A 222,794-nucleotide genomic window follows, 5' to 3' on the forward strand; every position below is an offset into this window, starting at 1 on the left:
AAACTAAGTAGGGAAAGTCGGTTCTAATTGACGAAGAACAGTTTTTAGTGGGACAAACTACATAATACTTAAGAAAACTGAGGAGGGACTCATTGTTTATCATAAATATTTACTAATAGTATGAGAAATAAATTTAATGTGTTAATATGAAAAGCAATGGTCTTGTAGTATCAGGAAAGAAAAAAGATTGGGATTAACAGCATTAAATGAACAGAAGTGAGCTAGAAGTAAACCAAGAATGGTTGGGTGGTTGTACATTCTTATAGTACGGGCACACAGAAAGCTGAGTCGGGTGCCTCAGAGGACTGAGACCAGTCTAAGCTAGTGAGATCCTGTCCTCTTTCTATTCAGGTACTTCAATGCTATCTGTCATATGGGAGAATAAAAGTTAGAAATGTACCTTTGTAGTGTGTGTGTGTGGGGGGGGGGAGGTGGTGCTTTTTTTCTCTTACAGAGTAATTAACTGAAGGAAAAGAAAGTCATTCTGCAGCTCACTAACATTCAACAGCAAACATGGAAGTAGGTTCCCATGAATCCTGTCTCTTATAAATTGGATTCTGGAGCAAGCGGGCTCTTAGGGCAGAGTTTGGCATCAGGATGTTAACTAAAGCAGGCATTTGAGATCAACACCCAAGAAAGGCAAAATGAAGTAAGAGTGAGTGGAAGAGAAAGTAGTCCTAGAGACAGCCACACTGTAATAGCTACGGACACTATCCAAAGTGGGGCAAAAATACCAGCCCTTTGTCCGCATGGGCCATGCTGGAAAGGGCATAGTCATGGTGGTTCTCTGTAGCTGATGCTGACAATAAAGGGTCTATAAGCTGCAATCGTCTGTTGTCCTCATCCTGAAGCCTAGTGCAGCAATCTGTTTCTGATGAATGATCTGAAAACATAAGCCAGTGTCTTCCACACTACCCTCTCTTCAAACTCCCTTTTTCGACCTTCAGATGATGGAGCCACTTCCCTTTATGGTAATGATTTATTTTCCAAGCTACGGTAGGGAATGCATTTGAGTACAAGGGGTAGGCAATATTCTCCCATAAACATTGCATGGCGGTATTCTGCTATATATACAAAGTTTAACTTCATATGCCACCTCATTAACAGGTAATATTAGCACTAAATTTTGTGGATCATAAAAATATTCATATCTCTACTCCAAGTATATGAGGAAAAAATGAGCCACTCTAGCTCACTTCATCCCTTACACCTGAAGGAGTCTGCAGAAATGCAAGCACAAAGTATATTCTTTGTTGCTTTATAACTAAATATTAGAAGCTTAATTTCTATCAGCTTTAGAAAATTATATTATAGTTTGTGTGTCAAAATCTCAAATGAGTCACAGTTGGTTAAAATAAGTAACATATTTTCATCTTTCTCTGTCTCTTTTGCGCTCTCTCTCTCTCTCTCTCTCTCTCTCCCCCCCTCTTGTTCTCCTTCCCCACCACCACCACCTCCTCCTCCTCCTCCTCCTCCCTCTATTGTCATAGTTCCTTTGATTTTTGACTCTTCTGCTTCTTCTGAGTCCCTCTTTAACACTTAATCTATGATAATCATTTCATTCAAACTCGCAATAGCACATGCAAATCTTTGTCATGTTAAGGGGACGTATTCTCAAGGTTTGGTGATTAGTGCATGGATATTCTGAGAGTTGGCACATTATTCTCTTTACATCCTAGAGAAAACCTGATTTTAGCGAGACTTAGTTTTGGATCATAGAGGACTCCTTTTAGGGAAATGTGCCAAGAAGTCCTTACAAGTGTTTACTTAACTGTGAGTATGACAGATTAAAAGGACTGTGAGTAGTGTAAATGTTACTTTCATTCACCAGACATAATTGTTGTCTCAGAGGCTTACTGCTGAATAAATTTACACTTTCTAGCTCTTTCTGAACTCTGCCTGGCTGCTTCAATTCAGCTCTTCTGGCTGAAACTCCTCTCCAAGTTGACCGATTCAAATTGGTTCCTTTCAGCTTCTCACTGAATTGCTCTGCTTGGCCTCAAACTAACTTTGGCAATTGGTTCTAATTTTCTGGTTTCTTCTTATTCTCTGACTCATTCTGTCTTCACTTGCAGAATGGAAGTCCAGAGGTAGTTAATGAATTATAGAAAAACAGGTACCAAAATGCATTACTTGAAATTTTGCTTCTGCCATTAAGTAACTATTAAAATTATATCTTAAATAAATTGTACTAGGATTTCTATTGCTGTGATAAAATACCATGACCAAAAGAAACCTAGGAGAAAAAGATGTACTTCAGCTTACACTTCTTGGAAACAGTTCATTACTGAAGGAACTTCTTTACTGAAGGCTGTCAGGGCAAAATTTCAAAACAGGAACCTATAAACAGGAACTGAGAAGGAAGTGTTGTGTGACAAAACTTTTCCTGGAGAGTCACAACACGTGTCTACTCACCCCAGGTAGGGGACTCAGAACAGATCAAGGAATGGGTATTACTCACGTCTTGGTAAAACAATGGGTTTTATTGGGGTTAGTTGTAGCAATAAGGGCGAGGGGTCACTTATGGGGCAGAAATGGCTCAGAGACAGTTGTATCACCAAAGCCCACACCAGCATGGGCAAAAGTTCACAAACTCTTCCAGGCATCCTGGCTTGTTTCTGCTTCTTCCAGGTACCATATTGGGTCTCACTGCTATTTCGAGTTGTTTCCTTCTTATTTAAAGAGTTTCCTTGCAGGATATAGTATTTTACTGTAGGAGGAAACCATTACACAAGAGGCAGTGAGGAAATGCTGCCTCCTGTCTTGCTCCTTATGGCTTGCTCAGCCTGCTTTCTTACAGCATCCAACACCACCAGCCCAGGGATGGTACCATCCACAGTGAGCCAATACTTCCCACATGAACTATCAATCAGGAAAGTATACCTTAGCTTTGGTCACGGGTCATTCTGTTGGGGGCATTTTCTCAGTTGAGATTCCCTCTTCCAAAATGACTCTAGTTTGTGTTAAATTGACATAAAACCTGGCCAGCACAACTGACCCCTTGTCAACTTGACACCCAAATGCATCAGTTATACCATTACCTTTCCTTTTTTAAAACTCCTCATAGCATAACCAACTCATCTCCAAGCGCTCAACTCTTTCTCCAACTCGAATGTCCATGAAGCATGATCCTCCCCAAAGTGGAGTTAGATCCGTCACAGCAATACTCCAGGGCCTGGAGCCAGTATCTGTCTTAGAGATTCTATTGCTGTGATTAAACACCAGGACCAAATGAAACGTGGGGAGGAAAATGTTTCTTTCAGCTAACACTTTTACCCTGAAAGCAAGTCACAGCAGGAATATAAGGTGGAGATAGAGAGACAGGAACTATGCAGAAGCCATGGAGAAGATGCATTGCAGACATTGTTTTGGGGACATTCTCTCAGTTGAGGTTCCCTCCTCTAACATAATTCTAGCTTGTTACACTTGATATAACACTATCTAGTATGCTAGCCTACCCAATAGTAAAATGATAAAAAAGGAACACATTGCTCTATTTCATCTCTTTCAAAAAGAAAAATAATATAGGACAATATATTGCTATTTTGTCAGAGGAGAATTATAATAAACCAATAACACAGGGTTTATATAACAAATATGAGTTTTGAAAAAATAAGTGGTATTTGAACAACATCTCTCTGGGGTTAGAGAGTTGACATGGCGATAACATTTATTGGACTCTCTCTGTTACTGCAGAAATTGACACTGTTGAAAATGGAAATCGATCTACAGTTTGTAGTGAGACTTTAAATTATGGTGTTATTGTGAATATACATTTTACTATGTTAGGAAAATCTTCAGAAAAATAGAATCCTAAAATCAAGAAATATTAACCACCAAGTAAAATATATCATCATAACCATTTGAGTATAAATTTTTATCGATGTAAATAAACACAAATGCACTTATGTACTACGTGGACATATCATTCATTGCAGGCTAGGTTTAAGGCAGATGTTGAGATGGAGATTGGTAGGTGAGACATGTATTATGAAGTGTTCTTGGGATCCCAGTCTGTGGAAGAGAGAAGGAAACAGGAGTGACTTGAGCGAATTGTCAAATTTAGGTATTAAGGCTGAGTATAGCTTTTGGCACTATGGGTGGTCAGATTTGGGCAATTTTTAAATGGAGTAGCTAAAGTGTTTAACCTTTGTCCCCATTATTCATTGAATGAAGTGCTTCCCGCGGAGGAAACAGTTCTTTATACTAAAGTAGATGGCAGTACCAGTGCTGTCACCGGAAGCTTACCTGCCAGTAGCACTTCTAGAAGCTGGGGCTTCACTGGGAATGTCAAAACTCCATTTAAAAACCATTTTGTGTGTATTGGTGTGAAGGCATGGGATCCCGCTGGAACTGGAGTTAGACAGTGGTAAACTGCCCCGTGGTTGCTGGGGATTGAACCTGAGTCTTCTGAAGGAGCAGCCAATGCTTTTAACCACTCAGTCATCTCTTCAGCTCTCCCCTGCTTAAAATAAAACTCCGTTTAAAAAATTACAGAGCATATTATAGGTTTAAATATCATTATAGTAAATGATGTAACATAGCTTTCCCTCATTAAGAATTATTGAGGTTTTTGTCCCTGGGATTCCTTTAGACAGGAATAATTCTGAGTTAAAAATTTTGAGATGTGAACTGAGAACAGGACCCCCCGTTGAAGGAATCAGAGAAAGAACTGGAAGAGCTTGAAGGGGCTCGAGACCCCATATGTACAACAATGCCAAGCAACCAGAGCTTCCAGGGACTAAGCCACTACCTAAAGACTATACATGGACTGACCCTGGACTCTGACCTCATAGGTAGCAATGAATATCCTAGTAAGAGCACCAGTGGAAGGGGAAGCCCTGGGTCCTGCTAAGACTGAACGTGATTGTTGGGGGGAGGGCGGAAATGGGGGGAGGATGGGGAGGGGAACACCCATAAAGAAGGGGAGGGGGAGGGGTTAGGGGGATGTTGGCCCGTAAACCGGGAAAGGGAATAACACTCAAAATGTAAATAAGAAATACTGAAGTTAAAAAATAAAATAAAATTAAAAAAATTTTTTTGAGATGGGTGGGTGGCTCCATCTCTCAATTGGGGGCCACGCCTATCTACTGGAGGTGGTCTTTGCAGGTTCCATCTACTTCTGTAGGTATTTTGGCAAATGTCATCCCTGTTAGGCAGAGACTGAAGGAAAGGCCATCTAGAGATCGCCCGTCCTTGGGATCTATCCCATCAGCAGACACTAAACCCTGACATTATTGTTGATGCCAAGAAGTGCTTGCAGACAGGAGCCTAGTATGGCTGTCCTCTGAGAGGCTCCACCAGCATCTGACTAAGACGTGCAGACGCAGCCAACCATCAGACTGAGCTCGGGGACCCCAATGAAGAGTTAAGGGAAGGACTAAAGGAGCTCAGGGAATTGCAACAATAGGAAGACCAACAATATCATCTAACTAGACCCTCCAGAGCTCCCAGCGATTAAACCACCAACCAAAGAGTACACATGGAGGGACCCATGGCTCTAGCCCCAGATGGCCTTATCTGGCATCAATGGGAGGGGAGGCCCTTGGTTCTGTGAAAGCTTGTTGCCTCAGTGTAGGGGGATGTTAGAGGGGTGAGGTAGGAGTCAGTGGGTGGGGGAAGCACCCCTTAGAGTCAAAGGGAAGGGGTATGGGGAGTTTGCAGAGGGAAGACCATAAAGGGGGACAACATTTGAAATGTAAATAAATAAAATAAGCAACTAATAAAAACTTACTGAATTTAATCTATGTGAATAAATTAAGAATATTCCCTGAAATGTAGTGGCAACTGTGAGTATAAAATATCAATATAGTTTCCTGCATCCAGAAAGGCTATAATCTTTATGATTATCGCCATTTTAACAATAATCTCTTCTATAGATTTAGATTTCCTGGTAGGTGGAAAGTTTTCAATAAAACATTTCATATATGATTAATTTCAAAAGTAAAATAAACTCTTAAAACTGCATATGTATCTGCCAATATCCTTTGAATTTTTCATTGTATTTTTAATAAATTTACCTAGTGTAAACATATTAGCAGTTAAAATTTCCTTTTGTCTTCACCTAAAGAATCTGGAAATTATATGCACAGTCTTTAAAAAGTACTTCAAAAAGCATTTCTAAAATATCAACCTACAAAACTTAAGAAATGGGAAGTTATTTAAACTAATCTAGAAAGATAAATGCAGTTTTAAGTCTTTTTATTCTAATTTGTAGCGACTTTTGTATGCTTGCCAAATACTTTGGCAGAAGTAGGAGCGAATTGTTTTGTTTCAAAATAATTATAGAAGTTGGAGAATGTGTACAGTTTTCATCTCCTCCAGCTAATTTATATGTAATATTTGTTTTCTGATGAATTGACTTCAAGGTTCATATTTCAGGGCTTCTCTGTCAGTAGGAAACTTGGCAAGAGCTCTGTCGATAAAGCATTCACTGGTGTTGGAGCCTGAAGCAGCGACTGGATCAACTCCCATCTAGTGCTTAGCTTTGCTATAAAAGGTTTCTTTTGAAAGAAAAAATAGAGGTGGGGGGGAGGAAAATTTTGGATGAGACAGTTTAGTGAATGAACTTTCCCTCCACCCAAACTTCTCTATTCCCCTAGCTATTGAATCAATAGAACATTTGTGTGTTACCATGGGACAAAATCATTATTTTTTAATGAATATTTTTATGGAGAGAAATGTAGATTAAGTGCAGGAGAGAACCCAGAGATGGTACACACTTGGACTTGTCAGTCTGTTTCCAGGGAAAGAATGTGTCTTGTTGGATAAATAGTAACCTGCAGAAAAATATTACGTGATTTTTATATAACTTTAAAAATTATTACATTATTGTGTGCGGTTGTGTGTGTGTGTGTGTGTGTGTGTGTGCACGAGTGTGCAGTGTGTGTCAAGGCATATATGTGTGAAGGCCAGAGACTTGTAAGACTCATTGTTTCTTTCCTTCTACCGTGTGGTTGCCAGGGACTGAGGGAAGGTCTTTAGGCTTGGGTGCACACGCCTTCACCTGCTGAACCATCTTGATGACTCTCATTTGACTTTTAAAGATGTATAGTACTCTAAAATCGCAGTCAGATCTCATGTCTTATATTTTTGAATTTCCAAAAGGATGTAGTTTAAACCTTAGCTGACTTATTAGCAACAGCTGATGATGTCAAAAGTCTGTGACTTTTATTGAGTTTTAAAAGGGTAGGAAGTGGGCTGGGGATTTAGCTCAGGGGTAGAGTGCTTACCTAGGAAGCACAAGGCCCTGGGTTCGGTCCCCAGCTCTGAAAAAAAAAAAAAAAAAAAACCAAAACAAAAAAGGTTAGCAAGTTCAGTAGCCTAACAGCTTTTATAGACCAGTGAGCTGTGTAGATGCAGTAATAGACAATAAGGTCAACGATGAACCACAGGACACAGAGGACTTCTCCCACATGAAGGTCTATGGCTACCCAACATAGAACATTGAGTAATTTACTCAAATAAGCTGTAGACAGGAGATTCTAGAATAACAAACGATACCATTTTCACACCATTTCGAACGTCCTTAAATCAACAGTGTTCAAAGTTGACCAGCAGCATAAACATATGGTACTTGTGAAAAAAATTCACACCCCAGGATCTTATATCAGAACAGCTAAATCAAAGCACTTGTCTAAGGCTCATTAACTCATATTTTAGCAGCTCCCTGTGTGATTCCAAGACGTACTGAAGACCCTTGCTTTTGAAAAGACTCATGTACTTTCGCTAAAATTGCACTGATTCCCACCTTTTATCCGCATGTCAAATAATGTGTAGCTTAGGCACTGGCTCAGTCAGCACCAGTTGCTTTCATGTACAAGGATGCCACCCTCAAGCTCCTCATCTGTATTTAAGAATTTGCTTGTAACATTGATGAGTGCAATTACTTTGATATTTTTTTGCTTCGTTATTCAAAGAACACAAAACTGAAAAGTACCAAAATGCTGATAGTACTTATTAAATTTTAATTCATGCAAATTTTATGCAAAACAATACCCACTGGTTTGCATCTAATCATGATTACCAAGGTCGCAAATATTTAGTGTTACCTAGACACCTAACATCACTTGACCCTACTGATCCTGTGTTTATTTATTAAATGATGACGCTGGGCATTGGCCGGCAGGCTTTGTGTGTGCTCCTTGCCTTCTCCATCCCCGAGCTGGTTTTTTGTTCTATTGTGGAAGGAAAGGCAAACTCTGGAAAACAAATGTAGGGATATGCCATCAACGATGGTGACTTGAAATACAAGACTTCCAGTATGTATGCTTTTGTCTGTCTGGGAACCAAAGGCTTCCTGTCATAAGTGTGAAGTTGTCATTCATTTGGAAAGGGAAGAAGTAAGGCTCCTGTTGACTTGTGAGTTTCAGGGCATGTGAATGGATTTGGCTTTATTTCACCAATTAATGGTAGTTACATGTCATGACTTGGGCCTCCAGCCAAAAACAGCCTCCTTTGTTTCTCTTCTTGGCTATGAAAAGCAAGTCCTTTTAAATCTCAGTCCCCCTGGTAGGTCTTTGAGCCAGGACAGCCAGGACAGCCGGAAACGCTGTAAGAGCCTGTCCAGCTCCTAATGTATGGATTATGTCTTTCCACTGGGTGGTGCCACTTAAGTCATTTAAGCACCCATGATTGTGACAGAAAAATAGCTCTTTGAAATTTTTGTAATTTCTTTGTCATCCACTGAATACAAGACATTTAGGACATGCTGTCAGGACATGAGGTAGAGCAGGACATAGCACAAAATCGTCCGATTTGGTTATGTCTGAATGTAGCAAACACTTGGCAGCTGTAGATAACTGACAGAAGAATCCAAAGCAGGAGTTGTGTTTGCTGTGTCCTGATATTTGACCACATTTAGTGATGAAAACCCATCCCCTGAAGCTGGGAGCTGGGAAGATTAGTTGTACAAATTAGCTCACTATGAACTCAATGCAGAAAGCTACTCTTTATTACCACAAATGTGGGATTTTTTTAAAATCATGAATCCAAACTGTAATCTATGTACCTCCACACGTGAAATGTAAGAAATCCCCCAGACATTTCCTGTTAATCATGATATTGCTTTGGGACTCTTACCTTTTAAAGGAGGTGTGTCAAGGTTCTTGAGACTTTTGTCTTACCTAATTAGACAGTCCAGAAAGTGAGTTTAGTACAGAGAGATACATTTGTGTGTGTGTGCCCACACAAGCGCACACATTGTTGTTGTTGTTATTGGTGATGGTGGTGGCAGTGATGGTTGTTGTTGTGTGTATGTGTGGTGAAGTTGTGCTGGGCACTGAAGAATGTTTCTATTTGATGTTCTTACCCCATTTATAATTTCAACTAGCATCCTTCTTCAGATGAATAGTGTAAGCCCTTAGGCTTTAAGTAGTGACTTCATCTTGACCATTTCAATTGGTATTTCCTTTCTATCACTTTTTACCAGTAAAGGAAAAGGTTAATTTGGGGTTTTGTTTTAGTTTTTCATTTCATGTAGAACCAAGACTTATAATTTTCTGGGCCATAAGCCCTGAGCCTTCACAACCTTCCCCTTTTACAACGTATTCATACATTTAGTTTTAAGTTCCTTCCTGTCAACCTCTGAATTCTTTTCAATCACATCTCTGGAAATCTGGGATTCATTTTTACATTGAACAGTCTTGTTGTGGGAGAAGTTATGTCTTCATAGATAGACTGTACTTGTGAATCATATCTAAATACTTTGCTATACTATGACTTTAGTACATTATAAATGTCTGTGGGGTATCAAAGGTTTTCTAGTTTCTTTATTAATATCTTATTAAGTTTGTTGACATGGTATGTGCACTAGAAATCCCAAATCACAATATTTTCACTTCCATGTCATGGGTTCCAAGGAAGATTTTACATTATTCATAACGTTTAAATACTGCAACTCAACCTTGAAATGAAATCCAAACAAAATGTGGAGAAGCAAATGGTGTCCACATTTGCTCGCTAAGCACAGGAAACTTTGAGTTTTGTATATAAAAATTTATTTTTTTACGCACAACATGACATTTTAATCTATTTTTCATTTAAATGGTAATATTTAATTTAAAATTCGTGCATGTTGATAAGTTAACAACTGGTTTTAATTATAGGTTATATATATACTTAGTGTTCTTCATTGATTTTCGATGTCTGTGTAGGAAATACAATTGTCACAGATGTTTTAAATATAAAATATTTAAGTAGGCAAGTAACAGTTTAACACGGAATTGAATCTTTCAGGATATAAACTTCATGAACTAATTTGAAAGTAACTTCTGGTATCTTACATGAAAGAAAATGTTTTTTAAAGTGTGTCTAGTCAAAATGCATAAAAACATGACTTGAAAATATTTTAAAGTGATAAATCATTAACTTTCCAGAGTTTTCCTGCTTTTCTCGATTTATCCGAAGCACTTTGAGTTATATGAGAGTTTTGCAAACTTAACAATTTCAACCAAAGCTTGAGGTCTTCATGTTTTAATATGATTGCTGTATAAAAACTAAAGCAAAAGGAAAGAGGTTTTGAGCTTCCAGTCATACGCAACGTCATTGTAACAAACACTGGGGAAAAAATTTCCAAGAGCTCATAAAGGAAATGTTTATTTTGGCTTACAGTTTTAGAGATCTCTGCCCAAGGCCGGCTTTTTCCATTGTTGTGAACCAAGAGTAGACAGCCCATCTTCGTAGCAAGAGAAGATTACTCATCTCAGTTGTGTCTGTGGAGGAGGAGAGGGAGAGAAGGAGAAGAAGGGAGGAGAGGAGAAGCAGCTGAGGAAAGGAGAAAGAAAACACAGTGTGGCAGGTTAAATAAGCCCTTCAAAGGCCCGTGGCCCTCTATGACCTACTTTCTCAGACTAGATCCTACCTCCTATTAGCCCATTCAGATAAATTCATCAGTGATTAATCCACGGATAAACTGCTCATGATCCAGGCCCCACCTCCACATACTGCCATAGTGAGGGTCAAGCCTTTAATTCTGTGTTTTCAGGGGACATTTCAGATCCAATCCACCATCATAACAGTTCATTCTGTTTATAGACCTTGTGGATTGATATTTAAGAAAGGGCTTAAATAAAGAGGGCAAATATTACTTGCTCCACAATGTCTGGTTCCTCTGCTGGACTAAAAGGGTGACTATGTCCTTGAAAAGTGTGGGGGCTGGGACGCCTATTTGAAAGATGAAGTCTACTTGAAATTGGACATCTGGGCTGAGGCTGTTGACTTGAGTGTTTACACGTGGCTTCTTTATATGGTGCGAATTCCTCCAAGTATGTTAAGTGGATTCTCAAAGGGCTTGTCACAAGGGAGGTCTCTGTGAGAATAATAGAAGCGAGTCAAAGAATGGGTGATTCTTTCTAAGTAGTTTTGCAAGTCACTACACATCAGCAGCACGTCTGTACAGTAGAAATTGAAGCCATTAAGATTAACTCTGAGTCAAAGATGTGGAACACAGGAAGGGGCACAAAATGATCAAACTTTATTATTATTATTATTATTATTATTATTATTATATGTATATATATGTTTGTATGTGTAAGTTCACATGTGTGTGGAGGTAACCATGAATGTAAAATGACAGGCTGGCCATTGGTTTTGTTTTTCCAGGTACTGTTGACCCCTCGAAGAGTCTCTAGCAGCCTGGAATTTACCAGGTAGGTGAGGCTGGCTTGCCAGAAAGCACCAGAGATCTGCTTGTTTCTGTCTTCTCAGGGCTGCAATGACAAGTATGTGCCACCATGCCTAGCTTTGAAATGAGTGGTGGGCATTGAACTCATGTCTGTATGCTTGTACAGTAGACACTTTATCAGCTGAGCTATCTCCCTAATTGTACATGTGTGCCAATATTTTAAAACTATCCCCCCCAAAGCTAACACATTACTTTCCAACACATTACTGTTTTCTCTATATTGTTCAAATTTTATTTTACTTCTCTCTCTCTCTCTCCCTCTCTCCCTCTCTCTCTCTCTCTCTCTCTCTCTCTCTCTCTCTCTCTCTCTCTCTGAATTTAGATCTTACTTGAGACCAGCACACTCTCTTAACCACTGGGTTGTCTCTTTAGCCCCAGATCTATATCTATCTATCTATCTATCTATCTATCTATCTATCTATCTATCTATCTATCTATCTTTTCTTCTTTCTCTTTTGGATAAAATGAGAAATGTCTGATATAGCCTACGTCAACACTCCCAGATTCTAGAATTTACATTTTTGTGCACGGAATAACCATAGGCCTCTTTCTCTGTGAGTAGAGCATGGAGCAAGGGATTCTTGGGTGCCACAGAGCAAGGGATTGTGGGTTCTCATTGGAGGGAGCATTTCAAATCCAGCCTAGAGCTTAGCCACACCTGTAGCTTTCTGTTACTATACATCAAAATCAGAACTCTGTCTCAGGCTGCCCTGAAGCTAGCCCCACCTAGGCTGGCACTGAACTTGTGATCCTCTTACCTCAGCCACCAGAGTGAGAAAAGCAGGATGAATACTTTTCAGGTGTGGTGTTTTTACTTCACAGTAGTTTTACTTTCCAAATAAATTTTCAGGCAGAACTCATTAGACATGCTGTGTCTGTCAGTTATTGTTAACAATTCAATGTGTGTGTGTGTGTGTGTGTGTGTGTGTGTGTGTGTGTGTGTGTGTGTGTGTGTGTGTGTGTGTGCGTGTGTGTGTGTGTCTACAAACACTTATATTCTATCCAGGACACACTTTGTTGCCGATTTCAAATGAAAGGTCAGAAGGGTACAAGCTCTGCCATTAAATTTAATTTTATTCTCATTTATAAGACAACCACAAAGATGGCTAATAAAACACCTTTCCCCAAATCCCAACCACTCCAAATCCCACTCGTATAATTTCAGATTTAAATCTTAAACATCACTTTAGACTCATCTAGTTAAAGTAGTAAAGATAAATATGAATTGTTTCTTTGTCTTTCAAATCTCTTGGAGTAAAACATTATCATTTCACAGAGGAAGGCTTAGCAGGAGCATCCAGGACCACGCCAGGCTGACACTGATCCAGAGTCTCTGAAATCAGGTTAGAGTTCACGAGTGAGGAGTGAGCACTGACTGCCTTTTTACGCTGAAGCGTTTTCTTCTTTTGGTTTTTGACACCAGTTCATTGAAAGACAATCGTAGATAAGTGATACATTTCCTAATGTGCATAGTTTGGTTTCCCACCCAATTATTACAGTGATGATTGGAATCTCCCACAGGTGCCTTTGTCTCCTCCATTAAGAAGTAACCCACCTGTGCCAGCATCGCCAAGGAACTACCTCTCAGGAAGGGCTCATGTTTAAAGAGATAGGAGGAATAATTATGCCCGTAAGGAGACAGTGTGCCTTTCCGTCCTCAAATGTTTGCCTTTACTGTAGTCTCTAAAAGCCAACGTGAGGGTTTTTTTAGGGGGGTGTCTACTTACATTTCTGAGTCCTGAGAAACATTCAGCTTTCTTGTTTTTCTTCTGTTTCTTAAGAGCACTGGCCAGAGCCTAATTACGCTTTTTCTAGAACTCCTGAGCTTCCTTACCCAGAAGCACCTCCCCCACTCTTTGCCACCAGCTGCTCATCAGCCATAAGTGGCTCATCTCCACGTCTAACACACACAGTGCTCGCCTTCCCCCTCTTCAGCTCTGGTCTGTAAATCTAGAATAACACACTGCTCTCTAAACCTCCTCCCCGGGGTCTTTTGAGTTTCATTCGTCAGCTCTGGAAGAAGAGAACCTGAAAGTCACTGGTTGCAGGTGGCTTCAGTAGCCGTCAAGTTTCCAGGACCCGAGTTCACAGAGACACACTTTGTCGTTCTCAGATACCTCAATATTCCTTATTAGCATTTCAGGGGTAACTAGAAGACTATTTCTCTGAGTTGTTCACATTCCTGGATTGTTGGTGCGATCCATCCAGTTCTCGTCCAGTTGTTTCACCGACTCTGAACAAGGGTTTGATTTATCTTATATGTCTGTGCTTGACAGAAACGTTTTGCTTGTATCAAGACGGCAAAAATTAAATAATTTTATTTCCAGTGCTGAGCAAATTAATAGTAGCACCCTAAATAAAATCAGATCTTTTCCTCTGGTGCAATAGAAGCTTAACAGACTTCCTTTGATCCATTGAAAACGACTTTCATTATAACGGGCTATACCATGATTCTACTGAAAACCCAGGACCATGTAACAAATACAAATGTCTTACTAAAGGGCTTCTTGCTCATGGAACAGACTAAAGAACTTTTCTATGCAAATGACAGCAGCAGGAATAGGCCTCTTGGAACGTGACTAGGTAGGATTGACTTAAAATAGATTTTTTTTTTTAAATCCTGGTTCAGGCTTAGCAGATGGGTTCTGGTTAATTCCAGGTCTGTGCTTACATGGGTTCAGTCTTGTCATCCTGACAGCCGATATTTCAGTAAGAACTTTGTATCTTCTGACTTTGTTACAAAATAAAAAAGTAGTAACAGAGAGAAAAACAAAGTTAATATAAACTGAATATTTGCAGTATAGCCTGGTGAAAAAAAAAAACAAAAAAACCCAAACCACTGAGTATCCCAAGTGCTGACTTCTCCCTGCCATGTGTGGCGGACCGCTCATCCTTTATCATGCTGTTTATGTATACATAATTGAAAATAGTTCCCTGATTCAGCTTCAGAGAAGTCACAGGACAATCGGGAGCCAAACTGGCTGGTGGAACAAAGGACTGTCAGCGTGATGGGCTGGGTTTATCCTTCACCATCAGCACCCAAGATCAGAGAGAGTTAGGACCCCCTCGCTGCCTGTCTCAGAACACATTTCATTTTGTCAGCTGGCATTCTGCTCGCTGACTCTGAACGGGAGATAGCGGAGATGCTGCATCTGGAAGAGATCAAGCAAAGAAGAAGCTCGCCAGGGTCATCTTGCAGATGTAATCATGTGCTAAACTGAGAACTCCATTCTCAGAGCACTTGCCTCACACACTGCAGGAAGAGGCTGGACAGAAGCTGGAAAGCGCCGCGGTGTGAGGATCCGTTCACCCTCTTTGTTTTATTCAGCTATTAAATAAGTCTCTTTGCTAACATGGACGAGTTTGGCTAATTCTAAACGGGACGGAAATGGTATCAACTAAGACTGGACCAGGTGAATTGGGATGTATCTTCTCAATGACACAGGTTGTCAGCAGCCAGGAACAGAGAGGCACAGTTCCACACTGCCACCCTCAGAAGCCCAGGGAAGCTCCCTAATCTTTTAAGGACCTCAACTCAGTGGAAAAGGATCTTCGACTTAGACGCAGGAAAGACAGTGACGGGGAGGCATCGTAAAGCGGAGTTTGAGTTTATTAAAAATAGAAAGGTATTAAGGGAAAAAATTAAAGCACATCAGAGAGAACGGGTATGGGCTTTTCAGAGAATAGGAACAGATTATTAAAATAGGTATGATATGGGTATTCATAAAGTGTATTCTTGGAGCTAGCCTGTTTTGTCTAGGCTAGCCAGCTCGCTCTAAGGATCTTTCTCTGCCTCCCGAGTGCTGGGATTATAGACAACTGCCTTGCCTATCTGGCTTTAAAGTAAGCTTTAGGCATGTGAACTCTTTCTCACCCTTGTACTGTGAATGCTGCACGTAAAGCGCCATCTCACCAGCCTTATTTTTAATACAGGTTTGATGTGCCTTAGCGTGATCCCTACAAAGCAGTGCGGCTCTCTCTCTCTCTTTTTTTTTTTTTTTAAAGATTTATTTATTTATTATATGTAAGTATACTGTAACTGTCTTCAGACACACCAGAAGAGGGCATCAGATCCTATTACAGATGGTTGTGAGCCACCATGTGGTTGCTGGGATTTGAACTCAGTACCTCTGGAAGAGCAATCAGTGCTCTTAACCACTGAGCCATCTCTCCAGCCCGCAGTGCGGCTCTCAAATGATATCTCAGAAGGTTGCTAAGAAACATTTAATCCACCCATTTCTCTTTCTGTTTGGTAGATGAAATTATGGTGTGGCCCTGGAAGGGCCTTGGATGGGATTGTAATTTGATAAGGTAAAAGTCAGAGCCACCAAGGTCATATGATCTCTGGATAAGTCTTTTTACCATACCAGATAGTTATGGTAGGTAAATCAGGTAGTAAGATTCTTGTTAAACTGCAGACTCAGAGCTCAGAAAGCAGAAGGGCTTTACTCAAATGTTAACTATGCTGGGATTATGATTATTCTTGTCAGCTGGCAAGAGGCTTTATCCAGACGTCCAGGTCAGGGATTGATTTCGTCCTTCCCATGCCCCTATCACTTCCCATCTTTCCATTCTGGTTCAAGGCAAAATGAAACAGCCTGGAGATGGGGAGAGGTCTGGAGATAGAGTTTTGTGGTTAAAGCACACTTGCTGTCTCTCAGAGGAGCAGAGATCAGTTTCCTGCACTCACATAGCCAATTCCAAGGAATTATGCTCCTTCCTCTGGGCTCTGTGGGCACTAGGTACATCCATATATAGTGCACTCACATCCGTACAGCAAAACACTCGAATATACACATGAACACACACACACACACACACACACACACACACACACACACACACACACACACACACTCTTTGTTTTTTCTTTTTTGAGACAGGGTTTCTCTGTGTAGTCTTTGCTCTCCTGGAACTCACTCTGTGGCCCTGAACTCACAGAGACCAACTTGTCTCTGACTCCCTAACATTGAGATTAAAGATGTGAGTCATTGCTGCCCAGCTTAGATAAACCTTTTGAAAAATAAAGGCATGGGGCAGAATGACAGAAGAATTAATGACAGAAGAAGGAGGCAAGTAAGTTAAGCATATGAATGATAGTTTAGAATTATTGGCTTTGAGATTATCTTAAACATTAATTTATTCATAAAGTGTTGTAGCCTGTGCTGCCAAGAATTTCATAGATGGTATAGCTTAAATAGATAAATACATTTTTCCTACTTTGTGTGACAGACATGTTCTAATAATCTGTCAGTCATGATGAGGGAGATGGTAGTAATCCCTCTGCTCTATTACAAGGGCAGTCTACATAAACTGCAAACAACAACACTTTGGTGCCAATAACTGTGTCTATAGACAATTGAATCACTGGGTGGATCTATCAATTAAATCATGACTAGGTCTATAGACAATTGAATCATTGGGTGGATCTATCACTTACGTCATGACTGGGTCTATAGACAGCTGAGTCACTGGATGGATGGGTCACTTCGATCATGGCAAATCTATATAACGGCTGAATCATTGGCTAGCTCTATCACATTGGTCAAGACTGAGTCTGTAGACAGCTGTGTCACTAGGGAGATGGGTTGCTTTGGTTCTGACTAGGCCTGTAGACAGTGGAGTCATTAGATATGTTGATCACTTGGTCACTTTTGGTTGGTGTTTTTGTAACTCTCATTCTCCACATCCAAAATGGCTGTATTACAGAAGCCTATGTGAGGTGACCGTTACAAAGATTACACGAATTAGAACATGAAAAAAACCTATGCTAATGTGTAGTATACTGAAACCATTGGATAATGAGTCAAGTATAGATTACTGTCATTGTTACTTTTCTCATCTACTTCCTTAGAAATTTAAAGTAAATAAAATAGTTGCATTTCAAATAATAGAACTTATATGATTAGATTTAAAAATTCCATCCTTAGTATTCTTTGTAACATTCTGTCATCAGCTTGGAACTATTTAAAACATGATTTCTGATCAGAAGAGGGAAACAAATTACAGTTTTCTAAAGGTATAGCAATCCAAACAGGGCAAAACCTTTATTTTTGTTATTTTTTATTTTTGTTATTGTGCTAACTATATCTTTTTAGGCTTGCATACAGAAAGTAAGATCGTTCAGTGTTCAACCCTACATGGGACGTACACATCATACTCCGACCCCCAGGCCTCAGGCAAGAGAGAGCATTAAGACAAAAAGAGCCCCAGGCAGAGGATAACATCAAGGAAATAGTGTTTTCCAGGTTCAACAGGGCAATTGCAAAGACAAACTCATAGCAAGTGTTAACAGCATTCGCAAGACCAGCACAAACTCCAGTCAGACCAAACCCTGGTGTAGAGCGGGACATGTGGCTATGAAATCCTACCGGGAACCGAGTAGTTATTGGCATGTGATAGGTGCTTACAGAGGGAGAGTCAGTCGTGCACACACCGGGGCAGCTCCCTTTCCCGAGAGCAGCTGGGCAACACCAACTGGACTTGGTGGGGAAAGAAAAATGTGAAAAGGTATCTTAAACTTGGACAGAAGGGATGGAGACGGTGGTTGGGATGACTTAGGGGACAGGGAGTGAATGTGTTCAAAATCTCTTGGATGAAAATCTCAAAGAATTAATAAAATATTCTTTATCCAATCTGGATGATGAATCCCTTCAAAATGTGTCCATATTATCTCTCAGAAGTTAATTGTTGTATACATGATCATTTGTGCAAACGTGCGCACCTGTGTGTTGTTGAGTCTTACTAGCTGTGGAAACAGTAGGGCCAGCTAGCATCCTGTCCACAGACACCTACCTGGGTCTCCAGGAGAGTGCAGTCACCCTGCACAAGACTATTGATGATTGTGTATTATTAGCTTCAAGCTACGGACTCCACACGGAAAAGTCTGCCATCTAAGTGTGCTTATGAAGTAGGCAGATGAAGCAGGGGTTGTCTGGTTCCAAGGCTACCGTATAAATCTAAAAGTTTATATTTATAATATATAAATTTACATATAAATTAAAACTATTTCATATAAAGCATATAAATGTGTTTATATTATTTATAAATATTTTATAAATAAATTAAAATTTATTTAATTTATAAATAATTCTTATTTCTGACGACTTGTTTTTGTTTGGATGAAAGGGAAGCCTTTAGGGATTTAGTTATTGCCCAATTGCTTTTTAAGAATTAGTTCTTGATACCCAGGGAATATGAAAGTAAAGAGGCTTGTTGGTGAGGCCGAAGCAGACAGTTGAGTTCTGTCCCTGACTCCCGTGTGGTGGTGGAAGGAGATAGCCACTAAAAATCAGTAAACGTAAAACAGCAGAAAAAGAATTCAGCATTTCAACATTTATCTCGCATCATCGGCTTTTCTGACAACTTGGTTTGCTGTTCACCTCTCATATGCCCCCCCCCAATTTAGGGTTTATGCTTTTTAATACTGCAAAGCGCCTGAGCAAATTTTAAATAGAGTTTTGCCCCGAGACATAAACTCCAAACGGATTCATAGTGCCAACCCTACAGGCTGGTGGCTGGGAAGGAAAGAATGTCTGTAGAGAGCCCTGTGCTTCTTCCTTTCTGAGGCCTGGGTCCTGCCCCCGGAGTCTGACTCAGGCGAGGTGGTCGGTGGGTGAGCACCTGCGGACAATCAGCCCTCAGAGCTCCATGTTCTATGGAGAGAAAGAGAAAAAGTGCCACCCTGCCTCAATTAACTGTTCCTACCCGGGATCTGGGTCTCGGCGCGGGACTCAGGTGCCCGCTGCACCCCTGCTTGGGCGTTGCCCAGGAACCGCGCCGCCGCAGTGCAGCTCGGACCCCGGGCACCCGCGGGACGCGCTCCCGGCTTCCACCCCGCTCCCGGCTCCGCTCGGGCCGCGGGATCCAGCACCGCCCGCGGCACCTAGGCTGCTGCCATGGGGAATCTACCATCTGCTGCGAAGCACTGCCTCAACTACCAGCAGCTTCTCCGCGAGCATCTCTGGAGCGGAGACTCAGTGGCAGGGGCGCTGGACCCGGCGCAGGTACCACCTCGCGGCCTAGGGCGCCTCCACCCCCCCATCAACCTCACCCTCATCCCCCTGTGTCTCTGTCACCTCTGTATGGCAGGGTCCTGCCCGAGGCCCATTCTATTGTCACCCTGTGGGTCTGTAGCTGAAAAGCCTTTCATCCTCTCGGCTGTGAACAGCAGGCTCATCCTTGCAGGCCTAGTAGTTTCCCTACCCCAGGCCTTTTGCAGGTCGCCTATAGGAGTGATCTTGTCTGTGTTCTTGGAAGGGCGGTGCCTTTGTTCTCATGTTCTTCCTTGTAATGTGTAACAGACTACAAACATGTCACCTTGTGTGGTAGAAAGAGGATGAAGCTAGGGCACACTAGGAAGGCATACGACGATTAAAATCACATGATATGTTAGAGCATTGACTACAGTGTTTTTTGTGTTAACAAAATTAAGCAAACTTGAATAAAACCATTACCGAATAAAATTATTCCAGCATTTTCCTGAGAGCTGCGAAAAGCCAACTCAGTGTTTATTATTTATGATTCCATGTACTATCAACAGATGTGCTAGCTAGGTGAGCATAAGTAAATAAATTTCCTTTTTGCATAAAAGGTTAAACTTCAAACATAAAACGACAGACAGTAATGATTGTTACTTAAATGTTGAGAACTGTTATGAGTCAAGGGCTTTGTGAGGCCTTAGGTATTAGCCTTTTTAATTCTAGGTGCCTGTTCCCTTTGTGAACAGTGTAGTTCTCGTTATTTTTGTATTTTAGTGGGCTAGGCTAGCTTTACTATATGGTATTACACCAGCCATTTTAACAGTAGCTATTCATATTATGGCATGGTCTCAGTTCAGTGTTCCAACATGTGAAATTGAAGCCTTCGATCCACAAGTAGGACTTAGCATTCGTGGGTGGTTTTATAAATAGTTTGCGCCCCATTAATTAGAGCATGACTGGAGCTATTTGCAAGAGTCCTAGGATGAGCTCACTGTCTATCAACAGATGGATGGATCCAGTACAGAAGATACAGCATAATTACCCAATGGCTTATTATTCAGAGAGATGAACAAAATCATGTCATTCGTAGGTAGATGCCTGGAAATAACCCAGAGCCCAATCAACTAATACTGCCCATTTTCTGTCGCCCAAGGACGGGACATATATGACGGGAGTAGAAAGGGAAGGGTTAGGAGACTTGAAAAGCATGAGGGGGAAGGAGCTGATGAGTGGGTAATGAGGCTGCGAATACGATCACAGTATACAGTATGCACATGTGCAAGGGCCACAACGAATCTGCTATTTCTACCAGTAATACCAATAAGAAGGCACAGAAGGATTGACCAGGATCCCCTGCTCAAACCTGATCGTGACAACAGTGACAAGGCTTTATCTCCGTCCATGTCCCCACGGCTGATTTCCACGTAGTCCGGTTTGAACTTCCTGGAATGTTGTCAACATTCTTTAGTGGTCAGTTTGTCTTACACGACCAAGAATCCCTAACATTTACTTTCCCTGGGTTGAACTCACATGACTTTATTGCTTGGGTGGTCCGTAGAGTGGTGTGTATGCCCCAGTGCTCTGATTTGTATGTTTTGTGTGCTTGGTGGATGATGAAGAGGAGGAGGAGGATGGAGGGTGGTGTCTGCTTCACCGGTTAAGAGGAAGAAACGTGGAAAATGAAAACTTTCTAAGATTATAGCTGAGGCAGAATAAGGACACGGCTTTCAGACTCTTCCGTGCTTTTCTGGAAGTCTTAAAACAATGATTATAATTATATAATGTAATATATATTATATTACACACATTATAATATGTAATACATAGTTGTTAAGTGAGTTCAAATCGAATGAGAACGACTACATGCTATCCATTGAGTCTTGTCTTAGTACCAGCATCCACTGGGTGTTGTTACTGTTTGGAAATCATCTTTTTAATACGTAGCTTGCTGGCAGGTTTGATGGTCAAGAAAACAGGCGAATGAAATTTGAATGTTGTACCGGAACTTTACCACTTACTTGTTGTAGGATGTGGTAGATAAGATGACATATAGGGCCAGGTGACGTGTTAGGACCTGATGTGGTTGCAGTTGGGATTCATAGAAACTTCTTTAAGGGAGAGAAGGTCACGCTAAATAATAAAAGGCTAGAACACAAGGTTCTGTCTCTCTCCATTTCCCCACACCCAATATATCACAGCACCCTGCACATCTTACTAAGTGACTTTATACATAGACTAGCCCACCTCCTTTGTGAAATTTCGTTCTGTGTATTAAATAGAAACTATCCTGATGAGTTAGAAGTCATCTCTTAAATCAATTAATCAGACTAGTAAAGTTTAGTTCTAACCTACCTCTGATTTTAAACTCTCCATATGATGTTTCTGCTTGAATTTACTGAAAGGGTAATCTAAACTTTATACATTTTGTTGGTGACCAGGTAGCCTTAGCACACTTACTAAGGAACGCGAGGGGACTGGAGATGAATTTTTAGAAAACGAAACAACCCCACTGCTTTATATTTATTTTGTATGTTCCTTGTTAACTTGTTCCCACTCCTTCCTTCATTCTTTTGGTTTGTATTTTTAATTTCCCCACTGAATTAACATGTCAGTTATATTGTGTTTGCATTATGTTCCTACTTGTTAACTATGTCAACATCTAACCTTGACTTGCTAAAATATAAATATGATTGGTGTTATAACTTATTAAAACTGAAGCTGTAACACTTAATTCCACCGCTGTCTTTTGTCTTTTGGTACTTGTGGTTGTATGCATTTATTCTCCACATGAGATAGTTATAAAATATATTTATTCATTCACTGTCAATGAATATTTATGCATATATTTTCCCTTCCCCTTGTCCCCCACTGATTTATCCATTTCTAGTCTTGTACAGAGACTATGTTTCTTCAACCAAGACTATCCACTTCAGTCTCCTCTTCTTTAAAAAATCTACTGGTCTGAAGGCTAGTAGGATGGCTTAGTGGGCAAAGGCAGCTGCAGTCAAGCCCAGTGACCTTAGTGCAGTCATGGGACCCACCTGGTATAAGTAGAGAACCGATTTCCTCTGACCTGCACGCATGCACACACGCACGCATGCACAGTCCACAGACACTAAATAAATGAATACAACGTCACATTTCTTTCTGTATTTTTATTCTTTCCTTCCATGTTCAGCGTGTTCATTTCCTTCTTACATTTCTCGGTACCGGTTCCGTCTTCAGCTCTGTCTACCCTTGGGTCCGTCGAATTTGTTGAATTCTATGATTTTAGGTTTCACAGTTTTTATGTGTGCCTATATGTGTGTGCGTACTTGATGTGAATGTGTGTGTTTAAAGTATTTGAGTGTGTGTATGCCCATGTGTGTATCCAGGTCCACGTCCGTGTGTATGCAAGTGTTTGGAGCCTAGAGGTGAACATCAAATGTTGTTCTTGGTCTTTCGCTACTTGATACATTGAGACAGGGTCTCTTACTTAAACAACTAAAGTTTACCAATTTTGCTAGTTTTCCAGAATTTCAAATTATACAGCCAATGTATCACTCATTGATCAACCTTTAAGATACATTTTCATTTTGAAATTTCCACTCCTGATATATTCTAGTTCTGTCAATGTGTGTCTGCCTGTCTCTCATCACACTACTAGTTGCTTCTTTTTGCTACATGTATACGATGATATCTCTTTTTACACCTATGCGATATGCTAGCAAATGCTTCTTTTGTATCCTGTGTTTGTGTTATTTTGCTCTAAGTATCTCTTTAAGATCCAGGACTTTGATTACTCACTACTTTAAGGTAAATTTAACTTTGACAGTGTTTGAATTGACCCTCAGACTGTTTTCAGCCATATGCATCATCTTCACCACTCCAAAATTCTTTAACGATGTTCATGTGTCTCCAGGGATATTCAAATAAATACTATTGTTGGAAAAAAAGATGTATCTCAAATAAAGAATTTGCTTACTTTAAAAGGTGCTTCATTCTCTTTTTAATGATGAGAGTTTGACCTATCATCTTCCAGGGAAAAATGATTATTATGTTTTTAATTAAAAATTTTTGAATATTTCATATGTGAGTACTATATTGTTTCTAGCCCTCCTTCTCCTGAAAAGGCCTGTGTCTGTCTCAATTTCTCTAAAACTTATGACATCCTCTTCTTTAATTATTGTTGCATATCTATCTATCTATCTATCTATCTATCTATCTATCTATCTATAAGTAAATAAAACCAACTGAGTACATTAATGTTTTTCATATAACATATCAGATGTCTTATTCCTGGGGAAGTTCATATTCGCGCTCTCTCTCTCTCTCTCTCTCTCTCTCTCTCTCTCTCTCCCTCCCCCCCCCCTCCTATTAATTACCTGTGGCTCTCCATCTAGGTTTCGGGCTTTGATATCTCTCTTCCATATGGCATGGCACATCTACTGGTATTGCCATAGCAATGGCTTTATTTAGGGGACTAGATTTCTGAAATAACATGGACAGAGAATGCCTGTCATATTGAGAAGGTACTGTATGGTAGCAGACATCCTGATCCTCTGGCTCTTAAAACCCTTCTGCCCCCTCTTGTGATGTTCCTTGAGCCACAGGTGTAAGGGTTGTGTTGATAGAAGCTGGGCACCCATGGTCGGTATTCTCTGTATTTTGATCAGTTGTGGATTTCTGAAATTGCCTCTGCCTGGGCAAAAAGAAGCTTCTTTGATGAGATCTAGAATCAGGATAGTGGAATACAGGTAATAGGAAAAGGGGATGGGAAAAAGAGACCACACTGCACACTTTAAATACAGAACTTGCAGAAACTGAGCTGGATCTGCTCTCAGAGCTTCACCCCTGAGGGTTAGCTCTCACAGTTTCTGCGGGTGCTATGTATGCAAGAAGCCAAGGGAGAAAAGCAATCAATAGTCCTATTCAACTGTTGAGAAACCTGCAAACCACAATGAATGACAGTTCAGCCAGCTATCCCCAAGAGTGCAATAGTGACACACCTTAGGGATAGCCAACCACTGTCTAATTGGGCTCAAAGCCTGATCAATGGGGGGAGGGGATTCATCTCTCCTATAAATCTGCCCAGCCCACCAGTTGCTAGTGAAGTCACGGATCATAGAGAAGAGCCTACTAATGCCACTTTCCTAAAGCAGCACAATTCCTAAATGTGTTCTAAATACTTACCCGGAAACCCACAGGAAGAAGGTTCTCCATTCTTACACTGTGACTTTTCAAATAACTTTAGGTCAAATCTGGTCATACTGATTTCTGAATGAGCACGTACGTGTGGAAACAGTAGTAGACACCTTGGCCTGTGTTTTAGCTTCAATCCTATTAGGAAATGTGCTTCTTGGTGTTTTATTAAAAAAAAAAAAGTGTAATAATTCTGTGTCCTCCTCATCCTCTTTAATCAAACCATATTGTTTTGCATGGGCTTCCTGTCCCAAGCACTTTTTATAGCAGCCACTGTTGGCTGCCGAGTACGTTCCAGGTGCTTCCTGATTGCTTGTTTAATCGGCACAGTAGTCGGCTTTGTAGCGTTCACGTGCATGGCAGACAGTGAGTAAACACGTTAGTTGCTCATAGCCAGCAGCTAGAGAATAGCGGAGTTAGGCTGGGAACTCAGGAAGTTCTACTTCCAGAACATTGAGTTTGCAGGCACGTTTCCACGATAGCTATGAGAGGATTCACTTGAAGAGTTTATCGAGCCTTCTGGAAGCTCTGACTCAGCAGCACTTGCGGTTGGCTCCCAGCTGTCTTTGTTTTCCCTTCGCCCCTTCGTCTTGGTAACCTCTGTGCTGGCTGCTGCCGCCACCCTGCTACCAACTGTACTCCTATCACAGTTCCTTTCCTGTGTCCTTCCTGAGCTCTTGGCTCCTGCTCACTCGAGCGCAGGCTGGGGAGAGACTACTGTGAATTTTGACTTCCCTTCTGCCCTCCCTGAGGTTGAGAGTAGAATTCAGTCTGGAAGAGAATTGCGTTGGATAAAAAAGGAAAAACAACTGGGTTTCCAATAAATTTCCTGTTCCCTTCAATCTTCAATACTTTCTGTCCTTGGATTTCTGTTGGCTCCTGGATTCCTTGCTCTCTCTGATTCCAGCTGGCTTTCACATCCTTCCTTCCCCCTACACTGTGATTTTTTTTTCTCATCAGCTTCAAGCTCCTCCAAGTCTTCTGGCTTTATGGTTATTCACTCTGTGCTGTAACTTTCTCTGACCCTTCCTTCTGTTTCTCCCCATTACACACTTAGCTTTGAGTTTTATTTCTTCTTCTTTTTTTTCTAGTCAACCAGGAGACCAGACTTCACGGACCCAGAAACGTCATGGGTCACTTGCAGGTGACCTGTAGTGTTTGAGAGGCAAAATCAGACCACATATTTGGATCATTTTAACTGGACTTTGGATTTGAACATTTTTGGGCAGCCTGGTTAAAGTCCTAAGAACAAAAGCAGCTTTTAGGATTCTGGCTTCCTTCTAGTAGCCTGGCAATTGTTTTTCTGTGTAGAGGGGCAGATAGTCCTGTCCAGCTGCCTAGCTGAGAAAATGTTATCCCTGGAAATATTCTATTTGATTGCTCTCACCTTAAACATGTAAGTATAAAAGAATGCCTTTATACACATTTGTCTTCTAACTGTCCTTGGCATCAGATTGCCTCCTGCGCTCAGTGTGATTTGTTTTGGGGATCCTTGGTGGACAGTCACGTGGAAATAGCATGATGAACTTGTTCAAGATGTTTCTATTTTTCCATGTTTCTGTTTTTCATAATCATTTAGCTGGCAAGAAACTGTCGTTAAGGCATCAGAAGCACGCCATCTTTCCATCTGAGCGCTCTTCCTTTTCCCAAATAATCAGAATTCAGCCCAAAAGTAATACTCAAGAGTTTTTAATTTCTCCTGTTAGATTGAACCATTTTTATAACCCATTTTGACACTGTTTTCTTACAGAAATACTAATTAGTGAATCCCGTCCTCAAAACATTTATTATAAAATGAAGCTATTTAAAAACAATTCTAAATAAAAACTTTAAAAATTACCCGGACCTATGAAGGCTTGAGTTTTAATTTATTCACAAATTCATAATTAATATTAACGTCAAGAAGTTAGACACACTCAATAGAGAAATAAATTTAAAAGGCTTATGTGTAGCTCGGTGCTAGAGCCCTTGTCTAGTATATGGAAGCTCTGACTTTAATGCTCCGTGTTAAGAAAGAACTTTAAAGGCTGTTCTGTCATCTCTGCATAGTCATAGAGGTTAGCTGTGGGTTCTTTTTTACATTTTATTTTTAAATTTCAAGTCTCTTTTATGCAATATATTTTGATCACATCCTTCCCCCTTCCCAAACTTCTCCAAGATCTTCCCATTTCCCTAATCCATCCAATTCCATATTTTTCTCTCCCTCCCTGCTCCTCCCTCCACATACAGAGAGAGAGAAGACCAAACCAAACCAAACCAATCAACAAATAAACAAAACAATAACAACGAAGAAGGAGGAGGAGAAGAAGAAGGGGAGGAGGAGGAGGAGGAGGAGGAGGAGGAGGAGAAGGGGAGGAGGAGAAGGAGGAGGAGGGGGAAGAGGAGAATGAAACAAATAAAGAAGGAAGGAAGGAAGGAAGACAGGAAGACAGATAAAGACTTTGTTTTATATTGTCAACCACTCATGGGCATGGGGCCTACCCTGGAGTGTGCTGATTTACCCAGTGACACTTTGTAGAAAACTGATTTTTCTTGTTCTCAGTAGGCATCAATTTCAAGCAGCTTCTTGGGTAGAACATTATGTCCATTTCCCTCCTTAGTTCTCAGACTCTGTCTGGCCTGAACCTGTGCAGGTCTTGTGTTTGCTGTCCCAGTCTCTATGTGTTCATAAATACTTCGGTCCTGCTGTGTCTAGAAATGCAGTTTCCTTGGAGCTATCCATCACCTCTGGCTCACAAAGCTTTCTGCCTCCTCTTCCACTTGGATCCCTGAGCCTTGAGGGCACAAGTTTGATGAAGACATCCCATTTAGAACTGAGTATGCCAAAGTCTCTCATTCCCTGCACACTGTAAAGTTGTGGGTCTCTGTGTTAATTTCTATCCACTGTAATAAGAAGCTTCTCTAATGAAGGTTGAGCGATGCCCTGATCTATGCATATAGCAATATGTCATTAGGAGCCATTTAATTTTTATATTCCTTTAGCAGAATAATAGTAAGTTTTCCCCTAAGCCCCTAACATCTCTAGTCTCAGGTTCCTGGCCACTCTCGCAGTCTCGGGAGTGTGTTTTATCCCTTGCAGTGGGCGTTACAACCAAGCAGAAAGCGGTTGGTTTCTTCCACATCAACTGTGCCACGGTTACACAAATTTATCTTGACGGCAAGTCATAGGTGTCTTTCAGTCCAAAAACCCACAGAGGTAATGCACCTAGCAAGAGACCAGGAGGTGGGGATCTGCCAATGACAGGAAAATAGGATATCATGTTTTAAAGAGATAAAGGGGGGACCAGAATAAAGTAAAGGAGGGGATGTGCCGAGAGACAATAAACACTCAGCTGTGAGTTCTAATCGTGATTTTCATAGAAAGAACTGCCGCTTACTTTCCTGGTCTAGAAATTCCTCCTCCAGCAATTGCAGGAAGAAAGAATGAGGTCTGGCTCTCTGATACAGCACGGTGAGGACCACTGAGGGAAAGAGGAACAGAGATTGATGGGAAATAAAACTGAGGGAAAGAGGAACAGAGATTGATGGGAAATAAAACATCTAGAGCTTTTGTCTTGTCCCAGGACTACATTTTTAAAGATTTATTTTTATTTTAAGTTTCTGTGTATGCGTGGTCAACCTTCATGCATGTATGTATGTATGTATATCAGGCACATGATTGGTGTGCCTTGAAGCCAGAAGAAGGGGTGAAATTCCTTCAGTACAGGTAGCTAAAGACTCTTGTGAGCTACCATGTGTATGCTGGGAACTGAATATGGGTCTTCTGTAAGAGCAGCCAGGGCTCTTAGTGGATTTTTTTCAGCTCCCCAAGGTTAAATTTTCATTCTGTATGGCTCTGTTTGTTTAAAATCTAGTTCTCTATTCTGCTTTTTATTTAAGTCATCGTTTCCCATTTTCCTTGCAGTTGAAGATTTTTATCAGTTATTTTGTTTTAATTATTTGTACATGTGTCTATGTGGTGGTGGGTGCACGTGAGTGTAGGTACCAGGTGAGTTAGAGGCAAGGGTCTCTGAGTCCCTGGAACTGGAGTTACAAGTGGCTGGTTGTGAGCTGCCTTTTGTGGATGCTGGGAAACAAACTCAGATCTTTTGTAGAGAAACAAATGTTTTAAATTGTTGAGCCATCTCTCCAGCCCCTGCAGTTACATTAAAAAAAATCATAGATCCATAAACTTATTTTAATTAGGTACGTGAGAATAGCAGTTCGTATGAAAATGGTAGATTTGAGGGTCAAATAAAATTTGAATAGATAAGAATGCATTTCTGGTCAAAGTAAAATGTGTAGAGTTAATAGACTGAAATATGGAAAGTTATTTCTTTTTAGAATACATTTTAATTAAACTATAATTACTCCATTTTCCTATTCCCTTTCCCCAGCTGACCCTTCTCATGTTCCCCCATTACTCCTTCTCAATTGATGATGAACTCTTTATTTTTATTAATACTGTCACGAGTGTGTGTGTCTGTGCGTGTGTATACATGTGTGTGTGTATGTGTGTGTATGTATGTATGTGTGTGTGCATGTGTGTGTGCATGTGTATGTGTGTGTGTGTGTGTAGATATAAAAATACATAAGTACAACGTGTTGACTTCATTGTTTATGCATTGACAATTTCAGGTCTGACTGCTTTGCACTGAATAACAATTAGGGGTTCATTCTTGGGAGGGGCTAGTTCCCTCTCAGCAGTCATTGGTTGCCTGTTTTGCATATAATTATTTGTCTAGCCTTGTGTGATTCCCCCACTCCCTTCTTCTTTAGCATGTTCAGTCTCGGCAGTCACTTCTAGGAGACAGAGCCTTACAGAGTAGACTTCTTGGCCTTCTGGATCTCATAATCTTTCCGTTCCCCCTTGTGATACATTTCCTGAAGGAGCAGGAGTTAGAGTGCTTTTTCTGTAGTGGTTTCCATTTGGTGTGGAGAAGCTTCTTGTGTGTGTGTGTGTGTCGGGATGGGGTGAGAACTGCCCTTTGTGTAGGTACAAGGATATGTTTTAGAATGAAGTTAGGGATTATGCTGCTCTAGTAGGATGATAGATAGCAGTAGGTTCTGTTCTAAGAGCCATGTCCTCACTAGCCTTGCCTAGTTGCCTAGGTTTCCAGCACCAGGCATGATTTTCTTCTGTTCAGGAGGCTGCAAGTCCACTTAGAGATGTTGTTCCCAGCAATATTCAAGTACCATTATTGTACTCTTAGGGATAGGGTATCTTTCTATGCTGGCCATTGCTCTGAGTCATAGATATTACAACTGTTTAGGACTCCCAAAAGAAAACAATTGAGAACAATAATTTTAAATCTTGCTTTATTGTGTGATTTTAGTTTGAAATGAGATTAGACACTTTTTGGTTTTTGTATATTTATACTGCTGTACTTCATGTGTACTGTAACACACTTTAACTCCCTTCTTGCCAGCCCCAGTTTGTAGGAAACATGTTAACTGGTCCCATCCATGTATTCTTCATCGACACAGACATCCTTACCATGTGTGGTTAAATAGATAAAAATATCTCTATATTAAATATATGTTTTGTGTGTCTGAGCTACTTAATGGTTCAGCATTGTCTTATTTTTCTTTCTGTTATTTAGTGGACCTAACTTTTAAGCCTTCATTAAGTGTTTATAGAAACAAGTAGTTTGTGTTTGGTGGGGACAGTAGACGTCTATGGTTTAAATGACAATGGCTTTTTATATTTACTTTCCTTTTGGGGAAATATATTTAGTTTTATTAAATATATTGCTATTATTATAGAATATTATTAAGTACATTTTAAGCTAGAATTTGTGAGTTTTCTTGTTATTTTTCATCTACTCCTTATTTTTAAGTCTTAGTACAACAGGAGTCCAAAGTCTGTTTCCCTTTCTCCTTTTGTGGCCACTGTTGAAAAATCAGAGGAATTGGGGTCTCGTTTTCATTCCTTCTTCATAGTGGTGTTTTTACTGAGTTAATTGATACTGTGTATAATGTTTTATCTCCCCCTTCCTCTCCCTTGTCCCAGAAGAGAAAGCGTGAAGAACCGGAAGTGCTATCCTAAGAGTTGACCCTCTTTCTGTTGTTGAGGCTAAGCTCTGGTCTGCCGACCAGGAGCCAGCGTTGGGGCTCCGTATCCCATTGATGGTGCATAGAACACCTCATGGTTGTGATTTTCTAAGTCGTGTTTCTTTGGATTTGTGAAGTAGGGAAGGACAGATGGCAGGAAACTTCAAGTGCATTATAAAGTTCTTGAATGCATGCTTTACTCTTAGAAGTCAGTGTTCATAAAGTCTCTTTGTTGAACTTTATTAACAAGCAATGGGGTCTAGGAAGCTTGGCAAACGAGACCGCTGGAAACCCCAGAGAATTTGTCTGTCAGACGTCTTTCCTTCTGGGGTTTCCTTCCAAATGTTTTTTGGACTTTAAAGGAAGTAGAGTGGCTCTCTGCCACTGCGTTTCTCCATCTGTAACCCACTGGGTGTACAGAGTCTGGCATTCGCTTTTAAAATTCTTCACTCAATATGTATTCATTTCACTGTGAAACGGGAGGTGGTCATAGGTTAACGTCGGAGTCAAAATAGGAATCTTATTTCCATTAGACACGATTTCTACTCTTCGAGAGTTTTTATTTAGGGGGCCAAGATTTCTCTGACTTTTAAAGTGATGTGGAATGGCTCTAACCTTACATTGTCCAGAAAGTGGTGGACTCGCTCAGACGTTACGGTACAAGGTAATCTGGCGCTCCGTTTGCCTCAGCTTTAGGGCTGTGCTTAAATGGCATTTCCAAGGTCTGTGGAGAAACAGATGGACTTCTTCAGGACTTCACTCACGATGTCTGCTATCACTTAGCCCTCGTTCCCTTATGGCATGATTTTAATATTTAATTTAATTCTGCTGAATGTATGCTCTAGCAAATATGGAAGGAAAGCTTCGGCTAAAGAAGATGGAACATAAAGTTTGCATAAATGCTCATCTGTGAAGAGCCAATCTGCTTGCTCTTTGAGATATTTATACAGCTGTTGACCTTTTAATGGGAAAGATATAGTGACAATTTATTAAATTGAACGTCAATTGTCTTAATCAAAATATATTGTATATGGGAGTAGTATATCTTAGCATGCTTGCTGTGGATTTGCAGCTGATTTATTACATTGGAACAAATCAAAGAGTGTATGTGATAAAATGGTAGATATGTTAAATATTAGAAATTAGTAACATGAGTTTCTTTAATTATATAATAATAACTGTTCTATCAGATAATTGAAATAATTCCAATAACTTTTCTAGATAGCATATATGACTTCTACAAAGACATATTGTTATTCTCAGTTCCATGATAAAGCCATAGAATCTCTGGGAGTTAATAAATCTTTTCTCAGGCCATTAACCTGGAAGCACTGGATTTAACCTCATGTCGAGCTGCACAGCGTCTTTTCCTTCTGTCTTATCCTGGCAGTGAGAATTGACAAGCAGGACTAGCACTAAGAGGACAGTGGCCTTCTCAGTGATCCGCTGAGAAGTTTCTGGGCTTCTGCTCTTACAGAATAGGAATAAAAGTGTTTAGTTATCATTGGAAGGTTTTCTTTAAAAAACAACAACAATCAGATGTGTTACTTGTTAAACAACCTCCACTGACTACAAATGGTTAGGATGACAACTTTATTGGTCTTCCATTATTAATTCCCTTTGGGACCCAATATTTCCAATGTGAGATTGAAGAGACATGGATAAATCAAATACTCTTATTCTCAAAATGCCTTATTCTGTGTCATTAAGAGCAAATAGATTTATAGGACGATTCTATAAATCCTTCTTTAGTTCTTCAGTAGATAGCTAAGATTCAGGGTGAATCCAGTTGACTCAGTCATTATAAAGCTAGAATATATATGAGATGCTATTATACTTATTCCTAATACTAAGCACAGAATTGTTATATAGAGAACTTAAAGTTCCTGGAGAGGTTCTATTGGAAAAATCAATGGTTTCTTTAACCATTGAGTCTTCATTCTACCAGAGTTTTTCAACCCGCTGGTCGTGATCCCTTTGGGGGCATCAAATGACCCTTTCACAGTGGTTGCGTATCTGATATCCTGTATGTCAGATGTTTCAGTTATGATTCGTAACAGTAGCAAAATTACAGTTATAAAATAGCAAAGAAAATAACTTTTATACAGGGGTGGGGTGGGGGTGGTCACCACAGTTATATTACAAGGTTGCAGCATTAGGGAGGTTGAGAACCACTGTTCTAAGAGGTCACCTGAAGCACAGTGTTTAGAGTAAGATCACAAATTTCTGCTACCTGCAGGGTGTGGAAGTAGGTATTATTGTGATATTTTAAAGTTTATACTTACTTTTCATTCATTTGTCATTATATACACAAAAGCAACACAGTGAAACTAATTTAATGATAGATGATATAACACATAGTATATGGGGATGAAAAGGTGGTAAGGCACAGTTGTGCTAAAATGCAGCAATCTGCCCCTAATGTCATGGCTTCAGTGTGTCTCCAGTTGCAACCAAGGAGAAGCAGGAACCCTGTGGCAGGTGCACCCTGACATATCCTTGGATCAATGGATCTCAGAATGAACTTTCATGAGGTTTATGTTCTCTGAACATTGCTGGAAGTGATGGGTGTTGGGTGGTCAGGACTTCCCATGCTGCAGAGATCCCTCCCTCTCCTTCTTTCCCCAAAGGAGACTTTGAAGTTCATCCAGGGCTCTGAACAAACTGAACCTTGTGATAGCTGTACCACTGGGATTTCTTTGTCTAAACCAGTATTGTCTGAATCCTGCAGTACAGCCCTTTCTTGTTATGGTGACACCCAATCATACCTTGTTTTTCGTTGCTGCTTTATAACTGTGAACTTGCTACAGTTTCGAGCCATAATGTAAATAGCTAATATGCAGGATATATGACCCCTGTGAAAGGTTCACTTGAAGGGGTCCCATGGGTCTAAAAGCAAGCTCAGAAGCTCAGCAACTCCTCGACCTGCTGGGAATAGAGAATAAACACATAATCCTAATAATTTCCTTCACGGGGGCTCCTATTTGATGGTCTTCATAAAGCCACAGTTAAAGCTTTCTGTCAGGATCTTCAGTCGCTCAAAGCAGAGCAGTTAGCTGTCCTGCCTGGAAACTCCCCATGAAGCTGCGGACATGTTCTCTTAGAGAGAACGTGTTATGAGCACTGAGAGCAGTTATTACACTCAGTGTTACTTAAAAAATAAACCGAGTCATGCTAAAAGCAATTGTATTTTATTAAACATCAGTGTAAGATCAATGCTATCTGTCATACATAAAATGTGCAGTTTCTGTGTCTTGTTCAAGTTATAGAAATTGAACATCAGAAAACCAGAGATGTCTGACATGTGTGCTGTAGTTTTACAGCTGTGGCTGGGGATGTTCTTATTGGGTCTATGAAATGTATCTTTTCTATTTTGCATTTGTGCCTTAACAGCACATATAAAAACTATTGTAGATAATTAATTTACAAATTATTAGTCATCAATAAGACGTCCTGACTACTGGTCAAGAGTCTGCATCCTTTAGTTGGTTAATTTTTTTCATGGTTAGACATTTATTCCTTATTATTTATTTGTGTAAATATGAACATATGTATTAGCATACTGTGTATAGATGTATACTCACTGATGTTTGTGGATTTGTATGAGGCTAGACCTTCTAATGTTTAGGTCTTAGGACAATTGACAGCATCCACGCATGTGATTGATACAATGAGAATTGAGATAGACCGCTCAAGAGCAGGTGCACAGGCGATGGCATTTGGAGGCACCGGTTACCATAGGTTCTCTGCAGGGTCTCCTGTTTCATTTACCTTGTAATTAACTACTCAGTCTGTATCCCTGATCCTCAAAACACAATTTCTGTAAATTGTCAAATGACCATTTCAAGTTACTTGATTTGTTCCTAAGTGACATTAGGCAGTAGGTTCCTTTCTTACTATAATTAGATCCAACTTTTGTAAGTTGGGTACTGGTACCCTAATTCCTTCCTTCCAAAGAATTGGAGAAAGACTCCCCAAAGACGGCAGGATATGTGGTGGTGGAGGCTAATCATGAGAACTTTCCTGGAGAGTCAGCCTCCCTCCATCACTGCAAAGTATTTAGCATTAGTAACAGCGTCTCTTTGTGTGTGTTTCAGTTATCTGTAATATATATTTATTAGATTATATATAATGCACATATAAATATATGAATAAAATATATACATATATTTTAATATAAGTACCACTAGCATGCCATTATGCACTTGAAGGAAGTGTAGAAAAATGTTAAAATAACTTGAATTTTCTAAAATTGCCAAAGATGTTGTTCTTAGAGGACACATTTGGAATATTCCAAGTGAAGAAAGAATTCATTCACACTGGAAAACAAAATGGAAGTCTATAGTGGGAGAGTTGGAAAAGTGTTACTTAAAGTATGATATAGAGTCTAATATTATTGCAAATGCTGGACCTTAATTTTTAATTTTTGCTACATTACATTGACAGTGCAATTTAATTGATGTTTCAGTTCATAGCAATGGATATTGTTTAAGCACATTCATACATTGTTTTTAACAAAGTTGGCTTGAGCTTCAATTCTGTTTTTCAATTTGTTACTCTGATCAGTGTTGGCATCACCTCTGTGAGCTAATTAGAAATTGAAATTCACCAACACAGCCTGTCCTAATGAATCATCCTCTCTGGAACTGACCCGGGGAAGCTGGGTTAACAAACTCTGCAGGAGATTTAGATGCATGTTAAATGTTAAGAACTCCAATCTGAAAAACCCATGACTAAAAACCATTATGATCTACACAGGAAACAGCTGGGCACTTAGAGGTAAACGTTTGATTCAGCCTTATTTTCCTATTCCCTAAAAAGTGTCTTCATTTACTGAGATTGTAGGATAAATAGGTCCAAAGTCGTAATTAATTTTTGCAATAGGTTGCTTATACTTGTTATTTCTATCAATGTGTTCTAGGAATAAAAAACTTTGGTAAACTTCACAAAGTATGTACTTAAAATAATCAGTTCAGTGGAATATTTTAGTTTACTCCTTCAATTAAATCAACTGTATATATAAAGAATAAACTTGAACTTTAGAGGAAACTGATAGTGTGTAAGACTTTGGTTTTTCAAAATATAGTTCACTTAGCTGGGAGACATAAAAACTAATTAGTAATTGCAAGTACATGTTTGTTAATTATCCCTTGGAGAGGAAGTTGAAATTTGCCACTACGGTTTATTCACTCGAAACTGAACAGAAGGTTGATTTATAGCCGTAGGATGGCCGATAAAGTCTCATCCAAGCTTAGAAGAATTGTGCAAAATCTTTTTTGCTGTTTTGATGCTTCAGTCTGCAGATGTTCGATGTTTTGTGAGGAAATAATGGTGTTAGCTCTGAGGTTTCTTGGAAAGAAAGTGCTTAAAAGCTTCGGAGCGCTGGGATCAGAGTCTGCACAGCCAAATGAGAGCGGCTGGAATTCTAGGTGAGGTCTACCGGGAGCCATTCCACGGCAGCATCTGGAAGGAAACAATAAGCGACTGCGGGTTCAGTTTTCAGGCAAATGATTAAGAGGTGATTAAATGGAGGTGTTAGGATGTGAGGGGTGGGAAGGAAGCACTGATGGTGTGCATAGAATACGGAATGGGGGGCGGTGTTGTGGAAAAGGCTTGGAGCGAACTGTAGATCACAGTGGAGTCTGTAAGATGGGAGTTGGATGCTTTTCAGAACAGCTTGTAGGTATCACTTGAAACAGAACGTAGACTCATAGAACACACGTCCATGCATTGGGAATCGGTATTTTGGAAAAGCAAAGAGCAGCGATGGTGTCTAGTTATTCAGGGCCGCTGGAGACCGTATTTAGGGCGGGACCGACATCCTGTGAAGCTTCATTGTCTTCTCCAATCATATCAGTCCCTCTTTAAAACCCTAACAAAGCTTTAGGCTTTGAAAAAGGAGACCCAAAACTTTGATCAAGTGAGCGGTTTTGGTTTGGCAGTAGCTTGGTACTGACTCGCTCATGATACAGCAGGCAGTGCTGCTTTGAATGACTTCAAGCAAACATTTCCATTGCGAGCAGTCCCTCGGGCCTCCCTGTCCAGTCTCATTCATAAGAAGACAAACGAGCTAATCATTGAGTAGAGGGATACATTTCTCTTTAAACTACAAGAAGAGTTAATAACCATTTTTCCCCCTGAAAGGTTACATATACCTTTAAAAGAAAAATCAAGTTTGCCCTTGGATATGGTTTTGTCCTTGATGCCAGGCATTGTAGCATCTTAGAAAAATGAGAAATTTTAAACAGGTATTTGGCAGCATAGAATTGGTGTCTTTCGCTGCAGGCATGGCTCCTAGCAATCACTTCTAATGTCCTTTAATCATTAGGATTTTGAAAATATAATGTTTAGCCACTGCGCTTCTGATCCTCACATTTCATTAGCCACAATATCGAACTTGTGTGACAACCAAGCCTGCATCTAAGTCGCCAAAGATCGTTTATTGCTCAAATCAAATGTGGGAGTTGTGGTCATTGGGGGACCCAGCCTCTTCCTTGTGCCCCTGTTTCTAAGTCCTTCCTAATTTGCCGAGTGATAGGGAAAGAGACCATGGAAAAGACACACCTGCATCCCACCATAGCATTCAAGAACTCACATGATTGTGCGTCATTCCTTGTCATTCGATTAGTAGATCCCGGTGTTTGAAAGGTGGGAGACTCTGGGCCAGCCAGCTTCACAAGGCTTCTGTAATGTGATCATTATAAAAGATATCCAGGTGGCATCTCTTTTTTAGTTAATTAGTTAATTAATTAATTAATTTCTAAAAAAATACATCCTGACTGCAGTTTCCCTGTCCTCCACTCTTTCTGGTTCCTACCCCATCCCCTACTCCCCCAGATCCACTGCTCCTCCATTTCCCCAGGGATATCAACCCATCACAGCATAACAAGATGCAGCAAGACTAGGTCCAACCCTTCACATAAAGGCTTGACTAGGCAACCTGCTAGGGGGAAAAGGGTCTTGAGCAGGCAAAAGAGTCAGACACCCTAACTCCTGCTGTTAGGAGTCCCACAAAATCCTAAGCTAAACAACCACAACATATACGCAGAGGACCGACTGCAGACCCATGCAGGCTCTGTGATTGCTCCTTCAGTCTCCATGAGTCCCTATGAGCCCTGCTTAGATGGTTCTGTGGGTTGAACCACTTGGTGTTCTTGACCCCTTTGGTGCCTACAATACTTCCTCCCCCTCTTCCTGGGTTCAACCTACACTCTGTCCTGCCTACAAGATGGGCTGTGGAAATGATGGCCCAAAGCTTGTGGAGGTGGTCAACCAATAACTGGTCTAACTTAAGACTCATTCCACAAGAGGAAGAACATGCTAGAGGTCCAGGGACCAGAAGCTGACTGCCCTGGAGACCTCGGGTAGAACCAAACATGACTGGCCAAAAATGATTCCTAACGGTATTCTGCTGGACTCAAAGGTTGGGGCCTACCCCAGTCATCATCAGAGAGCTTCCTCTGGTGGACAGTGGGAACGGGTGCAGAGACCCACAGCTTTTTGTTCTTGATAGTAAGGAAATGTAAAAGGAATTTTTCACAGGGAGGGACAGAGTGACTGGGAGAGTTAAGTAGAGGGCTGTAAATGAATGTTTGTTGCATAAGTTTTTGAAGAACAAAACTTTGGCGCTTTAAAAAGAATCTAACTTAACTCTATTTAAACATGTTCCCATACCTTTAGTGTTCTCTCTGCCTCAGGATGACTGTTTCATTAATGGGTCTGAACAGTCAAAACTTCAAGAGTTCTAAGCTGTTAAAATGTGATTAAGGTTAATTACATTGGTTGTAAAGCATCTAGAACGTCTTACAGTCCCCATATTTGTTCTGAGCTATCCTGTGGTAAATATCATTTCCATAACCAAGATCGTGCATGACTCTTTCTGATTGTAAGAAGCTTTAATGGGATTTAGAAAGAGCAACAGCTTTGATGCCTTTGATAGTGGTAGATTGTAGGAAGATGGAAAGAAAACAAAATTTAAGACAAAAGGATCAAATCTGGGGGAAGGCAGAGCTGGGAACAAGGCTCTTGTTTCGTGTTCTCCCCCAGTTTACCCTGTAACATTCCTCTGGAAACTTAGACATATGGGAACACAGAGGTTGCCAGGGTCTCGGTCTCTGGGGCATTCATGCGCTGGGATGAAGGACTGTGGACTGGGAGGTGTCTGTTCTTGCTCATCATCACATGGATGGATTGTATGTAGATACCTTGTGACTCTGTGAGATCTCTGTGCTTTCAGAGGGCTAGAATTGCCCTATGATACGATGCCTTCTTTAGCCTTTATTAAATTTAATGTAATTGATAGTCAGAAAATAATAAAGACACTTTAAGGGTAAAAGGGGATAAGCTGCCTTGGATAACCAGGTGTGGATGGGGAGTTATATTCCAACAGCGGGATACTCAGCAACCTCTCTCAGACACTGCCCTTTCAACCCGCAGCTTAAATTTAAGCCCATGTTAAATAAATTCTGATAGAAAAGGGAACTTTGGTTGGTAACCCGACACACCCCTAAGCAGTAGAATCACTTGCCATTTCTCTATGAGCAAAATTAGATACCCTGGCCGCCTCCAGCTAGCCCTGCCCGCTCCTAAACCCGCTGCTTTAGTCATCGTTCATACCCCACAGATGTTCTCTTTAAGGAGTCTGTACCATGTCTGGCTTTCCTAGGTTCCTCCCAAATCCTCAGTGAGGTGGGAATCCTTCAGACTGACCACAAACTGCAAAACATTTGCCTCTGTGTCCTCTTGTTAACTTGCTTAGGACAGAACGTTGTGGAACCAATTAGGCACAGTCTTTACAATGGGCACCAGCTGTGCTCGCACAGTCAACATAACTGATCGGGTAGCCCCCTACTTCCCAGTATGTGGAGAGAGCATTTGCACTGGGCCGGATTTAGATTTACATGGGACGAATGAAAAAAAATACACATGCTATGATTTAAGAGCGATTTAAAATGCAGTGGCCCCTGGACCACCCCTCATCAGCCTGTTTACATTCCCAACATTAGAGACACCTCTGGGGTTCAGGATATGGCGAGTCTGAAATAAAATAGGCCACCTGGAAAGCAATGTATAATAAAGCCAGTAGCAGCCTCCTCAGCAGTACACAACACAAATTTTAATTAGAATGAGGGCCAGGAAGGGGGGCTGGGTGAAAGCCGAGCCAGGTGAGGAGTCAGTCAGTGAGACTCAGAGTGCATAGCAGTCACTGAAAATTAAAGGGGGGTTGCTGACAGGTTCTGCCAGGAGACACAGACAGGTTGCCAGGCAACCTGAAGCATGGTTGTTTTCCTGGGTTGGCCAGGGTTTGGATGTTAGAGGTGGTGAGACAAAGGAGCTTAGGTTCTGATACTCATCTGTGGGAAATGGGTTAAACAGTGATATAATTTAAAGGTAGATTGGGGGCCACTTTTATAAGGATGTTTAGAATAAATTAGTGTCTGTAAGTGAGTTTTCAGTCTTCAGACCTTGTAAATAAAATGGAGAGAGCAAAATCTTGGCATCATTAGGGTGACTGAATCTAACTTTATAAAGTGTGAGGTAGCTTCCTGTAGGAAAATATTTAGTACTGTTCTGGGGAAGGTAGGAAAAGAGTTTAATGGAGATGTAAGTTTTAAATAAATTTAACAACTTACTTTTCCTTACATTTGGGACCATTTCCCCCTCATAAATATTCTTACTTTGTATGCATTTTACACAGTTAAACTTCTAGAGGAAATCGGTATCTAAGACACACATCTGCTGGGGAGAGCCCAGGAATCCGGAGACTTGCTTTTAGGATTAAAACCTATATTATTAGGGTTGAGTCTTGCCCCTGAAGCACTCTTATCTGTGCTACCAAGTTATCCTATGACTTCCTGATTTGTAGCCTTACTGTTTCGACCCAGCTCCCCTACTATTCGTCTTTAATAGCTAGAGATAGTGCAACCAACAGTACCTCAGGCCACCTCTTTCTACCTTCAAAGTTGCTCCTCTCCACCACCTCCCAGTTTGCATTTGCCCAGGAATAAGAATTTTCTCCTGGGACCTCTTAAAACCTGCAGTCCTGACATTTTAAGTTATCCTTTCTACCGCTCCCCTATTTAATCCTTGCCTTCTGCCTCTTCTTGGAACAGTTAGTACCTGGGCTCATTTCCCCAGTCATCTCCAAAACACTGCGCTGACTGTTCTCCAATAGCGTGGAGCTTGGCATCCTTCCTTATCACCTACCTCATTTTGTTCTAACTCAAAGCCCACCTTCTTATGTGGGAACTGTAATGTGGCTGCTGTCCGCCCAGCTTCTCCCCACTTGCTTGAGTTCTTTATTGCCATACATTACAGTTATTGCAATTTCAGTGTCATCTAGAAGTTATGCAAAGAAAGAGCCTTGCTATGTGCCAAGGTGTTCCAATGAAATAAACGAGAGAGTCCAGTTTATGAATGCCCACAGACGCCACAGCCAATTCTGCCGTCTTCGACAACCAGCTCTGAAGACCTGCCCATCCTGCAGTACCTATCCTGGGAATCTGTGACTGTGGCCTAACATATTTGTAGATGACAGCATCATATTGCAATATCCAAAGGCTGAATATTCTTCTTTACCTTCTCTGATTTCAAGTGATCCTGCAGAGTGATAAGATTGTAGAACTTTAGTGTTAAAAATTTTGTTATGTCATCACCATCTATAATGTCTGCTCCACCCTGCTTAGCAGGACCCTCACACCTGAAACAAGAACATTCATTTAGATATAGGACTTCCTCTCCTTTGGAAAATACATTTCAGCCTGGTCTTGTTTTGAGGCTTCAATACCACACATAGCTCTCATCCAAAGTGTTGTTTAAGGCTCTTCTTGGACCTGTCATGCGTAACAGTTGTCTTTTCCAGTTTGTAATTGAGTTTTATTTTAAAATCTAACTCATATCCTATGCTATATAAGCATTAAATAGTTGCACATCTGTGAATTCTGGGTGGGACACATACATTTATTTTGTAATGTTTATTGAGGATCTTCTTCATGCCAGGCTCTATTCTAAGAGGTCGATACGCACTGAAACAAATGTGCGTTATCATATATGAGCTCCATTCTAGGGAAAGAAACGAACAATCAACAAGGTATGCATATGTAACACACTCATTGTGGATGAGTGCTGGAGGCAGCTGTTTTCTCCATGTTGAGACATTTCCTCCTGGAGGCAGGAAGGAGGCTCTTAAGACAGGAAGTAAGCAGGATGATAGTTTATATTTTATATCAGCTGTCACTGTGATGAGATGTAGAATAGCTTTGGAGACAGAAACCTTTGTACATGCCTATAGTGGATTTCCCAGATGAGGTTAATAGGGATGGAACATCCACTGGCAGACTGGATTGAAAGGAGAAGGTAAGAGAAGCACTGGGTTTCATCCCTCTGTTTCCCAATTGTGGATGCTGCCTAGACCTTCCACAATGGCTGTTCAGCCAAATCGGACCCTTCGTTCTTTCAGTTGCTGTTGTTACAAGGCACAGGAAGCTCTTACAAATTTCACAATTGACAAGGACTCTTCCTGTCAATTATAGAAATGGTAACAATGTCCAGGAGAGGAGACTCTACCAGGCAGGATGCCTGCGAGTTATCAGGAAGACTCCAGGCATGCAGCTTTTGGAAGCCATTGCCTTCATTGGGGTGGACTTTCAGTGATGAAGTTGCCTGGTGTAAGTCCGTGTCCCTGGTACTCTTTGTTCCATTGTAAATTACCTAAATAAACCCAGTGGTTCGTCAATTTGATCTTTGCTTGAACCATTTCCTTTGTGTAGTTTGGTACTGTATGTAAGGTAAACAGACACCTGTTTGTTTCCTTAGGAAAGTTAGACAACACTGATTAAGGATGGCAGGGAGTAGAAAGGGGTTTCTTTGTTATATGTTATTCCTTTTCATATTATTTTGTAACAAGATTTTAGGATTCAGGAAGTAAACCACAGAGATGTAGCAGAGAAACAGTGAAGTGCGAATGTTCAAGTATTCACTAACAGCAGAGAACTCAGTGTCACGGAAGTGTCACCTGTCAATGTCAGGTGAAGAGCAACTGGGAGAGGATGTCAGGTGCTCAAAGGACACAAGGTCATGAGACACATTCATAGCCATGGCAAAGACTAGATTTCTCACCAAGGGAAGTTATAGGAGGTGTTGAAGAGAGCAGTTATGTGATTTGAAACATTAGCAAGGTGGCTCCATACCTCAGAGTAAGAATGGAAGGGAAGGGAAGAGGCTGCTACAGTTTTCTTGTAAGAATACAGAAAAGAAATTGTTTCCAAGAAAACAAAACCGTGACTTAAAAAGAATCCATATGTGGCTTTTCAGTGAAAGAAACAATGAGTCAGTGAGGAGTCCCCATGTATATCCTGACAGCTTAATAAATGTGTACCGGACTTTAAAAAAAAAACATTAATACCAATACTCCTCAAATTATTCTACATAATAAAAGCAAGGAATGTTACCCAATTTATTTATGAGGATATAGTGACCCTGATACTCAAACAATGACAAAAAAAGAATTATAAACCTATGTCCCTGCTGAACAAAGAAGCAAAAATACTCAATAAAATATTCAAAAACTGAATTCAAGAACACATAAAAAAATCATCTAACACTATCAAGTACACTTCATCCCAAGGATGAAGGAATGGTTCAATATTCAAAAGTAAGAAAATGCAATCTACCACGTATACAAACTAAAAGAAGAAAACCCCACATGATCATCTCATTAGATGCCAAAAAGACCTTTGACAAAATCCAACATTCCTTCATGAAAAAGTTCTGAAGAGATGCGGATACAAGGAGAACACCTAAACTTAAGAAAGCAATTTACAGCAAGTCCATAAAAAAGAAAGAAAGAAAGAGAGAAAGGAAGGAAGGAAGAAAGAAAGGAAGGAAGGAAGGAAGGAAGGAAGGAAGGAAGTTGTTTACTAAGACAGGGTAAACTTTAGGGGAAAGTCTCTGACTAAAAGCCTTAGGCCTGAGCAAAGGAGCTACCTGTTGAGTGTTGTGCTTAAAGGGCCACGTGTATGGGTGTCACTTTCTCAAAGTCACTCCAGCCTTCTACCACTGTTTGAATGTACAGTGTATTCCATGGCTCCTAAAATATGAGAACTGTATGGGATGTGATTTCTGAAGATTCCAATAGACTTTGAGAGCGACAAACTTTTCTGTGTCACTACCCACAGTGACTTTAGAATAAGTGTCTCTCCCCATAACGATGACATAGTAAGCAACCATGCATAAAGGTTTGATCAAGTCCCTTGTGCCCAAGCTGTGAGTCATTTGAATACCTGTTCATCTAAATCGTTCTTATCACAGAGGCTCGGCATTTAAAAAGTCAGAGCTTGTATGGGAGAGCTAGACAAGTGGGCAGAGCCCTTGCTGCGTGAGTATGAGGACCTGAGCTTGAAGCAGTGGGAGCAACATAAAACACTGACTTGATGATGCATTTCTGCAAGAAACAGAAGAATCCCTGGAAGCTCTTGGGCCAGCTTGCCTGGAGTACGTGGTAGCAAACAGAAGAAAGAACCTGTCTCACAGAAGGCTGGAGATGATGGCAGACACCCAGGGTTGTCTTCTGACCTCCACAGCATGTTGTGCCTTCTGTGCACACATGCACATGCACAAGCACACACACACACACACACACACACACACACACACACACACACACACACACACTGACAAGACTAAACAACAAACCTCTTATATCTGTACTTAAAACTATGCTTTCAAGTTGAAAGAGAGATCTGTGGAGGGAAACAGAAACTAACCCTGGCATTATTTCGTGTTTATAGAGCTCTTAGAGGTACTCTTGCCTCTGAGCGTTCTGCCAGTCACAATCGTTAATGTGTTTAATTTGCCCTTTAAATTAGCATTTTTCCATAAACCATTTCCAGCGAGTCAGTAACTGGCTCTGTGTTCATAAGTGGCATTATTCAGCCAGGCTTTGAACCCCAGTTCTCATTTTCCCTCCTGCTGAAGTGAGTACCCCTCTGTTGCTGCTCAGAGGCTCAGCCTGAGGTTGGCATTGCCTGGTGGAACAGGATGGGTGGAGCCGATGGGGTCAGCACCGAAGGCTAATTAAAATGTTGGCAAGATGCAGATGGGATAATATCTCCAAAGGTTTTGAGCTATTTACTGAAAGATCTTGAATAATTTCCATAACTTATTTTGACTGTGGTTAAGAACTCTATTTAAGGTAATCTACCTTTAGTATCAATGATTCATCTTGTTAAAAACATTTAAACCAGTGAGTATGTTTTCCAACGAACAACAAAACCATTTATGCTAACTTTTCTGTAAAAATATTAAAAACTTAAAATGGCCCATCTTCAAGTTATTTTTATTAAAAGCAAGTGACAACATACATCATGTGTTAACTCTTCACTAAGCACCAGGCTACATCAGTCACAACCATAACATCAATAAATCTTTCCCACAAAGTTTGGGCCAATTGCCAATATCATTCCTTTGATTTTATTTTTTTCCTGTGGTACAGGCTAGGAATTGAACACAGGGTCCTGTTCATGGTGAGCTTAGGGCTTTAAAACTGAGTTAACATTCCCTAAAACAACAACAACAACAACAACAACAACAACAACAACTTCTTCCTCCTCCCCTCTTCTTCCTCCTCCCCCTCTTCTTCCTCCTCCCCCTCTTCTTCTTCTTTCTCCTCCTTCTTCCCCTCCTCCTCCTCCTCCTCATTCTACCCCTCTTCTTTCCCCTCTCTCCTCCTCATCCCTCTCTTCCTCCCCTCCTCCTCCCTCCTTTTCCTCCTCTTTTTTCTTCTTTAGTTTTGAAACAGGATTCTGTTAATTTGCCCAATTGGCTTCAAAACTTGAAATATTCCTGCCTCATTCTCCTGAATATTATTATTATTCTATTTTGAGCAGAAGATAGGAGAGAATAATAATTAAATGGGTTGTTGTTGGCATTTGTAGATCATCTCATGGTGTGTAAGGGTGTTCGTCATGACTATAGTGTGTAACCAACTTTAACAACATTTTCAAGAAGCTCCTAGGGCTTTCTTCAATAGTATTATTGATGCTATAATATCTAATGCTTAAACATTTAAACATTTAAAACATAGTTCTTCTGCATCCAAATAAGTTTTCTTTGGCCAAGCTGTGGCATAAGGTTTTGTCCTCACTACGAGTCTAATCAGTATTAAGAGAAATGATTTGGGGAGTGATAATGGCTCCAGCATTATTCTTTATGCTCTGGTTTATTGTTCAAGATTTTAGGCATGGGGGGCCTTTCATATGACTCTTAGGGTGTTCTTTCTCTACTTCTGTGAAGAATGTCACGGGGATTTTGATAGAGATAGCATTAAATGGCTTTCGATTGAATGGTCACTTTTATAATATCAACTCTACATGTTTCTAAGCATGGGATGTCTATCCATGTTTCTCAGTATTTCTAGTCAGAGATTTAAGTTATTACCGGACACTGTAACTTTTTGAGGCTATTGTGAATTAATTGTTTCTGTAATCTTTTTCCCAGAGTATTTATCATTTGTTGGTCTCACTGGAAAACGGTAGCATTTGTGTCAACACTTTTGTCTCACACATAGCACTCTGTAACAAACTCTCAAGTGCTTATGAATCACAAAGTATAAAATACCACTCTCTGCTTGTTATTTTCTGAGTAATTTATGTGTGTCTGTGGTCCTGAGAAGGAACACCCATCTTAACTTGTCTCAGCCATCAGAAATAAATGTTACACATAAATGCTTTGATGAGTTTCATTAACATCTGAAACACTTTTCACAAGTTTAAACAGATCCTATAGGTGGCTGAATAGTTTATACTTAAGAAAGAGTATTATGAAACATAAGGTCGATACATATCTTTGATTTGATTCTCCAAATGATCATTGTCATACAAAAAACAGTATAACCGCAGGATGATGAACAACATTTCTGTCCAAAGAATAAAAACATAAACTATGAATTGAATAATTCAATAACTTGTGTGTCTGAAATTATGAAAGTAATTTTAATACTTTCCAAAATAAAGCTGGGAGTGACATCAGCAAGGTAGCAGTGAGTGGTGTCAAAAAGATTTTATTGGCAATGATACTAAGGAAACAAAAAGGTTTATTTTTAAAATATTACCAGTAAAATTTTCTTTCTGGGTTTTAAAATATTGCCAGTAAAAATTTCTTTCTGGGTTTTAACTAACATTTCATTTCTATCTTATTGCATAATACCTCAGTGATAGAGATGAAAGGTCTAGAGATCACATTGTCTAGTTTCTTATAATTTATTACTAAGTTTCAATTGAGTACAAAATACATTTTCCTTGAAACTAAATAATAATTGCCATTTAAAGAAGCAGAATGCCAGGGTGTTGAGGTGGGAGTGGGAGTATCTTCATAGAAGCAGGGGGAGGTGGGTATTTGAGAGGGGGGAAGGGGATAACATTTGAAATGTAAATACATAAAATATCCAATAAAAAGCAAAGAAGAAGTATAAATATGTAAACTATCCAATAAAAAAGAACTTTGTATATTTAAACTCAGGACATAAATGCATTGACATTCTTCCTTTTTTAATTTTTCAAACATATTTTAATGATTTGTGAGATGTTTTATTAAATGGCTACATTGAAATCACAGTTTTAAGCTTCATATGTTTTTTCTTTACATCTAATTTCATTCATTTCTGTTTCTTCTGTTATTTTTTAAGGTCCTTTTTTTGGAAATGTTCATATAGTTTTACATGTTTATATGTGTCTATATATCTCTCATAACTTGAGCGATCCATGGTACATTTATATTTTTGTATCGAAGCAACCATGAAATGATGAATAGAAATAAATTCATGTGTTTATTGTTCAAGTCACATTTGAAAATATTATCTCGTGTGTGTGTGTGTGTGTGTGTGTGTGTGTGTGTGTGTGTGTGTGTGTAAACCCATACCACAGCTTGCATATGGAGGTCAGCGGATAACTTTGTGAAGTTGGCACTTTTTCTGTCTTTATGTGGGATTTCAGAAAATGAACTCAGCTCATCAGACTTTGCAATGAGCTCTTTTACCTGCAGAGCCATATGCTGGCCCTTGAGTTTTGTCTCTTTTCAATTAGTAAATACTTTTAGATGATTTTAACGTATGCCTTCTGTGGTCTGTAATCTGCTGTGTATGAGAAGTGACCATTATTTAATGCTCTTATGTTTTTCTGTAACCATACAGATAGAGAAGAGTTCACACTTTTAGACCCTTTTAAAGCTTCTGTTTAAATTCTAGCTAAAGGCTGTGGGGAAACACTTTACTGAACGTACCCATTTTTTCACTGATTGTCTACAGATCGATAGAAATAAGTGAATACCCTTCTTAATGCTCTGAATGAAAGTATCAAGTAATATTGCCCATGGACATTTAAGTGCAGCAAGCATATCATTTCTTTGGTTATAGATACATATTAATTAGATTGCCAAAGATTGGCTTAAAACTAACCTGGGTATATAGATATTCTGAATGAAGGCTTTTCCAATGTCAGCTTTATAAAGTCAGCCCTTCCTTCTATGGAGGAGCCCAAGAAAAGAACGGTCTTTGGTTCATTCTGAAGGATGAAAGTTCCTATAAAAATCTACAGTATTGTCAATGATAATGTTTTAAATACTTCTGATTTTGCTGGGTTAAAATAGAAATTAGTAGTCAACAATAAAAAGATAGAATTTAGAGTGTCTAACATTGCTATAAAATGCACCATGCACATAATTCAGATGAGATGAAAAAAATAGAGATTTCTCTTTGAATGTTGATCTCTAATGCCCTTTTAAAAGTCTAATTTAATTTCAAAAGAAACATCTATGTTTTCCAGGTCCACACACACCATCTGTGTAGTGATGGCATTTGATTTGGCTAGTATCATTTTTCACTTTAAGAATGCATGTTATGAAATTGGATATTTCACTGTGTGTAAAGAATTTACATACACAAGTGTTATTCAAACTGGAGTCCATGGGGGTGGGATTCAAAGAAAGATATGTAGAAAGGTGAGAGTTAGTATGGAATAACCAGGCAGTGTGTGAATATGATCAAATACATTGTCTGAAATTCTTGAAGAATTAATGAAATATTATTTTTTTTCTTTTTTCTTTTTTTTCGGAGCTGGGGACCGAACCCAGGGCCTTGCACTTGCTAGGCAAGCGCTCTACCACTGAGCTAAATCCCCAACCCTGAAATATTATTTTTAAGAAGGAATGAAATGAGCGAAATCTACAAATCCACCTAGAAATTTCTAAAATGGGTGGTATTCAGTAGAGAAAAATGAAGACTTAGATGGGAGATAATAAAGAATTGTATCTATTACCATGAAGGGAATTGACTATCTAAAGCCACTAATTATTACTGATAGAAAATACATATGCTATTCACACAGTCACACATACACTAAAGATTGTAGAGAAATCCCACCCAGTATATAACTCCCACTTAATTTTGTGTGTACGTTAACATACGAGTCAATCAGATCACTTATGTTCTATGTGAAAGAATGGTTCCTTTTAGTTTTCAACCAAAACTGAATAATTGATATGTTTAATCACATCTTCAAGAAAACTAGGATACGAGCCAGGGATATTAGCAAATTAAACTAATGTCATCCTTTATTTTCCCATTTTCTTTCTTTTTTTTTTTTCTCTTCTCATTCTGCTTAGTTAATAGTGTAGCTTCATAAGTGAAAAGTGGATAGGAAGTTTCCTTGGAAAACTAAAGCAACATGAAAATTTAACATACCATTTCCTCTACCGTTTCTTTATGAATGTGAATCATTCAAACTCTGCTGCCAAATGTGGGCCTGGACAATCTCTTGAAATGCTCAATAACATGGCTTTTAAAGCAATAAAAGTGAACTTTAGATGGTAGGCTCTTTTAAGGGCAATGCTGCTCACTTCTGCAAAGTAATTTTTTTTTCATTATTTAACTTTTGATTGATTCTTTGTGAAGTTTGAATCATGTATCCCAGTCCCACTCATCTCCCCATTTCTTAGTACACACCCTCTGCCCTTGCAACCTTTCCACCCCAAAAGAAAAAAATACCTCACTGTGGATGTCGTAATGTGTTGTGAGTCTCCTTGCTCTCAGTGGATCATCGGCCAATTCAGTCCATGAAGGCACTGGGAGCAGAGATTTCGAATAGAGGACTGGGAAGTCCTGTATGTGTGTGGTGAATGGCCACCCATGACTGCTTAACACTAGGCAGATCAACTTAGGTTGACTGAAGGCTTATAAAGTTTTGGGAGACTGAGAGTAGGGACATCCAGGATGTACAAAGGTCATCGGCTGGGGGCTTAGCGTACCTGGAATGCCTCATTAGCATGGGGGAGCATTTCAGGAATCTCAGGTGCCGACTGAACAGGTTTTGTCAGGAGAAAGGAAATCAAGTCCTATAAACTAACTGAGGCTATGTGAGTTTGCTCAGGTAGAGGCGAGTAAGAGTATGGGGAGTTAAAATTCACTGGACAAGAAGTTCTGTCCCCAAAAAAGGGAGTCCCCCATATTGCACTGAGCCCAGAGGCTATCCAGTCATGGCGGACTTCCACCTTAATTAGCAGAGTTTTCCCACACAGTGTGTCACAGTGTGTCCCACAGTGCACCCTTTGGTCCACACTTCCTGCTCAGGCGTACATTTGCAGTTCTCCAGTGTCTCATTTGTCTTTCAGCTTTAATATGTACTCCTTGAATATGTGTGATACAAAACCCTTTCTTGGCCAACTTCTAGAGAACGTTATAAATATTCAGATAAACCTCATAGAATAATTGACCTAAGTGTATTATGTGACATTAGAATTCAAGGATTTAAACTAACATCGTTTGTTGTCTCACCTCAAGAGGTTACTGGTCCTTAGATGACCCATCATGTGCTATGTTTTACCCTCTTTTGGACTGCTTCTGTGGGACTTGTCCATTTATAACTGCTTATCTTGTAACACTTTATGACACAAGGACTGTGTACAATGGGGTTATATTGATAGCCTCAGGGGATTGCTTCTGTAATAGGCTTAATTAAGGTCAGCTCAAAAAGGCTAAATAGTTATGTTAAATTAAAGAAGGACATAAAAGCCCATCAAATAAGAAGACACTCCAACTTGACTGAAATGGTTATTGTTTTTGGTTTTCTTTATATACTGGCGAAGAGTGACAACCAAATCACACTGATGCAGAGGGAAATACCCAGCTCTTCAATTGTACACGGCACCTAATTTTCACCTTCAAAACACTGTGTTCCTTTTTTGGGTAAACAGCCTCCTTTAATAAAGCAGTGCTCTTTGTCCATGCATGCGGGAAGATAATTCATGATGAAAACAGAGTGGAAACGATGATAATGAGATCACATTTACAATCGCCTGGTTTTGATTTTGTTCTGGTCTCATTTCTCTTATTTGACGACAAGAGTTAATAATGAAGAAAGGGAGTGTCTCCCCTTTCTCCATCTGCTCATGCCATACCCCTTACTTCTTGGTGAATTATAACCACTCCGTCATTAGGCATGATTGCAATATTGTTATCCAGAACCAAGCCCAAAGCTAAGGATCCTGGGCTCTCCTCTCAGCTCCCACCCTCTCAAGTTAATTCCATGCCTCACAACTGGAGAAGAAGATGCAGAAATGAAAAAGATTTGTTATTCTTTTGCCAGTAAATTTTAGTTTCACAGATATTGTCAAAGATGGTCAGTTAGAATTGAATTAGCAATTATTTGGATTCTTTCAGGAAGTGAGCACAGGATGTTAGTCAAGCCTATCACAACTTTAGATGCCAAATAAGCCAGTGAGTTTCATTCCTTGTTACACACACACACACACACACACACACACACACACACACACACACACACAAACAAACACACATGCAGAAACATGGTGAGAATTCCTTCAAAAACCCTTATGTTATGTGAATATGCTTTTGTTTTAATCCCAGATGTGGGGTGAGAGGCTGCTTCACAGCAGGTGATTATGATTTGCCTCATGCCCCTAGCAGTGGCGTGATCTTTGACAGCTGCAGATAGTTTAATTCCGGGGGCTCTGAGGAGGGTATAAGTGAGAGAGCCCTGAGAGAGCCTGAGCAGCTGCTGCCGCCACTGGTTCTTATTGCTGTGGTGTTTGCTACTGCTGGATTGTTGGTTTGCTGGAGTGCTGGATATTCTGACGATGATGATTGGACTTGCCCCAAGGAACCCAATGCCCCTAATCAGTAGGAAGCAGTCTAAAATGGTCTCCCTCCCCCTTTCCCTCTAACCTTTTTTTCCTACCTAGTGTTGGGAGTTTGGAAGGAATTAGGGTGATTAAGGGTAAAAGGGAAGGTAGAGATATAAGAACCCAATAAAATAGCTAAACTATCTCTCTCTCTCTCTCTCTCTCTCTCTCTCTCTCTCTCTCTCTCTCTCTCACACACACACACACACACACACACGCACACACTTCAATAGGCATTGGAAAGATATTTCCAATGGCGCTTAGTGGCCGTAGTTATCTTGGGGTAACCAAAGCTATCTAATTGAATCTAAAGCTTGCCAAATGGGGGGAACTTATTCATGCTATTGTAAATTTAGCCAAGAACCACTGCTAAAGAGGTTATAGACCCTAGACCCTAGAGGAGAAACTACCATTCCTAAGTCCCTATAACTTACATTCTTAGTTCTTATGCTCATAGCAACAGCTCATAGCAACAGGTCTCACTCCTGAAAAAGGATGCGTGTCTTTTTCAGAATGCAGAGACTGTTACAGAGATCTATGTCTGGTCAAAAGGCAGAGAATAAGTGACCATGCTGTCCAGCTCTCAAATGGAACAACTCTAGCACAACCCCTGCACCTAAAATTTAGATGACATTGAAGAAGGAGGAGCACAAAAATTGCTAAAGGCTGAAGAGTAGAAGGCTACAAGGATATACTGCGTTCTGAACATGGCAAGGATGTTACATACATGAAATTGCAGCAAAATGGTCACCTGCACAGACCTGCGATACCTCCACCTGTTAACATGCCAACATATGTACATATGTACATATGGGCCACAGGAGTCGAATTCAGTAGGTCATGTGTATGTATGCACATTTCCTAGATATGTATGTATAACAACAATAATCATATCAAAAGTGGTTATGAAGTCCAGACGGAGCAGGTAGAGTAGAAGGATTTGGATGGGAGAGGAATAGGTGGGAATAATCTAATCTCAATGTACTCATATATGAAATTCCAAAATAATTTTAAAAGTTGCCATCTCTCGCATGAATATTTGTGTCATGACAGGGACAGAATCAGCGTATAAGTTGGTTGAGTGTATTTGACAAAAACCAAATAGTTGGAAGCCCGGGTCCTGAATGTCTAAGTTTATTTTTATTTGAAGACATGATGATGAATCATTCACATTCAGCCGGTTTTGATGCTGACATATGTAGCTTACATCTCATTTAAACTTTATATGAAATTTAGAAAGCTTATTTTTTTCTTATTTAGATTTAACCTTTTAATAAGTATATTTACATCTTCTAGAATACTTATTAATTCATATACTTATTAATTGCTAATTACATAATATCTTATTAATACATCTAATGCTTCCTCTGAATTAGAACCATAGGACCAGAGACTCCAGAATCTGAGCAGTTCGCTGTCTCAGCTATGGAGGGAAAGTAGGACAGTGTAGGCAGTTAGGAGCTTTGAGTCCTGTTTGGAGAGTAATAGTAAGTAGCATTTGTTGGGAGCTCTTCTGTGTGAGAAAGAAAAGAAGCAAATAGCACTCTTTCTTTCCTCTATAGACTCAGGTGTTTATGCACGAGCCAAAGTACCAAATCCACATTCAAATTTAGGGGATAGCGGTGGCTTCTTGCTTAACTCTGTGGTTATTACAAAAACCATTTTTACAGTAATACATATTAACTGTATAAAGTAATGAGTTCGTTATGATATTTCTATACATGTATATAATATGTTTGAATCAGATTCTCTCATCTTCATTAGCCTTTCTTACTCCACCTTCCTCTCCCATATCTTATAATACCATCACCTTACTCCCCTTCCCACTGAATTTACACAACCAAGAAAACATGGTATTTTTGTAAAGCTGTCTGATTTGGCTAGCGTCTGTTTTTTTGGAAAAAAAAATGGCATATTTTTTATGGACGAATAAAATACACTGAACACATTTTCTGTTTCCGTGCATCTGTCATTGGGCACCTAGACCGATTTTCTGACTTGGCTGTTCTAAATAGTGCCTATCTCAGTATTCTTGGCTACGTAGGTATTTATATTGTAAGTTGTCACTGATTCATTGGGTGTGTATCCAGGAGTGGTTTAGCCAGATCATATGGTATTTATATGGTTAGCCTTTTAGTAAACCACCATACTGTTTCCATAGTGTCTGGATTTACTTAAATTCCACCAAATAGTACATAAATGTTTCTTATTTTCCCACAGCTATGCCCAAACTTATTTTTTTTCTTGATAGGCATTCTGACTTGGGTAAAATGGACTTGAGGTACGGTTTTAATTTGAATTTTCCTTGTGGTTCAGGTTAAGATTGTCAAACAAGTTTTTTTTCTTATATTATTGAACATCTGTGCTTCTTACTTTGAAAAGTGCTACATTCTTTTGCCCACATATTGGCTAATTTATTTTCTCTTTTTGTATTTAAGTTTTTTAGAATGTCATTTTCTCCAGACATTCTGGCTTACTTTGAGTTCTTTATTTTGGATGCTAATGTCTGTAACATGAATAGCTTGCAATGATTTTTAGTGATCTATAACAATGGAATTGAATTATTCAAAAGAAAATTGACCTTTGGGATTTCAATAATAATACTTATCACAAAGTTACAATAAATGAATTGTTTCAATGATGCAAATAGTATAAATGGCATATCAGGTCTATATTCTATTGATTTTTTTCTTTTTACTATTTTAACTTTGTGGAGTTAGAATTTATTTAACAGAATGTAATTAGTTAATAAAAATAAGCTATTGTGTTTGTTACTCTTCTATTGTTGTGATAAAACACCATAGTCAAGGAAACTCAAAGACAGAAGAGTTTCATTGGGCTTACAGTTCCAGAGAAGAATGAGTCCATTGTGGTGGGGAACCTACAATCAAGACAGGAACGGAGGCAGGAGCAGGAAGCTGAGAGCTGACATCTTCAATTATGAGCAATAAACGGAGAGAACAACTGGACACAAATACACAAAACCCGTCCTTAGTGGCATCCTTCCTCCAGCAAGGTTACACCTCCCAACTTCCTTAAACAGCACCACCAACTGATCAAGTGTCCAAATCCTAAGCCAATGGGAAACATTTTCATTTAAGCCATGACTTTCCACTCCCTGACTACCATGGGTTCATGGCCATATCATGGTTCAAATACACTTAGTCCAAAGTTTCTTCAGAGACTCAAGGCAATGTCTTAAGTATAATCCCCCATTAAATTAAAAGCATATTACATAGTTCAAATATTTGATGATACAGAATGGAAAAATTGGAATATAGTCAGGAAATGCAAGACCAAAACCTAGCAAATCTTGTAGCTTCACGTCTGGGGTCAAGGGTTGGGATGGTTCTGCCCCTCTGGCTTTGCTGTCTGCAGCATACATCTCTCTTGGGATAGTTGCACTCGCTGTTTGCAGTCCTCTTTGGTAGATAGGCCATGGCTCTGTAAGTCTTCAACATTTTGGGGTCTTCACTGCAACCCAGGCTTTAACTCCATGGCCTCACACAATGGCTTTTCCAGCATATGGCTCTCTAAAGACATTCACAAAGGGACTCCCTGGCCATGTGCTCCCTGACTTTAGTGGTTATTCGAAACCACAGAGGAAGAATCCATGACTTTGGATTTTCACAGAGGAAGAATCCTGTATGTCTCTAAAGTCAAAACTATATGGACAATATTGCCATGTTAGATTGCCAGCGTGGGATGGACCATATCCCCTTGAATCATGTTAGCAGCAGGACTAATTCAGTTGCTTTCAAAAATGCCTCAGGTATTCTTACATCGTCTGAAAGCTTAGTTGCATGAAGTCTTTCTCTGAAGGTACCCTTCTCTTTATGCCAGTGCAGAGCCAGAAACCTCTCATGCCTCGGCTGTAACATTAAGATTCCTGGTGTATTCTTTCTGCCCCGTGTGTTCTCTCTTCATTGTATATCTGCGTAAACATTATTAGTAACAGTCATGGCAGGGATTCAATGTCTTACTATCTTGAAATTTCCTATGACAAAAGGTTAACCTATGCCTTTTAATTGAGCCTCAGCTAAATTCCTAGGCCATGGGCAAAGGATACCCAGACTCTGCCAAAATAGCACCCAAATGGCCTACAGCCCAGTTGCTGTTAAAATAAGACTTTGCCTCCTCTCAAACCTCTTGTAAGAGGCCTCTATATTCTGCTTTGCCCTCAACACTGTCTTCCAGGCTCCCACTAGAAGCCTACATTTAATTGCTACATTCAACGTATAACCACTTTTCTAGGCCTAAGTCCCAAAGTCTTCCACATTCCTTCACCACCACCACCGCTGCTGCGGACCACTGCTGCCACCGCCACCGCCACTGCCGCCACCGCCACTGCCGCCACCGCCACCGCCACTGCCGCCACCACCACTACCACCACCACCACCACTGCCATCACCATCACCACCACCATCACCACCACCACCACCCATAGCAATAACCAACTCTCTAGTACCAACTACTGAATCAGATACCCTTCCATAGCTGCAATAAGACACAATAACCAAGCCATATTATAGATATTTAGATGGAAAATAGTCCATTATGATGCACAAGAGCAAGCAGCAGGAGTTAGGGCAGGCCCTGAGTCAAGGAGAACAATGTAAGGCGAGACCTTGAATTCCCAGCCTTTAGTAATATGCTTCTTCCAAAATGGCTGCTTCTCTCAAAACTCCCAAAATCGCACTGCAACTGGGAACCAAGTGTTTCAATATTCAAGCCCACGAGAGACGTTCTCATTCAAACCACTACAGTGTGGCAATCCGAGTGATATTCTTTTTCTTGTACTCATACTTGAATTCCAGGAAGCATCCCAGTTATCTGGATTCCCTGAATATGTGAAAATAGTAGAAGTTGGACCTAGGGATGGATTGCAGAATGAAAAGGTAGGTTTATATTACCTTTACATAGTGAATTCCTTGACATTTTAATGGCACATAAGTTTTATATTTTAAGCAATATTTGTGGTAATTACTGTTTGACATTTTAAATCTCATTGTATTTGCTTTCAGTTGGGAAGTAATATTTTATATTTCAGTAGTTTTTTACAATTCATTTATATATGTTTTATGATTTTTTAGGTTATAGTTCCTACAGATATAAAAATTGAATTCATCAATCAACTTTCCCAAACTGGCTTGTCTGTAATAGAAGTAACCAGCTTTGTGTCTTCCAGATGGGTACCACAGGTATGCAAATCTATAATTATATAATAATTAACATGTTTAAGCTTAGCGAACACTGTGAGATTATATATATGTATATATGTATATGTAATTTTAAGCTATTTAAAAAGAGTAACCGGTAATCATATGCTAATATGTAAATGTAGAATCCAGAATAACAAATACAGGTTAAAACTCTTTGGGGCCTGCCTTGAATTCACCATTTATGGCTGACATTTTTACTAACCTGAGAATCTCCAAGTGTGATAGAGTTTCGCATTAGCAGATGAGTAACATAGAGGTAATTCTTCATATTTGCTGACATGTAATGTGTGTGACACACAAAAGAGGAGGTTAAGTCATTTACTATCATCTCATTATAAATGAAAAGGTATTACAGCATTGCCCACAGTTTCAGACATTGAATAAAACTCATCAATCCTGACTTGTATAGAGTCTTTGAGGCCTAGTTAGTAATTAGTGACCAGTTTAGCCTCATCTCTCTAACCCAGTGTCATAGCACCTCACCCCTGCGTCTCCTCCCTGTCCTTCATTTCATTGGTTACTTCCGAGCCCATCTCCATGTTCACATTATCCTCTGCTATCTTTAGTCAGCTGATTCATATTAATTATTCTTTTTCTTCTGCTTTTATCTCTGCTGAAGTTGGATTCCCTGGGCATTCTGCTTTTGTTGCTCCTCCCTGCCCAAGTTGTATCCCTTCACTATGTCTCTCATACCAGCCGTTGCTCCATTAAGGAAGAAAAGGCTTATTTTTCTGATAAACTTCAACTGGACTTGACACTGACATCTTCAATGTCATCGGATTCAAATCCAGGCTCACTACCACCACATACCGCTTCATTCTGAGAGCTTGACTGCTCCCCTCAGAATCCTGTGCTTGATTCTCCAAGGGATCGCTTTTTACACCTCATCAGTTCCTGTCTCGGTTAGTTATGGCTGCAGTGATGGAAGGCCAAGCTGGAGGTCTATCTGCTGGTTCTAGAGTCTGGAAGACAGATCAGGATGCTGACGGACCTGTGGTCTGGAAGCTTTGACTTCTCGTTTCATATCTCTGTCTTTACGCTGTATCTTCACATGACAGACAGACAGAAGAGTAAGGAAGAAAACCGTCTCCTGTCTCCTCTTACAAGCTCGTTAGCCCATTGCTGGGGCTCTGTCATGATGGTGTAGGTACTGATCAGAGTGCACCATTCTAACCTTTAGTTCTAATACAAGAACATTTATAGGGAGGTGGCTTAAATATGCAGTCTGTCGAGGGGGGAAAGCTCATAAAATGTCTGGTATGATGGCTAGTAGGTAAGGGGACATGGCACCAAGCCTGACAACCTGAGTTCAATCACCAGAACCCACATAGTGAAGGAGAGAATTAAGCCCTGCATGTGAGAGCATACCCAGGCCTATGCACACGTGCACACCTAGGCACATGCACACCCCCACACCCACGCACACCCCACACAAAACAAACACATACACATATAAATGTGTAAGAGGTTAATCTCCTTTATATTCTATACTTGTTTTCCCTTTTCAATCCCACAGATGTATTACCAACCCATAATCCAGAGATATTACAGTTTCTTACAGGGACTATGTAAGCATTGCTCCCCCTTCCTTACATATCTTACTTAGAGTGACTAAAACAGGCTTCCTGGAATATCAACTCAGAGAAACACATTCTAACTCTTTCAAAAAATTCCCTCCTCACTAAAAAAGCCTGGAAAAATCCGCACTCAAGCCTTTGTATATATGACTCTAGTTTTCCTAGTCACCTCGGGCTCCATTAATACAATTAATTCACTTTGCTCAAACTCCCACTAACCTGAAACGATTCCTGTTCCTATTTTCCTGGCATTGAGACACAGGTAGTATCATACAAGGCACTTTATACATACATTTGCTTAGTTATCTCTCAATGTCGGTATTTTCCTGCAGTTCTAACAGTATGATGTGAAGTGGCAAACATCTGAGTTCTTTGAATTGGGATGCATTTTATGTAACAGAAAATACCATGCAGTTTGTAATCACAAACTCTTTCCTAAGTTACTCTAATTTCTTATCACATAATATTATTCTTCAAGTCACTGTGGCTACCTGTAATCCTAAACTTTTTATATATTTCTATTTTCTCTGATCATCTGCTATTTGCACTGTAAGTGTCATGAAGACAATGTCTCTTTGGTTCATCATCCTCGGTGCTTGGGCCATAGCAGGCACGTATGTGAATCAGTCAGCTTGAAAGAATGGCAATGTATTATTTTTAACTATCTTGAATAGGTAAACACCCCTGCCTTTTATCCATACATCTGTTATCATATAATTAAGTATGCAGATATCTTCCTCAAGAAAACATATTACTTGATCTAAATATGTTTTCCTGATTATTTTGTGAAGCAACAATATTTCATTAGCTGTCACTGACTTTAAGGGACTGCAAGAAATTTTCGTCATTTTTAAGAATTGAAGAAGTTGGGGCTGGAGAGATGGCTCAGTGGTTAAGAGCACTGACTGCTCTTCCAGAGGTCCTGAGTTCAATTCCCAGCAACCACATGGTGTCTCATAACCATCTGAAATGGGATGCAGTGCCCTCTTCTGGTGTATCTGAAGACAGTGACAGTGTATTCATATGCATTAAATCAATCAATCAATCAATCAATCAATCAATCTTTAAAGAAGAATTGAAGAAGCTGCTCTGCCTGCAGCTCATTTCGTGCTCTTTTACACATTTGATCTGGGAAGAGATAGGACGCACTGGCGTAGTTACATAATTAGGAGAGTGTAGTGGTTATTGTGATTCTGGGGGTTTGCTATGTCTCCTATCACCTTTAAATATCTATTGGGGTGTCTGCCCTAGTTTAGACCATTTAGTTCTCAAATAAAAGACACAGAGACCATCAGATTTCTAATAAACTTCAAAGCACCACAGCTTGGCAGATATCAACCCTCTAAGCTACTTTGTCTGCTTCCCCTGACAACATCTCCAACCATACTTGCATTTGCTACGTTTGCACTGTTCCTGCTTCGTCATGCCAGCCCTCATTGCCCACACACTTATGATCCATGCTATCCATGGCAACTCCCTTCTTCCTCCTTTCTTCTTTCCTCATGGTCTTTACCTGATACCCTAAGTCAGGAATTACAGCTTAACCTACTTCTCTTCTGCCCAGCCCAGGCTGGAGGCATCTGTGGTGGTTTGAATATGCTTGGCTAGAGGGAGTAGTACTGTTATGGGATGTGGCCTTGTTGGAGGAAGTGTATCACTGTTGGAGTGGGCTTTGGGAGTCTCTTCCTGTGCTCAGGCTCTATCCATTGGGAACGAGCACTTCTTCCTAGCTGCCTGAAGATGCCGGTCTCTCCTGGTTGGCTTTGTTGAATCAAGATGAAGAACTCTCAGTTTCTTCTCCAGCACCTTTTCTGCTTGGAGGCTGCCACTTTTCCAGCTATGATGATAATGGACTAACTAACCCTCAGGCTGCCACTCTTCCAGCTATGATGATAATGGACTAACCCTTTGAAAGTATAAGCCAGCCCCAATTAATGTTTGTGTTTATAAGTGTTGCCTTGGTTACAGTATCTTTTCATAGCAATGGAAACTTTAACTGATACAGTATCTTTATTAACCAATTGGGGATAACTTGGCAAGGTTTACACAACAAAAGCTGGTGTGCCTGAGAATTTGCTCTTCCTAGGGCAACCAGATCTTGGGATACAATATTTAACATCTGAATACATAGCAGCACCTGGCCAACACCAATAGGAGAGTGCATAGGTCTTGCTAAAATTAATAATAAATTGTAACCAAAATTTCATTTCAGATATTAAATCTTGATATTATCAAGATTCTGTAATTTCCCAGTGATTTAAAAAGTTGCATATAAAATATTCTTCTCCTAATAAGATGATGCCCATGACTTCATGCTACTATGATTAAATGATAGTAAAAATTGATTTATAGACTATCCTTCAGACCCACCAATGATGCTCACAGAGACAGCTGAGAGAATGAGAATAGAGCAATCTCTAAAAGGCCACATTTGTAGCTAATGACAAGAAAATATGACAAAAGAAAGTGAAAGGAACTCTCCCTATGAGTAGGAACTGGATCGTGCCTCCCAGCCTAGCTTAAATAAACACATGTGATGGGAATATAAAATGACAGGATTTATTCTGCATGTGGTCCCTAGTTGAATCTGGGAATTAGCCTACTGAAAATTAATGAGCCCATTTTATACTCTATGTAATATTAAATAAGTTGACTGAATTGGTTCGCATAGTTCCCGAGGACATCTGTGATGAGGACCGATGGTTCTAGAATCGTGCCCTTATCCACAGTGTGCCGTTCCTTTGAGTAAGTGATTTAACCTCTCTGAACCTTAGAAACCCTACCACACATGCCTGCAGTACAGGATGCTGTGGGTAGCCACAAAGGGTCAGTCACATCAATGGCCCCTGTGTGTGCATGCATGATCACGCGGCTTACCTCCTGACTAGTGTTCAATAATGTTTTCCATCATGACTTTTATTACTATGGGTTCATTTTAAGCTTCATCTGGTTACATGGATCTAAAGAAGAAAGAGATTTAAATAAATCACACAGCCACAAAAGAGCAGTGTGCCTGAAACAAAGATAAATATTACAAACTTCATCTTTCAAAGTCACAGTAGCCTTGTTTTACCTTATACTACACATGGAGTGTTTCTTCTAAGGCAGACTTACGGGTAATTATTCTTTGGTCTTCTTTGCATGGCTGCTTTAGATTTCATTGCATGTACATTGGAAAACTTTCTCTTTTAAAATCTTCCATTCTCATTCTAGAAGAATATCATGTAGTACATACCTTGAAAATACTGAGATTAGCTTTCCATTATTTGGTATAGACAACTGCCTGTGTGTTGTCTAAAGGCAATGCCTTCAATGCCTGTGTCCTAGATAATGTCTGAGGTCCTCTTGCTTTCTGTAAGCCCCGAGCTTCCCTGGAGCTGATCTGCATCAGATGCAGGTCATGGGAATGTCCTCCAGTTAGTGTTTAGATTGCTGTTTCTTCGCTTATTTCTTTTTTTAGCATTTTAAAGCTTTTTTACAGTTTCCCTCCCACTGTTTTGTTTGGCAGGAGCTGTCTAACTCAAATAGCTTAAAGAAAAGGTCCGCAGTAGCAGGGTGCCATATAAAACAGGATCCTACACCTATAATTTAAATGATCACAGATGATAAAATACCTGCCATTAAGAAATACGTGTTCTTTATAACTTATCTGGAAAAAGATTTCCTTAGAGTGACATGTAATATAAGAATATTTGAAATTAGTCCAGGTACCCCCTCGCTTACATGGAACACACAATAGCATGAGAAAGAAAACACATTAAAAACAGATTTCCTGCACATTTGGAATGTGCCTGTTAATAGTAAGCTATTTAAATTATTGTAACTATCATGGTTTCTAAAGTGAGCTAAATTCTTTGTGTTAGATATTTACTCTTTTGATTTGTGTTTTTATTCATATAAATGATTAAAATGAATGCTATTTTGCTTGAAAATAAAAATAAATTAAGCTTGTAACATTATATATATATATATATATATATATATATATATAAAATGCAATGGCTCAGTTATACATATTATTTGTCCCTGATGAAGCTTTTACCTATTGGAACACATGGATAAGAAGTCTTCCCAAAGGGATAGAAGTGAGTTTTCTTTACAAGAGTAGAAAAAATGTACATAAAAGATTGTAGCATTCTCTTTTTACAAGTCACTCTAACACTTAAAAGTAGGGTCAAGGTACACGTCAACCAGGAGCCCCCTGTAGCCTGTCCCACATGCTCATTCCACTGCAGAGGACAAATCGTTCTTTATTGAAATGGAAGTACATTTACTAGATTGACAAACCAGGTTTAAGTTTGCATTTATGAAATGTAAAAGACCACATCTTTTGCATCTGGTCTGCTTTAGTCATTATGTTCTTTATAAGGAGTGTAGATGGTAAGAGGGTAGGTAGATAATAATTTTGTGGAGGGAAGGAGGGAGGGAGGGGGAGACAGAGAAAGAGAGAGAGAGAGAGAGAGAGAGAGAGAGAGAGAGAGAGAGAGAGAGAGAGAGAGAGAGAGAGCTGGCTTATGAGACATGGTTGTATGTCAAGGCAACAGAAAGTATCAGGATGAGTCCAATGAAAGGACGTCCACTCTGCTTATGGTCTACCTCACATAGCCCATGTCATTTCACAAAAGGGATCCTGGACAAATTAACTAAGGCCATATTTTCTATTTTCTGGTATTACTCTGTTTACCTTATCACCCAGGTGTCCTTGGTATTAACTAGAAACCTCGGGTGTTACCCAAAAGCATGGAGTTACAGACTATAGGGAAGAAACTTTTAACCCAAAGTCTTCCCCAAGGGCAATTGCATGAATTGCACATTTATGTGCTTAGCTTGGGTTGCTAGATGCCGACGTGGAAGCCAAAGCCTCATTGTGACCTGTGACTCACTGTCCTCCTCACAGTCAATACCTGTAGGTCCATCTCATACTTTTGTAACCGAGATAGATCTATTTAATGAATTCAAACAGCTTTCGGAACCAAACATTTACATCACCAAGAGTAACCGTATTGAGATAGTCTTATCGTTTTCCTCTTCTAAACTGGCATTCCTGCTATAAAACATTAATCATCCTTTCTAGAAAAAGGTTGATATGGAGAAATCAAATGGCATATTTTCCTTAGAAGCAGGGTTCTAAATGATGATATCGTTTTTTGCCTATGAATTTACACAAGCATATTGCTTTTTGTACATGTCAAATACATCCATGTTGTCAGTATTTGTCCTCTGGTTAGGAGTGAATGATAATTGATATAAATGATATTACATGGTTCTTGAAATTAAATGGGAGAAATTGTGCTATGTGAATTCCACTGAACTTAACACCTGCTTCCCAGTATTACAGGTGTAATATTAGCCCTTCATGAAAACAATAGATGCGTTTTGTTCTCTCATTCTAGCATTTAATGCATAAACTGTAGACCCTGTAGATTGTTTTAATAAGTTGAATGTGTTTTCTTTCACTGAATGTGTATTCTGCATCATATATTTTTGTGCAAATATTTCTGCATGCATGTACTCACACATGTGTAAATTATCACGTATCCATGATGACTGAATTAACTAGGTTTCCATTGTTTGCATAAGAAATACTCTATAAGTTTAGTGACTTAAAATAACGTTTGGTTTTGCTTATGTCTTTGAAGCATAAACAATTCAGTTAAGACTCAATTAGGCACTCCAGAGACTTATCAGGGACTAGTAGTTAGATGAAGTGGATGATGGTTAGAGCAGAACTCAAGGGTACAAGTAGTTTAGGCAGTAGAGACTGGCTGGGCACTACTTACTTCTAAGCGTTCTCTGAACTGTCTGTGAGGTCCTCTACTGTGTGGTTCTTTTAGATATCTAAGATGATGCTTAGTGGTTCACAAGTGATACACTTTTTATAGCCAGTCCTTGTAATCTATATAGCATTGATTTGTCAAGCCTATTAGAAAGTTATAAAGCCCACCAAATTTCAAAGAAGAAAGACACCACTTTTTTTGAAGTGTGGCTTTGTGATAAAGGACCATGACTTTTCAAGTGTCACAGTTTGATTTTTAAAAACCGATCTAAAAATAATTTAAGTATCTGCTTTATTGTAGTAGTAATTAAAAATAAATGCAGCCAATAGGAACAAAGTGGGCAATCTAAAACCCCTAAATTTAAAAGAACCCTTACTTTAGCCCTGGCATGGTAAGTACTAGCTCTTCATTCTCACCTCACAGTAGCACATTTCCCTCATAAATTTGTTTTGCCTAGAAAACAGCTCAGGTGGCTATGTGAAGGAAAGCATGTTGCTTCAATTGCTCGCAACATGAGAAGGAAAGTTTCTGCCTCCACAGTCCAGCTATTGCTCATTCTGACCTGCTTAGGTTAAGGCAGACACTAGGGAGAAACCGTTGAGGGCACATTGTAGGCTTGGCCTTCATCACAACATCTATTGTGCAGATCTCCACCACCTCCCTACTGTGTCTGAACTCACAGTCCAAGCTAGCAAGGAGAGGACAAAGGCTGGAAATCACTCACTCGAGAATCACTCCAACATCTCTGTCAAGTGTCCGGTGTAGAACAGGGCACACCCAGCATGGCCCAGCTTAACACACTGTTACCACAGAAGCTCTTATTTTTGAGTAGATAAAGCCTCTTTTCACAACTAGATACAATGCACCCCCAAAATGAAAAGTATTAATTATTTAGTGCCATTTCAGTAGCACAAAATCTGTTTTTCACAAGTTATTATATTAAAAATTTTCCTAAATATGCAGCCTTTTCCTTCTGAATGAAAAGATCATATTATATTATGGTAGCTACTGGGCTATTTAGCATGAATTTCATTTCTATCTTGCACCACTGTTATTTCTGTATCAATGGGCATTAGTACATTTTTATCAAGAGTGATGTTGTAAATTACTATATTCCTGTCAGAAGTGGCAAGGGCTGTGCAATCCTGTGTGTGTGGTGTGTGTGTGTGTGTGTGTGTGTGTGTGTGTGTGTGTGTGTGTGTGTGTTTTGAAACCACTGATTAACTTCACCTTTCATACAGGGCAAACAACTGCTTGCAACCTATTCACAAATCTTTAAAACTCCCTTGTTTGTCTCAGAAAGATATGAAAATATGGATAAAAATTAGAGTTGTCATAGTTGGTACTATTTTTCCTGGCCTTGAGCTTTATTACAATTAATCTTCAATAAAAATTGGAAAAGGGTTGGTAACATTTTATCATATCACACGGCGTTTAATAGTAATTTCTTGTCTAAAATATACATTCACTACTGTGCCAAAGGAAAAGCAGAGCTGGCTGCATCCTAGTGATGTCACTGTTTAACCAGAAGGTATAATCCATTTTACCTTAGCTTCTTCCATTTACTCTAAAATTTATTCCACTGAAAAATTTATGTCCTATTCTTTTCAATAACATAATTAATTTTATTGATTACCTCTCCATTAATAAGTTAGATTTGCTTTGTCTTTAAAGGTATAAAAGCAGTCAGGATGAAATGTTATAACCGAAACATTGCATCCCATCCTATACTCAGTTTTATTGAGTTGGTTATTTTTATCAATATTTTATGTTTAGCCATGAAGAATAGAAATAAACTTTCAAAAACATTTTAGTCAATTAAACAATTAAAAGACCCTTCTGTATATAATTGAAAACATTTTTAAACTCCTTGACAATTTCAAACGTGTTTAAAGAACCTTGGTAATTTCATCTCCTGGTTCACTCTCCCAGCACTTGCCTCACAATGGAACACTTAAGCTTCTCAATACATCCCTTCCTACTTCTGCGCAACTGAAGTTATCTGAACTTTGGCCTTCTCCAGTTATCGTTTATATGTTGACATTTTAGAGATCTGTATATATTATGTAAAAGACAAAAACAAGAAGGGTTATATTTTGTCTCAGAAACATTTGATTTTTGACTTTAAAAGTTTTCCTTTTGGATTGCTCTATTTTGATGATTGGCCTCCAATCGATAGTCTACAGAGGAGCCATCCAGGTTCAGTAAACTGTGGGAGGCACAAAATGTGGCCAAGACAGCTGGCTGAAAGGAGCTTGGGCGCTTCTGGTTTACATAGTGGATTCATAATAATTAAGATGATTGTGATGAAAATTTCTTAGAGTAGCAGAGTGTTCCATGAGAGCTATGGATTTAAGGGTTTTTATTGTTAATACAGAGGATTATTTTGGAAAATGATATTAATCTAATAACTGTCCTAGACGAATTAAAATTTGACATTGAAAAAAAACTATAGGTTTTAGTAAAATATTCTTCGAAATACAAATATGTTGAAGTAAATCGATGCTAATCATACTCCAGCATTAATACTACTTATCTTAGGTTGATTCAACTTATATTTTATCTACTTATGGTACATAGAAAGGTGTGGCCCAGTAGTCTATACACACACACACACACACACACACACACACACACACACACACACACACACGCGCGCGCCCCTTCTCTATGTTCTCCAGGCTCCCTGTACTTTGGGAATACCATGATGTCTGTTGTTTAACTTGTACTTTCTGATGAAGAAGTAGAAAAATCTGGGACCTAATTTTTACTCATTTCTGGTATGATTTGCTAAAGCGTTTTCAGTTCTCTCTGTGTTGGAAGCTTTCCACTTATTCATTCTCCCACTCAATGCTTTTATTTTTTTCTGTATTAAAAACTGTATAGAGCTCTTTGTTAGACTCAAAGCTGCATAACAGTGTAGGCACAACTCTGTAATTATAATGTTAAGGTGGATGGAGGTGGGATACAGTTGCTTGGAAAATTAATAGCAACATACGAAGAGCTTTAAAAAAAATCAGGTGACTACAAATGAGTTACAATCTGGCAGAGCCACACAATTAGCATCTGCTGAGTGGGTTGTCATTGGGTAAGCTGCCTTCCTCCTTTACTAAAACAAAAATCTCCAATGTCCTCATTATATCCAAGCTTCCAAGCAGCAGCAATGCTGTCTACGGTAGTGGGACCTTGCTTTTGTCCTAGCCCTTTCTCCTGAGTTATTAACCTAGTAACCCAGACGTACACTCTCCGCTCCAGCTCTCCACAGGGCTGTAGCTTTAAAGCATTAAGAATACAAAACCCCATTAACAAAACATACTGAAAGTAATTTGCTCCACTATTTTAAAAATTGCTCATGCTTCCATGCAAGGGAAATTACAGCAGTGACAGCATTATTGTCATATGCAGACGCATAATACATGAGAGACAACAACACAATTACACAGGCACAGAAGGAAAATTATACTGGGAGCTTTGAGACTTTTTGCCCTTACTCTTCTAGAATGATGTTTGGAACATGATATTTTTAATATTGGAAGAGCAGGCAGGTAGTTACAAAGGCACTGACCCTCATAAAGAATAACTAGTGTGTAATTGCTATGTTTATCTTCGTGAACTGGGAAATGTTCCTGGATAAAGCAAACTTTTCATTTCTTCACTCCAAGATGTCAGTGTTACAGTTTTAAGCCAACAAATCCATTCCTGTAGGTGATGTTTATCTTGTAATGAAATTTGTAGACATCATGAATTGTGATTAGCATCTCTTGTTTTCACAAGGACAGAGTAGGGGAAGTTGTGTGTGGAAGATTTTGAGACACCGGCATTCCATCCGAGAGAGGGTGCTACAACGGTCCATCTCATACAGAGGTAACGTTGAAGAAAGAAGGACAGGAAATTATACACCAGACCGAATGAGTTTTAAGGCTTCTGGACTTAAGGCTTTAAGTTTTGTGAATATGGTGTCAGACAGTTTTAGCTTTGGCAGCCAAGCAGGGTATTGGGTAGGGAAAAAAAAAGGATGTTCAATTTTCCAGAGATTTCCTGTGTTTATTATTGTAAGGCCGTGATTTATTAAGAGTGTCTTACTTCTTCAAGCAGACCAAGATTTCCTCTGTGCTACCGAGGCTAAGATAGATGAGGTTTGTGCTAGGCGTCTATGAATGGGACATGGTTACAGGACCCAGGCTACAGTGCTATTCAGAGCTGCCTACAGCCCTCTCACCCAGGATTGTCAGGAAGCGCTCGAGTCTCATTTTTTCCCCATTACCGAGTTTCCAAATGTTACCTTTAAGAGGAATTACTGCTCATATTGAGTTTTGAGTTATAGGATCTGAAAGCACATCATTTATGTTTCTGCACTAATCGATGGCAGGTGTTGAAGAAATTGCATGTTCTCTTATCTGTCTGTCTTTCTCACTGTACCCCTGCATGCAGAAAATAGCACTGGCAGGCCTGGCCAGAGGAGACTCTGAACAATAAAGTCCAGCGTTATTTACTTTTAGTTCAATAAGATTTGAATATTGTTCTGGATTGATAGTGACCAAAAGCAAATGTTTCAAGACGCCAGTAGGTAGGGAGAAAGGACAGTTACGTGTTCATAGGTATAAGTCTGTTTCCTGGGAAAATTTAAGCTAGTGTGTTAGGAGAAAATAGGAAGTAGGTATGTCTGGAGCTACTATAGAGATACTAAGAATAAGCAACACCCACTGGTAAGGAGCCTCCTTCCTGAGTGTGTGAAACTGGAGGACCTGCTTCCACAAAAATAATTATGGTACAAGAGTCTATTTGGGTAGGGAAATGAATGTTAAATTTTAATGATAAAAACATAACTCATTAAGTTACAGAAATGTAAGCCTTAACACTATGACAAGCATCTGTAAATTAGGTATGATAACACTTTTAAAACTGAGACGAATGTCAGAGATCGCTTCATAAACATTTTTCTTCAGTATTTGACTTACGTCAATTACTTTTTTGCCCAACATTACTTTTTTTAGCGTCACTATATTTTCTTAGTTCCATAAGTTGCTATGGAGGTTTTCGGAGGAGAAGAATAATCAAATCTAGCTCTAAGGTAGTGTGTGCTACAATACTGAACTGCCTGGTTAGATAAGGGCACTGGTATCTTCCATAATGACTTGAATGTTTTGGGGATTATCAATTACTCCTTGGTTGGATATGAGGCTCACTGTATGGGAAAAATACATGTCCAGTACCATGGACCCTGCACCCCACAGTATTAGTCTGCCTGGCAAGATGTGATAACTGGTACAATAGGGACATGAATGTTTTGGAGATAAATTATGTTTACAATTTAAAAAATAGGTTTGTATATGGTTTATTATAACTTCACAGTCACTTGTTCTCTGTACTTGAGTCGTGGTTTTCTGTAATGGTCTCTATCTGGCATAAGGGGACATGCCTATGATAAGGGGCGACACGGACTCTTATCGGTGGGCATAAGGACACATATCTACAATGTGGTTAGGAATTACGCTGACTGAGTAAAGTGGTATTTGGAGGTAATCCTCCAAGATCCATGGCCTCACTAGCCCCAGACATATGGCTTGGTTTCCAATACCACACATGAGTTAGCCCTTGTCGAGCTGGCCGGGAAGTCACGTCAGAGGGCTGCTCATTACTCCCCAAGTATGGGTACCACCACTGTACCCCTAGGGATATCTTCCATGCTCATTGTTGTTTTAGCTCATAAGCACCAGCACTGCGTAGCTATTGTTTGCTTTCCTCCCTTGAAATCCTCTGAGGAACCTTCAGGGACCATGAAAGCTAATCTTCAGGAAGGATGCTTTCAGGTGTGATCCCAAAGATTTCAGTGTCATCAGCAATAGGGACTTACCTTCAACCTCAGAGAGGCAACCAATGGCAACAGCAGTTTCCTATGATGTTTTGAGAGTTTCTTGGACAACTTTGACCTAAAACTCCGAAGGGAAATTCTCATGGCTTATTTGAGGCTTTTGCTTTTGGCTCCTGGGAAGAGTATTTGCAGATCCCATAGGAAAATATTTATCTAAACCATGTATGTATAAATGGACTTATGTTTTTAAATATTATATATATGTATTAATGTGTGTATATAATATCTGCACTATATTATATATACTATATTAAACCATAAATGTATATGTAATTTTACATATATAGCTAATAATATGTCACAATGTCTTTTTTAGGCATCTTTACTATTAATGTGTTTTTTAAGGCTATGAAATAGTAGGGATTAAGTTTTTGAGTAAAATACATCTTTTATGTTAGTCTTAGTAATTTTTCTTCGTGAGTTCTTGGCCAACTGTTGTGTCTTTCTAGCAGAGACCATTCATGCCTCACTGGACTCTCTAACGCGCCTGAGAATTGCCTCCCATCTCTATGGGAAGACTTTCACACCTCCCTGGGATTCAGTTGCAATTCTGAATTTATTTCAATCTTTTCTCTATTTGAATACCCTCTCTCTGTATTTATGTTTTGCATTCAAGATAAATTAAGAGTTTTGACTAATATAAACCCAATTCAAAAATATTTCACAGAGTATGGTCCCCGCTTCCTCTTACATTTTTAGTATGATGTCAAATGACCTCTTTCGCTGAAACCCCACATAAGTCCTCTCTGTGGACCATATCCATTTTCCCACTTCTTTTATTCCTATGTAATGAGTTATTTGAGATGTGGGTGGTAGAAATCAATATATGTTGTCTACCGTAAGTCTGTGGATTGGAATTTGACCAGGGCATGACGGGAACGTTGTCTTTATTCCATAGTTTCTAGGATCACAGCCATATGACTGAACTCTTTTTTGGCTGGAGCCATCTGTAGGCTGCTTTATTCATAGATATAAGGAGTGAACCTAGTTGTTCTCTAGGCCCTCTATTCATCTTTGTGCATATTCTGCATGAGGGGCTGCCTCTTTTTGTGGCCATTGCATAGGTGATTTGGGATTTCCCCTTCCATATTGGCTGATTTCTTCAAAATGTCTTTCCCTAAAGGGAAAATGTTCTTTTTTTATAACCTAGTTTCAGAAGCCACATAAAAAATCTTGCCACTATAAAGTATTGTTCAGAACATTCACAGCATGCCCACCTTCAAGGGAATGAATATAATCTACATCTTCATCAATGGGGGAGAGAACTTGGAAAAGTATAAGAGATCAGAAATATCACCATGGATGATCTTATAGAAACTATAATGCATCACATTCAAGCCCCTAGTAAATAGTCTGTATTCTGCTTAAACTTTTTGGACTCTCATACTAGCATCTGTTCATTCTGAGCTGTTGCATGTAAAATTACATACAACACTGAACCCTTATATTGGTATTTGAATAAGAATGGCCCCATAGGATTATATATTTGAACACTTAGGGAGTGGTACTATTTGAAAGGTTTGGGAGGTGTGGCTTTGTTGGAAGAAGTGTGTCACTAGGGGTGGGCTTTGAGGTTTCTGTGTGTGCATAAACAAAAGATTTATATTTTTATTGGTATGCGTTTATTAATTAAAAACAATGTGTGATCATGATAAAATATAAGATGAGTACAGAGGATTAATAGTTTGTTTCCTCCGCTGTCTGCCGTTTGAAGGAAGTAGTCTGGGGTTGGCGTCTGTTTATACAGCTTTCTCCACTGGTCTGGCGTCCTTTCCGTTCCTTATGTACTATCTTTATACTCACTTTTGTGCCATAGTATGAATACAGTTTAGTTGCATATTCTTCATTTAGTTCTTAGTGTGGGTAGTCTATCATGCACATTACAGATGTGTACTTCAAAACCTGACAGTACATGTAGCCCGCTACCCAGGTCACAGGGAAAACAATAAGGAGGGTTATCACAGAAGCACCCACACTTTTAAATATGTACTCCTCATGACAACACATGTGATTTTTCTATGTGACCTTAGTATTAAATTATTGTATCAAGATATTATTTTTTGACTTTGTAAATTTGCAGTTTTAATCCAAATTTAATTTTTAGTAGACTCATAAAATATACTTTGATAGTGTGATTTAATTTGGTTCCAAGCACTGTTCATTTAGTTCTTCGTATGTAAGAACAGAGAGCAATCATATAGTACTACACAAAACATTTCAACCACTACTAACTGGAACATGTATGTTAACCCAATGACATTGGTTATTGGTACCAGATACTTGTTAAATGATTTTAATGGTGTCATACAATTTATATGTTCTTAAACACTGTAAAATTTTGTGCACTGAACAGTTAGGCACAAAGTTTTGTGTGACAATAAAAAGAACAACTGTGTTTTGCCTTTCAAATTTTCCATACTATCATGAGTGCCTGATGCTTGGATTACCATGACTGCAAGAAAATGGCAGGATGTCGTCTCTGTCTCTGTCCCGCAGAAAGGAGCGACACCACAGTGTTCTTCTCAAAGCAGTTTATTCAGGAACTTTTCTTTCTGCATGCAAGCAGCAATCTTTCTTTTCTTTTCTTCTTCTTCTTTCCCAGCCCCCGATCACACTCCCTTATATCCTCCCTCAACTCCGCCTCCTCAGTCCAGACTGCGTAATCTCAGTTCATAGGTCCACATCACATGGCCTGATCTTGCGTCATGGTGCGCCTGTGCAGCTCTCACAATGGACATGGCTAGTTTCAGGTGTGTGAGGAAGTCAGGTGCTAGTCATGAGACTTAGCTGCAGTCCCGGAAGCCATCTTGGGACTGCCGCCACACCCGCTCCCCACAGCAGGAATCCTGTTTCTCTGCACTTACCTACCTAGTCAGATCCTTCTCTGTGAATTAGTAAGGTCATGCCTTATTCTAATCCATTTATGACAGTAAGAACTACCTTTCCTTATCTACATGTGAATACTCCTCATGTCAGACATTAATTTACAGCATATGTTTTATGTGTCATGTTAACTTGCACAGACGGCCAATCATGTATTTGACGTCTCACTCATTTCTGTACTTACATATAACTATTATATGTTTAAGATGGCTGACCATGCTGAAGTGATGGGAGGCATTCATCAGTATCCAGGAGTTCGCTATCCTGTCCTTGTACCTAATCTTCAGGGTTTGCAGCATGCTGTAAGTGTGGAATTTTCTCTATAAATGCCTTTATTGTTTTGGAGACCTTTAAAAGTTAAAATGCTGTGCTATATAATCTACCAGTCTTCATATGTAATCACTCTGTTTATAAACTAACATGAACTTGTAGAGATCAAGATCCCCCATGGCACCATTAGGACCTAACAGACTCCTCATATAGGTCTGTCAGTGTAACTAGTTAAGTATTGAACAGAAAAGTAATGCTCTATTTGGGATGGAAATTTTAAAGTATATTTTGTGCTCCCCTATTACAGGGTATATCTTAAATATTTACCGATAAGTGTTATAATCATCAATATTCCTGAAATAAATGTTTTGTCAACATTTTAGGGCCAGCTTTTGTTTCTGTGCACTCTTCTCTTAGACTGAAACTAATCATTGCTACTGTATCTTCTTGTAATGACTTTTCTCTTTACCCTCTCCTTTTTTCTTCCTTGTGATTCTATGTGGTTTTGAGATTCATGTGATTTAGATAAGAGTTTTAATGACTATACACACACACATACACACACACACAGACACACACACACACACACATGAAGAATCACATTACTTTAATGTAAAAATGTAAAATATTGTATTACCTTTACATGTGTTTGTTGTAAAGGCATTAGAGTATATATTCCTTATGTCAGTAAGTATTTTAGGCTCTGTATTTGGTACTATGCTGCATTGAGGTTGTAAGTATCTATTCAATTCGTTACCTGTTTGTGTATGTGCCGTTAGAGACATTTATCTTTCATTTGACTTGATGTAATTTTCTGGCTTTATAAAATAAAATAATATTGTTGCAATCAAGTCTTCCCAAAGAAGTGAAAGTCCCCATCTTGGAGAAAATACTTTGGATATGTCCCAACAATAGTTTAACAATAGAATAAACGTTGGCTTGGGTGGGAGTGCTGTGTTGGCGATCAAAGCATGGCTCACTAACTGAATGGCTGCCTGAGACTGGATGGCAAACAAGTTTCTTTGTGCTGCGTTCATGAAAGAAGTCCAATAATAGTTGCAGGGGTTTTTAGATTGAATAAAAAAAAGAGGCAAAGTTCTAATATTAATGGCAAAGTTTAAGTATTTAACAAAATAGAAAATTTATTTCAGAGGATTCATAATCATATTTCAACAGAGGAACAAAAAAGTATCTTCTAAATGTTGGAAGAAAGATAAATTATGTTTTCCTTCTTAAGGGTATTAACAGGCAATCAGGGAGGAGAACACGTTTAAAACTAGTCAGACAGCGAGTGAGACATTAACAGGAAGTCTTACAATTGCGTCTGAGAACTCTAGAGGGCGTAACAATTGCAAAACGTATTACCACAAAAGCTGTGGGTGCTACAAACCCAACAAAAGGGAAAGGAGGACTAGTAGAGTCGATTCGGTTATTAGAGCTGAAGACTAGCAAATGGACTTGCACATTAGTCGCGTAAGCCATGGCTTTGATAATCAGGATACAAAGCTACAGCAGCTAATTAGGAACTACGATTAGTTTTGGAGGCAAAAGCTAAGTGATGAAATGGGAAGTCATTCTCTGTTGGATTGTAGGAAGAAAGGGGAACCGGAAATTGTTTGTTTGTTTCTTCTCTTCCAATAATATTTTGGCTTTAAAATAATGTTCTCTATAAAAATGCTGGTTTTAGTGGGGGCACACATTTTCCCCCCATAATTATGACTAAAGTGTTTTGAGGGTAACACGATGAAAGGAAGACGGACTTAACTGGATCGTCATCACAGTTTCACGCATCTCATAATCCTAAGAATACTGTAGTTCGTAGATTTTTGTTACCATGACGTACTTCTCTGTTTCAAAACAGTGTGAATAGCAAAATGAGAAGAACCTGGCTTTAAACTTTAAGGCTACGTATGAACCTAGGCATGCGCTTGAGTCGTCTGCCTTCTCACCCTCTGCCATCATTCACAAGACTCTAACACTTGTCAGCTTTGGACTGTAAACTGTCTTTCAGGTTGCCGCTGGGGCCACGGAGATAGCAGTGTTTGGTGCTGCTTCAGAATCTTTCAGCAAGAAGAACATTAACTGCTCCATCGAAGAAAGCATGGGACGGTTTGAGCAAGTCATCAGCTCTGCAAGACACATGAACATCCCAGTGCGAGGGTACTCATGAAGCCCAACGCCATTTCGTTCTGTATCTGTTTTTAGAGTTTACTTATAAGCCACCTTGATGATTTTCTTTAACATATATATCATATAAATATTATGATCAATGTCATAGCTTTTGGATCCTGTTTGTTCATAGTAATCACTAATGTAACTATATTTCGTTAATAATTATTACCATATTTCTAGCCCGTGGAATGTGGAACCTGATCGATACTAGGGGATCTAGCACATGAGTCTGATGTTAAGACTCAGCCACAGAAGACTCACAAAATGGAGCCGCTTCTGTAAATGCAGGTGTATCTGAGATACCAACCTTATCCTCACTCCTTGGCACTCCATAAAGAAATGGCATTGCTTTGGATCTTCACCGCTGGCTTTCATTACAGCAGATCCCATTAAGGGAAACAGAGGAGGAAAGAATGTCAGAAATTGAAGAAAACCTTAGTTTTTTTCTTTCAGGAGTTTACATAGTTGCCTGAATTGAAGTATCATGTACTGTCATTTTCTGAATTCACTGTCTTGGGACTCTTGCAATAGAGCCATGTGCAAGCCATTAGAAAACAGAGTAGCAGAGAGCAGAGACAGGAAGATATGGAGGCCATTATAGTGTTGGAATCGAAAGGAAAGAGGAAAATCTGCATTTGTTTTTGCTTGTTTCCAAGGCAAGCAGTTGCAGCATAGATTTGGAATTGTTCCTTGATACTGAAAAACATCAATAAATTCCTCGTTACTGAAGTAAGGCAGCTGCTTGTTTTCTAATAATTATATAAGTATCCAGATACAATGAACATAAAATTCATGTTGGCAATGGCTTTGGCTGTACCTTATAATTCTCTTAGTTGATGTGGGCAAAGCCCATAGAGGCAGAACGGTTCAACAATTAACAAGACAGAGGATTGGCTTAGTGATTCCCAGTACTGCAAATTTCAAAATAATAATAATGTACAAGATGATTGATTTGGGACAGGACTTAGAATGATTGGAATTAAGCCTAGGTCATTTAAAGAACATCCAGACTTGTTCTATACTATACCATGCATTTTCTTTTGAATTTCATCTTCCCAAATTTCTACCATAGATGTTTTTAAAATATTGAATCATCTTTGGTGCTTAATAGATTATTTTTCACATCAAAAACTTGCAAAAAGAGTGAAGATAAGATAATATGTATCCATCCTCATAAAATAATGGCATGCTTATCGTAAGACCAAATTATGTAATCAAAATATAAAGGAGAGATGTTCTATGAACTTTCTAATTAAAAAGTCAAAATAGTTTTGCCTTTCTTACCTCTAAAAGCAGGGCTATGAACACCTTTGTCTATTTTAAAATGTGAAGAATATTCAGATCAGGGGTTCTCAACCTGTGGGTTGTGATTCTTTTGGGGTCAATGTTTTTTACAGGAGCCACATATCAGATATCCTGCATATCAGATATTTTCAGTGTGATTCATATCTGTAGCAAAGTTATAACATAACAGTGAAAATAATTTTATGGTTGGGGTCAACACAACCTAATGAACTGTATTAAAGGGTCACAGCATCAGGAAGGTTGAGAACCACTGATTTAGAAGAAAGTAATTTTCACTTGGATAATTAAGGAAACTCACCATAAAATCATATCACTGGATTACCATGGATATTTTATTGTAGGGTTACAATGTAGACAAATACAGGCTACACAACACCTGTTGTTGTTGTTGGTGTTGTCCTCCTGCTCCTCCTCCTCCTCCTCCTCTTCCTCTTCCTCCTCCTCTTCCTCCTCCTCCTCCCCCCTCCTCCTCCCCCCTCCTCCCCCCCTCCTCCTTCTTCTTTTGGTTTCAAATTGAAGTTTATTTCTGAAATTTTCGGAGGACTATCTGTTTCTAGAAATATAAATTTTAACATGTGTGTTCCTCAATTGAGTTCTTGAATCTATTTTCTTCCCTAGCTTTTCATTGAATTTAACTATGATTTTATTTTATGGTTTCTTTGTATTTTATTCATGCTTTGAGAATCACACTGCACACACACACACACACACACACACACTGAATTTAGATCATACCATTCACCCGTTTTCTTTCCACGTCCCCTTATCGCTTCATCTCTGTATGCCTCTTCCCAACTCCATGTGCTCTTTCTATAGCACACTGTGTTGTGTGCTTATAAATGTATATTATAAAATGAAAATTTCAGAGGCTTCACTTCTTAAGCATGAACCGTGAAATATCTGCATATGGCCAGCATGATGTTGTCTGCCATTTTACCTCCATGCCTGACCTCAGGCTTGGTTATAGTTCTCTCTTTTTACTAGAAGCCTAAGTTAATTTTATATTTTTAAAAGACTACAAAATGCAAGATTATATATCTGTGAACAGCATTTGTTGCATTTCTTCTCAACATTCCAGAAAAATGAAAATGAAATAAAGAATTGGACAAATTATTAATTAAGTTAATATAAAAACATAGATTTCATTTAAGTGTAGAAAATAAAAATAATTATGGACATAATGTTTTATTTCAGTAATAATTTATTTATACAGAGTGACTACTATTTATAGCTAGTTAGAAGGAGGTGAGACCAACCACAGTGAGTGTGGTCTTTATTTACCTTTTTAATCCATCAACCAAAATCATTGTAAACCAAGTCTGCTTTGTTTCCCCAATAAACCGCATCACAGATAATTGTGATCATTTTCTCTAGTAAAGACACTCCCTGTAAAGAAATTCTTCCACTGTACAACTGTTTTTCAATGGGTTCTTCAGTTCTGTTGAGCTTGTAGCCTTTAGAACAGCAAACTTCCCAACTTCCAAAAAGGAAGAACCTTCTCCCCTAACTTTCACTTGAATAATTTATAGCCCAACACATTTCTTCAAAATGTTTGGCCTTCAACCTGAGTTAGTCAAACCATCTATTTAAATCATGCTGCATGCTGCAGAGTTTGTGTGTCCTGTCCTTGCTGCCTAAGACCAGATGCTGCAGGGCTTATGGTCCTGACCTTGAAGGTGAGGGCAGCCTCATTTTGAAGGACAGTGAGTCTGTGTTCAGAGCTCTGCTGTTCAATGTACAGTGAGTTGCAGGCAGTACTGCTCCCAACTGACTACCAAATGGTTTCCACCAGAAGGTCTCCCTTGGAGAACTCTCTTGTGGACACGTTCTTATCTTCCTATTAGCAGAAGCTGCTTATAAAAGTCAGTTTTTAACTTCCACCATTAAATACAAGCCTAGATTTTGGGCTGCAAGAAAATATGGTACATAAAGCTAAAACTCAGACGTCTGCTAAGCTACTTTCCACATGTACAGTGTTAGAGGTTGTACCTTCCTGTGAGTGTACGTAACCTAACATCAGTGTAAAGCAGGTGGCCGAGGCTTGATGACAGTCACTTTATCTATTACACTGATGGATTTCTCTTGGTTTGGAGATACAAGGTCTTGCTATATAACTCTGTCTCTCCAAAGTTGCCCAGGCTGACCTCAAGCTGTGGCATTCCTCCTAGCTCTGTGCCCCTCCTGTGACTATAGGAACGAGCTACCATGTTTTCATTTTTGCTTAGAACTTTTATTTTCCCCCTTTCTATTGAAAATAAAACATTTTCATATAATATGGCTTGATCATGGTTTCCCCTTTCTCCAGTCCTCCCAGTGCCTCCCCATCTTCCCTTTATCCAGATTCACCACTGCCTATGTTCTGTCTCTCATTAGAAAACAGACAGGCTTCTGAGGGATGATAATAATAAAATAAAATGATAAACCAGAATCTTGCACTTTGAAATGGGAAACAAACAGAAGGAAAAGAAACCATGAAAAGGTGTATGCACTCATGTGTGCACCCCTCCCCCCAGATATAGACAAAGAGACCCACTTGTTTGCACACTCAGGAATCTCATAAAAACATTAAACCGAAAGCCATAATGTATACCCAAAGGCTCTTTGCTGGCCCCGTGAATGTTGCCTCAGTCTCTGTGAGTTCATATGTGCATGGATCATGTTGAATTAGAGGGGCCTTGGTTTTTACAGTGTCCTCCATCCCCTCTGGCTTTTACTTCTTTGCATCCTCTTCTGCAAGGTTCTCCGAGTCCTGAGGGTAGGGATTTGATAGAGACATCCCATTTAGGAGTGAGCATTCCAAAGTCTCTCACTCTCTGTGAAATGTCTGGTTGTGGGTGTTTGTTCTCATCTGCATCAGGAGAAAGCTTCTCTGGTGATGGTTGAATAAGGCGCTGATCTCTGGGTACAGGAGAATGTCACTAGGAGTCTTTTTATTGCTTCATTCTTTTAATAGTTTTTGATTTTATTCTAGGTTCCTAGGTTTTCCAGTCTCAGGTTCTGGGTGACCCAAGCAGAGTCTGGTATGGGTTCCATCTCATGGACTAGGCCTTATAACTCCAATCAGATGTTGGTTATTATTTCCATAAACTTCGTGCCATTGTTGTATATGCTGGAAGGTCATTAGTGAGAGATGAGGATGAGTGGAAATACAAGTACAGAGAGTTAGGCTTTAGGAACAAGAGGGCAGCCATGGCCCAGTGACAAGCTGAATAAGCACGAGGTGCTTGTTTTGATCAAGTTGAAATTATTGTAGTTTATTGGCATTATTTTCCTTATTTAGCGCATTTCAAAGGAAATATGCAACTGGTCACCTTAGGTATTGTATCTAAGTCACATCTCAGTGTTTAGGAATTAGAACAAATATAATCAGGTTTTTGCACCTTACTTGAATCATGGCATGGGGATTGAAATTTGTTCTTGTTTTCCAACTTTCTCCATTGCTGTACCATTTCCTTCACATACGTCTTGGTCGCATTTGAAGAAATTATCTAAAATGTTACATAAAGCACAGGAACTGGAAGAGCAAGGCAGGTTTCCAGTACGTTGGACTTGAATTTGTCTTCCTTGTCTTTGAACTGTGTGGTAGGCTTGTTAAACAGATTATCTATTTCATTTCTCAAATGTAAGTTTTATTCAGATTAATAGCCCCAAATTGGGTTACATCTAAGAAGCATGGTATATTAGCCTACTGAGGGTGAGCCTTTTTTATTTCAAAGTTTTAGAAATTTCACTCCAAGTTTTCTTTTTAGCGCTAGCTCATGTTTTAGTTTTATTTATTTATTTACTTACTTATTTTTTTTAGTCCAGACTTTATCCCCTTCTCAGTCCACCCTCCGACTGTTCCACATCTCATACTCCCCCCATCTTATTTGTAGTAAAAGCATCCAAATAGATGTGTGGAGAGAAACTTCATTTTTGTATGCCAGCTCTCTACAATTCTAAAGACTTGATTATTTAAACATTGAGTTTATAACTATCTAAATAAAAATGTATATTTCGCTAGAGTTTTCTGCTTTGAGCATTCATATGATGCTATAGTACATTGGTTCTCAACCTTCCTAATGCTGAAACCCTTTAATACAGTTCCTCATGTTTTAGTGACCCTGAACCACAGAATTATTTTTGTTACTCCTTCATAACTGTAATTTTGCTATTGTTATGAATTGTAATATAGATATTTGATATACTGGATAGTCTTTGGTGAAACTTGTGAGAAGTTTGTTCAACCTTCAAAGGGGTTGTGACTCACAAGTTGAGAACCACTGCTATAGTACAGACCTATTCATATAATATTCTTCAGTTACTCTCATCAAATAATATTAAGTTTTAATTGTTTGATAGGTTAAAAGGTTGAATTACCTTTAAGTGTGCCTAAATAATTTTTGTTTAGTTCAAGAATAAAGTAAAAACGTAAAATTATGTTGCTTGGTTTATTTTTTTTGTTATTCATTTTTAAAATGGAAATTTGGATATGATTGACAGAACCTATTGCTCCATATTTTTCAATATAGGTATGTGTCCTGCGCCCTGGGCTGTCCCTATGAAGGAAGCATCACGCCACAGAAAGTCACAGAAGTAAGATATATATCTTCACGGTTACTGATAAAAGAGTATTGTTTGTAAATTAAAGTCTTCTTTACTATGTATTTAATTTCAATAGCAGAGACCAAAGAGAAGCATGGCTGGGAAATTTTCACAGGAGATAGGCTTGGTTACTTAACTAGTCATTTCCTTTTAACATAGACCCATCAGCTATACTTTCACAAAGGTGGGTGATAATTGAGTCTTGTAATTAGGATGAAGACACACAGAATAAAAGCTTCCGTCTGGTGCTTGTACATGACCTTAACCAAAGGAATGCTTTCCCACTTCCCAGCACAGTGCAGACAGTTGTGCACACACATGTAGGCAGCCTTTTCTCCTCTCTCCTTTAGTGCCAACATCAGAGTATGTGTGCTTTAGTGTTTCTGCTCATCTGTGATTTTCATTACAATGCTAAGTTGTTTTGACAGAAATTTGTGACACTAGATTATAGACATTAAGGATCTGCTTAGTGGATTATTGAATTTGCTTATTCTACTTCTTTCTTTACCATTAATTCATCCTAATGAATACCAAATACTGTTCTTTGGGAATTAGTTCAGAAACTTATTTGTAGACAAATTATATTAAAGTAAACTTTTGCTAGGGTTATACATCTTCATGAGTCAGTAAATGTGATATTAGAAAACCCCAAGTCATGTAGAGTAGTTTCAGTCCAGCTGAAACCATTCTTCCTTTGAACACTTTGAACTCCTAGAGCTCACTGAAGACTTTTCCAGAGAAGGCTATCTCATTATCTTATATTAAAAGCTCCTCGCTCACAGAGGCAAATGCACTAGGAAATGATGAAGCTTATAGGTTTTATATTGCTTTACTTACATACAAGGCTCTATTACGAATCTGCATAGACCACTATATATTCTTTTATTTTTAATGAATCTTTCCAAAGGGTTTGACTTTGGGCCTCTCAAGACCTGTGTCTGTTTCTTGTACATGCCAGGCTTTTGGCCTTCTGTGGCACTGATCTAGCATGGAAGAGCTGTACTTTCCTCCTCCTCACCCTCCTTCTCCCCCCCTCCTCCTCCCCTCCTCCTCCCCCCCCTCCTCCTCCTCCTCCCCCTCCTCCTGCCCCTCCTCCTCCTCTCCTCCTCCTCCTCCTCCTCCTCCTCCTGCTCCTCCTCCTGCTCCTCCTGCTCCTCCTGCTCCCTCTACTCTTCCTCTCTCCTCCTCCTTCTTCTCTCCCTCCTCCTCCTCCCCTCCTCCTGCTCCTCCTGCTGCTCCTCCCCTCCTCCCTCCCTCCTCCTCCTCCTGCTCCTCCTCCTCCCCCTCCTCCTCCTCCCCCTCCTTTCTCCTCCTTTTTAACATTATAATGACTAGAGTGCTGCTGAAGCCTCACAGACAAATTAGAGGTATTAAAAACTCACAACCAGCAACTTTGCTTCAGAGTTCTTTGTGCTAGCCTAATACATTTTGTGAATTCACTCTTTTCTTTCTGAGTTGACTGTTAGAAACTCTGATTACTTGTACAGACTCTCCTCCTTTTCCACACGTTATGCCCACCCCGCCAGCCCCATTCTTCTCTTGGTGTGGCCCTCTCTTGTACATTTGACTTTTTCCTTGCTCTCAGATGCTCTCTGCCTCTTACACATCAGTGGCTTGCAAACCACTAATCTTTATGTATGTATATTTTCTCAAACACGTTTCAGATCCTTCTCTCTCACCTCCTTCAAATTTACATTATGTCAAGGCACTTACAGCCTCCTGCTTGATGGCTCTAAGCCAGTGTCCAATGTTCATTAATACATAATGTAGAACTTGTTTCTTTCTCCAAATCTTATTTAAACTTATTTGTGTATATCTCCCCAATACCAACAAAATTTGGTCCTCGTTTGTATCCAAGATTACAAGAGCCACGTCAAATTTGCTTTCTCACTTAACACAGTGACTGGAATAAGTGGTCCTGGACAAGTGCAAGTTGAATGAACAAGTTAATGAAAAGAATCTTTTATTTATTGTGTTTTTGCAGCCAAGCATGTGCTTAACATTGTCACGACTGTAAGTTTTGAAAGAAAACTGTCAAGGCTTTAGAAAGCACTCAGAAAAAAGGCGAGGACAGTTTGTTGTCCATATTAAACAAATTAGTAACTGAAGCAGCAATAGGAAAAGCTCATGATCAACCCAGAATCAAGTCTGGGTGAGAGCTAACAGTCAAGTCCATACTTGCTTGATTCTAGAATCCCCATCGAAATAACATGCGGTTCTCAAGAGGGCACTTCGCTTGTTCATTGTGACATTGGTCATTAGGCTTGATGACGAGGACTTGACATTTACCTGGCATGCATGTCTTCACTCACAGGATAGAATGTTAAGTGATTCTTCCAATTGCTAAGCTACTTAGTGACAGAGCTGAAATCACTGGTGATGTCTCTTGGCCTCTGTGATATAATGCCCAGAGAAACACTACTTCCAAAGTAGACCTTCAGTTCAGTTAAAGTTGAGAAATATTAACCTCATTTCTGTGTACAGTTTGCACATAAATAGATGATGGACGGGTGTGTATGTATGAAGTAGGTTGGACTCTAAAACAAACTTGAACATACAAGATAATAACGGTAATTTCATCTAAAATGTTAATACGGGGCTTACAATTTAACGAGCATAAAGGAGGATCAAGAAAAAAAATAGATCATACATTTTCTACAGTAATTTTAAACTCCAGGTGGCGATTACTTAAGAGGCAGAGGGTGGGTGGCTTCTTTTTTTTGTTGTCTTATCAGGAGTTTGCCTTTCAACAGGTTTCCAAGAGATTGTACGGCATGGGCTGCTATGAGATCTCTTTGGGAGACACAGTTGGGGTTGGTACTCCAGGTAGCATGAAGACAATGTTGGAAAGTGTCATGAAAGAGATCCCTCCGGGGGCTCTTGCTGTTCACTGCCATGACACGTACGGACAAGCCCTCGCAAACATCCTAACGGCTCTTCAGGTATTCGTAGTCTCAGTGTGCTGTGCTGTGGCTGTGTATCCTCTGTGACACGAGCATGTTGAGAGATAAATTTATCAAATGCAAATGTGATGTCTAAACAATATGCGTTATATAGTTTATGTTAAGATTCTATCAGTATGATTGAACATGGCATACACACAGGAAATATTTGCAAAGGCTAGATGATGTTTTAGGGAAATTGAGGTCATTACTATTTTATGTGATTTGGTCACCTTGTTGATCTTTTATTTTTAAAGGATCAATTCTATTAGATCTCTGCCTTCTAATTTCAATGCCTATCTACTTCAACTATAAAGTTTAACAGAACTGAATATTATGATGTGTTGAGAAGTAAAGAGACCAAACAGTAGCATGTACTATTGTAATCATGAAATAAATGATCTTTTAATAGTTTGATTGCTCTATGATGAATATATATGGAGTAGGAATATAGACTATTTTATTAATTTTTTATTTTAATATTTGAAACCTCACTTGGTGTGTGAGTATGTGTGTGTGTGTGTGTGTGTGTGTGTGTGTGTGTGTGTGTGTGTGTGCACATGCACACTTAGGAATTGACCCTCAGGCCTTACACATGCAAACACTTCCCCACTGATCCCATAACCTCACTTTTAATAGAACCCATTAATTTTAATCAAATGATTCCATTGTATGTTAAAGAAACCTATCTAAAATGTTAGAGTATTAAGAATCACTGTTATATGCTATTCTAAGAGTATTTATCTAAAGAGTAAATTTAAATAGTTTTATTTTAAAATATTCTTAATCTTATAACAAGTAAATTAATTTGATATCATAATTGTTAAACTTTTGACAATTAAAGAATCCTAGCACAGATTTTTGGTAAGAGTGAAGGTCAGTTTGTAAAGTTTAATGTTACAGTTTCAAAACGTACAGTTGTTGGCAAAAGTTTAGAAACAGTGGGGAGAGCTTATTTTGACTTGTATTATATATTGAAGAAGAAAAAGATTATCTTATGATAGTTTGGGACATTGGAACTTTAAAAGTTTTCCTTTCTAGGAAGTCTACTTCTAAGGGCAATGGAGTACTGGGCATGGCTGCAGGGTCCTGTGTCCGGCTTCACCTTTTTGTATTAGGTATTCTTGAGCACATTTCTAAGGTTCTCCCTCTACCTCGATATTTCTATATTTTTGAATTATGAGTAGTGACTCATTTATATGCCATGTTTATTGTTCTATAAACGTTAGCTTAGTTATTGGGGATAAAGCCTTATAGTGTAAAGTTTCAGAATGTAGACAAAAAGACCTTTAGTCTCTGCCTATCAATATTGCTTGTTCAGGTACTAAATATTTTTATATCCATGTGGATTTTTGTTGTTAAGAAAAAGCATATCTGGGGGATTATAGTCATATGTTATTTAATATTTATTATTTTAAAATTTATATTAAGTATTTAATAATATTTAAATAGAGAATAAATTATACAGAGAGTAGTGATCTTTTAAGATATTAGTGCTGAAAAACTACTATCTCCAGGGATCTGGTCTACATCACGGTGTCCTAATGTGATGCATGAGCCATGTACTATGACGCTGCTGCTAGCAAGCATGTGTCACTGATTATATCAAAATATGCCACAAAAGTCATGTTCAGTATGTACAGTGATAGCATAGAGTTGTATATATAGTTGTATAAATATTGTATTTCTACAATAGTATTGACATCTATAGTAAGCAATTTTTTTTATTTTATGCACTTTTATACCCCACCCACCTACCCACCTATCTTTCTTTCCTTCCTTCCTTCCTTCCTTCCTTCCTTCCTTCCTTCCTTCCTTCCTTCCTCCCTCCCTCCCCCTCTCCTTCTTTCTTCCTTTCTTTCTTTCTTTCTTTCTCTCTCTCTTTCTTTCTTTCTTTCTTTCTTTCTTTCTTTCTTTCTTTCCTTTTCCTTCCTTCCTTCCTTCCTTCCTTCCTTCCTTCCTTCCTTCCTTCTTTCCCTTCCCTTCTCTTCCCTTCTCTTCCTTTCCTTTCCTTCTTTCTTTTCTTGCATGTACTTGATGCTGACCATCAGATTTAGGGCCTCCGGGCCATCAGCTCTCAGGCCTCCTCATCTATGTTAGCTCGATTATTTAAGACTGAGCTGTAACCGCAGCCCTACTGTTGTTTTACTTCTCTTCTGCTGCTTATTGCAAAATACACTGAGGACCAGTGCAAACTTTTACTTTTTGAATCAATTTATTGAATCAAGAGGCCATGCAGAGTGATCCACTCTGGGTTTGTATGAGTATATTATAGGATGCACAATGATGCAACTTATTCACAATGCATTTCTCAGAATGTCATAATAAAAGTTTGTACTTATCAAAATTAACCTACAGAGTAAGAAGTGATAGTTCCCAGTAGGAAATGTATATGTTTCAAGAAAATAAATAAGTTACTGAGGTAAATAGCTTGGAAAGATGAGGTGAAAGAAAACTAAATTGAGATTTAGAAAACTTGATCAGTTGAGTGGCAACCTCCCCATTCATAGATAAGCACTGAAACCTAGGTGAATATTGGAATCCTGTACTGGGGACGCTATATAATTTTGGATCCAAGCAAGTGGGGAAAATGAAAAAAAATCTATATGCGGCCAGGACTCTTAATCAAAGGATATATAACACCAGTGTCTTAGAGTTTTACTGCTGTGAACACACACTATGACCAAGGCAAGTCTTATAAAGGACAACATTTAATTGGGACCGGCTTACAGGTTCAGAGGCTCAGTCCAGTATCATCTAGGCAGGAACATGAATGTGTCTAGGCAGACATGATACAGGAGGAGCTGAGAGTTCTTCATCTTCATCTGAAGGCAGCTAGTAGAAGACTGACTTCCAGGCTGAAGGTCTTAAGCCCACTGCACCCACAGTGACACACCTATTCCAACAAGGTCACATATCTCAGTAGTGCCACTCCCTGGGCCAAGCATATACAAGCCATTACATTCTACTCCATGGCTCCCATAGACTTGTTCAAACATGTTAGTCTATGGGGGCCATATCTAGCTATAGCATAACAAAAGTACATTTAGTTCGACTTCCAAAGTCCCCATAGTCTATAGCAGTCTTAACAATGTCAAAAGTCCAGAGTTCAAAGTCTCTTTTGAGATTTATTCAGTCACTTAACTGTAATTCACAAAGCAAGACAGGAAACCAGCTGAGCTAACTCTAAACTCTGCATCTCCGTGTCTGATGTCAAAGTGGTCTTCAGATCTCCAACTTCTTTTTCATCTTTGTTGACTGCCACAGACTTCTTTTCCTGGGGTGTTTGAAGTCCTTGTTAGCATCATTTCTATGGCTCTGGCATCTCAAAAATCTTGGGATCTCCAAGGCAACTTCAGTGTTACAACTCCTTGTTTCAATGTTTGGGATCCACACATAATCTTCTGGGCTCCTCCAAAGGGCTGGCATCACTTCTCCAGCTCCGCCCTCTGTAGTACTCTAAGCTCAGGTTGATCCACTCCACTGCTGGTGCTGTTCTTGATGATCATCCCATGATACTGGCATCTCCAATATACTGGGGTCTTCTGTTGCAACTCGGCTTCACCAATAGCCTCTTATAGGCTCCCCTCATGGTGCCAGGCCTCAAATCTTTTGCATGATCCCTTCACTCCTGGGCCATCAACTGCAACTGAGGCTACCCTTCTACCAATTGCTTTCCATGGCTTGTCACAGTGCCAAGCCTCAGCTGTTCTCCATAACCTCTTCATCCCTTTAAAATGAGTACCACCTGCGTGACTCTTATACATTTCCAAGTACATCTGCAGCATGAGGTACAACCTTGGCTATTTCTGGAATGTAGCTTCCTTGTGTTCCCAGAAAACACTTCCCAGAAGATTTCCTGTCACTGATGCTGGTCTGTTCTTAATAACCACTAATTTCTTAGAATCAATTGCCCCAGTAGTCCCTTCTATTCTGGACTCTAAACCCAGAGCCACATGGCCAAAGCTGCGAGTTCTGCTGCTTGCTGGAGCTGGAACATGGCCCCCTTGTTCTATTACATGATCACTAGCTTCCCCTTTTCCAGTTTCTTCGCTGCCTAAGCTTGGCTGTCCTGGAACTTGGCTCTGTAGACCGACTTTGAACTCAAAAGCTCTGCATGCCTGTCTCCTAAGCACTGGGATTAAAGCTGTGGGCCACCAAACCTGGATTTAAGTTTTTCTTTACCTAGAACTTGCTCTGTTCTAAGCTGGCCTTGAACCCAGAGATCTGTTTGTCTTTGCCTCCTAGGATTAAAGGCTTTTACTGCCCTGCCTTGATCTAAATTTATCTGGGTGAAATCTTGCCCCAAAGTTACTATTTCCTTCATCTTCTCTCTCACAGGATTCAGCTCCATTTCACTTCCTGGTGCCCTTTTATTACTCAAACAATATATTTTATATTTTTCCTTTCTCAGTTTGCTATGCTTGTTTAAAATGCTCTTCATGAGACTTAACTAGAGAATACAGTCTATAATGGGTGTTTCTGAGATTTCCTTTGTCAATGCAATTAATATACATCTCTTTTTCTTAGCCTCAGGTAGCATCTTCAGACACTGGCAAAAAGCAGCCACGTCCTTCACCAAAACATCACAAAAACAGTCTCTTGACCACATATTAAAGTTCTTTTCCACTGATACCTCTTAGGCCAGCAGGCTTACACAGTTAAAATGACCCTTAGTTTCACTGTCTTCCATATTCCTACTATGTTGGCCCATTAAGCTCCACTTAAAGTATTCCATGGCTTTCCAAACCCAAAGTTCCCAAATCCACAGTCTTCCAAAGAAAAACATGGTCAGGCCTATCACAGAAATACCCCATTCCTGGTTCCAACTTCTGTCTTAGGGTTTTACTGCTGTGAACACACACACGACCAAGACAAATCTTATAAAGGACAACATTTAATTGGGACTGGCTTACAAGTTCAGAGGTTTAGTCCAGTAACATCAAGGTAGGAACATGGAAGCATCCAGGCAGGCATGGTATAGGAGGAGCTGAGAGTTCTACATCTTCATCTGAAGGCAGCTAGTAGAAGACTGACTTCCAGGCAGCTAGGGTGAAGGTTTTAAGCCTTCAGTGACACACCTACTCCAACAAGGCCATATATCCCAATAGTGCTACTCCCTGAACCAAGCATATCAAACCATCACAAACAACAATAACAATTACAACAACAGCAACAATAACAACACAACAAACAATAACAACAATAACAGAATTTACCCCATCCAAGGAAGATAAGCATGTTTGTTTTTTATGACATTGATTATAAATGGAAAATAGAAAATGTCTCTTTATACATCAAAATTTTCATATTTCATTGCATTTCTCTGAGTTAAGAGTTTGCTTTCCATTGAATCTCAAAGACGAACCAAATGAATTACTTTAAGATAGTTGCAGGTCAGTCTTTCCAATAATGTCTGTTCTGAAGGAATGCTAAGTTTAAATTTACACTAAACTCTTCACAAATTGTGTGTGTGTGTGTGTGTGTGTGTGTGTGTGTGTGTGTGTGTTTGTGTTAGGGAAGAATCAGGGAAGAGGTGATTATTATAGTCTTCATCAGTTCCTTTGGGAGTTCATAAAAACTCTAAGAACCTGTGATCATATTTTCTGTTGTATCCTTTCCCATATATACAATCTCTATGCAAAGTACGGACAGGAAGAAGGCAGGAGGGAGGCAAGATGGTCGCCTGAGAAAGCAGTGGTATTCTTCCAGCTCCATATTATCTATGCGCTTTAAGGTTTCATTTTAAACACATGGGTTAAAAAGTGTCACAGCAACTTGTATATTTGAAAACATGTTATGAGGACTGAGAGCCCACTGTAAGTAAACAATTGAAAAAATGACCAAAAGCAGAGATGGGCAAAGGTCACTTGTGCTTCGAAATCTTAGCTATTTATTTCTTACACGTGTGTCAGTGTGGCTTTGGGTTGCACAGTTCGGTAAGACACGTTCTAAAAACTGTAAATATTTCACACTACCTTTAAGTCTTTTATAATTCTAATTCCATTGAAGACAGCTGGGTATGGCTTTGGAATGTCACTGTAGACACATGTAGGCCCTAGTCTCTAATAGTCCTGGATAAAGGCAAGCCTACCAGAGACCATTTCTAACCCCACCTTTTAATAGAAATGGCAGCAACAACAATGAAGCAAGCAGGTTTAAATTTAGATAAGAAGAATTTTTTGGGGAAAAGCCTTAATGTTTCAATGTAGGGGAAATGAGAGAACCCAGCTTCATTAGGATCATGGCTAACCTTGGCTTCAGGAAGCAGTGGCCGTACTGCATTTTAATGGAATCTTTGAAGTGGTTTCTAGTAAAATTTGTGGTGTATGTAGAGTGGCTATCATTTGCTTTCATTTAGGGGAGGAGAAACAGCTTGTAGTGTTCCAAACTAGAAGTTACTATTAAGGCAAGGAGACATGTAATACACAGAAGCTTGGCTGCAGTGGGAGGAAATAAATGGGAGTTATAAACGAAATGTCCCCTTCAGTCTGGAAAGCACATCCAGTCAGCTAGTACAGGGACCTTTCTTGGATTTTCAAGTTTTATTGTGTTTTTCTAATTACTTAAACATGTAACTCATAGGACCACTTGGGTATGTGGACATCAATAATTCATAGTTATCAGATACTTTTAATATAGAGAAAATATTCTGATTATAGATGTAAGTATGGGATATTTATACCTCCACAAAATCAATAGACTAAGAGAACGAGGTGATAAAGTGCACAACACTTTAGTGATGGAAGAAACATACACGGCCCTACATACTTGTCTCCAAGTTTATGCAAAAGCCGAGTTTTACCCTGTTTCATATTCCCCAAATCCCCAAATAAAACACCAGTTTAACAAATTGGTTAATCTACTTAATATAAAACAATTGCTCATTTTTCTCCATTAAAATGTTTTGAGCCTTCATAATTGGATAAAGCAGGGTAAAACAAATTAGACCCAATGCTGCAAATAGCAGTTCCATGCTAATTGCTAGCACGGAAACAAAGCAGAAAGCCCAGCGTTTCTCATGAAGAAATACTACGTGCTTTCTTCCCCTTGAATTTAATAGACCTCTAGCTAGTGTGCCTTTCTTTATAATGCTTTCCATATGTTTATTATTCTCTTTTAGAGAGACTAAATTATTAACCTAATTTTTACATCAAAAGCATTCATGGTTTTATGTAGACTCTTACTAAACCATGTTAAAATGCCACCAAACTACAAGTTTTTCTTAATGTAATTGGTTTATATGGCTTTCAAAGAGGATTTAAAACAATTTCCACTACTACCTAGCCAAGCCTTTCTGTTTTTCACTTCGTACTTGTTACAAAGGGTGTAATTGTGCAAAATTGAGACAAGTCACAGAATTTCCAGAAGAATTCCTTGAGAATGGTTGCAGTTGGCAAACTCGTGACAGTCACTGTAGTTACTGCCTTAGCCGACCACATGAACATTTAGCATGGATCTTCTTTATGAATAGAACCGTAGTTCACAGCATTAGGCAGCAAATATATTTTGTAATTACATGCATTAGACATTGTTCACTTATCTGATACATTTAAAACAGCTAAGTAAAATAGATCTACCAGCAAGAGGAGGATGCAGGGGACTTCTGCCGTAAGATCGTGAACGAGGAGCTTCCTCTGTGCCAAAGGAGATCCCACGTTACGGGAGGAGAAAGAGAGAAACGGCTGCAGAAGTTGGGAAGGAGGTGGCAGAACAGCTACACGTCATAGAGAGATAGAAAGTCACCGAGAAAGAACAGGAAAATTCCTTAGGGGGGCATTTAAGTAAAGGACAATTATGGACCTCCAACTGAAAAAGGACCAGGAGAACCTCCTCCATACCATCTCATGGTTAAAATTCTAAGTGCACAGCCAAGGAAAGGTATAGAGAGCTCTGAGACATGAGTAATGTCATGAGAAATCTATCAGATAGCACCAAACTGCACCAGGAACTCTCAGGCAAAGGAAAAAGAGACTACTGAATAGCAAGGCTTCCAGTCACCATTGCTGTACCCAGAAAATTAACTTTAAAAGCTGGAGGAGAAAATAAAGGTATTCTATTATTAAAAGAAAAAAAGCTAAAATAATTAATGACCAACACATAAGTCAACAATACAGAAAACAGAGAGAGGGGGGATGGAGAGGAAAAGAGAGAGAGAGAGAGAGAGAGAGAGAGAGAGAGAGAGAGAGAGAGAGAGAGAGGAGAAGAGAGAGGTTGACACCCAGGAAAGCTCGGTAAGAATAAATCCTATTAGAAGGACAGATAGACAAAAAGAAAACAGAGAGATTGGACAATATATTTGTGGATAATTGGTTGGATAGTAATATAACCAGGAGAGAAATGATACTTTAAAAAATCTCAGCATTAAATTAAAATGAAAAGTTGAGTTATGAATAACTATGGGTCACAATTAAGGCAGTTATAAGTCGGAAATCCTTATCTCTGTGTTTGGCATATTAAACAAAAGGATCTCAAATCACAAACTAGTGATGTACTCTTGGTCTAAAAAAAGAATAATTAGACAAAAACTAGCCAAACAGTAATTCAATAGATGTAGAGAACTAATGATGATCAGAGCAGACATTAATAAACACACTTAAAGAATAATACAGAAGATCAAGCAAGACAAAGTTTGCTCTTTGAAAATAACAAAGTTGATGAAAGGTCTAACTAACCAAAAGAAAACAATAAAATCAGAGGGAAAAAGTAGGATATTATACAGATTTTCGAAAGTTAAAGGATAATTAGGGAAGAATTTGGACTATTTCAACAAGTTGAGAAGCATAAAGATGCAGATGAATTTTTAAACACACATGACCTACTTAAAATGAACCCAGAGAATGCAGATGACCAAACACAGTCACTAACAAATAATGAGGCTAAAGTAATAATGAAAAACTTCGCAACAAGTCTCTTCCTGGAACAGATAGATACACTGCCAAATTCTACCAGATCTCCAGAGAACCAACTCCAATATAATTTTTTCCAGGAAAAAGTTCTCAAAACTCCAAAAGAAAAGAAAATAGTGATAATGACAAACAGAAAGAAGAAACAATTTATATTAATGAAATAGATACAAAGAATTTCAATGAAATATTTGGAAATTTGATTCACTATAACAATGAAACAATTGTATACCACCATTAAGTTGGTTTTAAGCCAAAGATTCAGTGATGGCTCAGAAGATACAAAATATATCCCCATTTGTAGTAAAAGTCTTGAAGAAATTAGGTATGAGAGGATTGAATTTCCATGTGGCATTATTAGTCTCCTAAACAGGGCTATAACAAACTACCTCCTATGTTCTTGTTTTATACCTTGGTTTTTTATTTTTCCACTGTCGTCTCAGAATGCAGTGAGATGCTTCTTTATTGAGCAGAGATAATTGACCAGGCTTAGCAGTAAGTACATTTAGACTATGGGGCCCCGGGTTGACTTTCCAGCATCCCCCCATTATTTTTAAAATTTTTTTTATTAGATGTATTTCTTTACTTACATTTCAAATGTATGTTATTCCCCTTTCCGGTTTCCTGTCCATAAGCCCCCATCCTCTCTCCTCCCCCATATGGGTATTTCCCCCATACATCCCCCTTACTACCCTTTCCCCATATTCCCCTGCACTGGGGGTCCAACCTTGGCAGGACCAAGGGCTTCTCCTTCCACTGGTGCCCCAACAAGGCTATTCTCTGCTACATATGCAGTTGGAGCCCTGGGTCAGTCCATGTAGTCTTTGGGTACTTGGTTTTTGAGACAGGATCTTTCACAAGGAACTGCAGCTCACCCTGGAACTGGTTGGCCACTGAATCCCAGGGATTTACCCATCTCCTCTCTCCCAGTGCTGGAATTCCAGTAATATGCTACCAGGCACCTGAGTACTAGGATCTAGCCTCAAACTTCTGAAATATTCTAAGATTATCTGGAATTCCTTATCCTCCTGCCCCCACCTCTGTAGTGCTGCAATTACAGGATATGGTGCCAAGTGAGGTTTCCACATTGTTTAATTGGTAAAAACAAAACAAAACAAAATTATACCTAGGACCAGGATTGTACAAGCTGCTACAATCTCCATGTTTCCTGAGTAATCATGTATAGTAACCCAGAACTAGACAAAACTATACAAAAGTAATATGGAAACAAATTAGTAGGCCCTTATTGCATTTGTACATATTTAAAAATTAAGTCAATGTAACTTAAATTGATAAGCTGGGTTAAATCTTGATTATTGCATAAGCACATTACTATGATTTTCACATCTATATAATCAAGTGAAAATATTCCTGAAGAAAGCCATGTAGCTGGAGAGATAACTTGACGCTTATAAGCATTTGGTGCTCTTACAGGGAACCTGGGTTCTGTTTGATGCCTCACAACCATCTGTAGCTCCAGGTCCTGGGAACCACTAGCACCTGCACATATGTGTGCTATACTCACATGTCACACACACACACACACACACACACACACACACACACACACACCTAAATAAAAGTGATACTTTAAAAATGAGTGTGCCTCATAGTGCTTTTCTGTGTATCTATCAGGATACAGATTGTCACAGAAGGTATTCAGTAAATATTTTTAGTTCAGTGAACAACATACAATAATTCATCACAGTTGACACAAATAATTTGTACTGTAGAGTCCATTCCATGATGAAGAGATTTATAGACAACTGGAAACATTTGGCTGCTTCCAGGGAGGGACTCCAGAGTGTATGACTTGCAATTACTGAACTCTCTGACTACTGACTTTCTGCTTTGAATTTGGTCTTTCCTGGTGCTGTTGAATAAGTCTGCTCTTTGTACTCTAAGGACATTTTCTAATATTGCTAATCACTTTCACCTCTTCAAATCAGGATTGAAAATGGTTTGTCAACCTATGAAAAAAATATGAGAAAATTATCCAAATAATGAAGCTAAGAGATTCTAAGATCAGCTTAGCTTATCCATAAATAAAACATTAAACGTATTTATATTAAGCATGTTTTCACCTTGAGCAATTTCTTGGGGGAAAAACCTTTCCCTGAGGAAGTGGGAAATATTTTTAAGACTAATTTTATGAGGTTAAAAAAAAAGAGGTTTAAAGGGTGTGCTTGAATATTAGTTTCCTTTTCATTTCTCTCACTGTAACTATAGATAACTAAATAAGGCTCATGAGTTTGAATATGTTTTTACTTTAGTAAGCACTCTGGAAGGAGACATTTGTTTACATAACCCATACTTACTCTTTTCTATTGAAAGTCAGAGCCCACAGAATAGATGTTCTGTTCTGTAAATTAATTTACTTTTTTGTCTTATTTTATTTTTTTTCATTCGTGAGGGTTTTGCCTGCCTATCTGTGTACCCCATGTGCATGACTGGCGTCCCCTGAGGTCAACAGAGGTCATCTGATTCCCTGCAACTGCAGTTATACACAGATGTGCCCTTCCATGTGGGTCTTGGGAATCTAATCCTGGTCCCCTGAACCAGCAGCCAAAGTTCTCAACTACTGGGCAAATTCTCCAGCACTTGCTTCTTTTCTACACAGACATATTGGAAAACTTCCTGAAAATAATGTGGAACACAGAGTATTAGTATATGCTTGAGGTGTAAGAAAAGACAGCATGACTTCAAAAGGATAACATTAGATTAATCCAAGAAAGCACAGATTTTTACCCTTCCACAGAGTAAATCATTTTTATTACCAAGATGTCAGTCCAATAAACATAAAAATGCAAGCCTGAGACCATTCAGTGTGGCTTCCATGTGTTTTCTGGGCCAATTACTTGATATTGGATAACAAATCAGAAGCTCATCCTGGGGTAGAGTGACTTCTACTCTCAGCAGTTAATAGCGATGTTGGTCTGGAGGTGGGGCCCCACCTACACTGGGATATCAACCAGCGTTGGAATGGTTTAGGCCTTGGGTAGGCAGGTTTGTTATAGCCTCACACAAGACTTCCTGGTCTTTTGGTTCTTACCACATTTCTACTGTCTCTTCCAGAATGTTCCCCGAGTCTCAGGTGCAGGGTTGTACTGTGGTTGTATTTGTAACACTCTCCTACAAAAGAAACTTCTTTGATAAGGGATGTGATCTACATTTAGTAGGAAGATACTAGTGAGGAATGATATCCCCGAGGCACACTTTCCCCTAAGTATAGTAAACATATCCATTTAGCACAGAAAGAGTCTGATGTGGAATCCCCTTTCAGCCATTGCAAGCTTGTCTGAATGAAGCATGGTCTAGTGTTAATTAGCTGAACATGATTTCTACATCAGAAAAGTCAATGAAATTGGGCTGAATTTCTTCCCCACTAAAGATTTGAAATTTGTCTTATATCATTGAAAAATAAGCCACATGTAAGGTGTTTCCTAGATAATCTTCTTTCTCTCCATCCCTTCCTCTGTCCCCACCTCACTTTTTCCCTCCCTCTGCCTGTCTTCTCTATGTGTGTATGTCTCTGTTTGTGTGTGTGTTATATGTTTGTATATGTGTATATGTGCGCGTGCACGCGCGCACACACACACACACACACACACACACACACACACACACACACACACACACACACACACACACACTGGTGGAAGACTGCAGTCCTCTTAGTCATCTTTCGCTCTCATTTATCTCCCTCGCTTGCTCTCCACGTATTTTTGATACAGGATAGTTCAGAGCCTGCAGGCCATTAAGTTAGATTTTAGCACTGTGGTCACACAGAGAGGCACCACTGCTATGCCTAGAGTTTATGTGGTGCTAGGGATCTAAATTCAAATCCTGGTCCACTCTATTGATTGACCCATGTCACCAGACCTGACAAGAAAGTAGTTACTTTAGAAGCAGTCACTGTTGCCGAAACCCCAATGTGAGGTGATATTTATGCAGTCATGAGGCATTGAACGCTTCAGTTCATTACCCATGTATTTATTTTAAATGTATGTGTTTATTTATTTGTTTACATCCCAAAATGTTGTCCCCCTCATGCTCCCCCAAGTAGAGTTCCTTCTCCCATACCCTGACCCTTCACCTCTGAGAGGGCAATTCCCTCCCCGTATCCCCCCACCCTGTTATTTCCCCCTCCATTTTCCCTTTCAACCTCTCTTGGACAGGCACACACACATAAATATATAAATACAACCTGGGGATTCCATTTAAAGTGTTGTTTGTATGCATATGGTTTCAGGACTGACCATTTTGTATTGGGTAGTCAATTAAGGCACTCATCCTTGGAAAAGCTAATTCTTCATCTCTCAGCAGTCTTTACTTGCCTGTATTTCTTTGTTTAGAATAGGGACCCCATGCCATATTTTTGTTCTTCCACATTGGCCTGTCTATTGATATTGCAATTGTTCAGGTCTGGTTTATGTAGCCATTTCTAGGAAAGATTGTTTCAGAAGGCATTCTGGTATTCTGACTCTTACAACCATTTTATATTTTTAGATAGATCAGTAGAAATAATCAGAAATCAGACAGCATAATATATCAATACAATAAAGGAAAACAGATTTATGATCATCTCAAATGACTTGGGAAATCATTTACATTCTTTTCACTCCTAACCGAGAATTTATCTGCAATTGATATAAGAAAGGAAAATCAATTTTCTCCAGTGGAGTGTCACTGGGTATATCATCCACAAGCCAGAGCAATTATGGCCGGAAGTAGCTGTCCAACGCAGAACTACTCCATGTGTTTTTGGGGGAGGGAGGGAGACTGTTTTTTGTTTTGTTTTGCTTTTGTCTTACACGTTTTTGTTTGTTATGATTTTCATTTTTGTTTTGTGTTTAAGAGAGAGAGAGAGAGAGAGAGAGAGAGAGAGAGAGAGAGAGAGAGCATGAAATTGGGTGTGTGTCTATGGCCATGAAGGAGATCTGGGAGTAGATGGGATAGATATGCTCAACGTATAGAGTATGAAAAAAATAATGAAAACAAAGAAAAAAGAATCATTGAGATTACTAACAATGTAGGAGATTCTAACCAGAACAGAAGTATAAGACATAGACAGGAAAAAGGTAAAGTAAAATAATTATCATTCCAGATATCCTAATTGTATATTCAAAGCCTCCAAAGAGACTTTAGGAAAACTACTAAAACCAAAATATAACAAAATTGCAGTACACAAGCACAGCAAATAAAAGCTCATAATATTATATGGATACTACGTTTTAAATATTTATGTGTGAGTGCTTTATCTGCATGTACACCGCATGCTAGAAGAGTGCATTAGATCACATGGTAGATGGCTGTGAGCCACCATGTGGTTGCTGGGATTTGAGCTCAGGACCTCTGGAAGAGCAGCCAGTGCTCTTAACCACTGAGCCATCTCTCCAGGTCCACATGTGGATATTCTCAACAGCAAATATCATTATAAGATGAAGTAATGAATTTATGATTATATTATCATGAAAATTCCAAAAAGTGGCATTAGTCTTGCAATAAACTTTTCATTTTCCACGAAAAGCAAGATGGCCAGTATGTAGGGAACTGAGATTTAGATAAATGGTAAGATTAAATTTCTGTTTGGAAGACTTAGTGATTGACAGTTTTCACTAAGATGACCTTATTATTCAATGCAAAAATCAATAAAATCTGTGTCATTTCTTAAAGCAGATTCTACGGTTGCCATAGTAACGTAAATATTGTAATGTAACCATGGAGATGTAAAAGTCACCAAGTCAGACTTAGGTATGACTCCTAAAGTGTTTACCTTCAGAGCAGACCTAGACAGTGTGAGAAGGACTAGGACTGTGGGCACATAGACAGAATCAAAGAAATAGTTCAAAGGAGCTGCGAGAAGACAAGACAGTCCCACATTAACAGAAGTGAAGATGCCTTAGTCAGGATTATCAGCAACTGAACATGATCAAGGAGAAATAAATGAGCTGAAGGGGAAACATGAAAGGAACATGAAAGGGATATCTTCAATCTATAAAGGTTTAAACAAGACAAAATTCAAATATTTCAAATTGTGATACATTATACAAACACACGAAATGATTTCTAGAATTTTCTGGAGGAGAAGGGTAAATGACCAAACAGAGCTTGCAGGAAAATCCAAAGTATTAATAATGCTTCATTTATTCAAAGGGAGTAGAAGTAGCTTGATACAGTTATGTTTAAAAGTGTGCATTTATTTTAAAATGTTTTCACAATTATAGGGACAGGAGTTTAAGAGTTCTTGATAGAAGAGGTTAAGGTATGTCATTATAACCCCATCTAGACTTCTGGCCATGATTTCTGAACCAAACTATCAATTAAAATCTAATAAAACATTATTTTTTTTACCCTGAAATGTATTTTAGTCAGTATCCACTGGATCTTTCAGTCATTTGAGAACACAGTGAAGGGACCAATCGAGTAAATAGAGCCCCCTGGACATGTTTGCACAACAAAATCTGTGGCTGATGAAATATTCTGTGCTGATGTTTCTGAAACAAGAGACTGGAAACATGCAGTGGAAACGAGACCTTTTACTGTTCTTACACCAACATCAGCGTCAATTACAGCCCTGTGTGAGAAAAGTTGTAAGAAATACTGCTGGTTTCGCAAGTCAGCAGATTTTTTTCCCTTTAATTGTGGCAGATCAGACCCCAAAACTTTATAGCCTTCAGCAACAAATGGCTCCTAGACATTAAACTGACCCCCGATAAAACAACCCTGGGGTTATGAGAAGGCTACTCTGCCAATTTCATCTCTCTGTGGAAATCCACTGACATCTGGTTCAGCTGCGGAAGCTGGAAAACTTCTTTAAAATTCTCTTGATAGTAAAAATGGACATGTGGAAAACATTCTAATCTGTTAATCTTTGGTGCTCCTGAACAAGGGACATTTGGCTTTAAACTTCATGATGATAAATATGAAACTTCCAGATCTAGTTGTAAATAACTTAATGTCATTTGAATACAGAATAGCGTTTTATTTCCCAATGGTACCAGAATACGAATATGCACCTGCATCGACGAAAGGGCCCGAGCGGCCCTCTGTGCTCGTTGTTTACACGTGGGTTTTATAATTTGTTCGCTGTTACATTGGTTCCACTTGGCCAGTGAAAATCAGCAAACAGTGGCAAATGACTGCTTCCTTCTCATCCCCTGTCTCCTTAAATCACCTCCCCCCACTCCCCGCTTGCCCTCCGTGCTGGATCAAGAGCCTCCTGCTTTCTCCTTCATTGTTTACCCATTCGCATGATCAAGAAATCAAATAACAGAAGCGGTTATATATCTGATAATGCTGATAAATGACCTTCAGGATCAGTGCATAGCTATATTAGGGTGTGGACCTATTAACCTGCAAGAGCTTGTATCTATCACCCCGTCTCTGAACAGACAGCTGTCTTTCTAGAAGCTATTCGTATCTTACAGTCCCTACAAGATGCATCCAACTGCACCACAATGAAACGGATCGTGGTACAAACTCCTTGTTTGTGCTGCTTAGCTTTTGTAAGCCAGAGACAAACTTAAGTCATGTGGGGAGACAGAGACTCAATTGAAATATTTCCTCCATTAAATTGGCCCGAAGGCAGGTATTCAGTGGCATTTTCTTGATTAATCATTGAAGTGGGAGAGCTCAAACCACTGTGGTTGGTGCCATCTCTGGGTATCACAAAGAAGCAAAGTGAGCAGGGCAGTAAGCAGCCTCCTCCATGGCCTCTGCTTCAATTCCTGCCTTGAGAACCTTCCCCGGCTTCCCTTAGTGATGATGGAGTGCGACCCGGAAGTTATAAGATGAAACAGAACCTTTCTTCTGCAGGTTGTTTTTGGTCACTGTTATCATAGCAACAAAAAAAACAGGCTAGGAGGGCACCCCACTTTCCCCTGCCTTTAGTGCTGAGTGAGTACCCAGGTTTCCCTCCTTTGGGGTTCACTTTTCTTTCAAGTTTCCTCGCTTCCTATTGCTCCTGGCTTCTTTTTTTCTTTTCAGTCTTTTTCTAGTCCTTATGCCACTAGATCTTTCTTTTCGGAATGAATATATGTGTTGAAACTTTTATATTCTAACCACAACCGCCATGAATGTAAGCTCGGAAAAGGGGATTACAGAAGAGATACTGACGAGTGTAGGTCCATACAGAGTTACCCACCACATGCCTACTCTTCAAGGGCCTTTCCGCACCTAATCTCAAGAATCATTTGTGATGTCTAGATAAATCAATCCATAGAGAAATACAGTTATAAATAAATAAGCTTAAGAAAACAAAGCAAATCTGTTATTTCTGACAAACTAGATTCCCCCCCCCCTTCTGTTACTATCTCTGGGTTTTAGCCTCTGAAAGTCAACAAGTCACATGACAGCTAACTGCAGGGCTTCTAAAGTATGAGCATTTGAGATCGACATTTCGCTGTGTTATTTTGGACAAACTATCAAAGGTGCTTGTTCCCTGTTTGTCCTCTGTAAAGCTGAAAAAGGAACAGCATCTGGGAGTGTTAGCCTTTCTTGCTATTGGCTCCATTCTTCAGCTCTCAGTTGCTGCCTCTGTAACCGAAATCAATACCACTCCAAACGCCATTGTCTTGTCTGGTGCACAGCTGGCCTCTAGACATCAGTACTGAGTCTAAAGGGTAAGGTTGGCTTTCTTTTAGAATTTAGTGCATGACAACTGTGTTTATGTTGTTTGTCCCCTCCTCTCCTTCATCTAACTGCTCCCCTGTCCCAACTGCTCTTCAAATTCACGGATTCATATTGTTTGTTCTTGTTACATGTAATATGCATATAAATTCATAAGTACAACTCACCTTAGTGAGGCTTGTATGGCCAAATGCTCAGGGATGACCGTTTGGCATCGCACAACCTATCAGAGAGCTCATCCCTCGGTGTCACACCACTTCTTGGAAAGAAGAAAATGCTTGAAGTTAAGGAAAAACTCATTGACATACAGGCAGGGATTGCAAGCAAGAAAATTAAGAGGACTGTGAGAGAATCTATAAGAAATTTTGCATTGCTGAAACATACAGTTTAGGACAATGGCAAGTTACAGAATAAACGTACGTAATAAGAGACAATGATCAACAGTGAGGTTTCATATTCTGGTGCCAAATCCTAACTGGTTTCAGGGTTAACCGTTAATGATCTTGAACTTCATCTCTCAGGTATCTAAAACCACAAAGGGTTTTAGGGAGGAAGTAGATATCTGTATGTTAGATTCATATTGTAGAAAACCTCTTCTAACACATCTATGCAAGATATACTCACACAGCATAGAGCAAAACAAATGAGATTGAAAACTTTAGCATATCAACAGCATATTACAATAACACAGGGGACAGCGTGTTTTAATGTGGTAGTAATAAGATCTCATGAGTGATTAAGTATGAAAGCTAGAAAGAGGACAGAAACAGGGCTGAGTCTCATGCCTTCAGCATGAGTGCCTGACTGGACAGTGATCAAGGGTTGTCACATGTATCCCGTTGTAAACCGCTACAACAGAAACCCAGTTCTTTACTACCATGCCAGAGGGAATGGAAATTTAAATGACCAAAGAAAGTCATTGTGGCAGATTGTCAACTCAGCTCAAAGAACTGGGCCCCAGTGTCTCTGGCACTTGCCATCTCATTCACTCCCCTCAGCTGAGGCTATTTTACGGTTTTTGTCTTACTTGTCAAGCTTCCCCCTAGAACTAATTTCCTCCAAGCACATCTGGTTGTAATGTTCTAGATTAGTCAAAATAATGAAATGTGCGAGGCATAATCATGGTCAAATATCTACCTCATTCATTATAAATTGATCGAGTAGGATGTGGGACCTCAGAGAGGCAGGGTCTCAAAAATATCATATAGAATAGTTTCCTTTCATCACTGGTAGTGTCAGTGGCGCATGCAACAGAGGGCAACTGCCATGACTTTGGAGCCAGACAGACCTTGTATCAAATGATACAACATGTGAATGCAAATCGGGCATATGTTTGTGAAAGAACGTATGGATTAGTTTTAAGAAAACAAATGTTAAACTGTTACATGGAATCGATTGATGATGGACACCATGTCAGCAAATAAGATTTACATGTAAGTGAATGAGAGAGAAGATGGTATCTAATAATGGGATAATCAGAATAAACAGATCATAGGACAAAATGTTTCTTAAGAAGCGAAGAGAGGTATTTAAAATTTAATACCCATTCATGACCATTGTTTGAACTAAAACTAATTCAGGACTACTTAGAGCTCATAAAGTGTATCTCAGAACTGTTAATGAATGCTTATGCTTAATAAGTTTAGAAATGTCATTAGTTACAAAAAATAATAAGCAATGGTAAGGTTTTAGCATTTCAGAAAGTTTAAAAATATAATAAAAAGAAAAGGAAATAATAAAACACAGTTAGAAATCAAAATTACTATTCTAGTAATATATTTTTTCTCTCATAAGTTTTTACGTATAAAAACCACTTTGATCATATTTATGTCCCATTATCTTCCCATCTTCTTTCTGGTCCCACTGAACTTGTTCTTCTTCCCAAAAGTTACCCCTCTTCCTTTAATTTTTCTTTCTTGTAACATATTGTGGATGGACTGTTTGCATGGCATGGGTGAAAGATTATTCACTTAAGCAAGAGCACAATATCAGGGGCCACATTTTTGAGGAATGTGATGATATACAAAGTATACCTTCTCATAAGGAATAGGGCTTCTATCCATGATAGAGACATGGCCAGTCTTGGCCAGGTCTTGGGACAGTAGCCACAAATTCTGTGAGTTTCTGAGTGCTATAGCCGTTTCTAGAAGACAGTGTTTCACCACACTCCTTTTTAATCTTCAGAACCTTGAATTCTTTTCATGCCCTCTTCTGTGATGTTCCCGAGCCTCAGAGGTGTTATGACTGCCCTGTTTTGGAATAAGCATTCATGGGTAATTTATACTTATCACTTTGATCACATATGAGTTTCTGATTTCATAGTCAACCAGTGTAGAAAGAAACTTCTCTGACCAAACCTGAGGGCAGAACTCTTCTATGTGTAGAAGCAAATATTTAGAAGCAGTTTCGGAATATAACCTTTCCAAAATCACCAGTGCGAGGCTCCCCGCTCCCATTCCTCCTTACTAGTTTCCTATGGGTATTCTACTTGGAACCCACATGTCTAGAGGTTCAAAGATGACATCCACATATGACAGAACATGTGATGCTTGTCTTCCTGGGTTAGCATTCTCTGTATGATTGCCTACAGTGCCGTTCATTTATCCCTGAATTTTACAATTTCATTTTTTTCTTAAGAATTGAGGAATATATCATTGTATCAATAGACAGCATTTTCAATGTCTGTCCATCAGCTGATGGAAATTTAGATGGTTTCTATTCCCTGGTTATTGTAATGAATATGGAAAAATAAATGTCGTCTCTGTGGTGAGGTCCAGAGCCATTTGGGTATAAGTCCCAAAGTGTTATAGATCGATTGTGTGGTAAATATACTTCCGGATTCTCTCCACCTTGATTCTCATATGTTTCAAGGAAGTTGAAATAGAACACAGTGATATAAAAAGTAGAAGAAAATAGGAAGAAGAGGGATTAAATGAGTTGAGAATGGGAAGGCAAAGTTGAGGACGAAATGAGGGGAGAGAAACTAACACTATAGGCCATTTGAAACAGCCACGAGGAAACCTATTACTGTAGAAGCTTCCTATATATGTATCCATACATATATAAAATAGTTTAAATAGAATTACCTACAATAGAGAATAATATGTCAGTTAGAAACCATGTATTAGCAAAAACAAACAAAGAATCCTGAAGCCAGGATTTCTTCTTTTTGAGTTGTTGGCCAGTGGCATTCCATAGCCTTCCTCAAATTATAGCCTTTTGCCATTGCTCTTGGATACTCCACAGACTTCCTATGATCTTATTTTGACCATATACCAAGTATTGCACCAGTTTCAGTGCATTTCAAAGTTAGCAACATCCTTCCCATATAGTACTTGCTCTCCCTATGCCCACACTCCAGCACTCTGACACTCCATTCCCATCCAGTCCTGATGGTTGATTTAAGTATTTGGTGTTCGATGTGTTGTTTTATTTGGACAATGGCAATGTGATTTACCTTTTTTGTTTTATTATTTATTTTAACTTTAAAGCATAGTACATTTGCTACTATTAGAGATTTCAAAAAAACATCAAATATATCCCACATGTTTCTTCTTTTGAATTAAAAAAAAAACTCTAAGAAACTTTACTGTTAAAAAGTATAGAAGACTAAGAACACATACTGGGTCATTCTTCTTCAGGGTGTGTACACTACTTGTCTGCAAATTATGTTGTATTTTTTTTCACATAGGGTTTAAGAGTCACGTGACCTTTTGCTTCTAAATTCTGTAGTAGTACTATGCAGGGAAAAGCCCAATAAAGCAGAGTGTAGTGTCCTCTCACGAGATGACATTATCGTGTGTATTTTATGTGTCTCATAGAAATTTTCTAACTGCTTAATTTTCTAAATGCTTAATTCATGTTAATGTTATGATGATAAAGAAATACTGTTGACATTAAAACTTGGCATCACAATAAACAAGAGAAATTGCTGGTTTAAACAACACCAAACCAAAGAGTGTTAAGATACATGAATTACCAAAATCACAAGTAATGATTGCTCCTGCCATTTGGATAATCGTAACAGTGAAATGAATTCAACATGTCTCCATTAGACAAGTGTTCTGTCATGGATAAAACCAATGTACATCACTTTAAGAGGTATCTCTCTCCTTTTTTTCCTATGAAGAATGTCTAATTATTTCTGCAGGTTCTTAAAAGATACCATGTCTTATAAACATGTACAACTTTGTTTTGGAAGAATTTTTTTCTCTAGAAGTACGGGGGCCTACATCTCAATAAATGCCCCTGTCTTGAAATACATTTTAACTATTCAAAAATTTTATTAAGAGGATAATCTACCAGATGCCTAAAAGCTTTACTTTAATCAATTGACATGTATATGTCACCTCTACTATGGTCAAGATTATATAAGATGTAAGGGAGAAAGGAGATGGGTCTAGAGGTCAGGGAGTTGAGAAACAACAAAAGCAAGCTGTATGTGAAAACTGCCACAGTGAAAGCTCATACTTCGCATGATTATTTAACAAAATCGAAAGAGATAATCCTTGCCATCTAAACATGTTTAGCAACACTCACTTTTGTATGTGAAGTATGCAAAAATTCTCAATAAAATACATGCAGACATAATACGGAATCTATAAAAAGTCATCTACAACAATCAGAGATGGGCGAACACACATAATTGATAAGGTAAATAAATCATAGAGTAGGCTTGAGGATTAGAATCCTATGACCATTTCCACAGAGGCAGATAAAGACTTAGACAAATTAAAAAAATCTTCTTGATAAACATTTTAGAGAATGTAGGAAGTGGAGGGAGGTTACTGCAAAAAATAAAGCGATGTTTGACAAACCCACAGCCAACATCATCCTAAATGACTAAAAACAAAGCAATACCTTACAATTAGGAAGGAGACAGGAGAGGATACTATTCCGACTGCTTCTCTATACAGTGCTTGAAGGCCTGCCTAGAGCGAAACGGAAGGGAATTCAAGGGCATACCCATAGGGGAAAGAAGTGGACGCTGTACCACACTATGTGTAAGAAGCCCACTAGTGTCACCTGACAGCTATAAATAATTGACACTTTCAGCAAAGTTTCATGGTATCCAAAGAGTAACTCAAAGAAATCAGTAGCCTTCCTGTATACTAAAGATAGATATGTTGAGAAAGAGGTTATGGAAAAACTCCCATTCACAATATCCTAAAAGGAAACATCCAGAAATAAACCTAAACGAGGAGGGCAAGACATCTACGATGAAAATGTCAAGTCTTTGAAGAAATTGAGGAAGACACTTAAAGAAGAAATACCTTCCATGCTCATAGACTGGTGGAATTAATATTGTGAAAATGACAGTTGTACTGTAAGCAATTTACAGATCAATGCAATCCTACCCAAAATCCCAAGACAGTTTGCACAGAAATAGAAAAAAAAACTTAAACTGCATACTTATAAATTTCATATGAAGTATTATCCTACACAGAAACCTGAACCAAGAGAGCGTAGCTGGAGGGCTAGTCATACCAGATTTCAAGGTATGTTACCGACTTATGGGAACAAGAGTGTGGTCCTGACAAGGCAGAAATACATATAGCTCGACAAATCAAAATATAATACTCAAATAGGAGCAATGCAATAAAATCCACTTCATTTTTGATAAAGTGTCAGAGCACATGGTGGAGGGAAGGCAGCATCTCCAACATGTGGAGCCTGGAAAATTGGCCATGCACATGCAGGAGAAAGGAATTAGATCCATATCTGTGTCTATCACCTTGCACATGCACAAAAAATATTCACTCCAAGTGAATCAGAGCTCTCAGTATGAAACCCAAAACTCTAAAACTCTACAGGATATATAGGTTCTAAAAGAGACTTTCTGAATAGAGCTCCACTTACTCGGGAATTAAGGCCAACAATTGACAAATAAAAGTGAAACCGTCATAAAACTAAAAAGTTTCTGTCCAGCAAAGGAAACAACTGGTTGGTTAAAGGGAAAGTCTACAGAGTGGGAGAAAATCTTTGTTTGTTATGCATCTGTCATAGGATTAGTGTCTAGAGTATAAAGGAACTAAACAAACAAACAAACAAACAAACAACAAACCCAAAGCACCAAGAAAACGACCCAATAAAATGACTCTAGAGTGTGTCTTGAAATCTGGAACAGTCATCTTCCCAGCATTGTTCCCTCTGCTTGGGATTGTTTGGTACCCAGGGATTTTGTGATTTTTACAGAGCGACTTCTCTGCCAAAATTTATAAAGTGGAACAAAATACTGAACCCAAACAGGACTTTTGTGTAAAAGAATTCCTGAACAATAGCCATGGGAAATACTTGTCAAAGGAAATGTGTGTGCTCTCTTTGTTGGGTGTTTACTTAAGTTCACTTGGTTTTATAGTCTGAAAACTATTGATGACTGTATAAGGACCACTTTCAAAAGCCTCCGTCCCCCACAGTATAAAGTCAGGGTAATGATCACTGTCCTGACCTTGACAATTTAGTAACTTGCAAGGCAAAGCTGTTCCTATAAAAAGGAATCTGGAACAGACACCCAGTGTAATTAATTACTGCTCAAAATAAAGCAAAACAAACCAAGCACAGTGATTTAAGTTTTAAACCAAAGTTTCACTTGCTTACAAACAATCCTTTGTGATCTATGTAATGAAGAGCCGAGCTGACAGGTTTATTTCCTAACAAAGTTAAAATCAGCTGGGAATCAGCTGGGCATGGCGGCACATACAAAGATAGAAATCCTCACAGTAGTACTAGGGAGGTAGAGGCAGGGAGAGTTTGAGGTCAGCCCGAGCTACATGGAAAGACTCTGTCTCAGCAAAACCAAACCAAACAAAAATAAATCAATGGGGGTCACTGATTGATCCTCAAGAGAAAAGAACAATTTTTATGAAAAGTTGCAAATGTCACAAATCAAACGAGTAAATAAAACTAAATAAACACGGCACTATCAAAAATATTGTTTTTACATAATGGGTGGCAGATGTGAACTGGGGATCCTCAGAAGAAGAAATTAAAATGAATAAGAAATATCTAAAAGAGTGTAGCAATCACACTGCTCTGAGATTTCATCTGTTCCCACTCAGAATGGCTAAGATCACAAAAGCTACTGACACCCAGAGCTGGTGATGATGTGGGGAAAGGGGAGCCCTCATCCACTGTTGACCGAGTGACAAACTATTGCAACCATTCTGAAAATCAGTGTGAATTCTCAAGAAGGTAAAAGTACATATACCATATGACCCAGCTATATCACCTCTTGGCACATGCCCGGAAGACTCCATGTTCTATTCCATCACAGATACTTGATCAGCCATGTTCTCTACCACTCTCTTCCCGGCAGCATGGAAAGGTAAATGACCCAGGTGTCCTTCATTTGAACGGATATTGAAAATGTGAGATAGACAGATACAATTATGTATGTTCACATAGAATCCTATTTAGTGGCAAAAAAAATATATAAAATTTTCAGGTAAATGGAGAGAGCTAGAAAATGGTACACTGATTGAGGCAATGCGGACCCAGAAAATAAACACATGTGTGCTCACCTCCATTCTTGTATTCAAGCTCCAAACCCCTTTACCTGAGTTTATAACCTGAGGTTACCATGTGAGTCAAGAAAGTAGAAAGGGACTGTGAGGGAAGGCAAGAGTGTGTTTTAGAAAGCGTGAACATAGGATTCAGCTGCTATAAAGGGGGAGATGCTTTGGCTGAGCCAGAGAAGTGGGGGAGGGGCAATACAAAGGGAGAATGAGAAAGGAGAGAAATTGCTAAAGGTGTTTGAAAGCTGTAGAGAAATGTCATAAAGAGCGTTTAAAATTATGGATTATTTATATGTGCGCATATATTTATAATTTTAGTGGAGTTTCACCACACCGAGTGATAATACCACAAGAGCTGTAGATTTTATAAACAAAGCTCCAGTGGCAAAACAGGCAACATCCCTTCAAGTTTTGCTTAAGTTCAAGAGATTCTCAAACAATATAGGCTACTGCCATTGCCTTTGTTCAACAACCAGGACTTGAAGATCAGACCTGATTACCTTATGGGACTTGGAGGAGTCAACTTGGTACTAACCTGGAAGCTCTTCCTTGAGTAATAGTTTTCACATCCAAAGATGTTATGCAAGCTGCCAGGAGAAAAGTAGTCCTTAGCTACAAAGCCGTGGAATTCAATAATGGCCAGCACTGACAAGATAGTATGGTACTCATGTCTTGAGAGTCACCAACAGCTGACTAATTGGACTAAAGGCCTGCTCAACAACAGGAAAAAACTATTACTGTCATATATCACACACACACACACACACACACACACACACACACACACACACACACATATTCAACATTTGTCCTTATATCATGGATAACTGTGTTTCTCATCCTTTATTAAAGAAGCTTCTTTTTGCAGCTGACAGACTATAGTACAGGTCCACAGCCAGTCAACATTCAGAGAATAATGGATACTTTAGTATCCAGCCCCAATTAGTAGATGCAAAAGCTCAGGTCACATAAATAAGTGGGAGTGGAAAGACTGTAAAAGCCTTAGGACCAGTATTTCTGGGGCAACAAAGTATCTTCTAGAACGACAGGAATGTTGCATCCATGAGAACTCAATGACCTGGTACCAAACAAGACTCATATAATGACCATACCAGTAAAATTTCCAGTGGAGGGGGTAGAATTTCACAATTTTCTGCACTATATGTAGAGCTACAGTCAATTATTGGCTGCAAGAGAGGAAAAGGTAGGTTTATTTCCAGGGAAAAGAACCCTCACGGTTTCCCTTTGGTCCAGGACTTGAAGATCAGACCTGATTACCTGTATATCCATACCCACGTATGCATATACAACACTAAATGTACTCAGTATGTTATACATCCACACAAGTTCTATATGTGTACACTTAATATTAACAGTCATAAATGAAGAAGGGAAGGTAGGAAGGGAAACATCAGAGGGGCAGAAAGTAAGGCAGGAATCATGTAAATACAGTCCATTCATTTCTGATACTTTTTCCATCTTTATTAAATTGGGTATTTCTTATTTACATTTCCGATATTCTTAAAAGCCTCACAATTTGTTACAAAGAATAAAAAGTCTAACGTATATAGTATGCGACAAATAAGCATAAATATGACCCCGTTGGTCAGTGTCTGCTGCTGAGTTTTGACTCTATTGTAAGTTCCCTGGTAACTGTGTCTTACTCGTTCAGAATAGTGGGACCTATCAAAGAGAAAACTCCTTTGTGATGCGGAAAGAAGCTTGACTCACAAGGATACTGACACATTCATTCTTATCAATGAGAGTCTTGAGAGCTGGGGCTCTACACTGATGCATGAATGATGCTAACTTCATTAAAAAGTGCTTTCCATGCATTCAGCTCTGTTGTGTGTCTGGGCTGGTTTTATAGTACTCGATTCCCGTTGCCCCTTGACTCTAGGTACAGCTGTTTTCTTATTACACTCTAAGAATGCCAAACATTTTTTCCTTCAAGACACATGTTCCAACTTTGCTCATTTCACTTGTGATACTGTTACTTATATTGATTAGTAGCTTACGTTCTGGTTTTATCTGGAGCTCAACTCAGATATGTCTTAAAAATTATTCTTGATAAACTCTCTATTAGCAACTCATCTTTGTCAAATATTTTCCAGTATCATTTTATCATCTTTATCATTTTGATGCTTTCTATGTTCATCTTTTTGTGTCAATGTGACAAAAACATAGATATATCTGAGAAGAAGATGTTTACCTGAGAAAAGGCCTCCATAAGACTGGCCTGTAGGCAGGTCTGCATGGAATTTTCTTGATTAATCTTTAATGTGGGGGGGCTGAGCCCACTGTAGGCAATGTCACTTCTTACTCCTGGATTGTATAAGAAAGCTGGCTGAGGAAGCCATGTGATGTAAGCCAGTGAGCAACATTTCTCCATGGCTTGTTTCAGTTTCTGCCTCTAATACTTACCTTGAGTCCCCTCAGGGATGGAGTGTGACCTGTGAAAACTGTAAGAAATCAACCACTTCTTCCTCAAGTTACTGTTGGTCATGATGACTTATGACAGCCATAGGAACCCTAACTAAGACAGCTGTTGGAAGTGTTTTCTCCCTCACTGTGATATTAGCTATATGAGAGAACAGATTGTGTGTTCCATAATTGCTACCAATGTTCATGTGGTAGGAATGCCAAATATCTGTTAAGTAGCAGAAACAATATTCTCCGTTATCAATTACTAAGTACTGTTTTCATCTTTAAAAGTTAGAGCTATTAAGATACCTGAGACATTAACTCTAATTTATTCCTAGTGTTGAACTTTATATTGTGTGTATATATAATGTGTGTTGTTCAGATTGCTCAGACTTGTATCTCCCTTACAGATACAAGCTCTTCCTCTCTGCTCTCTACTTTTACCATGTGCCTTTGTGAGAGCCTGCGCATTGTACCACCTTCCCCTAGTCCTCTAATAATTCCTAGCTAAAAGGGCAGACATGGCTCAGCATACCCAGGCCTCCTACATTGGTACACTGGCTTCAGTAACTGGCATGTGGGGTTCAAGATGGGTCTACAGAAGAGTGGCTTCTAAGGAGTTTTCTGTTGAGAGCTTTTGTTATATAAAACTCTGTGACTTTTGTATGGGAAACATTGAAGAATTAATCAAATGAAGAGAAGAGAGATGGAGAGAGGAAGACACAGGCCAGGAAAAAGGAGATGAGAAAATAAGGTTCTGGTTCCGCCAAGGACTGGTCTACCAAATTTCATGGATTTCTTAAAAAACCGATGAGATTTTATCTTATTGGACCCTAGTAAAAACAGGATACACTTGCAGAAAATAAGTGGATAATCTCTTTAGCAGTTTTTAAACAAATGTGCCATAAAAATTTTCTTTCAAGCATAACTATTTACTGTAATGACTTTAAGTATAAGGTAAAAGCATAAATCCAGGATGTAGCCAGGGATGTCATCTCTGCAGGTGAGCTGCAAATCTAAGATCTAGTCCACATTAGTAGAAGGGTAATGCTCACTTACTTGACGTTGGAGTGTTTCCCTTTAATGTCACTCATTTCTGTCATCTGACTTTGATGAGAACTAACTAGAAAAAAAAATTTCTATCATTGAACTCTTTTTAAAGAATGTTTAGCTTTCCAATGTTGCCAGAAATGAGGGAATGTCTAAATGAAAGGAGTTCTAGCGCTGGGAGAAATGCAAAGCAGAATGTTGAACAATGAAGAAACAGCAAAGGTGTTGGCCTCTATTAGAATGAGGCCAGCCACATAGCAAGGGTACAGATTTAAGGAGGAATTCTTCCTGCCCTCCCCAGCCTAGCCTGCAGCGCTCTTTACATTTGGACTACTGTGCGATTAGTGGGACTCTCAGACAAGAAGAGGGGAATAGCAAGAATCTCCAGAAGGGAACTGGGGTCAATCTCAGCCTGTTAAGAGTCAATATCAGGCATTTTCAACATCAGAGTTCTGTGGGAAGTACCACCAATAGCATTGAGTGAGGACAATATTCTGACTCCTTCTGACCCAAGATCTTTTGGAGTGCAGCTTGCTGAGGTTGAAACGTCCCTGGAAGTATGGAGAAGAGAAAGAATGAGTATCAAAGAACTCTTGGGGACAGTTGGCCTGGTTTTTTGGAGTTCGGATACAGAAAGCATCATTCTGCTGCAATACTGGGATATTTATCTTGTATTGTAGCCCAGATGAGATCAACGTGGTTTTGAGTTTAGGGTTATTTTTTGCATACTACATAAATGATTTTTTTCTGTTAAATTGATCAAGCTGAATAAGGCAAATTAAAAGAGTAACTATATGCTATTAAGATCTAAAGGTGCCTAACTTCTTGAGTTCTTTGTTTATATTGGACATTAGCCCTTTATAAGATGTAGGATTGGTAAAGAATTTTTCCCTAATGTGTTGGTTGCCATTTTGTCCTATTGACAGTATCCTTTGCCTTATAGACACTTTGCAATTTTCTGAGGTCCCATTTGTTGATTCTTAATCTTGGAGCATAAGCCTCCGGAGAACCAAATAATCCTATTAAAAATGAAGTACAGAGCTAAACAAAGAATTCTCAAGTGAGGAATACTGAATGGCAGAGAAGCACCTAAAGAAATGTTCAACATCCTTAGTCATCAGGGAAATGCAAATCAAAACAACCCTGAGATTCCACCTCACACAGTCAGAATGACCAAGATAAAAAACTCAGGTGACAGCAGATGCTGGTGAGGATGTGGAGAAAGAGGAACACTTCTCCATTGTTGGTGGGATTGCAAACTGGCTTAACCACTCTGGAGATCAGTCTGGAGGTTCCTCAGAAAATTGGACATAGTACTACCTGAGGACCCAGCTATACCACTTCTGAGCATATACCCAAAAGATGTTTCAACATATATAAGAACACATGCTCCACTATGTTCACAGCAGTCTTATTTATAATAGCCAGAAGTGCGAAAGAACCCAGACGTCCTTCAACAAAGGAATGGATACAGAAAATGTGGTTCATTAACACAATGGACTACTACTCAGCTATTAAAAACAATGACTACATGAAATTCTTAGGCAAATGGATGGAATTTGAAAATATCATCCTGAGTAAGATAACCCAATCACAAAAGAACACATATGGTATGCACACACTGATAAGTGGCTATTAGCCCAAAAGCTTGGAATACCCAAGATACCATTCACAGATCATATGATGCTCAAGAAGGAAGACCAAAATGTGGATGCTTCAGTTCTTCTTAGAAGGGAGAACAAAATACTCATGGGAGAAAATATAGGGACAAAGAGTGGAGCAGGGGCTGAAGAAAAGGTCATTCAGAGACTGCCCGACCAGGGGATCCATCCCATATGCAGCCACCAAACCCAGTCTCTATTATGATGCCAAGAGGTGCATGCTGATAGGAGCCTGATATGGATGTCTCCTGAGTACCTTTGCCAAAGTTATACTGATCTCCTGAGTAGCTTTGCCAAAGTCCTACTGATACATGCAGATGAGGATGCTTGCAACTAACCATTGGACTGAGCACAGAGATCCCAATGGAGGAGCTAGAGAAAGGACTGAGGGAGCTGAAGGGGTTTACAACCCCATGGGAAGAACAACAGCATCAACCAACCAGACCCCCTACCCCAGAGCTCCCAGGGATTAAACCACCAAAGAGTACACATGGACAAACCCATGGCTCCAGCCGCATATGTAGCAGAGGATGGCATTGTCTGGCATCAATAGGAGGAGAAGCCCTTGGTCCCGAGAAGGCTCGTTTCCCCAGTGTAGGGGATGCCAGGGTGTTGGGGTGGGAGTGCGTGGGAGGCTGGGAGTGGGAGCATCCTCATAGAAGTAGGGGGACTGGGTAGAGAGCATGGGAGACAGGGGAAAGGGGACAACATTTGAAATGTAAATACATAAACTATCCAATAAAAAATTTAAAACGATCTAGAGGTGTGTGTCTGCTTATGTTTCCATTATTAACTAAAGAAGTATTTGTATTTTAATTCTTTAGAAGAACTGAAGTTATATAAATTATAAGAATAATTGTTAGTCATTACCTTGAAGCTTTTTAAATGTAGAGGTATTTCATAGCCTTGATAGAAAGCATTGATTTTGCTGTCTTAAGTCAGAATCTTTGGCAAGGATTATTTTAAAATATCATTTCATTAACTTTATTCTTTATGAATATTATTCCTTTTATTTTTTGAGATTATAATATAATTATATTATTTTTCTCTTTTCTCCCTCCAAACTTTCTTATGTATGTCACCCCATTCTCCTTTAGATTCGTGGTCCTTTTTCTCCTTAGTTAATGTTACATACAGATATATATGTATATACATGAACATCCCTAACATAAGGAGAATCTGCTCAGTTGTGTAATGTTACTTGTATACAGATAACATTATTTCTTCATCACTGGGTATCATGGTTGTGTGCTATCTAGAGTTTTATATACATAGAGTCTTTATATGAAGCCACGGTATCTTTGTTTAATATTGATCTATTGTATTTTCAGATGTTAAGGAAGGGCTATAACAGTTAGCCCACACTTTAGTAGTGGAATATTTTAATGTTTGAATGTTATTGAATTTGTTGAACAATTTTGTGAGTTTATTACAAAATTAGGTCTTTTGAGTATGTCAGTTGGTTTTTGTCAACTTGAAAAAAACTAGAGCTGTCTGGGAAGAACTTCCATTGGGGGGAAATGCCTCCATCAAATTGCTTCTAGCTATTTTTTGATTGATGATTGATGTGGGAGAGGTGCCACTCCTAAGCAGGTATTCTGGTTTCTATAATAAATCTGAGCAAGACATGAGGAGCAAATGGATACATTCCTCTCTGGCTGTACTTCGGTCCCTTCTCTCAGGTTCCTGCCTTGAGTATGCGCCTTGGCATGCTCAGTGGACTGTGACCGGGATTATGTCAGTCAAACAAACCTCTGTCTGTCATGGTGTTTATCACGGCACTAGAGAAGTAACTAATACACTGAACAAGCCGATCTCAGTATTTGTAGAAACTTCTTTCAAAGTCGAAGACCTCATTCATTATGGAAGTAATTCCTTCTATGGGCTTGGATTTTCTCTTCGTATTTTAGCAATGGAGGTGTCTTTATTTTGAAAATTAATATTTCAGTCACAAGAGTGGCTTCTGTACCCCACCCCAGTCAGTGTATCCTGCTTGACAGGGGATTTGTTAATGTCATTCATTCACACACTATGTTAACTCAAGTTTATTTCCATTTTATTCCTAACAAATTGGGCTTTGGTGGTTGTTTCACCTTAAATACTCTCCATCAATGGTCCCATAGTACTTTGCACTGTTTAACTATTACTTCTGCTCACACATGCCTCACTCTTTAGTCACCGCCACTGTTGCTCCTTTGCTAGTGAGACTGGACTAAAACAATGCTATTGATGATGCAAGGACTGGTAAACCATCAATGTCTCACTTCTTAGAGGGTAAAACTCACACCGTTTGGAAAGACTTGAAGGGCTCCTCATGATTGAGGACTGGACTTCAGTCTCAGTGGAACCTTCTAGCAATAATTAAAGTCTTTCTAGTGAAGCAGTTTCTATCCATCATCTATGTCTTTAATTCGTCCATTCCCAATCTGTAGGATACCCCTTTCCTTAGCTGAACTTCTCCCAAATCCCCGTCAAAGCTCAATTAAAGGCACATTCTTTATTAGACGTATTCTCCCTGCCCCTTTCTGCTCTTCTGCAAGCTATCCAACCCATCCTACTAGTGTTTCTCAAAGCCTATTTATAATAAGCTTACACATTCTGCTGTATATTGTGCTTATGTGTAATTTAGACATATCTTTTCACTTGGAGCATTAATTTAGACATGTGTTAGGGATTATGTTTTGATATTTAAAATTTTTATCATTTAATTATTTACTTTTTATTAATCATTCCATTCGTTTACATCTCAAATGATATCCCATTTCCAGATTACCTCCTCCACAAATCCCTATCCCATAATATCTCACTTCCTGGTTCTCCCTCCATCAGCCCCCCATCCTACATCCACCCTCCCCACTTCCCTTTGCCTGTATGAGAGTGCTCCCCCACCCACCCATAATCTCTAGCCCTACTGCTCCAGCAACCCCCCTATACTGGAGCATCAAGCCTCCCCAGGATCAAGGACCTCCCCTTCTGTTGCTGTCAGGCAAAGCCATCCTCTGCTACATATGTATCTGGAGCCATGGCTTCCTCCAGGTACGCTCCTTGGTTGGTGGTCTACACTTTGGGAGAACTGGATGGTCAGGCCAGCCTATGTTGTTCTTCCAATGCAGTTGCAATCCCCCTCCACTCCTCAGTCCTTCTGCCAGCTCCCCCACCAGGGTCCCTGACTTCAATCTGTTGATTAACTCCAAGCATCCATGTCTGTATTGGTCAGTTGCTGGCCTGACCTCCTACGGACCCGCCGCACTAGGTTCCTGTCAGCAAGCGCCTCTTGACCACGGCAACCGTGTTGGGTTTGAGTTTGGTGTCTGCAGACATGATGGATCCCCAGGTGGGGTAGTCCCTGGTTGGCTCTTCCTTCAGTCTCTGTTCCTTTTTTTTTTTTTTTTTGTTTTTGTTTTTGTCCCTGTTCTTCCTTTGGACAAGAACATTTCTGGGTTAAAAACTTTGAGATGGGTGTTCCCATTTCTCAACCGGGGGCCGAGCCTGGCTGCTGGAGGTCTTTACAGGCTCTCTGTCCCTCTTCTCTGCGCATTTTGGCTAAAGTCATCCCAGTTGGGTCCTGAGAGCCTCACATTCCCTGGTGTCTGGGACCCTCCGGTGGCTATCCCCAGTTCCTAATCCTCTCTGCTACACAGTTGTGTTCGATTTCCTGACCCTCTGTACCTCTCACATCTCCTTCAGATCCCAATTTGCCACCTTTATTCTCCCCAACCTCCTTTCTCCTTCCCAGGTTCCCCCTCCTTCCACCTCCCACAGTTGTCCTGCTCCCCCCTCACTGAGGACTGAAGCATCCATACCCTGGTCTTCCTTCCTTTGCTTCATATGTTCTGTGGGTTGTATTATGGACATTGTGGGCTTTTGGGCTGATAGCCACTTATTCGTGAGTGCATACCATGTGTGTTCTTTTGTGTCTGGGTTCCCTCACTCAGGATATTTTCTAGTTCCATCCATTTGCCTAAGAATTTCATGAGGTCATTGTTTTTAATAACTTTGTTGTACTCCATTGTGTAAATGTACCACATTTTCTGTATCTATTCTTCTCTTGAGGGACATCTGGGTTGTTTCCAGCTTCTGGCTATTATAAATAAGGCTGCTATGAACACAGTGGAGCACGTGTCCTTGTTTTAGGTTGGAGCATCTTTTGGGTATGTGCCCATGAGTGGTATAGCTGGGTCCTCAGGTATTTCGAATTTTTCTCAGAAACCACCAGACTGATTTCCAAAGTGGTTTTAACAGCTTGCAATCCCACCAGCAATGGAGGAGTGTTCCTCTTTCTCCACATCCTTGCCAGCATCTGTTGTCACCTGAGTTTTTGATCTTAGCCATTCTGACTGGTGTGAGGTGGAATCTCAGGGTTGTTTTAATTTGTATTTCCCTGATGACTAAGGATCTAGAACATTTCTTTAAGTGCTTCTCAGTCATTCTAGATTCCTGGGTCAAGAATTCCTATTTAACTCTGCATTCTACTGTTTAATAGGCTTATTTGGTTCTCTGGAGTCTAATTTCTTGAGTTCTTTGTATATTTTGTATATTAGCCCTCTATAGAGCGTAGGGTTGGTAAAGATCTTTTCCTATTCTGCTGGCTGCTTTTTTTTTCTATTGACAGTGTCCTTTGCTTTGCAGAAGCTTTTCAATTTTAAGAATTTGTATTTGTCGATTGTTGCTCTTAAAGCATAAGCCATTGGTGTTCTGTTTAGGAAATTTTCCCCTGTGCCCATGTGTTGGAGGCTCTTCCCCACTTTCTCTTCTATTAGATTAAGTGTATCTGGATTTTTGTGGAAGTCCTTGATCTACTCGGACTTGAGCTTTATACAAGAAGAAAAGAATGGATCGATTTGCATTCTTCTACATGCAGACTACCAGTTGAACCAGCACCTTTTGTTGAAAATGCTATCTTTTATTCCACTGGATAGTTTTAGCTTTTGTCAAATTGGTTAGGAACACTACCCAATTAGTTTTATGAAGCCACAGTTACACTGATACTTAAACTGAAAAAAAAAAATCAAAGAAAGAAAACTACAGACCAATTTCCCTTATGAATATCGATGCAAAAATACTCAATAAAATTCTTGCAAACTGAATCTAAGAACACATCAAAACAACCATCCACCATGATCATGTAGGTTTCAACCCAGGAATGCAGGGATGGTTCAATATATGGAAATCCATCAATGTAATCCACTTTATAAATAAACTCAAAGGAAAAAAAAAACACATGATCATCTCATTAGATGCTGGAAAAAGCCTTTGATAAAATGCAACACCCCTTCATGTTAAAAGTATAGGCGAGATCAGGAATTCAAGGTGCATACCTAAATACAATAAAAGCAATATACAGCAAACCAATAGCCAATGTCTAACTAAATGGAGAGAAAATCAAAGCAATCCCATTAAAATCAGGAACAAGACAATGCTGCCCATTCTCTCCCTAACTATTCAGTATAGTACTTAAAGTTATAGCCAGAACAATTAAACAACAAAAGGAGGTCAAAGGGGTACAGATTAGGAGGGAGGAAGTCAAAATATCACTATTTGCAGATAATAATATATGATAATATACTTAAGTGACCACAAAAGTTCCACCAGAGAATTACTAAGCCTGATAAACAACTTCAACAAAGTGGCTGGATATAAAATTAACTCAAACAAATTAGTAGCCTTCCTCTACTCGAAGGATAAAAGGGCTGAGAAAGAAATTAGGGAGACATCACCCTTCACAATAGTCACAAATAATATAAAATACCTCAGTGTGACTCTAACCAAGCGAGTGAAAGATCTGTATGACAAGAACTTCAAATCCCTGAAGAAAGAAATTGAAGATCTCAGAAGATGGAAAGATCTCCCATGCTCATGGATTGGCAGGATTAATAGAGTAAAAATGGCCATTTTACCAAAAGTAATCTACAGTTTCAATGCAATCCCCATCAAAATTCCAACTCAATTCTTCATAGAGTTAGAAAGAACAATTCTCAAAATCATTTGGAATAACAAAACAAAACAAACAAACAAAAAAAAACCACAACAACAAAAAAATCCTAGGATAGCAAAAAAATACTCTCTCAACAATAAATAAAAGAACTTCTGTGGGTAATCACCATCCCTGACCTCAAGCAGTATTCCAGAGCAATAGTGATAAAAACTGTATGGTATTGGTACAGAGACAGGCAGGTAGATCAGTGGGGTAGAATTGAAGACCCAGAAATGAACCCCCGCACCTTTTCCACTCCTGCTTCTTTAAAAAGAAGCTGTGCATTGAGAAGACCTCCTGGTGGCTCCTGAAAGCCTACTGAAGGAGGCCTGTGAGAGCGGAGACTGCGAAACTATGTTCCCACTCCATCCTGAGCCCCAGTGCTATGTCTTATCAAACATGGTAACCGATTGTAGCAACCCTTGAACGATTATTGAGCAGTGGAAAGCAGGCGAGTACAGCTCTAATTAGATACAATTTTATAAATAGAAGAGTGGGGCTGCTTCAGGGACTGAAGAACTCAAGGTTCACTTCTGGTTCCGCCCTGCTTTCTTCCCTTTTTGCTAAAGACTGAAGCTCTGCCTTTGCCACGGCTTACAAGCCTGTGCTTGACTGCAGTTCTTACATGAGAGATCTCGAAACCATTTGCTTTTGCCCTGTTTCAGATCTGAGGTGGACATATGGCTGCCCCAAGTGAAGAGTCATCAACTTCAGTCCACATCACACACACACACACACACACACACACACACACACACACACACACACGCGCGCACGCGCGCACTCGCGCACTCGCGCACACGCACTTGCAGAGCAATTTCCAAAACCCCGTTCTGATGAGAATGTATATTTAGAAAAATATGGTTCATATCCATGGAGGGGAAAGCAGGTATTGGACGTGTAAAACAAAATGAATTGTTTATTTTTCCATGCTCAAATGTGTGGCGATTTAGTGCTGTATTGTGCGTTGGATCAACCCCAGTTGTTCCATGTGCAGGCACACTTGTACCTGGGAGTTGTCTATATCGTAGTCTTACACTTACTTTCTGGGTATTATGCCATAGCGTGCAGGTCTAAGAGTGATGCTCAAGCTAATCTATTGCCTGCTGCCCTGACTTCTTCCAGACAGCCGCTCTGCACAGTCTCATAAGCCTGCTCTTGTTTGTCAATATGGGTAGCACTATTTACCCTCTATCCAAAACACAGGATTTCCAGCGCTTTTCTCCTTTAATCAATTCCCGTCTTTGTTGCTCCGTCTTTTGCCGGTGTTTATTGGCAATCGGTCGTCGCTTCAGCGTTAGGGGGCCTCCCATCAGCATCTGTTTCAGAATTGGAAGTTATTTACCTCTTACCAGAAACAGGCCAGAAACAAGGCCTGTTCTGAATCAGCCCTTAGCTGAAACTGTTGTGATCCCTGCCGCCTCACAGAGCAGCAGCTCAACTCGCTTCTAAGTCAGTTAATCAACTGAGCGGTTGCACTTGGCGGGTGCCAGGGTGGGGGTTGGGGGTTGCCGGGGGAAGGGCTATCACCTGATGGTAAAACTCTGTGATTTTTTTAGATCGTTAAAAAGGCACGCCATGGTCTCTGCCCCTGTAGCAGCTACTTACACAGTTACATAGCTGTCTACTTCTCTTGTCCCCCACCCCACTCCCCAGCTTTGTACAAAGTTAATGGAGTACTGTGAGTATTTTCACTGGAGGGCTGAGGCTGATGCTAATGACAGAGAGCCAAACTGAGATGATCGAATTCTTTCTGGACATTGAAGTGTGAACTCAAATGCTATATTTTTGACAAATTTTGTCACTTATTTTTCTCAAGAGATCCAGCAGCCTCGTTGCTCTATACTCTGAACTTTCATCTCTCTACCCCACTGTTCCCCAAAGCATAGTTTTCTCTATTAATTCGCTTGCTCACCTTCATGCCTGTTCCGTGGTCACTCGTCATAAGAACTCTGTTATGATTTTTATGTATGGCCCCATTCTTTAAACTGGACATAACCTGTGGCTTCTAGCTTAAACGCCTTCCATGATCTTCCTTCCTGCCGTTCAGAGAGGCCACCTTCACTTCTCTGACGTCACCATTCTGCATAACATGTTCTCTGTCCAGTAGCTATGTCACACAGACTTTTATTTTATTTTTAAAATGTATTTATTCTGTGAAAATTTCATACAGTAATTTTTATCATATTCATATTCTTTTCCATTCCATAACCCATCTCCTTCCCATCCCTTGTACCCAGTCCCTATCCAGCCATCTTCTGCGCTCTCTCTCTCTCTCTCTCTCTCTCTCTCTCTCTCTCTCTCTCTCTCTCTCCCCTCCCTCCCTCCCTTCAGCCAGAACGATGACATTATTTATTTCAGAGTCTGTCACTGATAGAAAACCAGTGGGTACCCTGACTGTTACCTTTCTTAATTTTCTGCAATATTTATCACTGTACTATAAATGTTTAGGGGAAAATTCCTACTCTGGTTTGTAGTATTCTCTTTTTCTCACTCATTTTTCTTTTTGGAGACACACACACACACACACGACACACACGTGTGTGCACACACACAAATAGAATTAACATCGTGGGATGATCTACGCAAAAGTGAAAAGCAGGGTAATGGATACACAAAGAAGTTAAAGGCAAACCAGTCGTGAGGCTTTCCACAGTCACAGTTATAGAAGGCAACTATAATTAAAGAAGGGCATTATAGCAAGAGGCAACCACAAAATAACTTAGTCAAAATATTAAGTTACCATTCTAGACAAAATATAATAAAAAGAATTAGCCAATTAACAAAAGAGCGGCCATGAAAAAAGAGAGACCAGGAATGTAGGCCACAAGAAGCAATGAGCCAGAGGCAGAGGTAGCCAGGAACTTAGAAACTGTGTTCTAGTTGGATAGCTTGGAATCCACTGCAGATCAGGCTGGATAATGGCTCAGTGTTTTGCTTTACCTACGTTGACGTTGTTTGTCTATTTCTGTGCTCACAAGATCGTTTAGGAACCCAGGTGTCTTCTCGCCCATGGTTCTCCATTTCTGAAGACCTCAATGTCATCCACATCTGATTATTTGAAAGCAAAGAGCCACGTAGTTTCTGAAAACACTTGTCTGAGAAATGGCTCACATTGAGTTGCTCGTGCACTGTCACTCATGCACCGTTGCTCGTGCACCGTTGCTCGTGCACTGTTGCTCGTGCGCTGTTGCTCGTGCGCTGTTGCTCGTGCGCTGTTGCTCGTGCGCTGTTGCTCGTGCACAGTCTCACATGTTTAAGCACAGCGAAGTGCTGTTGTGTAGCTGGATCCTGAAAGGAGAGGAAACAGGGTTTTGGTGAAAAGCTACGACAATTGGGTGTCCAAACTTTTTTATGCATTAACCTTCCTTTTGGGACTTGAAATAATGCATATTTTTTGGTGTTCACAAAGGAAAATGCTGACTTTTTGGCCCAGAGCACATAAATCCTCAAGCTAGAACTTCGGACTATTTTTGACTTTTAAATGTACAAGTCAGGAAGTAGCATTTGGTGTTGACATATGAGATTTTTTTTTATGTCAGGTCTGTTTCTTGCTTCTGAAGTGTGCATTAGAAGCCTGAACCTTAGTGATCACTTAGGAATTGGTAATGTGGAGGCTCAGACATATATATATATATATATATATATATATATATATATACCTTATATTTATCTATTAACTGAAAGCATGGCTATATCACAATCCTTGCGTTATTGGACATTGGTATAGTAGTTTTATATTAATATACTAGAAACCATGGATTGTGGATGAAGAATGAAGAGATTCATTCAAGAAAAAGAAAAGCCGACAATGTTTCTGCAGTGAAGGGACAGGAGTATAAACGGAGTTGGACATGACATTATGTACATGTCGGAAGTGCTACATCAAGCTCGCTGGAGTGTACACTCAATATACACAAAGTTAGAAAGAAAATAGGTAACACTAAAAGAGATCATTTACAGAGTGGAATCTGTAAGTGAGAGGCTGAGTTAGATCAAAGTACTTCTGTCATTATTGTACTGCCAGAGGGAATTGTGAAAAAAGAGTAAACATTCACTACCAAAGCCCACTTGCCCTAAGTACCTGTCATATGTAATTATTACAGAGAAAACACAATTATGTACCAGTTATTATTACATTTTTATTGAATATTAAAATATATAGTATCATATATTATGTTAATATACAAACATAGACTATATAAATACATACTATATAATATGTGATATATAATATTAATATTATAATATATATTTATTATTATAGTCTGGAAATGCAAATACATACCAGAGTATCTTGTTCTTTTATCTTTTATTTCCTTAAAAATCAATTAAAACCATTAAATATTCTTTGAAAGTATTAATTGTGTCATACTAGTTTCTATTAATAAATTAACTGTTTTCTCCTTGTTGTGCACTTAAAACAAGAACTGATTTCTACTCTTACAAGAAATAGTACAAAGACTATCCGGCCTTGAGCAAACTCTATGTCAACATTTTCTGAGATTTTCTTGGGCTGTCCTCCTAGAAATACAAGAAGTGGGACAAGCGGGTTTTTCCTGGAATGTCTTGATGACATTGCTAAGAAGAAGTCAGTTTCCCAAGGAAAGGGTTCTTACCTGTCAGTGCTCTGTTCTCAGCTCACACCGCACCCCAGAGTGATGTTTCAGGTCAGAGAGGGAATGGTGTAAAGGGGTTTGGCAGAGCTTGTCCCTTAGTTCATGACAAATGTAAACTGGTCCTATCAGCCCCAATGTACAACTGGCCCTTCCTTTGTCTCATTCTAATCATGTGGAATAGCACATACCGGTTGCCTTCTGAGACCCTCAGTTTCCTCATCCATCAAATGGACATGTGTTATCAGCCACTTCACACGGTGCTCTGGAGCTTTCTCCATTGTGAGGTGTACGATCCCTGTAAAAAGTAACATAAGTATTTCTTAATATCATTGATATTTTCTCAGACTTGCCAAAATGGTCAATTTCCTTGTTACATATTTTTATTTGATTGCTTTTATTTTTATTTTAATATAACTATTATATTTTAATATGACTAGTGAAAGTATGATATAACCTATTTTACAGCAAGAGGAAAGAGTTTAAGAAATTTTATTTCGAAGTCCAATGTCTATCATATGAAAGCTTTAGTGATGACCACATTCAATCCTAAATGTAGATACATACATGCATGCGTGTACATAGAATGGCTGATACCCTCATATTGACATGTATATCGGCTGGCCAAAACCTAGAGAATTACTCATGGGTGCCAATTGTTTATCTCCTATGGTTATCATGGTATGAGATCATCTTTACTATATAGACACATGACAAATGGGAGTTCTCTGTTTGGGGACGGTAGTTCCACATGGACTAATAATTTACATGGTTGACCAGCATTTCTTGGTGAGATCTGGGCTTACTGAAAAGGATGCTATGATCCATCATTGATGTCGGGATTAGGAAAGAGAAGTAATAACACTGGTGGCTGCAGCCATCCACTAGAGAGAGCACCAGCTATGGTGAACCCAAAGAAAAACCAACTTACCAGAAAATGGCGATAGCTTTTTTAATAATATATTTTAAGTGTGTGTGTGTGTGTGTGTGTGTGTGTGTGTGTGTGTGTGTGTGTGTGTGTTGCATCTGTGCCCCCTGAGGCCAGAAAAGGGTATCAGATTCTCTAGGGCGGGAGTTACAGGCAGCTGTGAGTCAACAAACATGGGTACTGAGATCCAAACGCATGTACTCTGAAGAGGAGCTTTACCACTAAGCCGTCTCTCCTGGGCGGATGAGTATAGTTCTGTTATTTATCCTGTATGAACACATATTCAATCCAAAGTGAATAATTTTCAATATTAGCAATAGTATTTTAAATCTAACATGTAGATTTTAAAAGGATGCTAGTTTTTAGAGAACAAAAAGAATAGATTTTTTTCAAAAAATTTACATTGCCAAAATGTTAAGTGTGCCTTGAGACTTTAATAACTTCAATACCTAAATGCCTAAAATCTTAGACTGCATGGAATGCGCTGAAAACAAAATAGGAAGCTTTTAAATTTGTTTGCTATGCTTCCATTATGTAAACACACTTATATATTTTGGGGGGATTATGTCTAAGCACTACTTATGGACAAACCTTTCTTTAATTAGTACATCTGTATAGTTAATTAGTATTTCCACATGGTTTGAGCATCTGGTATTTTGTAAAATTAGCATGCCTAAGAATTTACCTACTGTTCTAGTAAAGAAGCAATACACTTATGATATATCTTGTCCTGTTTATAACTTTCTAGAAAGGACTATTAATATCAATTTTGCACAATCTGCAGAGCTCAAGCCAGTGAAAATCACAGTGAGGTCACGTGGTTTATTGATTAGTAGGAGAAAGAGTGGATGGAGGACAATAACAAGGTTTCAGCTGAATATTTTTGTTTAGTTTGCTTTGCTTTATTTGTATTTGGGGCCCTGGGAAAATTGCTTCTCTTTGGATTCCAATAGGTTACCTCTTAGCACGCAGGACACACGATTTAATAAATTTTGTTTCTACTTGAAGTTCTATGAGCACCGGGAGTTTTTGTCTAGTCACTGGAATCATGGTTTTAGTTAATAACTATTTCAAGTCAGAGGAAGAAGTGAGCAAACACATCAAGAATATGTTAGCTGTGGCCTTGTTCATTCTGTAGCCTCATTAATCTTACATTTATTTTAAACATAAGAAAGTTGTTTACTTGATGAATTGTATTACATATTTAGCTGTACACTCTGAGTGGGACCCAGTGACTTGTGAACACAAGTCATGAACTTGGGGGATTCTGATGTTACACTGCCACCACGTGGCTATTCATCTCAAGATGGACAGTGCTTCTGAGATGAAAAAACAAGTACTTTGTTTTTATTATAGTATCAGAAAAGTTTGATGTGTACCACACACACACACACACACACACACACACACACACACACACACACACACACACCACACCCTTGTACAATCCACCCATCAAGAACCTGTCCTAAGTGAAGCTTTGTGTTTGATGAGAGACAGACAATCTCCTAATGCTGGCCATCTTCCCGAAGTGCATTATTTTCAACTACACATGATCATAAGAATTTAGTCATAAAGTCTACACATATCCCCTCTATTTATAATAATCAGTAGAGCAAATAATGCTCTTCTTCTTGGTTTGCTCTCTATTCGTCCTCCCGTTTGCTATACAAACCACAAGACATTCCTGCAGTAACTTTGGAGAAGTAAAAGAGTGTAATATTTGTTGTTTCTATTCTTAAACACACATATATGTTTTCAAGATATATATTACACAAATATGAATACATATGAGGTATGATGTAATGTTTTAATATGTGTATACATATTGCGATTACATGTTTTCTTTTACTTTCTGCTATAAGTCATCCTGTGTGGTTTAGAGAGCCCTGAGCTTAACAATTCACCAGCTACCTCCTGAGCGCTGAACTTACAGACAGGAGCCTCCACCCATAGCCTAACACTGTAATCTCTAAATCACAACTGCTCCCCAGCTCCGAAAAAAAGAAAAAAAATAAATCACAACTGCCCATTGAGAAGCTTTTTATTTAGACAGAAGATATAATTGAGAATTATTTAGATAGTACAAATAATTGAGAATTAAGAGCTTTCCAGTGACATTTAAACAGTTTCCAAAATCATGTTACTCTTCTTAAAAAGTTTTTAAAGGTATTTGAGTTCATTATAGATTTATTTATTTATTTATTTATGCATAAATTGTGCCAGTGCAAGTTTCTGTATACCATGTCTGTGCAGGTGCTGACAGAGTTCAGAGTGTGTCTTGAGACTCCAACAGCTGGAGTTACAACCCGTGAGCCACCTCACATGGGTGTTTGCAACCAAATCTGGGTCCTCTGAAGAGGCAGTAAACTTCTTAACCACTGAGCGCCCCAATTTTATTTCTTTTATTTTCATTTATGTGTATGTGAGTGTGTCTGTATGCCATGTACTACAGAAGCTGCAGGAGCTGCAGGAGCGAGCTCCTGATCTCCCGGAGCTGGAGTTACAGGTAGTAACGAATTGCTCAATGTGGGTTTCTTGGCACGATGGGTCTTTTGGGTCTTCTGAAGAATAAGAAGCACATTTAGCCACTGAGCCATTTGTCCGGCCCCAATTACGTTTATTTATGGGAAGCAGTTCATCTACTGTGGTACACATGTGCGGGTCAGAGAACAAATTTTTGGATTTTTTTCCCATCTACCATGTGGGACTAGGGTTCAACATCAGAGTGGTGGCAAATGCCTTTACCAGATGAGCCATCTCAGTGACCTCGAATATTTAAGGGAGTTTGTTTTGTTTTGACTTGAGTTTTGAGACGAAGTCTCACTATGCAACCTTGCTACCCCGAAACTTGCTATATTGTCCAGTTTGGCCTAAAAATCACAGAGATCCACCTGCCTCTGCCTTCAGAGTGCTAGGGTTAAAGATGTGTGCCAGTATGCCCAGCATGGGACCCAATTATGTATTATTTCTTTTCATGGGTAATACAAAGAGTAGACTCTGTTTAAAATTGCTTTCTTAGACTCTGTGGTTTAAAGTTTCCTGGGAGCTGTGTCCAGAGCTAACCTGATTACTAGAGAAGAGGCGAGCAACCCTCTCCAGTTTAGTCACCCAGATTATGTCTGCCTTTCCTAGAACATCGTGTAGGTCATCCTTGCAGTCTTAGACTCCTAGGATACAAGTCTGTGTGAAATAATGTTAAGTGGAAATTCAGGTGTTTTGTTTGATATCATCCTCATGTATTTATTAATATCTTACCCTGACTCACCAGTTCGCACAAAACTGTTTTGTTTTCTGTTATCTGCACTGAGCACTGTGAGTCACTGAGAATAAGAAAACAGGATTAAAGTGAGAGAGATTATATGCGGGCTGTGAATGTAATTCCATTGCTAGAGTGACCTACTTACATGTCAGAATTTTTGAGTTCAGTTTCCAGCATCAGATAAAATCAGGTGGGTGGTCCTTGCTTGTAATCCCAGCACTCGAGGGTTAAAGGGAATAGGAGCCAAAGGTTAGGGCCTCGTGCAGCTACAAACAGAGCTTAAAAGCAGCCTGCTTTCATGAAACTCGGAAATAAAAATCGCGAATAACCACACTCTGCATGCTTACCAATATTGTTAACGTGTTGGTGTATGTACCAATAAGATACATACATGATACCACATTAAGAAAGTGGTATCACGACTCTGTATAGTGCACATCATTTCAACAGCAACTTCATTCCCCTAATTAAGTTTCTATAGCATTTATCATTCAATTTTATAGAAACAATTTAAATTATTTATATGGCATTTTAATTGTTTTATAAATTTCCTTCTTCAAAACATGATAACATTTCCGCAGAGGTATGTATATATTTATTTGATTTTAATCTTCTAATTATCTACACATGATATGTAAAATATTTCAAGACAGGATATCCTTGATAAAGAATTTCTTGGTGGCCCCTCTCTGGTTGTGGCAGGTAGGAGTTCTGGCCCCATAAGAACCTGAGCGCAGGCACTCAGAACTTGGCTGCAGCGCTCAGGAGAGTGAGGCTTGTATCTCCCTTGGGCAGCACAGTGGAGCTGGCCCTGGAGGTACAGGCGCAGGGAATGAGAGCTGGAGGGCTGCTGCTGCCCCTTGCCGCCTGTGGCATTGACGAACTGGTAGGGCAGTGCTGGGGAGCGCCCCCTGGTGATGCAGTTGGTGAGCTGGCGGGTCGGTCAGTTGAGCTACCTCCCAGGCTCAGATCCAGGGCTTTGCGTTGAGTCTCCCCAATATCTACCCCATCTGTGCTGTGCTGGAGGGTACGGAAGAGCCAGACCTGCAGATTCAAAGCTGCAGGATCTCCACGACATAAGGCAACTACAGGTTATCCTAGAAGAATCCCCCGAGGATCCAGTATAGCGCGTGTAGCAGAAGCCAGAGGCCTCGAAACAGACCGATGACTCATTGCAATGAACATTCATTCGCAAGTAAAGATGTGTGGACAAAAGGTTATACTGGGAGACACACTGTGACACACGACTGTGACACACGACTGTGACATTTTTATCCTATCTTGGTTCTTTTTGTTTGTTTGTTTGTTTGTTGTTTATTTTGTTATGGGGGAAGGTTACAAGGGTGGATATGAACATTGGGGAGATGACTGAGACTGTGCTGCGTGATGTGAAATTCACAAAGAATCGATAAAAAGTTAAGAAAAGTAATTTTTAGCATATTGTATATTGATAATAATTGTTCATCATAAAATTACAATTTAAATTCCCACTAATGGGAATTTTTGTTGACTTTCAGATCCTAAAATCTTACCTTTTAAAATTATGCATTTATTTACTCGTTTATTTAATATTTAGTGTGTGTGTGTGTGTGTGTGAGATCTCTCTAGGGAAAGCCTCATAGAGTATCCCCTGAGAGTGAATCATCCACAGGCTGGTCAGATGCTGCCTTACACCCACCATACTAGAAGCTTTGGCTTTTTTGTTGTCTTGCCCTCTATTGAGTTCTCCTTTCTAAAACCACTCTCCTTGAAGTGTGGAAGAGCCATGGTGTTTGGAGCAGAAGGTTTAAGGTCCAGCTTGTGTTTGGACAACACAGCATGTGTGGCTATGTGGTGTTGGATATGATACCTAACAGTAACCATCTGGAGGGCTATGAATCAGCACAAAATGGCTTACATCAATGGAGTCCGTTATATAGGATTCCCCGTAGACTGCCACTTCGTGTGTGTTTTCTATAAATACCATCTTCATGTCAGAGACCTTCACCTCTACTTACAAGAGCCTGCTGTGCGTCTAGTCTGTAGACTTACGTGTCTAACCCCATGAAGCTGGTGTGCTTCTGTGTCTATATGTGGTCCATATGCGCCTGAGTACCTGAAGGCCGTTGCCTGCCCAGCACCCTGTGTGATGGTAAATAATTTATCTTACCTGCCCTTACACCTTACAAGCTCTTTACCTATTCAACCTCAAATCTTCCCACGACGCTCTGCCTTTCTGGGTATCAGTGTTTGGTCCTCACACCTGGTTAGCGTCTTGGCGTTACAGAATACAGTACATCTCTAAAATTAAAACAGGTGCATGCCCAAGATGGATAGGAAGGAAGTGAATAAGGGGTCCAGCTTCAGAAAGTCACAGGCACACTTCAGAGCTTTAGCATTAGAGAAGCGCTTTAACTACTTTTGTGGAAGGACTTGCCCCTAGAATGTTAAAGGGACCATAAGCAATTCTAGTGGGCACTCAGTACTCAAGTCTATTGAAACTTCTGTCTCTTTTTTGGAGGATGGATTAAATCCCAATAAATAGGTTGGCTGGAAAGTGTAATGGGTGAAGAATTGATTAAGTATTTCTGTAGCCCTTATTATCAAGTTAGTTGTCCAGAGAAATTGCCCACCTAAATCCCTTTTTATATTATTGAGAGCTGAGGCCCAGGACTTTCCTTGCTGTCTTGGTTCGTATATCTTTCCTAGTATCAGCACATAAACTCTCTGTCCTCTGCATCCCAAGCGCACACACCGAGTATATGCAAATTTGCAGTTTCCAGAGGCTGTGGATACAGGCAGAGCGGGTGTTCTCTGGGTAGAGAGAATTCTCCACCAGACCATGCACTTACACAAGAAACCTGAGGTTTCTCCCTGTGAAGTGGGGAGGGTATGGGAACATCTTTGCACGAGTGAGAGTTGTGAGTAAACACACAAAACGTTACAACTGCTGTATATCAGTTAGCATGGAGCAGGGAATGTGATCTACTGTAGGTGAGGGATCCCTTGCCTCTTAAATACCTCTTAATTCCAGAGTCTTTGTGTCAAATATTGTTCCCACAAAAGTCTGGTGAATTAGCAGGTAAATGGGTCCCACAAAACCCACTACAGATACAAGCCTCATGTCTAAAACTTAGACCCAACTCTCCGTCTTCGGTGACTGTGATTCTGAGCTGTAGTGTTGGAATGCTCTAAAGGTCAATGCAGAAATTAGAGAATCTGTAGAACCAGAGATGAACTAGCTGTTCTCCAAGCTCTGAGCATGCCAGCTGTACACTTACAGGGGATAAACAGACAAAAGCCATACCTTTTAAATCTTGATGTAAAACTGGCCCAGCTGCAAAGACTTTTAGTGCAGATTTTGTTGGTGTAAGAGACAAACTTAGAAAAGGAATCGGTTCTCCAGGGATGATTCTAGCAACAAGTGAGAGGTGACTTCACATAGCATATAGCATGTCCAGACTGCTTTCTGTGTCTTCACAACAGGTAAAATGGAAAGGAGTGATTCATACCCCATACGCGCACATGCCTTAGCTGTCCTGCTTTATGTTTCAGATGGGAATTAACGTGGTGGACTCGGCTGTATCTGGATTAGGTGGCTGCCCTTATGCAAAAGGTGCTTCTGGGAATGTAGCCACTGAGGACTTGATATATATGCTTAATGGCATGGGGCTCAATACAGTAAGTTCTTTACAATGTATCCTCAAACCCCATGCTTTCTTCTCATGTTCAGACAGGAATGCGTTCTCCCACTTGAAAAACAGCTGAAGTCAAAGTTTCATTACACATTTGCTATTGGCTATGTTGTCCAGGAGGAAACCAGAATGAAAGGGTTGCAGGGACTTTGCCCATCATTACTGCTGTGGCGACCTTGCTAATCGTGTTCTCATTCCATGTTGTAAAGCTTTGTGAACGCTGAAGTATGTCTTCACATGTTATCTGCTTTGGTTTTGCTTATTTATTATGCAAGAGCTCGTGTCTTCACGATTATAATGCTTTGACTTTGCAGTTTTGCTTATGGCGTGAATCCCCAGAGACGACGAGATGGTCCTCAGTCAGGTTGGCCTGGGGCTCCTGACACCTTGAAAATGGTCAACGAAGGGCGAGGTTAATTAAACCTAACATGTAAGACCCGGAGTCTCAAAGAACCTTTTGCCAAGTATCTGAAAATATAAGTCTTGCCTGTACTGACGGCAACTAACACTGAGCTTTCTTTATGATTAGTAACAAAATCTATAAGCACAGAGGATATTCCATTAAACTAGGAAAGGTAAGAGAACTATTCTGAGATGGTTGGATACCCAAACCATAGTTAGTTTACATCAGTTAGTTTACAAAAGAAATTGGCCTCTCTCTCCTCCTGCCTCTCAGATCTCACTGTGATTACACCAACGCCCCCATGGCATCTAACTTCTCTGTAATCCCACTTTCTTTTTCACGGCTTTCACGTGGCTCTGAGTGGTCTTTTACATCATGCCCCACTTCATCTAGACAGTAAGAGAAAGCCAACCGCGTCCCACCTAGAGTCTCTCTGTACCCCAGGCAAAGCTGCAAGGATTTCGGTGCTTCCTTGGATTCTGTATTTTTATAATGGATTCTGTATTTCCCTAGAGCATGATCCTGTTTATTCTTTTGTCTCCCTGTGCAGCCAAGATGCAATTGTAACTCATTCCTACTCAGTGTCTGTAACAATCAGATGCTTAGGAAGTATTTACTGAGCTTTTACCTGGCATCGAAGACTAAACAGCTGTTGTCTAAAAACAACAGAATATAGTGTTTATCTGCTCTTTCATTGTTTTAGAAGGCAGCGGCTTAAAAGGAAGAGAGATTGAACCTTTCTTGAACCTTAGATGATTGAGTTACGCTTAATTAACAGCCAGTGTTCAGCATGTTATGTAACTTTAGATTTCAATGCCAAATTCTAGAAAATCAAATGCCACCCTGAGAATTTCTCAGGTTGTGGTGCACTGTGGTCACTATGAGTCCCAGGCCCAGTTAGTTACCAAGTTCGAGCACTTATAGGCCCTGTCTCTGCGAGTGAATGATCGTCTCCTACACTAAACGCGTTGGAGTCCATCCCCACTGCAGGGCTGTCTGTACTGCAAGGCCACCGTACCATGCCTCTACTTCAGGGCCTACCAGAGAGCTTTTATTTCCTCCTCCCCAAACTCCACATGTACTGTGCAACTCTTTTTAGGCCTTTTGTATTGTTTTTCGTTACCTGCAGTGCTCCTCATAGCCTCTCATTAGAGTTACCACATAAAACATGAATTGAGTTGTACGGCCCACAGCCTCTTCCCCAGCACATTCTCTCCACACTTTCCTCATGAGTGCCTTGGTCTTTTTAAACACTTGGGCATACCTTGCTCCAAGGCACGAGTATAGTTCAGAAATTTGTATTCATGAGCCTGTAATTGCCCACGAACACGTAAGCTTCATGGAGCTAAATGGATCACAATCTGTGTGAAACCTCACAACATATGATGTTGCTTTCTAGACATCTGATAAATGATTTAAGATTAAATACATAATAATTCTATAGTCATATCAGTTATTAAATGAAATAGAAAAAGACCAAAACAAAATTCTTTCTTGAGATAATATTAGAATATTGTCTATACATAATTGTTAGAAATGGAATTTGTACAATGTTTAGAGGAACATTAATGACAAAACTATTCCATCGAACCCTTACTGGATTTAATTCAGAAATGTAAGACATAATGAAAAGGTAACATTGGGTTAAGAATTTAAATTTAAATGTAGACTCAGATGTTCCATGACAAAACCAAATTTCTCAAACCAAAAAGAGGGCTGCTACCCTGCCCATATTGTGAAAGAAAAATGTTTAAAAGAATTGTTTTACAAAATGTTTCTTTGGCCATTATTAAAAAGATAACAAAGAACGTTCCAAAATATGTCTAGAGAGAAAAATTAAGGTAAACAGGTTATAAAAAGCTTTATGAAATTTTATTCTTGTCCATTTTAGGAGGAAATCAGATTTTGAAAACTATTTAAAACAGCTACTAGCAATTTACTAGCAGAGAGTAATTTTACTTGCTAGTCCTCACAGCTTCCAGTTCATAGTGAAGTAAGATGTAAAGGCGTGAGAGATGTTGTGAGGACAAATCTATAGTGGGCATTCCCACAATGCGCCTCTCACGTCACAAGTGTGCTATGCAAAACACTCTTATTACTCCAAGGCCTATGGGTGAGGAACATGCCCTTTTCTTGGCCTTCAGATTAACTATGGTCTTTCCTTCATGGATTTTCCTAAGCCTCTGTTGCTAAGATACTTCCTTTCAGACAGTAACAACCATCAGGCACAGTAGGTGCTATTGTTTACTAAATACTGTTCATGTTCTCTGCCTTACCGGTCCCCACTTCATATTGAGTCACAATTCTGAGTCTGTGTATGGTTAAAAAAAAAAGGCATTCATTGTTGTTGAAAAGCTACAAAAAATAAAATGGTATTTTTTATCCCCACTAGGTCTACACTGCAGTGCCCCAAGATATCTGCTAGATATCATGCCAGAAGCACACATTCTAATTCCATGGCGGCCCAGACTAGCCGCCCAACACTCCCTTACACTTAAATATGTACATAAAAGAACACACCACACAATAACCTTTAATCCAATTGATAAGATTTAATTGTCCAGCTAAACATACAAAGCCCAGTACACATCCATCCCTTAAGAACTTTAATAACAACCTGTAAATGTGCAGAGAGGAATCTTAACTCAGCTTCCATTTTCTCTCCACCCTGACTACTCTCCCTATCCCTCTTGTTTCTCCTCTTCCGTTCCAGTTCCAGTCTCCTCCTCCGTTCCAGTTTCCTCCTCTTCCTTCAAACTTCTCTCCCGCCCATCCTTCCTTCTCATCCAGTGACAGGCCTCCTTCTATCCTGTACCTGCCTCACCTGTATTTTACAGATTCAATGGGGAGAAGGTTCTGGTGAAGTCACCTGAGTCCTGAGTATGTGTTTAGGCAGCCATCCTTGGGGCAATGAAATTAGCATCAAAATACAGATAACTCCAGGGCAAACCACAACAATTCATCTTTCCCGGAGAATCCTTATAAACTTACCCAGTTTGTTTCTTTATATATAATAAAGATATCATTCTTCCCAATTCAGTTTCTAACTGTAAACGTCTCCAATCCATGCTGTATGTTCTCTCTTTCTTCAAGTTCTACGATTATCCTTCTTAAACATTAGATACGTTTGCAAATTGTACTATTACTCAGAGGTGTCTTCTGCATATCATATTTTCATGGAGTGGAGAAATCTAAAACACTGCCTGCATTGTTCATGGAAATAAATGCACAACAGTGTTTCCTAATTTTAAAGAGTTAAGCAACTACTAGTGAAATAAAAATATTTGCTTCATCCTTTTCTTTTTTTTCTTTTTCTTTTCTTGACTCTCATCCCCACCCCACCTGGTGTCTTTTCTTTTCTTTTGCAGGGTGTGGATCTCCACAAAGTGATGGAAGCTGGGGACTTTATTTGCAAGGCAGTGAATAAAACCACAAACTCTAAGGTTGCCCGAGCCTCCTTCAAAGCTCGTCTTGAATGAGTTTATGGTTTGAGAAAGAGAAGAGCCATTCTAGCCCCAGTTCATCACAGCATCATCAGTGCCAACTCATTCTGAAGTGGAAGTAAATAAAAAAGAGCTGGGAAAGGAGATATGCTTTGGAAAGATTATCAGTGGGTAGACCATGAATTCGGTGGAAGGCAAGACGAGGCATTTGCTCAACTGCAAGCTGGGAATTAACACCGGTGCACGTCCTTCTGGGGGTGGACAAGGCCTGCTCATTTGCTCTTACAGAAATCATTATATTTTTTAGCTTAGTAGAGCTGAAAATTGACTTCAGATTTCTCTAAGTATCAAGTGCTGTGTTAATGCCTCCTCAAGCCACCTTACCGCAGGGTACACATTGTTAGTGGTTTATGAGCCTCGACACAATGCAGAGTGTGTGGCCCTGAAGTTGTGTGTTTTTCCTCTGGATCCCTGCTCTCCAATTGCCAAGTTTGTTAAGTTATGGACCAAGAGCCAAAGTTTCATCTGACCCAACATAATTTTTAGCAATAGAACTTTTATATTTCAAGTGCGTCTAACATCTGTTAACTATTTCAATGACTTTACTGTGCTCCAAGTTGCTGTGGTCAATGGCAAGACGCCACATCCTGAAAGCACACCGTACCTCCCATGTTTGTTCCATGCGTTCAGTTTGCTGTGTTTTACATTTAATCAGTTGTAGAAAAAAGAGTCCGCAATGTTATTTAAATATGGAGAAACTCTATGGTGTGATTTTTATTCTGGTGTCTGAGGGACAGTAATGATAGGAGGCTGATGTAGACACTCTTGTCTATTTCCATAATATTTAGGTTACTTTTGAATTGCCCAAGGAAATACTATTGTGATTTTAAGAATTTTAATATAATTTTAACTGATGAAAAGTCTGTTTTCCTTGACTTACTATTCTCTCTATCTGTTTGTTTTTATTTGATTTTAGAATATTTATTTTGAAGTGGAATGACAGAAATATTATCTTTTGTGCCAGAAAGCATTGTAAGGGATAATGAAAATTAATACATTAAAGATCAAGGCCTGGGGCTATGGCTCAGTGGTCGAGAGCACTGGCCATCCTTCTAGAGGGCATAGACTTGATTCCAAGCGCCCATATGATGATTCAATAGCATTTATAACTCCAGTTTCAGGGAATCTAATAGCTTCTTCTGGCCTCTTCTTGACTAGTCAGGCAGGAAGGACACAGGCATATGTGCAGGTAAATCATCCATTAACACAAAATAGCATAGACATCCTAGAAAATAGTAAAAATATTGAAATGAAAATATTCTAGACAATAAGGATATTGATTAGAAGTACAATATCGTTAGAGGTATATGGTAGGAAAAATTGGAATGGAAACATACAGTTTGACAAAGGAACCTAAATTTCCATAGAAGAATCCGACTTGTCAGCTTGTAATGGGTTCTTCAGGAGGGTCTGTTACCGCATGCTTTCCTCTAGCGCACTGAAAGCAGTACTGTGCTTGGGGGCTCAGGTTGGAACATGAATGGCACAGAGGCAGTAAAGTGGCATTTGATTGTGGAGCTGCCTTAGTACCCCCTCCCTGATCACCTCTCTTGACTTGTGTGCTGCCAGGCATCGAAATCAAAGGTTCTTTTTCCTCCATTTTCTGAGGAAATTGATTTTTCCCTATCAGAGATGTGGAGTGTTCAGTTTTGAGATATTTGGGAAAACATCTGTTTATGCAGACTACTTGTAAAAACAGTGACCAGCATTTTCGTTTGGAAATGAAACTCAAAGTTCTTCCACAGACGGAGCAAATAGAAACCTCAGATATAGTGCTGTACAGTTGCATGGTGCCTACCTCCGCGTATCAGCTAACTTTCATGACTACCTTCATATTATCTACTTACACTTGACACAAGCTAGTTTATGTTTCTCTCTCTCTCTCTCTCTCTCTCTCTCTCTCTCTCTCTCTCTCTCTCTCTCTCTCTCCTCCCTATGCTGTCTTAATTTCTTAAGAAGAATTTTCTCAACTGCCCGGGAAACCTTGCAGTCACTGCAGGACCCATTGGAAAAAAACAAAGACAAAAAACTCACCCATATGTATTTTGATACCAAATTTTGCCCTGATTTTACCTAGAAAGGCTTAAGAACGGCAAGGCAAATACAACGTTTGATGAAATGTGTATGAAAATAATCTTTCTTCTCATCTGCCCTTAAGGATATTCTGCATCCTGGAACTTGTACATTTTATTCTAGAGATGTGTTGCCAACTGTCATAGAGTTAGGAGTTTTGGTAAATTGTCAATCACTCTACCTAGGATGTGTAAGCACCCGGGTTTGATCTCCCAGACCAACGAACCAACAAGCAGAAATAATTTTGCATTCTGAAATTTAAAAAAAAATGTAAATCTTAACTTCATGAACTCAGAGCAAACCAATTTAGTCTGTTAATTTTCTAGTAAATTCAATGTTCTCTTTACATTTTTAGCATTTTATTTACTGTAAAATTTAATAAAGACTTTCTTAGCTGTATGTAGATGGCTCTTAATTTCCACAAAGAAATGCCCTTAAGTTTGATAATTTTTCATACTATATCTTCTAAATGAGGACTTCCCAATGTGAGTCAAAGGATTCAGCATTGAGTAAATAATTCATACCTGCTGTTCCTATCATAGTTGTAAATATGTAAAGACTGGAGAGTCAGAGCAAACAGATGCAGGTTAAAATAATGGACAAGGAAGATCTCAGTAAATACCCTCTATCTTTTTGCTCTCATGGACTAGAAGATATGGATTTTGTGCTTGAATGGGGTGGGCTCCAAACTAAAGAGGGAGAATGGGGAAGAATAACATAAGAAGCACAGAAAACAGGCAGGAGAGGGGCTGGTCTAAGGGAGAGGAAAGAAAAAGAAGAGAAAGACAAAACTATCTAGTTTTTGCCAACGAATACCTATAGACACACATATTATACTATGATGGGCCACATCAGTTAGGATATTTTAAACCGTATGCAAGCTGACAAAAACCCAAAACAATAAATTTTAAAACTCACTTATCTGACACATTTTCAGAAGTTGCTTTTCCACCAGCGTTTAACTCAGTGGGTCACTCATGCTACAAGGACCCTTCCCGCCCTAAGGGATAGTTCACCTTCAGACAGTGGGTCCTAAGAACGCAAGCTCATTGCAACTCAGCTCGTTCCACACAGCTCGCAGTATGTGCAGGGCCTTTCCCTGCGACTTTTTATTATCAAAGTACAGTATACACTTACACCCTTCCAAACTTCCTCTCCTGTTTCATTGAGCAGTGTATCCTTGCAAGCCCTTTCCAAAGACGTTTATTTCATCAGCCTAGACCAGGAGGGTAGACTAAATAGAGCATCTGGGAGCAATCAGTAAGGAAATTCCCATGGAAATATATGCCATAGTGAGAAAGGAGAGAGGTGAGTTTATAATCCCAAGGAAGAAGCCTGTGTCTAACAACTCCGAGACAGGAGGAAAGGGGAATCATTTTTTTATTTTACTTTCATGGTATAGTCTTTAATATAGACATATTATAATCTTGATCAAGTTCATTATTTTTGCCAGTTAAATAATTAAAAGTTAGGGAGGAAATATTACCAGGGAGCAGGAGGGAAATTCTCAAACACAGCAGACAGCAGCAGACAAAATCAGCCAGAATAAAGGCTTTTAATAGGGGCAAGGAAACACAGATACCCCAAGTGCACAGACAAATGGGTCTCAGCGAAGCACAGAAGGTACATAGGAAGCCAAAGTCAGGTCTGACCTTGAGGGCTGGGGTTTATTGGGTCTTTGCGGTGGTCTTCTTGACCTAAATTAGGGTTGGTCAGTTTGAACAAAGACAGGCAAGCTGATATATATGGTAACTCTTTAAGATCACGGTGTGGAGGATGCGTGACGTCATCAGAGCTGCGTCAGGCTTAACTTGTTCAACTGATGGTCTCCTGAAGCTATTTCAAGTAAATCCACGTTCATCTATCTGTTCTCACTCCATTTTCATCGCACAGCCGGTGACACATCGCCACTTGCTTTAAGAACTTTCTGTTTGTATTACATAGCACCCCCATACCTGTTGTTCCTGGCTCAGGCTTCCTCACTTCCACTGCTGTTTGGCTTCCTCGTCTCCTGTGTCTTTAACTTCAGACTTAAATCACACAGTTGCCTCCATTTGCCGTACTTAGCACGGATTCAGGCCCAGCAGGACTGTGGTACCAGCTTCTTTGTGAGGCATGCAGACCCACCATGTCACAGCTCACAATTTAACAAGACCCTTACTTGCCTGTTCTGCTTGTTTCAGATTTTTGGCCTGTCTAATAAACACCAGAAGCCTTGGGTTGAAATACTTTATAGCAGTTTCCACTTTCCTCCTCAGGCATCATCCCCTACCCTATGTCTTCGCCATGCCCCTCAAACAGGATGGCTGAGAGCCATCCGATGTAAACAGGGAACAAAGTTGAGGAGGAGATTGGAAAGGGAACTTCCTGAAATAGCTGCAGCAGACCATCAGCAGAACAAGTTAAGCCTGATGCAGCTCTGATGGTGTCATGAATTCCCCACACAGTGACCTTGAAGGGCTACCATTCTTCATGATCAGACACCAGCTGGCACGATTTTCCTACTGCCTGTAGGACCCTGTGCCTCTGGACTGGTTCAACAAATTCAAAGCTAGAAAGACCAGAAGCTCTTAGTTTGTATGGACTTCATTTAATAAAGGAAACACTGTTAGAACTATGCAAGTTACCCATACGAGGTCATGTAGCCCTGCCTTTTCCTTTTGTTCTTTCAGAACCAGAACACAGTGAAGTCTGGCATGTTTCCAAGCCCACCCCACCCCCACTGCTATATTTCTCCTGTAGTAAACTATCTCCTTCCTTGTAATATCCATGTGTCTCTGTTCTGTTCATTGTAAAGAGACTCAAGAACCTGGAAACTGAAGTGGCTGCCCTCCAGATGCAAAAAGCAATTCTTTCTTTTTGAAAAACTTTTATTGGTTCTTTGTGAATTTCACATCATGCACCTCAATCCCACTTGTCTACCCCTCCTCTTGTACCTGCCCTCTACCCTTGCAAACTACCCCTAAACAGAGAAAAAAAAATCTCACCGTCGAAGCGTTGGTGTGTCACTGTGTCTCAGTTTGTCCACACTTCTTGGTTTGCAAATATTTATTGCAATGACTTGTTGGTCTCATATGAGGCCCCTGGCTTCTGCTACTCTATCAATGCTAGAACCTCTCTGGGACTCCTCTTGGATATCCTGTGATTGCCCTGTGTCATGGGATCCTGTAATTTTTGGATCTTTAGAACCAGCCACTTCATGCCTTCCAACAGTTCATCAATGGGGTAGATAAGGGGGTGGGCTAATCCAAAACACTGGTTTGGGGCCTTAGGGGATCTTTCAAGCATAATAATTAAAACTGAAAACATATAGGGTTGGCGAACATCCCTTCCCAATCTTTAGGCTGCTGTTTTGTCCTGTTGACAGCGTCCTTTGCTTACAGAAGCTTTTCAGCCTCAGAGAGGATGTGCCTATCCCGACAGAGAATTTATGTGCAGGGTAGAAGATGCCTAGAGGGGCCTCCATCCTCTCAGAGGACAAGGGAGGTGGGGACGGGGTAGGATTTTTGGAGGGGGTTCCTAAGAGGAGGGGCGGTGAGCAGGCTGTGAAGTGAATAAATAAAAATAAAATAAAACGTTTGTACTCTCACAAATAGTAAAGAAAGATTTTTCTTTCTCAAAATGTAACAACAACAACAACACCCTTGAAAATATGATGTTAACCATTACAATATCAGTCGATATTTGTGTCTTTAGACATTTTGAAAGTTTTGTCTTTGCTGTAAAATTTAATAAATGATTTCTTTTAACCCGCACTAGGTCCGGCACCGCAGTGCTCCAAGACATTTGTTAGATATCTTCATCCCAGTCAGAAAAGTGTCTCACCCGCTCTGCTCCATTCTATATTGCACTGCCAGTGGCTCCTCTCTGAGCCTGGCAACAATCTCTCTACCCATCTAGTTCCCAAGGCAGGTTGCCACCATGCCAGACCTACACATCCCAATTCCCTGGTGACCCAGCGTCTCCAGCCACCACACACTCTCTTGAATTCAATTAGATTGCCACATGAAAGAACACACAACACAATAACCTCTGATCCAATTGATAAGATATAATTGCCTGCCTAGAAAGATATAGTTGATATAGATACACAAAACCTATACACATCCATCCCTTAAAAATATTCATAACAACCTGTAAATGTGCAGAGAGGAATCTTAACATTGCCTCCATGTTCTCTTAGCTGCCTCTCCTCTCTCCCCCTCTCCAGTCTCCTCCTCCTCTCTAAAACTTTTCTCCCACCCATTGTCCCTTCTCATCCAATGACAGGCCTCCTTCTGTCTTGTACCTTCATAATGACATCACCCTACATTTTGTAGTTTTGTTTTCTGAGATTCTGGTATAAGCCATGGTTCACACTACTGAAGAGCAGGGTTTTTAACCCTGGTATCCTCTCTGTTTGTAATGCTTGCCCTGGGCATGACTGGTTCCTTATAATTAAGAGTTCAGTATCAACAATGCAGTTTAAGGTAAACATTCAGACTCACCTAAACTCGGCTGGCAGGAGAAGTCTTGCGGTCTGTAAGCTTCTGCTCATAAACATAGTGGGCATGCCACCTGCCAGTCATCCATTCATCTGGGTACAAATTACGGAGCCTTGTTGAATCCTAAGCTTATGGAGCCTTGTTGAATCCTAAGCTTGCGTGTGTAGTCAGAGTGAAACCCCTAAACAGATTTAAGCACATATACAGTGGGTGACAGGGGACCCATGGTTTCATGTCAAGGTTGTCTTGGTTCAAGTATTCAACTTGCCTGAATCTCATTCTTTATGCTGGGATTGGGCACTCTCCAGCCCCTTACCGGAAGAAGGCAGGTCCCAGAGAAGGCCTAACCCAGGCCTTCTATATTTTTCTAACAAATTTTAGCTCAAAGAAAAGTAAGAAATGACTTTAATTCAAACACTTAGGAAGCCAAGGAAGGCAACCATCTCATTAAAGCTAGCTTTGAAATAGATGTACTGTCTAGATTTCCTGAGAATGTTTTTTAAGGACATATTTTTTAAGATTTATATTTTAGATAATTATTTTTAGATCATATTTCTAGAGAATATCTTTTTGAGAAAACACTTGCTAAAGTCTTTAAAATATAGGATGCATAGTTGAAACAAGAATGTATATATTTGTGCACTGAAGGAGTTGTTAATAAATGTCGGCATTGGGCTGGAGAGATGGCTCTGTGGTTAAGAGCAGTGGCTGCTTTTCCAGAGTTTCTGAGTTCAGTTTCCAGCAACCGCAGGGTGGCTCACAACCATCTGTTATGGGAGCTGATGACTTCTTCTGGTGTTCATGAAGAGGGTTTATTCATATACATAAATTATATATATATATATATATAGAGAGAGAGAGAGAGAGAGAGATAAATAAATAAATATCAGCATCTAGGGATGGAGTTCAGTGGTTAAGCTCTTGCCTAGAATTCACTGGTTCTGTCCCTAGCACAGAAAATAGAACAAAGCCCAGGAAAGTAAATAATATAAGGAATGCTAGAGAAAATAAAAAAATTTAAGAGAAACATTTGCACTTTTATGGTTCACTTGCATAGTACCTGCGTGGCCCAAGTTCTTAAAATTGTTAATTGTTCAGCATGAAACGAGTGAAAGTAACTGCTGGGCTTGGTAGCACAAAATTCTCCTGAAGAGCGTGAGGAGAGAGCCGCACCTAGCGATTAAGTAGCTTCCTCTTCATGCTACCAAACTTGGGGTTCGACTTCTGTACTGAGAGAAGCCAGTGCAGCAACTGATCCTCAAGAAATCAATGAAAAACAACGAAATTGCTAAGAAGGGCAGAAGAAAGGATTTATTCAATATAGCCAAACTGGGAAAAGAAACAAAGAAATCTGTTGACCTTCTAGTCTACATTTCAGATGCTGAAGTGAGACTGAGGCTTAAATCAGAAGTCTAGGGAAATGTGCACTAAGTGATACTGGTCAAGGTGTGGTTTGACCCATTATTGTTAGGTATTTAATCCCATCCTCCCGAGTGGGCTGAGAAGGTACCAGAACTGTGTAAAATTGTTTTCCTAGAGACTGGTTTTTCCTCTGGTCAGTGCCCCTTACTTCTTCCAGGCTAAACTTCCTCAGAAAATTCCAGTTTCTTCTGGTCCATTGTTGGAACTGTCTAATAGTCAGATTGAGACATACAAGTCTCTCTTTAGGATGTCTTCATTTCTGCAGGCCAGTTAAAACCAAACTCTGTAATCTTTCTTTCCATTAACAAGGAACTTGACCTGAAACATTTATTCAAACACCTACTATGTGTATTATTAAGGAAAAGGCAGGCTTTCATGACATCTGTTATCAATGTGGTTAATAACTTGGCTTCCAGACCTTATCAGTTCAACATTCCTCTAACATTTTCAGTTATGTGTATTTTGGAATTAAGTTTCTCGGTTACTGATATACAGACAAATTTATTATGTGGTCCCACTCCAAACTGCATGACAGATTTAACTAGGGAGAATGGGGAGGGAGCAGGTTAAAACACATATATTTGTATGTTAGCTCCAATATTTGGTTTCAGTCTGTCTGGAATGAAGCTTCAAGCATCAGGCTTTGGAACGCCATCTACTAGGGAGTGCTCATGCTCAGCTTTAGTAGAAAGTCTCCTTTCTCTGGGCAGTGATGTGACCTGGAGCAGGAAACATAAGCAGCAAGGTCTGCACTTTCCAGGTGCTTCCCTCAGAAGAACTGGCTGACCTTGGAATCAGCTCAGAGGAGCCAAACTTTGGATGGGTGTTTATTCCCTCCACAGACTAAGCAAAGTAATAGATTCCATATGGTAGAGTATAAAGTAGTTTAGCACTCGACTGCATAAAAATCCTATTACTGTCTATCAACAGATAAGTGGATAATTACATATATGTGTGTATATGTATGCATATTTACATATAGCGTGCAGCTTTATAAAATGAATTTAAAAACAGTAGGGAAATGGATAGATCAATATTAATCAAGATCACACAATCTGAGCAGAGAAAAGGAAACCACACACATTCTTTCTCATATGTTGCACCTAGCATACACACACACACACACACACACACACACACACACACACACACACACACAAACACACATATAGTGTACACCTGAGACATGAAGAAACGAGAATAAGAAAGTCTGTATGGAAGGATGAAGAGGATTGAGTATAGCTCATGGACTCATGGTTTGAAGGGGACTTAGATTTAATTGTTTTTCTAGCTCTAATTGTGCCATAGACAATATTATTATTGATTTTGGTGGTAGATAATTGCAGAAACACATTATACACAGTGTAAAGTTTGATGTGAAGTTCCAGAGTTACCATTCCAGGTTTCTGTTCTAATATATAGATGTGCATTTCGTTGTATAAACTATGAATCTGGTTAACTTTAGTGTGTGATGTTTTTATTTACCAGTATTTATAATAAATTTTACAAGTATTTTTAAAAAGCTTATTAGTGAAAATAAAAACACAATAACATTCATCAATAGTAGGTGATTTTAATACTCTACTTTAACCAATGGTCAGGTTATCTGAACAAAAATAAACAGAAACATCAGAATTTAGTGACATACACGAAAGGAACTTAATAGTTATCTACAGAATATTCTAACAAAATACCAACTAATATACATTCGACCTAGCAGCCCACAGATTCTTTTCCAAAACATACCTCAGACTGCGGCATAAAAAAATTATAAGAAGTTCATAAAAATGGAAATAAAATACATCCCATCTGATCATAATGCAATGAAACTTAAAATTGAAAGCAAATAAATTTCTAATAAACCCATACACATACACCATACATACATAAACCCATACACAAACCCATAGAGATTAAACAACTCTTTATAGAACAATGAATGGGTTAAAGAAAGAAATTAAATGTAGAAATAAACTAAAGTAAAAACACAATATCACAAAACCTCAGAGACACATTAAAAGCAGTCTTATGAGGGGAGTGTTGAGCTGTCTGTGCCTAAATGAGAAAATAAAAGAGTGCAGATACATGGCTAAACGATGTAACTCAAAAATCTGGAGGTAAACCAACAACAAATAAACAACAATAACAAAAAATGATCAAAATACAAAGGAAGGCAAAACAAAATCAAATCCAGTAGATGGCAATAAATAATAAAAATCAGAGCATAAATTATCATACCAGACACAAACAATAAAAGAAGCAATGAATCTAAGAACTGGTTCTTTGAGAAGTTAATGCTCTTAGTACAGTTAAGCAAAAGAAGGAAAGGGAAAGAAAAGAAAGGAAGGAAGGAAGAAAATAAAAGGAAAGAAAAGTAAAAAGAAAACAGATGATACAAATTAACAAAAATGGAAATTAACAGGGAAATTATCGCAGCTGATACCAAAGAAATATGGAATTATAAGGGAATATTTAAAAACTTGTATTCCATTTGGTTGGAGAAATTGTAAAGAAATGGATGAATTTCTATATTCATCTAAACCAAAAGTTAAACCAGAAATGGGATCAACAAACAAAACACAGTCCTAACAAATGCAGAGTCAAACAGTAATAAAAGGCAATCCAACTAAAAATACTCCAGACTTGATGGATTTCTAGCAATAACCTATTTTTTCACATTTTCTATATAAAATATATGAATATAATTTTATGTAAATATAGTATTCATATTTTCAAAGAAAACCCACGTACAGTACTTCTTAATTTACTAAAAAATTAAAGCAAAAGAGAGTACTTCCAATCTCCTTTTATGCAGCCAGTATTAGTTTACTACCAAAACCAGGTAAAGAAACAACAAGAGCAAAATTCCCTGATGAACATAGATATTTTGAAGGCCTCAATAAAATACTTAGAAATGGAATACAGAAATAAACAAAAAGATTACCTATTATGATCAAGTTGGCTTTACCCTTAAAAATTGAGAATGGGTCAACATAACAAGTCAATGTGTGTAGTAAATAAAATAAATGGACTGAAAGACAAATTTGCATAATCATCTCAGCAGATGATACAGAAAACATTGAAAAAAAGAAACCAGTATGCCTTCACAATAAAAATCCTGAAGACGGAAGTAGGACTGGATGTACCAAGCATCAATAAGATAATACTCTGTTTGACAAACCCATAGCCAACATCCTCCTGTATGTACAAAACCTTAAGGGAACCACATTAAAATAAGAAACACTAAAAGGTTGTGCACTATTCCTACTCATTTTGAATGCTAGCTGGAGAGAGAGGAAAAAAAACATTAGAAGGAAAATAAAAGGATAAAAATAGGAAATAAAGAGTCAAACCAGGGTTGGGGATTTAGCTCAGTGGTAGAGCGCTTGCCTAGCAAGCGCAAGGCCCTGGGTTCGGTCCCCAGCTCCGAAAAAAAGAAAAAAAAAAGAGTCAAACCATCCCTATTTGTAGATGGTATGACATTATATGAAAGATATCGCAAAATTCCATCAGGAAACGTCTAGAAATGATCAACAATTTCAGCAGAGTGGCTACTCACCAGCAACAACTTACAAAAGTCAGCAGCCTGACACACTGAAAATGAGATCGTAATCACACTCTCATTTACCACAGCTTCAAAGACAATAAAATAACGAGGAATAAATGCAACCAAGGGGCCAAAAAACCTCTACAGGTTAAAAGTTAAAGCCTATGAAGAAAGAGATTGAGAAGATACCAGAAAAACACTAAGATCTCACAAAATCATGGCTTGGTAGAAATAATATAAAAATTACCTCTACCCAAAGACCTTTATAGACTCAATTCATTCTCGATAAAAATCCCCAAAACATTTCTCATGGAAACAAACAAACAAACAAAAAAATCCTACAATTCATGTGGAACCACAATAGCTCTTGGATTAGCCAAAGCAACATTGAGTAAGTAAATAAGTAAAGCTGGAGTAATAAATGTAATAGATTTCATGATACTTTACAGAGCCATGGCAAGAAAACCAGTATGGTACTGGCACAGATAAATCAATGAAACAAATTAAAAGATCTTAACAAGGATACACAGACATTTATCAGATAATTGACAAAGAGACCAAATATACACAATACAATAAATACAGCATCTTCGACAAATGGTTCTGGGAAAGTGGAATGTTCAGAAGTAGAAGGATAACATTAGATCCATATCTGTCTCTGCAAAAATCATTATGTCCTGGTCGATTAGAAGATCTCAATGGAAAACCTGAAAATGCTGAATCAGCCTGAAGAAGGACTTCGACTAAGACTCAAATTGCCCAGAAATTTAGATTAGACAAGCTGGACCTCACAGAGCTGAGAAGTATTTTTTAGTGCTAAGGAAAGAATCAACTTAGTGAAGAGAAAGCCCACAGAGTGGGAAAGAATTTTTGCCAGTTATGCACTTGACAGAGAATTATGAAAATATTGAATGTATGATGAACTCAAAAGAAGTGTCAAGAAAAAAATCCATCCAAATTATAGACTGTGTATGGTTCTGAACACAGATTTCTCAGTGGAAGAAATAAAAATGACTAAGAAATACCTCAAGAATATCGAGGCAAAGTTTAGAACAGAGGCTGAAGGAACGCCCATTCAGAGCCTGCCCTACATGTGGCCCATACATATACAGCCACCAAACTAGATAAGAAGGATGAAGCAAAGAAGTGCAGGCTGACAGGAACCGGATATAGATCTCTCCTGAGAGACATAGCCAGAATACAGCAAATACATAGGCGAATGCCAGCAGCAAACCAGGGAACTGAGAAGGAGACCCCTGTTGAAGGAATCAGAGAAAGGACTGAAAGAGCTTGAAGGGGCTTGAGACCCCATATGAACAACAATGCCAACCAATCAGAGCTTCCAGGGACTAAGCCACTACCCAAAGACTATACTTGGACTGACCCGGGGCTCCAACCTCATAGGTAGCAATGAATAGCTTAGTAAGAGCACCAGTGGAAGGGGAAGCCCTTGGCCCTGCCAAGACTGAACCCTCAGAGAACGGGATTGTTGGGGGGAGGATGGGGAGGGGAACACCCATATAGAAGGGGAGGGGGAGGGTTAGGGGGATGTTTGCTTGGAAACTGGAAAAGGTAATAACAATTGAAATGTAAATAAGAAATACCCAATTTAATAAAAATGGAGGGAAAAAAAGAAATACCTCAAATATGGCTCGTAATCTCGAGCAATTAGGAAAATGCAAATCAAAATATCACAAAATGTGATATTTTTCCTTCCCTTGTTAGAACAGTTAAGATAACACAGCAAATGATACAAAATATTGACAAGGAGGTGAGGAAGGGAACTTCAGTCACTATTAGTAGAATTGAAAATGGATATGGCCACTCTGGAAATCAGTATGGTGACTTCAGAAAGCTAAAAGTAAATCTACCATATGATCCGTATACCACTTCTTGATATGCCCAAGGGACACAGTGTTTTACTTCACTGGTTCATACCCCACTGTATTATTAGTCTATTTACAATAACTAGAAACTGAAGACCACCCAAATGTCCTTCAAGTGATGGATGAATTAGGATGATGTGGAACATACACACGGTAGCATGCAGGTCAGTGTCTTATGGTCAGAAGAGTCCAAAAGACTTCCAATACAATACAGACTGCTTCTGTTGACCTTGGTTTTGTTTCAGAGGTTGAAGGTAATTCTCTGTTGCAGAAGACACCATGGATTTCAGACACAGGGCATGAGGGATTCAAGTTGGACCTGACCTAGAAACCTCTTCCTTGAGTACGAGTTTCTACAGTACACACAGAAGATGCTGTGAGAGCTGCCAAGGGAGGGAAGCGACCAATAGTTCTAGTGAACTGGGGCTCGGATGACTCATAGCATGATAAACACGGAAAGATGGCTATAAATATGCATAAGTGTCTTATTTAATTTTAGTATTCAACAGCTGTCTGATTGGACTCAAAGCATATTCAGTAGGAGCGTAGTCTGGTAGTATGGTCCTACAGGAGAACTATCTACTGCCATTAAACACGCGTAATTCCTAACTGCATTCTAAATGCTTATGTTTATACCCGCTGGTGAGGGGAGCTCTCATCTCTAATCAAAGAAGCTTTTCTTTGCAGCAGAGACCGCTATAGAGAGTCACAATTGGACAAAATGCATAGAACAGCTGATCGCAAGGGTGCCAAACCTCATTCAATAATTCTACAACACATAAGGCTCTGGGAGTGGGAACATCACAGAAGAAATCAGAATGACTGTAAGATCTGGAGGACCAGGGTATCTGATGTGTTAAAAAAATAGATATAAAGCTAAAAACGGAAGTTAAATGGGAATAGCCACGAAGGAGTTGAAGAACAATTGTGTCCCCAGAAAGAGGGAACCTAATCTCACTGCAGTTAAAGAGGCGCTGCCACGGACTTTGTACAACCCTGCTGCTTGTGGGGCTCCTTTGGAATCAGCAGATTTTAGGCTCTGGAGTCAAGCAGTTGGTTCTCAGTCTCAGTCTTTCCTCAGTGCAATGTAGCCTTGTGAAATTCATCTAATGCCTTTAAAGCGCACTTCCTTCACCTGTAAAGCACACACAAAAACCTCCCACAAAACAACAGTTTTTATACAGCCATTGGAGTGATTTTATGAAAAAAAAAATGCTGTGTATTTGGCAAAGTGCCTGGCACTTAGTAAGTGATCAATAAATATTAAGTATCATCATTTTTATGGTCCCTTCCACAGCTCAGTCTTGGAATAGGACCTCTTACTCGACTGCGAGGTACCCGCAGGGAGGTGATCTGCTCATAAAAGACCATCTTCCATTCTGTTTTATGTGAAGTCTGGCTTGTTTTTAAAATGGTTGCCAAATTCTCCAAAGGACAGCTTATGTCCAGACACAAAAGTGTGTGCCTGTGCTTGGGTTGTGTATCCTCAGTCAGTGCTGCGTTCCTGAACTCTGCACTCTGAGCAAACCTTTTCCCAGTTTGTGTAAGTGTAATTGCCTTGGGGTTTTATAAGACGTTTGTTGATTTGACACGCATCGAACACGAGCCTCAATATTTGTCTTTGCGTGCTCCTGCTGTGATGAAGGTGACCAAGAGGAATTTATTTGGCTTGCAAAGTATATTCCGTTATCAGGGGAAGCTAAGGCAGGGACCTAGAGACAGAAGCTAAAGCCCTGGAGAAACATTGGATATGGACTTGCTTTTCCTCGGTTGCCCACTTTTCTTTTCTGTAGAATCCAGAACTACCCCCACCCCCAGGGACGGAGCAGTGGGATGGCCCTTCCACATGAAACACCATTCAAGAGAATCCAAGGCTTGGATTATAGGCCAATGTGATTGTGGCATTTTTCAACTAATAGCCTTTCTTTTTGGATGTCCCTGGTTTGTATCTAGTTGACCAAACAAACAAACAACAAAAACTAACCGTATTTCCTCAAAACCAGGAAATGTCAAAATATTGGTAAATTTGTCTTATTTTTTGGCAGATGAGCAAGGGAGTGAGTGGACGTTGATGGCAATTGTCAAATGGATTACTAGTAATTATTTGGTCGTCTCCTTAGCCAGGAAGGCTTCTACTTTTCCTTCGCTCTACATGACTTTAATTAGAAATTTGTATGCTATTCTATGAGACTTTCCACAGAGAGACATCACACACACACACACACACACACACACACACACACACACACACACACACACGCACGTATACACACACCTGCAGACTCTAGATTGGGAAACTACAACAGGCTAATACAATGGTTGTTCCAAAGTCTATGTTGGTGAATCAATGAGTTTACTGAGATAACTAACAAGATCATGAATAAAGAAATACTTACAAAAGAAGTGACGTCTCAAATACAGATGTATCCCTATAAACCCCTCCCCCATGAGTAACAGCAAGGAAAGTGCAACCTTGGAGCTCTCTGCATGGCTTGTATGAAACGCAACAAGTACGAGAATTTCCTTTGCCAATATGGGCTGGTAAGAATCTCCTCCATCATCACTTGTTTACTGTGTCCATAACATTTTTTAAATATTTCAAATAAAGAGACTCTACCATATTATATCAATGTACTTACACTGATTCTTATAAAGATTTCTCTAGTGTAATATTTACACTCTAGTCTTTATTAATGAAGAAATAAATTAAAATTTCCACCTTATTTACCTGAAAATGTTATGATAAGCTTTATTTGGTAAGATTCTCAGTAAATATTGAGATATGTATGGTGAGATATGTATGGGGCTCCTGCCCCATCCTCAATGGCTTAAGACCATTTTATTTCTAAAAACCTGTGCTACGGCTCATTTCTTTACACATGTAATTTCATCTCTCTGAAGATGTGAATCCCAGCAAAAAATTAACTAACATCCTAGATACTTCTAATGTTTGGATTCTGTTAAGTATGTTTAACATGCAAGTCAATAAGCCGAGGACAACAGAAAAATGTTTTCAAAAAGTTTATGTTCGTAACTGGTGGATGCATCTATGTGTGAACACCTTGTGGGGTCCTGGTTGCATTTAAAGAGGAGTTAGATTTGTGGAACTGAAGTTACAGATGGCTGTGACTGCCACATGAGTACTGCCAGCCAAGTCTGGGTTCTTTGTAACAGAAGTAAGTGCTCTTAAGCTCCAAGCCAACCCTCCTGTGTCTGAAGAACTTCAACTACAAATCAGAACTCTCGACTAGACATTTCAGAATGCATTGCTTTATTCATTAATCTAACAAGTATTCATGGAGCATAGACCCCCAAATGAATAATTTTCCTCAGTTGTAGAATTTCCACAAAGAATACAGTGTCGTAGTCCCTAACCTTATTGACATTCAACTCTAATGCTGGGAAAGAGGCATAGTCTCAGTTGTGGGTTCCCTTCTTTAACCTGCACAAGTACAGAAATACATGCACTTAAGTAGGTCTGAAGTTGGTGAGGCATACTTAGCAGGGTCTTACAGAGAGGTTACCCACCACCATGAAACACAGGGTCACATAATTCTTTTTGCTTCAACCTAGCTAATTTGGGTTATGAATAGTTATCTGTTGTGTTCTTCCCTGATAGATCCAATAAGAAAGCAGTTCTTCTTCCTCGTGCTCCGGTGGGTGATGACATAATTCTGTAATGTCATCTTGGAACCAAGTTAGCTTTCATCATTAGATGTTTTCCTCATATTCCCAGGGTAACTACTACAGCTTAACGTTTCCCTTCACACTCACGGACAGAGGTGACGGTAACCATCTAGCTGCATCCATCTTTTGGTACTCTCAAAGGATCCCTGAATGTAACAGCATGACTGGATTACATCACAATGTTTAGTCTACAGATGCAAACGTTTTGTCTTGAGAAAATTGTCACTCCTAACAAAATTAGAAATCTGTGTGTGGAAGTGGATGAAACTGGATTATTGCAAAACAACTCTGTCAAGTGTGATGAATAGGGGCCATGTGTTGGAGCCAGAGCAATTAGTGAAATAACTAATAATTCCCTGTAAAGTGACAGTCAGGCAATAAGAAATTATCCTCAAATAAAATTAGATTTATCAGGTGATGTGAAGGAGTTCAGAGTAAACGGTACAAAACCCGGCACCATTTATGTCCATTCTAAAGACATGATTCTGATGAAATCTTAATGGAGAATAAAGTGGTAAAAGTAGAGGAGGAAGCAAAGACTGTTCTGTCAAGAGGACACGTATCCCTATAAGATAGGAGAACGATACATTTTGGGAAGTTCACAGAAGGCATTTGTGGCTGAAAGAAAATGGTACAGACAGATAGGTAAATTCAAGTTAATAGGAAACTTCTAAGTTATATTGTTAGGAATTTTTAGGTAGACATTCTGGAGTTGCAATGAGACCCTCAAACCTCTTAGAATGTGATCAATGAGTGAAACTTTCCAGTTGCCCCATTGTTCATGTATTCTCAAAATAAAATGGTATAAATTAAAAAGATGACCAGGAACTCACTTTACCATGTGAAATCACACCATTATTTTATAAACATTTATGAGTAGAGCAATTTCTTGAGACTAACCAAATGTGAAGAAGACAGTGGCTAATTCTCCCTGTTGACTAGCTGCTAGTGAATACTCTGTCTGCTTTAATCTCTACTGGAGTCAGGTTTTGTTGCAACCAATACCACAGCACAAGCTGGGAAAGAAGCAACACAGAGACATATAATTAGCGCCAAGTTTTGGAAGCTTCAGGTTGAGTGCTTGTATCTAGTGATGGCCTTCTGACCATCAAACATGGAGGGATGCAAATATACAGATTATTTCCTCTTTTTGTCTTGATCTCTTTTTTAAAAAAAAAACAAAACATTAGATTCAATCCCAGGGGCATACTTGAATGAAATTCTCTAATACTGACCTATTTCTAAAAGCCACACTTCTAAACCCACAGTTGGATAACATTTTTATTTTTTCTCTTAGCATAATATTCCAAAATTGGGATTGAATTTCAGTACATGGAACCTTGGAGGACATGGGGGCCCTATCCAAATCATAGTGATTAAGGTGAGAATCTTACAGTAAAAGAAAGATAATGGCCAACCCTTCTTAATTATTGGCCTCAGTGTTGATTTTCTAGTGAGGGTCAGTCACAATCAAAGAGGTTGGCCCACATGTTCCAGAAAAAATAGAGTATAGAGACCCACAATGGAAACTAGTGAACGACAGTGAATAATTAGCAGGATTTTGTGTTGTGTTATTTTGTACTGAGTGGCAGAAAAAAAAACCCAGAGAAAAATCTTAAATGCTATTCTTAGGGCAGAGAAAGAAAAACTAGATAAAGTTTCTTAAGAGCACTTTTACCTGCAAAATATTCAGAACTCAGCAGGATTAGTCAAGAGGGAGTACTATTATGGATGGCTACATCAGATATGAAAGTTGAGTTCAAATATTTGGGAAGTCATCTCTGCCATGGGATACATAGCCTTAATTCAAAGTCTGATGTTGTATTTTCTAGAAAATGACTTAAGGAGAGGAACTATGCCTTTAAATGTCTTTATGATTTTTGATGTACATGGTATGCAATTATTTATTTAGTTGGCATTATTTCTATCAGTGTGAAGGCCATTGGAAATACTCAACATTCTTTCCTACAATAGCTTGCATTAGAAACTCCCAGATCCACAGGTTTTTTTCCCTTAGAGTCGTGTCCATATGAACCAATAGCAAATACTTAGAATAGAATTAATAAGAGTTTTATTGATTCGAGGTGCTTTGCACCAGCTGTCAGACACAGACCAGACTCCTTAGCTATTCTTCACCCTGAATTCATAAAGAATAGGATTCCCACAGGACAATTTTAATTGGAAGCATATTTTCTTCCCGTGATGCAAACTCAGGGTCAGCACAGGTAACCTGAAAGATTGTTCCACCATATGTTCTCCCCAGAAAATATATTCCCCAAATATCAAGATACACAAGAGGCAAGGATTACATAAGTCTTAAGATAAACTTCCTGTCAAGCCAGTTTACCATAACTGAATGGTTGGGTTTCAATTGAAGGCAAGATGCAATTTAGTTTCTGGTACACATTAGGAAAAAGAAAATTATGTTATCCACCTGTTCGAAGGCCTGTTAGTTTTATGCTAGGCTATGTAGTATATTTTAATGCATTCAAAGATATGTTTAATACATGGTTATATATTCTGAAAACCAGAAAGTTTTAAGTTTTTTGTGGTAATGTTAAATGGTATTTACTTATTTCATAGGTAGATTTTTAAAAGAATTAGTTCTAATAAGAGATGGAAGAAAATTTAACCAACAAAACTCTTTCCTGTATCTATGTACATTTGTAAATATGTTTTAAATAAAATTTGAAATTTTACATGTACTTTATTGAAGATTTGAAAAAAGCATGCAAAAGGGAGCTTCAACTGTATGTTTTTATACCTGATTTAAAAACATTTGTAAACTCCTACTATATTACTGTAGAATGAATGAACAGCTGTTATCAAGGTTAACTTACCTAGTAATATTGAGTATAGATTAATCATTATGCTCCAACCAAAATGATTACATTTGGAGATTGCTTTTCTGTCCAATTCATTCATCAAGTAACAAGTCAAATTGAATATAGTGTCCAAGTGCTTTAATGCTTCTATGAGTAATGTTAACTTGCAAAGGTATCTGCATAATTAAGTCATAGTTTTTTAACATTGAGCTCTGTGAAGCAAGGCCTTTGCCATTCTCTCATCTCGCACAAGAATGCTAAATGACAATGTCTCAAACTTTGTTTGATAAGCATCTCTAAGTGGTCCTATAAGATATCGTCACTTGGGGATGAAGAGTTGGCTCAGCAGTGAGGAGTGGATGTTGCTCAATCAGAGGATTCCAAGCATCCATATGCTGGCTCACAACCATCTATAAGTCCAGTACTAGAAGATCCAATGCCTTCTTCTGACTTCCTTGGACACAAGGCATTTATGTGGTACACATACATATGATAGACAAAATGCTCTTCTAAATAAAATTTAATAAAACTTAAAAAAGAAAGAACCACACATACTATTGAATAACAATGGGAAAGCAAGTGCTGTCTTATGCAGCATAAATGAGATCCAGCAATTATAAAACTACCTGTCCAGTACCTGTGGAGTCAGAGACGGGCTAGATTAGAATGTTTTTGATTTAATGCAAAGAAGGCAGGAAGACAAATAAGTTTGACCTCACTCATTCCTTTGATCTGTTTTTATACATGTAATGACCTTGTGTTCATAATTTTTATTTTTCAAAAGTCGCTGAACTCTTTGACCCATCCCAGTTGGTCCCATATTTTCCAATTTTTCTGAAGTCCTTACTGATAAGTTTACACAGGCTGCACACAGTTAATTGGTTCCCAGAGAGAGGACATTACTTGCTATTAGAAGCAACTTTAGGGCCAAGGGCAATTGATTTCTTAAGCAGAGTTAGAAGAAACTCAGAGTCATCAAACCAAGGTTAATCTTGACATGGTAATGGGAACCATTTGTCTATTTATCAGTTTCTCCTATTTAAAAGTGAGGTCTCTTTCCCATCCCAGGAGAGATTATGGAGTACATTCAGTGCAATAAATGGCAGAGACTGGACTGAGCAGAAAATCTAGTTTTGGTCCCAGCTCTGTCCCTTATCAACTGTATCACTTTAAAAACATGACTTAGTCGCTCTAAGCGCACTGTTAAAAGAGAAACTTAGTACATGCCAAACAAAACTCTGATGTATATTGAACATATGCATATTGGAAGAATGCCTTGTAGAGTAATTACTTAAATAAATGTAACCTATTTTGTTAAACTGCTATGTTATCCTCCAATATCCCTGGGGTTTCCCTGGAGTCCACTTCCCATCCTCACTGATTTAAGTAAACACAGGGATTGTACTGAGCAATGAGACATGAATAGAAGGACACATGTTCCTTCTAGATGGGAAGTTTAAAAGTAAACATGTTCAGGGTCATAGGCTTTAGTTTCCAGAGGTCAGTCATTTTATCAGCCTGAGCCTTCTTGATCAGGCAAGGGCAAGTCATCTCAACTGACCAAGAGTGAAACCATGGCGTGATGATGGAACACAATAGCAGTGGACTCCAACATTGTTGTTATTAAAAATCATTAGTAGCTTATGATTGCTTATGACTACACAATAACTCAGCCCACACAATTTATACATCTATTATCAGAGTCACCATTACAAATCAGGGAGAAAATCAATGCACATGGATGTACATGTGGGGAAATTAAAATGTAAATCTGTGCAAAGTGATTTTTGATGCAAGGGAGTGCCAGATTTTTGATAACAAGAAAGGAAACTTTATGTGCACAGTAGAACCAGTATCCATCATATAGGCAGAGTGTTTATTAAAAAGCATCAAATCATTTAACGTTGAGAGGGTTCCGAGTTCTGATTTAATAGATTGGTTATTTTGGTCCAGAAGTGGAATCCACTGTGGGAAAATCATTTGACTTGGGATTGTCTTCTCTTAGTTGTGGCTGTCATAAAAAAGGAAATGACTTGCAAACAATAATGAGGCTATCACAATCACACAGGCACAAAATAATCTTTTCAACTTTGTTATGTTGTCTGTGATAATAAGAATTCTCTTGTCTTCTCTATGTGGTAGAGATGACGCAGAAGATAGAAAGAGAGGAAAGGACTCACAATTCTGAGATTCTGGAATTCTATTTCTTTTATCATTTCTCTCTTCTGACTTGCTTTCAACTCCCACTTCTTCTGACTTTCCTTGTTCTTATTTACTCATTTATTTTGATTAATTTTAATTGAAGTAGTCTCTATTTAAGCTATTTTTTAGTTGAACCACTGTGTGCATGTAAGAGAAAAAGAATGGACCATGTTAAACCATATATGAAACTGTATATGTATAATTTCAGTTTCCTTAAATCATTATATTCTCAAGCTTCAGGACCAGCTAAGGAACAGCACTCATTCCTGGAGAGGCAGCTAGACTTCAGTCTCAGAATAAAGCAGTCATCGTTAAACTTGAGTCCAATGCTAGCCTTCAAGCACATATGGAAGCAACAGAGTTAAAAGCCAGGTATTGCCTTGAGAAAGAGCAAATGTTTTCTAAATGTTCTAAAGTAGTACTAATAATGATCCAACTTTTGTAGACTTGAAGTTGCCACTCTAATTTGAAAATTATAATATGAAAACTGTGGAAGGTATCATGTAAGAAAAGTCACAAACAAAATAGGTGTTTTGGTCCTTGGAGACAATGAGGTGTAAAAAAAGATAGGTATGAAGTTCAACTTTAATATTTTCACTTCCCAACAACTAATCCTTGCCCTCTGTCACCAGAACCCCACTCCTGGTTGATTCTAGCATGAGGTTGGGTCCAAAGAAAAAATTAGGAGTAACAATGACACCGAGGTAAGGGTCAGAAACTTTCCAACATATGACTTTCTTATTTCTTGTTTCTCAGCAACAAGCCATGTGCAGCTTGTGTGTCAAATCAACATGGGACTGGGACTCCAGCAGACAGAAAGATAAAACAAAGAAGGAAGTCGAATTTGGCTTTCACTAAGGACTGCGTAATGTTTCAGTGCACAGGAAATAACTGACAATTTTACTTTTCCACAGGAGTGCAAAGTAGCAGCTTCTCTCCTTAGAGAGCTAGCAGAAGACCGGGGAATCAAACATATAAGAGTACTCTGGCCCATGATGTATCTATTTTGTCATAGTTTCTGGGAAAGGGTGAGGATATCAGAAAGTCTAAAAGTCAGAACATTAAGATGAACATAAAGACTTGAGATCTACTTGCAATGACCTCTAGAGGATGACTGTTGAGATATTTTAGAATCTGTTGGAAATGAAAGTTCTCACCCATTCCAGAAGAACCAATTCATAAATTTTGGAGGTAGAGTATCAGGAAGGAACATGTTTAGCTATCAGTCCTTGTAATTGTATAAGGATTGAAACTGAAGAACCACAGAACAACCTATGTACGTTTGTAGACTATATTTCATAACCTCATATGCTTTAGGCAAATTCCCCTATAGAGTCCATATTTCATTAAGTATAGTTAAAAGAGTTTATCTAAGTCTCAATGCATTAAATTAAAGCAAAAATAGGAAAATATGACTACATCAAGTTACAAAGTTCAAAAGGAACCATTCGAATGATTGAAGAAGCAATCTTTGGACTTTGAACAAAACATTTGACAAGGCCTTCATATATATAACTCAACAACACAATTATAAAATAATGACAGAAAGTACAAGGTCAAAGGATCTGACTAGCAAGTTTATTTTTTTAAAAGCCATACAAATATCTAGTCAGTTCATAAAATTACCTTTATCATCTGGGAAATATAAATCAAAATTGTACTGAAGCATCATCTTACCCACAAAAGTTGGCTGTTATCAAAGAGATGAAATACAAGCATTCACGAGGACGTGGATGAAGTGAAGTGAACATGTTCTAAATGGTGGTAGTTAAGTCGGTTATGACCATTAAGGAAAACAAGTACAAGTCCTTCGAAACATTAAAAACAGAGCACATACATGAGGCATCTCCTATCACAAATGGGTATTTTTCAAAGGAAGTAAAATTAGTTTCTCAAAAAACAAAAAGAAAAACAAAAGCCCACCATACACAAAACCCTACGCTTCACTGCTTGGTGAAGCAGTGTTCACATCAGCCAGGAGATGAAAGTAACTTATGTTTGCATCACCAGATAAAGAAAATGTGGCACTTTATGTATACCGGAACACTGCTCTCCCACGAAAGGATGATATCTTGATGTTTACAACCACGTTGATTGAGCTGGGTATCATTAAGTGTGTAGTAAGCAGAGACAGACAGACATGTGCCTCACAATGTTACTTGTATGCAGAATTTGAAAGACAAATTGAAGTTAAGAGTGTAATTGTGATTACTCAGGGCTGGGTAAAGTTGGGGGAGAGAAGGAAAAGAGAGGTCAATGAATAGGCACTCAGTTACCAGCAGATGAGTGCAAGTAGTCCTTTCATGGCTTTGCCAAATAGCATCACTCTGGGGTACCATAAGTAAGGGATGCAAAAATGGGCTACTTTTGGTAATATGCCAATAACGAAAGAGTTAAAGATGAGTTTTGAAAAGGTTCAAGGTGAAATGATTGATTTAGCATTTCTATGCGTATTTTGTTAATCTATATTGTTTTCTCTTGGTATCTGGAAAACATTCATTTATCCCTTAGCTTTCAGCATTCCTGTGACAAATATATCTAGCTAATAGGTCAAGTCTCTATTCTTAGCATGTTTATGTGAAATGCTGCTTCCAGGATGAAGAGAAACCCACGAAACACTGAGCCGCTACAACTTAGTGTTCTGCATCGAGACCGTTGACAGAAGAACTGCCTCCTTCCAGTGAATGAAGGGTTTCAATGTTTGTTGAAAATATTGCCCTAAAAGTGGTATTGCATTTGCTGACATAAAATGCAAGCATTCTCTTTCTAGTATGCAAAATGTATTTATTGAGAAACAGAAAACAAAATTCTGGATTGTCAGACGTTAAACTCCTTCGTAGGCCGAGAAACCCTGTCTTAGTGTGGGTTGTTTGGTTTTTAAATAATCAAATGAAAACTAAACTCAAACTGATCCAGGTACTCTGTGGCCATTTAATCTATTTTCTAGGTCATAGTAATGTTGACTTCTGCAGCTGAAACAGCCTACCTGGCAGCTGTCTCCTGTCACCCTTGCTAACACACTTTGACTTATGTCTACTGTCATCAGATGATGTCAGGTCAATCCTGATTGACCAGAACGATTTCAATACATTAATTCAAATGTATCAGTGGTTTAAATTAAATCCATTGAACTTAATTTAAACTCTTCCACCCACCAAAATATTGTCAGAGAACAAAATCTGAGTCTCTGATGACATCAGTAAATCAAGAGCAGAGTCATTCTGCTTTGGGATTCTGTTAGAGAAAATAATAGGTATTCCTTTTTGCTCAAGCTGTTTACTTACAGGTAAAAGTGCTTAACTAATAATTAAAGAGTACACTAATTTAGATAGAAACTCATGAAAGGAAGTTTAAAAATACCTATTTATTTAGCAAGTACAAATCTTTCATAATTAAAGCTGGGGGAACTATTGGTGGCTCTTGGGCAATAGAACATTATAAAATATGACAGGCCTTTATTCAGTTAGTTATTCTATGTATCTGAAACCATGACTCTTTGAGAAATTGCTTAATTTCCTTAGCCGCTAGTGTTTTTATTAGCCCTATAAAAGGGCAGGGTACAATATAGGATATTGTTCATTGACACAATGGAATATTATTCAGTCATTAAGAACAAGGACATCATGAGTTTTGCAGGCAAATGGATGGAACTAGAAAATACCATCCTGAGCGAGGTAACTCAGACCCAAAAGGATATGCATTGTATATATTCACGAATAAGTGGATATTAGCCAAAAAAGTACAAAGTACCTAAGATACAATCCACAGAACTCAAGGTTAACAAGCAGAAGGGCCCAGGTGAGGATGCTTCAACAACACTTGAGAAGGGGAAGAAAACAATCATAGGAGGCAGAGGGAGGTAAGTTTTTAGGTAAGAGAGTGGAAAGGAAGGAGAAAGGGGGAACATGATAAGGTAAGGGGGCAGGACTGAAGCCCTGAGGGCCAGCAGAATGAGTGGAAATATGCAACCTCTGGGGGAGCGTGTTGGGAGGTGGGGTTACCCTCTAGAAAGTACCAGAGACCTGGGAGGTGAGAGACTCTCAGAACTCAAGGGGAGTAACATTAGATGAAAGGCCCAACAGTGAGGAGAGGAAACTTATAGAGTCCACCTCAACTAGAAATTCAGGGCATCAAATGGAGGAATAGGGTTGCCATCCCACAGTTAAAAACACTGACACAGAATTGTTCCTGTCTAAAAGAACTGTAGGGACAAATGGAGAAGAGACTGAGGGAAAGGAGATTTTCAGAGATGAGAATAGGGCCCAAGTTCTTGCATATTTTTTTTGTTTTTTTTAATTTGTTATATTATTTTATCTAATTGTTATATATTTTATCTTCTGTTACTTTAATTTCTTTTACATTAACCTCCTCCCCCAACTTAGGATCCATCTCAAGGGGAGGCTGCAAGCCCTAACACTATTCCTGATGCTGTGCTGTGCTTACAGACAGGAGCCTAGCATGGCTGTCCTCCGAGAGGCCCAACAAGCTGCTGACTGAGACAGATGCAGATACTGACACCCAACCATTGTTTGAAGTCAGGGTCACCTGTGGTTAAATTAGGGAAAGGCTGGAAGAAGCTGAGGAGGGGTGTGACCCCATAGGAAAACCAGAAATTTCAACTAACCCAGACCCTTGAAATCTCTCAGACACGAGCCACCAACCGGGCAGCCTACAAGAACTAGTCCGAGGCCCCGACATATATACAGCTGGGGACTGCCTAGTCTGACTTCAGTGGGAAAAGACAAGCCCAACATTCTAGAGATTTGAGGCCCCAGGGAGTGGGGAGGCCTGGCCAAGATTGGGGGCACATCCTCTTGGAGACAGGGGTCTGGGGGAGGAGGAAGAATGGGATGAGTAATTGTGGAGAGCAGACCGGGAGGAGGTTAATGACTGGGCTGTAAAAAATTAAAGTAATAAAAAATAAAATAATATGACAAATTAAAAAAACAAAAAATTTGCAAGAGCTTGGTCCCAATTCTCATCTCTGAAAATAAAATCAATATAAAAATGAACAATATTTGTTAGACTTAAACTATATAATTAATGTAGGATATACATACACATATACACATACATACATGTATCCTTTTAAAAGTTAATTATTTTGTTAATATAAGTGTGTGTATACATACATGTGTATATGTGCACTGCATGTGTATCAAATAACCTTGGAGGCCAGAAGAGGGCATTGAATCCCCTAGCAACTAGAGTTATGCATGCTTGTGAATAGCCATGTCTATTCTTGGAACCAAACCCATGTCCTCTACCAGTATTATTAACCACTTTTCCATTTCTTCAGCCCCCCTACAATAATAATCCTATTTAATAATAATTCACCTATTATTACTATTATCTGAAGCCTCATTAACAAAGTTATATTGGTAAGGGTATTTGATATTTCTGGGCAATTGTTCTGTCTTTAACCTATTCTTCTCTTCCAGCAGAAAAACAACAATCACAGTGTTTCAAAAGATTCGGAGAATGCAGTGTATGTATCTGAACATTCACTAAATGCATAAATGTATTGGCTTCACTAAATATGTTGACAAAAACTAGTTATCTACAGAATATAACTCATAGAAATTTCAACATAATTCCAATTTTTAGGGGAACAGGATTTCTCTGTGTAGCCCCAGCCATCCTTGATCTCACTCTGTAGATTAGGCTAGGCTTGAACTCACAGATCTGCCTGCCTCCGCCTCCCGGGTACGAGATTAAGGGTGTGTACCACCACCACAACTTAAAATAGTTTAATGTTGATTCCATTTGCATCTTACAGCCCTGTAGACACAGAGTTTCTGTCAATATCATTTTATGGAAAATAAATGATACTGTAATCCTTTTAAGAATGTCTATCCACAACACATTGCCAATTTTATTTAAAAATATTAATTTATGAATCAAAGACTGTGCCTAATTTGCACTGAGAGCATGAGTCCAAAGCAAACTTGAGGTTTAAGAAAAGATACTTTACATCAGAGAGTTTTTATAGTTGCTGTTAGATGTAAAAGATTTAGAAAATATTTTATCTGATGATGTCTCAGTTATTTCTGCTGTAACTGAAAATACCAGATATCCATTACACTCAACAGAAAATCATATATTATACTTCATACACTACTAACATAATTACATGAATGAGACAGAAAAAAAAAATCCATGATTTTATGAAGTCGTGTGTTTATATTGAAGGCTGCCAATCTCTCTTAACTGACACTTCAGGCCTCTGTTATTAAAGAGGTGTGTGGTAGTTTTTATAGAAGGTTACAGAAAACTGAGCGTGTTATAAACATCTGATTAAGTGTATACATTTCACAATAGAGTATTTTAAACATCTGATTAAGTGGGTGAGTTTCCTGATAGGTTTATCTACTGGGGAGATTTCGGAGACTATCATTCTGCTTGCTTATTCTTGGGGTGCAGTCAGTGTGATATAAACAGACATTGACGCCTCAGGGAAGCATTTGGGGAATAATTTGGAAAATCAGACATTGGTGCCTCAGAGAGGTATTTAGGGTACAACTTGGGAAATTCAAGTACCGTTCAGTTCAGCTAGTTCTTGTTGGAGCTTTGATTTGTGTTTACATGGGACTCTGCACATCCACTGTGGGTCCCTGTCAACAGTTGGTTCTTTGACTGGTCAATAAAGAGTCAATGGCCAATGGCTGGGCAGAGGGACAGAGGGAGGACTTTGAGGATTCCGGGAGAGAAAGTGCAGGGGAGGGAAAAGGAATCTCCACGGAAGAAGGAAGGAAGACAAGGAAGACGATACACACATAGAGCTGTAAGAGTCAGAGAAAAGCAGCCCCAGGGGCCACTCCCCCTATCGGGTCTGGTGTAACAGAGATAAAGAATAGATTTTAGAAAAGAATAAATCAAGATATCGGAGGGGAGAGTGCATTAGCTTCGTGGAGGTTCAGGGATGGCCCAGGCATTGAGCAAGTTTAAGGCATATTAAAAATAACGCTGCTTTCATTCATAAATCCAGAGCGGGTCCAGAGATGTAAGCACACTGGCCGGGAGCATAGAACCATTAAATATTTACCTCCACAAGTTCTCACCTCAAACTCTGAGGACAATGGAGATTGAAAGAGCAAGCCAGTCTGATAGGAGTGCGAAAAGAATCGCAGACACCGTCCTTTAGATTTTATTCTTGGGCTCGAAAGGATAATCATTGTGACTAGTTTAGAAAATATAAAAGAAGATATCTTACACTTATTATTAATTTGTATTAATTTTGATATAGGTGACACTAGGATGCAGATTACAAAAGCAAAACAAAGAACGCATATGAGCCATAGCTTTGGGGTGACCATAACATCCTTGATCTCCTTCTGTCTTAAACTTTTTCTCAAGAGGCCTTTCTGAGTTCTAGCTGCGAAGTGCTAATTTCTCAGGAAAGCCTGAGGGAATTCGGCTGAACTAAAATATCCCTAAAAGCAGCTTGACATTCTTTTCAGAATATTCCTTTCCAGAGAGGTGCTTCCATTTTTCCAGGCATTAGCAAGTCTTCACTAGATTGCAATAGCTAGAGGGCAGAAATCCCTGAGCTCCTGTCAACTTCCCATAGGTCCACCAGGCTGATGTGCAGTCCTTTGCAGCTATCTGTGATTTACCCAGTCTTACTTGCCTTCTTTCAAATGTGAAATATTGCTTTTCAGTTGCCGTAAATACATAGAACCAAGTGTCGGGTTCAGGTTTAACTTACTGTAGGCACTTTTATTAATTAATACAAATAAGACCAAGCCAGAGGAATAGATCTGACCTTTACTTGCAATTTGATTACGAGCATGGTGCCCTTGGCTTGTTAAATATTTATGTTTTGGGTGACTATAGACAATCCGACCTTAAGATGCTGAACTATTAATGCCAATATGATTGTATGCATTTGTAAAGGATATATTAATTGGGAAATACATTTTCTAAACATAATTATGTTGATGACAAACCAAACCAAAGTAGCCGTATAGAAAAAAATTACAGAAAATAGCAAGTTAAGGATGTCTTTATTATTTCATGATGATTAATCAGCAAAATAAATTCACAAAACATATCATTACTGGAGCAATCATTGACTTTTCTCAACCAATGTAGTTGTTTTATATACTTAAAAACACACCAAATGAAAAGTGAAATTCAATATTATTTAAGCTATAAAATTCATAGGATGTCAGTTTTTACTTTTATAAACAGTCATCTAACCAAATATGTTCAATGTTACCAATTTGTTTAATGATTGAACATTAAGAATATGCAAATAGCAAATGTCCAAACTTAATGGGAAACTACAGCATTATTCAGGAAAATATGCACACTATGATGAGTCCTATAAGATAGAAGTTGTTATGTGCACTGACAGTCTTCCAGCATAACTGTCACATTTTACATGATACCTATTGCCTTTAAAGAAAACATTATCAACTAGTTGTGACACAGCTACAAGTATTTACTCAAATAATTTTAGAAAACAAAAACAGATTTGTGATCCTTATGCTACGTTAATGTACCAGGCATTGTTATATATAATGACTAAGTATTGTCAAATCCATCTTAAATCAGATTATTGGAAATGTAATCTTCCATTGGTTAGCCGCGCGGACATGTGGTTGATAGCGAGCTGCAGCTCACTGAATGATGACAGCTCCAGCTATTTCAATGGGCGCGGGGTCTCTTTTCTTACTAGGTATCCTATAGGAAAATAAGAGAAGAAGTTAAGTTGTCATGGTCAGCTCCTTATAAATGTGCATGCTCATACTTGGGGATGGCGTCCTTGTGGAGGGACGGGGATAATGAAGGTCCTGAGCATAACGTTTCCAGAGTGGAACATTCTAAGGCTTTCTAAGGACTATCATGCATTTTACTATGGTTTCCAAATAATCTTATTTAATGAATTATTTTCAAGTCAGTAAGTTTTCAACTATATGTTTCGTAAAGACTTATTTTAAGATAGTATTTTCATTTAGTATGACTTTATAAAATGCATGTGAAACTCTTCATGTTGACTAAGGGTATGCATCCACGTGGTTATACTGGCTGTTGGCTATCTGTGACTGAGATCTGTTAGGAGGATTCTCTAATTCTAGGTAAAGGAAGATACATTGCTGATCATGTCTTTCTCTGTTCTATTCATGATGCCTTCGATTTTGGCATTTAAAAAAAATTCTGGATCTCACGTCATAACACCATAAGTTTTAAATTATGTGGAAAATAATTTTTACTTAATAGTATGAATAGTTTATCTTAAATACATGCACTACAACCAGGTCTGTGACCCAGCAGTAGAGCTTTTGACTAACATGTAGGAGTCTATTTATGTTCAATCCCCAGGGCCACAAAAACCAGAAAACAAATAAGTTGATCGATATTAATTTCAAGACTTTATATATAATAATAACACTCTTTCCTCTGGTGAAAAATGTGTATTTTTGCTTAAGAAAAAAAAAAGAGGTAAAATTATGTCAAATTCATGGGGAAGTCCAACATGCTGTCTGTGTGTGGTGTAGCTTTGTATGCGAGGCTTCTCCAGCCCATTTAGCCAATGTTCACCTCACATGATGTGTGTGGTGAAAACGTAAAGGTCAAGAGCCATCTGTGTACGGGTTTTCCTGGGAGAGCGAACTGTGTTCCTATGTGCTCGTCATGAAAGAATAGAGCAAGCAGAATACTTGAGAGGTGTTTCTGAATACTCTAAGCCATACGAAGGACAGTCAATTAACTGTGCGTTTCTCTCCTGAGATACTGATTTTTAACTCTTTGGACTTCAAAAACTACATTGAAACCCACAGAATATGTTTTTAGACAATGCTTGAGGTCCTGGAGAATTCAGTTGGTTTTGGTACTGGTTTTGGTAGGTGTTAAATTCAATGTTTAGAAAATGTTAACCATTTAGAAGTATTGAAGCCAAGAAGTAGAAACACTTTTTAAATTGTTGTCGAGCTTAAAAATAAATGAATTTGAGTGTCCTTAGGCAAAGCATCCATTCACCATCTACTGGCCCCTTGCTACTGCTGGTTACATCATCACGTCAGGTCCTTTTTAAATAATACCCAGCTAGTTGTCAAGTTCTGTAATTAGATTTCTTAGCTTGCTTCTGGGGCAGCAATATGTGTACCTGTACTTTGCAGTTGACTGAGCAAACTTTCATTTATAGTCAATTGTCAAAGGGAAACACATAGAAAGATATATGCTATTCAACCCAACACACATATGCATACATGAACAATGATTGGGCAAGAGAACACACTTTATATGAAGTTGTCTTTCTCAATTAAAAGTAAGCAGGCTATCTATTTTTCAGTACTACATAAGTTAAAATATTTTAAAATCCAGAGATTTAAAACTATAGAAATCAACACATTCTGGCAAGGAACGCAGCTAACGTAAGGGAAAATATTTGCAAAGAGTACAGACAGTGGCACTCTCTTTATGGGTAGGTATGAGACCTTATTGAATATTTCATTCAATAAATATCAATTATAACCGGAACATAACTTATCAATGTATAAGGAGCCACAGTGATGTGGGTTCGGGTAAATCTAATTGAATTATACAGTACATGACTTATGTGAGTTGATCAGTTTTCTAAATAAGTGAACTGGAAATAGCACAATTCAGTTTGTGGTAGGGAAATTCAAGCAATAGATTGATAAACATTATAATTGGAAAGAACCCATAATCCATGTATACCTGAAAATGCAACATAAAACGGATCCCCTGTGGTGACATTTTCCCTTACATAGAACACTAAAAGTCCACGGACTCATCCCACAGAAAGCTGTGTTTAACCTTCATTCCAAGGTCCTGATTTTGTCTACTCCCCACTTCCAAGTTGCAGTCACCTACCTTAGCTTGAGCATCACCAAGGAAAGAATTCCGCTGGTAACTACCATGCACACAACAACATAGATTAGTTCTCCTGGGAAGAGAAGATTGGGAATGAATTGGACGTGTCACTGTGGATTGGTGGAAGCCTAGGAGGCTTCAACACTACATGAAGAGCTACAGGCAACTGAGGAATGTGGAGAGCTGGAGAAATGTGTCTTCAGGGAGGGGCACACTGATTGGCTATCCAACACCAAGTGGTCAATACCAAAAATATACATACAAGCAGTATACCGACTGAGGTTCTTATATTAGTAATATATGCATGTATACTTAGACGTATGTAACAACAATTAATAAATAAAATAGCTGTGAATTTGAAGAGAGAAAGGAGAGGCATCTGGAAGGGTTTAGAGGAAGAAAAGAGAAGCTGAGATGATATGATTATGTTGTGATCTCAAATAATAAAATAATTTACTATAACTTTAGAGACACTAAGCATTTTTTTTTCATAGAGAGTTTTTAACTGACCACTGAAGGGAGAATTGAATCCAGTCAGGGTAATTTCTTTTGAATGCTTTCTTTCATATGAGGAAATGTCTTTGACATTAGGAGTTGGGTAATCTGAAAAAAATAATAAAAAATGATATTGAGGTATTTAAAATTACACTTTGGCTTTATCAAATTGTTATAGTTTGTTTCATATTATATTACATCACAGCAATCCAGTTCTATGCCGCCTATTTTATAAGTCCAATGATTTGTATGAAAGTACGAATGCTAACACTTTAAAACCTTGTCCCTGCCATGTTTGTTTAACTAAATTATGGAAACCTTTTCCCTACAAACCACGATTGGAAAAAAAAGGTCCCACTTGATGGGATAACTCGCTGAGCCTCGCATGTGGACAAGGGGGACAGAAGACAGTAATTTGAACCTTCAGGTTTGGACACTGAAGAAGATTTCTTCTTTACACAAGTGATTATTTCAATGTGCTTTAAAGATATGTTTTTCTTTTCTTTTTTTCAAGTAACTTGAGCCATTTAATAGTTGAGAAATATAACAACAACTTCAGTGTAATGGTGCTGGAGAAATGGACATCCACATACAGAAGAATTAAATTGTACTCGTGTCTATGTCCTTACACAAATGCTAACTCCAAATGGGTCAAGAGATACATGTGAAAACGGAGACGTTAACATTGCTAGAAGAAAACACTGGATGCTCCCCATACCTTATACACATACATGGCTCTCAGAAAAGCACTTCTGTCTAGCTCTTTGAAAAAACTTCACACTGATTTACAGGGTGGTAGGACAGTTTGCAATTCAGTATCAGGGATGGAGGGTTCCCTTTTCCAAAAACTGCACCCCAACAGCTATTGGTTGTTTCTTGCTGTCAAAGCACTTTTGATTTAAACTTCTCTAACTGGTAGAGAAGATGGGCATTTTTAAAAATATATTTCTGAGGAATTTTTTCTTCTTTTTAGATCATCTGGGCTTTTGACTCTTTGGAGGTTGTTGTTGCTGTCGCTGTCGCTATGTTTGTGGTTGTTGTTCTTTGTGGAATTTGGATATAATATCCTGTAAGGTCTATCCCTCATAAGGAGTTTTGTGTATTTTTTTTGGGGGGGGGGTTCCTTCTCACCTATCACAATACAGAAGATTTTTAGTTTCATGAATTCACTTGTCAATTTGGGTTCTAAATTTCGGGACAAATGAAGTCCAATTCAAGAAGATACAGTGTTTTTCAAGGAGCCACTGATAAATGGCTTCCTACAAAGGAAGTCTCTAAATACGCTGGCGCCCCCTCCTGCTCAGAACTGGAAGTGGCTATTGAGTCCCGCTGTTCTACCTTTCTCCACCCCACTTCATAATCTGAAGACCCTCAGCTTTTGCTGTTGATCCTTTACCTGAAGGACTACTGCTGGCTTCTCTGGGGACGTAAGTCTTCTTGAGCATCTCTGAGGATACAGTAGTTCTAAATGCGACTTGCCTCACTACTCTGAAAGGCTTGCTTCTTTGTGGCTAGGTCAAACACTATATATATATTTTTTCTTGTGTATATTATTTTCACTGACTTTTCTCCTTTACAAAGATAAAATAGTGATGATTAATCAGTGGATTTATTTCAGTACAGCTCGTCCCTGCCTCTTTTATTTTAACCCTTCTTTCCTCCCTCCCTCCTTTTCTCCCTTCCTTCCTCCCTCCCTCCCTTGTTTAACAAACACATGACATCCATTGCTGGATCACTTGACATTCACTCTTGTCTCTTTCTAGAGCAGACTTCTCTTCTGAGTGCCCATTCACTGGGCAGCTTCTTGGAGAGATCGTCCTAGGTCATTTTACTGAAGTGGATCTATTGTCCTATATTCTTAGAAACCTGACTTTGAAAGACATAGTTTTTGAAAAGATTTTAGGAGGCGGCATTCTCAGACTATTTCCCATGCAACACTAGGTCTGTTTTCCTTTACGTATCGTTCTAAGAAAGTATAAGGTGCCAGAAGAAATCGATTGAAAATAATCTGTTCTAAGATAACAAATCATGCAGTTATGTGATAGAAGTGTTTCTGTGTGTCTGCCTCTGTCTCTGTCTTTGCCTTTCTCTTCCTCTGTGTGTGTGTGTGTGTGTGTGTGTGTGTGTGTGTTTTCACGTAATGAACTGAAACACATTAGTTAAAACTAAAGTTCTCTCCCCCTGACAATGAACAAAGAGAAGACTTGTTGGTAGTCTTGGTCTTATATCAGCCGGGGGGTAGAGCAGATTACAGTCCTTTGTTTATCCTAGCTTGATGCCTGGCTTGGTGGTCAAAAATCCTTTCTGCCTACGACACATAAAAAGTCGAATCAAATCCAGGCAGTGCAGCGTGGAAGGAGGAAGAAAGACAGAGAACTGAGTTCCACCATGCCAACGGGTGCAGTTGGGAAAAGATGCCCACAGATCTGCCTTCTGCCTCATGGTATGGGCGGACCATAGGACATGCAGAGCCCTGCCTACCCCTAGAGAATGCAGCTTGGGAGAAAGAAGACAGACAGAGACCTGGGGACTGCCCTGCCACCCACAGACCTGCCCTTGGGCATTCCAGTTAGGCAGGCCATAGGCCCCTGCTTGCTGGAGGATGTCACCCTGTAGCCACCAACCACATGGCCATCCTGCAGCACGATCCACCACCATGTGAGGGTATGTGGTGCACAGATGGGAGAGAAAGAGAAGTGAAGCTGCTTGAGCATTGTGAAGAAACAAACTGGAGACTCGAGTGTGGAGAGGAGTGTCCTGTTGTGAGCAGTCACCTAGAGTCCTGGAGAAGTCCCAGCCAGAGCTGCTGCTTAAGGTATGTCTGGGTCCATGGCTACATAGCTGCTGGGGACAGGGTCAGTGTTATTCACTACTATTACCATTAGGGAACATGGGGGACATCCCTGGCCGGACAGTCAGCAGGGACTATATGGCTGTCCAGGGGCTGTGCAGAGCTCAGCCCACCTCTCACCGGCAGCAACACCGGAGAGAATGGTCCTTGCACCTCACCCTGGCAGCCCAGTGGAGCTGACCCTGGTGGCAGGGGGAGTGGGTGAATGACCCTGCCACTCCCCTGTTATGGGAGAGCTTGGGTGCAGGGGTGATACCCTAACCCCTCACCCCTCACTACCTGTAGCAGTCTGGAGAGCTGGTCCTGAGATTAGGAGAGTATGAGTGGCACTGTCCCTCACCAGCTAAAGCACTCAGGAGAGTAGGCCCCAAGTCATGACTGGACAACATATTACAGCTGGTCCTGGTGGTGGAGGTAATGGGAGTGGGGATGGGGGCACTTTAGGGGTTGGGTGTAAGTTGATTCCAAGGGTGTGAGGGCAGGAGATCTGTCCCTGCCTCCTGCTGGTGGGGTCGCTGAGTGGCCAAGCCAGAGCAATGCTGGAGAGAGAGTCCTGGTGGTGCCCATAAAGGAGAGCTGGCATGGTGACCATGGCCCAGACCCAAGGCTCTGAGTTGGTCTACCCCAAAGTGTATTTTAACTATAAATGGTTGGGATTCATGAAAGGGCCGGTCCTGCTGATCTAAAGCTGCAGGATCTCCATGACACAGGGCAACAACAGTATATCTTGAGGAGGCCAGGAATTTTATACAAAATATAAGCATTAAAGGTTTAGAGCAAACCACCTCCAGTCAGAGCACATTGTGGTTTTTTTTTTTCACAAATACCTCAGATTGTATTACAAGGTATTATCTTCTATTTTCTAAATATCTTGTTATTTATATAACTCTACAAAGATATAATGGTAATTAGAAATAAAAATAAGTCACAGCACTGTGGACACCAGAGTTAGTGAGACACGGGTAACATCACAGGGAGAGGCCAGCCGCTGGTGACATGCCACGGACTTAAGACCTCCTTCTAATTTGCTAAATGTTTGGCTTGGACTAACTTTTTTAAGTCTTCTGTACCCCAGTTTATCATTCTACTAAATTAAGATAATGCTTTTTAGCTAATAATGAAGATTAAACAAGGCAGAGCATGCAAATGACCTTATGGAGTGTAAGCATAAAGTATAGCCATATTTTTTCTCTTTTTGTGAGAGAATTTGAGAAGGGTCATGGGAAGGGTTGGAGGGACAAGAGGAAGAGGGGGAACTATATATATATATACATATATATATATTCAAATATGAATGTCACAAAAATAAAATATTAGGTAAAGGGAAATTGTAAGCCATAGAAACCTTTAATCATGTAAGTTAGTAAAATCAAAACTCTTAATAAGAGAGAGGGTATAGGGAGGGACAGGGGAAAACGTCTAGGTTTAGGTTCATTAGATACAGGAGCCAAGCAACATGCAGTCAGTAGAGAAATGAAATCAGGTATAGGGACAGCAACCACTAAGCCAGCACGGAATCAGAAGATGGCACCCAGGTGAAAGTTCTTTTTCAGGTAGCTACCTGGCCCTATTTAAAGAACTAAAACAATTAAAAGAGACAGTTTGTCCATTGTAGGATAAGGCGTGCTGGAATGGAACAGTGAGAGAAACTGACTGGATCAAAGTCAGCATGGAGAAGTGTTGGGAGTAGCTAGTAAGGCTGTAGCCATATGCTTCGTGTACATTTTCTAGGTGATAGCTACCACATGTAGCTTAGACAGAATGCTGTGGTAAGGTTTAGACTGTCCGTTGTACTAGAAACAGAGTGACTGAAGATGACGGAGCTGACTCATGGCGACCTGGATACTTACAACACCACCAGAAAGAACCCATAACACATCACAGTGGAGCAGTACAGTGAATTGCACCTTGAAACCAGCCTTGCCGACTGATTTATGTGGCCTCTCACTTGTCAGCGTGCCTTGCCTCCTAAGCAAAGTAGACACCAGCAGAAACTAGTGAACTCCAGAGTCTTATATAACTAAGCTGTTTTGAAAGCCTTTATCATATGCCTCTGGGGAGTTTGTCATCCACCAAACTCAGGTGCTGATGGAACGATAGGATATAAACCCAACTTTTATAAACTTATAGAATATTGTTGGTGGGGAAAGTTAGGTAGCCTTCGTGGTAACTCAAAACCAAAACCAACCAACCAACCAAACGACCAACCAACCAACCAACCAACCAACCAACCAACCAACCAACAGAAGAACCCTTCTCGCCCTAAGTAGAGGAATAGAAAGGAAAGAGACGTAGAAAAAGTCATTGCCAAGAACTTGCACAGGTCTTGATGCAAACTGAGGCCATTCCACACTGTTTACATCTAGTTTGAAAGCTGATTGGTAATGAACGAGAAGAAGAGTAGCTGTCTGGGTGCTCTACTGTTTACAAGGTAACGGGGTGACTTTTGAATATTCTTGCAATGTTCTTAATGTTGTAAGGATTTTAATAGGCTCACGAAAAGGACTCCGAGAGAAAAGTTGGAAATCCTGATACTAACGGGAGATAAACTCTTTGACTTCACCAGTGGATCCCTAAGAAAGCCTTACTTGTTGCTTACTGGCCTCATCAAAGAGGCTTAATTTGTCTAAGTACCGAACATCCTTTCCATGGAAGTTCCCCATCTGAGATAATATCCCAGGGTGTAGGTGCCAGAGCAGTAACCATTAAATGCCCACATGTGGGATTTTATGGGAAGAATCTGATGCTATGATGTTGCTGTCACATGAGCACTTGTCTTTTAAGCCAGGAATACACAGGCTCATAATAAATGGCTTTTATGACTTCACATACACAATCCCGATGTGCAGAAAGTATAGAGGAAAGATTGCTTATTTTATGCAGGCTTGGCATGAACTCCATCCCCAATTATAGGCAATGAGGGGACTGGACGGAGCCAATGAAAGCAGAGAGTGGGAAATGGAAAAGAGAGCACAATGCCTCCACATAATAAAGACTGTTATTGTTCAAATTGCAACAATGTTGTTTTGGTTTGTTTCTTTATATTCCTCCATGAGCTTAAATGTTTCTGTCCTCTATAGTGATGCCAAAATGTGAGCTGTCTCACTCATCAGTGGCAACTCTTTAATCTTTCTTTCTTGGCATAAGCACACAGCCAAGGTAGTCAAGGATGATTCATGCATCATTTCATGCTCGGTGGCAGACTTTTCCTTCTCCCCTCAAAACACCTAAGCCTTTAAGAGCGGAGTTGGGAAAAAAAGTGAAGGTTGAGACAGATGTTCTCCTGTTGTTTCTGTTGAGGGTTTGTATACTTCAGTATTTCCAGATTTGAGCCGTGTGAAACATTTTCTGCAAAATAGGAAGCCAAGCCAAATTCACTGGGTTTCAGATCTGCAGACCAAATTTGAACCAGCTGGGCTTTATTGGTAACGTTTGTGAGCATGAAAACTGAGTGGCAAAAATAAAGCCAGTATTTTCCCAAACTGGAATGGACGCGCCTTTTGGCTATCCCTTCCATCTATCTTCTCTTGAGAGAATTTTGAATTTTGAAAGGACCTCAAGTAAAACGTGCTAGGTGATTCCTTGGAGTATCTATTTGGAATATTAGCTAACAAAGATAGAAGCAAAGCCAGTGCCTCTCACGAGAGAGAGTAGGCTGGGGCTCTACTCAACCTGGATTCAAGTTGCTCAAAGCACGCTCTTGGCATATACTTCCGGAAGGAAAACCCAAGAAGCACCAGCTTAAATCCCCAAACTCACACATCAGACCTGGCCATAATGGTACACTGTGGCAAGCTTACTGGGTTTGCAGATGGCAAAGCTCTGCCCCGTACTTTAAGTACATTTAGGTGTGAATTACTATATTTATTATAACAATGCGTGCAGTGTAGATTTGAATATATAATAGAAGCAAACAAGCATGTCCTATTAAGAGGAAGGGCAAAATATTTACAATGATTTCCATAATTTTAAAAGCAAGGCAATAAAAGGTAGCTCGAGCAAGAAGGAACTCCCTTTTCTCCACATTTCAGTTCTGTGTTACCAGGAAGAATAAGTCTTCTTACACAAATAAAGAGATGATGTAAATTTTCTTAAATTTCAATCTAGTTTTTGAAAGGGAAAATCTCTTGGCTGTTTGTCTATTGACTCCAATGCCGGTGACAGCCACCAGGACAACATTGTCTGGTCAAAGTTGCAAGTGTTACCATGGCAAATATGACATGCCCAACTATTTCATGTTGCATTTTATGTGTGCAAACACGTGCTATTAGACAGCCAAGAGGTGCACTTCTCAGCCAAACCCAGTTTTACAATGAAAGTGTATATTCTGCACAGTTTTCTGAACACTGTAGGGAGTATCCTGATACTGAAATGATGACAACTGTCTGCTGCCTGCGTCCCAGTCTCCATCCATTAGAACAGTGAAGTCAAGGAGACGTCTCTGAGATCAAAGTCATCCATGCTCTGTTGGATGGCCATGTGCCCACGCACAAACGGGCAGTAATAATGAGTTATTTGAAAAAATGGAGTGGGGGACACATGTAATTGGGAGGAGGAAGGTAAACATATGGCAGAAATCTAAGGAAAGTTGGAAGGAAGAAAAGATGGCTGGATATGATCAAATTTAATTGTATAAATGTATAAAATTCTCAAAAAAACCAAAAAAGGATAGAACTATAGAGGTCGATTTTCCTTAATTAAATGTATCTGAGATGACATAATCACAGTTTATTCTTACTTAACAAAACAGATATCACTGCATTAGTTTTTAATCAGAATCAGTGTCTCTTTTGGTTGAATTGGAGGGTGTGTTTCTGTATTTGAGATTATAATATAATCATAACATTTCTCCTCTCCCTTTCCTCCCTCTTGTAAGACTCTCCCACACGCCCCTCCCCTTTACCTTTCATAGTCAAGGCCTCTTTAGTTTTCTTTAGTTGTTGTTCAATGTTTATAGTTAGGCTTTCTATTGCTGCAATTAAACACCACGATCAGAAGCAAGCTGGGGAGAAAACGGTTCATTTCCCTTACACTTCCACACCATAGTCCATCATCAGTAGCTGTTGGGGCAGGAACTCAAAGCTGCTGCTGCTGCTGCTGCCGTTTACTGGCTTTCCCCCTTGTAGCTTACTCAGACTACTTTTTTATACCTCCCAGAACAACCTGCCCATGGGTGGCAGTGTTCACAGTGATCTGGGTTCACCCACACCAATTATCAATCCAGAAAATGCCTTAACGACTTACCCACAGGCCAATTCTATGAAAGTATTTTCTCATTTAAGAGCCTGCTTTTAGCCAGCACTAAAAGATACTTCATTCTGATCACAGGATGATCAACCAAGAAGAAATTGTAATTCTAAGCACGTCTGTACTGAACTTGGAGCTAAATGATATCACAGATCAAATGGAGCTGACAGACATCTGAAGAATGTTTACCTAAGCATCCTATCTCGGATGCTCTTCTCCGCAGCCCTTAGAGATATTTTATAAAATAGACCCATGCTGAAATGCAAAGAACATCTCAGGAAATACAAAAATTTTGAAGTATTTCCACGTGTCTTCCCTGACTGACCATTATTCAAAATCAATAGTAAAGGATTATTTAGAAATTACACAAACTCATTGAGGTTAAGCAATACTAAAGCATGATATAATCAAAAAGGAAATTTTTTTTTAAATTCCTGGAAGTAAATGAATATAAATATCCCAAGATGCCAAAACCTCTGGGACGCACTGAAAGCAGCTGTAAAAGGGAAATTCACTGTGCTGAGTCCATATAGTTAAAAAAAAAATCAAACGGAACGTAAATAAATGCCATGAAGATGCATCTCAAAACTTTAGAAAAGTGAATGGTAAACCTGACCTAAAGTCAGTGGGTAGGAAGGAAGAGTACGAAGTCCAAAACCAATGAAGTAAAAGCAAAAGCCACCAAAAAATACTTCAAAGATTCAATGAAATTGAGCTAGTTCTATGAAAAGTTGAATAAAACTTGCAAACCCTTAACCAAATTAATCAAAATGAAGAAAAACAAGACCCAAATTAATAAAATTATAGATTGGTGTTATAGTATTATAACAAGATTTGAAAACATATATGCTTAATTAAGTTGAAAAGCCTAAAAGAAATCAATGGATTTCTGGATACACCTGAAGCATCAAATTTAAGCCAAGAGGAGATTGATGATTTAAACGGATCATAAAAATAAGGAGATAAAAAGAGGGGCAAAAAACCTCCACACAAAAGACAAAGGTTCAGGTATAGATGGCTTGAGAACGTAATTCTACCACACTTTCAAAGAACTGAAACCCAGTACTTCTCAAATTCTTAAAACATTGGAAGTGGAAGAATCAATTCTAAATGTCCTCTATAAAGTTGTCATTGTTCTAATTCCAAAGATAGGTCAAGTACTAAAATGATGTAGAGTAGACCAATATGCCTGGTGAATATAGATGCAATATGTCTAACACAGATAGACAGACAGAGAGACAGACAGACAGACACACACACACACACACACACACACACTCTCTCTCTCTCTCTTTTGGTTTGTTGCTGCAATAAACATCATGAACAGAAGCAACATAGGGAGAAAATGTTTATTTCACCTTACGGGTTACAGTCCATTGTGAAGGGAAGTGTGGTCAGGAATTTAATGCATGAACTGAGGTGCAGGAACTGCAACAGAGGCCATGGAGGAAATCTGCTTACAGACTTGTTTAGTGGCTTGATGTCTTAGCTTTGCTTTCACACAACTCAGGATCATCTGCCTCTGCTAACTCTGCCCTCTCGCATCAATTAAGACCATACCTCATAGTCTTGTACATGGACTGATTTCATGGAAGCATCTTCTCTGTTGAGTTTCCTTCTCCCCAAATGGCTCTAGTCTGTGTCAAGTTGAGAAAAGTAACCTGTGTAGCCATCTACCCCAATCATGTTGACTTTATTCTGAGATGCAGGGATGGTTTAACTTAAACAAATCAAGAAATGTATAGGGAAGACTACATACATAGCCTGCCTCACCCTAAACTGAGAAATAATCCCCTTAAAATCAGAAATAAGACAGGGATATCACTATTCCCACTCCTTTTCAATATAGTACTTGAAACTCTAACTAGAGTCATAAGGCAAAATAAGAAAATTAAAGGGTACAAAGAGGAAAAGAAGACCTCAAATGACCTTTACTTACAGGTGATATGATAGTGTCTTAGAGTTTTTAGTGCTCTGATAAAATACCATGACCATTTACATCACAGCCAATCATGGAAAGAAGTCAGAGCAGGAACTCAAGACAGGAACTAAGGCAGAGATCATGGAGAAATACTGTCTACTGGCTTGTGTCCAGTGGCTTAGTCTGCCTGCTTTCTTATAACATGCAGGGCCACCTGTCCGGGGATGCTATCATCTAGAGTGAATGAGGCCTTCCCACTGTAACCATTAATTAACACAATGTTCCAATGACTTGCCCACAGGCCAATCTTATGAAGGCCTTTTCTCAGTTAAGATTTTCTCTTTTCAGATATGTCTAAGTTTATGTTAAGTCAACAAAAGCTAACTAGCACAGATAGGATGCATCATTGAGTCCAATGATTCCACCAAACCCAAAATATCAACATTTTCTGAAAAGTGACAGGATATCAAATTTTCTTACAAAAATGAAGACAAAATGGCAGCCTACAGATTGGGAAAAGGTCTTCACTAACCCTATGTCCAATAGAGGGTTAATATCAAAAATATACAAAGAACTCAAGAAGTTAGATTCAAAAAAAAAAAACCCAAACAAATAACTCAATTAAAAATGGGGTACAGAGCTAAACAGAATTCTCAACAGAGGAATCTCAAATGGCCAAAAAGCACCTGAAGAGATGTTCAACATCCTTAGTCATCAGAGAAATACAAATCATAGCAACCCCAAGATTCCACCAGTCAGAATTGCTAAGATCAAAAACTCAAGTGACAACACAGGCTGGTGAGGATGCTAGAACATCCTCATGGGATGGAGGGAATACCCTTCCTTGCTTGTAGGAGTGCAAACTTGTACAACCAGTCTGGAAATCAATCTGGTAGTTCCTCACAAAATTGGAAATAGTTCTACCTGAAGATCCAACTTTCCCAAAAGATGTTCCATCACACCACAATGACACACGCTTCACTATGTTCACAGCAGCCTTATTTGTAATAGCCAGAAACTAGTAGCAATCCAGATTTTCTCAACCAAAGAATGAATACAGAAAATGTCTTTCAATTTATACAATGGAATACTATTCAGCTATTATAAACAAGAACATCGCGAATTTTGCAGGCAAATGGATAGAACTAGAAAATATCACCCTTAGTGAGGTAACCCAGACCCAAAAGGATATGCATTTTATGTCCTCACTGATAAGTGGATATTAGCTAAAAAAGTACAGAATGGCCAGGACACAACCCACAGACCCTAAGAAATCAAACAAGAAGGAAGGCCCAAGTGACGAGGATGCTTCAATCTCACTTAGACGAGGGAACCAAATAGTCACTGGAGTGCTGCGGCAGAGGGAGGGACCTGGGTGGCAGAGAGAAGGGAGAGGGGAAAACGGGGACAGAATCAGGTGTGCTGGGGCACAGGAGGGAAGCCCAGAGGCCAGGTGAATGAATGTACATATGGCACAGCTGGGGATGGGAGGGCCTGGGATGGGAGACGCTCCTAGGACTTCATGGAGGATACCTTAGCTCAAATTCCCAACAGTGGGGAGATGACACCTGAAGAGGCCACCTTCAGTCCTAAGACAGGGCCCCTAGTGGCAGGATGGGGACCCCAACCCTTTAGAAGATTTAGCTTGTCTTGTCTCAGGCAAAACTTACATTATGAGAGATAATTTTGCACACATAAATGTATGTCTGTTTAATCCTTGTTGAACACATGCCCTACGGTTCCCCAACTGTAACCCTGTTTTGTTGAAATTGTTGTCAGCCTATGACATCATTGTGGCAGTGCCAAGCCTATGGATTCTGTGATTTTCCCTGTTCCTCTGGTTTACTGTTCTCTGAGCTTCAGAGCCTTCCCATGAGTTAGCTAGGTAACTTTTGTGACATTGCTCTGGTTTAGGGACGATGAAGGGCATGCCCATGGCAGACATGTTGGTGTTGTGTTGCCTCTACAAAACCACACTACACACCAGAGTCTATTACTCTCCAAACATCACATCAACCATTAATTGTGGTTTTTAATCCACATTTAAAATTTAGCTTGACAATACAGACAGACAGACAGACAGTAAGAAAGAAAGAAAGAAAGAAAGAAAGAAAGAAAGAAAGAAAGAAAGAAAGAAAGAAAGAAAGAAAGGAAGGAAGGAAGAAAGAAAGGATGGTCTCTTTATATTTTAGGTTTGAAAGCTAATAAAAGTTAAAGACACTGGTTTTTCTCTTGAGATCCAGGCTAAAAGAAAACTTGGGAATTCTAAGTCTATAAATTAAAAAATATACAAAAGGCAAAACTTACAGAATTTACCATGGTTGTATGTTTCTTCATCGATTTGTAACTGAACTCATTTTTTTTAAAGAAATGGTTTGTTTTATTATTCTTTTCATAGCTAACTTAAAATACACACGCTTGATCTTTTAAAAAAAACACAAAGGCCTTTTCAAATAATGAAAAACAAGATCCTAGAGGAATAATCACAGAGTTCTAAAAGGGGAAAACATAAATTTATAAGTGAGTGTCTACGAATTTGATGACCTACAAATTCACCGCGGAGCCACTTTAATCCAGAAAATACAGCATATTTGAATGCTTAGAGACTATGCAATAAATATGAATATAGACTAGAGAAAGTCTGTTGAATGTTCTTTGAAAACCAGAAGACTATTTTAGCACCTGGACTGAATTTGAAGGAAACTAAACTTGAATTAAAGTTTTGTGTAGACACCAAGAAAAAGTCAGTGGTTTTGGCTAGTTCAAGTGGTTTATTTAAAGACAGAACTTAACATAAAGTTCCTGGAACACTGCCTTATATTTGGCTGTAAGAAATAGTTGTGTGTGTGTGTGTGTGTGTGTGTGTGTGTGTGTGTGTGTGTGTGTTTGTGTATATATGTTTATGTGAAGGAGAGAGAGAAGACAAAGAGAGACAGGGTCGGAATTGCAATAGAAATGTCTTTCACATTGCTCACTGTTTAATTTATAGTATATAATTCTCCTTCTCAGCCAGGTAGTGATTTCATGACACTGAAAATTAAGACAAACATTTTGAAAAATGAGCTTGAGTCTTGATTAATTCATCTTCACAGTCTTTAGGTTATCTTTTTAAAAATGAACACAGTTTTATGAAGTACAGAAAAAGTGCAGTGATGTCCTATGCACCACCCCATACACATGGGCGGGTTGAAAAGGCTGTCTATGAATGCACTGACTGATGGAATAGAGTTCTGGATCCAGACCTTCACTGGGAAAGGGGCAGACGAATGCTGTCAAGAAAGAATAAATCATATATCTACTGAATGCACACAAACATGATAAATAGAGCAGTTTTAGTAGCACCTTGATATCTAGGAGAAGGCATGAACAGACAGATGAAGAAATGGGGCTATAAAATGAAACTAAATGCTAGAGCACGGAATGGCCAGAAAGGTCCTAGTCTTAAGACTTAATACAAGCACACACTGTTTCATGAAAGCCAGATGAGTGTAGAAATCCTTTGGAAACAATCCTCTTCCTTCTTTATATTTTCAGGTAGATACAGTGAAACATAGGTGATGTATACATACAAGAATAAAACCCTGTTAGGATAGTGGTTTATTTGCAGTGCTGAAATGAATCCAAGCACTGAACTGAAATAGACACTTACTATTCAGAACTTAAAGAAGTAAATCTTCACAAAAGAACAGGGTTAGGACATAGGGACAGCCAGTGTTCTCATCACAGTGAACATCTGCAGTCTGTGAGTGTGTGTGTGTGTGTGTGTGTGTGTGTGTGTGTGTGCGTGCGTGCGCGCGCACGCGCGCTAACTCCTGACTCTTTTACTTAAACGTTTGAATTGAGAATTTTTAGCTTAAGATGAAATAAAAGATTGAGGGTCTTAACCTTAATTCCGACAAGGGAAAAATTGCTTGCATTCAAGGACAGGGCTGCCACTAAGAAAGAATCTATACTGTTTTGTCCCTCCTCTGTGGATTCATTGGTTCACTCTTGTGTTTTCACTGCTGGGTGACTGTTGTGTGTCTGTGGTTGTTGGGAAGACTGGACAAAGTGTGCCACCAGACAAACTTCCTGACTTTGTGCTTAGTAACCTTGCTTTTCACCATGCAGATCTTTCTCGTTCCATGAGAGGTTTGTGTGAAGGAGGCTCTTGGATTTGACACTGGAGACTAAATTTTTCCACATGTGGATAAGAGCAGTGGCTCCCAAACTTGGCTACAGTCAGAGTTATTTAGAGAAGATTGGTTTTATATAAGAAATTCTGTAGATATTTCTGAGGGTGATTCAAGTTTGGGAACAAAAAAATTTAATGTTAGTTAATTCCCTTTGGCTTGGAGTTATGTTTGGCCTATTAGGGTCTTCATTTATAATAGAATATTTATTCCAAATAAAACTCAGAGAACCAACTAGCTTCTGTGAACACTTAGTAGAAAATCTTGAAAATGTGTATGGTTTTTGTAAAGTATGAGGAAGAAAAAAAAGCCAACCCAGAAACAAAACCTGGAAGCCCAATTAATAAACAAGTTTTAAATTCAGAACACAAACAATAGTTTTAAAAGTAATGTGTTTAGAAGACATACATTACTTAGTATATAGTAGACACTTGATATATGGAATTTTTTCTCAGCATGATGTACAGAGTCTTTGGTAAACTACACGAGGATAGCTACAGGACACACCTCTTGAGATGTGGAATAAGGTCATGTCACACACAAAGCCTGTTTTGCTCTTTGAAACACCTCTTTGGACATTATCAGCTCAGTTAGGTAACTGGTTCTAGGAAAACTGGTGTAGTAGTGTGTCCTTGCTCACTGCTCATGGACATCTGCCACAAACCATAAACCCAGAGGTGGCCCTAGAGAGCAGGGGGAGAGAGAAGCCCTCACTGCAGGCAGTGCATACATGGTACTCAATTTTGCTTTGTGTAGAAAGAGAAGTGGCCTGATGTAAGACTCATGGTTGGTGGTTAATTTCTAGATCAGTGAGATGAAAAAAAAACCAAATATGGAAATTTTAACCATGGAAGTGAAGGGGAAACAGCATGTAGGAGGCTATATGCTAGTGGTCAAAAAAAAAAGTGTTCATATTTCTCTGGGATCCACCACAACATGCCCTCCATATCAAGCCGAAGTCAACAGATTATGCAATGCAAGTCTGCAGGGTCTCTTTACAACCTCTCTGTTCCCATGCGATGAAGTATTACGTTGCCTTAGTGGGAAGGATGGAGCTAGCTCTGGGTATCACAGAATGGATTTCCCTTCCCTAAGGCTGGCTAGTCAAGAGCCTTCTAATGATGAATGGCAAGTTTTCCAGCAACGTCAAAGACCTGTTAGGTAGCCCTTACTTTGGAAGATAGGAAGTAAATTGATCAAACGATTGTCCTATCTTAAAGGAGTCAAGGATGCCTTATAGCTGAAATGTATATTTACTTTGGATACAGAGTTTTTCTTTTTTTTCTTACAACCAAAACACTTCCTACAGAACACTCGTCTTCCTTTGGGCAGCAGCAACTTAGCAATGCTTCCCCTTGTACCCATGCCTTTGCCTCCTTTCTCCAGCAAAATTTAGCATATGCAGTAAAATGTGATTGTTGAAGATCTTTACATTGCTATGATATAGTCTATGATCAAAACAAATATGGGGAGGAAAGGGTTATTGGGGTTATAGATCTCTATAAAGGTCTGTCTTTGAGAGAAGTCAGGACAGGGAGTCAAGGAGCACAGGTGTGCCTCTCGTGGCTCCTTGGCTTGGTTCTTTATACAACCCATGATTACCTGCTCAGAGTGGCACTATTTATAGCCTCAGCCCACCCATCAATCATTAATCAAGAAAATGTCTCACAGACTTGCCTACAGGCCAATCTGATGGAGGTCTTTTCTCAATTGAAGTTTCCTCTTCCCAGAGGCCTACAGCTTATGTTGAGAAAAAATAACCAGCAATGTCTCCATTCAGCATTTCGCATGCACATATTTAAGAGTTCTAGAAATCATGGTTACTACAAAGAGGAACAGAGTTCCAAGGATGAATATTTTGGCTTTTTTCTTCTATTACATAGTCTCGTGATATATTTATAATGCATTATAGAGAGATTCAAATAGAGCAAGTTTTAATTCTATGTATTAGAAGAAAACTACAAATATTTGTGCAAACTAATGACTCTTCCTGTTCTTTAAAACTAGTCTCAAACAGACTACTACCCATAATCCATTGCTCTATGCATTGTATTCTTCTATGAGTGACAGACATATTCAGACATGAATTTGTATTTCCCAGGATAATGATGAATAAATTGGGTCAGTATTAGTTGTTATATATATATCTTGTTGGAGATATAGTGGCAGAGATTGGCTAGAAATACACCAAATTCATTTCCCTTTCTACCAGAAATGAACTGAATTTCTCAGCTTCCTTTAGAGGTAAGTGAAAGTGAAAGGGATGTTCAAGCCACTTAGGACTGACCCACTAAGGGGTCTGGAACACACACTGTATTTTTCATTAGCAATGTATATGTGTTGGATGGGTTCTATGAGCTCAGAAGATCATTCAGCCAGTAGAACTTGGAGTTACTAAATAGCTCTGTGACACCTGAATTCCAATTATCTTCAGTTTCCATCCCAACTGTTCTCTTTGCTCTTTGTAATTATTTCAGGTTGGTGAGGAATTCTCTCTCTCTCTCTTTCTCTCTGCATCTGTGTGTGTGTGTGTGTCCTTGAAATTTGTGGTAAATGGGATATCAGTGAACAGTCTTTTTATTTTATATGTTCTTTGCTCACTGTAAAGCAGGACACGGGATTGCACATCGTACAATTGCCTTTGAGCTAGTGTCGGGATGGAAATTTGGAAAAATTTTTGGGACGTCTTTTTAGGAAAGGAATAAGTATTTCTGTGTAAACTCAAGAGTGAACTTATATTTATTAAGAGGGAAGGTAAATGGTAGCAATTATGTAGCTGTTGGCTGATAATTCTTCCTTCAGTGGCATAGTTAGACTATAATATCCAGACTTCTGGAAGGTAGGTACAGTCCTGTAAGTGGTTGTCCACTGTGAGTAAGAGATGTTCATTGCTGTCACTGTCAAACGATAAACACTCCAGTGTGGCTAGGCTGTATACTACTCATTCTTTCTCTGTTCTGAGGCTGGGTGACAAGCACTTTGGTGCCCTATGGTACATGTTGGAGAGTACCTAGTCTTTCTTAGGTGGCTGTTTTTAATGCTGATGGGGTCTGTGTTGCAGTGAAAGGGAGCTTCTGCTGTTGGTTATACCGTCCAGCACAGTACCAAAGATGATGCAGTCACCATGGATGCAATCATGGAGGAGAATACAGACTTGCATTGGTATAGACCCACCCCTGAGCATTATGAACTGCATAATCGAATAAGCCTACAAGACAGATGTTGACAAATCATCAGGAGAATAAAAATCAAAATATTGAGGGTCAGCATATTACCACAAACCAAACAGCAACAAACCAAAACAACAACAAACTAAACATAAACAAACCTGAACTGTTCTTGAAGTTCGGCTTGCGGTCTAAAAATGATTAGAACTTGTAGAATTTTGACATGGGTGTGGTGGATGCCCAGTGGAAAAGCCTGATCTACGCTCAGAGAGCAGAGCGCAGAGCAAGGGTCAGTGTACAAAAGGGAAAGAAGCTGAAACAACAAACACAGACAACTGTTTCAGACTGAACCGATGCAAGGCTAAGGGTGACAGGTAGAGACAGCGGCTCTGGTAAACTGCCTGTGATTGGCAAGGGAGGAAGATCAGCAGACAGAAATACACATAGGCTAAGCTTCAAGCTCCTCTAGTTCGTCCTGGGAGCTGTTTTCATAAAACTGTTTTGGGAATCTCAAGACAGTGATGTCAGTGTACTCATCCCCAACCAAGCCCAGTGCCTAAATTTCAATTTTCTTTTCCCCAAATTAAAGATCAACTTTAAAAAATACATTTCTGTCTTATTAATTAAAGCTAATAAGCAGATTTGTTACAGTCCCAGGCTATTTTGTTGAAGGAGACACCGGAGGAATAATATGCTATATCAGCTGACAGTGCTTGCTAATATACCAACTTGGTCAATCCAGCCTCAGTAGAGACATCAGGTATCCCTGAGTATCGATAAATGAGGGAGTATAGACAAGACAATTCACCCAAGGCCAGTGTATAAAACTTTTCAGCTAAGTAGCTAAATGGCTAATGACTTTCGACCAATGCTTTGGAGTTGATTTGTTACATAACGATGAATAATTAATATGTTCAGCCTGTAAATGAAGCCTTTTATGATTTTCATAATAAAAATCAGTAAATGATAATGAATAGTAACAACACTTTAAACAGTGTATCACTTTCTGATACATGAGAGAGAATAAAAAACAAAACCTATTTTAGCAAGCACAAATTGTCTTTATAAACATTTTTGGTTTGGGTTGGCTGGATTACCTTTTTTTAAACTTTTTATTTTAATTAATGAATTAATTAATTTTGGTATCATGGAAAATGGTGGATATGTAGGTAAGCATATAAGTAATAGATGGTCTTTTAATTGGACAACTTACTGAAACATGATTTGCTGTGAAGCAGGTGCTGGAAAGCCATGCACAAGGGTTCTTCGCCCTGTGTGATGCTTCTGCAAGCACACGGCACTTGAAGGACTGTCCCGAAGGTTCCTAGGTAGGCAGCCCTGCAGCTGTCACTCCCAGAACAAGTAAGGTCTTGCTTGCCCAGCATACTAATGCAGGTCTCATCTTCATGACACTTCCCAGCCACATGGGGCCAGCATTCTGTCTGGAATGTTCGGTAGTGTGTCCTAAAAGAAAGAGTGAAGAACTGGATTTAGTCTACGGCTAGAGTGATTTCACGTTAACATGTGATGGTCTCTACAGAATGAAACACTGGCCTGGGGCAGAATGAGATGTTGGTTCCAAGACATAACCAAAAGCTGACTTAGGGAGTGTGGAGAAGAAGAACAAAAATCAAAATAATGAAACCTTGTAAATGACTCTCCTTTCCTGAGGCTGATTTTCCCTTATGGCCTAGTTGTATCCCAATGCTTTGCAGCATGATCTACTTGAGAGATTTATTAAAGAACTTTTTGAAACCTCATATGATTTTGGAGATAACATTTAGACACCATCCCCACCAAAAATATTTTCTTTATTGTGTTTCCACGCTTTCATACCAAATAGAATTAACAAAATTACTTTGAGATTTTTTTTTCTTTTTGATAGCAAAAACCTAAGGCCGTAGAACATGTCTCCCTGAAAGAAATTTTGCAATTTCTAGTAACCAATCAGATCATCCTACGGCGTGAGACTGAAGGCCCGACAATGAAGGGTCAATGGTGGGCAGAAATACGTTAATTGAAGCCAATTAGGCATTCAAATTCTTGATCTTCTATTTAAACTTTAATATTACGACAGCCTCCTGCAAGAGGTGGAGGTGGGAAGTTTCACTAATCTACTTTTTCCTCATCCCAGTGTAACCCCATTGACTAGACCCCCTTTTTGTTTGTCTTCCAGAATTAATTTGATTCCTTTATTGATTTATTGAGGCCAATTGTCAAAGCCCAGTTTGGACACAGGCGGTGGATCCTCACATCCACCAATTGGAATACAAAAAGCTGGCCTAGGCTCCCAGGACAAACCTGTAATCCCATGTCTCCCAAGAAGCTGAAGCAGAGGACCTAGTGTGAGATAAGTGATGGCTACCCATAAGAACAGCCTTGTGGTTTAGTCCACAATCATCACCGCCTGCATTGCTTCGCTGTGTCTCAAACTGTCTACCTAAGCATGTGCTTCTGACCAGTGGAAAGATAAATTCACTTTGAACATAAAATCAGATGTGTTACAAAACACCTTAGTGAGAGAAGGCGAGCAGGGCAGGCTGAGCTCCGTTCTTTCTAAGCATGGCTACCTGCACATAACAGCTTGATGTCAGGTAGCAGCTAGAGTGAGAGTTTTAACTGAGGACACAAACTGCTCATATTGTCACTCAAAAGCTGTAAGAGCCCCTCCATTGCAGTAGCCCTCGAGCCCTGGTGCCTCATTCCATGTAATTTCTGGCTTCCTTTTCTGTTGCTTTCCCCTTTCACTGTTCCTTCAGAGGATGCCATGTACTTCCAATGACTTTGCAATATCTTGCCTGTTGGATTGCTTGGTGTTCTCTCCAGAAGTAACTTAAAAGACTGACTCAGTCATTTCTTCCAGTTAGGTCAAACACTCTTTACTGGTAGCATTTCTTAAATTGCAACATTTTAGGTCTATTCTTATCTTCTTTATTGTATTCTTAAGGGGGCTGTTTATTTGTTTTTGATATTATAACTTAATTACAATATTTCCCCCTTCCCTTTTGAGAGGCTAGGATCCCTCCCTGGTAGGCAGGCAGATAGGAAGAGCGGCCATGGGAGTTTTCCAAGATGACCAACTTCTTCAAACTAACCAACCCTAAATTAAGTAAGAAAAACTCCTCAGCGGCTTAAAACAACCCCGGTCCAGGAGGAGACTGTATTTTTTGGTTTTGCAAGCCCTCACTCTGCTTAGCAAAGGTTATTTCTCTGTGTGTCTGCTGTATATTCGTGTCTCATCATTCACAATAAACACCTTTCTTTACTGCTTATTCTACCCTTGGTGCCTTAAGATTTCTCTGCTGCCCTGCCTATGGAGTTCAAGATTTCCCCTGTTTTCTAATTCTTTAACTGGTAGAGAAAACAGTCCTGATCCAGATCTCTAGACTTAACCATATTCCTCCCTCTAATCCCCTTTCATCTGAGAATTGCTCATTACTTTATATGGTATACATTTTGTTTGACTAAAGTGTCCTCTTTGACTAAAATAAACAAGCCAAAATAGACATTCCTAACTGATGCAAAGATGGGTGCCTGATTAGTGTATATTCTGAATAAACAAACAGACAACCAGCTTTTCTTTCTTCCATGACTGTAATGGCTGGTTTTTGTGTGTCTACTTGACACAAGCTAGAGCCATCTGAGAGGAAGAAGCCTCAGTTAAGGAAATGCCTTCATGAGATTCAGCTGTAAGGCCATTTTCTTAATGAGGAGTGGTGCCATCCCTGGGTTGGTGGTCCTGGGTTCTGTAAGAAAGTAGGATAAGCAAACCGGGGGAAGCAAGTACCCCTCTATGGTCTCTGTACCAGATCCTGCCTCCAAGATCTTGTTCTGTGTGAATTCTTGTGAAGAAAAGCAATATGGAAGTATAAACTGCATAAACCCATGTTTTTGGGTCATGGTGCTTTGTTTTAACAATAGAAACCCTGACTCAGACAGTAACAGATAACATGAAGATGAGAAGTACACAAATCTACAGGAAATGTCCGCACCATGCTCAAACTACTGTGTTCTTCTCAGTTCACAGCTTGAGAAAGAAAGTGTTTGTTCTAAAGTTTAAAGAGTTACCTTGCCAAAATTAACAACCTTTTCAACACAACAGGCTGTGAGTGGTGGTTCCTGCCTGTTAATCCAGTACTCAAAGAGCGGAGGCAGGAGGATTGTGAGTTCAAAGCCAGCTTGGTATACAGAGAAAGATCTTATCTAAAACGAACAAAAAACCCAACAACAACAAAGATTCCACAATCACATCAATAAAAAAAAAATTAATTACAAAGCTGATTGGAACCAGTGAGATGTAAGAGGGATGAAGGCTAATTTTAAAAACCTTGACAAACTGAATTTAAATCACAGGACCCACATAGTGAAATAAGAGAGTCAACTCATAAAAATTGTTGTCTGTATGAACACACACACACACACACACACACACACACACACACACACACACGCATCCATGATAAATATGAACTTTGAAAAGATGATGTATAGTCCATCACTGTTCCACATAGTGAGTTTCTTTATTCTAAAATTCTACTCTGCATTTTACATTTGAATTTCAAAAAGGGCACCACACATGTACCACAGATTCGAAATGTGAATTGTCTGGCTCTATTTACACTATTTTGGATGATGGTGGGAGCTCTAGCAATGGAAGGAGATCAGATGTTAGGATTGGACCATAACAAATAAGGTGCCGAAATAAGAAAGCAAGGTATGTGTGTTTTTACTCACCTGCATAATTCATCATTTCGGCAAGTGTGAATTACACTGAGGCAAGTGGGGGGTGGAACTACGTTCAGTGCACATGGCTTGCTGTGAAGAGTTTCTTTGGATTGCTGACAGGGTATATCAGATTGAGCACAGTCACAAAAAGCCAACATCTGGGCAGTGTTAAAAGGCATATTTTGATAGAAGAACCGTATGGCCGCTTGGCAGTGTTTCACATCGCACAGATTTCCATTTGCTGTGCATGCTTTAAGGTAAAGGGCCAACTGTGCATTACAAACCACATCCCCTACACACGCCTCTGTCACTTCCAAACAAGACTGCATCTGTTTGAATCCTAAAAGCAATAAAATGCCCAGGTCACACAAAAGTAAGCTTAGGGTTGTACATATAGAACCGGCAAACAAAACTATGGGAATTCTACAAGCTGAGAATTCTACACAAAAGTGTACCAGGCTGATGGGATTTCTTTAAAGGCTTGATGGTGCACTATTTGGTGAACTATCATCGTTCATCAATACTATAGACCTATTGTGATCCAGATTGTTCAGGAATGGACAGGACCAAAGTGGAGCTTTGGGCGATAAACATCCATGACTTTAAGTTTCTCAAAACAAGCATTTAATCTTCAGAAATAGAAATTGAACTATGTACCTTACGATGAGCTCAATGTCTCAAGTCAAAGTCATCCCTGTTCTGTCACAGTTGATTGCGAGTGTGTGGATAGGAAATTCTGAACGAAGGTTAACCCAGTTATTGCTGCCTAGGAAGATGCTTACATCCTGATGAAAACAGATACATATGACCACTGCCTCTGACGCCACTACAGGGACACACAGAAACAGTTGACTTCAAACCTTTTAGCTTGTATTCTAAATATTCTTATGATGTATCCAAACCATTGGTTCCAGTAAAGAAGTATTTCTCCGAATACCCTAAAACAGAGGATGGAAGGGCAAAACAGTTCCCTTCATACTCATTGTTAGAAAGAACGCCAAGGTTTTGCTGCATAATTTCTGCAATTTTTAAGCCATACAAGTTATTTTGTATTGGCATATAATTGAGAATTTTCATAACATTTGAATCATAACATCTAGTTCATATAATGTAGGTAAAAATGATAGCTTATGCCTGTATCACGATATAAAGGAGTAGTTAGATTCCGTTTGTATTTATTATCTTTTTTTCATGTTATCTAGAAAGAAAACAAAGAAAGTATTTCACTATTGAAGGGTTTTATGAATTTCCTAGAAGCTCTGAATGCAGATGGTAAATATGTACAAATACAGGCAAATACATAAAAGCTTGTATAACACTTATTTAACCCTTGATACTTAAAATTAATGAGTGATGTGTGAAGAAATATGCAAGTAAATTGAAAAACCTCGTTTTGTGAATTCACTTACTTGAAAATATAAATTAATGCTGATGACTGGATCATGTACAATTGTATAATGAAATAAAAAAAAAGAATCCAAAGAAAAAAGAACAGAGGAATAATCTCTGTACAAAAGAAAGGAAGGAAGAGAGAAAGGAAGAGAAATGTCCATAACAACAGATCATAAATCATGTAGAAATGAGATTCAAAAAGTATTTTTTAAACCTGATTATCTTAGCCTCTAGGAATTCTTAGGATGCATAGTTTTAGAGTTAGAGCCTTTCATCGACAGACTCTTTCACTGCATAAGCATTAACTGAGCTTTCCTGGGTACCAGGTGGCACACTTGAGAATGGTGGCATACCATCCCGGCTGCGGGCATCCCACAGTTTTGTCGGGAATAAACATAACTAAAGTCAACACAAAAGCCAAGAAAGGACAACAGACCCGTGCAATCAGTGTTAAAGAAAGCAATGTGGTCATAATTTCATTTTAAAATATTTAATTAATGTTCTTATTTTGCAACTGTTACGACGTCAAGCTTTTGTCTGATATAAACATCCTCTCACGACTGTGGTTGTCCTTCCTGGGCTCTCTTTGCTCCTTGCTCCTCAGCCCATGGCAAACCAACAGTTGTGGAACCATAGGCAAGTTCTTCCTCGTGCTGTGTGTTCCAACCTCAGAGACTCTGCATTGACTCAGCTGTTGTTACTGTACGTTTCTAGTTTTCAATTGATTAAGTCAAAAATCATCATTTCTTCTTGACTCCAACCTCTTATCCTTCTGACTAGGAGCTTCTATTTATGTGTTACTATGCCATATTAAATAAAATGCCAATCAATACATCAATCATTCAATCAATCAATCTACCAACCAACAACAAAGTAGACTTTAGTGAGTCATACAGATTTTCTAAAATACAAACCCAGACTTACTAATACAGTTAAACACCACACTTGCAGCAAACTGACAAGTGTGTGTGCTATGGACTCAAATATATTCAAGAAACTGTCATCGACCCATCAATTTGTAATCACTTTATTTTTATTAACTGGATGATTCACGCAAGACCCATATGCTTCTCCTATCCTTCCCATATCCATTCTTTAACACACGTCAAGAAAGAGACACATAGTTGGGCACAGTGGAGCATGTCTTTAATTTCAGCATTTGGTGGGGTTGGGTGTCAGTTCAGGCCAATCTTGAGTTTAAGGCAAACCTGGTCTACACGGTGATTTCCAGGATAGCCAGAGCTACATAGTGAGACCCTGTCTCAAAATAACAAAGAGAGGGGGAGAGGGAGGGAGAGAGAGAGAGAGAGAGAGAGAGAGAGAGAGAGAGAGAGAGAGAGAGAGAAGAGAGGGAGGGAGATATCATATAATGTCATAGCAAGAGACCAGAAAGGAAGAAAATTCCATCCAGAGGAGACCCTACAGGGCAATCTGAGCTTTCTGCTTCCAAACTGAGAGCTTCTTCCCTCAAGGCCATTTAGTCTATGGGGCTTTGTTCTCAGCCTGAGTAGAAACAACCAAGTCACTGTTTTTAGTATAAAAAATGAATTTCATCTCAGATAGTATACTATTTTTGTATGCTGTATATAATACAGTACAATAAACTATCTGTATATTAAATCCCAACCTCATGTCATTTTAGATGTATATATGTTATATTTGTATACGTATATATGCATATACTTTTCCAAGAGTGTATTTTAAACAGTGGGTTCCTTTTTGAAAAGTAGTTAAAAGATAGTATGTTCTGGGGATAAACAATTGTGCGCCAATCAGACCTTCAGTGGAGTTTTACAGTCATAGACAGACACATCAAAAATGACAAAACATTTCTAAATTTGGGTCAGAATCACTCCCATTTGTCCTCTCTTCCTTAATATGACAGAATCTGGAGCTAACAACTTTTGAATATTTTGATTTAAATGTCATAATCTCATAAAATATGCTTACAGTAAGCCAATAGATTTATTTTATAAGATGATAAATTGAATTAAGTATAACAGAAGCCTGCTTTTCTACTGGTATTTAATGTAAACGAGATCCTCAAAGACAACTGCAAGAATTACCCATGAAGGAGAGATGAGTTTGGGTACTGGAGCTTGGCTCTTCTCTACCCTGCTTTGCTGTGGATGGCTATTTTTTCTCTGTGTGGAGTCAGGCAACGGAGTTTTTATCGATTGTATAAACTCCTGCATTTTTCTTGCATTGACAGCTCGAAATTTGTTATCATTTGACCCTGCTACCATTCTGGCCAAAGACACCATGAACTTTGTAATAATCTTGAGTAGTCCAATAGACTTATAATTTATAAATGAGTGATCCCTTCCCCTCAATTTACATCTTCTATGCAAATCTCATGTCTCTGCACCATACATGGAATCACATATAAAGTTCACACTTAGTACTTGAGATCATCATTTGCATATCTAGTAAACATTAGAGACTCAAAAATGTACATATTGGATCTGGGATTCTCTGTTCTTTTCTTCCAGGAGCTGTTTATATTACTGAAAGAATGACAAATGTATCATTGGAGACAGTGACAAAAAAACCCAACCCAAACCAACCAACCAAACGAACAAAACACAAACCCAAAACAACCCCCCCAAACAAACAAACAAACAAAGCAAAACTAAACAAAATAAAAAGCCTGGAAAATCTGTAGGATCAACTTTAACTCTTACTCATGTGACTCATGAATGTCAATATATATCCAGAATCTAAAATTTTTTTAATCGGTCCATCATCCAACATGCTTTTGCCACACAATCGTTACAGTCGTGTAACAGTCGTGAGTACCATTGAGTGAGAGCTTACCTTTACACATAATCTTCCAGGTATTGTGTTTACCCAGCAGGTCAGTGACTCACCTGGGCCATCACTCATATCCCTTAGAGATCCTCAAGAGGAGGACAAAGGATCAGTCTCTTGCAATAATAGAAGGGAACTCTGCAAGTCCACAGTGTTCTGTGCAAACACCCAATTTCTTTTAGCAGTCAGATTGCATTTCAGCTTCCCCATTAAATCCTGTGTTTGTTTCCAGGGACTCCCTGCTAAGCAATTTTCTCAGGGCATGCGTGCATGCAAGCCTGTTTTGCAATGTTCTTTTAGGAAAATGGCATGGGAAACTCCTTACTCGAGACTGTAAGAACCTGGAGAGCTATGATTTTGCTTGTGTAATTTGCTCTTTATCTCAAGGGTTTAGAATGTATTATGGGGAATTAGAGGCTCTCTCTCTCTCTCTCTCTCTCTCTCTCTCTCTCTCTCTCTCTCTCTCTCTCTCTCCCTCTCTCTCTCTCTCTCTCCTTTTTCAAGGTAGGGTCTCACCGTGTAGCTCTGGCTTTACTGGAACTCAATATGTAGACAAGGCTGGCCTCAAACTCACAGAAATTCACCTGCTTCTGTCTCCCGAGCACTGGGATTAAAGGCATGCATCATGACACCTGTCCCTAAAATGTCCCTAAAACAGCAATTGCTGTCAATGAAGAACAGATTTCCTTCTATCACTACATAGACCTAACACACTGTAAATGTTTCTTAACTGTTTGTACAATGAATAAATGAAAAATTGGCAATATGACAAAGTATTAAGTTCACATTGCTTCATTTTTCCTGAAGGGTACTTTGTCCATTTTCATGGTATGGAGGTTTACAAACATTTAATTTCCAAGAGGAATTGAATAATAACCTTCTAGGAAGAGATGACAAATAGAATCAGAAATTAAATATTCTTTAGTTAACTCTTATTGCTCTATTTAATGTTTCTCAATTCCTCCTTTAAATACCAACCTGAAGCCACGTCCTCCTTGAATCCATCTTGGTTGTCTTGACTGAAGGTGGGAATTTGTTCCATTTGAGCATCCTGTATGCAAATGTCTCCAAACAGGCTTTTCCTAATCTGAACGCAGTCTTTTTCTAAGGGGAGACCGCACTGACACTCCCACAGGACCGTCCGTTTCAGGCTCTGTCTTAGGCCCATACACTTCAGTCGGCCGCTAAGAGTGCGACACTGAGCGGTTCCTGTGCCACAGGCGTTCTTAAAGTTCTCGTGGAGCAGTGCGCAGTGCTCCGATCCCTGGCAGGCCTCTGCAGCTGCGACGCAGTCAGCCTTCCTTACAGCCAGTGAAGACGAATCTCTCCTTGGGAACCATCGGGGAACGTTTGACCTCGGCGCCAGATTGGAGGGCAGTGGTGAGTCTTCTATGAACAGAGTAAAAGAATGGTTCAAGATTAAGTTCTTTTGCTCTTCATGTATTCATAAACTCTTTACATACATTTTGTAGTATTTTACTTTCAAAAATATTGGAAAATTATTTCAAGGGATGAATTTCAAATGATCTGTAATTCAGGAAAATGGAGATAAAAAGTTTTGATTGTGGATATACATAACATTATTACTGAGGTTTTTCTTGTCTTCATTTACTCATCTACATTACACTTTGATAACTGACACACATTTTTATTAACTTAAATGTGTAAATTTAATATATTGTTTCTCATAGAATTTTTTATGAATTCCATCATCTTCTGGAAAAGTGTCTTTACTTAGGGTCTCTCAGATGTTTTTTTTATTTCTCCCCTTACAAAGTTTAGGAGTATTTTTTCTTCCTAATTCCCTTAGTTCCTCACATAACTTTACTTCCACATATACACTATTTATCCATCCACATACATGCACATGAAGTAAGACAGGGTAAATTAAAATATATACTTATTTTAGAATTTATACTTTGCTTTTATATATTAATAAAGTAAATTACTATTTTGCCATTCTCAATTAGCAATTTTCACCCTTTGGAGGTTATTTTAGTCTACATAAAGCCACTAACCCATATTATGTTCACTCCATAGAAAGAAGAGGAGAAATACAACTTCACTGTAAAGCTCTGGGTTAGCATAGGCTCTGGGGTCTGTTTCTAAAACATTTGTCTTCCTCTGAGGTAATTAATTAATTATTACATAAGTGTCCTTCACATTTTCATCTTTTCATAGTTAACTTCATAGGTCTACAAGATAATCACAATATAGCTAACTTCAGGCTATGAAGATGTTCGCTTACAATTTACTTACAGCATAAAGCCTGTCCGTAGTCATAACTATGGAATGCGCTTTGAAACACACATTATCGTAGTATGTAAACATTTTTTTCAAGTAAGAGCACACCACGAATTGCTATAAATCACATCCTTTAATAAGAATAGGGACCGTGTTGGCTGGTAGCTTGGGTGTGCACATTGAAATATATGTAAATGAAGGCTGTCCCTGTGTAATTAGTTCCTCATATCAGTCATTAAATATTTTAATAAGCTTTACATTTGCTTAAATATCGACCTCTTTACTAGTCTACACTAGCTATGACTATGAATATACAGATATGAAATAAACCAGGTTAAATTACATAATGCTAATGAATGTCTACTTTATTTTATGACGTTAGCCACTAAACTGCTTTACTCAGCTTTAAGTCCATGTGCACCAGGGCCCAAAGTATGTCTATATTAACTGAATCATAACTATTTTATGAATGAACATATGATTTTAATGTTCAAACTTTTTTGAGAAATATTTACATAATAAAATTCATGATAGTATGTTAAGTTTCAAGTACTATTCTGGAATCTTTGGCATTATCAAAATTGCCCAAACTTAAAAATGCAGTTGTGTGTGTACTGGGGAATGTTTTGGTGATGCCAGGGAAGGAGAAAGAGGTCATTGGCTTTTGTTGTTTGTTTTGTTGTTGTTGTTGTTTTCTCTGCAGTGTGATCAAAGGTTGCGTGGAGAGTGCTGGGACTGAACTAGATCGAATGGTGGGATGGCAGTTGTCATGAACTTTTTCTCTCTAAGAGAGTTGTAGGCAGTCTGTTAGGGGCTCTTTGAAACTGCAGCCTTCAAGTAGTCGTAATGAAATGAACTTGAGAGACCATTTAGGCCTGCACCTTCAGGCCATCGGATAGAACGGTTCTGTTGCCTGGTTTGCCCATAGTCCACAATGTAATTTTAAGTGAATTTCTGCTCTGTGAAAATGGTCTTTGCATGTGAAATGCTTTCAACCTCTATGAATTTGCCTGTCCATGCTACCTGATGCTATTGTGTGGAAATGGAGTGAAGATGGTTACTAAGTTAAGAGTTTACTGTCTTGAAAAAAAATGAGTTTCTATTTGAATAAATGTTTCAAATTATTGCAACTCATTCTACTGGTAACCTAACACAAGGAAGGAAGACACTAATTAGTGAACTAATATCATTTTTGCTCCCTGTTGAACTGATTTGCTCCCACATCTGTAAATATTTACTACTTTCCTTGTCTTCTTCCTTCTGGCTTTTCAAATGTGATAATTCATAGTCTTCCTTCCTATTGCTAAAAGAAAGAAGGGAAAGGACAAGGACTGGGAAGAAGGAGGGAAGAAAAATTGGCTGCAGAGGGTGGATGTTAGAATAATGAGAATCCACTTGTCCCCAATAGTTCTTCACCAACTTGACAACTTGTGGGTTCTTCAATTAAATTGTAAGATTTTTCTAGAAAGTACTGTTCTTCATAATTTTTATATGGTGCCATCCTCAAGGCCAGCTGTTCACCAAGTCTTCATGATTATGATGGATAATCCCACTGAAGTATATCTCATAATTCTCAGAACTACTGCGCTAGCTTGAAATTGTGTCACCCCCCGTAAGTTTAAACATGTGACTTCTCACATTTTTTCCTTTACATTCTCTGCTAATCTCCCAGACGTGACCTTTTCTTTTTGAAAGGACAGTTCTGCATTTATCTGTTAAGTACACAACAGCTCCGTACAGCAAAGCATTAAATCTAATCTCTTCGAAAGACCGGTTCGGTTTCCTCGCTTTCTAGCATCTGGTTTCTTTCTTGCGTGATCTTGCTGATGCTCCCCCATCCAGCACAACAAAGGATCTGTTGTTCCTCAAATGTTTGCTGCTTCATTTTATTACCTCTGCTTACAACAGCCATTTCATTTTCCCTCCCCAGTGAGCCCAGTTCACCTTCCTTCTCCCCATTCTATAAAGTGTTTGAAGTCACAATTATTTCCTCCGCTATGATGTCAAGTACTCTCTGTTCAGGCTCAATGCAGATGAGTGCATGGCTCTCTGGTAGAACACAGCATGGTGTGCAAGGGCTACTTGGCATTTTCCCCTTTAGTTAGCGATTAAGATAATCTGAAATAGGGTACTGAGGATTAAACTAGAACTCAACAAGAAAAGTATCTTGAAAATCTCAGGTATCTGAGAACTTAAAACCTTCATAATGAACTGTCCATTAAAGGAGTAACGGAAAGGAAGAGAGGAATAGTTTGAAAAGACTAAACTTTTATAAACAGCACATTAGAATCTGTAGTTGCAGCTAAGATAGTGCTTAGGGGGAAAAATCACAATATTGAATGTTTGTATGAGAAAAAAAAAGGAAACTGCAAATCAGTGATTATCAAATGTTTGTTTATATTCCCAGACAGGACTCTCATCTCTAATTTTCAGAAACTGCTCTTTCTAAGAACAGTCATGACTGACTGCAGAGATTGGCAGCTGCTTAAGTCATTGAGAACAAGTGACAGTTAAGTGTTCATCCCTAAATAGGACATTCATATCCTTCCCACTAAGCCTTAAGGAACATTTGGAAGAGAGAGGAGAAAGAGTGTACAAACCAGAGACGTGGAGAAGTGCTATGAAATACTGCCTTTGGGGAATGGCACAGCCCCTGAAAATATGATTTCATAAGAGTGCTGTCTATGGGCTGGAGAGATGGCTCCGCGGTTAAGAGCACTGACTGCTCTTCCAGAGGTCCTGAGTTCAATTCCCAGCAACCACATGGTGGCTCACAACCATCTGTAAAGAGATCCGATGCCCTCTTCTGGTGTGTCTGAAGACAGCTACAGTGTACTTATATATAATAAATGAATAAATCTTTAAAAAAATAAGAGAGAGTGCAGTCTACAGTGAGCCTACATAACACTGAGCTTGTCAACAGTCGGTCATGAATGGTGAGGTATTCAGGGGTTACCACCCCCTGCTGAACTCCTGGCTAACGATGGACTGTGGGAGCGGTAAGTCATGGTCTTCAGTTGTGGCTCCATGTTGAGCAGAGGCTCCAATAAATGGTTTCCAGCCCATGGTTACATAAATGGCCCTGGTTAAACTCAATAGGGGAAGAAAAAGCAAGTAAGAAAAGAAGGGGAAAAGAAAGTGAATGGAAGAAAGAAACTCAGGGAGGGGGCTAATAGGATGGAATAGAGATTGATTAGATGGTGTGGAGGGTACAGTAATCAGAATACACCGGTGCGGAATAGTTTCTGTCAACCTGACACAAGCCACGGCCTTCTAGGAAAAGAGAGAAATGTCTCCATCAGAAAAGTCGATAGGGAAGTTTTTGTGACACTGTACTACAACCAATTTAAGCTTATCCCTGACTAGCTTACAAAAAATGGACTCAGACTATGGCTATTTTATTTGGCTTTGACAATTACTGGTGGGTGGTAACCCCTAACTACTCTTCTGTTGGCCTGACTACCTCCTCAGAGGTGTCCCAGATACGTGCTGTTTCTCCTATCCACGTGCTCATGGCTCCTCCCCCCTCATGGTGGCTTCCTTCTCTCTCTCGTTCTTCCTCCTCCTCTCTCTCTCTCTCTGTCTGTCTGTCTGTCTGTCTGTCTGTCTCTCGCTCAACCAGGCTACTCCAAATCCACCTTCCTCTAATTCTCCAGTAATTCGCTGTAAATACAATTGGCTAATTTTATTTAACCAATAGTTTTAAATCAAGGAACAAGGTCTGTACATCAAAACCTTGTAAACTTGAGAAGTCACTCGTGGGCCTAGACCTACATAGGTGTAGAAGTGTGCATCACAATTTATAGCAACAGACCAAACCTCACAGGACACTTTCAACAATGTTTGCTGAGGGAAGGTCCAGCCGACTGGTGCCATCCAAAGGGAGATAATCCTAGGTTATCCAACAAAGCAGGTAGAGATAGCCATGGGAAGCAAGGCTAACTCCTCCATGGACTCTATTTTGTTTCCTGCCTTTATGTTCCTTCCTTGAGCTTTCTTTGGTGATAGACTCTAAAGTATAAGTCAAATAAACCCTTTCTTCCCCAAGTTGGTTTTGGCTATTGTATTTACTACAGCAGCAGAAAGCGTACGAGGAGAGAAATTGTTTCCAGAGAGTGGGATGTTGATGTGATGGATCTGATTATGTGTTTGGGGAATTATTATAGAAGCCTTTGTAATTTGGGGTGGGAAAGCCATTGAGTACTCAGAGCTTAGCGATGTGTTCTGTGGGAGCTTGCCGGGTGCTACTGAGAGCAACACGGACAACAAAGTGTGGCTTGTGAACTTTCAGATAGAAGTCCGTGATCTCTCAAAGATTCCATTGGATCCCTTTGTGTTACAGTTTGAATTAAGAAGCTGTGGTTTTCCAATCACAGAAAAACACACATGGTATGCACTCATTGATAAGTGGCTATTAGCCCAAATGCTTGAATTGCCCTAGATGCACAGAATACATGAAACTCAAGAGGGATGACCAAAATGCGAATGCTTCACTCCTTCTTTAAAAGGGAACAAGAATACCCTTGGGAGGGAATAGGGAGGCAAAGTTTAAAACAGAGGCAGAAGGAACACCCATTCAGAGCCTGCCCCACATGTGGCCCATGCATATACAGCCACCAAACTAGATAAGATGGATGAAGCAAAGAAGTGCAGGCAGACAGGAACCGGATGTAGATCGCTCCTGAGAGACACAGCCAGAATACAGCAAATACAGAGGCGAATGCCAGCAGCAAACCACTGAACTGAGACTAGAACCCCCGTTGAAGGAATCAGAGAAAGAACTGGAAGAGCTTGAAGGGCTTGAGACCCCATATGTACAACAATGCCAAGCAACCAGAGCTTCCAGGGACTAAGCCACTACCTAAAGACTATACATGGACTGACCCTGGACTCTGACCTCATGAGGTAGCAATGAATATCCTAGTAAGAGCACCAGTGGAAGGGGAAGCCCTGGGTCCTGCTAAGACTGAACCCCCAGTGAATGTGATTGTTGGGGGGGAGAAGCGGCAAGGTGGGGAGGATGGGAAGGGGAACACCAATATAGAAAAATAAAAAAAAAAAAAGAAGCTATGGTTTTGTTCAGCTGGAGTTGACAAATCGGATGCAATGAACAGGAGTGCAGCACTGCTGAAGCGAAACCTTTGCTTTCCTAGGGCATTAGATGCTGGATTCCAGGGCTGAAAAATCGACAAGAGGCCAGCATCACTCTTCTGAGTTGTTCTTCAGGGCCAGTGCGCAGAAGCTCAGGGAAGCATGCTGGCAGCTGGGCTTGGTAATGCGTAAGAGACTGCCACATATTTGTTTTGGTTCTTTGTTTTGAAGATAAGGCGTGGCACCATGTGACTAGGATGGGTCTTGTTGAGAATCCAGGAGGCTGTTTGTCAAAATTCAGCCTTAGTTGAAGTGGAGGTCTGAGGACTGCAGGGGCCATGAAGAAAAGCTGAGGTTCGCCACCAAGTAACAGGGTCCAAATCCCTAAAGAGAAGCCAGGAGCCTCCCGGTGGATGCTCTGCCTCAGTTACAGGAGACATCCCAGCATTTTAGAGGTGCTAGGATCATGGGATGTCCACCAAAAGACAGCAGTAGGGTTGGAACTAGGCTACAAGGCGAGCTATGTGTCCTGAGGATGGCAAAGGCAGTGATGTGGAGCTTCTCAAGCTCTGTGGACGCCAGAAGGTGAATAAACCCCAGACTCAGACCCTGAGTGAGTTACATTGCTGGAGCTTGGCTTTACTTTGTGCCCTGCTTTTTCCCTTTTAGAAAAAAAAATTGTCAAAAACAAATTTATTCAATGTAAAAAAGAATTATGCCATCCAAGCTCCTTATAAGATTACCTTAACTGAGTGCAAAGGCAATTCTTTTTCTTATTTTTGTATTATGTTTTATTATTATAAAATACTATGTTTTATTTATTCGTTGAAATTTTGGTACATGTTTACAATATATTCTGATCATATCCACCCCTTACACATTTCTCTAACTTCCCCTAAGACCTACCAGCGTGTCTCACTGCAGACTTCATACACTCTTCTCTATTAGTATCACCGATAGCTCATGGAGTCAGATTAACGCTCTCTGGAACATCGGTATGGAAACATCCGCTGGGATCTGGACAAGCTACCAGCATCAATATCTGCAAACAAAGTGATTCTCTACCCCTTACTAACCAGCCAATGGCAATGTCTCCTGTGCTAGGGTGGGACTCCATGAGCTTCTCTGCACTCATACTGGGCTGTCGAATGGCTTTGTCTCGTATGGGGCTTGAGCAGGCACCCGTAGCTGATGTGCATTGACTTGAGCATCAGCTCTGTCTTGTCCAGAGGACAGCATTTCACAGCTCTCCCTCCCACCCTCCTTCATATACATTCTTTCTCCTCTCTCTTCCTCAGTGTTCCCTGAGCCTTGATGTAAGGAGGGGTTTGTTACAGGCAATTTCATCTACAGATGGGCATTCTTCCATTTCCATTAAAAAAGGAAGTTGAAAATGAAGGCCAATTTATGAGAAAGCACACACATTCATGCATATGCGCGTGCGCGCGCGCACACGCACGCACGCACGCACGCACGCACACAGGAGACAACCTATCAGTGCATGAATGAAAAGGAAGATATCAGTACAACTTTTAAAGATATTTAAAAAGACAATCAGAAAATGTTAAGAGAAGCATATTACAGAGACAGAAGTCATAGTCACATAGAAACTAAGAAAACAAGCAATATCTAATATCAATACATCAAATGGAAAATAAACAAAAAAAAACTCACTCGTGACACAAAAACTAGGCCAATTCTATAAAATTAGACACACAAACTTACATTTTTAAATAGCCCATGATGAATTGTGTGAGAGTAATACTGACTATTTAGACCAGTAATTGAAGCAAGAGAGCGTATCAATTCTTTCTATACTGTTCTCAAGTCTAGAGAGGAATGTACATTCTGTTTACTAACAGCCATCATTAGATAAGAGAATCAGTAATATAACAGTATGTCAATATCCTGCTTGAACTCAGACATATCACCAAATATTAATTAATTATTTAATTAATTTAAATACAACAAATGAACAGACATTGGCTGAGGAGGGCTTAGGTTTAAAATAAAGAGTTGGATCAACAAATATTACCTGTCTTATTGGCGCACTTTTTTCCAAAAATTTTGTTTACTGTACAGTGGAGATCATCAGTACAAAGACACTCTTTAAATTGAAAATGTTTTTCCACCAAAGACTGGATACTCAGGTTACAAGGCAGTGAATTATTTATCTTGCAGGAGTCACCTGGATTTCATAATTACATATGACATTGAAGATATTAGTCTGGTTATAAATTTTTATTTCTTCTTCCTAAAGCACTTTTATACATCAGCCCAAGGAATCAATGAGTTTCATGAGATTATCTTCTGTTGCTAAAGACTCTTCATAAAAGTAACCACCCCTCCCAGACTTTTAACAATAAATGGAAATAGTATTGGCTATGGGATGAATTTTAATATGTGAATATTAAGTTTGTTATGGGGACAATGCTCAAAGTACCAGACTTTTAACAATAAATGGAAATAGTATTGGCTATGGGATGAATTTTAATATGTGAATATTAAGTTTGTTATGGGGACAATGCTCAAAGTACCAGGCCCCTTGGTCCTTAATTTCCTCAGAGATCTCCAAAGAAGTCCTGTCTTTTGTCCCCCAAACGCTGAGTCAACACTGGGAGGGGGACTGAAAGAGTAGGAGGGAGGGGACTTGAGTGTAGTTTGAGGAAGAAAAGGGAAGAGGAAAATGATATTATTAGATTTTAATTAAAATATATAAAGATTTAAAAGAAGAGAAAATGAACCCAGGGTTGGGTATGTTGCTGCGTGGTAGGCCATTGCCCTGTTATATAAGTTACCAAACTATATCCCTCTTGGGAAGGTTGGCGGTGGAATGCAGGAGCTGACCCTAGCGGGTATGGCCAAGGATTTGTAAGGTTCCCGTATAGTAGAGCACCAATGTTTGCTGTTCAGTAATATTAAAGCTGATCTTACACAGGGTGACTTGGCTACAGCTTAGTCTAAGCTATCCTGTCAAATTAACTGTTTTGTTTGCTCCTTTGTCATAACCCGATATGGCATTATACTTTTATTCTCAATTTTTAATAAAAAGTTAAAGTTCTCCTAATACTTATAAAGCGTTTCATAAACAATGTTGAATAAAAAAGTCATTTATAATTACCAATATTTCATTTTCTGGTTTAAAACTAGCTTGCCTGTACCTTAAACTTCTTTTCATTTCTAATTTTGAAAAACACCTAATTGAGCTATTTTATTTGTATATTTGCAGATATTTCTCTCTGCTGTACTTATAAAGTATTTTCTCAAATATTGTAATTTACTGCAAATTACTCAGATTTATGTACTAACATAATGAATTAATTCTAATTTATGACATATTAAGTGTAATATTTTAATACAACATTTAAAGTTGCCTTAACAAAATACACATTTCATCATCAAAAATAAGTTTTTTAAAATTAACTTCTGACCTCTTAAAATATTTTATACTGAGCATATGTATGGGTACTGGGTTAGATAATTGTGTTCTCTTGTGGATGTAAATATTTCTGTTCTCTCTCAAGGCAGAGAAGAGAAGTTCTCTAGAACATCCTGTAGAATCCTTCCAGCCGTGATGATGGAGATCCCGGTAAAGTTAGAACATTGCCACTGCCTTCGCCCAGAACACTCTGTGGGGGACAGGTAAGTGCCACTAACAGTATATTATCAAATATTTATAGGTGGAGCGAGTGAAGAAGCAGCATGTCATTTCCCCCTTTAAATCTCTCATTAAAGTCGTACAATATTCATGAAATGTTTAATTACAATAATCACAGTAGAAAGAGAATTAAATTTATCATAATATAGAATATAATTTTTAAAAAGACTTTGGCATAGCAAGACTTATTGGTCTATTGCAGGGTTGGCTTTTAGAGAACGCTAAAATACTCTCATCGATATTAACTCAGCTACTCGAATATTTAGATGACTTCTGTTGCTGTTTGACAAATACTGGACATTGATAGACCGCTCTTATCCGACCGCCCTCCTACAACAACAAAACAAAACAAAGAATTGGGGGCATAAAACTGGCCCAAGATTTCGTGGGATTATGAGAGCAGCTAACCCTGTCATTGCTCCCAGAGGTTGAAAAATCAGCTAATTCCATTTCTCTCCCACCCGGCACTTTTTATCTGGAAAAGCAGTTTCTGGATGTGGCTAAACCATGGGCTCCTCCTTCCAACTATCAATCTTAAAAGCTCTCAGACTCTGCAGCCAGTGTTACTAATCTTCTGCACCTCCAGAATGCTCAGCAACTGGGCCTCTGGCTGCTTCCTCTTAGACCGGAAGTCTGCTCTCGCAGGCTGAGGTGAGACTGAGTTTTCATTTTCTCATCTCCCTCCCTCTGCCTGCTCCCTTCTTACATGTTCTTGGAGTTACTACAATCTTTGCTGTAATCCCGTCTCTCTCTTCGAACGTTTGCACTACACGAGCTTTTAAAATATTTTAATTTGTCCACGACACAGTGGGAATAAAAATAGTACGCAAAATATATTATAAATGTACAAATAAGACTTTTTGATCACAGATACTTTTCTATTTCGTCATGGATGAATTAATACGATTAAAGTGATACTTTAATTCGTAAAACTTTAGTCGTGTTCTGAGAAGTATACTTGTAGGATTTGTAGGGAAAAATAATAATTTCAAATTTTGGGAAAGCTACTCTCAATGTTATTATATAAGGGTCCATTAATAATTAAGAGTAGTGTTTTGCAACGAAATTTACTGACAATGAGTCAAGTGAGTATCAAGATGAAGAGGAGGTTTTCAAAGTAAAAATAATTTATCTCCTATGGTTCTAGAAGATAATTAAGTCTCATTGCTTTCTGGGAAAAAGAAATCTTTTGGATGGACTTTACACATTGAGGTGTTTACCTGAGACAAGGCAGGCGTCTTCCATTGATCTCCATGACTGCTTACAGCCGTCTGTATCAGTCAAGCATTGCCGCGTGAAGTATGCACAATCATTTGTTTGGGAAGAGGATTCGTTTTCCGAGCTTAGCCTCACGGCTTGAACAACGGTGACAACAATAACAAGAAAACAACATGTTTGCAATGTTACAGTTTGTGGAAATCAGTGAGGAAGATTCTCAAGCAAACAAACAAACAAACAAATGCCCCCAACTGGACCTGGACTGAGCTCTACCATTCCTGGGTCTACAACCAAAGAATTCTCAGTCCACAAACCACAGAAACACTTACAGATCCTCGCTTGTTGCTATGCTGCTTAAGATTCTTAGGCAATGCTGGGAGGTGGTAGTGCACGTCTTTAACCCTTGTGTTCGAGGCCAGCCTGGTCTACAGAGTAGGTTCCAGGACATCCAGGGCTACACAGAGAAACCCTGTCTTGAAACTGCCCCTCCTGAAAGTTACAAACCAAAAGATTCTTAAACATGATTATTATTTGACTACTCTGCTCCTCACCTTCCATTTATTTCTCGACTTAACAATATTCTTATTCCTATTGTTCCGCCAAAACAACCTCTAAAACAATATCCACTATAATTTAGGTGCACGTGCACTTATGCGCACATGTGTAGGTGCTCATGGAGTCCAGAAGAGGGAGTCAGATCCCCTGGAGCTGGGCTGTGGGAACTCAGCTTATACCCTCACAAAGAGCAGCAGGAACTCTTAACCCCTGAGTCATCTCTACGGCCCCTAAATTACTTTCTAATCACCTCCTTAACAACAGCAAATGCAACACTTTTAAGATTGTCTCATCTGTCAGTCTCTGGTTACCTAGTTCTTTTGATGGTTAACCACGTCATTCAAGCATAGAGAGGGGGAGCGGGAGGCAAAGGGGGAGGGAGAGTGAGAGAGGTAGGGGGAGGGGGAGGGAGATGGGTAGGGGGAGAGGGGGAGAGGGAGAGGGAAAGGGAGAACTCCCTGCTACCTTCTTAGTGCTCTGTGTAAGTTCTATCTTTCTCGTTCTTTTTTCTTCCACTCTCAAGGAGAATCCCATTTCTCTCACGGCTTGACGTAGCATATCTAGACTAAGGATCCAGTAATATATACTTTAATCCTAATAGTTTCAACACCAAGCCTGATAAAAAAGCTGTTTTCTCTATGTGCATGATCTAGACAAGACAGCAACGACGGCATTAATATAGGCATCGGAAAAATTCATGAAAGACTTTTTAATGCATCCTCAACTTCACTCTCCCGGATCTCTTCCTGCAGTTCGTACCTCTGCACTTTGCTACTCCTTGAACATCCTTTTCTGTCTAATTGTCTGCTCTCTGGTTTGTTTGACTCAGTGGGGACCCCTATGTCACCGTAGCTGTGCACTTTCAGTACTGCCATTTATTTGCTATGTCTCTTTAATGACTCATATAAAATGGCTTTCATACTCCTTATCACATACAATTTAGAAGTCTCACAGCTTTCTGCAGTGTTCTCTGCCCCTTGGCGGACCACTCTCTGGTCTACAGTAAACACTCTAATTCTTGTGCTCTAGGCTACCACATTCTCTTTTAAATGATCATGATCATTATTAATGTTGCAAGGAACCCTTAACTTCACATTTTCTTTTCTCTACAGCCAAAAATTGCACACATTGCTCTTTGGTCTCCCTAGGAGCTTAGAAATCCCAAGGGTGTATCATTTTTCTCCCTGTTGTATGTTCTCTAGGTTTACTGACCAAGTTTACAGGGGCCATTCAGGATTGTATTCTCAACATATAAATGCATGCTATGGGTATCGAACTAATATATGTTGATTTACATCGGATATAGCTCTTAATAGATAAGATCTATGTAAATAATTGATACGCCATCCAGATATTTACAAGTTACTTTTAGAGAAGTTTTCTAAAATCAATCAAGAAAAGAACAATCCAAATTGAGTATATTTTGCAATTGAATCAATTTTTTTCAAACATGCAAAACAGACACTTGCTTAGTCAATTAATAAAAAAGTTTGAGAATCACAATAGAGTCAAGAATATGAATTATAAGCTTTGTTTGCGCCAAGTCATTTTATTATTTCAAAAAGAGGGCGTTAATTGTGAATCCCTGGGGACAATGTAGAGTAATAAAGCATTAAGTAAATCAGTGCACTACCTCTTTGCAAAGCCCATTTTCCAAGAAGAACCCAAGAACATCGACTGGGCCATATATTCCACTTCCTGAGTTTCTACACCAGCCCATGTGTTTAGCTTACTGGTAGTTTTCTCTTTTGAAGATTTTTAAAATGTATTTTATCTTTGTTAGTAGCGTCTTGCCTACATGTATGTCTGTGTACTCATGCACAATCCAAAACACAGCTCTCTCCTTCCTTACTCTGCCTTACTTGCTCCTGGCTGTGGCTTTGGGCAACAGGAATTGGCTTTGTCATAAAATGTGACTATTTGATGCTGAGCAAGAGCTGTGCAGAGATTTTCAGTCCTCATAATGGTAGGAATAATTTCCCTTTTTTCATGTAACCTGGTCTCTGTGTTGATTTAGACAAGATGAAAGAAGCGGCCACAGCCTTTTCCCTGAAAACCTTGAGGAGGAAGTGATATCGTTTGTGTAATCTGATATATTGCTGCAAAAAAATAGAAAACTCCCAGATTTATCTTTATAACAAAGCCATAAATACTAGAAACTAATAAGGAAACAAGGAAACACAGTAAGGAGAAGAAGCAAACCTCTCAACACAAGGATTTCCGTAGAGACACTGAAAATGTGCAAAGGATCCTTTACTCCCCGGCTAATTCTCTTGGATTTGATTTATTTTGCTTTTCCTTTTTTAAAAAGAAAATGTAATTTAGAATAAACCTGCATTATTTCCTGGCTCTTATTTAGCCCCATTCATCAACCGCTATAGCTAATAGTAAAGAAAATATTCTGGTTTTGTTTATTAATTTCCAGTACGATCACAATTATTCCTCATCCTGAAATTGAGACATAGACTCTAACATATCCTGAAGAAAATATTAACCTCCATCAATCATGTATCTACCAAGTAGGTTTTTGTGGGTTCCCTGGCAAGTGAAAATGATTTGGACCAACCTCTTATAACAACCCAACCCAACCCAAGAGAGCGAAGTCCACAGTTTACCTGCAGGCCCTGAGTGTTAGTCAAGAAGCAGAGCATGTAAGGCAGAGCTCGGCACCTTTGCCCAACTCGGCTGATCCTGATTATTAAGGTTGAAAATTAGATGGTTGGTTTGTGTAGCTCTAGTTGTTATAATCTTTCGAAGCTAAACAGATAAAACTTTGCCATCCCTTAACATACGTATATATAGGACAATTCTAATTTTAAGATATTCTTGCATATATAGGAACTGCATAGATCTTAATAAATTGTTCAAAGTCATTTAGGTTGTTTTGCAGTACCAGGAGCAACGCGATGAGCCATGAAGGCTCACTTTTTCTTTTTCTATTGAGTAAGAAAAAAAGTGACTGCAGGTAAGTATACATTTTTTCAAAAGCATTAAATAATATCAAAGTACAAGTTAGTAACATTAATTAGCATTTCTTATGACATAACTCCCATAAGCTTAGATGCAGCACTCAGTTTACAAAGAGTTAAGATCGCAACAAATTCAGAACTAGCAGCATAGTTCACTCACCCAGGAAAATGAACACTAGCATGTTGGCCAACTGGAGCTGGTCACCTGGGAGAAAGGCAGATGAACTGACACCGACCAACATCCCGACTGAAATTCCTGAATAAATGTTTCCGTTTTTGCTTTTGCTTCCTAAGAGCATATTCAGTTAAAGTCAGCTTCTGATGTCACTGGTTCCTCACCAATTTGTTTTCAGCTGTGAACTTTCCTAATTATGTTCAAATTCAATTGCCTTCCTCAGCGTGTGAACCCAGGATATTACACTTCCTCCAGAGTTTGCAAACCAAATAACAGGGGAAATGATGCATTCTCAGCACTTCAGCTGGAACGCTAAGCTTTGCCCCCGAATGCAACAGCCTTCCAAGAAATTTGACCATGAAGTCTCCTATTCATGACTCTTTCTCATTAAGTCAATTGCTTATAAATAAGCAAATTAAGGATACAGAAAAGAAGCAAAGGCAACCAAGAAAAAATCATTGCAAATCCAAGTTACATTCAAATGAGAAACTGATAATGTCTCCGGTTTACAAAGGCCTCAGACCCCAAGATGATGAAATGATGCCACTTCTGTGACATATCTTTAGTTCTTCAAAACTTGAGGTGGAAAATTACTCCTTTCAGGGATGCATAGCGTCTCCACAGGAAGTTAACTATTCACGGTGTTGTCCTTGCTCTGTCTTGGAGGCTGTAATTCTTCATTCAAGTCTACAACTTCCTTGATGTGTGAGGACGCAGTTACTCTGATTCCTTTGTAAATCTGTGTCTGTAAATAGAAAGTTTTATGTTTAGCAAGAACTTAAGATAAAAATGGGCAAATGAAAGAGAATCATCTGTTCCCGCGGCCACATAATTTACTGATTTTATTACATTGTTAATGTTCATTTTACAGAAGAAGAGAAATTAGATTTTATTTTCAGAATGCATAGTTTCCTAAAACCCAATGAACTGAAACTATAGCATTATAAACTATCTCTGTAGATTTAATAAATGACTTAGTATCAGACATTACTTCCCTGAAAATGGATTGATTATAGCATGGTTGTAAATCATATTATGCTCGAATGTATATTTTTGTATAAGAGAAGTCTATTATGGCAACATTATACCCAGAGCTTTATTTAACAGTAGAAATATAGAACCATAAAAATTAATCTCCTGCCTTTCTGAGGGCAAGAATTAAATCAAAGGGGACAAATCCCAATGATATACTAAGTATAGCAGTGGCTTGCATGAGACGCCTCCAGAATGGGGATATATAATTCACAGCAGTGTTTTGGGAGAGATAATTACAAAAGTTTGCTGAGATCCAAGGGGGAATAGGGCTGGACTTCACCTCCTGATGGAGAAGTACCAGCACAACATTGCAAACACAGTGTATGAAATGAGATCTAGCTTGGTGAGGCAATAATTGGAAGCTAAAATCTAGCATACCTTTTAAGCACCAACAGATTTCATCATTGACTCATGCTGGCTCATTCCGTTACATGATTATACTTCAATATAAAACCTACTATAATTTCCATCATGCTCCTGGTGGCTTCATTACCTTCCTTCCCAGTTTAACCCTGTGTTACACAATTATTCACATTTTCCCTTCTGGTCCCCATTGTGATTTTCAAATACAGTAAAAATATCAACCTCTAGGTTTAATTATCTTTCTTTCTCATCTAAGTAATCACACTAAGCAATTGAGAAAAGAATAGTTCTCAATTTACTGGTTATATTAGTCAGGGTTTTCTAGAGTATTAAAAGTTATAGCATCTCTCTGTATGTGTCTCTCTGTCTCTCTGTATCTCTATGTCTCTGCATCTCTCTCTCTCTCTCTCTCTCTCTCTCTCTCTCTCTCTCTCTGTGCGTGTGTGTGTGTGAAGGGGGATATATTAAATGATTTACAGGCTATGGTTCAGCTAATCCAACAATGACTTCCATGGAAAGTTCAAGAATCCAGTAGTTGGGGGCTGGGGATTTAGCTCAGCGGTAGAGCGCTTACCTAGGAAGCGCAAAGCCCTGGGTTCGGGCCCCAGCTCCGAAAAAAAAGAACCAAAAAAAAAAAAAAAGAATCCAGTAGTTGTTTAGTCCAGGAGACTGGATACATTATCTGATCTTCAGTATACATTGGAATCCCAAAGAAGCAGGCTTCAATGCCAGAGAAGAAACGAATTTGCCAGTGAGAGCAAGAGCAAGCAGGCAAAGAGCAATAGCTTCCTTCTTCTATGTCCTTACATGGACTCACAGCAGAAGGTATGGGTCAGATTAGAGGCAACCCTTCCCACCTCAACAGATCTGAATTAAAGACGTCTTCCCACATACAATAAGAGGATTGGAAGCAGACATTCCCACTACCAATTAAACAAAAGTCCTTCATAGGTGTGCCCCTTCTGCTTGGGATTTTAGTTAATTCCAGATGTAGTCAAGCTGACAAGCGAAAAAGCCACCACTGGTGATCTTTGTAATCACACTGTTTTAATTTTTGCCTCGACCAGGACTTTGACACCAGTCGCCCTTTCTCAACTCTACTCTCTGAAATGGCTCCTACAAACATTCACAAGCCATTGAAATCTGCCCCTGTGCAACTCTCGCTACTTGGCAGACATCTAGCTCCCTGTTACAGAAAATTTTCAGTTTCTCCCTCTTTTATCATGGAAATAAGAACATAATTCTTCTTTCTTGTTTGTATGCATAGCTGCTTTTCATCTACTGGTTTTAAAGTACTCTATTCCTCTCCGAGACTCTTCACGTATCTTTCACTGTTTCTCTCCCTCACCCTCTCTCTATCTGTCATGTTCTGTCTGCCTCTCTACACTATTCTCTGTTTTCATTATCTCCCCTTCTTCCTTCCCACTCCGGATACTTGCTCAGGGTTGTAGGGCACTTGTTGCCATCTTAATGATCTGAGTTCAATCCCAGGGATCCATGTGGTAGAATAAGAAAACTGAGTCCTCCTTCCACACATAGGAGCTCACACAAAACAAATAAAGGCAAGAAAAGTTATTTTGTTTTAATGTCACTTCAGATTTTGTTTGTTTTTAATCTAGCATCATTAAGAAGCATGCACTTTATTCCTCTCTCAAAGTTCGGGGAGAAGCCTGAGGAAGAAGAGGAAGAATGAGTATAAGAATCAGAGGGAATAGAGGACTCCAAGAAAACACAGTCCTTTAAATGAACATGACCAAAACTCACACGAACTCACAGAGCCTAAAAGCAGGTATAGGGCCTTCATGGATCTGCACCAGGTCCTTCACATACAGATTGTGGCTTTCAGTTTCCTGCTTTCCTCTAATTCTTGAGTATGTGTACGGGTGGGTCTCTTATTCTTGTGCTTTCTCTTGGGGTCTTTTTCCATCTGTGGGTTTGTTTTGTCCAACTTCATTGTGAGAGCTTTTGTTTGCTCTTACTATATTTTATTTTGTTATATTTTCTTTTTATCTTTTAGAATCCCATTCTTTTCTAATGAGATACAGGAAGGGAGTGTATCTAGATGAGAGGGGAGGTGCCTATTGGCTTACAGACAATTCCACTAGGCTCCTCCCTAGAACTTGGTGACAGACACTTAGCAATGGCAACCAGGCACTAGCTAGCCAGGCATCCAGCTTAGAAGAAGATTGCTCTTCCTATCCCACTCTCTCTCCCTTTCTCCACACTCTCTCTTTCTCTCTCACCACATGTTTCCAGCCTTTCCCTCTCTTCCTCTCTCTCTTCTTTCTCTCTCTGTCCTTGTCTGCCCTTCCCTTTCTCTGTCTCTACCCCTTTCCAGGTCCCTGCTTCCTTCCCCTCCTTCCCCACAATAAATCTTTATACTAGGCCTCTCACATGGCACAATTCATCAGAGGGACAGCATAGCATGGGCCCAGCATGCTATTCTTCCCTCCCCGTTATACTGTGCTAAAACATAGCAGTAGAGAAGAACTGGGGGGATAGAGGGAGGGAAACTGAACAGGATATATTGTATGAGAAAATGATCTATTTTAGTTAAAAAGGAAAAACATATTCTCATATAATTCTGCAAAATACCAATCTTGATATACTATAATGGAATCTAGGTGAGCATATCTCTTTATGCTTCCTGACAGGAAAATTACACACAGGTTGGTGTATCTGAATGGAACTTGTCAAGTGGCCTTTGGTTTCAAAGGGTCAAATAATAAAAGCAACTCTAAACAAACCAATAAAATGCATTTTAATTTTTGAACTAATATTTATACTAACATTATTTGTGAATACTATGAACTATAATTTGTCCTAAACATTTATGTTTCATCATTTACTATTGCAGATTGCTTATGATGTAGAAGCTATTACTTTTATGACTAGAGAGAAGGCTGAGTCAGTAAGATGCCTGCCGTGCAAGCTTGAGGGTCTGAGTTTGGGTACCAGAATCTAAGTCAAAATGAGAATAGTGGAATCCGCCCATAACCCCTGGACTTGGGGGGCTATGGAGTTTTGGAAATGGCAGATACCTGGAGCTAACGACCAGCCAATTTGGCCAATTTGATGAATGCCAAGGTGAGTAATAGTTTTTAAAACAAAACAAAACAAAACACCTGAAGAAGAGCCTTGAGTTGGATCCTACACACACACACACACACACACACACACACACACACACACACACTCACACACACACACACACACTCAAACATATCATGCATAAACATGTGTACTCACATACACACACAAACATGTCATGCATAAGCATGTGTAATCACACACACACATAAACATGTCATGCATAAGCATGTGTAATCACACACACACATAAACATGTCATGCATAAGCATGTGTAATCACATACACACACACAAACATGTCATGCATAAGCATGTGTACTCACATACACATATGTACATACATACATACATACACAAACATACACACTCAAACATGTCATGCATAAACATGTGTACCCACATACACATACATACATATGTATACACACACTCAAATATGTCATGCATAAACAATGTGTACCCACATATGCATACATACATACATATACACACATTCAAATATGTCATGCATAAACATGTGTACCCACATATGCATACATACATAAATACACACTCAAATATGTTATGCATAAACATGTGTACCCACATACACATACATACATACATACATACACACATACACACACACACATACACACACACAAAAAAAACCTTATTTTACTAGTATTATTGACGGTCACACGAATACAGAAGATGTAATTTTCCAAGGTCACAAACAAGGTTAGCTCTTCAGCTCATGATAATAATCACTGTAGAACATCGCTTGTGTTTATAAAGTAACATTAATCAATTAGCATTAAAATGTCTGATCATGTTTCTCTCTACATTTATTAAGGTTTTCTAAACAACCAAATAAATTAACTATTTCTGCAGATATTTTGACATTTTAGGGACAAAGAGTACTTCGTACAAACGTGTTATATATAGAAATATAGATAGATTTATAGAGACAACTATTTCAGCTTCACATCTAGCATTTGAATTTTATCCAGTTCTTTTATATTTATAGTGTCTATGTTTTGTTAGTATATTCTCAAACTTATAGAAGTTTATGACCTTGGGTTGTACGTCTAATCCTGGCATAATTCCCCTTTTGTCATATTTTCCTCTTAAAAATTTGCCTAGTTAACACTAACTATATTTTTTTGTACATGCCATACCTAGAGTATCTTTGTTCAGAATTTCAGTTTAAATTTTTTATTAATTTAAATATTCTTGTTACAAGTGACTGGTATCTCGAATCTTAGTATTTGGCTTTATTATAATAATATACATTTGTTCTATGCTTTTGTTTACATTTTCTTACTCTTGGTGGTTTCTTCAAATTACATTTTAATATTTGGTTTTATTTGTTTCATATACATGTTTTTGTGTAGCAATGTGCATAAATGCACATCTTAGGGAAGACCAGCGCCATCAGACCCCTAGAGCTGAAATTGCTGCCATTATCAGTTAACACGTGGGTTCTGGGAACTGCATTTGGGTCTTCTCAAAGAGCTCTTAACAGCCGCACCATCTCTCCATCCCCTTGAATTCTATGGGTCTAATTATCCACCCGTCTGACAAGCCTCCTGAACTATCACTCCTTCCTGTCAAGGACCAATATGTATTTTAAACACTTGTAGAAATGTGTTACTGCAGAAGGCTTGGTTTCCCAGAGAATACCTATGTATCTTTTCTCCCCAAATGTTGCTTGAAGTACCAGCTAGGCACTGTGTGCTGTAGCCTCCTCGAGTGTTGAAGCTCTCAGTCACTCTTCTCAGAAAGGCCCTGAGAAGTACAAACACAGCTATCCTGGTTCATTCAGTCCCTTCCTCCTCCCTTTTTTTTCTTTTTTACTGCAATTTGTGCATAACAGATGCAGTTTCAATGGCACTGGGATGGGTGGTCTCCAGCCTGAGAACTTTCAGGCTGTAATTGGAATCCTAGGCCTGTATCCTCTGCAGGCTGTGAAGTGATGCCTTTTCCAATCTAAGGAGTGGAATCCTCAGTCCCACTCTGCAGGATGTGAAGGCACATCTCTCCTCTGGACCCTCCGTATTACAAAAGGGAGGAAGATGCACAAACTCCAGCTTCAGTAAGCCACTCACTCAACTTTGTGTTCTGCAGGTAAAGTGAATCCCACCAGTAAACACTGAATTTCAGTTTGACACTGTGAATGTGGGTATCAAAATTTGTCGCTCTATTTCTCATCTTTGCTTTCTCTTGCTTTTAGATCCTGGCTTTAGCAGTAGTTAGTGGTATTTTAAAAAATAATCTTCCTGGAAAATTTCTTTTAGATCTACTGTCTCAGATTGTCCACCTTTGATATATTATGATTCAGAGACCACAGACCCATAGTTTCTTTTCCCACTTAGATGCAAAATCTAAGAAGGATTTAAGGATTATAGGATAGGCTACACAGTGCAGTGTGTTACAGCATGTCAGCAGACAGGCGTGGCCTATTGAGAGACGGCACCTGAGGGAAATGGTGCCCTGCTAAAGAGCTTCAGAGACGAGACCCAGGGACGGGTTTTGATGTAAGAGGCTTTGGGGTAAGAATTCAAGAAAGGAAGAAATGTGTCTGATTTCCTTTTATTGATAGTAATATACCTACATACCCTAAGAAGATGTGGGAGAAGGGGAAAAGGGAGAGGGGGAAAAGGAAAGGGGAGGAGGGAAAAGAGAGAGAGAGAGAGAGAGAGAGAGAGAGAGAGAGAGAGAGAGAGAGAGAGAGAGAGAGAGAGAGCTCTGATGTCTATTTTCAGGTCTCAAATTCACAGGTGACAGGGTGACAGGGCTACTAATGCCTGCTCCAGGATGCGAATTTTCCTTGTCAGTCCCTTGGTTGTTTGCCATTTATTTCATAGCTCGAGTCTCAGATTTTCTTTTGATGTCCATCAGTTTTCACATGCCCAATGCCATTTCCTGTGAGAGCCCATTTTCTCTTTAAATGATGCGCAACTCCTGGCAAGAGGATTCCCTCTTCTTCTCAATGGGAATGTATTACTTCGGCCCAGATCAGCCTTCCTTCCATCTGCTTGTAAACTCAAAGATGTGTTTCTATCCAGAACAAGACATTTGTTTATTTTTTTAAACTTAACTTTATGTTTTAACTTAAAATATTCTTTGCCTTGTGTGGATATGGGTAAGAATTGAATCCTTTTGATCATAAACATTTTCAAATAATGTCTAGCTAAATAGAAAACACTGTAATTTTTTTCAGTACTAACTATTCTAATTTTAGTTTGATGTCCTGGTAAAACACTGTAGCCAATGCAATTTGGAGAGAAAAGGGAATATTTGGCTCACATTTCCAGGTTGTCATTCATTGTAAAGAGGACTCAGGGAAGACTCAAGGCTAGAATTTAAAGCCTAAGGAGGAACGCCATTTGCTGGATCGCTCTCCGGCTTGCTTTCATACTCACATTCTGCTAGCTTTCCTATACAATCCAGGACCACCTGCCTGGGGATTATACTTCTCATAGTCGGCCAGGCCCTTCTGCACCAATTAAGCCAATCACAACAATACATCACAAATATGTCCATGGAGCAACCTGATAGACAGCTGCTCCAAGATGTTTTTAAAGTAATTCTAGGCTATGTGACGTTTACAGCAGTGAGTTCTACCAAGGATTTCTGGAGAGATGGCTCAATGGTTAAGAGGACTGATGCTTTTCCAGAGGACCCAAGTTTGGTTTCTACCACCCACATTAGGTGTCTTGCAACCATCTATAACTCCAGCTTGAGGAGATCCAGTGCCCGCTTCTGACCTCTATTGGCACCCATACTCAGGTGCCACGCACACATAGACATACACATATATGTAAAAATAGAAATGTCTTTAAAATAATGCTTGGTGGGTCATTAGCCTCATCTAACCTTGTTCCTAACCCTTATAAACTAAGTGAAATAAAGTACTGAGTGGAAATCCTTCACCTCCTTAGTTAATAAGGAACCAATTTTTAAAGGGGCTACATTTGCGAGGCACTGAGCTAGGCAGTGACTGGCACACAAATCGTTTGAATATAACATGGTCCATCTTTGCAAATAACAATATCTTAATAGGACAAAAAGGCCCAGTTTTACATTGACTTGAGAAGAAAACTGGTACTATAAGGCACGTAAGGGACACTAAAGAGACTGAAGAATCAGTAACATTAAAATATTTCAAATACGTTTACCTTTTAACTTTAAGAACATTGTATCTGTATTAGTTTCTTGTCTTGTTGCTTTCTTTTCCTGATAGGGATATGAAAGGCATAACATAAGGGAGAAGGGGCTTATGGGGCATAAAGTTCAAGATTACTGTCTATTATGGTGGAGGAAGCCAAGATGACAAGAGTTGAAGTAGCTGGAAACACCCTCAGGAATGGAGATCAATGAGTGTGTGTTGTTCCTCAGCCCATTTTGTCCAAAATATAGTTCAGGAGGAGAATCATGAAATGGTGTCACTACAGTGGATAGATCTTTCTGAATCAGTTAACAAAGCTAAGGCAGTTTCCTAGAGACCCTTCACTCAGATTACTCAAGTTGACAATTAACGGTAATCTTCAAAATGACTGAGATGTATATCAAGACTTGGAGAAAACATCAAGACTTGCGAGAGAACTAAAGAGGCATAAAATCTCAAAAACAGTTTTTGGAAAAATTTTCTGAATGAAAGTTATCTTTGTGGGCTATTGTAGTGTATTTGATTAGTAGAGCACAACTGGGTGTCCCAAGATAAATAATTCCAGGTGGCTCCCACTTCCGCTGAGGCATGGAGGAAAATAACCTTTCCCATCCTCAGAGACATTCGGATTTGACAGCTCTTACCCGTACATGGCATTATCTTTGAGACGGAGACCCTAGATATGCATTTGTTATTTTTCCATATTTTAAAAGTTAAAGTCTTGTTCCTGTGATATAGGTTTAGTAACTCTAAGAAAAAATGTTTCCTGAAGTTATATGCATATAAGTACATTTATATCTTCTCCCTCAGTTTTGCTTAACACCCATGTCTTGAATTTTCTAGTATTTTTAAATTCCTGGCTTTCTAAATGACTTTATTTATTTATTTATTTATTTATTTATTTATTTATTTATTTATTCAAACTGTCACTTTAGTGCTAAATACAATCTTAAAAAACAACATAGCATGAAGTGGAGGCAAATAAAGAAATAGAGGTAATAAGGAAAACTATTGGAAAAAAGTAAAGAGCTGAAGGTGACGATTATATATTCTATTAGCCATGGGATTTTGTATATTTACAAAGGTGGGATGGAGCAGGCTACAGATTTACTTGCTATCCCTCCAGCCCTAGGAATCATTCTCTAGAGAGTTATTATGGTGTATAAATACACACCACACACACACACACACACACACACACACACACACACACACACACACACACACACACACACCCACTCCGCAATAGACGGCAGATCTGCCTGTGGTTAATA

The 222,794-nt window shown here is 39.2% G+C and overlaps 2 protein-coding genes and 1 non-coding gene across 4 annotated transcripts; 2 read left to right on the plus strand and 1 right to left on the minus strand.

Annotated features, from left to right (window-relative positions):
• The first annotated feature begins 19,232 nt into the window (after positions 1-19,232).
• Hmgcll1 (3-hydroxymethyl-3-methylglutaryl-CoA lyase like 1) lies at positions 19,233-139,248 on the plus strand. 2 transcript variants are annotated; one of them, XM_032909351.1, is made up of 9 exons: positions 19,234-19,689; positions 56,886-56,966; positions 57,162-57,269; positions 73,606-73,701; positions 75,681-75,829; positions 81,658-81,721; positions 84,484-84,672; positions 133,173-133,298; positions 137,084-139,248. In XM_032909351.1, exons 1-9 carry the CDS (start codon positions 19,582-19,584, stop codon positions 137,192-137,194), a joined length of 1,032 nt encoding a protein of 343 aa, XP_032765242.1. In that variant the 5' UTR covers positions 19,234-19,581; the 3' UTR covers positions 137,195-139,248. The 2 variants fall into 2 exon arrangements, with proteins under 2 accessions (XP_032765244.1, XP_032765242.1); XM_032909353.1 differs by lacking the exon at positions 133,173-133,298 and having other exon boundaries at positions 19,233-19,689.
• A 28,271-nt stretch (positions 139,249-167,519) lies between these two features.
• Positions 167,520-213,080, minus strand: Gfral (GDNF family receptor alpha like). The gene is given in 10 exon segments (XM_032910904.1): positions 167,520-168,032; positions 170,187-170,259; positions 170,697-170,789; positions 189,253-189,503; positions 192,774-193,104; positions 193,899-193,962; positions 196,040-196,044; positions 206,338-206,490; positions 209,181-209,315; positions 212,863-213,080. Coding segments are annotated over 10 exon segments (1,308 nt in total). The 5' UTR covers positions 213,002-213,080; the 3' UTR covers positions 167,520-167,968.
• Positions 172,858-173,002, plus strand: LOC116908388. Its single transcript, XR_004388933.1, has one exon. It is a non-coding gene; the product is annotated as a small nucleolar RNA SNORA48 (small nucleolar RNA).
• Positions 213,081-222,794: the final 9,714 nt, after the last annotated feature.

Source organism: Rattus rattus, chromosome 8 (genome assembly GCF_011064425.1).
Source record: "Rattus rattus isolate New Zealand chromosome 8, Rrattus_CSIRO_v1, whole genome shotgun sequence".
NCBI classification, from domain to species: Eukaryota; Metazoa; Chordata; class Mammalia; order Rodentia; family Muridae; genus Rattus; species Rattus rattus.

Excerpts from the sequence above, each read along its gene's own strand:
- Hmgcll1 (XM_032909351.1), top strand. The coding sequence starts at position 19,582 with ATGGGGAATCTACCATCTGCTGCGAAGCACTGCCTCAACTACCAGCAG. Across the intron at positions 56,967-57,161 it reads ATGGATTGCAGAATGAAAAG|GTTATAGTTCCTACAGATAT; the intron begins GTAGGTTTATAT and ends ATGATTTTTTAG. Across the intron at positions 133,299-137,083 it reads ATGGCATGGGGCTCAATACA|GGTGTGGATCTCCACAAAGT; the intron begins GTAAGTTCTTTA and ends TTTCTTTTGCAG.